The sequence below is a fragment of the Castor canadensis genome, chromosome 9 (genome assembly GCF_047511655.1).
Source record: "Castor canadensis chromosome 9, mCasCan1.hap1v2, whole genome shotgun sequence".
Classification (NCBI taxonomy): Eukaryota; Metazoa; Chordata; class Mammalia; order Rodentia; family Castoridae; genus Castor; species Castor canadensis.
In genome coordinates this window covers 8,982,358-9,224,963 of record NC_133394.1, presented here as the reverse complement: position 1 = coordinate 9,224,963, position 242,606 = coordinate 8,982,358, and the positions used below count along the sequence as shown (strand labels likewise).

The window sequence follows — 242,606 nt, the reverse complement described above, 5'->3', positions numbered from 1 at the left end:
AGACCCCAAGAACAGAAATGCACATGGGATTCGGTGTCATCAAAACCCAGACATGATGGCATGTGACTTTGCCCCATACTTGTCCACTCCAGCATGCCATAGGGAGGCTGAGGCAGAAGGACTGCAAGTCTGAAGCCAACCTGGGCTACCGAGTGAGAGAGTGCCTCGGGAATAAAAAGTCTCAGATTTGATTGTGCTAACTGCGAATCTGCTTTATTTCATTTGCACAGACCTCTTCCCCAGCCACACTGACAAGAACGCAAATAGCTCCTGGGTTTATGTCTGGATTAAGCAAGAATCATTCTGATTCCACATTTCCAAAAGGAACTTAGAATTAACTGTGTTCTGAAGATGGCTCCTTTAGCAATAATATAAAAGGATTTCCCTATTAAAAGAATGCAAACAGAATCATATCAAGTACATTTTAATTTTTCAGATCACCTCAGAATCAAGTATATGTTCAGATTTAGCATCTGTGAGGTAATTCAGTTATTTCTCTAAAGTTGCTATGGAAATAAGCAGACTATGAAGTAAGTTTCTAGTATGTGAAGTTGTCACGAGTTGGACAATATCTCTCAAAAATGTGTTGAAGTCCTATCTGAAAATGAACTTATTTGGACATAAAGTCATCGTAGGGCCGGGAGTGTGGCTCACTGGTAAAGGTCTCACCTCTCATGTTTTGCCCTGGATTTGGTCCCTAGCACTGCCCCCAAAAAAGGAAATCTGGTCTGTGCAGATGTAATTAGTTGATTCATACTAGAGCTGGTAGACCTTCATTTCAGTGACTGGTGTATTTTTTTTTTCCACAGCACTGGGGCTTGAACTCAGTGCCTACACTCAAGCCACTCCATCTGCCTGTTTTTGTAATGGGTTTTTTTAAGATAGGGTCTCGAAGTATTTGCCCAGGCTGGTTTCAAACCGAGATCCTCCTGATCTCTGCCTCCTGAGTAGATAGGATTGCAAACATGAGCCATCGGCGCCTGGCTCAGTGACCAGTGTATTAAGAAGAGGCAAGTGGGCACCTGTGGCTCATGCCTGTAATTGTAGCTACTCGGGAAGCAGAGATTAGGAGGATCGAGATTCGGAGCCAGCCTCGGTCAAATAGTTTGCAAAACCCTGTCTCAAAAATTCTCAACACAAAAGATGGCTGGCAGAGTGGCTCAAGTGGTAGAGTGCCTGCCTAGAAAGTGTGAGGCCCTGAGTTCAAACCCCAGTACTGCTAAAAAAAAAAAAAAGAAGAGGCAGAGCCAGAATGGCAAATATGCCTATGGTACCAACTGCAAGGGAGATTGACAGGAGGGCCACTTGAGCACATGAGCTTGAGACCAGCCTGGGCAACATAGATAGACAGACATAGGGAGAAGAGAACAATGTGGGGATGGAGGTGGAGATTGATGCATCAAGAAGCCAAGGATTGTTGACACACAGCAAAAGGTAAAAGATGTGAGCGAGTCTTCTCCCCTAGGAGAGGGTTTCAGAGGAGGCACAGCCCTGCCAACATACATTGAGTTCAGACTTTGAGCCTCTAGAACTGGTTTGTTTTTCTGCCATCCAAGTTTGTAATGATTTGTTATCCTAAAGAGCACAGAAGTGTTAGGGAATCTAATGTGCTTTGCTACAGAAGAGAAAATGAGTAGAGGAAGAGTATTCAATGGCCTCTAAGAATAAGAATTTACCATCTCAATTACCTTTTTTTTTTCTAATCCCAGCACTCAGGAAGCAGAGGCAGGAGGATCGTGAGTTCCAAGCCACCCTGGGCTGTATAGCAAGACCCTGTCTCAACAAGCAAAACCCAATAACCTTTTCCCCATTTTATCCAAATGATTGATTGCAGGGTGCTGCTTATCAGGACTTGCTCAATTGCTTGCCTATTTGTGTTCCTAGACACTCTTTCTATATTCTTTTATGTTCTATCAATATCATTTTGCCAAAAAATATATTGGTTATAAGCCAGCTATTATAGCCCACACCTGTAATCCTAGCACTCAGCAGAAGGATTGCCAGTTTATAGTGAAACCCTATGTCAAAAAGAAAATAAATAGATTAATTAAAAAGTACATGCATAAAATAAAAATACAGGTTATAACCAGAATTGACTAGTAAGAAAAACAGCTGTTTGTAGCTTTCTATGGAGTCTAGGAAATCAGTCTTTCAAAATACTTTCAGTTACATAGCACTTGCCTAGAATGTAGAATCAATATTGTCAGCAGAGAACCCTTAACATGTATTTTCCAAATTTATGTCACCTTTGTTAGCAACAAAGGTAGGTGAAGGTCATCTGAGGCAAGACAAGTTATCTCTGACCCCAGATTCTTGTTCTTCAAGCCATACCAGAAAAATACCAAGGATGTGTTCAAGGGCAGCCCTGTGAATAATGTGACCAGCAGCTGGGAACGTCGCCTGAGCCCTGCTGAGTTGTCTTTAGCAAAGAACTAATGTTAAATGCATGGAGGGTCAGGAGAAACAGCTGAAAATTCAAAGTGAATTTAACAACCAGAAAGCTGTCCTCTTTGGAGAAATGTTTCATGAAGGTGTGAAAAGAACCCACCAAAAAAAAATGAAAAGCCATATAACCTACAAGAGCAGAAAATGATGTAGAAATTCCTTCAACTTGAGAGGTCTGAGCCCTTAAGAAAAGACCTCGAGGCTGGGCAGTATGGCTGTCATGAGACTACCTCCCAGCTGGGATGGCCACCTCCAACTAGAGGACACAAGCACCCCTCTGGACCTTGTCTCTGTAGGCCATGGTGGGACACAATGAGTCCTGTCATGCGCCACACGAAAGGCAGCTGAGGACAGCCTGTGAACTTTGAACTTCAGCTCTGGCTGGAAGTGAGACTCTAGCACTGACCTCTCAACCAGCGAACGCATTTCATACTTGGTATGCCTGAGAGCTCATCCCACCCTGATTAAAGGAATTACTACATTTATTCAGACCAGCACGCAGGCCAGGATGTGATTCCCAAACTCATCTCTTGGGAGCTTGTTTGGAGGTTCCAGCAGTGGAGCATGGCTTCCCTTGACCTGCGAATGGTCCTCCTTCCTCTGGGAAGGTCTCTTCACCAAGTGTGCAGCTTCGAGTGCTGAGAGGTGAAGGAGACACCCAGCTAGCCAGCTAAATCAACCTAATGAACCCTGGGGGGAGGTCAGTGAGGTGACATGTCACAGATCACTATCCCATCTGTCAAACTCATGCTTTTGGCCATGGCGTTATACTGCCTCGATAGTTTCCCTATAGAATGGAGTGGTAATCAACATGTTCCCATCCGCTCCTAGGAATGTGTATGTGATTGCTGTTTTGGAAAAGGCTTATAAGCCCTACGTACACATATTTTAATTTTTTCTTGTTTAAAACAAGTTTACTTTAGCTAAGGCTGTTAGGTTACATTTCTTATTGATGTTTGGTCAGAGATTTCATTATGGTCATTGACCCCATCAATGGTGAGCTTGTGCTCGGCAGCTTCTTTTTTTTTGGTGGCACTAGGGTTTGAACTCAGAGCCTTACACTTGCTACCACTTGAGCGACTCCACCAGCCCTCTTTTGTGTTGGGTGTTTTCTAGAAAGGAAAATTTGGCCCAGCTGGCCTTGAGTTGCCATCCTCCCGATCTTTGCCTCCTGAATAGCTAGTCACCCTGCTTTGGCAGCTACTGTTGAGAAAAGATGTTGGTTCTTTTTTTTTTTTTTTGGTGGTACTGGGGCTTGAACTCAGGACCTCGTGTTGTTAGGCAGATGTACCACTTGAGCAATGCCTCTAGCCCTGTTTTTAGCGTTATTTTCCAGAAGGGTCTCTTGCTTTTTGCCTGAGGCCGCCTCAGCCTGTGGTCTATGTCTCCGAGTATTGAAATGACAGGCATGCACCACCACACCGAGTTACACAGCCTCTTCAACAGTTTGCCATGGAAGCTGAAAGCTAGAAGATCTCAGGCTACCAGACCTTGAGTCTTCAGTTGATTCTGGTGATCGCTTAGTTGGGGTTTTTATTTGCTTATTTTTGTCTTGGAGATAGGATCTTGCTGTGTTGCCCAAGCTGTCCTCAAACTTCTGATCCTCCTGCCTCACTCAGCCTTCTGAGTAGCTCGGATTATATTCACAAGCCACCACACCTGACATTTTACAACTGAATTCTGAAGGGAACTTAGAGCAATGCACTGGGAGCCACCTTTATAAAGGTCTACTGAGAAAGATTACGGTTTGGGATTTGATGCCTACAACATACAGAAATAATACCGTGCGTCCATGTGTTCACTGAACATGCATTTACTGCCATTGACTATTTTCTATCCCTGGCAGCAAAGCCAAAATTCAGCCTTAAGTTCACCAAGGAAAAAGTGAGCTGCTGGAGTCCACACACGTGGTTTGTCAATCTGTACTAGCTCCTAGCAGTTCATTAAATATTCTGTACCACCAGTCTCCTTGCTAGAGCAGGGCACTTGATGCTGGTCCAGTGTAGCAAGTGCACTAATCTGTTTTTCTATTTTCAGTACTACCAGCTCTTGGTGAAGGGTCTAGGATCTAGCCCCTTTTACTGCTTGGCAGCTGATCTTGACCTCTCATGAACTACAGATTACCTAATTGCTCTTGTACTGATTTTTAATCATCAGGGAGTTAATTTCCCTCCCTCCTTCCTTCCTTCCCCTGCGTAACATGTGTTCCACCACTGAGCCACACCCCCATCCTATAACACTCTGCTTATCAAAGAAGCAGTCTGACCCTGGCTTGTACACTTCATGTGGGGACTGTCATTTCTGAGATGAATGCTTATTCTAAATATTGTGTCTGCTACATGCCAGAACTTGGAGCTAGAAGTGTTATTCTCTCTCTCTCTCTCTCATCCTTCCACATTTCCTCACCCCTTAGTGAAGTCATTTGCTAAAGGAAATAATTGCCACTTCTCTGAGAGCATTGGAGTGAGAATTGTAAGAGACAGCGGAGGCACTTTATAAACTGTCAAGTGCCAAGCATACATAAGGGATTATTATGGTAGGAAACGGTTCCTTCCACAGATAAATCATTTAGAAAATGTTATAAATTACTGGTTTCCATATTCAAACCATAACGAATTCTGCTAGCCACAATGAGGCAAGCAATTGATGTCTGGAAGAAGCAGCTAGTAATTTAGAATTTTTTATTGACTTGGAAATGCGAATTTCACATCCCATAAAGGAAAATTAAACGCGTTTGGTGTTGAAAGTCGGTTAACAGGGACTTGCCTAGAAATTCAGCCATTGGGGATTTTCTCAGGACTAAATGGGAGGCTAGCCACCCTTTCCTCTCCTGGAGCTCGCGGAGCGAGTGACATAAACCGGGTGCAGGGTGCACGGGCCACGGTGAGCCACGTCTATATGAACCCGATGCGTGTGCAGGATTTCCACCCTGCTGGAAGTTGCGCTCAGTGGAGCAGAACCGTTTCCCGCGAGATCCCTTTTCGGAGATGCAGCCCTGGGCTTTGGCGCCGGCGGGGCCGGGGCGGGGCGGGGCGGGGCGGGGACGGCGCCCCTCCCCGGGATGGGGCGTGTCCGCCTGCGCGCCCCGCCCCGCGTCCCGCTCGCGGCTCCCGCGCGGGGTCCAGTGCAGAGCGCTGCCGCCGCGATGTACCTGCGCAGGGCGGTCTCTAAGACCCTGGCGCTGCCCCGCAGGGCGCCCGGCCCCGCGCCGCTCGGGAAGGACGGTGAGTGCCGGCGCCTCGGGCGCTCCAGGCCGAGCACAGGTGGCTCGGGCGCAGGTCCCCAAATCCGGCCCGAGCAGCAGGAGCCTGGGGGCGGGGGGCTTGGAGCAGACGCCCCAAAGTTCTTGAGACTTCGGAAGTAGGGAGTCCACATTGGAGTTACCGGGTTCGAATCCCGACCGCGGGCAGGTGGTTTGCGTCCAGTTAGTGGCCACATGGGTGGCCGTGACTGGTGAGTTAGGGTGGCGTTGAGGGACTTCGAGGAGTAGCTTGCCACTTTGCACACCGAGTCCGTTGCCGGCACGCGTTGTGCGCGCGGAGCGGGTGCGGTGGAGGCGCTGAACGCGGGGGTTGCGGGGCAAATCACCCGGGCCGAGCTCCCCGAGGGGAAGCCGCCGCGGCCACTGTCCTTGCAGGTCGCCCAGGGGCCGGCGGCTCCCGGTGCTGAGGTTTCCTGGAGGGGCGGCGGTGCGAGCCCGAGGCTGGCGCGGTGAAGGCCGGCGCGGGAAAGCGCCCGCCGCGGTGCCCGGCCCCCAGGGGCTGTCTAGTGGGTGCGAGCGAGGAAGATGGCCTTCCACCCCCAGCCCGGGGACCCCCACCCCCTTTCCATCACACGCAGCCCGGGGAGGCTGTCCCTCACCGCACCCGCCTTCCCGACGCAGCTGGGGACAGAGAGAAACTCCGCGGACAGTTCCTTGGGTCAGGGGTTTTTTGTGAGGTTATTTTATTTTTGGTTTTAGACAGTCTCGCTATGTAGCCCAGGCTGGCCTTGATCTCGGGCTCCTCCTGACTCAGTCTCCCCGAGTGCTGCGATTATAGGCGTGCGGCCCAGTCCTCTCCCCCACACTTTGGGCACCCCTGTGCTGGTGCGCAGCGTGGGAGGGAGACCTGCCCACCTAGCCTTACCTGCCTTCTAAAATGCCGGTGGGAAAGCCGCGCTCGGTGGTACACAACTGTAATCCCAGCACTCTGTTGGCTGAGGCAGGAGGGTCGTGAGTTCAAGCACAGCATGGGCTACATAGTGAGACTGTCTCAAAAAACACAAAACCAACCAAAGTGCTGGGGGAGGAAGTTCCACCAGGTACCAAGGAAGGTTCCCGTTCCTCGATCGTTATGTGGAGTAAGGGAGAGCCGTTTTCCCTCCACCTGTGAAGTTCAGACACGCCATTGCTTTTCAACTGAAAATAACGGGCTGTTCTAATGGAAGGGAGAAGAAATGAACTTGGCCCTGGCCGTGGCCTGCATCCGTCACCCACATCTTACAAGCAGAGACACTTTGTTTTCGCAGGTGCACAAGTTTTGGATAATTCCCTCCCCAACGTGAGGCAAAATAAAAGTAGTTTTAAAATCCGAAATTTGTAGTTGGCAATTCCCGTTGTTAATGGTAGCGTTCTTTCTTTAACGCACATCTAATTACTATTTTTGTAGCACTGATTTAGTTTAAGAACTAGCATTGACCGGAAAGGTCATTTGTGAGCATTAATTAATGTTTTATTGGTACTTTCTACTTTGATAAAAACTAGAATTATTTCAGTTTTTTGAAGGGTAGAATTTTAAAGGAGAAAGATGGAGGGGTGAATTCAACTGTGATACAGCGTAAGCACTTTTGTAAATGTCACAATGTACCCCCAGTACAACGATAATATGATAATAAAAAATTTTAACTGTCATCAAATTTTTCTCTCCTTTTTGCTTTTAAAAATGTATTTCTTTCTAACTGGGGTTAAAACTCAGACCTGGTGCTTGCTAGGCAGGCGCTTTACCACTCAAGCCTCAAGCCATACCCCGAACCCTAAGAATGTAACTTGTTACTGAATAAGTAATTTAGGCTTATAGTATTCACTGGGAAAAGATAAGAAGACAATAGAAAATACAAGTCACCTATAATCTTACCACAGTGAACACCAGTATTTACATGTTAGTGAAATATCTCTTCTTGGTGTGTTTTGTTTTCTGTTTTATTGAGACAAGGTCTGCTAAGTAGGCAGGCTGGCCTGGAACAGCTAATCCTCCTCAGTGCCAGGATTATAGGAGGGTACAACCATACAGCTTCTGGATCTTCCCACACACACACACCATGCATTTTCCCTTTCCCACTTTGCACTATCTGGAATAGTCTTATACAGGGTGTTTGCTGTGTTTTCACGTACTTTGTTGCAAATATTGCCTGGTGTAGGTAAATATTCTGCAGAGATCATGTGTATTTGTTTCACATTGAAAACACAAATTTGTCTAGGTAAGTGATCCCTGTTGAGTATTTCCCATTTCATTGCTATTTTAAATAACTTAACCAAAAAATGTATTTAAGTCAACTTAAATCACTGATAATTTTCTTTATTTCTGTTTCATGAAATTTTTCTGGGGTATTTTGAGTCTACTTAGTGATAGAGGCTTGGCCTGGTGTGCAGGAAACCCTGGGTTCAATCCCCCCCAAAACAAACAAACAAACAACTTTTTTGATATTTCTGTCTGGTTGAGAAAAATAATAGCTAAATTTTTTTTTTTTTTTTTTGCTTTTAAGAATTGGGGTCTAGCTATATGGCCCAGGCTGGCCCGGAACTCCTAGCCCCAAGTGATCTTCCTGCTGGATGTAGCCTTCCAAGCACCTGGGAGTTCGAGGCACACACAGGCTCACACTCTATTTTCTTTCTTTTCTCTCTTTTCTTTCTTACCTTTCAGTGGTACTGAGGTTTGAACTCAGGGTCTCATGCTTGCTAGGCAAGCGCCCTGCTACTTCAGCCGTACCGCCAGCCCTTTTTTGCTTTAGTTATTTTTCATGTAGGGTCCCCCATTTTTGCCTGGGGCCAGCCTCAAACTGCTATCCTCCTACCTATGCCTCCGTTGTTGCTGGGATGGTAGGGGCTTGCACCATGGTGCCTGGCTTATTGGTTGAGATGGAGGTCTCGCTAATGTTTTTTTCCCAGGCTGACCACAAACCATGATCTTTCACCTCCGGAGTAGCTGGGATTACAGGCGAAATCCTGGGCTCGGGATGTATTTTAGGAGGGGGGAGGGCGGTACAGGGGGTTTGAACTCAGGGCCTACACCTTGAGCCACTCCTCTAGCCCTTTTTTTGTGATGGGCTTTTTGAGATAGGGTCTCATGAACTATTTTTCCCAGACTGGTGTGGAACTGAGATCCTTCCCGATCGCTGCCTCCTGAGTAGCTGGGATTACAGGTGTGAGCCACCAGCGCCCAGCTGTGCAGTTTTACTTTGCTTTGAAACTCAGGTCATGTCTCTTCAATTGCAGCTGAATTATTTGCCTCAGCATTTTCAGCAGCTTAGCATTTATTGCATTTTGTCACACTGTGTCACATTTATTTGTCTATAATTATTTCTGTACATATAGCCCTCTTTTTAGACTGTGAGCTGCTTGAGGCTAGGGCACATATTTTGTCTTGTTTATATTTGATGAACAATTATGCTTATCACAACTTCTCACACATAGTAAGTGCTCACATTTGTTGAATGAATACATAAATGTCTCCATTTCTTTGTCTTTAAAAAGAATATAAGCTATATGAAACTTAAGCTTCTTCCAGCTTTGAGTTGGTTGTAAAATTTCAATTGAAGGCATTATAGTATAACCAAATCCTAGCACTACAAAATAAATATGCTTAAATATAATAATACCTTACTTTTATGGATTTCTGTGAGTTTTACAGAATTGCACTTCTGTTTCAGATGCAATCTTGTTACACATTTGGCTTAAATGGACTTTTATCTGCCCATTTGCTTTATATAGTATTAGAAAACATTTGTATTACAGATTTATAGAGATAGCTTGGATTTCAAGATCAGTGTCTTATTCAACATATAAAAAATGCAAACTCCTTTTTTTTCAGTACTGGGGATTGAACCCAGGGCCTTACATGGGTAATTGTGTGTTCTACCACTGAGCTATACTCACAGCCCTTAGGAGCAAAATTTATTCAATTTTAGGTATATATGTCTAGATAGAAGGTAGGTAGAAAGGTAGATAAATAGTAGAAAGAAAAGAAAGCCAGAGAGAAAGAAAGAAGAGATTTTATAGGTATTTTGAATACTGGTCATTTTCTTGCTTCTCAGAGGGAGATCTGGGGGAAAACGAAAAGAGAGAGAAGAAACAGTGAAAAAGAAGCGTTTCCCCACGTCCTGTGCGGGCGTGCTGCGGTGGTCGGACCCCTTTGCTCCTTTGCGGCCATCTGGCTTTTGCCACGCGCCTGCCGCACCCGCACCCTCCCAGGAGAAGGTGGCTCGTGAGCCGGTGTCAGGTGCCAGGCCGTCAGGAGCCTGCCTGGTGACTCGGGCCGTGCTCCCGCAGGCTGGGGTCACCTGGTGTCGAGTCTGGGCTCGGGAGCAGATGTGCTTTTGGCCGGGTGTTGAGAATCTCTGCGGAAGGCACGAGGCTAACTGTGCTTGAACTTGCTTCCCCAGCGTCTCTTCGCCGGATGTCATCCAGCAAACCTGGACCGTTTGGAGCCAATATGACTTACTATCTGGTCGTGGGCGTCACAATCAGTGCTGGTGGATATTATGTAAGTGTTTCAAGAACTGTAGAGCTCAGGAATTCCTGTACCTTACAGCCTGTGGTGTAACCCAGAGCAAAGTTAAGATCAGGTGTGGGAGTAGGTCCGAGGAGTTTTAAGCACGCCCATTGGAAAGTACCTCGTCGTTAGAAATACAGTTATTTTCATGAGAATATAATAACCACACAATTATAAAGATTTTTCTTTTTCTTTTTTGGGTAGGACTGGGATTTGAACTCAGAGCAAGGCAGGTGCTCTATTGCTTGAGCCACTCCTCCAGTCCATAAACTGTTTGCTCAGATTGGCCTCCAACTGCAGTCCTCCCAGTCTCAGCCATCCAAGTAGCTAGGATTACAGGTGCGAACCACCAGCGCCTGGCTCAGATTTTTCTAGGTATACTACACTTGATCTTAGCCAAAGGGCTGAGGAGCGATACATTTTTCTAAGTATAAAAATCAATGTTTCTGGGGCTGGCAGAGTGACTGAAGTGGTAGGAGCACCTGCCTAGCAAGTGTCAGGCTCTGAGTTCAAACCCTAGTGCCATCAAAATAAACAGACCCTTCTTTTTGGATTGGGGCATGACTCAAGTGGTGGAGTGCTTGCCTAGCAAGCTGGAGGCCCTCAGTTCAATCTCCAGTACTGCCAAAAAGAAAAAAGATAAACATTTCTTTCTTTCTTTCTTTCTCCCCTCCCCTTCCCTGCCCTCCCCTCCCCTCCCCTTCCCTGCTCTCCCCTCCCCTTCCACTTCCCCTTTTCTTGGTACTTGGGTTTTTAACTCAGGCCTCTCACTTGCAAAGCAGAGGCTGTAACGCGCACACGAGCCACACCCCCAGCCTGTTTTGCTTTAAGTTCTTTTTCAAATAGGGTCTTTTGTTGGGGGCTGACCTTGAATGGTGATCCTTCTACTTATGCCTCCCACATTGCTAGGATTGCAGGAGTGGACCACTATTTCCTGTTTGTTGATTGAGATGGGGTCTCACTAATTTTTTGCCCAAGTGACCTTACACTATGAACCTGCTGGTCTCTACTTGCCAAGTAACTGGGATTCTAGGTGTGCACCACCATGCCCTGCCCTTAAAATCAACTTTTCATAATTTCACTAATACAAGTGACTTGTTTTTAGTACTGGGATCAAACCCAGGGCCTCATGCATGGTAGGCAAGCACTGTACCACTGAGCTGTGACCCAGCCTCCTGCTCATTTTTCTATAAAAATCAGGCTGCGGTGGAGCTCAGTGGTGGAGCACTTGTTCAGCATTTGTGAAGCCTTAGTTTGATCCCGAGCACAAGGGAAAAAACACACAGAAAGTAATGAACGCTGTTGCTCTTCCTTTTCTGTGTTGGTGTCTTGCTTTAACTGGTCCTTTCGTGACAACTGACGAGTCAATGTCGAAACAGATTATGGAGCTCCAGACATTGCACTGGGGTTCAGTCTTTGCATTGTGTATTCTCTGGCTTGTGATGTGGCCCCACCGTTACAGTTTCATGTAGAGTAGTTTTTCTTCCTGAAAAATCCCTGTGCGTTCCACTTCTTATCTCTCCCTCCCCCCTGCCCTTTTTTAATGTCTCCTTAGTTTTATTTGTTCCATATTTCATATAATTATATTGTTTTTAAAAAGTCATATAAGTAAAAAAAAATTCAGAACAGATATGTAAAATTAAAAATATTTTCTTAATGATCCAAGCATTGTATGCACATATGAATAATAAAAAAATAAAAATTTTTAAAAATAAATAAATAAAAATGTTTTCTTCTCAAGTCGCCTGCCCATTCCTTGCAGGTAACCACTGTCAGCCAAGCTTCCTTATTTGTGTGCTGGGGCTCGAACTCAGCTCTGCTGCTGAGCTGCACCCAGCCCCAAGATAAAGCTCTTAATATGATTTTCCAGCTAAGACACCAGAGCATTCACGAGTTAACTAAAATAAGACCCTGAATCATTCTCCATTTGGTCATAAACTTTCTAAATCGAAAATCTAATCTGAATAAAAATTCAATAATCATAAATTCCCCAGAAACCATGAGTATGCAGTCACTGTACGTAGGTTTGACCCCATAGAGATATGCACAAAGGGATTTTTAGTTGTAAGTAGGAGCAGTTTCACAGGACTGTGTCAAATGGCCAGACTAGAGTACATATTCTAACCTTTAGAACTTTCAGTCTCAAGAAGTCAGAGGGCTGGTGGAGTGGCTCAAGTGTAGAGAGCCTGCTTAGCAAGTGTGAGGCCCTGAGTTCAAACCCCAGCACCTAAAAAAAAAAGAAGAAAGAAAGTCAAAATGTTAACAAATGGGCTAGCTGTATCATAGAAATGGGAAATCCCTAACCTCGGGTTGGGGGGTAGTGATATAAAAGTGGCCCTCTTATAATGAACCCCCAGGGTTCGATGAATTCAGACTTGAGTCCTGTGGCTTTTGAAGTCTGAAGAGCACATAGGATCATCAGGAATGACAATTGACATTTTTGTGTAAGTCAACATGTGTTTTCCTTGCTCCTTCTGCTCACCTCCTGAGTAGCTGGGATTACACATGTGGACCTGGCACAACATTTTTCTTAAAAAGCTTAATTAATACATATAATATTTTCTCAATAACAAAATTTTCAGTTATTTATTTTGTATGCTAGAGATTAAACCCAGGCTTCCCACATGCTAAGCAGTCACTGTACTACTGATCCACACCCTCAGCCCTTGATTTTCATTTACTAAATATGATTGTCCAACATGAATACAGACCAAAGAAGGCTACTTGAATATGAAATTACAGGTTTTTATGATGAATCCTAGATTACCTAAGAAATCTCCATTCCCGTGGCTGATGCCTGTGACCCTAGCTACTTGGAAGCCTAAGATTGGGAGGATCGAGGTTCAAAACCAGTTCAGGCAAACAGTTTGCAAGACCGCATCTCCAAAAATAACCAGAGCAAACTAAACCATAGAGCACCTGCTTTGCTGAGTGCAAAGACCTAAGTTCAAACCCCAGTCCCACTAAAGGGGAAAAAGAAAAGAAAACCTTTGTTAGGATCTAACTGTCATTTTGGAAGATCTTGAAGAGTTTTATATTGTAAGATAAATGAGATTCACATGCTAGTTCTAAGAAAAACTACAGAGAGGAGCCATACAGCCTTTACCTGGTTTCCCCAGGTGATAAAATCTTCTAAAACTGTAATACATCACAGCTGGAAAAGGGACCAATCTTACTCAGATTTCACTAGTATTACGATGTGCACTCATTGTGTGTGAGTGTGTAATTCTGTGCAATTTTGTCACATCTAGACTCATGTATTAACTACCACTGTCAAGCCACGAAGCAGTTCCATCTCCCCGAGCATCCTCTGTATTGTCATTTTCTGTTCCCCCCACCTTCCTCCTGTATCTAGGTTTTTGTCATTTCAAGAATGTTATTTACATAAATGGAAAATAAAAAAGGCTGGCCGTTTCTCTCCCAGCATAATTACCTAATTACCTGTGCAGTCATCAGAATTGTTGTCTTATTCACTGTTGTCCTTTTTGGTACTGAGCAGTGGCCCACGTGACAGGCAGAGGACGTCTGGATTAAGGATTGACCATCCATTTATCATTGGTTACCTGGGCTGATTCAGTTATTCGTCTGTTACAAATGAAGGTGCCGTAAGCATGTGCACGCAGGGGTTTTTGTTTTGTTTTTTGAAATGGTCTTAATATGTAGCCCAGACTGGTCTGAAATTTGGAATTCTTCGGCCTCAGCCTCTCTAGTGCTGGGATTAAAGGCATGAAGCACCATGCAGGGTTTATTTCTTCTTTGTCTTCATCTTTTTAGTTACTGTGCATGTTTTCAATTATCTTTGACTCCCATGAGAGCATGTTTCTCTCCTTTTTTAAAGCATCCTACTTAATGGAAAAGGTTTCTTTTTCTTTTTTTTTTTTGGTGGGAAGAGAGTTTGAAATCAAGGTTTCATGCTTGCAAAGCAGGCGCTCTACCTCTCGAGCCACACCTCCAGTCCATTTTACTCTGTTTATTTTGGAGATGGTCTTATAAGCTCTTTACCTGAGCTGACCTTGAACCGTGATCCTGATCTCAGCCTCCCAAGTAGCTGCAGTTATGGGTGTCAGCCTCTGGTGCCTGGCTCGGCAAAGGTTTCTTAAGAGAAGTAAAAGAATGAGTGCTGTGCACTGATTTCTCTTTGTTGCACTGGGATTATATTTTAAACTTCTAATGTCGATTTTATGGAGAATTGTATACACCTTTGAACTTGTCATGATGAATTTTATTTTAAAGCTCAAGACACACAACTAAGCACACATTTTCTTTCTTTCTTCAGACTTACAAGACTGTCACATCAGAGCAACCCAAACACACAGACCATGTAACAAATTTGAGAGAAAAACCAAAAGCAGAGTTACATCCACTTCCAGGTAAAGTGAATTTCTTAATTATTTTATTATTTTTGAGGCACTAATTCCCTTCATTCTTGCCTAACAATGAACACAACTTGCTTTTGCTGATTTACTTCTAGACAGAGAATGGCTCTGTCTAGTTCATTCAGGAAGGAAAAGCCCAACCGAAACCCAAAGAATTTTGTTAAATGTTTTGGACAAGTGCTTTTGATAAATGAATATGTCTTCCACTTTACTGCTGACAAGTGGCTTTGACTTCTTATGTGACAATATTTTTTCCCTACTCAGGCATCCATTCACACAGGCATAATTCCAGTATCTCTCTCGGCAGCTTAACCTTCATTTCCCTCGTTCCTGTTTTAAATTATAATGTTAATATTTGTTTCAGTTTTGGCTAAGACCATCCTGTGTCCACCTTTGTTCAAAGCACTTGTGACATCAGTACAATCCGCCGTGCCTATTGGGTCCCTCAGTTGCCTTAAACTGTGTACTTAATTTTTTATTACTGTTCTTTGATTTATTTTTTGATGGCACTGGGGTTTGAACTCAGGGCCTCACGCTTGCTATGCAGGCACTCCACCACTTGAGCCTCTCCCCCAGCGGAGTATGATGAGTATTTTCATAGGGTCTCTTGAGCTGTTTGCCCTAGCTGGCTTTGAACTGCCAACCTCCTGATCTCTGCCTTCTGAGTAGCTAGGATTACAGGCGTGAGCCACTGGCACCCGCCTTTCTTTTATCTCTTAAACTGCTTACTTTAAGCCATATTTTTTCCATCTCACTGTAATGTCATTATGATCAGTTACTTCAGTCACTATTTATGGACAGAGATGACAGCTGCTCATGAATCAGCTTTAACCTTTTATTTATGACAACAATAAGAAACAATATCATCAATAAATCCTACTGACTGTAATATGACAAGGCTGTTGATAATAAAAAGGAAATATTGCATTCGCCTAGCACTTCACTGGTTTGGAGACTCATGTCCTACACATTATTTTAGTCAGTCTTCACTTGATAAAAGGAGTTCGAGAGAGTATTAGTGGTTTCCTCAGAGTCAGTACCTCATTCCTGGGCTACTTGTCCATACTATCTCACATGGAAGGTTGAATTTTTATGGTCTTACTATTTAGTAAGGAAGATGTGTAATTTTTTTGAGTTCAAAAGAGTTGACAGGAAAGTAGAGCCCCATTTTCTCTCCCAAGAGGCAATCAGTGACACCAGTTTGTCTGAATCCTGGAGCGTTTAGGGATGCAGCTGTCTGGCTGTGCGCTAGCCCCCTTTGTCCTGCACTGAATGCGTTGTGTTTTCCCTTGCTTTTTCACTTGGCGGTCTGCCTTGAAGAACATCACCTGTCAGTACGGGTAGACCTGTCCCCTTTTGAAATGACTGTTCAGTGTGTCACTGCACCCCTGTTGTTTACACTAATACTCTGCCTAAATCTTAAAGGTGATCAAGAGACCGCTGCAGCAGCTCAGGAAGCATGCTCAGAAGCCCTGGAGGTACCTGAAGCCAACGCTGAGGAGTCTGGGGCTGAAGACACCGCAGAGCCTGCAGCTGGGCTCCTGGAAGAGGCTTCTGCCTGGCCAGGTAGTGCAGAGGTGTTCCCCCTGGGGACCACAGCAGTGGATGCTGAGGCTGAGCCAGAGGTTACAGAAGCAGCGACAGCTGAGCCCACAGAGGTCACCTCCAGAATGAGCCCAGAGGTCACTCAGGAGCCTCCGGATGACGCTGAGGCCTGCAGAACCAACAGTGCTACCGGGGAGAACCAGAGCCCCAGGGAATGTGAGGAACCAGAAGAAGAACTTCAAGGTGACTCAGAACCCTCAGCTGGGCTGGAACTACAGGAGGAAGCCCAGGAGGGCTCTGGGGTGACCTCAGAGCAAGGATAATCTCCTGCCCGCAGGGGTCAGCAAAAGTGCCAGTGTCTGAAGGGCGTTCTTGTGTTCTTATGAACCGTGGCTTTTAAAGCCTTTGTAGAAAATGTTAAAGTGCCTTAAAGATTTGGGCTATGTACTGGTAGGTGTTTGGGTTTAGAGATTTGAGCTTTTAGATGTCTTCATAGTTTTCTTCTCTCTAAAATCAGACTATGATATTGCAATAAAGAGTTTAAATAGTTTGACCTTTGGATTAAAATTTTATATTATAAGAATTGAGTTATCAGGCTGGAGGCGTGGCTCAGAGCGCCTGCCTAGCAAGTGCAGAGCCCTGAGTACCACCAAAAAAATATATAGTGTAATAATTGAGTTATGTATACAACCTGTATTCACTTTAGCCTTGCTTTACCTTAATTTTACTTTATTCTTTGTAGATCTGGATTATTGAGTTTGACTTGAGCTCATTTAAATAAAAGTAGGAAATCTTCAGTGTTTCCATTTTTACTCACTAAGATGTGTATGTAGTAATAATACGCTGTGGTGTATATTAACACATACACAACCTATATCATGTGAAGCAATCAAACATCTGTAATATTACTGAAGAAAGAAGAACACTGGAAAACTGTGCATGATGATTTATAGGCTCTTTCTCCATGTAGATTACATAGGCTGTACAGATATTTTCCAGTTCAGTTCAATTAATATTTATTGAGGATCTGTACTTGTGCTAGGAAACATTTGTTTATGCATGCATACAGCAAACACTAACTACTACAACCTACTCTAGGTACTGTTTTAAGTACTACTCAGTTTATATTCTAGAGTGGAACTAGATAGTAAGATAAATAAGAAAATTGTATAGAAATTAGACACTGATAAGTGCCAACAATGAAAATACGAAGCCTGTAAGTGCTGGATGGGCTGGATTATAATTTCAGATAGGGTGACCAGAGCCAGCCTGATTAAGAGGTCTTTTAGTGCTTGGGAGGCTGAGGCAGGAGGATTGTGAGTTTGAGGCCAGCCTGGGCTACATAGTGGGACCCTGACTCAAGAAAACAAAAGGGAATGGTGGAGAACACTGTTGATGCTCTGTTAGATCCCCTTGACTGGGTACACTCATCCCCAGCTGTTATGAGTATTACACCACCCCACCCTGCCATCCCAGTGCAGCCCATGACCCGTGACTGCCTGCCACAGCAGTACAAAGGTGGGGTGAACTGCAGTGCAAGCCATGCCCAAGAGCTGCCTATGGGTCAACCAGTTGTCCTTTCAGGATCACTGTGTTAACTCTGTCTAGGGTGGCTTTCTTGAGATATATGCTTCTTGATGAAAAGGCTATGTGCCTTTTATTAGAGGAAAAATTCAAGCTGAAGCTGTTCGTTTTTTGGGGGGGGCTGTGACTAGCTGAAGCTGGTTTCTAGCTGAAATTTCATGGCATCCTCATTTAGCATGTTCCTTGCTCTGTCCTGCTTTTCCTACCTTCTGTTCTGAGAGCATTCCCCACTAAATCACCCACCCAAGAATCCTTGCTTCTAAGGGTTGATACCTGGCCCAGGACGGGGTCCTAGGAAGCAGTCCTAAGATTAGGATGGTGGACTGCATTTCTCTGCAGCTAGATGCAGCCGGGACCATCACTGGTAGTGGGAGAAGTGCTAGTCCAGCATTCGATAGCAGTGTGATTGCCAAGATTTTCACCCATAGTAAACTGAGGCAGGAGATAGGTGAAAGTGGATACACTGACCAGCTTAGTAACCCCAGGGTTTGAGAGGTACAGAGAAACAGTAACTACAAGGATTTAATCATGGACCCCAGGTGCAGGATGGTACCTTATCTTTGCATTTAATTTATCTCAATATCAACTCTACGTAAGTCTGAGGTGTAAGGTGTGTTTAAAGGGACGCTGCTTTACTGAGCCCTCTACTCTGTGAGACAGAGCAGAAATCGTCTGTAAAAGTACCACTTTTACAGACCACGCTCACATGGATCCATTCTTTTTAAAACATTTTATAATTTTTAATTTTTTCCATTTTTCTATATGGATGTATTTTTCTCCACTGTCTTGGTTAAGCTGGTTTCTACTGCAAATAGCAGAAATGATTCAAAATGGATTAAACAGCAGAGGCAGTTCTTACATAAGAAGATATCCAAGGCTGGTTTCTTCCGTGACTCAGTTAAGGCTGTGTTGACCGTCTCCCTGCTCTTTATCAAGAACATTTTGGCCATATGCTTTCCTCATAATCACAGGATGAATCACCACAATTCTAGGTATTTTTTATTTTTTTAGTTTACTCATCTCAGAAAAGCCCTTAGACCCTGTCTTTTCTTTTTAATGTTTTATTGTAGAAAATTCTAAACAAAAGTACACTAGTGTGATAAGTTTTATCCAGATTTGCCAGTTTCCAACTCACGGCAAATCTTCTGTTCACACACCCACATGGACCTTCCACCATCATCCCTGAGGCCCCCCACCTGTAGCTGACACTCACTGTAGATACAGGAGTGGGGTGGTAGAGTCAAATCTATAAAATGAGTTATGTATGTAAAATAATAATTCATTAGTATTACTGCTTATCTACTCAGTGATGAAATTTCCTCAACTGCTTCATAAAGGGATTTCCCCCCTTCCATTTGTTTTTTTCAATCAGAATCCAATTAAAGTCTACAAATTGCAATTGGTCAATCTGTCTTTAAGTCCCTTTTTTGCTTTAGGTTTCCCTTCTATCACTCTGTTTTTCTTTGCAATTTATTGCAAAACCACAGCTCATGCGATCTGTAGAATTTTTCACACTCTGAATATTGCTTATTGCAACCACACGCATTTTTTTGTTTTGTTTTAACATATTCCTTTCCTCTGAAGTGCTGGAAGTTGACCTTCAGATGTGGAGGTTTGATCTGACTCAGCAGGGATTCTTCACAGGCCATGTTTGTTCTTCCATCCAGAGGTGCACACTGTCTACTTGTCTTTCTTTGTGTGTCATAAGCCACTGACCCTTTATTTCACTCAGGGTTGTAAAATGGTGACATTATAATTTCATCATTTTTTAATTTATTAGCTGGCCTATTTCTAAAAGGGGAATTTCCTTCACCAACCATTTGGTTACACTTAGGTTTAGTAGGAAAGACAATAAAATACTCAGATCTTTCTTTTTGCTTCCACTTTTCGAAACAATGAAATGGCTTCTTACCATCCCCCATAAAGGCCCACTAATTCTAGTATCACTATAAACTCATCAATTTGGACACGATCTGTGTTCGTTAGTGAATTACAGTCATTACACTTTTTAATGCTCATGTTGTCCCTTCTTTGATGAAAGGGAGACTCCTCAAGGCGGCTTCTGAGTCTTTTCAACACAACGCTAGTGGTCCTGAATAGCTTCCTTGCTTTCTGTTATGGTAAGATGTAAATTTCCCACTCCACACCTAGACCCAGCCGTGTCTTAAGAAGTCCTGCTTTTTACAACGTGGCCATAGTATATAAGGACAACGACCCGGACCCGGCATAGCTTGAGCGGTAGAACACTTCCTAAGAAGTGCAAAGCCCTGAGTTCGAAAACAAAAGAACAGGACTACAATCTGTGCTTAGGGGTGTTCATTACTCTTGGGTTGCTCATTATAGCTAGCCCTTTTAGTAGACAGTCATTTTTTTTAAAAGACATTAAACACACCATGGATTTATACTGATACTTCCAACTCAAAATTTAGGCCCACAGAGCTTTTATTTAATCCACTTGATCTTCTATTGCAGCCTCCAGATTTGAATCTGAAAAACATCAGCATAATCCCACACTGATTTAGTTTATAATACACAAATAGCAGTCTCAAATAGAGGTTCAGGAATTAAACCAAAAATTCAAAATCCAAAATGATCCAAAATCCACAATTTTTTGAGTGTCCCAAATCTGATGGTTCAGACTCAAGAAACTGTGTTTTGTGCACAAAATTATTTTTTAAATTTACATTAAATTACCTTCAGCTTCTGTGTATAAGGTGTATATGAAACATAAGTGAATTTTATGTTTAGATTTGGGTCCCATCCTTATGTATATGCAGCTATGCCAAAATCAAAAAAATGCGAAATGTAGAACACTTCTGATCCCAAGGATTTCAGATAAGGGATACTTGCCCTGTACTACCATTAATAATGCAATTGCTAAAACATCTGGGGGTTTTAAAAACACTTTTAGTCTTTCGTGTATACAGTAAGTGCACACAGTTAAATTGCTGCACTTTAAAGTCACCTAAAGTTGTTCCTGTGCAGTTACAGTACAAACCAGGCCAGCTGCATTTTGCTTTTGAGGGAGTGCCCTCTTAAATGCTGTTGGGGCGGGGCAGGACTCAGGTTTGAACTCAGCAAAGCAGACTACTTCTTGAGCCACACCTCTAGTCCATTTTGTTCTGGTTATTTTGGAGAACTATTTGCCCAAGCTGGCCTTGGTTTTTTAAAAATTTTTTTCTTAACTGAGCGCACCTTTTCAGGAGTTGCTGCAACCCCAAGTTGATGCATGGAGTGGACAAAGCAAGCTGCTATTTCCTCTCCCTGCTCCAAAAATCAATTTCATATATCGTCATCAGATAGAGGACATATCAGATATTAAACTAATAAGAACAGATATTATACTCAATCTTATCCAAAAGACCAAGAATTGATGGTACTGAGTTTTGAATTCAGGGTTTTGCCCTTGCTAGGCAGGCACTCTTACCACTTGAACCATACCTTCAGCCTTTTTTTCTGTGGTTATTTTTTAGACAGGGTCTTCTTTTGCCTGGCTGGCCTCAAATTGTGATCCTCCTGATCTCAGCCTCCCAGGTAGCTAGGATTACGGTTGTAAGCCACCAGCACTCAGCCTACCATTCTTTCTCAAACAGTAGTGTGTATATACATCCATTCATCTACCTTGTTTTTGTTTTGTTTTATTTTTGAAACATGGTTCCACTCTAAGTGGTTCAAGGCTAAGTCTGGCCTTGAACTTGCTACGTACCCCTGGCTGACCTTGAATCCTAAGTGCTGGGATTACAGGTGTCTACTCCATACCTGGGTGTTTGATTTTTTACCTGTATGCCTGGAGATGACTCTCTAGTAGACATATTCCTTATTGTTTCTCCCAGTTGCATGGAGAATGCCACTGTGGTTCCACAGTTTATTCATCTGGCCTCTCATTGGTAGACATTTGGTTTGTTTCCTGTATTTGTTGTTATGAACAGTGCTGAAATGAACCTCTCTGTGCACTTGTTTTTTCACAGTTTCCAGAATACGATTAGGATAGCTTTCTGAAAAGAGGGATTACGTACCTCAAATGCATATGCAATTCTACTGCTATTAATGAAAGTTTTTCCATAGGAGTGACACCGTTTTGCCTTTCTCAAACAGCAGTGTGTACCTGTTTCCTGTCAGAATGCTTCTCATTTATGTTATAAATGAAAAATGCTGTCTCAGTGCAGTTTAAATTTGCGTTTCCCCTGTTAGAATAACCATCATTAGCAACAACACCAACAACAGGTGTTGGCGAGGATGCGGGGAAAAAGGAACCCTCTTACACTGTTGGTGGGAATGTAAACTAGTGCAACCACTCTGGAAAAAAATTTGGAGGCTACTTAAAAAGCTAAACATTGATCTACCATTTGATCCAGCAATACCACTCTTGGGGATATACCCAAAAGACTGTGACACAGGTTACTCCAGAGGCACCTGCACACCCATGTTTATTGCGGCACTATTCACAATAGCCAAGTTATGGAAACAGCCAAGATGCCCCACTACTGACGAATGGATTAAGAAAATGTGGTATCTATACACAATGGAATTTTATGCAGCCATGAAGAAGAATGAAATGTTATCATTCGCTGGTAAATGGATGGAATTGGAGAACATCATTCTGAGTGAGGTTAGCCTGGCCCAAAAGACCAAAAATCGTATGTTCTCCCTCATATGTGGACATTAGATCAAGGGCAAACACAACAAGGGGGTTGGACTTTGAGCACATGATAAAAGCGAGAGCACACAAGGGAGGGGTGAGGATAGGTAAGACACCTAAAAAATTAGCTAGCATTTGTTGCCCTCAACGCAGAGAAACTAATGCAGATACCTTAAAAGCAACTGAGGCCAATAGGAAAAGGGGACCAGGAACTAGAGAAAAGGTGAGATCAAAAAGAATTAACCTAGAAGGTAACACACACGCACAGGAAATCAATGTGAGTCAATGCCCTGTATAGTTATCCTTATCTCAACCAGCAAAAACCCTTGTTCCTTCCTGTTATTGCTTATACTCTCTCTACAACAAAATTAGAAATAAGGGCAAAATAGTTTCTGCTGGGTATGGGGGGGGGGAGTGGGTGGTAAGGGAGGGGGTGGGGGCAGGGGGGAGAAATGACCCAAGCCTTGTATGCACATATAAATAATAAAACAATAAAAATTAAAAAAAATTTTGCATTTCCTTGAAGAGAGAGGAAGAGCCTTTTAAAATATGGTTAAGGACTATATGCCTGTCCTTTTCTGAAAATGTCTGAGTCTCCAGTGCATTTTCCTGTAGGGTGTCAGTTCTTCCCTTTTTCCATATTTTTTTAGAAGTGCTCTAGATTCGAGAGACACTAAACTTCAAATGTTCTTACAAGTTTGTCATTTATCTTTTTTACTTTACTTACAGTGTTTTTGTAGGACAGATTTTTTAATTTTTCATGTAGTCAGATTGCTCACTCTTTTTCTGTATTGTTGCTGACTGTCGAGCCGTTCTCAGGGGAAAAAATTAAGCACATCTTCTCTGTACCCTCCACTAGAACTCCTGCTAATTATGACTGTCTGTCTCTTCCCGTTAAATGATGGAGACTTTCTCCATCCCCTTGAATTTGGGATGGCTTCATACTTTGCTCTGGCTAGTAGAAGTGACCTTGTGAGGGTTCTCACCTCTTGAATCCTGAGACCACTCTGCAGAGAATTGTGGAGGACCCTCCTCTAGAGCGAGAGACCCTACGAGGGGCTAGGCTCTACCCACAGCTAACACACACCCCAGATGCAGCCCAGCCAGGATGCCGAAGGACTGCAGTTGGATGAGTGACCCCAGAGGACAGACAGAAGACCAAATTGTTGAACACAGAGTAATTTTGCTGATCCACAGACCAATTTGCTGATCCCCAAAACTGTGAGTGAATAAGATGTTGGGCTTGTTTGTTAAGCAGTGAAATGTAGTTAGGACAGTTAGGAAATAAGACTTAATTCTGCATTTGATATTCACTTTTTATGATGGTTTAGTGCTGCTATTTTTTTCACACTCCTCAACAAGAATGGAGAAAAAGCTAGCCATGCTCAGCAGACCAGCGTTTGACTAGCTCAGCCTCCTGGACAATTGTTTGTTCAGAAACTCTTCTTAGAACTGCTAAATGCTAAAATGTGACTGAACACAGATTTCGTTCTTTTAAAAATTTAGTATTTCTCTCAAACAATCTTTTGAAGCAATAGCTATTAAGTCCAAAATTGACTTACATTTTAGCCTTTTTTGAATTTAATAACCAGTGCAATGAACGTTTAACAACAGCGTCTCATAAATAACAGTTCACTTTAGACCTTTGTCTGATTTTAATACAATAAAAAGTGTACAATGAAAAAGTCAGAGTGGAATAAATCAAGTGGGAGCTCTCAAATGCAAAACATATCGCAAAAGACAAAAACTGATAACAGAATCTAATAACCAAGATACTATCTTTGATGTAGAAAAGGGATATAAAGGAAGATTAAGTTTAAAAAAATGCAAGACTAGTGGAGTGGCTCAAGTGGTAGAGCACCTGCCTAGCCAGTGTGAAGCCCTGAGTTCAAACCCTACTACCACCAAAAAAATTTTTTAAAAAGTGTAACATACTTTCTGATCAATGATACACCCATGACATTTAAATATTACTTTCATTGTTGAAAATACTGCCTGGATCCATCTTGAATAATGGATCTGAGATAACTATTTTTTGTCCTTTTTTTAAATGAGAATTTCTATTACAAAGTACAGTGTATTCTACAGCCAGCTTTTGAGAGTTCAGGCTGGGTTCAGGGCAGATTAGAGTCTGAATGTGTTAGTGGTTTCTAGGCCACTGTTTGTCCTGTCAGATGGCATCCACTGACTGTCCAGCACACTGTCAATTGTAATAAGGCACATTAGGTAATGTTTGTCCTCAGTTAAAATCACTAAAGAAATTTCTAGAAAAAATTATTTATTTTTGAGTTTTGGGTAAGTTTTCAGTAAAGAGATTGGCCACACCTTCCTTTGTGCTATTTTGTAGTTGATTTTTGGTTTTTTTTTTGGCGGCAATGGGGTTTGGACTCAGGGCTTCACACTTGCTAGGCAGGCATTTTTACTGCTTGGGCCACTCAGCCAGCCTGTCATTCTGTATGTGACCCTGTTACTACATTTATCAGTTGTCTTAAAATTATTTATTGCAATATTTCAGAATTCCCCATTACAACAGGAAATTGCCCAAAACAAAGATTATACTAAGGCCTCACAAATGTTTGCTGAATGAAATTTTGAGGCTTAGGAAGCTATGGCCTGCTTTATAGAGTTGAACCCTATAAAACTAATGATAGTTGGCTATTTTTTTTTTAACCTACAAAAGCAAATTTCAGAAGGTTCCACCGAAATACATTCAGAGAGTTAAATTTTGAGCAAAATTTAGTTTGGTTAACTTCACCTAATTACCTAATCCTAACTACAATGCAAACAGAATTTTTCTCACATTACATAGAAACTAAAGAAATTCTCAAGTACAATTTTTTCATAAACAAATCAGCCTATTTTTTCTCTCGGTACAAAGCCCACTTGGCATTCTAAATGCACATTCTTTCCATCTGAGCTCCTTTTTAAAGGAGCATTATATTTATTGATGTATTACTCAGGTCTCCACCTACACCACTGCCCTTGGCAGGGGTCTGCTTTGAGCTTTGGACAAGCATGCTCGCACATCACTTACGTGAGAACTGTGGTGGCAGGCAGATTCCAGTGCAATTACAACTGCCTCGTCACATTAGTTTAGCTTCACTGTTCCTGAAAGCTCATTCCCAAGGATTTAAACCTGACTCTTCCTATCAGAGTGACTAGCTCTCTGCTAAGCTCAAAGTTCAACAGAAATACTCCATGTCATATCATTCCTTAAAACTCATTCAAGAACCAAGTCAGTATAAGAAAGTTGATATGAGAGCTTATGTAAGTTCTTGCATCGTTTCTTGCCCAGTGATGTTTCACATCAAAAGAATTACTCATGAGAACAACAGCAACGAAACTGGGTTCCCAGTACCATCTGAATTCTTTTGTACCTATTGGCTATTTTGATTACACGAAATAGTATTTCCTGCCTGTATCAAAAACTCAATTTCCTGTTTCCTCCTAACTCTACCCTCTGGGAGCAGAGTTTCTCATTTCCTTTGTCAGCACTCAAGGTTGGCTATCATCTGGACTGTCTGCAGTTTCTTCCTGTGTAGTTTTATCTAATCAAGGCCTAATAGTTTGAAATGTAAAAATACATGATTAAAAGTGAAGGCCAAAGATATCTGGAGAAGTGTGAACAGCACTGTTCCCCAAAGCCAGGAGCTAAATTTAGGAGCCACCAAGGCCAAAATGGCAGCTTGCAATCTTCCAGGGCCTGGGCCATGGCAGGTAGCCCTTTTTATACTACAGATGGAAGGCTGAGGATGGTTGGTCTTGCTTTTGAGAACTGCCTGGCGTGGGAGGAGCCTGGATCTAAACTGTGGAACTTGTGGGGCTTTGGTGGATAAACTAGAATGGGGAATTGTCCAGGTGGATCCCAAGAGACTTTCAGGTGGGCTCTTTCCAAATCAATCCAGATGGCTGCCAGTCAGTAGCAGTGGTGACTTTGTCTGCTCAAAAGCCCACCTCACAGGGTTGCCGGGGTGGTAGGTGACAGGATGAAGGACTGTGGGGGACAGGTTGCCACTTGCATTTACCCCAAGAACTACCTACACATAGTGGGCCACGATGGAGAATCCATTGAGCTGGACCTTGGAGGCTCACCCTCAAGTTTGCATGTGAGAGACTTTGCAGGAAAGTGAGCATGGACTTGTCGAGTTCTTTTCCTGAGCCGTTAACAAGGTCAAAGACAAACTTTGTAGCAAACAGACAGATCAATGTGACCACACCTTGCACATATTCTATGATGAGTCGTGGCCCATTGGAACCACAAGACCAGCTTGACAGATGACACCCAGCAGAAGATGGTGGCAATTCCATTTATATTGTGTTTTACTGAAATGAACTGAAAAAAATATGGCACCAAAAGGTGAAAGAGAAGCAGGAAGAGGAACAGCAGGAGAAGAGGAACGTGTGTATATGTGTGTGTGTCTGTGTGTCTGTGTGTCTGTGGGGGGGTGGAGAAGGGAGTTGCCTTACTAGATAAAAACACTTGTGAAGCTACAGCAAGTAACATAGTTGATACACATGGAAGCATAGAGAATTGGCTTACAGAAAAAAGCAGGAACTGAGCTACAAGCCCACACATAAATATAAATCAGTGTGTCATGTCTACAAATCAGCAAGGAAATGATGGAACTACTAACAGCAAAATAAAGTAAAATTCACCTCTTCCCTTATAATATACAAAACTTCCAAATGAATTAATAATTTAAATGTGAAAAGAAAAGTTATTAAATGAAGGGAGTGTTTTTATGACTTCAGAACAGGGAAGAACACTTCAAGACACAAAGTTACAACAAAAAAATCAGCAGCTAAATTGGATTACACTTACAAAACCTTCTGCACAACAAAAATAACCATAATGAAAGTGAAAAGATAAGCCCTGGATAGAAGACATTGCAAGATAGAAAACCAAAAAAACATCTAGGATCCAGAATATGTGAGCAATTTCTACTAATGAATAAGAAAACGAGGACCACCTTAACTAGGAATTTGCAAACGACAAGAGTTCATAGAAGCAGAGAGTATTGTGGGTGGGTTTTTTTTTTTTTTTTTTTTTTTTTTGTCATTCCAGGGCCTTATGCATGCTAGCCAGGGCCTCTATCACTGAGCTGTGCCTCTAGCCCAGGAAAAATACGATCTGCTATTCATAGATACTTATGCATAGTACAAAAATATTAAAATATACATGGAGATGATTACCTGTGGGGGGAGGGAGATGAAAGAGATGGGGTAAAATATACTGGGAACTTTTTAGCTGAATTGTTATTTCTTTATTTAAAATTATGATGCAAGCGAGAGCACACAAGGGAGGGGTAAGGATAGGTAAGACACCTAAAAAATTAGCTAGCATTTGTTGCCCTTAACGCAGAGAAACTAAAGCAGATACCTTAAAAGCAACTGAGGCCAATAGGAAAAGGGGACCAGGAACTAGAGAAAAGGTTAGATCAAAAAGAATTAACCTAGAAGGTAACACACATGCACAGGAAATTAATGTGAGTCAACTCCCTGTATAGCTATCCTTATCTCAACCAGCAAAAACCCTTGTCCCTTCCTGTTATTGCTTATACTCTCTCTACAACAAAATTAGAAATAAGGGCAAAATAGTTTCTGCTGGGTATTGAGGGGGTGGGGGGGAGAGGGAGGGGGCGGAGTGGGTGGTAAGGGAGGGGGTGGGGGCAGGGGGGAGAAATGACCCAAGCCTTGTATGCACATATGAATAATAAAAGAAAAAGGAAAAAAATAATAAAATTATGATGCAAAACATTACATATTTCAAAGCAAGGTGGCAGACCCATGTGCACCTGTTGTACTTTATCTTTTTCTTTTGAGGCAGGGTCTCCCTATGTAGCCCACTTTGTCTCCAACTTGTGATCCTCCTGCCTCAAACACTCAGGTGCTGGATAACGGGTGTGCACCACCACACCTGGCTGTTCTATTCTCTTTTTTAAAAAAATTAAATTTTATTTTCAAAGCTGATGCACAAAAACAGAAAATTGTGTCATGTGGTGTTTTGATATGTGCACATTGTGTGAAGCTCAAATCCAGGTAAACATCTCTATCTCCTCCAACATTTATCATTTCTTTCTGGTGAAGGCATTCCCAATCTTTCCTTCTGCCTGTTTGAAATGCATTCTCATTGCCTGTTACTACCCTATGTGCAATAGCTAGCTCACTGGCATTTCTTTTCCTGGTGACCAACTTCTATCCTTTCCTGTAGATTTCAAATATTTTAAAATAACACTGTTAGACGAAAGTATAAAGACTTCACTGTTTTATGTTTAACATTGCACTTTACCATTCTTTTCAAAGGCTAGAAAAGTAATTAGCTTTTACAAACAGAAGAAGGAACTCACTTGGCATATACCACTAGAGAGAAGATGGACGCCTGGGTTTTATTTCCCTTCAGCACTAAACTCTGTGATCTTGAGCAGAAAAACTCTCTTTCTAATAATCCATTAATGGCAAAGGCTGATTTAGAATATCTTGTAAGTTTCTTTCTGACTTTAAAAAGTTGAGATTACCACTGCTCCAGTGAGAATGAGTAGAAGAAAGAATCCGGCTGTCACAGGGAACCTTTTCTGAGGCAAAATGAGAGCAGACATTGGCAACTGGCCCCCAAAAAAACTCTGCAATTCTGCAATGTGTAAGTCTACTCAAAGCATAACCCCTACCAGGTCAACTGCGCATGAGTGACCATAGAGTACACCCCCCCCCAAAAAAAAAAACAGGTTAAAGGATTCTTTCTTGGGCTGCCAAAGGTGAGGCGACCCACATGGCCCTTGGGGCTCTGGAGAATCACCTTGGGGCTTCCTGTCATGGTCCCAGGGAGCTCAGGTGAGCCACTTCGGCTGTGCCAATAGGTGACAGCAGATCGTTTCCACTGGGGGCTTTGTGAGGAAGAGGAGGGTCAGGTGCCACTGGGACTTCATCGTCCAGGGATTTCTTGCAGGAGTCTGGGCGCCCATGAACAGCTTCCGCTGATCGGATGAAGGTCAGGTGGTGGGGTGACAGTGACCCCCAGCAGACTGCAGTGTGATGTACTAAGCTCCCAGGCTTGATTTGGACAGGTTGGGCTTGGAAGGATGGCCCTAGCCCTGGCCTCAGATCCAGGAGCTTGTCCGTTAGGGAGGTCTCTGGGCTACAGCACCACCTCGTGAACCGAGATGTCATTCATGTTGACTTGCTTGACAGAAAGTCACAGCAGTTGTGGTGGACGGCACCTCAGACTGTGGCACTGGAGGTGCCCTGGGGACATTACAATATTACGCTCGTCATCGGGCGCAAATCTCACCCCAACGGTGTTGGCACAGAAGATGCTTTGTGAGCACGAGAGATGAAAAATGTAGCTTCTTTCCATTCCAGGTTCTTCTCTACCAAAATCAGTAGAATCTCTTTCTTGGACAAGGCAGCTTTGTGTGAAGCTGAAGCAGGGAAGGGGCTGGAGGATGCAACCCACAGCTTCCCTGGGAGCTTGCCTGCCTACCCAGAATCCCAGACCAGGAAAGCTAGGCGTCCGCTCTGGTGCCTTTCTCGTGACTGTGTGCACACTCGCCTCTGCTCTGGTACAGCTCACCAGTGACTGAGCATGGTGGCCGGACATTTTCCAGTGGCATTTTGATCAAGTTCCATATCCCCAGGAGAAGGCTAAGCTGCCTTCAATAGAGATCCCTGTGTCTGTGTAACTCGGGAAAGCAGACCTTGAATCCCCATGTCAGCTGATGGAAAAGGTGACTCATGGCAGACCCACTTCAGGAGCTCGTGTCCTTTTCACAGGTCTCACTGCTAGAGGAAACTTGGTCCAGCTGCTCTGGAAAGTGAGTTTTCTTATTTCTCTCTCTCCAGTCCTTGGACCCATGTCTACAGTAGGTGCCCTTCTAGATAAGGTTAAAGGTGTTGACTGAAGGCTCTAACACTTTCCACCAGTTGCCTGTCTTTTTGGCATACTGGGGTTTGAACTCAGGGCCTTGCACTTGCTAGGCAAATGCTCTACCACTTAAGCCACGCCTCCAGCCTTTTATGCTTTAGCTATTTTTCCGATAGGATCTTGCGTTCATGCCCTGCTTAGCCTGAATCTCGACCCTCCTACTTACAATTCCTACCAAACTGGGAGTTTGGTGCACACCACCATACCCAGTTTTTTTTTTTTTGGTTGAGAAAGGATCTTACAGATTTTTTGCCCAAGCTGGCCTCGAACCACAATCCTCTCTATCTCTGCTTCCTGAGTAGCTGGGATTACACACATGAGCCACTGCACCCAGCTCAGATGACTGTCTTAATGACCTTCATTGTCCATCTTTTCTTTGCTGATTCATAGTTCATGATTCTATCAGAGATTTTTGTTTCTTTTTCTTTTCTTGTCTTGGGGATAAAATGAACGGTCTTACACATGTTATGCATGTTCTGCTTAAGACTTCAAGAAAATATATGCCAATAGTCAAAGAAAGGACCACTTTGCAGAAAGTTGTTCATGCAGCACAAACTCTTTAGTACTACTGGAAAAATAACTCAAAGTTAATACGTGAGTTGTGGATGGGAGCTATCAATAGGCAATCACTCCTTTTGAATCTCTGTGTTAGTCTGTGTAAGGACAGACTCATCTTTCCTCCACAGCTTACAGAAGTGCCATGACACATAAGCGCTCAGTGTTAGCTAATGATGATTAAGGAATGGAGAGTTACAGCTGTTATTTACTCAGAGTATTTACCCATCTGGACTTCAGCAGATCTGAGCAATAACTTGCAATAACTCATACTCTGTGAAAGTGAGTAGAGGGAAACATAAAACCATGTAGAAGAAGGAGGCAATAATTATAGATTCATGAGTCAGTTTATCATATATAAACTCTCCATGTGTTTGAAACTTTCCACTTTAAGTTAGCCACTCATGCTGGGGGCATGGCCTGCAAGCTCAAAGCCCTGAGTTCAAACCCCAGCCCTGACAAATTAACTGCTCACTACTCTGACTTCTGTTGCAATTTTCATTTTAAAAGAGCATAGATAGCTCCCCGAAAAGGTTGCTGGCTTTTGCTGGGGATCAGTGCCCTCTGCCCATATCCTCGATGGTCCCTGAACATATTCCTGCTGCGTGAGGACGTGAAAGCTTTGAAGGTTGTGCTGTGAGGGCACAGGCTGGAAGGGCTGTGCTACTGCTCTTAGTTTGTAAGTTGTCCTTTTGACGCCATCTTATTGTCCTTTGTAGGTATAAATAAAAGCACTGATGACAATAAAAAGAGAGTGGGCGTTGTATCTCTTTAACATGGAAGAGAAATACGGAAATGAGAGTTCATCCAATTCAAATTAGAGAAAATCCCAGCTACTGTATTTCAAAATCAAGACTTAGTAAAAGTCTGGAGAGGATCTGTTTCTGCCTTGTTGCTTGAGTCCCAGACAGAGATCTCTGTAGGAAAAACAGAAAAGGGGAGCAAATGACATTTTCAGAAAGACATTTCTGGTCCCCTATCAAATCTTCCACATCCCGAAAGGAGAGAACCAGCTGTGCACTTCTCTAGTTACCAGGCTTGGAAGCAGAGCTGCAGTGACAGCCAAAGTAAGCTCCACAGTCAGAAAACACTGACAAGGTGAAAATCTGGCTTTCCCCTCCTTTGGGACACTGGAGGGCAGAGAGGTCCAGGTGTGTTTCCAGATACAAGTGCTAAAGAGCTCAGTGAGAAGGGGTCCACATACATATGGTGGCACAGACAGCTGAACTCTTTCTGTTTTGAAGACTCAGACATTCCATGCCTTTTATTCCCTTTGGCAGGATCTGATTTAAAAAATTCCATTCCTGTGAATGGTTTGAGAATAATTCAATTTTATTCCAAGAATTTTCTTCAAGTAATTTCCTGCTTCTGTTTCAGAAATGTAAAATGTGGGATGGGGATAAAGAAAGATCTACTTGAATTTAGGACAAATAATACTTACGTAAGGCCCAGCTAACACATCCCAAGCAAAAGTGTGTGTTTGCTGTCTTTCATAGAGGGTCATAAAAGGCGACTAAAAAGTAAGAAGTTGCCAGTTGCTTGCCACACAATCAGTTTGCCTGGGATAAAGGACAAAGTGCTTTCCTGATTCTCTTCTGAATTTTGTTTCTGGCTCTGTGACTTGCTAAGTGGTCAGAGACTGAGAGTTACTCTGCTTTGCATCTGTGTTTCTCCGCCAAATGCAAATCCAAGAACAAACTTCTTAACCACCACGGTGGCAGATTTCAGGCTAGATTCTCACTTTTTGTGGTAGAGACAGAATTGGGAATATGCTATCCTGAACCCAGGAGAGTGTGAAAGAGTCCAGATTCTACAACATAGACTGTTCTCGGTTATAATTCCTTGCTGGTCATTTTCCCTGTCACACAGCAAGAACCCTTGCTCAAAATGGAAACAAATGTGGTAATCCCCATGGTTAGTTTTATTCTGAGCATAAAAAAGAGACTCAGAGTGAATTCTTAGTATCTTTCTGGAAAGAAAAGTGAACAGTGCATCTTGGTTTTAATGAGCATGGGAGGAATTTACAGCATCATGATTTATGGTTGCTAGAGCTCTTTTTTCCCTTTCCCTTCCTCCCTCCCTTTCTTCCTTCGTCCCTCTCCTTTCCTTCCTCTTCTTTCTTTCCTTCCCTCTTCTTTTTCTTCTCTCTCTCTCTCATTTCTTTTCTTTCTTTCTTTTGGTCTTTCTTTCTTTCTTTCTTTCTTGAGAGAGGGTTTCTCTGTGTAGCTCAGACTGGCCTTGAACTTGGGATCTTCCTGCCTCAGCTTCTGGAGTGCTGGGACTGGACTTATGATGTCATCCCCAGCTAATTCACTACTTTTCTAGACTCCAAAGGACATTTACTAATAAGCATTTGCTGAGCAGTCTGTAATGGTAATTGCACTTTGCTAGGTGCAATTGAAGAGTCTTGCACATTCTAGTTTGATGGAAAGTCAAATAAACAAAAATAATTAATTGCACAGAAACATGCAAGAGGCTCTGGGAGCTTACAGGAAGAGTGGGGAAGTGAATTGCAGTCATGGAGAGCTTCCAGGGGGAAGAGAAAGCCTCATCTGAGTTTGAAGGATAACTAGTGTCAGTCAAATGAAGAATTGAGGTATATAGCCCTTCAAAACTGCAAGTGTTGAAAGCTTGGTCCCCAGCTGATGTAAGTGGTATAAACTTTAGGAGGTCGAGCCTAATGGAAGGAAGTTAGGTCATTGGGGTCATGCCCTTGAAAGGTACATTGGAATCCTGGCCTCTTCCTCTATCTCTTGCTTCCTGGCTGCCATGAGGTGTGCAACCTTCTCCACCACATGTTCTTGCTACCATGATGTTCTATCTCATCATAGGACCAAAACTGAGTGGGCCAACTGTCATCAGCAGGTTATGTCTGAAACAGAAGGACATGCTTGTGTGTTTCCACAGTGTCAGAATGTATTGAATAGCAATAAACTCACAAATTAATTTCTTGGCATTAATTCACCGAGTACTACTGATGTCACTTGATAGCCATGAGCCAGTGGCAAACAGGTTTTTATTCCAATCTTTTAATTGCTAATATTAACTTTCAGATCACACATTACAATTCTCATAATGATATAGTAGACCCTCGTCATGGCGGGGGTCGGGGTTGTATGGTTCTAAGGAGACCATGGTTGAGGAAAAACCACAAATACTCAGGATGCAGAGCTCACCACTGTACTGAGGATGCTTGACTCATTTTTCTCATAATACCACTCAAGCTTTGCTAAGGACAGGCTGCCTCTCGAGGCTCTTGGATTTTCACTTTCTCACTTTACTTAAGCACAATTACTTTTACCTTTTTGAGTCTATTTGCTTTTTTGATAGGCATATTTTCACAAAATGAAGAGCAGAGAAACACTTAAGAGAACACAGAATGATTTACACATAACTGACAATAACACAGGACTGATTGAGAGCGTCTCTATATCAGCTGAGCTGCACCATGTGTGGAGAGGGATTAATTTTTTTTAAATTTCTTTTGATTTTCTAACTTACTATCCTTTTTGACCCTGCTTGGTCAAAACCTTTGTAATAAATCCACAAATTAATGATGGAAGGGGTGAATTCAAGTGTGATATATTATAAGAACTTTTTTTCTCTTTATTCATATATTCATATGTACATATTTCTCTCCCTGCCCGCTGTCACCTCCCTCTTCCCCTCACCCCCCTGAAAAAAACGTTATAAGAACTTTTGTAAATGTCACAATATCCCCTCAGTACAACAATAATATGATAACTTAAAAACTATAAAAAATAAAAATAAATTTAAAAATCTGTAAATAAGAAAGGGTTAGAGGAGCCACAGGGCTCAAAGAGGCCTGGATGGAGGCAAGGGAAGATATAAAAAGACTCACTGATGTAACTTCTGGCTCAACAAGTTATTACCATAACAACCCAGTCACCCAGCTATTGAGGCCAGTGGTGTCAAAATGCAGAGCTAGTTCAAGGAGCAATGATGGCTCAAGACACAGAGCTGCTTCCATACTTCCTGAGTCCAGATCAGGCAGGAGTCTCATGCTAAGCTGAGACTGGGGACAGAGTTGGGGGTTGTCATCTGTCATCCTTGATGCATGCACCTGATAAAAGGTAGGCAGGTGCTGGGTGCCAGTGGCTTACAACTCTAATCCTAGCTACTTAGGAGGCAGAAATCAGGAGGACTGTGGTTCAAAGGCAGCCCGGGCAAATAGTTCAAGAGACTCTATCTTGAAAAAATCCATCACCAAAAAAAGGGCTGGTGGAGTGGCTCAAGTTATAGGTCCTGAGTTCAAACTCCAGTACCGGGAAAAAAAAAAAAAGTGGGCAAGTGCTACTGCTGTACCTTAGTGCTGTGCCCCTCCTTCTACATGGTCAAGGTGAGAGGTTGCTTGGTTTTCCTTTTTGTTTTTTTGTTTTGGTCTAAGTTTAGAATAAGGGCCAAGTTTTTCTGATATGCTTTTGATACCTGTGTTCATACATTGCTGATTTAATTTGATAAGTTCATGGTAATATTTTATTTACATAAGTAATAGTTTGCTTCATGGTTTGTGCTGGAAAGAGGCTGGTTGTTTACTTGCACAAACAAGACAGACACCGTTCTACCTCAGCATTTGCACTCTAGGTGGAGCACACTGATGAATTATAAAATGGAGTCACTCAGGACAAGGCCTAGCCTGAGTGATTCCTTTTTGGAATAGGACCCAGCCTGATCACTACACCAACTGAAACTTCTGAAACCGTGGAGCCAAAATAGACATTTATTCCTTGTAAGTTGTTTATCTCTGGTGTTTTATCACAGTGAGGGAAAGCTAACTAACATGTGGGGGTCAGGTCACCGGACAGTCTGGGTAAAGGGAACAGTCAAGGTGAACATTCAGAGTCTAGGATGTTTGGGGTCTGTGGAGGATCCCTGTACCACTGCTGCTATTTTAATTAGTGTGTGCCACAGGTCACTGGAGAGTTTCTATTGGTTGAGTTCAGTGCTATTTGACCTCTCACCCTTGGAATCTAATCATAAAAACGCCAAAGCAGAGACATGTTTGGACAGGGCCTTGGCCCTTCTGGCCTTATTACATGCGGAAGTCGTTTCTACACTGGCACATGAACTCAGCTTTTAAATGTGGATATGGTGTAATGCGAGTGCCAGTGCCCAGAGGTGACTCTGATGCCATCAGTAAGGGCTTGTATTGACCACTCAGTCTCCCTGGGTCCATCTGGATTGTGCTGTGTCACTTTTCAGTCACAAAAAGTTCCTCTGCGATGTAGTAAAACATCGCAAATAGCACATTTTTGAGCATTTTCTTGGTTCAGAAAAGAGAACTATACAATAAGGAATTTTATTTGACTTTTTAATTTCAATCCTCATTTTTTAGGAAGAATAACATGTACATCTACAACCTAATAATTAGATTCTAACTATGACCCATTAAGAAGTAATTTTTTTCAATACTAGGGTTTAAATTCAGGGTCTACACCTTAAGTCACTTCACCTGACCTTTTTTTTAACTTTCTCCTTTTATTTTATTGTGTGTAGATTTACTTACATGAGTATACATTGTTTGTGCCACCCCCTCCCAACCCCCTTTTTTTGTGATGGTTTTTTTCTGAGATAGGGTCTCGTGAACTATTTGCCCAGGGCTGGCTTCTAACCATGATCTTCCTGATCTCTGCCTCCTGAGAAACTAGGATTACAGGCATGAGCCACAGGTGCCCAGCAAGAAGTAATTTTTTTTAAAGGAATCATTATTTTAAAAAACATTTCCTGGCATTTTCCCTACCCAATAAGCAAGCAAACACACACACACACACACACACACACACACACACACACACACACAACTCAAAGTGAGATTACAATTGTGTTTCTGGACAACATACAGTGATCATTTCTGTTTCTGAAACTCAGCTTGGTTCAGAACCCTCTCCATGTAATGTGTAAAGGTCACTGTCCTGAGGGTCATGGCTGCATGAACACACATGGAGCAGAAAGCTCAGCTAAATCACGCCTGGTCCTCTGTGGGGTGACAGAGCATCCTCACTCTTGACTTTCTAGAATCATGAAGCGTTTCCCTGTGACGGGTAAGTCATGTTCCAGTCACTGGTACTGGATTCCCGACCTCGCCTGCTCTGTCCTGTGACCTCCAGTGGCTCTGCCTTCCTGAAGGACAGCTGTGGCCCAGGCCTGGCTGGGCTCCCATGCATACATTCATTCTTTCACTTTTATCTTCCTTCACACCTGCAAGGCAGACACTCTTCCACTTGAGCCACTCTGCCAGTCATGTGTGTGTGTGTGTGTGTGTGTGTGTGTGTGTGTGTGTGTGTGTGTGTTGGGTATTTTTAGGTAGAACTATTTGCCCGGGTTGGCTTTGAACCACAATCCTCCTGATCTCTGCCTCCTGAATAGCCACTGGTGCCTGGCTCATTTAAAAGGTTTTTAATTAAACTTTTAAAAACTCAAATTAATTTCTGACCAAAACCCATTTAGAAAGATATAAAGTATTAAAAAGTTCCCATTCCCCCTCCACACAATAGCATTTCTGAGCTAATCATTATTAATAGTGAAGATTCTTCTACACATTTCTATGCACATATAAACATATTGTCAGTCTTTTTGAGAGCTGAGGACATAGCTCAGCCATAGGGTACTTGTATAGTACATGTGAGGCACTGGGTTTAATATCAAGCATAGCAAAAAAAAAAAAAAAAAAAAAGAGCAAACCCTTCCTCACACCCCCCCACCCCCAATCTTTTTGAATGGAGAGGTTTTTGTTTGTTTGTTTTATGAAATGTTACATTTCTTTTTCAACAACTGTGTTGAGGTTTATTTTATATATCTTATAATTCACTCATTTCAAGAGTACAGTTCAATGATTTGATACTTTTATTTTACTATTTTATATGTGAACCATCACTATAAAATGGTTTTGGAACATTTTCATTATCAATAAAATCCCTCAGGCACATTGACTGTTAACCCCAGTGCCCTCGAGGCCCTGTCTGCATAACTTTGGCTTGCTTAGCCATGTCATATAAACGAAATCATATAACATGCATCCCTTGCATCTGCATTCTTTCACTCAGCACAATACAGTTATTTTTAGAAAGCAACTGGAGAGAAATGTTTCAGATGATGAATGGGTTTTCTTTGGAAATGGTGTCTCTTGAGTAAAAAATACACCAGAACTTTTCTACACAGAGGGTGTTGGGGAAGGAGCTCACACCCACGATGGGCCATCGAGACCCCATGCTCCCCTCTAGTGACCAGGACAAAGCTGCTAAGAGAATGGATGGTTAATGTCCTCACTGTAAAGAAATGGGTTGGTGAGGAGATGGACAGCTTAACCAGCTAGTTTGACTCTTTCTGTAATGTGATCATAGATCAAAATGCCACATTGGACCCCAGAAGTAAGCACAAATATTATTTGTCAATTAAAATAAATAAAATTTTAAAAAAGATAAAAAAAAATTGTAGATTGTGTTTCTTTGAATACACCCAGATTCTTCAAACGCTCCAGAACAAGAGGCATTACACTTGGTGATTTCATGGAGAATATATTTCATTTTTGTTTATCAGACGCCTTTTATTAAGGAAATTTCTTGGGAGGCAGAATTTATCACTGTTTGCAGTTATCCCCCATCACCAAATCTACCAAACTCTCTGTAGAAAAATTTAGTAAGGTGGTTAGGCGCCCCCGGGATGGTGCCCAATTGCCAGATTCCAATCCTAACTCTGCTGCCTTCTGATTACAGGGACTTGGGCAAGTTACCCACTCAGTGGGTTCTTTTGTAGGACGGGGATCGGGATAATTTCCCTCAGGGGTTGCTATGAGGATGAGTGAATCGAGACTCACGGAGGAACTCCTAGATCAGTTCTGGCACACAGGAGCTGAATAAATCTTATGTTCTCTGCCTTTTCTCCCTCATAACAGTGTGGAGCTGCCCTTCCCACTGTTCTGCTGCTATCCTCCCCACCTGCCCTATTGCCATCTCTCAAGTTCATGCTGACTCTGACTGGATTTCTGACAGGTTGCTCTGCGTCTACCCCCACAGTGGACTGTCACACAGCAACCTGTGTTTTAAAAACAAACCAGCTTATTTGTGTCTGCTCAAAACTAATGTCTTGTGGAAATGTATGTGATGGGTACAGAAAGACTTCTGCTCAAAAATAGCTCCCTCCCAGCCAAGTGCAGACAAGGGACAGTCCTTGCTTCTCCAGGTCCAGCCCTTGAGTGCTGCCTCCCCAGTTTTGGAGCCAGTCCTGACCAAGACAAGAGCTTAGTCTCACCCCAGGTGGTGTCTGGAATGAGTTCTACCGCTGTTAGTTCTGTTCTTCCACCCGTCCTCTGGCTGTATCACATGTGTGACATCCTTCCGAGCACCCTGCTCTACTGGCGCAGGACATACGTGCCCAGTCTTTGCTGCAGTGGCCGCTGCAGCACCAGGACCCTCTGCAGGAAGTGAAGTCTTTCCCACAACTCACTGTTGGGGTCTGGATACTCACAGTAGGTTAAGTTTTGTCGAGTTTCCTTCCCAGGAGTTGGACAGGGCCTCCATCCACAAGAGCTTGTCTGTTAGAGGATACACAGACCATCTAACTCAGCCAGTCACCAAACTCTGATAAACACGTCCCCCCTAGGAGAGTGGCACTGATATAAACCCCTGCCACAGTACAGTGGAGAGAGAGGCTACTTAGGCCCTCAATTAGACATGCAACATTGGCAGAATTCCAGGTAGCAGATTTTGTTATTTTTCCACAAAATCAGGAAACAGGTCTCTTTCTTTCTTACTCTTTTCCCTCCACCAGCATTCACACAGTGAACTGAGCAGGACTGGCTCTTTCTGTTCACCTTTCCCCCAGGGGTCTGCATGTGTCCCAGCCTCAGTCAAGGAAGCAGTCCAAGAATTCACATGGAGACCCAGATGCATATGTCTACATGTGAACAAATGATAAATCAGGATGCAAACTGTTTAACAGTCTATTCTATCCTGCTACCTTGAAAAAATTCACCTTCAGAGCAAGGTAATTGAAATAAGTATAAAGCTGTGGTTTTTTACATGACTAAAAACTGGCAAAATGGTAAAGATTAATGAATTTAATTTATTACTGCACATTTCTGGGCTTTCTAATGATAAGTAACACAGGAAAGGCAATCATAATTCATAATTCATAAATTTTTGTAGGCTTATTTTTCTTTTCCTTTTAGCAAACTATCAATTATTTAATTGTAATCAAGATTTTCACAAAGATGTAACAAATGATAGCTATGATCCAGATTCAAAAATTAAATGTAAGTGCATTCAAAGTTTACAAAATTTAAATATATTTTAATCAAAAAATATAAATTAAAGTAAATGTATAATTTATTTATACCTGTTCCCAAAGAATCTCTCTTGCAAAGTATTTTATTTGTTAAAGGTAAGAAATAAAATACAAATTATAAGTAATGAATATTACATATCTAAAATGTAAATTACTTTTAAAAACTAAAATTTTGATTTTTTTACTTTAAAAAACGTTTACTCACTTCATTTCTGTAGGACCAAGCACTCACATTTTAAACATTAGGTACTGTACAAGCTAGCTTTCTGTAATGTAGCAAACACCCTAGATAATCAGCTCATGAGGACAAAACTGTGTCCTGGCTCACAGTTTTGGAGGTTCCAGCCTGGATGGTTGGTCAACATTGCTTTGGATCTGCAGTGAGGCAGCGCGTCAGGGTAGGAGCACACGGTGATGGAATGCTGGCCAGAAAGCACAATAGAGGAAGAGGAAGGATCTGCAGTTCTGCTATCCCCTTTGAGGTCAGTGCCGCCATGACCCAAAGACTGCTCACTAGCCGTCACCTCTTAAAGACTCCATCATGGCTGGGCACTAGTAGCTCATGCCTGTAATCCTAGCCACTTGGGAGGCTGAGATCGGGAGGTCGGGGTCCCAGGCCAGACTTGGCAAAAAACAAAACAAAATGCAAAAAGTTTGTAAGTTGTTCAGGCAGCCTGGTCAAATAAAATAAAATACCAATTCATGAACAGCTCCAAAATCACAAATTAGAACGTGACTGAAGAGCCAGGGGTACATCAGAAAGTACACAAAGCTCCGAAGGACCAGGCTTGCTCCTTTCATGGCAACTGTCTGGGAGAACTACCTTAATCTCTTTCGGAAGCACACCCCAAGGACCTAAGGACCCCTTAATAGGCCTGGCTCTCAAATGCACCACCACCTCCCAAGTCTCTAACACACAAACCTTTGGGGGATACTCAAGCCATAACATACAAGTCAATATTTCTTTAATGAAAGAATTTACTGCATTTGTACTAATTGAGAAAAAGGATCTGAAAAGTTAATAATTTATCTTTCTCCTATTTAAGAATTTTGCAAGCTAGGCACTGGTGGTTCACACCTGTAATCCTAGCTACTCAAGAGGCAGAGATAAGAAGGATTGAGGTTCGAAGCCAGCCCTGGACAAATATTTCATGAGACCCTTTTTTTTAAAAGAAAGAAAGAAAGAAAAAGATAACAAAAAGGGCTGTTGGTATGGCTCAAGTGGTAGAGTGCCTACCTAGAAATCTTGAGGCCCTGAGTTCAAATCCTAGTGCCAAAAAAATTTTTGCTACTAACATCCTTCCCACCAAAGAGCATCATCTGTCTTTGGCATCAGCAGTAACGCTACACAAAGTCTGTTGGCATTTAGAGGAAGTTGTTTTCTGTTTCAAGGATATGGGGCAAGAGATGGAAGAAACACGTTCCTGGTGCCTGAACAGTGATAGTTGGAAGAACAGATATTTAGGTGCTGGGTTCTAGTGCACAGAACAGATGGTCCAAAACGATAGAGGCACTGTGTTTGTCAGCTTTCCAGAACTGTAACAAAATATCTGAGTCAATTAACTTACAAAAAGAAACTCACTTTGGCTTGCAGTCCTGAAGGCACATGACTTTGGACTTTACAGCACATCATGGCAGGAGTGTGTGGCAGAGAAACACTGCCTACATCACAAGCCAGGGAGCAAAGAGAGATGGAAAGTGCCTTGGGTCCCACAACCTCCTTTGAGGGCACACCCCCGATGACCTAAGGGTCTCCCATTATTGCCCCACCTCCTAAAGATCCACAGCACCTCCCAACAGTACCACCCTGGGGACCAAACCTTTAAACACGTGGACCTTCGGAGGACATTTAACATCCAAGCTATAGTAGTCTCTTAGGTGTTTTTTTGTTTTTTTTAACCAAATACACACGTTTGTGACATGTGCGGTTCTCTCAAGTGTGGGCCCGAGGCAGAGGCCTCCTCTCACCTGAGCCTACAGGTGGTATTGGCAGTAGATCTGTACCTGAAGCCCATTCTTCAGGTTCTATGAGAAAGGGAATTGCAGGGTGAGAAAGATAAGCAGGGCTGGCTCTGTGATGGGAAATCAGTGTGTTCATCTTCCCAGGGCAGCAGCTGTCAGCTTTGACACTCACTGCTGCCTCCCTCTATAGAGCAGAGAGATCGTGCCTGTGGCTACACCTCATATACTCCTGGCTTTTCTCTTCCTCCCTCCCTTACTGGAGAACTTATAACCACAGCTCAAGCCCAGACCTGCGTGGGGCTGTCTGGCCAAGCTAGCTCCCTGCTGGCTCTCGTATGCTAGTCATTAGTTGGGGCATCTCATTCTGGGTCCCCAAACCTGCATCAGCACCACTGTAATCCTCAGCACCTATGCCTCAGGACTCAGATCCCACAGGCACAGTCCACTCTCCGAGGTCTCAGCTCTCATCCTACAACTGGATTCTTCCTAAGTTGAGTGACAATGGGGTCATGATTTGCTTTCAGAGAAAAATTTACTCCTTTATGTAGGGTGGATTGTAGCCTTGTAGCTTTGTGTTTTGTTTTGGTGGTACTGAGGTTTGAACTCAGGGCTTCATGCTTGCTAGGCAGGCTCTCCACCACTTGAGCCTCTCTGCCAGCCTGGCCCTGTAGCTCATACGATACAGGACTAACATACATTTTTTCCAAGTCTATGTTATTCAGTGTTAAATAACATGAGTGAGAATCCACAGCAAAGTGTGTCAAGCTAGTCCAGGTCCTTTCTCAGCCTTTCCTTCTGCTTGAAGACTAGGTCTACACATCTCTTCAGAACTTTTCCTCACTGAATTCTGCAGCTCCTCTAAACAGCTGCTCCAAAACAATACACAGGACCCTGCAGGAGACTGAGAGGGTCTTGTGGCCTAATATCCTGAGAAGACACGTGAATATGTCAGAATGATCACTGCCTCAGTCAGTGTGGATTTCGATAACAAAATACCCTAGACTGGGCAAAGAATAGAGGCTCTTTTGGCTTATGGCTCTGGAGGCTGAGAAGTCCAAGATCAAGGTGCTGGAGGATCTGAGGTTGGCGAGGCCCTCTTCCCTGCTCTGCATGATCGTCTTATTGGAACTTCACGTGGTGGAGAGCAGAGAAAAAGAGGAAGCGCTCATGTCTCTTCCTATAATGGCACTAATCCCATTCCTGAGGGCGCCACCTTCATGACCTGATCACCTTCCGAAGGCTCTAAGTCCAAATACCATCACATTGGGGAACAAGGTTTCAACATGTGAATTTTGGGGAGACGCACACTTTTGGTGAGTAGTACTCAGATGCTTGCCAGGCATCCTGACCTCATCGTTTAGCAAGTGTGTCAATAGGCCTATGCAAATTAGCTAATGAGAAAGAACTAGGACCACGAGAGAGCTATTGGTGGATAAAGCACATGACAGATAAAAGGAGAGAAGGCAGCATTGAGCTGGGCTGGCCTTTACCATGGTGCAAATGTGACACTTGTGAAAAAAAAGGAGGAAGCAGAATGGGGCAGAGAGAGCCTCAGGCCCTCGAAGGTTTGAGAAAGTCTCAGCCAATCCAGCAGGCAGCACCCAAGCAAAGACTGTTAGAAGGTCCAGCATTGGGCAGAGATGCACACTTCTGGTAACCCTGCCATTCATAGTCATTGGTTGAGGCTGTCCAGGAAGCACGTGATCCCAAACTGAAAGCGAGTCCAATGACACCTTGCAGAGAAGCAGCAGGGTCCCTGAAGGGAGATGACTTCCACTGCAGGGCACTTCCTGTTTGTCAGCTGGTTTTCTAATCTGGAGTAATAGGACCAAGTGAATGCCCCAATTTTTTATTACACTAGCAAAATTCATTTCCTAACTTTCCTCTTTCCCTTTTAACTTCTTTTCATCACTACTACCAACCACCCATTGCAAACCATGATTTCTTGCCAGCACTATTGCAGTAGTGTCTGCTGGTCTCCCACACTCACTCATGGGCTTTGCAGTCTGTTCTCCCCACTGTCGTTAGACTCATCTCTCCAGACACAAGTCTTTCCAACCCCTTACCAGCTTAACATGACTCCTAAAATACCTACCAAACCATGAATGTCATTGTCAAGGTACTGGAGGTCGCCCCCACCTACCTCTTCAGCCTAATCTCATTCTTTTCACTCACTGAGATCCGGCACAGTGGTTTTCTTCCTATCCCTAGAAAACGTTCCTTGCTTCTTCCTTTACCAGGATTCTGGACGTGCCCTGGCCTGGGCCTGGAGTGCTCGCCTGCATCTCAGCACTCTCGCATATGTATTTCCACATCTGAGAAGTACAGCAAAACACACTTGGCGGGTATTTGCTTGTGTCTCTCTATTCAATATATTTGAAATTTCCATCAAGTGTGACAATTCTTTTTTTTAAAAAATAAGCAAAAGATAGGTCAGGTGGCAGGCTTCTTAAAATAATTTTTTTTGAGATACCAGTCTCAGAATGCAACTCAGGCTGGTCTGGAGCTTGTTATGTACTCCAGGCTGACTTTGTATTCCCATCTTCCTGCCTCAGCCTCCCAAGTGCCGGGATTGTAGTTGTGTGTCACCACACTTGACTTTAAAATTGAAAACTACACATGTACACACACATGCATACATGTAGTATAAATAGGCAGTGTAAAATACTGAAGGAAGACATTACCACACAGGTCACGTGTAGAAAAACTGGAATATAATTATTGTTTTTGAAGAAATAATTTATGAGTTATTTTTAATTGTCTTTCAGACTATTAATAAGGGCAAATATGTAGGCAACTCCAGTTGTGGAACTGTATTTGACAGCCAGCATAGCTGCCACCACAAAATATCATAGTCTGGATGGCTTAAAAAGCAGAAATTTATATTCTCACGGTTCTAGAGTCTGGATGTCTAAAATCAGGATACCAGCTGGTCAGGTTTTGGTGAGAACTCCCTTCCTGACTTGTAGGTGATAACCTTCTCCTCTGTCCTGACAGAGCGAGAGAGAGACAGAGAGAGAGGGAGAGAGATTAATTCCTCCCTCTCCTAAAGCCACCATCTTTTTGGATTAGGGCCCCACCCTTATGTCCTAATTTACCGTTAACTATCTCCTGCAGACAGTTCTCCAGATATAATCACATTAGAGTCAGGACTTCAACAAATGAGTTGGTGGGGGGCACAACTTAGTCCGTAGAAGAACCCTTGAAATAAATTACATAATAGTCTGTGAAAAAAAGTAGAATACAAATGATAAAGTAGGACTTTCATTTCTAGCAGTACAGCTAACTAGATAACTTGAAAAACTCATAATATCTAGAAATTTTGCATAAAATATATTAAGTGTTCTTTTAAGTATATAGCTAAACTTTCCTAAAAGAAAGAAATATCTCTAAGGGAAAGAGGGAAGGGGTGGAGGAAGAAAGACAGTTGATAAAATTAGGTGAGACATTGGGCTGGTGGAGTGGCTCAAGTGGTAGAGTACCTGCCTAGCAAGCATGAGGTCCTGAGTTCAAACCCCAGTGCCATAAAAGAAAATTGTGAACACATATTACTTAAAGACAGTAGCAAAGATGAGAGGGTGTTCAAGGTTGAATTTAAGGCCTTTGCATTCTGTAGGAGAGACGAGATGACTATTTACTTTTCATAGATATAAATAGAGAAGCTGTACTGATTATCAATTTTTTATACACAACTTCATAAATTTTAATGTGATGTGGATCCTGAAGACATCAGACGTGCTTGTTTGAATATTTCTAAAAGGGGTGAGAGAGATGTGCATAAGAACATCTATCTCAGCTTGACTACAGATGTTCCCTGAGTTATAATGGGAACTATATCCTAAAAAACCTATTGTAAATTAAAAATATCATAAGTCAAAAATGCATTAAGACCTGGGCATGGCAGTGCTCCATTGTAATCACAGCTACTGGGGAGATGGAGGGACTAGGATCACAAGTTCAAGCCCGGCCCAGGCAAAAGATAGTGAGATCATTCTCAAAAACAGAACAGCTGGGGGCATAGCTCAAGTGCTAGAGTGCTTGAGACTCTGGGCTCAATCCCCAGCAGTACCATGCAAAAAAAAACCCAAAACAAAACAAAAAAGCATTTAGTGTATCTAATCTACAGAACAGCACAGGTTAGCTGTGCTGTGGAGCATCAGTTGTTTGTCTTGTTGATTTGGGCTGACTGGGAGCTGCTATCCAGAACTGTGAAAGTGTCTTATTACAGTTTGGTGCTGTCCTTCAGATCTGAAATGTCTTTCCAAATCCTATGTGTTAAAGGCTCTGTCCCCAGCTTGGTGCTACTGGGAAGTAGTGGAAACTTTAAGATGTGGGATCCAGTGAGAGGACTTCTGGTCATGAGGCCATGTCCTGGAAGGGGACCATGCTCTCATGATCTCCTTCCTCTTGCTCTCCTTCCTCCCCACCATGAGCTAACTAAATGGGCTTTCTCTACCACATGTTCTCTGCACAATGTGCTGTCTTCCACCGGCCCAAAGCAATGGCTCCAGCTAGTCATGGTCTACAGCCTCCACATCTGGGAGCCAATGTCAACCTTTCCTATTTATAAGTTGCATATTTCATATATTTTGTTTCAGCAACAGAAAGCTAATTAACATACCCAGGAAAAGAAAAGTCTGGTTTCTACTAGATGCGTATCACTTCTGCACCTTCGTATAGTTGAAAACTTGGAAGTCAAACCACTGAAAGTTGAGGACCATCTGTATTTGTAGTTTCTCAAACTGGAAACAACCAAATTTGGAATTAAGTGAATTATGCACATATATTCAGTTATACTATGCAAGCATCAATTATGATGTTCCTCCATATTTATTGACTTGGAAAGATTTCATGCTGAGCTTGAGTAAATTAGGTCACAGAACTTTTTTATATAAAATCATTTTCAGGTATCTACAATTTTGACTACTGTCTCTGGGTTAAGACTAGACTTTTCCTTTGTACTTTATCCTTTTCTGTATTTGAATGTGTTAAAAATAAGCATGTGTCATTTTCTAAAGCATAAATAAAAGAAGTTCTGACTTTGATCAAAGTATATTGTATGTAGGCACAAAAGTGTCATAAGGAAACCCCTTTGTACAATTAATATACACTCATTTTGAAAGAAGAAGAAAACCACTAAGGATATTCCTGGGGGGCTGGGATCAGTGGTTCACGTCTGTAACCCCAGCCACTCCAGAGGCACAGATTAGGAGGACCTCACAAGCCAGCCCAGGCAAAGAGTTAGCAAGACTCCCATCTCAACAAAAAAACTGGTATGATGGTACACGCCTGTCATCCCTCGACACAGGAGGCATAAGTCGTAGGCTCCCAGTCCAGGCCAGCCCATGCAAAAAATGCAAGACCCTATCTGAAAAATAACCAAAGCAAAAAGGGCTGGGGGATGGCTCAAGTGGCAGAGTGCCTTCCTAGCAAGTTCGAGGCCCTGATTTCAAGGCCCAGTGCCAATAAACAACCGACTAAAAAAAGCTGTTCTTAAGTGTAAATGCTAAAATCAATTCCACGGGTCACTGGCTCTTTCCATCTCGGTGTGAAATCATTGTAGCTCAGAAGAGGAGGGAAAGCACAGACCCATGACTGCCTCTCGCAAGCAGTGAACTTCTGTATAGTCTGTGGTGGGAAGTTAGGAGTACAGATCTATTCCTGTCCAACAAGGAACACACACAGAAAGGCCGTCCTTTCCCTTGTCTGTGAGTGACAAAGGCTTTCTTAGGCTCAGCTGTTCCTAGAGAATTAGCACCTGAAGCCCTGAAAACTTGGTTACTTCAGATCCAAGAATTCTCAGTGGCAGTACCACACAGGACGCCCCCTCCTCCTTCCACCAGTCTACCTGCCAGGTGTGGTTCAGTTTCCTTTCTGACCTTGCCCTAGGGAGCTGCTTCTGTCATGTTTAGCAGTGAGTGTAAGTACGCACATTGGTGTTTTGCTGGTGTATGAGGCTCAAAGACGCCCCCAGGTTTGCAGGTGCAACGTAAAGCAGAGGCAGGGAATGAGTTGGAAGGTCAAATATTTAACCTTGAAATGTGTATCCGGCCCAGGTCACTTAGTTAAGCCTCCTGTTTATATGGCTCCAAATAGTTGTCTAACTCTGGGGATCCTCAAAACCCATTTTCAAAATAACACAAATTTTTAAACCGGGCACCTGCGGTCACACCTGTAATCCTAGCTACTCAGGAGGCAGAGATTAGGAGGATCATGTTTCAAAGCCAGCCTGGGTAAATACTTCCTGAAAATCTGAAATTGTGTATCTTAAAAGTACATGATACACAAAAAAAAAGGGCTGATTGAGTGGCTGTTGGTGTAGGCCCTGAGTTCAAGTCCCAGTACCCCGAAAAAATAATAATAACTTTGATTTTTGAATGTTAAAATCCTGGTGAGGGGCAGGATAGGTACCCTCAAACACCCTTAGTGGGAGTGTACAACTGTGCGATCTTCCTTAAGAGCAATTTGACAAAAGGTAGTGCTTTGGACTGAACTGTGCCCTTGCCAAAAGTACTCATGCTGAATCCCTAAATCCTAATGTGACTATGCTGTGTGTGGAGATAGGATCCTTAGGGAGGTAATTAGGACTAAGTGGGATGGGGCTGCTGTTCTCATAAGAAGAGGAAGGAACCTGGTGTGCTAGTGTACTCCTATAATCTCAGAACTCAGGAGGCTGAAGCAGGAGGAGCAGAGTTTGAGGCTAAATTGGGCTATGTAGTGAGCACCTGTCTCAAAAAAAACAAAAAGAGAAAGAAATATGGAAACTGTCTCTCTCCATCCATCCACCCACCCATCCATCCATCCATCCATCCATCCATCCATCCACATGCACACAGAGGAAAGGCTGTGCACAGCAAGAAGGCAGACATTTGCAATCCTGGAAGACAGCCTTCACCAGAAACCAAATTCTAGCCTCTGATTCCACGGTACTGGTCTGTGTTCAGAATAATATTCCACATCTCAGAGCGGTCAGCAGAGAGAACCGTAGCCTCTCTTCAGCTCCTCACCATGAGCCCTGTTTCTGCAGTATTTATTCCTTCCATTTCCACTCTTCAAAAATGGTTTCTAAAGCAGCATATGTACTCCACAGTACGTGAACTGAAACAGACTGCTGCTCCCTTCTATTTGTTCTTCCTTATTTTTCTTACATATGAATCAAGTCTTTAAAGCTTAAAGACAGTACATTATATTCAAGGAAAAAAAAAGTTCTACAACCTATTACTAATTCTCCAAAACTCTCAAGTGATGTCACATTCAAGGAGGCTACAAAACCTTTAAATCTTACCTTAGCTTGCTTGAATTTATTTGATCTTTTCATTAAGATGACTAACTCATATGGACACCTGTCTCTCAGGGGGAAATGGCTTTTATTCCTATAACAGATTGCTATTTTGAGCTTGTAGGTTGCATGTAACATTGGGTTCCATTTGAGAGCCCCTTTGCAGAGACCATGTGGTCACAGGGAATGTTGCCGCTATGACAAAGCCACAAATGTCCAGGGCCATTTTGCCACTCCCTAGGAAAAGGAAACTTATGGGTGATGCCATCTTACCATCCTCTAGGAAAATCATAACTAACTTGTGGTTAAAATTCTCTAGATTAGTGTAGTTTTTATACTTGTTGTTTTTACTGCATTGCTGTGTTAAGGACTGGACAAAAGGTAGAGTGTATTGTGACCATCTTAGGAATCTAGCTCACTAATCTACTAAAGATAATGACAAAATGGTTTGTTTAATAAGAGTGCACTCTAAATTAATGTGATTACATGTGTGTCATTGTATGTGTTTTCTATGTACATCTGTGTCCTACCAATTGTGGCCACTTAATTTTTACTTTTTTGAGCTCATCATGCACACTTACATTCTTTGGCATGCCTAGATCAAAGCATCTCTGTGTGTGTGTGCGTGTGTGTGTGTGTGTGTGTGTGTGTGTTTAGCTGTCCTAAGAATAGTTCTCAAGCTGCTTTTATAAAGTTAATGTACACAACGGTCTCAAAAGTTATCTAAAATTCGAATCCCAATGAGACCTAACTATTCTCTGCTTTAGGATTAAAAAAATTTTTTTATAAACAAGACTCTCAATCTGTTTCATTCTATCCTGAGTGCAATTTACATTTAACTCTTTTATAATTAGGTTTATTGACCTATGTGTTCTTGTAGGTTGCTATTATTAAAAAGACAGTTTAATTCAATTTTCTTCCTAAGTCTTTTGAGATATAAGATGCTATGAGTTTTGTTAAAAACAATGTTATCTAAATTCAAGTTTTTACAATGATTGTTTCAAGATACAAATTAAGGTCTTAGAGCTTATAAGTTTATATATATGTGTGATTGGATTGGCTATAATTTAAAGTTTGCCTAAAAGTTTTCTAAGGTCAAAATTTAAGGTATTAATATGTGTTAAAAAAATAGGTTTCTGTCTTATCAAAACAACTATCAAGATCTTTTGGTGCTATATGCTGATACAAAATTTACCAAAACCAAACAAAAGCTCACCCTCCAGATGGGATAATAAAGTGTTAAGTTTTTGAGAGTCTAAAAAAAGTAATTAATCCTAACACAGGAAATTACACATGTCATTTACTCCCAATGACTGAGCCTGTTATTTTTGGGCTCCAGGAGATACGTGTAAGTCAACAACAACTGCTATGGATCCCAAGTCATGCTGTTAGTTAGCATCAATAGTCTAGGATTAATTTCCTAACAACATCTAAGCCATGGCTCTTAGTCATTGGGTCTCCTAACTTTATGCTTATCCCCTTATCTCCATTTTTGTATTTAATCATTTAAAACTTTAATCTTGTTTTATTGCTAAAAAATGTACATGTTCCCCCATTTTTCTCAGCTTACAAGTTGACTATAACCCCATGGCCTCATATGAAAACTGATCACAAGCGATGGGTTTATATCATCAAGCTTACATGAGTGCAATCTGGATTTGATAGTTAATTTTGTACTGGTTACAACAGTTCGTATTAAGATGTTTTCCTTTTAACACTCAACAAAGTGTCTTCCTGCATATTGTTATCTTTTCATTTTACATGTTGTTTTGGTGTCAGCCTCTTTGCCCAGTGCATAACAGTTCTGATGTTTTAATAGTTAGGCCAACATTTAGGATCAACATCCCATCTAAGGACCCTCATGCAGGGGTGGAAGAGATGGGCTCTTAGGAAAATGGTTGACTTGAAAGACAGGGTACCCTGCCACTCGCTTGCTCCAGAGACGTCTGACAGAAACAGGTCGGAGGGACCTGTATTGAGGCTTTCAAACTACAAGAAGGATGCTTTGTGAATCTTGAAAGCTCTTGTTTTCTCTCTCCGAAAGGGCACCTTTTCTCCTTTCCTTTTCCTCTCTCTCATCCTCCACAAGCCAGCACAGGGAATTCCATTCAGGAGCCCTCGTGCAGGAGTGAACAGGTGAGTTCACTCACCTTTCTCTTCCCACCACCTAGCATAAGGGAAGCTAATTTATTCTCTTGGCTGTATCCTTAGGCCCTGGGAGATGCTTTGATCCTACTAGCCAAAAATAAGGTGACTAGTTCTCTTCTGGGCCCATTTAAAATTCCTTACTATCCATTACATCCTGCTCATACCCTATGGTATGTTTCTAACAACACCAAAAAAAAAAAATACTGCTACTGCCTTATACCTAAATGTAACAAAATCATTTACGAGTTAAAAAATGTATACATGTAAACAGCTATAGTTCTTTTATCTAAGGTACATTCCATCTAATGAGGTTTTTAACATTTCTGCTCTTTATAACAAATGCTAGTTCTGCCATTTAGGCCTGACATCTATTTGTCAGCTAAACACTGGTTGACCTAACATCTGTTCATTATGTAAACATTGGTTTATCTGACTTTGGCTCGATAAACATTGTTTTATATATATGATATACAACTGAGCATCAAAACAGGGGCTATTTGAAATTACTGAGGCTGCCTTCCCCTAACCATTGGGAAATTTAGAGGTTTTAACTTGTTACTTTACCTAACCAATATTCAAGGTTTAAACTGTAATTAACCATCATTGCTTTAAGTTTTGTCATTACAGTTCTGATCCTTCAGGGGCATCTGTAGTCAAGCTCCACAAAAGACTCTGACAAGTGCTTACTATCAACTAGGATAGACATTCTTAACTATTGGGGTTGTTTTGTATTTTCCTTGGAAAGCGTTATAACCGTTGCCTGCTACACTTTACAGCAATTTAAAGGTGTCAGCACATCTCCTGTGGGACAAACAACTAGATTTAATTAGGTCCAGCCTAAGAGCCATTTTTAAACAAATCTCTTTGTTGCTTAATTTGGCCAAAAAGGTGGCATTGGCACTGACTTCTGATCTGTCTGATGTGTTACTTCCCCTCCTCCGTGGGATGAAATCTGATTTCCTGGACTTCCTGGAAGAAGCACTCTCACCTTGAGGGACAAAACTGCCAAATTGGCAAAATCTTCAGAGATGACTGTTCAGAGAAGCAGTTTAAGAGGATGTGACCTCTGAGCGGTCAGCTTCCCCAACTTCTCAGAGGAACAAGTGGTGTTCAGCCTCATAAGACAGTTCAAAAGGACTGCACAAATGAGGAGACATCCTGATACAGATGGAGTCAATTATGCCAGACCTCTAAAAGTAACCCAAACCGTGAGCTTTTAAAAAGGGGCTCTTACACTTGTGCTGTAATATTTAAGCCTTCTAGGCTTCCAGGAAAAGGCAAACTCATATTTTTGGCCAAGGCCTTCTGTTTAAACAAAGTCAGTATAACTTTCAACGTTATCTAACTTCTGCTGAGCGAAGCTGGTGAGTCTTCTTTCTGTACAAAACTAACTCACTGATGTTTACTCTCTAATTGGACTAACACCTGCCCCCTGGTATACCTGGCCCCTAAGGTAGTCAGTCTTTAACTGCCCACTATAGTGACAGTCCAAAATAGAGGACCACCTAAGAGTTAAAAGAGATACAGGTATAAATACCTATTGGCAAAGTAATTGTAAGACTCTCTGTCATTTTTCAAAATTACTTTATCCTTCCTACCACACCTGACAGGGCCCCTTCTGATGCTCCTATCATTGTTACTGTTCAAGTCATGCCTTACCAGATTTATCTGTTCCACAGTAAAAGCTTTGAGGACCCAAAGCATAAGGCAATAAGGCTATCGATCTCTACAAACAAACAAGATCTCCATGAGCAACCCAGATCTCCATGAGGAACCTTAACCATGCTGGACAATAATTCAGACACCTTGTATCCAGAGTCCCAAGGGAAAGAAATAGGAGAGATAATTTCCCTTTATAGGTAGGGTCTGCTGCCCCTTGTCACCTTGAAGATACTGAAGATAGACCGCCCCCCCTTCAGCAACCCCAAAAAAGATTTTTTGGAATATTGTCTCTCAGGGGGAATTTGAGGCAGGCTAGAAGTAGGAAAAGTCTGGGGCTCACGTAGCTTGCCCAGGGATGGCCCAGACCACCTGCCCCAGGCTGGGAACCGCCCATGGCCTCCCCACTCCTTCCTATTGGGTGGGAATCTCCTGAGTCTGCCCTCCCCATGGATTAGTGTAGGGTTTGAAAGCACCTGAAAAAAAAAAGCAGGTCCACTCGGCCAGTGGACTCCACCTGCACCCACCATGCTCCCTTTGATATCCCATTCACACCCACGCATTCTGCTTGGATGCTCCCATACTGCAACGCAAGGACCAAGGTCTTCTGAAAACACTGTTTGCTGTTATCACTCCCAGTCTTCTATGTGTGGATATCCACTTTTCTCAATACCACTTACTGAAAGACCGTCTTTTCTCCAATGTTTGTTTTTGGCACCTTTGTTGAAAATCAAACAGCTATCAATGTTTGGGTTTATTTCTGGGTCTTCTATTCTATTCCATTGTCCGTGTGTCTGTGCTTGTGCCAGTGCCGTGCTGTTCTTATTACTGTAGCTCTATAGTATAATTTGAAGCCAGGTATCGTGAAACCTCCAGAATTGCTCTTTTTGCTCTAAATTGCTTTTAGCACCTCAGGATCTTCTATGCTTCCCTGTGAATTTTAGTATTGGTTTTTCTATTTCTGTGAAGAATGACATTGGGATTTTGATAAGGATTGCATTGAATCTGTAGATTGCTTTTGGTACTATAGTCATTTTCACAATATTAATTCTGCCAATTCATGAACATTGGGAGGGTTTTCTATCAGGAGAGTCTTCTTCAGTTCCTTTCCTCAGTGTTTTATAGTTTTTGTTATAGAGGTCTTTCACCTTTAGTTAAATTTACTCCACTTCTTTAGGTAAGTTTATTCCTAGGTATTTTTTTGAGGCTGTTGTGAATGGGATTGTGTTCCTGATTCTTTCTCAGCCTGTTTATCATTGGTATATTAAAAACAAAACAAAACAAAACAAAAAAATTTCCCAAATAGCTAGGATTACAGGCATGAGCCACCAGCACCTGGCTCATTTCAGAAATCTTAGTTTATATTTTGATAAAAAGTCACAACAATTTCATGAGAAAACGAATTCATCTGTTAACCACAAGACATACGCATGGACTATCACTTTTCAGACATGAGAAATCACCAAGACACCTGATTCCACGTGGTGTGACATAGTTTAACTGTGGGCAAGAGCCAAGGACACTTTACAAACAACTCAACCCTGTAATTGACCCTCACTTCTCATGATGCCAATTGTGGAGTCAAGCCTGTGCTTTGCCCATTTGAATTTGGGTTTGGAGGACAGAAGTGAAGTCAGGGGGTTGCTAGAGAAGGAACCCTAAGTGGCCACTCACAGTGTGGTGTGGCTGGCACCCCCATTCTCTATTTTATGAGTGCCGTTGAGCCTAATGCTTCTGAAGTTACACTTCCTCCATCCTGCCAGTTACAATCTGACCAAAGGAGAATGTGTTGTCCTCTGTCCCCTTGTTAGCTCCAGAAGGCAAATCAGGAAGCCAGTGAGACTGGTATCAAAGACATGACACAGATTTAAACATGCATTCTGTTTTGTGAGAACATCTTTCAAAGAGTTCAACATTTGTGTAACAAGATGGGTAAGATACCTTAGCTAACAAGAAAGCAAGTAGACTTGGTTTTGCTGACCTATAAAGAGGGTGTAGATGTTCTCTTAATCAGAAATACTGGCAATTTAGAAGGTATTAAGCATAGTATTGAAAAAGGAAAATGAAACAAATCTGACATTCAGGTGCACTTTCTCAGGATAATGGAAAGAAGACCCTTTGAATTCTACCCTTCCAGGCTGTTTGGAAATGCCTGGCCTGGATGTGCACTGAAAGTTTTCAACAGAAGAGGGTGCTACATCAGTGTTTCAAACACCATGCTCACCAGAAATAAGAGAAAGGAGCAGGAACCATGGGGAAGGAGAAGGGTACAACTGATTGATTCATGGGGATTTGTAATCAACCCCCTTTTTAATTTGCAAAGGGAAATTGCCAGTCAGGAAGAAAGCAAATAGTTGTGTGATTTCGCTCTCATTCTAAAAAGCAACTGTGATTTGGTGCAAGACATCAGGCTTGAGATGTTGTAAGCAATGCGTGAAGAAGAGGTTGAGATGAGGGGACTGAAAGAGGGGATGGCCCACTGGATGGTCGTGCTAAGTGTAAACAGAGGGAACCAGTAACAGAAGAGAGCTTCCTGCATGTTCATTTTCCAAGAGTGGACGAAGCCTAGGTTATGATGACTCCAATAGTACAGGTCTTCTTTCCACTTACATTTCTTCAAGCGTAAAAATCTTACCATTCTACAGAAGTTGTATTGTAGAAAGGGAAATATGGTTTACTATTTTAGTTCATACTGGAAAATTACTTTTCAAATACTTTGGGACAATTATTGGGGAGGAGGGTCAGAGGATTTAGGGTTTTTTTGGTTCTCTCTACAAAGTGAAACTTCTTAAAATGATTGTGTTGGGGCAGATTTTAGGGTCATGCAGTTCAAAACAATTTTCAGTATCTCATTGTAAGAATTATTTCTAGGCCGGGTGCTGGTGGCTCACGCCTATAGTCCTAGCTACTCAGGAGGCAGAGATGAGGAGGATTGAAGTTGAAGACAATCTGGGCAAACAGTTTGCTAGACCCTAGCTTGAAAAACCCATCACAAAAAAAGGCTGGTGGAGTGGCTCAAGGCATAGACACTGAGTTCAAACCTCAGTACCGGAAAAAAACCAAATGGTAATAATGATTTTTAGATTTTCTTTTTCTGGAAGAACTGTCCACTTCGGCCCCAAACCTAGCATGTTTTGGCAAGGGCCAGTTTCTTCCTACTGCCTGTTCTGAGCAGCACTCTCCAGCAGGAATGTAATGCTAACCAAGTAGGCAATTTGTTTGTGTTGGTGGGACTGGGGTTTGAACTTACAAAACAGGAGCTCTACTGCTTGAGCCTCACCTCCAGCCCATTTTGCTGTGGTTATTTTGGAAACAGGGTCCTGAGAACTATTTACCCAGCCTGGCCTCAAACTGTGATCCTCTTGATCTCAGCTTCCCAAGTGGCTAGGATTACAAGTGTGAGCCACCACTGCCTGCCTGTTTATTTATCTTTTGAGAAAGGGTCTGGCTGTATAGCTGAGGTTGGCTTCAAACACTCCATCCTCCTGCCTTAGACTTCAAGGCGCCAGTGTTTCAGGTGTGTGCCACCTTGCCTGGCTCCATGTGTAATTTTAAATGTTTTCATTAGTTGAGTTTTAAAAAAGTTAAAAGAAAAGAGACAAAATTAGTTTTATTAATATATTTTATTTTGCTCAATTATCCAAAATATTACTGTCAGTGTGTCAAAAGCTTAAAAATTAGTGAATTGTATAGTCTGGGTTTTTTTTTTTTTTTGGTAGTACTGGGATTTGAACTCGGGACCCTGCACTTGCTAGGCAAGCTCTCTACCACTACAGCCACACATCCAGCCTATAGTTTTGGTGTTCAATGTGCTCCACAGGTCCAAGTGTTAATGGATTTGTCCCCAAGGTGGTGCTTTTGGAAGTAGTGGAGCCTTCAGGAGGGAGGGCCTAGTAGAAAGCCATAGGTGACAGGAGGCGTGCCCTTGAAGGGAAATGTGGGGCTGCAGGTTCTTCCTCTCTCTCTCTCTCTCTCTCTCTCTCTCTCTCTCTCTCTCTCTCTGTCTCGTGACGCGAGTGGTTTTGCTCCTCTGTGTGCTCCCACCACCATGCACTGCTTCAGTACAGGCGCTACAGGTCCCCGTGACCAGAGCCTGGAACTTCCACAGGTGGGAGCAACACTAAACCTTTTTTCTTTTATGGTGGTCCTGGGGCTTGAACTTGGCCTCATGCTTGCTAGCCTTCTGTTTTACCACTTGAGCCACTCCACCAGCCCTAAACCTTTTTTCTTTCTAATTTTTCTCAGGTGTTTTGTTATACTGATAGAGAGCTATTTTACGTTCATTTTGTTTTGGTACTAACTCTGAAATGTGGAGTACTTTGTTCCTCTGATAGCATGTGGCTCAAGTCTTATGGGCTAGTGGCTAGTGGACAGCACAGGTACAGAACATATTAGTTTTTTGGTGATGGAAAAACATGCAATCAATCATTAAGTGGTGAGTTTAATAATGGATCTAAAATGCCTCGCTATCAATAAGATTGTTATTACCGTAACTTTTTAAATAATTTCTTCAACACTTACCAAAGGCACTGAATAGTCTTTTCACTCAGAATGTTTACATATTTTCCCCATCTGCATTTAAAAACAAGAAAGGAAAGCTTCGGCTGGGCATCAGTGGCTCACACCTGTAATCCTAGCTTCTCAGAAGGCAGAGACCAGGAGGGTTGTAGTTTGAAGCCAGCCCGAGGCAGTTAGCCAGACCCTATCTTGAAAAAACCGTTCACAAGAAAGGATTAGGGGAGCAGCTCGAGCGGCTCGAGTGGTAGAGGGCCTACCTAGCAAGCAGGAGGCCCTGAGTTCAAACCCCAGACCACCACTGCACAAAAAAAGAAAAGGTGATTTTCATTGTTAATATTAAAATTGTATTTGTTATACTGACAATGCATGTCAATTTTGTTTTTCTTCATAAAGATCAACATTGTGTTGTACATTGTGTTTTAGCTGCGCGGTTGTCTCTGTTCTTAAGTGAATAAGTCCAAATGGAACTAGAATATTCAGAATAAAATTTTAACACAAATGTTTAGTAAATTCAATTCTACTTTTCACTTCATAATTTTAGGTTTAGAATTGAGTAAATTTGTGTGAATGATGAAGTCCTCACTTTGCTGTTGCTCTGGTATTTTGAGGCAGGGTCTTGCTATAAAGCTCAGGATGACTTTGAACTTATGATCTTCCTCCCTCAGCTTCCCAAGTGCTTGGGTTATAAGCAACACCATCACGCCTGGCCTGGTATTCAGTCTTATTTGAAAAACTTAATGTACATTTTCTGAGTGGGATGATGATAATATTCACAAAACTTTGGCTGCTGGCTCATGGTGCTCTGTACAGATGACTGTGAGTTTGTTTGTTTTATTTGTTTTTTGGTGGGACTGGGGTTTGAGTTCAGGGCTTCACGCTTGCAAAGCAGTCACTGTATTGCTTGAGCCACAGCTCTGGTCCATTTTGCTTTGGTTATATTGGAGATGGTCTCTCAAACTAGTTGCCTGTGCTGACATGGAACCAAGATCCTCCCAGTCTCAGCCGCCCAGTAGCCAGGATTCCAGGCCTGAGTCACTTGTAGCTGGCAAGATAACTTCCTTTATGAATACATTGAGCCTAGAGTCTGAAGCAAAATAAATCACTCAGCATGCCTGCTTTTACTGAGGATGCTTTGGTAGTCACTCTCCCCTCTCCCTGCTCCAGTCCTTCATTTTGGGCACTACTAATGGCCAGGCTCAGTGTCAGAGGCTTCTTTCACAGTGGGGAGAGTTGGGTTAGATATGTTCCACTGCTTCCTCTGTTGGCCACTCTGACTTGAAATAAATCCACTGAACTTACATAAAAAACCAAAGAAGTCAGTCTAGAATCAAGTCACTTACTGTATCACTCATCTGCATGTCTTTGCTGCCACACTAGCAAGTCTCTCTCCAGATGTGCTTTTTTTCTTTTTTTGGCGGCACTGGGGTTTGAACTCAGGGCCTCACACTTCCAAGATAGGGTCTCTCAAACTATTTTGCCCAGACTGGCTTTGACTGTGATCCTCTTGATCTCTGGTTCCTGAGTAATGAGGATTACAGGCGTGAGCCACCGGTGCCTGGCTTCAAGATGTTCTTTAGACACCAGTCATGACAGAGATTGTCTTTCTTTGTCAATGTTCGTAATTACCAAAAGATTTTTTTATATTTATTACTTTGTAAAAGTAAAAGACATTAATTCAAAGTTCTCAGCCATAAATAGAAGGGTTTCCTAGCTTCCTGTAGAAGTTTCTTTGCTCCCTATTCAAATTTGCCTAAAATCTTGCCTACGATAAAATAATAAGGCATTCTTTAAATATCAGTCAAGTTAACATGTTGCTATGGTTTGAATGTATCCCCCAAAGTTTGTGTGTTAGAAACAGTCCACTGGGCACTGTGGCTCTCTTCTGTAATCCCAGCTACTCTGGAGGCTGAGATCAGGAAGATTATGGTTTAAGGCCAGCCCTGGTAAAAAGTTCATGAGATCCCATTTTAAGCAATAAACTGCTGGCTGGGTGGTCCCAGCTACGCAGGAGTCATAAGTAGGAAAATTGTCCCTGGCAAAAATGCGAGATCCTATTTGAAAAATACCTAAACATAAAGGGCGAAGGACATTATTCAGGTGGTAGAGCCCCTGCCTAGCAAGTGAGGACCTGAGTTCAAACCCCAGTACCACCAAAAAAAAAAAAATTACCTAGTCTGTGTATTCTGTTATAGCAGCACAGATGGACTAAGATGCGTGTCTGCTGTAAAAGATAGCAGTGCTTGTTTCCTTTTGTGAGAATTTCCTTCCTCCCTCCCTTCCTTCCATCTCTCTTTTATTCCCTCCTTCCCTCTTCCTCCTCTCTCCCTTCCCTTCTTTCTTTCTCTGTTCTAGTCTCTATTTAAATGCCCCCAGGTTCAGTACTATCCAAGTAGGTTCTGCAAAAAGTCACCCCATGGCAATGGCAGCAGCTGTAACCTATGTAATAAGTTCATAACTCTCCATTCACCTTCAGGCACACAGTGCCTTAACAGTGGCCTGTACTGAGCTCTCTCAGGTTAGATGCTCTAAGTCTGCAGAAGATTTGTTTTCCCCCTGCAAGAAGTAGCCTATATGTGCTAGTAATTATTTTAAGTAGCCTATGCTCTCAGAAATGTTCTTCCACTCCCCCTTATGTTTCTTATTTTTTCCTGCACCATTGTGTATTTAGGTGCATTGAGGATACTCCAATTATTTATAGGTTACAAGGAAAGGAGCAACCTCACCCATCTTGATGGTGAACTGACATGATGCAAAGATCCTGGAGCTAGGACAAGGCTATGAGTGGCCACAAAATGGCTAGACAAGGACGTTCCTGAAACTATTATGATGGTTCACCTCCATTGTCAACTTGAGTGGACTGAGATATGCCTACAAGAGTAGTAAAGCATACTTCTGGGTGTGTCTGCAAGGGTGTTTCCAGAGATGATTGGCACATGGGACAGCAACTGAGGGGGAAAGACCCATCCTCAATGTGGGCAGCACCGTCCAATAGGGTGGGGGCTCAGATGGAACAAAAGCAGGGAGACAGCCAGTGCTGTGTGCAAACTCACTGTTCCTGAGGCCTGCCATGGCTGTGGACATCACACTGCAGCTTGTTCAGTCTTTCTACATGGACTCACACCAGAGGCTCTCAGGGCTTCCAGGCCTTCAGCCTGGGGCTGCATCACTGGTTCCCCTAGACCTGAGGCTTCCAGCTTCTTGGACTGAGCAGCCACCAGCTCCTCTGGCTCTGCAGTGTGCAGACGGCCATTGTGGGACTATCCAGCCTACAACTGTGTGAGCCACTCTGCTAAACACCCTTTTATAGTCATTGGTTTTGTTCCTGTAGCAAACACTAATACATATATGAGTAGGATGAAGGGTATATGTGGGAGTGGGGGGAGTGAGGAAGGGAAGCAGCCAGGGAACGAACTATTCTGAGCCCCCCGCCCATCCCAAGTCTTTCCCCTTTATTTAAAAGTAGCATCTATTTTTGGTGAGGATCGTGATGGTGAGTCCATCACGCCAGTTGCTAGGAGGCGGCCTGAAGGCTGCAGCATCTCTCCTCTATAACAGGCCAACACAAGCAGAGAACAGTGGGGAGGGAGCATCCCGAAAGTGAGAGGTGCTATTACAGTCTGTAATAGCAAGGTGGCATTAGTGGAAGGTGGGTAAGGCAAGCCATCTTCCAACACCCTCATGGGAGGTGTAGGAACCAGGGTAATGGGGAGAGAGGTTGGCTCCACTCCCATTACAGCATAGCAAGTAGGAATTTATAGCCAAGGGGAAGAGGGAGGGGCAGAGGATAGAAAATTGGGAAGAAAGAAATATCAGGGGGTCAGGGGGATTCTGGCTAAACTGAACTCACAGAACAAATGTTGAAGACAGGTCACAGTGGTCAGAGGCCACCTGGAGAATGGTGGAGGGGGAAAGGTCCAGTTAGATATGGAGGGGATTGGGTGGGGGGGGGCAGTTCTTGCTTAAACTAGATTTTATAATACGTGCCCTTATAGAAGAAGTTTCAAGAACCTGACTAAAATGTGGTCAAGTACAGAATCTTCGTCAGGTTATGGGAGTCACTAAATTTACATCTTTGACTAAGATGGCTTGTGGTCATTTTTGCCACGTGCCATGAAGAATCCTGATAATTTGGGGCAGGGGGTGCAGCTCAGTGGCAGTTGCTTGACTAGTATATATAAGGCCTTGGGTTCCACCGGGGGAAAAAAAATTCTGATAATTTAGTGGATAAAGTAGTAAAGTACAAATTCTTCCTTCTATTTTCTCTACCCCCACCCCCACAAGATATAGTCAGATTTATAACCTTCACCACTAATTCATTCTTGGCAAATACATTTCACACTGGGGATATTGCAGTGAATGATCCTAAGACTCAGGGAGGCTGGAGATCAATTTACTTTGTAATTTTAAAAGGCCTGTGTCTACTGTCTTGTATTTTGAAACTTTTCCAAAGTGGCCATGTTGTTTTTGTAATAAGAAAAAGTCGATCTTACTTGAAAAAATTAACTCTTCAGAGAGGAAAGGACAAAATTTGTATTTTTGTTTTTAATTTCTAGGCAGGCTATAAGGTCAGTGCTATAATCGGATGAAACAATTTCTCTTTTAAGGTTCTTTCCCACATTTTGCTCAGAAATGTTACATAGCAAGAAAATTTCCTCCTTCTGCTTCATTGCTGGTTTTCTGGTGATGGTAATCTGCTTGGTTTTGCCAGGCAAAATTCTTGATTTTTTTTTTTAAAGTAGTTAAAGTCTTTATTTCTTGTTTCTCCCCATATTGCTTAAATATTTATAATTTTGGAAATAAGTTACCTGTATCCTGAAACCTAAGTTTTCAGACACCAGTCCTAATGTGGAATTCCTGGGATTCTACATGTCAGGTCTGGACACTCACCCTTATATGCCATGGTCAGAGAAAGATTTATTACACGGTCTAGACTGCTGTGAGAAGAGGCAAAGTAAGCAGTTCAGCCATCTTGGAATAGAGACATGAGTGTCAGGTTTGAAACAGAGGAAGAACTGGAGGACGGGAGAGGAGGTCTACAAAAGTATTAAACAGTCCTGGGCAAGGTATGGCCTGAGAAGGCATTATCACTTTTTAGGGGAGCAAATGAGTCGTTGTTGCCTGGTGGTGGCTGTCCTGAGCAGGTTTTGCTGGTCTCTTCCTTTGAGGTCGTTTGCTCCATTCCTCCTTGTAAACGTGTTATCCATAAGTCCTGTCTTTCCTGGATTCCAAGGTGATTGCAAAGTGACAGCTGAGAGGATGGCTTAGAGCAAAGACAAATACAAAATGGAGGCAGGGATGCCAAGCTTTCCTTCCGCTCTTAGTTAATTCATGGGCCTAAGTAAAGAGTCAGTGCTTTTCAGCAAAGGCAATTTAAGTTACAATCCTGGTACCACTAACGTAACCTAGGTGGCCCTGGGTCTTCCCAGACATTGCAGGTTTAGACAGAGTTAGTATTATCACCCCATTCCCCCCACCATCCTACCTTGAGACGTCTCTGAATTTCTCAAACTTGCTTCCTCCCTCCTGCTTCCCTGCCTTTCTCCCTAGGTTCAGGGAGGTTGCTAGCCATGTGCTTTCTGGGATCTCCAGTGGAATTTCGAACTCGCTGAGCACCTTATGAGGTCGATCACCTTGTGGAGGATTTGGAAGGTTGCTGGACTAGGCTTACTAACAGCCTCAGCCAACTTTCAATCAACAAACCCTCCCTTGTTTTAGACAGTGCAAGTCTTCACACTCAGAGTCTCAGCTTCCAAGCTGAATTCCCAGGTGAATCCTGGGGTTTTCTCAAAAAAAGATGAGTCTCCTTCCTAAGGGAAATTATTACACCGTTTCTAGGAAAATAAGTTTTCTCCATTTGTGAAACTAAGAAAGAGGTAATGCTGATTCCTCCCTGGGTTGACAGCTCAGTCTGACTACTACCTCTGTTGTCCTACTGTCTGGAAAGGTTGTTTAAATGACATGATCTCCACAGAGTCCCTTTCTCTGTCCTCCATGGTCACCATGAAAACTGTGTGCTATGAGAGAAAGTCCTTCCTAAATCAGTGCATGCACGGAGAGCTGGGGGTGGAGCTCAGCAGGAGAGAACTTGCCAAGCATGCTGGGTTTGATCCTCAGCATAGGAAAAAAGGGGAAATAAAGTACGTGTGTGGGAATGAATGTCATTTCTGACAACAGGGCTTTAACTAACAGACTGTGGCCATGCTAACTTCCTAGGCACCAGGCTAATTACCTGTTTTGTTTTGAGACAGGGATTCTTGAACTTTTGATCCTCCTGCTTCGGTCTCCTGAGTGTTGGGATTACAGGCGTGTACCACCATGCCCAGCTGTTGCCAGCTTTTTGAAGTCAGTTAGTATCATTGAATTTGTTTAGAAGATAAAAAAATTGTGATTAAAAAAATTATAGTTACAAATTTAGAATTCTTGGACTCCTGGAATCATTTCAAAAGTAATTTCAAGCCACAGATCTTTAATTAGTAGCTTTAGAGATCAGTTTGCATAGGGGAAATGTCCCTAGGAAGATTTAACATTAATCCCCTGAGTGATTCAGGTTTCCTCTGCTACTTGAATAACTCCTTCCTTCTTCAGGAAGCTATACAGCGCCACCTGGGGGGAGTTCTTCAGTAATGACATGTGACGGGAGCAGGAAAATCATCCCGGTATTGGTGAGTAGACATTGCTTTCATTTCTTGATGAATCTGTAAAACTAAAAATCAATTTAATTTTTTGAGAGGGAACATCTGATGTTATGACAATGTTTTGAGTGACTTCTGTGCACTAGACCCTGCTTGAGTCACTGTCGTGTACAAAGTTGTGTAAAATAACACCATGTCCCCAAGAAACTTGCACTAGGGAGATCACAATAGTGTCATTGTCATCATCAACCCTTCTGTCAAGAGCATTTACTGTGATAAGCACTGCTCCCAGTGCTTCTTATTCAGTCCTTCTTGTCCTCATTTTATAGATCAGAAAGCTGAACTATAGACAGGACAAGTAACAAAAATAACTAATATTTATTGAGCACTAATATTTGCAATATTCTTAGTGACACACACATGCAGTGTTCATTTAGTTTCCATAAAAAGCCTAGAAGGCAAAGCAGTATTATTTTACAGATTAATTTTATCCTTAAAGCAAGCTTATTAATTAGACCTTATCCTTATCTCTTTTTGCAGACGTAAATGGAGATGGAGCAAAAATAGATGGGAAGTAACTTGGCCAAGGCTATATCCTAATAAGTTGTGGAGCCAGGATTTGAACAACTTAGTTTATTGCTGGAGTCTGCATTTTAATCACTCTTGAATCTACTTTCTCTCCTATTAAATCTCAATCCATGTGCCTTTGGGGTCTATGAAGTCGATCTTCTGCCCTGAGAGATGCAGAAAAGTTGATGTGGATAGCACACCCCTCTTCTCACTCTGCTCAGGTGGGATGGGCCTTGGAGGGAAGGTGTGGGACACGGGAGCCTGTCTTGCTTGGTTCCTTTGACGCTCATGAACTGGATGTTTTGCCAAGTTGGGGTGCAGTTTGCTTTGAAGATTTTCCTGTTACTATCTTAGGGTCTCCACATGCAGGCTGAATCTTTCCTATGGGCTGTGACAGTGACAGCTTTTCAAACTGGAGGAGATTGTGGGTGACCTAGGGAGGGCAGTAAGTTGCTCACACTTTAATTCGGCACCTTCTTAAAAAGATTTCCAGGAATTGTTTTGAACTTTTTTTTTTTTTGCCTTACTTGCTGACTTTGGAGTCTAATCCTTGTGTAAGAAGAGGTAAGGTTGCTGTCTACAATAATTATAAGATAAAACAAAATATAGTGCTGAGGTGAAGTGAAAACCAAAGCTGGGGTGAGTCAAGGAGGAAAATCACACCGTTTGGAGGTGGGAGGTGTGGGGAAGTCAGCAAATCTTCTCGGAGGAGGTGTTATCTGAGATGGACTCTGAAGGAGTGGTCAGTCCCTGGGTCAGTGGAGAGGGTTCTGTGCAGGAGGAGAGGGCTGGCAAAGGCACCTGGGTGGGAAGTTCAGAGTGTGACCAGTAAGTAGCCATTTGTGCCTGGTGCCAAGACACCACCAAGAGAAGCTGTGGGAAGACTGGTTATTTGACAGAGGCTCTTGGTGCCAGAGACCCTGCACAATGACAGGGCAGACCTAGGCTTCAGGGAGATTCATCTGACAGGGATGGGATGCATAAAACCAGGGGGAACTGGAAATGGTTCTCATTCAGCAATCTGCAGAGATATAATTGGGTCTTAAATGAGACACTTAGGTTTGAGAGCAAGAAAGAAACAGTGGTTCCCAGGACCTTTCTCCATCCAGTACATTCCAGTGGCTGGACTCCAACTTGGTAAAGCCTGAAGCTTAAGACAATTTGAGGGAGGCCTCTTTACAAAACCAAAACCAGAAAGACTATCACACCAAATTTAGTATGGTATGGATATAGTTAGGAGGGAAATAAATCATTAAGAAATGACAGGTTTTGCTGGGTGTGGTGGCCCTTATCTGCAATCCCAGCACTTGAGAGGCTGAGTTGGGAGGATTGCAAGTTCAAGGCCAGCCTGAGCTAGACGGTAAGACTCTGTTTCAAAAAATACCCACTAAAATTAAAAACTAAATAAAAGAATGGTTTAAAAAGTGTAGAATTTTAAAAGCTGATAAATACCTCCAGTATTATAACCCCCTCAAAATAAAATGTACTTTTATTACCTAACTGCCTGACATACTTCAGAACTAATTTTCCTGCATTCATTGTCTGTTCATGTGATTATTTTACAATATTATTTTCTAGAAAGAGTAGAAAGATAATTAAATTTTTCCTCCAGCACAGATTAAAATTTGTTTTCTATTATTAATAATCTAGAAATGTTTGTATTAGCCTCACGGTTGGTAATTAATATACATTTTCTGATTTGTTTTCTTTCTTTTTTTTTTTTTTTTGCAGTGCTGGGGTTTGAACTCAGGGCCTACACTGTGAGCCACTCCACCAGCTCTTTTTTGTGATGGGTATTTTTGAGATAGGGTCTCTTGGAACTATTTACCTGGGCTGGCCTCGAACTGAGATCCTCCTGATCGATGCCTCCTGAGTAGCTAGGATTACAGGTGTGAGACACTGGTGCCCAGCCCTCAATTTGTTTTCCTTCTTTCACATAGAAGTAATATTTCATGATGTTACGGTTTTCTTTCTTATGCTGTGACTAATCTTAAATATTCTCCAGATGGGAAATACTCATGGATTGGCTTGCTATTTGCTAACTGATGAGTTGTGATAAGCTTTACATTGTCTTTATAGACATCAATATTTAATGCCAAATCAGCAAGGTATTTACATCTTGACCAATGTGTTATACTTGGGGTTTGAACTCAGGGTTTTGAGCTTACTAGGCAGCCACATCTCCAGCCCCAATGTATTTTTATTTCACATTCCTGACTCTCAGCTATATATGAAATAATCCAGAATTCTTCACTACTTAGTTTCAAAATAGATCTTTTTCTTTTGAATAATTGCTTTTGGTATGATCTGGAATTATGACCTCTCAATTAGTTTTAAGCTTGATCTTCACATTTATTACTCTTGCTTCATAGACCTTTAATTTTTATCTAGATATAAAAATTCCAATATAAAAATTACAAATATATTCAAAACAATAAAGGAACTTAAGTAATAAATTTTAAGATGATAAAAAGAAAATAACCTTCATAATGCATCCAAATAAGAAGTCTTTAGTTCTTGTTTTCTTAAAATGTCCCAAAATGTCTTTTCAAATTATAGTTGAAATGCCCACCCATGCTGGGTGTGGTGACACATGCCTGTAATCTCAGCACTTGGGAGGCTGAGGCAAGAGGATCAAGCATTCCATACCAGTCTAGACTACATTGTGAGACCTATTTCAAAAATAAAAACAAAAACAAGAAAAAGAAAGTACAACCAAACTTTATCAAATTTTCGAATAAATATTCTACATCTTCTTTCTGAGTTTTTTCTTTTGAATTTTTATGTTTAAATCCTGGCATTGTCATTGTGCCCATGACTCAAGGCTTGAGTAGTTTGTAGTGCAGTCCATGTTGTTACATGTAGGCTGTAACGAGAAATCCAGGTTGGCATGTGTGTTTACATGCTTGTCTGGGGATTATAAAAGGTGCATTTAAGACAGGAACTTAAAAAGAAAACAAGTGACAGTTGCAAAATACTGTGGAGGCAGCTTTCCTCACCTCCAACCCCTCCCAAGAGAAAAAGTACCTAACAGACTCCAGGAATGAGTACGTAGAGAGCCACACATCTTAGCCAACGGTGGCTAAATTGTCTTACTTTACACATTTTACAAAAATGTGTAAAATATTGCTAGGGTCCGTCCTAAGTTCTTTAAAGCTGCCAGTTTAAGTAAGTGGTTCTGAAGCTCAAGTTCATTCATCTGAGGCCTACCTGCCCCCAGTGTCTCTGAATCACTTTGGTCTCTTTTCTTTCTTTTGGTGGGATTGGAGTTTGAACTCAGGGCTTTGCACTTGCAAAGCAGGTGCTCTACCACTTGAGCCACATCTCTAGTCCATTTTGCTCTGGTTATTTTGGAGATGGGGTATCTCAAAGTCTTTGCCCTGGCTGGCTTTGAACCTTGATCCTCCTGATCCCAGTCTCCCAAGTATCTAGGATTACAGGCATGAGTCTCTGGTGCCCGGTTCAACTTTGGTTTTCTTAGCATGATAACTCCTTTTTTGCTTAGTTTACATCAAGTTGGTTCTTTTGTCACAGCTGAAGAGTTTTCCTTGCTTTTCAGTTTCCAGTGGTGACCACCAGCATGCATACACAAGCTTCCAGACACATTACGAAGTGACAAATGACCTCAGTCCCACTCTCAGATTCCTGAATGGACAAATATAAATCTGCCTTGGACAAGTTATTATTCAATGGGTCAGTTACACAGAAAGCAAAGTCACATGGTACGAGCATGGCTGTCTGGTTATAAGAAAATGCATCCTGAACTGGTCAAACCACAAAAGCCTCAGCATTCAGGTTGAACTAGAGGGATCCTGGTTTGAATGAAATATGTGAAAACAGAGGCTAGGGAGCTGCACTGGTCATGGGATTAGGGTGGGGGAGTAAAACAAGAATGCTTAATGGGAGGGGGACCTCTTATGGCTCCAGATGGGGGTAGGAGGGACAATCAAAGTGAGGATCACAGGCAAAGACTAATTCTCAGAACAGTGGCAGGTAAACCAGTTGTCTGTCTCAACATTGAAATGATAGACTTTCTTGAGCTAATCCTTGGAGGTTTTGAGTTACATTATTAAGTGAAGCTATAATTCCCTTTTAACACTTCAGAGCTCATTTGTCATCTGTGAGGATATTTCAGAGAGATATTTTACCTCTTTATAAGTCATCTCTTGCTAGGTGGGCACTCTACCACTTGAGCCACTCACCAGTCTTCATCAAGTTTTTTCATGTATTACCCTCAGAATTTCAATACTACCCTCATTTCAGTTGATGCTAACTTTGTAAATTCTAAAAAATAAATTGATCATTACCTCGCAGACTAGGTGGCTTTAGGCCCTAATATTTGTATATTTTATTGATTATAATGTCTGTTTTCCCTCTAATCAGATTTTATTTTCAGTACAAGATTAGAAAACAACTGGTATACCTGGAGTGTGCAACTCTTACTTTCTTATCTTACTTTTTCATTTCTTTGCTCTACTTGTCTCATCCCAAAAATCTATTTCTGAAACCGGGATCCCCATGATGTATTTCAGTGGGAGGAGGATTCCAGCACATCAACCACACACACATCACACTCCTGTGAGCCATTGGGAGCCTCCTTCTAAGGTGTCTATACCATTCAGAGCAAAACGATTCGAACACAAGGATATGGCAAGCTATAGACAAAAATTATGACACAGGTAATTGTCTGCAGACGAGTCCACACGTGGTTAGTCAGCCTAACTTGTTTTAGTTCTTAGCTCCCGGATTTCTTTACTGTCTCTGCCTACTGGGTCCCAAGCTCTCTCCATCATCTATCTCACCTTCCTCCAGTTTCCCTCTGATGCCCCCTCCTGTTCTGTCCTACCCAGGTGGTGTAAAGGAGCCTGTTAGTATCAAAGGCTGTCCACCAAGCCCAAGGGCATCACCACTTCTTAAGCTTTTCCTCCCCAACGCTCATCTCAGTGACCTCAAAAAAGGGAGCTTGTGAAAGTGTGAACATGTGGATTCAAATTCCAACTCTGCTTAGCTTTTATGTTAACAAAAGCAGGACACAAGCTTTCAGGCTAACTTCCTCAAATGTAGATGCCCGGGTTAAATGTATACTATTCCTGACAGACCTGAGCTGGAGGTCTGGGGTTTAGTTCTCAATCTCTCCCTGCTCTTCTGTCTGTCAAAGTTTATGTCTATTGTTTGTCTTGATCACAAAGGGGTCTATGGTCTTGTCAGTCACACAGTAACATAGGTAATCCTTTTCAAATACTAATTTTCTTTTCCTACCCAGGCAACCAACAAAAATGCTTTTTGGAAGGGGATCCTGAAATTCTTTAGGAGTAGAATATGGACTTGTTAGATTGTGAACTGCACCCCTTCCCTCCCATGTCAGAGTTATAGCCCACCCACAGGAGGGCCGGCTGTAGGGAGAGGCTGCCTGACCAATCCTTCAGCCTGGCCATGACAGTGGGGAGGAGGAAGAGGAGGAAGCCCAGGCAGTGTTAAGAGCTTGGAGTCAGAGCCAGCCTGCCTGGTGGTCTCCAGAAAGTTCTTATGCCTGAGTGGCCTCAGTTTCATAATTGACAAAATGATTACAATACCTTCCTGTTGGGTTGTTGTGAGGATTAAAAGAAAGTACACCTATGAGGATGATGCCAATGTCCAAAACATATTGTTGGAATCTAAGACCCAGGATAAGAACAGGTGGTATTGATTGCTATCCTTACTCATGGACTCTTGTTTGTTTGTGGTACTGGGGCTTGAACTCGGGGCCTCACGCTTGCTAGGCAAGTGCTTTACCACTTGAGCCACTCTGCCAGTCCCCCTTTCATGGACTGTTGGACAGTAATTTTAACCAAAGAACTATTTTTATTTCCCCATTTCTCTTCACACTAAGAGTTCTCATCTTTTATGCACATTCACAGTATTTAAAAACTCTCAGCTCACCAGGCGCTGGAAGCTCACACCTGTAATCCTAGCTACTCAGGAGGCAGAGATCAGGAGGATCTCCGTTTGAGGCCAGCCTGGGCAAAAAGCTCTTAAGACCCTATCTGGAAAAAACCTGTTGCAAAAAAGGGCTGGTGGAGTGGCTCAAGGTGTACGCCCTGAGTTCCAACCCCCAGTACCGCAAAAACAAGCAAAACAAACAAACAAAACAAACCAACCAAACAAAAAAAGCCTCTCAGCTCCTTGGTTCACTTACTCCAGTCTTTTCTTTCTGGTGTTCACATGCTAATTGCTGTCCTTTCATGAGCCCTTTTACCTCCACTTTCACTGGCCTACTGTTGTCCTGTCTTCTGTCTGTCTGTCTGTCTGTCCTCAGTGGTAGATGAGGTTTACAGGAAAGTGAGCAGGAAGAGCTGGATGCAGACACACAGGCAGAGAGAGTTGTTGGTGCAGTGGTGAAGGGAGTGTCTGGATGTAGGGAACTTGGCCAGGAGCACCAGGCCTCTGGCCTCTGTGGTCGTTCCTGGTTTGTTAAGCAGAATAGGTAGTCCAGGCACAGGTGAGTTGGGCTGCAAGGTGGCAGCAGTGCCCGTGAATTTGGGGAACTGGGACAGGAGGCTGGCATCAAGACTGAAGCAGAGGACAGGTCTCCATCCTGGATGAAGGACGTGAGCAGTCAGGAGAGGCTGATGTGCATGTGTCCAGGAGGCATGTTGGAAGCATGGTGGATGAGTGGTTAGGAGCACAGGCTCTGCAAAACGATTCTGTGTCATCTGCCACCTACCATGTGACTTTGAACAAAGTCTTAGCATCAACCATAAGACAGAGATAACAAGGTTGAGGTCATAGCATGAACAAAAGGAAAAATCCCAGTTAATAAATTCTGGGAAAATAAGGCTTTTGGCTTGTTTCTCTAAACTTCAGGGTGTGAATTTTAATTTAGTGTGGAAGAAACAGGGTTAAATGCTCTTAAAACTGATCAGCTTACAAATATGGAAATTTGTTTCAGGTGTTTCTCCATGGAAGCTATTTATCTTTTGGTTTTAATTAACTGCTAAGTCATTTATTCTGATTTTTTGTTGTTTTTCTTTTGGTGGTTCTGGGGTTTGAACTTGGGGCCTTGAGCTTGCAGGCACTCTACCACCCGAGTCAAGCTCCCAGCCTTTTTTGCTTTATTTTTTGGACAGGATCTTCTGCTAATACCTGGATTGGCCTCAGACCTTGATCCTCCTACCTCTGCTGTCCTCATAGCTGGGATTACATGTGTGAACCACTGTACTCAGCTTGTTCTTGGAGATAAGGTCTTGCTGACTTTTAGCCCAGACTAGCCTCCAATCAAGATCCTCCCATGTCCACCTCTCAAGTAGCACAATGACTCAGGTAGTCATAAGCTACTGCATCCAGCTGAATCTTAAGAAACCAATGTTCTTCAGAAACTTTAAAGGTTAACATTATCTGAAATCACTAATAAAATATCTTTATACATTTTTCTTTTGACTTTTAATTTTATAACAAGGATAAGGATGTAAAATCTGCTTACAAAAGCTGGCTTTAACACTGAAAATATTAAAAATTCTAATGAATAAATTCATTTTAAACACTTCAAATATTTTAATATTTCAAACATTAAATATTTAATAAAGTGATAAAATGTTCTTTAAAAAGTAATTGATTTGCAGATGGAATTCATGAAAAACCCATTTAAAGCACCATTTTAAAGAGAAAGCTGTTTTAAAAATATACCAAGAACTTGAATTGTGAAATGATGGCTTATTTTACTAGAAGATATTCTGAGGTAAAATGACACAGGAGGCTCTGATTTCCCTTCTACACAAGTTTCCCCTCCACATTTTCTACTCTCTGCTTATTTTATCTGATTACATTTTGATGGTACAAGTTTCATCCTCAAAATTACTTCCTTGGATTCTGGAAACTTAACATGTCCCCCCAAATTAATAAGGACGTGAATCTCTAAAGCGGGTAGGTCTCTTGCACCTTCCTTAATTAATTGACAGTGTTTAAAGGATTCTGATTCAAAGAGCAAGACAATACCGAAACCAAAAGTGAGCTGGGGACGGGGTTACTGAGTGGACTCAGAGCACAGAGGGTTATGAATATCCTTCTGTGTGGAAGCCCAGAAAGGGCAGTAGGAGGGGTGGGTAGATGGGCTCACAAACAAGGCGGGTTAACACCCGAATTCAGCTGGATTATTACCCAGAACCACTTGTTCTTTGAAGGGAAGCCAGACACGGGGTTTTTCTGGCTGGTCTCATGAAGTCTGAATGGCCACTGGCAACCAGGGAAGCAGCCAGCCCGCAATGAGCCACTCACCATGCGAGTTCAAACACTGTTTCAGTCACTCAAAATTCACTATCCTGCAGGCCCAAGTGGTAGCCAGCTTCCAGCAGGGCCCCCAACCATCCCTATGTCCTGGCACTTATGTCCGTGGGCAGTGGCCTCCCACACTGAATCAGGACTGATTTGTGTGAGCCACAGACCATGGCAGAAGTGACAGTATGTGGGTCCTCAGATGAGGTTGGAATAGGTAGCACAGCTCACACTTTGTTCTCTTGGACCTCTGACTTTAAATGTTACAAGGGAATATGGCCTCTTTTAAACCAGATATAACCCCAAACCCCCAAGGATGAGCCTCTGAAAGCAAATTTTCAGGTTGGGAGAGGCAACCGATTTCCTGGCCAGGGCTCTGAGAAGTTTTCTTTGTGTTCTGTCCCTCATGTTGACACTGCCACCCCCACACTGGGCTCTAAAGAGGCCCCCTTCCATCTAACGTTCTGGTATGAAAGCAGGAAAACCTCTTTCTATGGTTAGCCTGTCACTCTGAAGACAGGCTAAAATTTGAAAAAGGTTTCCTATATAATTAGAGACAACCAGGGGAAATAAACAGAGAAAAGAGGTAGAAAAGCACTCTACTTACTACGTTATGCAATCTCATTTTTTAGTTTGAATTTTTTATTTTTAATTTACATACATGCATTTATGTGTGTACAGTGTCCAACGAGAAGCATTGGGAAGCTTACAAATTGAAGCAGTTCTGGAGTCTGGGAAGAGGAGAGGTGCAGGATGGCTGCGCAGCTGCGAAGGCAAGTGAGGAATGGAAAGAGTAGAGAGAAGGGGGCTTAGACTTTAAAAAGTTTATTGTGCATTATTTGAAAACTGATGCGAACGTATGTATTAATGAATCACTTCTACAACTAGGCAATCAATGATGTGATAGAAACAATGAAAGTAAGAACGCCCCAGTTGTGACAGTGAGCTGTTCCATGCTGGCTGCTCACTTCTGCCAGCCCCGAGCTCCCTATAGAAGGCTTTGCTGCAGACCTTTTGGGTTTCCACGGGGATGTGTCACTACCAAACAGCTGTCTTGCAGGCCCTTTAAGGCCAATGCTACGGGAGCCGATTGCTCTTTCTGGTATCATTCAGTCAGTGATGTGAACACCCCCAAACTGAAAGGCTTCAAACAACAATCTTGCTGGGCCCGGTGGTACACACTTGTAATCCCAGCACTGGCGGGGCAAAGGCAAGTGGATTTCAAGTTGGAGACCCTGTCTCACAAACAACAACAATAACAAAACGCCCATGCTTTTATTCTACAGGGCCCTGGCTGCAAGCTAGGAGTGGTTCCACACCTGTTCCACAGATGGCTCAGCGTCCTTGAGCCAGCAGACTCCCCAAACATGTTCCTGACATTGTGAAAGGCAGGAGTGCCAGGGAGGCAAGCGGAAACACGCGATACCTCCTGAGGCCAGGCTCAGATGGTGACACCATCCCTTCTGCCCAGGTTCCTTTCACTAAAAGCGAATGGAATGATTGAAGTGCAATATGAATCGGGTGAAGAAATAACCTGTGTCTTACTGAGAGGAACTACAAATGCACACTTCAGAGCTCACCCACTGCTGGATGCAGTGAAAGACTGAGAACTGTAATGTTATCTACCACTGCTACTTGCCCAGGACTTTCCAGTTTATTCCAAGGAGCAATGGGAGACACATGTCATCTCCAGGAGGCTAGCAGGAGTGGTGTGACCCAGCGGAGAGATGTGGCTTTAACCACAGGAATCAAGCTTTGTCCTTGCTTGCTCCTTAATATGCTATGTTATGGAGCAGTCCTATTGATTATTAATTGCTTACAAAGTACTTAAGTGGCCAACAGGTTCCCAAAGCTGGTGGGTTTCACAAGAAATAGGCGATAAAAATAGTTCCCTCAGAAAGATGCTATGTTCACAGTACCCTATCTACTGGGTACCAAAGGTTTGAATGCTAGCAAGGCTTTAGAAATGCTTTAGTTCAAATGGGTGCCAACAGTTGCCATGTCTTAGAATTCGGGAAATCCACGAAACTGCTTCAGAGTTGAAAGGATCTCTTATTAACCACCAGGCTTTTCAGGTTTTCCCTGCATTTAAAAGTAAAAAATCTCCTGCAGGGCGTTGGTTGCTCACGCCTGTAGTCCTAGCTATTCACGAGGATCGCTGGTTCAAAGCCAGCCTCCGGCAAATAGTTGACGAGACCCTAACTTGACAAAACCCATCACAAAAAACGGTTGGCAGAGTGGCTCTAGTGGTAAGAGTGCCACCTACTGTGAAGCCCTGAGTTCAAACCCCAGTGCCGTGAAAAACAACAAAAACAAACCAGTGAAAATCTCTTATAAAGGATAGCAAAGAATCGTCTCCAAGTGAATAGGGCAGCAATAATAGCTTTAGAAGAGATGAAATCCTGAGGTTCTTAAGGGATCTGCCACCGTGGAGCCTCCTGTAGTTTTCCAGCATTTGAGCTCTACCCATTCTGGGTTATTTCCATGGTTCCCACGTGCCTTCCAAGAACAGCTATCACTTATGTTGCTAAGGGTTTCTTCCTCCTTCAAGGCGGGCTGTGGAGCAGCAAAGAGTAGGGCGGGAGCCCAGAACCGAACCTGGCGAATGCAGCACTAAGTGCCCGGTCTCTCGCAGGGAGGCTGCAGGAGGCTGTGGCGCAGTAGCAGCCCCCGCGCACACCGGGACAGCCAGGGCTCTTTGTTAAAGAAACAAATAGCGGGAGGCGGCAGCGGGGACTGGCGTGCGTGTGTGTCACGACCGGGCGTTTGCACGCTCAACTACCCTCTTCCTACGAGGGAGACCAGTAAGGAGTCGCTCGGAACGCAGGGCGAGCCAGGCCACCGTGTCATCGGCTTTTGTGCAATGGAAGGCGCGTGAGCGTGCCCCGCTCGGAGTTCCCCTTTGTGTGAAAGTGCGGAAAGCACCCGCGTGCAGCTGCGGCGAAACCGCAGGCACTTGGCACCAAATGCTCCTTCCCCAAGACGCTGCCTCCCCCGCTCATCAGCGACCCCGGGACTTGGGTGACTTCTCCGTCGCGGACCGAGCGCGGGGCGACAAAGGCTGGGGTGCGGGAGCCGGGGGCCGCGCTCCGCAGTTGCGCGCTGGGCCCCGCCGCCGAGCGCCCGCGGACGGGGGCACCAACCGCCGCGGAGCCGGGCAGTTGGGCGGGTGGGAATTTCTGGGAACCGGGCGGGCGGAGGCGCACCAGGCCCGGCGCGGGCGAGCGGGCGCGGAGGCGGAGCGGGCGGCGCCGAGGGGCGCGGGCCGGCGGGGCGGGGCGGGGCCGGGGCGCCACGTGCGTCAGCGGCCGGGGCGGGGCGGTGTCGCGCTCCCGCCCGCCGGCCCGCGCCCCCACTTCTCACTTGGCGAAGGCTGAGCCGGGGGACCGCGACGTCCCGGGCCGAGAGTTCCTGCAAACCCCCCCTGCCCTACTGATAGTCGGACTGGCCGAGTGCGGAGCCGTCCCAGCGCAGAAAGGCGGGAGTCCTCTGAGCTGGGGATGGGGTGACAGCCGCGGGCTGCGGGGGGACCTCAGAGAGTGGCGAGGGAGTGTGCGCGCCGTCCCGCCGGCTGGGGCGAGCGGGCGCTGCAGGTGCACGCGCGGCAGAGCGCGGAGAGCGGCCTGGGGAAGCGGGGCGAGAGGGCGGGCGCCTGTACCTGAGAGGCGAGAGGACGGGCTGGGGAGAAGTTGGGCGGCAGGCCCCGCGGGGTATAAATAGCCAGCCCCGTGTGACAGGCGCGGCGGTGACTGGCGGTGCCGCCCCCCGCCGCGCGGGCGGGGCGGGGCGCTGGGCGCGGGCGGGGCGGCGGCAGGAGGCCGAGGGGGCGGAGCCGGGGCGGGGGGCGGGGCACGAGGGGCGTGGGGGGGGAGGGGGCCGGCCGCGGGGCGGGGGCCACCAGCGCTCCCCGCGCCGGGCTCTGTGTGTGTCGCTGCCGTCGCCTCGGCGGTTGGGGGTCGGCGGGGCGGCGCGGGCGGGGGCGCTGCGCGGGGCGGCGCGCCTCTGTTTTGTCTCCTCCTCTCCCTGTGAGCGGCTCGGGCTGCGGGGAGGCCCCGGCTCCCTCCGGACGCCCGGCCAACGGCGGCGGCGGCGCGGCCCTGCGACGTGGAGAGCAGGTAAGAGCGCGGGCGGGCGGCCGAGGCCGGCGCCGGGGAGCCAGCCGAGCCGAGCCGAGCCGTGCCGTGCCGTCCCGGGTGTCGCCGCCGCCGCCGCCGCCGCCGCCGCCTCGGCGCCCCCGCCCCGCGCCTGTGTTGTTTGCTCCGGGCGCTGCGTGCGGAGGGGTTTTCCGGAGGCTGTGGCGGTGACACCGGCCGGGCGCTGGCGGGGGGAGGGGACCGAGTGGCCCGGGCAACGGTCGGGGCCCGCGGAGGACGGGGTGACGGACCCCGGCGGGGGGATGGGCCGCGGCCGTGTTTACGTCTCGGCGCGAGTCACCTCCGCCGGGCGCGGAGCGGTGCGGCTCGGCTCGCGCGCAGGCCGGGCGGGGGCCGGCCCGGAGGAAGCGCGTCCGGGGAGCGGCGGCCAGGCCGGGCCGGGGCGGCCGGGGCGGCCGGGGCGGGAGGGAGGGAGGGTGGCCCCGCTTCCTTCCCCAGCCGGCCTCCCCGCCCCGCTTACCTGCTGCGGTCGGCGTCCGGCCGGCACGACAGGTTGTCCTCTGCCCTCCTTTTATTCTCGCTCTCCGCTCTCCGGGGGCAGGGAGCGCGGTTCCGGCCCGCGTCGCGTTTTGAAACCAAACAAAACCGGGCTCCGTCCGTCACTCGCTGGCCGGCGGCCGCCCTCTGGGCCCCGGGGACCGGTGTCGCCCGGCGTCCCCACTCGGTTCTGATAGTTCCCGGCACTTGGCCCAGGAGAGCCGGACTTCGTCCGCCCCGCGCCCCGCGCCCGGGAGCACGCACCACACCGCATGGTTACGTGGGAATCCCGGCAGCCGCGCGTTCCGTAGTCAGAGTCGTTTCTTTCTTCATCTGAGCCTCCTGATAGGCAAATTATGCACTTTGTGTGCGCCAGAATCGCGGCAGAATGCCCGCCGTTCTAGCAAGGCGCTGAGCATTTGGAGAGTTTGCTCAGAAAGTAGAACGATTTTATGTAAAACTGGAAACCCTGGGATTTTGCTCCAAGGAAGTTAGGAGTAAAGTTGATGTAGGACGGGGCAGTTTCCTGAGTGCATCCATGTGAATATCGGTGGACGTCTCCTAGCAGGGAACTCAGCAAGTGGAAAACCGAAGTGGCTTGGGCATTGGGTATTTGAATAGTTAATGCTGTACTTTTTTTTTTTTTAGCATATTTGGCTCATTGTACGTCATTTCAGACATAAATAATTTGCCAAATAATGAGAGGTTGGAAAGAACTGGCAGTTTGGGGTTTTTCTGTCCTAAGTGGTTGTGATACGTTCTCAGTGCTGCCGGTTTTACCTGGTCTCAACTTGTAAACTGTTTTTTGTGGGTGGGGGCGGGGAGAGGTAACCGCTATTGAGAAACAGTTTCCGTACCATTCAATTTCATTCAAAGTGTGTACACTTCATGGGGTGCAGCCATCACCGTGGTCAATTTTAGAAACATGTCTGTCACCCCAGAAAAGAACCCCGTATTCACTTGCAGTCAGTCCATAGTCTCCAAACCTGCCAGTCGTAGGCTGCTTTCTGCCTGTAATTTGCCTGTTCTGGACATTTCCTATCAGTACAACTGTACCGGGTGTGGTCTAGCGTGGCACTTACTCCTTCCCGTAGTCCATGCATGTTGTAGCATGTGTCAGAACTTCGTGTCTCCTGACTGCTGACTAATGCTCGCCACGGATCTGCTTCGTGGCATGCACCCATTCCGTGGATGGGCGTTTGAGTGTCCCCTTTCGGGGATGAATATTTACGTGCGAGGTTTTTGTGGACGTTTTGTTTTCTTTTCTCTTGAGAGTGTACACTTTTAAAGGAATTAGCTTTTTGACTGAATACCAAAAATGTTATCCACTTTGAGTTTATAATTCATTAATTTTTTAGTAAATATATGTAATTCTGAAGCTAACACGTCTATCTTAGAACATTTTACTGCCCCCCAAAATCACTCTGGCCTGTTTGCAGCTAATCCTCACTCCTCCCCTGCCAGCCCTAGGCAGTGACAGATTGTTTTTTGTTCCCATAGGCTTTCCTATTCTGGATACTGCCTGTAAGTGGAACCATACAGGTATAGTCTTTTGCATCTAGCTTCTTTCCCGTAGCCTAATTTTTGGGATTCATCCATATAGCATGGATGTACCACGTTTTCTTTACCGGTTGACCAGCTTATAGATTTTTGGATTGCTTCTGGTTTTCGAATAATGCTCCGTGAATATTTGAATAAAAGTCTTTATGTGAACATATGGTTTCCTCGCTCCTGTGTAGAATCTTGGATTAGAATTATAACATATGTTTAACCTTTAAAGGAACTGCTGAGCTGTTCCTCAAAGTGGCTGTGCCATTTTACCTTCCTACCAGTAATGCATGAGAATTTCAGTGTTCTTCCTGCCCTTGTGGACCTTCATTGTCTGTCTTTCCTTGTGTCTTGTAGTGTGAGCATCTTTTCATAGTATTAGTAGCCAGTCATTCACATCTTCCCCCATTTTAAAATTGGGTTGTTTGACTTACAATGAATGCCTTGCAAGAGTTTGTAATACATCCTGGATGTAAGTCCTTTTTAGATGTGATTTGCAACTACTTCCTCCCAGTCAGTGGGTGGTCTTATTTCTTATTGGGTATTGAGAACTTTTAATTTTTTTTTTTTTTTTGGGATACTGGTGTTTGAACTCAGGATCTTGGGCCTTTCCACCAGCCCTTTTTAGTTTTGAGTTTTTTTCAAGATAGGGTCTCTTGAACTAGTTGCCTATTATTTGCCCAGGCTGGCTTTGACCTGTGATCCTCCTAATCTCTGCATCCTGAGTAGTTAAAATTACAGGTGTGAGTTTTTAAATTTGGATGAAGTCCAGTTTCTTGCTTTTGTAGGTCATGTTTTCTTGTTTGTTTGTTTGTTTTTGGTGGTACTGGGTTTGAATTTGGGGCCTAGTGCTTGCTAGGGAGGTCTGAGCACTTGAGGTACACCCCATCCCTCATAGATCAAGGATTTCATGCTGTGCAGTGACTGCTTAATCGAAGGTCTTGAGAGTTTTCTCCTTCATTTTCTTCTAGACGTTTCATAGTTTTAGCATGTGCATTTAGATTTTGTGGTCTGTTTCAAGTTAATTTTTTGTGCACGATGTGAAATAAGGGTCTAAATCCTTCTTTTGCCTATGGGTTATACTAGTTCCATTTGTTGAAAAGATGGTCATTTCTCCATTGATTGAAAATGTACAGATTTATCTTTTAACTGTGAATTCCGTTCCGTTATTTATATTCCTGTCTTCACACCACTATCAACCTGTGTTGATTACTATGCTTTGTGATACCTTATGAAAACAGGTAGTGGAAGCCCTCCAGTTTGTTCCTGTTTTGAAAAATTGCTTTCACTATTCTGGGACCTACATAAAACTTTTAGGATTGGCCTGTTTCTGCAAAAAAGCCTGCTGGATTTTGATAGAGATTGCATTGAATCTATTTTGCTGAATTGCTGTCTTACTATATTGAGTCTTCTAATTAACTTGAGAACTTTCTTCATTTATTGATCTTCAACATTTATTTACAGTAGTGATATTTTATATTTTTCATGGAGCAGGCCTTATACTTTTAATAAAAAATATATTTTGATGTAGAAAGAGAATTTAACATGATCAACCTTTCAATGTCCTAAGTATACAATATGGTATTGTTTACCATAGGCAAAAAATTGTAGAGCAGACCCCTAGAATTTGTGCCTCTTGTGTAACTGTAGCTTTTTGCCAGTGATCAGCAGTAGCCTTCTCACTGCCCCCTCATCCCCCTCCCCTCATGGTCACTGGCTCACCTCTGCTCCTGTGACTGCTTTAGGTAGCTCTGAAGTGGATGAGTTTGTCCTTTCTGTCTGGCTTATTTCACTAAGTATAATGTCCTCAAAGTTCATCTGTGTTGTGAGTTACAAAATTTTCTTTTCAAAGGCTTAGTAATATTCCACTGTATGTATGTACCCCATTTATACTTTTCAGTTCATTCGTATTTTATTCTTTTTTGGTGTTATTGTGAATGGAATTGCCTTTTAAAATTTTGTGTCAGATTTTTGTTTTGGGTATTTAGAAACACTGTTGGATTTTGCAGATTGATTATGTGTTCTTGCCTCAATGAAATAATTTATTAATAGTAGTTTTTGGGTGACTCCTTAGTATCTCCTACATATGATGTCCTATAATCTGTGGGTAGAGAGAGCCTTACTCTGTCCTTTCTAGTCAGGTCGCGTTCTTCCATCTATTGCACAGGACCGTCTGGTTCAGCACTGAAAGTCTGACATTGTGGTTTTGGTACAGTCGGTCACCTGGTGTGTCCTTTGTTCCATTAATCAGGTGTACTAGGTCATTTTGATTTTTAGGCATTAAGCAAGCCTTGTGTTCCTGGGATAAATCCCGCTTGGTCATTGTATGTAATTATATGTTGCTGGATCTGGCTTGCTGATGTTTGGTTGAACGTTTTTATGTCTGTAAGGGATATTGGTCTGTATATTTCTTTCATGTGATATATTTGGATTTACACTTGCTCTTAGCCAAAAGGCTGAGAAGCGGATTTAGTATTAGTAATGCTAGCCTCACAGAATGAAGTGTTTCTGCCTCTGTTTCCTGTAAGAGTTTGTGAAGAATCTTACCTGTTTAAATGTATTTGATTGAATTCACCAGTGAAAACATCTGGGACTGGTTTTTCTCTTTGGGGAATTTTTTTTTTTTCTTTCTGGTGTTGGTGTTTGAACTCAGGACCTCATGCTTGCTAGGGAGGTGCTTTACCATCTGAGCCACACCCCCAGTCCTTTTTGGCTTTATTTTTCGGATAGTGTATTTATTTAGTTGTTTATTTATTTATTACAATATGTCATAGTCAATTTCACCCTCTCCATCATTCTCCTTTTCACTAGCTTTTCTTTTTTTTTGGCTTCAGTGGGGTTTGAACTCAGGGCCTCACACTTGCTAGGTAGGCATTCTTTTTGCTTGAGCCACTTTTTTTTTGTGATGGATTTTTTTTTGAGATATGGTCTCTCTGACTAGCTCCTCCTGATCTCTGCCTACCCAGTAGCTAGGATTACAGGCTGACCCACTGGTGCTGGCCTTTTCAATAACTCCTTTGCCCAGGCTGGTCTCAAACTGCAATCCTCCCCATATCTGTCTCCTGAGTAGATAGGATTACAGGCATGAGCCTCCTCACCAGCTGTTTGGGAAATTTTTAAATGACCATTTGAATTTCTTGTTACAGATCTATTCATGTTCTCTGCTAATTTTTGAGTTAGTTTGTTAATTGTCTCTAGGGACTTGTCTATTTAATCTAAGCTCATTAATTTATGATGTACAGTTTAGAACATTCCTGTATATGCTTTATTTTGCTGTGTTGGCCATTCTAGTTTTGTTAATTTTGTTGCTCTTTTCAAAGAAACAAGTTTTGGTTAAAAATCTTGGTTTCTTACCCCACCCCCCTCTGGTTTTTGTTTTTACTTTCACCAATTTCTGTTTAATCTTTATGGTTTTCTTCTGCTTGCTTCAGTTTAGTTTGCATTTCTTATTTTAGTTTTGTATAATAGAAACTTAGGCTGTTGATTTGAGATGTTTCTTTCCAAGAAGCATTTTAAGGCTGTAAATTTCCCCTGGACACTTGAGTTAGCTGTGACCACATGTTTTGATGCTTTTGCATGATTCTCATCCAGTTCAAATATTGTCTAATTCTTTTGTGATTTCCTCTTTGACACATTAGTTATTTGGAAATGTGTCCTTTGGTTTCCAAGTATTTGGGGTTTCCTCAAATTTCATTATTGCTGTTTCTTTTCTTCCTCCTCCTCCTCTTCCTCTTTTCTCTTTTTCCTGCTCCTTTTCTCCCTTCTCTTCTTCTTCCTCTCCCCCTCCCTCCCTTACTTTGTAGCCCAGGCTGGTCTCAAACTCACAGGCATGAGCCATCAGCCTTAGCTTTCTATCTGTGTTAATTGTCTTATCTAAACATACCAGTTTTGAAGTATTTACTTTTGCCCCCAATTTTTTTTCTGTCGGTTTTTTTGGGTTCTGGTGTTAGGTATATATACATATATCATTGTTTTTATTGTCTTGATGAGTTGACCTTTTTATCAATTAAAAATGTTTCTTCCTGTGTAGTAATATTTTGTATGATGTTTTAGCTATTCCAGATCTCTTATGCTTACTATTTGCATGCTATATTTTTACTATTTTTTTTGAAGCCTACTTATTGTATTAATCTGAAGCGCATTTTGTAGACAGATTTTAGTTAAATGCTTTTTTTTTCTTTTTCGAATACTTTACTGGCTTTTGGTTAGAGGATTTAATCTGTTCACATTCAGTGCAGTCATTTATAGATTTATGCCTGCATTTTGCTAGCTATTTTCCAGTTTAAAAAAATTTCTTCGTGTATTTTCTGCTACCTCTTTTGGAGTTAATAGGTAATTACCAGGGGGCCAGGTATAGGGGTGAACAGCTGTAATCCAAACTACTCTGAAGTTGGAGATCAGGATGATTGTGGTTGGAAGCCAGCCCAGGCAAAAAAATTAGTAAGACCTGATCATCTCAACCAACAAGCCAGGTGTGGTTGTGCTTATTTGTGATTCCAGCTTTGAGGAGTAGGATCGTGGTCCGAGGCCAAAAATCAAGACCCTATCCAAAAAAATAAATTAAGCAAAAAACGGATGGTGGTGTGGCTCAAGCAGTAGAGCACCTGCCTTGCAAGTATGTAGCCCTGAGTTCAAACTCCAGTACCGCCCAAAACAAAAAGCAAGCAAACAAAAAACAAAACCGACTGACCCACATATTTGTTTCTTGATATATATTTATCTCTGTTTCTTTGTATGTCTTTGAGTTATAGAGCATTTATTTTCTTTTAAGCTTGAAGGACTTTAGGATTTTTTCTCAGGCAGTTGTGTTATCAATGAATTTGAGTTTTTATTTTGCCATTATTTTTGAAAAATAGTGTATTTCTGCAGGATATAGAATTCTTTAACTTCTTGACTATGTCACCCACAGCTTTCTGGCCTCCGTTGTTTCTGATAAGTTGTTTTACTCTTTCTAAGGTTTTCTCTGTCTTTGGCCTTCAGCAGTTCTGTTGACGGCAAAACTGTGTTTTCAGAAGACCTTGGTCCTTGCGTTGCAGTATGGGAGCATCCAAGCAGAATGCGTGGGTGTGAATGGGATATCAAAGGGAGCATGGTGGGTGCAGGTGGAGTCCACTGGCCGAGTGGACCTGCTTTTCTTTTTCAGGTGCTTTCAAACCCTACGCTAATCCATGGGGAGGGCAGACTCAGGAGATTCACACCCAATAGGAAGGAGTGGGGAGGCCATGGGCGGTTCCCAGCCTGGGGCAGGTGGTCTGGGCCATCCCTGGGCAAGCTACGTGAGCTCCAGACTTTTCCTACTTCTAGCCTGCCTCGGTTCTGCTACATCGGATCTAGATGAGACTCTCTTGATCCTACTTTGGACTTACTGTATTTTTTCCTAAACTTGTATTAACATTTACACATAATAATTATACATATTTATTGTATAATGTGATAACTTTGATGTGTATTATGAAATGATCAAATTGGGGTAATTAGCACATCCGTCACCTCCAACACTCATTATTTCTTTGTGGTGAGAACATTCTGTGGAGTCCCCATTCATTCTGGTGAACTGTGGTCACTACTGTGTGATGGAGCATCGCCACTTAACCCTCCGGCCATCGGCTGATCTCTTTCTGCTCCTCTAAACCCCCAGTCTCTAGTGACCGTTGTTCTAGTCTCTCTCACTGAATTTTCCTTTCTTTTCTTTCTTAGCAGTGTTAGGGGGTTGAACCCAGGGCCTCATGCTTGCTGGACGAGCACAGTACCACTTGAGCAAATTTCGGGCTTCCTGTTCTTATGCGTTCTTGAGGTAGTATTTAGGTAACTTTTCTCTGGCTGGCCCCTATCTGGGGAGCCACCTGTCTCGGCTCCTGAGCAGTGATGACTGCAAGCGTATGCCGCCACGTCTGGCTTAATGTGCTTTTAACTCCATAGTGTCCACTTGATTTTTAAAATAATTTTAAAATTTATTTAGAGATTGTCTGCTTTAGGATTCATGTTATCATGGGGCCTTTGGTTGTTTCCTTACTCATCTTTGAGATAGGACTTTGCTGTGTGTCTCAGGAGGGACTGGAACTTTAGGTCGTCCGGCCTCAGCTCCTGCAGTGCTGGGAGTACAGTTATTTAACATGATTTCCTTAGTTGGAGATAAAAGTAACTTTTATCTGAACTATTCATTAAATACTAAGAAATACATTTTCTTTTTAAATTCTGTTCAGTATTTATCTGCATTGCATGATATGCTAAATTCCCTAGTGAGCAATTTGCTTATAATTTCTAATGTTTATTGATGTGTAGGACAGTGCACATTTGAGAGACACTCGTCGTTAGTTATGTATGATTGACCGTGAAGCCTCAAGTCAGTCCGAGCTGTACAACGTCTGCTTGTGTGTCCATGTTTCCTGCTGTAGCTGACTATAGGAAACTGTGTCCATGCTTTCTGCTCTTGAGTATTCCCTTGACAGGTGCTGCTCAGTAGGAAAATAATAGTGTAGTATTCATTCACAGTAAACAAGGTCAGCTATCTCTGTTCTCCTGGGATTTATGTTCTGATAGGGGAGACAGGCATCAAACATCCAAACAAATAAGATAATTTTAGAGAGCGATAAATGCAATGAATAAATAAAATAGGGTACTTTGATATCAACTAGAGAATGATGGGAGAGTTGCATGTAGATGAAATATAATCTGGGGGAGCAGAGCAGTGAAGGGAATGTCCCTGAAGGGGTGATACGTGAGGTGCACACTGCAGGATGGATGACGAGGACTCGTTTGGTTGGAGGTTTGGAAGAGCCTTCGAGGCTGGAGACAGAGTAAGCTTGGTATGTTGCAGGAATAGGGCTGGGGGAGAGTTTAGAGATGAACGGGATAAGAGGTGGACAGGGCTGGCGCCAGGATGGAATTATACAGACTGTGTTGGGGGCTGGGAATATGGCTTAGGCGGTAGAGCCCTGGGCTCAATCTCCAGTACAGCAACAAAGCAAAACAAACTTAAAAAAAGTTTAGCTTCCGGTCCCACCCCCCCCCTTCGCGGGGGGCCCCCCCCCGCCCCAAATATGGTGGAAACTCAGGAAAAATATTGCAGTGACTTTGTTTCTTGACTAAAGAACTTATGACTCAGCATAAATATTTGACTGTGAGTCAAATATTATATATAGGATTTCCTATAAATGACATTTAGTCTTATAAAGAAGAGCAGGAAAAATAATTTTTTTCTTGATAATTCTTAACTTTCTAAAAATAAAATCCCACTATCTTTAAAACTTTGAACTTGCAGTACAGTTATAGCAGTGGAAAAGATTCTTACAACAATTTTAACTAGTTTTTATTAGTATAAAATTATGCTTCCAATTGTTTACAGTCATGGGTCAAGATATTGGTGAGAATGTCATGTAGTTTATTTACTTATTTTTTGTGGTACTGTGGATGGAACCCAGCGTCTTGCACGTGGTAGGCAAATGCTCTACCACTCAGGCATGCCCTAGCTCTTTTGTTTGTGTTTTGCTTCCTAAACTTTGCCCCAGCTGGCTTCAAACTCTTCTTTCTGCCTAGGCAGTTTATGCAAACAATGGTTTATGACGAACACTTGCTTTCCTCCTAAGTGTCTGGAATTTTGGTATACCCTAGAGTGCCTTTGTGACCAGCCACCCTAACCCCCGCAAACGAACCAACCAACCAACCAACCAACCAAAAAAAAAACAAAAACCCAACCTTATGTGCTAAGTCTCTAGTGGGCTTCCCTGGAGAGAAACACCACACGTGTTGCTGGGAAGTGAGCTTGGGTGTGACCTCTTCTGGGAAGGAGAGCTCTGTGAAGGAATCCTCCACGTTCCACTTGTATTTTCCCCTTAGGACCTTATGTATAGTCTTACTCCAGCCATGATTAAAACTATTTGCTGAATTCTGTGAGTCCTAAGAGAACCTCTGGATGGAAAGGTGATCTTGGAGACCCTCTTCCCCTCTCCAGGATAAAAGAGATTCTGCCCTGCTGAGGCTAAAGATTGCATCTTAACTTCTGCAAAATTATTTCCCTTTGTCTGGTGTAATGGGGAGATGGCATTTAGTCCTTCACATAAAAACGAAGCATCCATCCATCTGTCCATCACACGTTATACAGAACTTAAGTGTGTCTGTTCAGGTTCGGGTAGAGAAGTGTAAACCTTGGCTTACTTATGGAAAGAGAGTGAATCCTTCAAACTGGGAAACTCGGTGCACTTTTCCCCTAGTTGTTTCTGCAGGGGCCTTTTTATTTAGCATCATGAAAAAGTTTGTTTGGTTCCAGGGAGTCCTTTTATTTGAAATATGGGTAAGCTTGGATTTTAGGGTGTAAGGCCTATATCCGAGAATTTGTGTGTGTGTTACTGGGGATTGAACCTGGGATTTTGTGTATGCTAGGCAAATGCGCTATCATTTGAGCTATATCCTGCAGACCTTTTCTTTGAGGTAGGGTTTCTGCTACCTTCACCCATGCTGACCTTGAACTCTTGGTCTTCCTGCCTCTGTCTCCCAGTTGGTTCTGTTTTTGATATCACAGAATTTCAAGCCAGTATTTCTTTCTAAAAACCAAACAAATGAGAATGAGATGCCAAGGCTATCACTTTCTTCGCTGGGCCTTTAGAATTAATGTGAAAGAATTTGTGAGTTAGATAATTCACTAATAACCCCCCTTGTTTTGGAAAGGGAAGAAAAATCTATACACTTTTATAGATAAAGATACATGTAATTGCTCCTTAATGTATTACAAAAATTTTAATCAGATATGTTATAAGCCAATAAGGAAGTAGGTAGAAAAATCTCCTAGGGTAGGGTGGAAGAGGTTCTGTGTGATTCTTACAATTAAGTTTCAATTAAGGAAACAAAACAAAACAAAAGGAAAGTACTCCTGGGACTGGGGATGTGGCTCAGTGGTAGAACCTTGCCTAGCATGCGTGAAGGTCCTGGATTTGATCCCCAGTGCTGTGGGAGGAAAAAAACCAACTGCACTAAGATGGCACCACAATTGAAGAAGGAAGGTCCTGCCCCTCTCAAAGCTGAAGCCAAAGTAAATGCCAGAAGAGCAATGCTGAAAGGTATTCACAGCCACAAAAAAAGACCCCCAAGTCACACAGCCTCCCTTGACCCAAGACCAGGCTCAGGAGGCAGCCCAAATACCCCTGGCAGAATGCCTGAGGGAGAAGCAAGCTTGACCACTGTGCAGTCATCAGGTTCCTCCTGACCACTCACTTGACACTGTGTTCACTGTGGATGTCATGGCCAACCAGCACCAGGTTAAACAGCCTGTGAAGAAGCTCTGTGACAGTGATGGGCCGGGGTCAGCACCCTGACAGAGGGAAGCTTGTGCTAGGTTCTTGATGATGATACTCTGGATGGTGCCACAGAATCCAGATCATCTGAATAGTCTGGCTGGGTAATTGTGAATATACATTTTTCACCACAGACAACAACAAAAACCCAGCTTGCATATCATGAGGCAGAAGAAGTCCAAGATTAAGTGCATGGGCTGTGCAGCCAGACTGCTTGGTCTGAATTCTTGCTCTCACTGCCTGCTGTTTAACCTTGGGCGAGTTCCTTAAACCTCCCTGCCTCGTCTCCACACAAGTAAAATGAGAATGCCATCTGTTTTGTAGAGTTATGTAGATTAAATGAATTACTATATATGAGTTTAGCATAATAACTAGTACAGAATAAGTGGTCTGTGAACATAAACTGTTGTTATCTCTTACTTGTTTGAAAGAAGAGAGTACTCTTAACTAAGTTATATTGACTTTCTTGTAGGATAAATTCACTTTAAATTCATGTCCTATCAAACCAGCACAGTGGCACAAGCCTGTAATCCTAGCTACTTGGGAGGTGGAGATCAAGAGGATTGTGGTACAAGTCCAGCCTGGGCAAATAGACCCCATCAAAACCAACAAGCTCTGTGTGGTGGCATGTGCTTTTCATCCCAACTATGTAAGAAGTATAAATAGGATTGCAGCTCAGGTTGGTCTTGGCATAGAGCAAACCCTTATCTTAAAAATAATCAAAGGAAAAAGGGCTGGGGGAGTGGCTTAAGTGATAAAGCCTGCTTATCAAACTGGAGGTCCCGAGTTCAATCCCTAATAACGTCCAGTAACCCCCCAGCCCTGAAAGGGAAGTTTTTAAAATTCCTCTTTTTTTTTTTGGGTGGGAGTGGGGCTGAAGTAGCGCTTCAGGCTTGTAAAGCAGGCACTCTGCCTTTAGTGCTATGTTTCTAGTCCATTTTGCAGTGGTTATTTTGGAGAGTATCTCTCAAACTGTTTGCCTGGACTGACCTCGAACCAAGATCCTCCTGATCTCAACCCCCTAAGTAGCTAGGATTGCAGGTGTGAGCCACTGGCCCTCCTTTCTGAATCATGAGAGTGAAGAAGTTGGCAAAGGTTAGAATTATCTGCACCAGGGTTTCTAGGATGACAATTGCTGGATTAGCAATTTCTCTCTCCTTAATAAAAAAGTCTCTCAATTTACTTTGTAGAACAGAACCGTTTACCTAGATTTTAGAATTTCTTAATGACTATTTTGTTTGGATGAATACGAGGTTGTTGTGACTAGACTTGAGACTTCTTAAACATCTGAGCACTGTTTAAGGCATAAACCTTGACACTTGATTATATTATTTCCCTAACCCAAACCTCCCCATTTGTGTCCTTTAAAAATTATTTTATTTCTGAATTAGCTTATATTAATAATCCCATCAATGTCTTTTGACTAGTTTTTCACTTGAAAATTTGCCAGTTCACAGAATGTAAATGATTAAATACATTTGTGTCCAGAACTTACTATATCTTACAAAGAATTCACAGAGCACACTTAGTAATGTTCGTAAGTTGTGGTGTTTGCCATAACCCTTGAGATGGATAGATTGGATTTGAAGAGGTGCCAGTGTGATCATTTCCTCCATATACTCTCTCTGACCCTTACCATTAATGTCCCAGAGTCTGGGCATATGTGAAATGGTAACAGAAAGATTGGGAGGACAAAAATACTCAAAGGTGTAAGCTAGAAGCAACATTGTGTGTTAGCTCCATTGGTGACTGTGGGTGGCCAAGTTAAGTTGGTTTTGTCAACCTGACAGAACTTACTAATGAAGTCTCTAAAGTTTGGTTATTCAGAGTATTTTTATTTAAAAAAAAACCATTTTATTCTTAATTTTTTTTGAATGTGCCGGGGACACATGGTGGCATTTACAGAAGTTCTTACAACATATCAAATATATCATTGTTGAATTTGCCCTCTCCGTCACTCCAGAGTATTTTTAGGTGTTTTCCAGTTAAGACTTTCATGATCATAAAGCAGATTGAACAAATTAACATTGATTAGGTAATGCTTATCAGTGGTAAGTCAAGTTTTTGGTTGAAGATTTCTAGTTCTTAAACAGAATTTAGATGAAGTCACAAGTTTACCTAAGTTCACTTGTTGACTATGGGGGTGCATGTGTATACACTATATCATATGTGAATATATGTATAAGATTAAGAGCATATATTTTAATTGGATAGCTCATTGTCAGGACCATGAGCAAATGAAGGTTTTAAGGTATTGCTCGAAGTTGTATGGGACTCTGTCTTTCTGTTTGGCAAGCTTTCCAGTGAGCCTGTCTACTGTATTTTTTTCTTCTGTAAAATTAGCTCTAAGGTGTCCTCCATATTAACAGAGTCTTGTAATTTTTCTTATCCTGTAAATTTCTAGCATTCATTTTTAAATATCTGGATTAGTCATTAAGACCTAGAGTAAGTCCAAGACATGAGCTTTTACTATCAAAATTGTTGGTGGGTGCTGGTGGCTCATGCCTTTAATCCTGGCTACTCAAGAGGCAGAGATGAGGAGGATCACGGTTCAAAGCCGGCCCAGGCAAATAGTTCTTGAGACCCTATCTCGAAAAAACCTATCACAGAAAGGGCCGGTGGAGTGGCTTAAGGTGAAGGCCCTGAGTTCAAACCCCAGTTACCACAAAAAAACCAAACCAAACCAAACAAACCAACTCCAGTCCTGAGTTATAAGCCCAAAATTTTCAAAACTGTGTATAGTTTAGACTTTTTCTCAATGATATCATTCCCATTTTCTAAAGGAAGTTCTTCTTTCTTTAAAAGATTGATTAGTTTTCTTCCTATCTTCTCCAAATGTGATAATTTTTATCTTGAAGTTATAAGAATGATCATACTAGTTTTGCATGAGGAGAAATTAGGTTATATTGTTGTGTTCTTATCATACATCTGTGATGCCATCCCCATGCCAATGTGCTGTGGTCCTACCTTATCCAAGAGATAATAATAATAAATGACACCCATTCGATGCCGATAGTGCACCAGGCACTTTATTTAAAGGGTGAAAAGAGTTTAATGCATCGACTTCTCAGGGTTGTTTTACCGCCTTACTGTGGATGAGGAAATTGTAGTTCAAAGAGTAACTTTCGAAGATCAGTGGTCAGAGGGAAAGCCTAAATTCAGCAGGGACTTCCTGAGTACCTCGTGTGTGTTCTGAGGATGCAGTGGCCAGCAAATTTTTAACTCTTAAATCATACCACCTCTTACGTATATAGAGTACAGTCAAAACAGTCTCCCTATAAGAAAAGGGATCATTAAACCAAGTTCACAGGGCTCTTACAGGATTAAAAAGACAACACATAAAAATGCTAGAAAAGTATGCAAATTGAGACTATTATTGATGTGAGAATTACATTAACTTTATGAACTATACACACAGAATTCCTCCCACACTTAGCAGGAAAGAAGCAAACAGGACAATGAACCAGAAGCACTTCAGATTTGTTCAAGGGATACTGTGTGTGTATGGCGTTACCACAATCAAATCTTGTATTATTAATGTCTGATAAAGATAAAAAAATAAAGTATTTCAGGCATTGAGTTCATTGTTAAAAAGTTTTATTTCCAAAAATTGGCTAAGAATAACAAAGATTTTTTTTGGGTGGGAGAATTCACTGATCCCATAAGTAGGAACTAATTTTGAACTAATTGTTCTTAGGTTTAGATTATAAGTTATAATTCTTAGTATCATTATAATACTGTTATTGTTTGGATAAGAATGTCTCTTTAACACTAACTTTGAATGTTGTCATCCCGTCTTTTAAAGTCAAGTTTAGCCAGGTGCCAGTGGCTCACACCTGTAATCCTAGCTACTCAAGAGATCAGGGATTGAAGTTTCAAGACAGTTTGGGCAAATAGTTCTTGAGACACTATCTCTAAAATATCCAACACAAAAAGAAAGGCCTGGTAAAGTGGCTCAAGTGGTAGAGCGCTTGCCTAGCAAGTGCAAGGCCCAGAGTTCAAAACCCAGTGCTGCACCCCCCAAAAAAAAAGTTTAGAAAGAAATAAAGTCAAGTTTATTGAAGTTTGATTTATATGTAGTAAAATTTATCCTTACATTTCTGTAAATTTGAAAAATTTCTACCGTTGGGCCACCAAGCTGTGGAACCCTGCCCTTACCTCAGAGTTTCCTTTTGAGATCAAATTCTTCCCACTGATGTGTTTTCTGTTCCCATAGCTTTCTCTTTTCTTGATGTGCTATGTCACCTCTCCTCTTCCTGGTCTGTTAGGTCATTAGTGAGAGAACTGACCCTCTTGTGGATATGGCTCTCACATTAGGAATGGTGATGAGAAGCAGTTAAGTCAGAAAATATACAACATAGCCTGTTGGAAGGTTTTTAGAAATAGCATTCAACTTTCATGATGTATTTAAAAAGAACCGTTTCAGGTGTCAGATTTCACATGGGAAACTAATAAAAATTCTCCTTTGGAGAAATACAGAATTAGAGGAATGCACAGGCCCTGATTCATGATACAGATAATTAGCTGAAGCATGGCTGTTTTTTTGTTTTTTAAAATAATTTCCTGTCAGATCTCTAACCTTGACAAGAGCTCACATCACGTGTATTTATGAGTGCATTAGTATGATTTACTTAATAATCTTAAATTTTGCTTATGTGTATTTCTTCTTAATTGTAGGAGTTCCTCCCCCCCTTTTTTTTTTTGGAAGAGAAATGAAAATAATTTTTCCCAGTGTCTTGTCTTTTAACTTTGTTTTATTTTTGGTTAATTGTAAATCTAAAAAACTTGGTGTAGTCAAGTTTAGAAATCTCTTGGCTTTTGCTTTCCTTATGTTTTATCTAGTAATTTTTCCCTCGAGTCCATGAAGATGCTCTCCATTTTGTTTTAATAAAAAACATTTTACGTAGTTAGGTCTTTAGAGCAGCTATGATTTATTTTGTTAATGGTGAGAGGTAGTGATTTAATTTTTATTTGTACGGATAATCATTGTCTTGGCGTCATTTATTAAATAGCCCCTCCTTTTTCTCATTGATTTTTTTTTTTTTTTTTTTTTTTTTGCTGTTGTTAGTTTGTTTGAGACAGGGTATCACTATGTAACCCAGGCTGCCTTTGAACTTGTGATCCTCCTGCCTCAGCCTTCTGAGTTCAGGGGTTGTGGGATTACACCACACCCAGCTCTTCTCAGGAATTTTAATGCTACCTTTTCCTATGATAAGTTGCCAATATGCACCAGTCTTTCCCTAGCCTTTAGGTTGCTTGTCGCTAGTGCATTGGACTGTGTCTGCACCATGTCCTGTTGTGTAACTACCATAGGCTAGGTAGGGAGGCTCTTCAGCACAGTCTTGCCTGACATTTGCCCTTTTCTCTTTCATGTGTACTTTTCACTATCTTTGTCAAGGTTTTTTTGTTTTGTTTTGTAAAATCCTCTTGGGATTTTTGACTAGAAATACACTAACTTTGTAGAATTGGTATCTATAAGATACTAAGCATTCCTATACTTGGTATCTCTCTATATGTAAAATGTTTTTCCTTTCCTTCTCCTTCTCTTTCCCTTTCCCTTCGCCCTTCTCCCCTCCCTTTCTCTCTCCACCCGCCCTCCTCCCCCAGTCAGAGGATGCTTGAGTCCAATCCTCAGGTAAAATGTAGTAAATAGCATACAGCATATGCTCCTTCTCCCATATATATTTCAACCTAGATTTCTTATAATACCTAGTACAACTTATATGCTGTGTAAATAGTTGTTGTATTATATTGGTTAGGGCATAAGGATGAGGAAAAAAAATCTGTATATATTCAGTACAGATGCACAGGGTGTGTGTGTGTGTGTGTGTGTGTGTGTGTGTGTGTGTGTGTGTTTAGGGATCAAACTCAGGGTCTTGCACATGTTAGGCAAGTGTTTTACTACTGAGCTACATTCCCAGCTCTTGGCTTTTTGAAACAGGGTCTTGCTTTGTAGCTGAGGCTTATTTTGAACTCATTATGTAGCCTAAGCTGGCCTGGAATTGAGCATAGTCCCCCTTCTACCTCCTGAGTGCTGGGATTATAGGTGTGTGTCACCACACCTTGCTTACCAAATATTTTCAATCTGTGGTTGAATCCAGGGGTATGAAATTTGTGGATATGAAGGGCTAATTGTAATTCTATTTATAGTACCTTGTCAGAACAGGTGACTGTTTGAGATTGAAAGGAACTGGAGGTCTTGGGGGCAGGAAGAGGAGAGACATGAAATTTTTGAGGGGATGCTGAAGATCAATCTATGTAAATACCTGTCATCTATCTTATCTCTCTGGTGGGACAGGGCATTGCATTTTGTAGCTCTGCTGGCCTCAAATTCACTGTGTAACTGGGCTGACCTTGAATTTGCAGTCTTCTTACCTGAGCCTCCAGGTGTGCACTGCCATGCCTGACCTGAATTTTTTTTTTTTTTTTTTTTTTGGTGGTGGTACTGGGGTTTGAACTCAGGGTCTCATGCTTGCTAGGCAGGTATTCTACTTCTTGAAATACCCCGCCAGAAAATGGTTTGCAATTTGGTTGTGGTGATGATTTTACTATTTCTGTGAACAAAGTAAAAACCATTGAATTTTACATTTTAAGTGGATGAACTGTATGGAATATGAATTATATATCAGTAAAGCTGCTAAGAGAAAAATGTACACATATAATTTTGTTTGATATTGCCAAATACCCCTGCAGGAGTGTTAATACCTATTTGAGTATCCACCAGCACCATATAAGTGTGTATCTCTTTCTCCACTTTCACTACTAAAATGTCAGTGTTTTCATTTTCACATCTGGTCCATGGGAAATGATAAATCATTTTGTCTCAGTTTTCATTTCTGAGTGAATTTGAATACATTTTCCTATATCTAAAGGTCATTTTAGTATGTTTTTGTGAATTGTTTTTCCTTGTTTGTCCTTGGGTTTTTAGTTCTTTTTCTTCTTATTTTAAATTGAAATGTTCTTTATGTATTAGTAATATCAACCTGTTGTGATACAGCATCCTATTTCTAACATCAGAAATGAAGTTTTCCTTGTTTTTTTAATACTTTATATAAAAAAACACTTACACATGCACTTTTGTTTTTTTGGTGGTTCTAGGGATTGCACTCAGGGCCTTGGCTCTTGCTAGGTAAATGCTCTACCACTTGAGCAAAGCTTGTGGCCTTTTGTGTGTGTTTGGTTTGATTTTAGGTAGGGTTTCAGCCTTTTTGCCTGAGGCTAGACCCAGACCACAATTCTTATACCACCGTCTCCTGTGTAACTGTGTGCACCGTCAGTCTTGCTAACTTTTGCCTGGGCCAGCCTCAAATCGTGATCCTCCCATCTCTGTCCTCTGTGTAGCTGGGATTACAGACATATACCACCCTGCCCAGCTTTGAGTTAATTTTTGTATCTGGCGTTATCGTCGTTTTGACTTCATTCCCTTTCATGTGAATATCAAGTTTTCCCAGCATCATTTGTTGAAAAGGCTGTCCTTTTCCCATTAGATGATCTTAGCAATGTTGTCGAAATCATTTAAGAATTTTTTGAGAAAGTCTGTTGAGATTTGATATGTGACTTCAAGTCTGTCCTTGAAACTGTGCCATGTGCACTTGAGAAGAATGGTCTGTTTGGGGGAGAGTGTTCTTTATGTTAGATAGAGCTAATTGGCTTTTGTATTGCTTTACCACCTCCTCTCTTTGCTTATGTGGCTTCTGTCTGGTTCTGTGATTGACAGGGTAATATTGAAATCTCCAAATATTACTGTAGAACTGTTTTTCCCTTCAGTTATTTTTGCTTCATATTTTGATCATCTGCATTACTTGTACATATGTTTATAATTATCCTACCTTATACTGAAATTTTTATTAACATTTAATGTCTTTGTTTCTTGTAACCGCTCTTCATTTAAAGTCTGCTTTGTCTGATGTTGGCTCAGCCACACCCGCTTTGTATTTGCTTACTGCTTTGTTTGCCTGGAATATCTCTTCCCTTTCTTTCCACTGTGGTCTTTAGATCTAAAGTGATTCTGGTGTAGACAGCATATAGATGGAATGTGTATTTTTATCTGCTATACCAATTCTGTCTTTTGATTGGAAAGTTTAAACAATTATTGATGAAAGGGACTTCTGTCATTTACTGTGTATTTTCTATACAGCTTATAGTTTTTAATCTCTCATTTCCTGGATTACTGTTGTCCTTTACACACATAGTTAGGGTTTTTTTTTTTTTTTTTTTGGTAGTGAACTGTTTAAATTTCTTTTTCATTTCTTACTATGTATTTTCTGCAGCTATTTTCTTTGTAACAATTTTAACACTAATTTGAATTTATACAGCATAACTTGAATAACTGTGTTCCTTTATTATTTATTTATTTATTTATTTTTTATTTTATTATTCATATGTGCATACAAGGCTTGGGTCATTTCTCCCCCCTGCCCCCACCCCCTCCCTTACCACCCACTCCGCCCCCTCCCTCTCCCTCTTACCCCCTCAATACCCAGCAGAAACTATTCTGCCCTTGTCTCTAATTTTGTTGAAGAGAGAATATAAGCAATAATAGGAAGGAACAAGGGTTTTTGCTGGTTGAGATAAGGATAGCTATACAGGGAGTTGACTCACATTAATTTCCTGTGCATGTGTGTTACCTTCTAGGTTAATTCTTTTTGATCTCACCTTTTCTCTTAACTGTGCTCCTTTAAAGGTCCCCATCTCTTTCAGTTGTTTATTATGTCACAAGATTCCATTGTTATATGTTGTGTGTGCCAAAACAAACTATTCATTAGTTTAAATGCATTTTTCCTATGTAGACAATAAAATGTGTACTTACAAACCAAAGTTAAAATAATCTTGGCTTTTAGACTAAAATTGTTTTTAAAAAGTGTGTTGGTCTGTTAAATCACATAAAAAACAAAAAAGTGGGTACAAATCATTGTTGTAATAATACTTTGATAACTGCCTACATATCTGCCTCCACTGAGGTCATTGTTTGTTTATGCAGCTTCAGGTTACTCTCTAGAGTCTTTGTTTCATCTTGTTGCACTGCTTTAAGCATATTTCTCTCTCTTTTCTCTCTCAGTCAGTATTGGGGTTTGAACTCAGGCCCTTGAACTTGGTAGGCAGCCATCTACCACTTAAGCTGTATCCCCGGCTCGTTTTGCTTTAGTTATGTTCAGTGGAGTCAGCACAGGCCTTGCACTACGATCCTTCTATCCACGCCCATGTAGATGGGATTACAGGTGTGCACTACCACCCCTTGCAGTTTATTTGTTAGGCAAGCACTTTACCACTTGAGCCACTCTTCCAGCCCTGCAGTTTATTTGTTGAGGTGGACGTGCCTCGCTAACTTTTTGCCCAGGCTATCCTCGAACCACAATCTTTCTGATCTCAGTCTCCCAAGTAGCTGGGACTACAGAGGTGTACCACCACACCTGTATGCTTTCAGTATTTCTTGAGGTACATGCCTACTGGTGAAGATCTTTGTTAGCCTTTGCTTTCCTGAGACTATCTTAACTTCTCTCACACTTTTGAAGAACCGTTTTGCTGAATACAGGAATTTTTTTTTTTTTTTTTTTTTTTTGGTGGTACTGGGGCTTGAACTCAGGGCCTTCACCTTGAGCCACTCCATCAGCCCTTTTTTGTGAAAGGTGTTTTCAAGATAGGGTCTCGTGAACTATTTGCCCGGGGTTGACTTCAAAACACAATCCTCCTGATCTCTGCCTCCTGAGTAGCTAGGATTACAGGCGTGAGCCACAGGTGCCCGGCTTTGAATGTAGGATTCTTTTTGACAGCCTTTTTTTCTGTTAGGTCTTTGAATGTGGCCCCTTGCCTGCAGCCTCCAAAGTTTCTGATGAGATATTTGCTGGTAATCTTATTGAGGATCCTGTGTATATGACAAATCATTTCTGTCCTGCTGCTTTCCAGATTGTTTGTCTTTAAAAATCTGGTCAGTGTGTCTTGGTGTGGGCCTCTCTGAGTTCAGTTTACTGGGGTTTATTGAGTTTCTCATATGCTTTTATTTGTCTTTCCTTACATTTGCTACTATTTCTTCAAATATCCTCTCTGCCTTTCCCCTCTTCTTCTTCTGAGACTCTCATAGTCCATGTTGTTGGTGTCCTACAGGTTCCCTGCTTGGGCCACTTTTGTTTCTCTCTTAGTTTTCTTCCTTAGACTGAATTAATTTCGGTTGTCCTGTCTTCCCGATCACTGAGTCTTCTCCTTGTTCAAATTCCTTTGAATCCCTCTATTGAATTTTCCATTTCAATTATTATATTTCTAGCTCCAGAATTGCCTTTAGTCTCTTTTTTGTTTTTCTGTCCTTCATTGGTATTTCACTTTGTCTCTGCATCATTTTCTTGACTTCCTCTACATCTTCCTATAGTTCTTTGAACATTTCCCATAAACAACAACAAATGTTAGCAAGACTGGGGAAAAAGGAATCCTTATCCACCACGGGTGGGAATGTAAATTAGTACATCCACTATGGAATGCAGTGTGGGTGGCTCCTCTCATATATGCAAGATAGATCCAAAAATTAAACTTGCTCAGATATATGTATCGACACAGAACATGTTTCCAGTTGTGGGACTGTTTGAGGAGATTGGGGGGAGGAGGGAGAGGAAAGGAGAATGGTAGAGTGAATATTACTGGAAAACATTGCATCTGGGTAGGAAGAAGGCACATTGAAAGCTGCTGAACAGTGTGGGGAGGATAAGGAGGAGTAATAGAGGGCTAGATGGATTAAAGTAGAATGTACTCACAGGTGAAGTGCCATGGAACACCTCTTCAAATATGGACGTGCACTTAATGAATGACGGGAATGTAAGACAGGTCCTGTTTGGGGGGAGAGTACAATGGGAGTGGGAGGGTAAATGGAGAGGGTAAGGGAAGGCGAATATACTTCTGTATAAAGTGTATGTACTTTATATGCCTGTATGAAGATAGAGCATTGAAACCTGCCAGTCATTTTAAACAGGGGCAGGGGATGAGAGAGAACGATGGGGGAATGAACCTAACCAAGACGCCTTGTAAGCATATGGAGAAATGTCACAATGAAACCCTTTGTACAACTATTACGTGCTAGTAAAAATGTCTTAAGAATGAGAAAGAAAAGATGGAGACTCAAGGAGGAAATGAGAAACAGTGTCAGATGCTTCAGAGGCACCAAGTCCTTTGAAGACAGAAATGTACCTATTGGAGCTGACAAGCAAAATTTTAGTAAAAATTTCATTTGTGTAGGAAGGGAGAATACTGGAGAAATTAGGAAGTGGAGACAGAGCACAGATTTCTTTTCTAGAACTTCCTGAGAGTTGAAGGAACTAGAGCAGCAGGTGAATCATTCATTTTAAGATCAGAGGATCTTATGACTGTTTGTATGGTGGGGAAGTAAGACAAGGTCAAGGAAAAGGGGATGTGATGAGTAGGCCTAAGATCCAGGGCTTGGAAACCAGCACATCAGCCTTTGAGAGGACGGGGTGTTTGAGGAGGCAGTTGTTTGATTGTGTGTGATTGCTAAATTGGGGGATGAGGTACTGGAAGATGACTAATAAGCAGTCATTATCACTAGCATTGTTCTCTGGTAGATTTTGAGGTTAGTGTTTTTTTTTTGTTGTTGTTGTGACTGGGGCTTGAGCTCAGGGCTTCAAGCGTGCAAAGCAGGTCCTCTACTGCTTGAGCCACACGTCCAGTCCATTTTGCTCTGGTTATTTTGGAGATGGAGTCTCAAGAACTATTTGCCAGGGCTGGTCTTGAGCCTCGATCCTCCTAATCTCAGCCTCCCAAGTAGCCAGGATTATAGGCGTGAGCCACTGGCACCTGGCTAGTTTTCTTTTTTAAGCTTCATTTCATGCTCTTGGGCAGAGGAGGTACGCATGTAGCCACTGTGGGTTGAAATATAGCCCATAAAACAGGGCATAGGACATGTATGTCCGTTCTGTCCTTATTTGCTCATTGTTATTTACATCAATTTTGTTATTGTGATAAAATTGCAACTTTGATAAAAACTTGTGATACTTCAGTCATCTAGAAATGATTTTTTATATTCATGGAAATACATGTCATCAGGCTTTGGAGAGGACTTGTTTTAATAAGTAGTTGTTACCTGAGTCTCCCTCTTGGCAAAATATTTCATTCATAGAATGATATTAATACTCTCTTTTCTCCCCTCCCACTAGTAGTTCCGAAGAACTGCTGGTTCAGATTTTAGCTCTTGCCGGGCTGTGAAAATAGCGAATGAAGGATGCTTGGACTACTTGGCATCCAGATTGTAAGTGAAGTTTATTTCTACGGTTACCGTGTGTTATGTCGACCTTATATGGTAAAAGCTGTGGGACTGTGGATTTTTCTTAAGTTTTCTTCTTTTTTTTTTTTTTTTTATTTTTTTGGTGGTACTGGGGTTTGAACTCAGGGCCTCACACTTGGTAGGCAGGTGCTCTACCACTTGAGCCACTCCTCTAGACCTTAAGTTTTTTTTTGTAAGATAAAAATACTTCCAACTTTATTTTATACTTACAAGATAAAAAAGAGCATAATGACATTAATAACTTATGTAGTAAGATGAGATTTCTGCTTTTTTTCAGCTATTTTATTTTATTATAAAATTTTATAGACATTTCCATATCTGTATGCTTAAATTTTCTGTGTTGTTTAATTTGGACATTAAGAAATCCTGTTAGAAATCTCTGTACTTTTCTCTATGAAAAATTTAATGCACTCAAAACTAAAAGAGTAATTTTTAGGAAGAAATCCAGATAATACACATACTGACATTTATCTCTGCATCAGGAAGAATGCTTAAGAGGCTAGGTTTAGAAGTCACTTGAAGCAATTTGCCATATTGCAAAACTACTAAAGAAAAATGATAAAATAATATCGAAGGCATTCCAGATGCTCACTACTTCAGTTTTAAGGTATAAGTAACTTACACAAATGAATACTTACACAAATTAATCTGCTTTATAATTCTTGAATTAAGAATGAATGCAAAATGAGATTGCTGCCATAAGCAAGAGACAGTTCTGATTTTATGTTATTCAAACCAAGTGAGCCAAAGAAAATGAAATAGTTACAAACCAGTAAGTATTTTAATTTGTTAAATAGGAAGTTTTTGAAATTGTCTCAGTCTAGCACATTTTATGTATTCAGTGCATAAAAGGTTAAACAATTTATATTAATATATTTCAGGAATAAAATTACATGTTCATAAGGGAGGAAGTTGCAATGTCTGTTTACTAAAATATAAATGTACCAGTATCAGCTATGTACCGAAGCTTGGTAAGAACTTAATGAGAATGAGTTTGAATGTGAAACTCTTTAAGATGCAGAATGCTCACTACTGCCCTCTTTTGACACAGATGCAGAAGCCTATCTCCTTTTCTCACAGTAAAATTATGTCAAATATTAGATTGTGAAGTATGGTACGTTTTCTGTCTTTCCTGTTTATTTTAACATAATTTTTCAAATTCTTCCTCCTTTTAGGGTCTCGGGTTAATCATCTTTAGACGACTGGATTACTGGATATCTACTCTAATCCATCTGTTTTGACTTATAAAACATGATAATGCAATCATCTGTGAACCTTGTATTACATTGATTCACGCATTGAAGTTTCCTGAGGGAAGAAACAATGACATCAGCAGTTGCTGACAGCGGAGGTTCTGTTTCGGAGCTTTCCAGCAGTGGAGTAGAAAATCAAGAGGTTAGGCCTCCAGTGTATTGCTTTTCTGTTCGTTCATAAACATCAGTGCACGAAGTAGTTTTGAAATGAACTTGAAACAGATATTTGAGAGCAGAACTGTACCATGCATAAAATTGTCCATGTCTGTGTCATGTGTCCTCACGTCATTTAGACGATTGGTTGAGGAGGACACTGCAGGCCGGCTCACCTGAGTTGATGGAGTGCGGGTCCGTTAGAATGAACTCAGAGGGAGGAAAAGACAAAGAAGGAGCACTGTCTTGTTAGAGACAAATTTGTGTTCTTTATAAAATCCATTGTCTTGTATATAGGGATATATTATACCTAAATTAAATTCATCTTAAGTTAGTTTTGTATTGACTTTCCCCATCTTTTTTATATCTTATTATATCTAATTCATGGTGGTAATCTATTATTTCAATCTAATAGGTACATTTATTTATATGATTAGTACATAAAATAAATTCAGGTTTTGAAATTTTATGTGTGTAGAATTTTGAGTCATTAACATATTTGGTCATTTTCTATAATTGAGAGAGACCATTAAGAATAAGGTGGGAGAAGAAAATCCAGACTGTGAGATCCTCGCTTGTATACCTACCGTTTGAAAGACTGAATATTGGAAAGGATCAACATTGAAATGTAATAGTGCTGTCATCGTAACACATTTGGTTAGAGATGAGGTGAAAAATGACAGTTTTCTATGTTACAAAAGTCCGTTTTCTACAAAAGATGCTGCTGTTACATTTGGTAGTTTACTGTAAGGTGGCATGCTATGTCCTGGTTCTTTTACTTGGTTGGTGTCTGTTCGGTCTCCCAAGATCCAGATCATTTATGTGCAAATTCTGTAGGAAGGGTAGAAAACAAAGGTAATACCTTTTCTTTTATCAGTGGTCTTGCTATTCTTAAATGTTCCTTTTGTATTTGAATTAAAACTGGTTCAGAGTCCTTTAGGAGACGCCAACTGCTGTAGAACATACGTTATTCCCATAATCAATTTCTGTCTCTTCCTTTAAGATTCATTTTCTTTGTGATCACCTCCAGGTATGATTCACCAAAGAGATCAAGGACTCAGGGGACTTCCATCCATCCTATGCCACCCAACCCAAATACTGCTTCTTCTTCAAAGTACTTCTCTGCCCTGTACATTTGCTATGTTGATATTTAGCCACATGAGCAGAGCTGCCAAGAACAATAGGCAGCATGTGTATTATCTTGTTCCGATGAAGAGTATCATTAATATGGGGAAAAGGAACAGCAGATGTTTCTGGAAGACTCCTTTTACTTTTATTCTTTTACATGGGAGCGTAGGTATTGATCAACCAAAAACGAACTCATCATGGAAGAAAGAACCTGTCAAATGAAACGACTGTACCAAATTGCTGTGACTGCTGATTTATGTAGTATTTTGTTGAAGAAGGCCAGAATAAGGCAATACCTTGTTGGGTATTTTAGGTAGAGTGGCACCACAGTAGGAGCAACTGCTTAGGGGAAGTTTTGTTCAATTTATATGTTAATTCGTTTGTCCTTTTGACAAATACTAAATGACCAGCTACTGTGTGTTACTTTTCTAGGCATTGAAGATAAAAGTATTTCAGAAGAATATGAGAAGTAATTTGGGACCAGGGCTGGGGCGTGGCTCAGGTGGTAGGGCGTCTGCCTAATAAGCACAAGGCCCTGAGTTCAAACCCCAGCACCTCCAACAAAAGTAACTCAGGGCTGGAGATGGATCACATATGGTGGTTAATGGGTATTTTGGCAGTCAGTGAAGGCTTCTTAAAGATGTGATATTTTAGTGCAGAGCTGATGAAGTTAGGGGTGGGGACATAGAAAATTTTGGGGAGAACCCCAGGAAGAGAGAATGGCCCTAATATTGGAAATGTATTGGTTTTACAAAAGGAGTTCTGAGGGTCATGGTATTTGAAAAATAGATTTTTGCCTTATAAGCAAATTTTCAGGAATATGTTTCCTGCATAGAGTAGTATCTGTGCTCTAAAATATAAGTCAGAGTAAAAACACGATCTGTCAAAATTTTGTAATACAGTCCCCGAATCAGAAGAACAAGGAAATATTTAAAAAGTAGTAGTCACTTGGAGAATTGTCATAATTTTCAGGGGTTTAAAAATCATATTTTATAGTAGTACATTTTATAAAACTAAGATGTTCTGTTTCTGAGATTGGTGTCACAATCTTACTAATGAGTGTAGATACAAAAATTACTTATTTTTTATTTTTATTCTTTTGCAGTACTGGGGCTTAGACTCAGGGCCTACACCCGAGCCACTCCTACAGCCGTTTTTGAGATGGGTTCTCCCTAACTATTTGCCCAGGCTGGCTTTGAACCTCAATCCTCCCGGTCTCTGCCTCCTGAGTAGCTAGGATGACAGGCGTGAGCCACGGGCACTGGGTTATTTTAAGAAATAAATAAATATATAAAAAAGAAATAATATATGAAATATATAAAATAAATATATAAAATAGTCATATATTTAAAAATTCAGTTACCAAATAGGCTATAGGTATGTAGGAGTAATTTATTTATTGCAGTGCTGGGATTTGAACTTGGGAGTTTGTGCTTGCTAGGCAGGTGATTTACCACTCAAATCTTCAATCTAGAATAATTTAATAGTAAGAAAGCTTGTTAAATTAGTAGAGGTAAATGGAGCTTCATAAAATTCAGTATCTATTGTTGATTAAAAATGCTAGCTGTGAGTGTAGATATAGTCAGCGCTGCAAAGAATGCGATGTAAGTAAACAGCCAGCATCCTTTCTGCCCATGAGCTACTGGGCATGTTCTTTACAGTTAGGGAAAGGGCAGCTTGCTAACTTACCTTCTGATGAGACTTTGATAGCCAGGAATGCACATCTTTAAGCTCTAGCACTCAGGAGGCGGAGGTAGGAAGGAGATTGGGGTGGGATAACAGACCAGGTTTATACCCCCAGCATAAACAGCCAGGAAAATGGAGGAAACTTAAGGAAGCAGTTTGCATACTTTGTGCTTCCTGAGAGAAGAGGAGGTTACCTTGCCAGTGTACCTGCCTGTTGCTTGGAGCTGCTTTCTGTGCTACAGTGTAGGAAAAGAATGAAGCAGAGCGTAACCGTCTCACTGCTGTCAGAACAAGCAGGCAGTTCTAAACGTTTTATTCCATCTCTATCAAATGCTAGGGCAGGTTTGGGTAAAATATCACAAAGGATATTGGTTTTCTTTTTGTGTTGTGTCTCTGTTGCATCTTGGTGTCAGGGTAACTAGTGGCTTCATGAAATGAGTGGAAGAGTTTGTATGGGATTGATAATAATTTTTTCCCTAAATGTTAAGTGATCATCAAAAATGCCACTTAACACTGGAGTCTTCTTTGTGGAAAAGATATTTGGCTGTGAAATAAATTTATTTAAAAGCTTTTTAATTTTAAAGCTATTCAGTCCTTCTTCTTGGAGTGACTTTCAAGGTGGAAGTGGAGGGGGCTAAGACAGGAGAATCATGAATTTTGAGGCCAGCCTGGGCAATATAGTAAGACGCTGTCTCAAAAAAAATTAAACACTTCTCTTTAAAAAATTATATTAAGAAAATGAGAACCAGAGATTGGAAAAAAAATATTTATGATATATATCCTGGCAAAGGGTTTTGTATTAGCCCATTTCCTGTTACTGTATAAAATACCAGAAGCTGGGTATGTTACAAGAGAAGAGGTTTATTTAGCTCACAGTTTGAAGGTTCCAGGGCATGGTGCAAGCTTCTGCTTGGCTCTGGGGAAGGCCTCGTGGTAGATATCATAATGGCAAGGGTGAAAAATCACCTGACAAAACAGAAGCCCAGGGAGGGCAAGGCTCGTTTTTATAAGGCAGTTCATGGTGCCACAAGAGCGGTGCACCACTGATCTGAAGACCTCTTGGTAGATCCCTCTGCTGGAGTCCTACCACCTCTTAACGTTGCCACCCAGAGGACTACACTTCCGTTACATGAACCTCTGGGGGACACACTTAAGCCACATCTAAACCACAGACACATTCAGAACATAAAAATACTAAGGTGAAGATAACCCATTAAAATAGGCGAAGATTATTTTATGAACAGATAATTACATGCATGATCAGTAGACACATAACGCTCAATATCATTAGCTGTCAAATGCAAGGGACAATCACTAGGAAGTCCTACTACACATGTAGACAGAAAGGTGACAGGGTGACACCACATGTTGGAAAGTCATATCTAAGCCAGGGACCAACTGAAATACTGCTACTTGGGAGGCAGAAATCAGGAGGATCATGGCTCGAGGCCAGCCCAGGCAAATGGTTCACAAGATCTTGTCTCTAAAACAACCAGAGCAAAACGGACTGGCGGTGTGGCTCAAGTGGTAGAGCGCCTGCCTAGTAAACATGAAGCCCTGAGTTCCAACCCCAGTCCCATCAAAAAAAAAAACCAAACCAAAACCACCAAAAAATACTAAATAAATTAAAATTGGCCTATTAATGGATTTTCCAGAAATAAATGAATTATTGACACATATAACAACATGTGTAAGTGCCACTAAAATGTCAGCCACAAAAAGCATAAACCATTGATTGCAATGTATATTTCAGGACAGACATCTGCAGGAGTGGCCTGATGGCTGCAAGGAGCTTTCTGAGGTGTTTCTTGACTCTGATGGTAGTTACAAGGACATCTGCATTTGTGAAAATTCATACAACTTTACACTTAACATTTATTTATATAAATGTTCCTGGATAAGGTTTATTAAAAATAAGATTTAAATGAGATTAAAAAATGAGATGCTTGTTGGGGCAGATTTATGAGTTTTATATTGTACTGGTGGTGTTGCTATTTAGAGTTTCCAAATGACTTTTTTTTTTGCCCTCAGCGATGGTAGGTTTTCAACTCAGGACCTTGTACATGCTGGTCAGACACTGTACCACTTCAGCCATGCCTTCGTCCCTCTTCTGCTTTAGCTATTTTTCACGTAGGATCCTGTGTTTTTGCCCAGGTTGGCCTCAGACCTGGATCCTCCTGCCTATAACTCCATGTAGCTAGGGTCATGGGCACATGCCACCACACCTGGCTTATTGATTGGGATGGAGTCTTGCTAACTGTTTGGCCTAGGCTATCCCCAAACCAGATCCTTCTAATCTCTGCCTCCCAAGTAGCTGGGATTACAGGTATGAGCTATTGCGCCTGGCCTCAAATTACTCCTTATTGGTTGAGTTTTTGTTACTGTTGTTCCAGTTGTTTTTTAATGAAAGACATACATATTTTAATTTTCCTTCTTCTTTACACAGAATCATTGTAAAAAATAAATTTATACTAAGAAAACAAAATGCCATCTTCCACCTGCTCACCTCCCTCTATGAGATTATTAATGGTTTGGGGTCTATTTTCTAGATTTTTTTCTCTGAAACAGGGTCTTTGCTATAAAACCCACACTAGCCTTAAACTCATTATGTAGTGCAGGTTGGCCTCAAACTTGAGATTCTCCTGCCTTAGCCTCCTGAGTGCTGGGATTACAGGTGTGTGCCAGGGCCTGACTCTATCCTAGACTTTTTAATGTATATATAAACTGAGTTTCTGTAGAAGTAGAATCTTAACAGTAGCCCTCTTTAGCAGCCCATTCTCTCCCGACTTGTTTATATCATCAGTGTTTTCCATGTCGATATAGATACGTGTCTTAACCTTTTAGTTGATTCTCATTGCATGGGTTTATGTTAGTTTACTTGATCCTTTATGTTGAGTTTTTTTTAACAACTTGGTTAGGAGACTTTTCTTAAAGCTGAGTTTGCCTAGCAAGCACACTGATTTTGCTTCAGTGACATATTTACTTGGAATGGCTTCTGGGGTACACAGTGGGAAGTGGCAGGGCCTCTGTTCTCTGTCATCTAGCAGAGGAAAAGCTCGTGAACTCCTTGACATCCTAGATCAGTATGTGGTACGTCTGTCAGTACCTGTTGATGTTAAAATTTGTTGCATTTTATCATTCTTTGAACTAAGCTACAAATACTTCAAAGCTAGTTTAGTTTATGTGAAGTGCATATGTTTAGGTTTACTTCTGTTTTTGGTGGTGTGAGGTTTGAGCTCAGGGTCATACTTGCTGGTGCTCTACTCCTTGAGCCACTCTGCCAGTGAGTGTGCAGTGTTTAGGAGAATATAAAAATTGACTAAGGTAGATAAAACTTTTGCCTCCAAATACCTAGCCAAGGAGATGGACATGTAAAAACATGATTATGATATAATGCAATACAGTGAGCAGTGGTAATGACAGCACCTGTGCCAGTAGTACTTTGGGTGGAAAGATTGATGGTGGGGTTGTAAAGGACTTACTGGAACTGCGTGAACAGCCTTCAGTAAGTGGAAGGGTTTGGAGACGAGCTGCAAACATGAGTGAAAGTCATGGAGACAGAAACATGGAGGGATTAGGGGCAGTGCCAGGAGGCAGGTAGCTATGTGAAGTAAGGAAGTGACGAAGGTGTGAAAAGCATATTAGTGGCTTATTATTGAGGCTTCTGTATAATAAAGTATCATAATCTGGGTGGCTTAAATAACAAATTTATTGTCTTTATTGTTTTAGTTCAGGGAGCTAAAATTTTGGAGATTTTAAAGGTTGATTCCTTTCGAGGACTATGAGAATCTATTCATGCTTCTTCTAGTTTCTGGTAGTTTCAGGCATTCCTCGGTGTGTAGGTGATATTTTTCTGTCTTTACGTGGTTTTCCTCCCTACTTGCATTTGTCTGTTTCAGACTTCCCTTTCTATAAGGATTCAGCCAAATTGGATTCGGGCTCATCCTAATGATTGCATCTTAACTTGATCATCTGGAAACTCCATTTCCAAATAAGGCCACATTCCTGGATACTAGGACTTGGGATCTGAACACTTTTTGGAAGATAGTTCAACCTGTAATGGGCGGGTTAGAGTGTTAACATTGTTTACTGTGTTGACCTTTCCTTTTAGACAAATGGGGAGTGGTTAAAGCTTTTTGTGCAAAGAAGAAACATGAACATCTTTGATTGTGATGGGATAAGATGCCTCCAAATTGAAAACAAGTAGATTTGAAGATTATTACTGTTATTATAATGCAGTAATGACCACCAGCAACTGAGTACTTTCTCTGTGATAGCACTGTGCTACTTTGGGCACACTTAATTTTCAAGGGACACTGAGATCATGAATATTATTATAATTTGCTGCTTAAATATGGAGAACAGAAGTGTTTTATGGGAGATCAGGAAGAAATGTTGATAATTTCAATTTAGACATTAAACTTGTAGTATTAAGTATATACATAAATACATACATAATATGTAAAATATATATAAGAAGTATTAACTATATATATATATATATATATTTTTTTTTTTTTTTTTTTTCAGTATTGAGGTTTGAACGCAGAGCTTTATGCTTGCTAGTCGGGTGTTCTACCATTTGAGCCACTCCTCCAGTCCTTTTTTGTGTTGGATATTTTTGAGATAGGTTCTCCCTAACTATTTGTCCTGCTGGCTTCAAACCACAGTCCTCCTGATCTCTGCCTCCTGAGTAGCTAGGATTCTAGGTGTGGGCCACTGGTGGCTGGCTAAATATTCTTATAGTGATGATAAGTTGAAGATTTGGTTCTGGAGTTCAGGTGCCTGGCAGAAAAACATTTTAAAGCGAGGCGATGGTCATTGTGTAGACTCAGCAGAGAGGTGGTAGAGAGTGGAAACTGAAAGAGAATTTGGTCACTATGACATTTGGAGAATAGCTTCAGTGAAGTGGTAGAGGCCCGATGAGTCACAGAGGTAGACTGTGACTTCTTTTGAGAAGTATATACAGATATAAGCAGTGAAGACCAGCTATTTGAGGTTTTTATTAAATACAAAAGCATTTCAGCTTTTTTATAGTTAAAGGGAAGGAACTATTGAAATATTAAAACCAAACCTAGCTAAGACAGAAAAGAGAATGGGGCTCTTCACCTTGCATAAAACATTAAACCAAGAATTTATTTCTAGATTTTTTCTTTTTCTTTTTTTTTTTTTGTGATACTGAGCCAGACAGGCACTGTACCACTTGAACCACTCTTCCAGCCCTCTTTTTCTTTCTTTCTTTTCTTTTTTTTTTTTGGCAGCACCAGGGTTTGAGCTCAGGGCCTCATGCTTGCTAGGCAGGCACTCTTACCACTTGAGCTACTACGCAAACCCCTCTTTTTCTTTTCTTTTCTTTGGATTTTTTTTTTTTTTTTTTTGGTGGCACTGGGGATTGAACTCATGCTTACTAGGCAAGCATTCTACCACTTGAACCTCACCCCCGTCTTTACTAAAACCTCAAATACAAAATATAGAGTCTTAAAAAAAAATTTAAGCTCAATAAAAGGCTTCTGCAAGAAAAAAAACAAAGTACATGTTGACTTAATAATTTCCTATTTTGTGTAAGACAAAGAATAAGAGTCCAGCCCTTGTTTTTGAAGGGCTGGGGGGATCTGGGATTTGAACTCAGGGCTTTGTACTTGTAAAGCAGGCACTCTACCACTTGAACCAGACCTCCAGTTCATTTTGCTGTGGTTACTTTGGAGATGGGTTCTTGTGAACTATTTGCCTGGGCTGTCCTGGAACCTTGATCTTCCCGATCTCATCCTCCCAAGTAGCTAGGATTATAGGGTGAGCCACCAGCACCCTGCTGTGAATCCAGCTTTTTAACATCAAAGAAAAAAAACTGCCATCCCACAAACTGGCTATATTAAGAATTGAATCCTCTATTCTTCTGGATGAGCTTTATAGACACAGCCTGTAGGCAGCATCACCTAGCTATAAAATGGTGTTAATGAGAAGCGTGGGATAAGTGAAGATGGGTGTGCTCTTTAACTCATTAGAAACTAAGAGAGTCACATTACAAGTAGCATTTAAAATAGTGTTGACCCAAACACTGAGTGTTTTGTTTATGTTCAATCCAAAAGTCTTATACAAGTTGTTTCCTTCTTCTGGAATCTTACAGGTTTTTTTTTTTTTTTTTTTAGAAATAGGGTCTTGCCCAGGCTGGCCTTGAACTCCTGAGCTCAAGCAGTTCTCAGCCTTCCGAGTAAGAAGGACTACAAATGAGTGCTACCGTGCCCAGCTTTGTAGTCTTTTCATAGCAAATTTAATATGAGATTGTTTTAGATTGTGAACTCTCTACTCTGTCCTGCAGATAGGAAGTAAATCAAAGTAAATGAAACTTACCATAGCATGAAGTACTTGAGGACTAGAATTCTGTACAAGGCTAAAATTCCTTTATTCTCTTCCCTACCTAATAAGATTCTAACCTTGATTGCCTGTGTCAGCTGAGAACACTTGTTTCACCCCAAATGTTTTGCTTTGATCTACTTCTGAGTGGTGGAGGAAGACCACGAAGAACTCAGAAGCAAATCTACAGAACAATACAGATCTCTTTCCTGGATCACACCTCCTGGGTGAACAGGCGATACCAGGTTCATACATTACACTGCCAGATACCACGTTGCATTCCCAAGAACTAACTCATGCTACTGTCACCACCGATTACCTGAGAACCTCTTGAAACCCAGTGAGCCCAACACTAGGCTGTCCAGCTGTCTTCTGGAAGCCTTGTGACAATGCTAACCTCCCCTAACTCGGCACACAAAATAAGTAATCCACTGCATAGAAATAGTTGTAGAAAAAAGTAAATAAATGATGATAAATAAGGGTAATGACGCTTCTGGAAACAAGGATGAGATGGGTGGAGGACACTTAGTATTCCAAGATATTACTAATTTCTGTTTCTTAACCTGAATGATAGGTAACGTGTTTTCTTTTTGTTGTTGTCAGGGTTTTTGTTTGTTCAGTTGGATGGTGGTGGTTTGAGCAAGATCTTGCTATGTAGCACAAGCTGATCTTGAACTTGCAATCCTTGTGCCTTACAAATTGTGTATTGTTTCTATTGTTAAAATGTACATATATGTTGTGAGAAGACTGAAGATCTGTGTTCTGATCTTTGTATGTAATCTAGAAGCTTGTAGAATGTTTTCCCAATTATATATGTCACAATGATGTGCTTCAGTGTAGGTGTTACCTCATTTTTTGTACTTGACACTTGGTGAGTGCTTGCAAATGGGCAGCTCATATTCTTTGACTCTAGAAAATCTTCTTGGTTTATTTCTTTCCAAATCTTACGTTCTTTCTTTCCCCTTTTTTTCTGTTTTTCTGGAACTCCTGTTACTCAGATTGTGAACCTCCTGGACTGGTCCTCTAAACATTGCTATCTTTTCTATTGTTTTATCTTTTTTACCCTCCCTGGTTCCTGATGATTTCTTCAGTTTTATCTTTTAAGCTTGTTTCTTCTCCTCTTTCTTCTTCTTCCTTCTCTTCTTCTGTTACTGTTAATTTCTTATTTTGGTAGTGTAAGGTGTGAACTCAGGGCTTTCGTATTTGGTAGGCAGGTGTTCTACTGCTTGAGCCATACCTCCAGCCTGTTTTGGCCTGGTTATTTTGGAGATAGAGTCTCACTTTTTTGCTCGGACTGGCCTGAATCTTCATTCTCCTATTTATGCTTCCTACAGTAGCTGGGATGACAGGTGCGTACCAAAACACCCAGCCTTTTCTGTTGTGACGGGATCTCACAAACTTTTTGCCTGGGCTGGCATGGAACTGCAGTCTTCCTGATCTCATCCTCTTGCATAGCTGGGATGACAGCCATGTGTTATCATGCTTAGCTATTGGTTGAGATTGTGTCATGTGAACTTTTTACCTGGGCTAGCCTCTAACTTTGATCCTCCCAATCCCCACCTCCTGAGTAGCTAGGAATAGACACGAGCCACCAGCACCTGACTTTTTATTTGAATTTCTTTTTCTGTGGTGTGGCAGTTGAACCCGAGGTCTCACACATGCCCACCAGTGCCCTGCCACTGAGTTATATCCCAGCCTTACTTCTTCATTTTAGCTGTTGTGTTTTAATTTCTAAGAACTCTTTAGTTTTATTTATGAGTATTCTTTACTAAATTGTATTCTGTTCTTGTTTGAAGGACATATCATTTCTGGTGGCCATATAAATACATACATGTTTATATTCTGTTGGATGTTTTCCTTGGACGTTGAGTAATATTTGGCTGTCTGCTCATGGAAAGCTGTTTTTGATATGATGTGATACTAGCACATGTTCCTACTCATCTCAGTTTCCTTGTTTGGAGTGGTAGAGTGTCTGCCTAGCAAGCATGAAGCCCTGAGTTCAAACTCTAGTACTGCCAATAAATAAATAAATATTTAAAAAATCCCTTGTTGTTTCCTCTCCATAGAGAAGGCTGGTTGCATCATGGAGGAAGGGAGAGGGGCCAGGAATCAAAAGTGCATTCTCAACAACTTTCATGAAGTCTTTCTTTCTCTTTCCCTACCACCTGCTGCTCCTGCTCCTCCATTTCCAGAAACAATGGGTGTTGGTTTCTGTTGACTCTCCACTGTCAAGTATATTACAGCTTTTTTTTTTTTTTTTCCAGTACTGGAGCTTGAACTCAGGGCCTACACCTTGAGCTACTCCACCAAAACAGGGTCTCGTGAACTGTTTGCTCAGGCTGGCTTTGAGCTTCAGTCTTCCTGATCTCTGCCTCCTTCAGTGGTTAGGATTACAGGCGTTAACCACTAGTGCCTGGTTTAAACCTAATGAAGTCATTTACTGCTGTTTTAATGGGTTTTCAAGAGAGAGTGAAATTATATGCATGTTTTTAATCTACCATCTTAATCCTCAAGCACTGATTATTTAAAATGTTTAAGAGTTAGTCCTTTCCAGCTCTTGTTTTTTACACTCCTCTTTATAATACATGAAACTTGTTTTGTGGACTACTTGGAACTGTATGAACTCAAGCATTTGTGAGTGAGTTCAGAATTTATGAATAAAAGGTTGACTGTTTTTTAAATTTACTCTTGTAGGAAAGTGAAAAGGTTTCTGAGTACCCAGCAGTGATTGTGGAGCCAGTTCCAAGTGCCAGATTAGAGCAGGGCTATGCGGCCCAGGTTCTGGTTTATGATGATGAGACTTACATGATGCAAGATGTGGCAGAAGAGCAAGAAGTTGAGACGGAGAATATGGAAACAGGTAGACATCTCATAAAATGTTCATTGTTTTTGCGTTCTCATCTTTAGGCTTTAGTATCACGGTAAATGGATGAATCTTGCACTGAAGAACTTTCGTTTAATGCTACTTAGTACAGCTTGGAAACCAGTGAAATATCTCTAAGGGAGTTTATGTAGATATAATAGAGTTCTACATTATAACTTTTTGAGTTATAACAGAGTGTCACATTGTGGATCTCATAGAAAAAAATTACAGCTGCACAGTGATAAAATTATTGTTTTCTGGGAGTGCAAATAATCACTGGTTGTTTTTACTTTTGGAAGTCAGTAGGTTAATATATGAGAGTAGCTTTTGGAATTAAAAAAATGAATATAGAATTCTCATTGTGTAACTTACTAATTGTTTCTTGAATCAATATTGATGAACAGTGAGATTTTTCCTTAGACCAGAAGCACATTTGTAGTAGACTATCAGATTCCTCTTCTGTGTTTGCATCTCAGACATCTTGGTGTATTTTCTATCTGTAATCAGATGACTATATCTTTAATTTGGGACTAGTATGTATAATTCTTAGACCATAACCATGACCATAAAGAAAATACAGCATCTTCCCAGAAGCATTGTTGTGGCTTATATAACAAAAAATAATGAGAATTCACTTAAGCTGTTATTATTAAAAACAAAAGAGTCCTTATAATTGGTTTCTAACCCTAGTAGAAACTCTTGACTATTTAGATAAATTTCTGTAATGATTAGAAATTTTGAGTGTTTGATGTCTTTCTGCTCTGTGAGGCCCAGTGGCACTCTCTAGGACCGCTGGCTTCTTCAGCTTCAAGTTGTTCTTCCTCCAATTTTATTTTAGTTGAGCTGAGAGTTTGGAAGTTACCTTGCTCTTCAGAGCAATGATGACGACTGTGCCAGCAAACCCCAGGTGAAGTACTAATTCATTCATTTTATCGTACAGGGAGTAAGGTTTTCATGTAGACTCCATGACTATGTAGTCTAGGCTAGGACCTGGTGCACATAGGCAATCATGTCTCTGAGAGCTGGGAATGTTTTCTAGTCTGAATGTACAAGTAGGTTCAGAGATTAATTTTCTTCTTGAGGAGAAAGAACAGTCCCAAGTATAATGTAGGATGACATTTTTGAGTATATTTTGTAACTGATTTTATTATAGAACAAAACACCAATAGCACAAGAAAAAGTGTGATAAATTGAATGTGAAAAAGAGAACTTGTTTGAAGTTTTGATAAAAAAATAACTGATTTTAGTAGGAGATTAGAAACTTAAAAAACGAAAACTATAATGCCAAATTTGTATAAGTAGATAAGTTAGGACGTTTAATATATTAAAATGCCAGAGCAGGTTGACCAAATGCTGTTAATTGTACAATTGATTAGAAATGTGTCATGAATTTAAATTAATTCAGGTAGAAACAATTCAGAACAGAAAGTGAATCTCTTAGGGATTTAGTTTTCTCAGTCATCTTGAAATTGAGGGTGATGATGTCATTTACGGGACAGGAATATGAGTGAAGGGGAAGGCTAGGTAGCAGGAAGCTACTTGGTGTTTTTTTTTTAATAAGTGGTTTTTGATATTCGATAGTATTTCTAGACTTATTTTTCTTAAACACCAAAAGGAAATGTAGTGAATCACATTATTCTAAAATAGTATAATAGTATAAAAGTGCCTCAGAATTCCGGTCTTTACTTGCTTTATACTATACAAGGATTATTAGTAGTCCTAGATCCACTCAGATTTTTAAATTAGGCAAACTGAGTTGTTGTTTCTTTTTGAAAGAATCACGCATTTCTAGATGAATTAAAATCTGAGTTGACTTTCATTTTCTGGACATCTAGAGCATATGTAGATGAGTAAAGGTTGCCATGACTTTTCTGAATGTACATTTCCTCTTAAGTAATGGGTTAGGTCAGATTCATTTCTCGGGATAATAAAAATTTGTAACCTAACTCCAAATATTTGTAGGTTTTGGAAAAGAAACCAAATGGGAAGAAAAGGAAAGGAATGTGTATAAGATGGCAGTTTTTATTTGGTGAATTGGGGGAATTAAGGTCTGTTTACAGCTGGACATGGTGGTACATGCCTATAATCCCAGCACTTGGGAAGCTGAGGCAGGAGGGTCTCTAATTCAAGGTCAGCCTGGGCTACATAGCAAGACCCTGTCTCAGAATAATAAAATCGTCTGTATAGAATAAGATACATCTAGGAAACACTTCCTGGTTATAATTTAGATTATATCAGTCTAAAAAAATGTTCATAGCTAAATTTATTAATCTGTTATATTAGTTCTCTCTGTATGCACATTGAAGGTTTTCTTTCTTTTTCTTTATACCCATATGTGTACATGTCCACACCAGAAGTACTGTTCTTACTGTTATGCAGGTAGGAGTACTAAAATCGTACAGTGGTTTACATCTAGCCATCTTCCTTATTTTGTGTATAAAAGGATATCTCATTTTGTTAGTTGTAATTATGGGCTACTTTGCTTTACCTTTTTATAAACTAAAAGTCTTTGTTTCCCTCACAGAGCTTATGTGTAATACTAATGCTCTCTTAAATTTTATTGGAAAAAAACAAATGTTTTGAAACTTTATGAATAGGCATTCATCTAATCCTGTAATAAATTGCCAGTGATGAGGCACGAAGACTGGCTGTTGTAAGTAGGAGCTGAGGGATGACTTGAGACACAGTAAAACAGTAGGAACAGGAACAGAAGGGGCTTGCAGAAACAACGTTACTACGTAAGATCCAACAGGACTTGAAATGACAGATAAGGGAGGATGCTCAGTCAGGAAAAATTTTACTTGTTTCTTGGCTGTGAGTGATGGTGATGCTATTGGAATTTGAGGAAGGAAAGACTGTTTTAAGTTTAGTAATAGCCATGTTGACTTTGAGTTGAAGCAAAGCCATTTCAGAAGGAATATTTAGATACATAAAGATGCACAAAGGTAGTCCCATCACAAAAGCAATGACATGCTCAAATTGGAGTACTTTATGGAATGTTTTAATGAAGGGCTAATTAGGAATGTGTGGGTAAGCATAGTGTTCCCTTAGTAGAGAGGGAAGGTACTCCAGAGCTGGCAGTAACGCACAGGTCTGTTTCTGTCCTTTGGCTCAAGGTCAAGGGGGGAGGGAAGGGCTACTGGAATACAGAAGCAGCAGCTTTGAAGAGCGGGTCACCTTGGAAGAATCTGGGACCTTGATCAAAGAGCACAGCTGGTTGGAGGACAGTGCTACAGAAAATGAGCAGGGGTTAAGTTCCCTGATTTTATTTTCCTCCCTGTTTCCAAGTCCTGGCTAAGGCACTCCGTTATCAAACCCAGTCTGAAGCAAGTAAGCTCTGCTGATGAAGTCAGTCTCCCGGACAGAAAGTGGGTTAAAGAAGGGTGGAGATCTGGAGGGGCAAATGCAAGATGTCCAGTATACTTAGAGCCTAGTAACGAAAAGTCAGGGAGAGACTGATTTGGAAGTCATCCTCATTTGAAGGGATGGAAATAAATTACATCTGCATGGGAAAAAGTATTTAAGAGATTTCCCTGTGGGGGAAGTCATCTGAGTTTGATATTTAGCTCTATGCTACACAATAAAAGGACAAGGAATTAAAACTGGTAGCCTTAAGGAATGCTTAGATTTTGAAAAACAGGAAGACGAATATGATAGAAAATGATAGAAATACGATATGATAGAAATTTGCATGATTATTTCTGAGTTTAATTTATTTTTTCTTTTTTTAGCCTTTTCGGAGGCTTTCTTAGGTAGGAAAGGGAAGCATTTTGCCTTGGATTAGTTGGTTCTGGTTTCAAATTTCCCTTTTATCACTTCCTTGGCATAATTAAACTTTTCAGAGAGTTTCATTGTCATAAAATAGGAATTCACGATTTTGAGGATTCCATAAAATAAATACAGCACATTTCCTAAGTGTTTCTTGACTTCATTAGCACCTTTCTGTATGCCTTCAAATTTGAACTGGTCTTTTATACATCAAAAAAGAACATGTGTTTAACTTTGTTTACATCTCTGTGTTGTATTTTTCTCCTTTCACTTCCATTCTTTTTAAGATCCTTCATACGTTCAGTCTCTTTTTCCTTGTGATCCTTCCTTAACTTCTTATGCACTGGTGTCTGTATTTATTCTTCCACTGGAGCGCTTCAGAGTCCTAAGGATCTAGCTTTCTTCCTTATTGCCCTTAGCATGGATTGTTTATACTTCGGAGCTTTGGCTCGTCCTCTTCTACCCATAATGTGCTCAGGGATTACCGTTTTTCAAGGACCTGAAACTTCCCACAGCTACTGTGACCTGCATTAGATGCTTTTTTTTTCTGATCTCCTACTGTGGAGTTATCCTCTTCTTATATTGTTCTTTTGTAAAGGCTCTTTGTTTTCCCAGTTAGTATGTAAGCATTTTGAAGACAGACCTTTGCAGAATATAATGTTGAATATATAATAGCTAGTTAGGAAATACAAGCCAAAACAAATTGAGTTTTGAGTGAGTATTGTAATATACTCAAGAGCCATGTATGGCTAGGCATATTGGCCATACCTATAATCCCAGCACTCGGGAGGCTCTGGCAGGAGTTGCTACACAGCAAGACCTTGTTTGAAAAACTGCAAAAGAAAAAAGAATGGATGAATGAAAGAGAAAACTATTTTTGTAAAATCTCAAGCATTTTTGTTAATACACTAAATATTGAATAATATTATATAAAAATTTTCAAGTAGGCATTCAAAGTGTGTAAATAAAATCAGCTAAAGTATTGTGTCAAATTCGTGGTGTCGCACTCAGTGAGCTTTACTGCATAAGCATGGTTCGTTTTAGTCATTCTCGCTTAGACTTAAATGTGATTTTTTTCTTATAATAAAAGCAGTATATGCTCAATGGAAAATTGGGAAGTCTTGCAAATAGTAAACAAACTAAAAATCCCATAATCTTGCTAGCAAGGAGACAATGACTGCTATTGCTTTTTTTTTTTAATATTTTATTCATGTGTGCATACAATGTTTGGGTCATTTCTCCCCCCTCCCCCCTGCCAGCTTCTTTTTTTCTTTTTTTAATGGTATTAATTTAGGATTTGCCATATGTGAGCCTTTTTTTTTTTTTTCAAGACTATTTTGTTTAGTCTGGCCCTGAACTAGCAGGCCTCCCGACTCAGCCTCCCAAGCAGCTAGGCTACAGGTGTGCCACCAGCCCAGTTCAGTTCTGCTCTTTTAGACATTTCCACGTCTTTTTAACATGCATTTTAAGCATTGTTACATCATATTGTATATAATGCAAGTAGACTTGCTCATCTTTATTAATTAACATTGGTAGTGAAGTGGTCTTTTAAGTTTCCTTCATCTCTCTTCTGATCAATAGAGGAAGGACCTTGCTTCTTAACCAGTTGATTATAAAGAAAACTTAAGAAAAACCAAAAACCTCTTTAGTGAGCAACAAAATTATATTTAAAGATTAGCCAAGAAGATAAGTGAATTATAAGGAATTCATGTAATTCAATAAGAAAGCAGTGATTTTTTAATAAATGAAAGTTCAGTTTTTTCAATGCAGTATAAAAAAATCAGATTTCTCTATTGAAAACTAAGAAGCCAAATTTCTTTCTTGACGAATGTCAAGACTAATTCGACTTCATGATGAGCTGTGATAACTTGTGTATTTGTTATGCCATCAGAAATCCTCCCTGTGGCACAAAAGGACTCTTTTAATTAGAAAATATTGTTGCCACAGGGAGGTAGAAGACCAACATGAAAAACTGGGGATCTGAAAAGGAGCCCTAGTCCTAGGATCACCTGAAGGTGAGACAGATTGAGCCAGAAGGAAGACAATCCTGGTAGGTTGGTTTTAATTTATTAAAAATGTTAACAGTTTTATATTTAATTAAAATTATTTCATCTGCCTCTACCATAGTTTTGTTTCAAGGGTGACAATGATTCTTCCTTAGGGAGCAATGATGAGATAGTATTTTTCCTTCCCAACGGTTTTCTGAGTTTTCCCTTGTTCCTGTGTTTCCTTTTATAGGTAAAGCGCTAGGACTATTGTTTCATGCTTTAAGTCCTTGCAAGTTGTTACTGACTGACATCTTCTGGTCTTTATTTAATTTTTTTCTTTTCTATTATTTCCTTTTCCCATCTAGACATTTTCCTAAATCTTTAAAAACTATTTTCTTCCTAAGACATATTGTGCAAACTTTGGTAAATGTCACAATGTAACCCCAGCACAACAATAATATTTTTTTTTCTTCCAATTACCTATTTTTTAGGGGTTAGCCATAGGTTTTCTAAAATGGCAAAATGTTAGTCTTAAGTTTGTTGAGTTTTTATTCTAGAATTATTTGAACTTTAATTGTACTGTGACTTAAATCAGCAATCATTATTGAAGAAAGGTTTTAATATCTTAATTTAGTCTGATATGCTATCAATGATAAGAAACACCACTTTTGTACCAGTAGAGGAAAAAGATGCTGCCAGTTATGTATTTTAAGATACATCCTGATTTCAGAGATATCAAGATGTGCATCTTAGAGTTAATACAATATGATATCATGCAATTATGAATTCTCCCCAAAGTACCATTTATTTGGAATTAGATATTAAAATATCCAGCTTATGAAAAATAGGGGTGAGTTGCAGTATGACAAAATAAAGCTTCTGTTTTTTAAACTGCCATTTTAAAAACAGGGTCCTTTAAAAGCTCTTTAAGGGCTGGGGATGTAGATTAAGTGGTAGAACTCTTGTCTAGTAAGCGTGGGGCCCTGGGTTAGTTCCCCAGTAATACACGTGCACATGTGCGCACACACACACACACACACACACACACACACACATGCGCGTGCACACATGTGAGGTCTTTGAAAGAGCCACTCATCTTTACTGCACTCAATTATATGTTGTACAGATTATCAACTATATGAAGGGGAAAATAGTGAACAAAAGCAATTAATAAACCAGAAACCAAAAAGAATGATTTTAAATGATGCTCGTATGCTTTCATAAACATCCATTTTACATAAAGGGAAAGAAAAGTATATTTGCAGAAGAGATCATTAAATGATGTTTGTTTAGCTGCAGAGTGGCTCAGGTGGAAAGAGTGCCTGCCTAACAAGTGTGAGGCTCTGAGTTCAAATTCCAGTACCACCAAAAAAAAAAAAACTGCTTATAAAAGATGTTTGTTTAGTTTTGAAAACTAGTAAAATTCAATTTCTTTATAACCAGAGGCTTAAAAAAAAACACTAGATAACTTTAAAATTTGCTGTACAACTGTGTGTCTAATACAATTTTTATTAATTCAAACTGAGAGGGCTAAATGTTAATTATATAGAATCTAAAAAAATCATTCTCACTGTATAGTTGAGGTTTAGCACAGGTGCTATGGGATACGTAAACTGTAGCTAGTAAAGTGGTCACTGCAATGAAGCAGATTAGCGTATTCGTCGTCTCAGACAAGAGCAGCTACAATCCACTTGTTCAGCAAAAATCTCTAATACAACACAGTTTCATTGACTTCAGTTACTGGATTGCGCATGGTTTCACCTATGTCTTCTCCCTCTCTGACCCCCGACCCACTGTTTTCTTCTCCTCTTGCAAGTGCAGCCGAGTAAGGATTGCTCAAGTTTCTTAGATGTAGAAGTAGCAGTGCCTTATTAAAACATATCTCTAGGCAGAGCCATACATTGAGTCAGCCACCTGTCAGTACTTAGGAGGATCTGTCTTGTGCCAGGTTCAGAACTGTTTTTCATGTGGTAAACTCTCTTTGCCCTCCCTGGACTTTCAGTTGTGGAAAAGATGAACAATTAAACAAGTTATTATAACAAACTTGATGACTGTTATGATAGGGTCAGTTAAAGGAGTAAGTGGATGGGATGCAGGGAGGTCAGAGAACACCTTCCTGAGAAAGTGCATCCAAAGGCTTTGATGTATTTAGCCAGGAAAAACAGCAGGGTACAAAGTCTGGGAAGGAGAACATGGCTGCCTGGAGTGGCTCAAAGAGAAGTGGTATGGCTAGATTATGGAGCGAGCGTGAGAAGGACAGGGTTAACATGAGGTTGAAGAGGCTTACCCTCTTATCGCTGAGGTTTTTTAAGCTTCGTATCTGTTTCTTGAGCCCTTATGAGTTTGAAGCAAGCTGGCCATGGTGTTACAGGCCTGTAATTCCAGCACTTGGGTAGGTGGAGGCACTAGAATCATGAGTTCAAGGCTAGCCTGAGTACAAATTGAGACCCTGTCTCAAAATAAACAAGGGCTAGCCATGTAGTGCAGCGGTAGACACTTGTCTGAGCCTACACAAGGACATGGGTTCTGTCCCCAGTACTGCAAATGGAAAAGGGAAAAAAAAGTTTTTAAATATACAAATTTAATTATTTCCAAAATAATGAATACTGAAAATGCAAAGTGAAATAATGAAACAATTATTTTAGCAGGCATGGTGATGCATGTCTGTAATCCCAGCTACTCAAGAGGCCGAGGTAGGAGGATTGCAAGTTGTGGCCAGCCCAGCAAAGTACCGAGACCTAACTCAAAAACAAAATACAGTAAAAGGGGTGGAGGCTCAAATGGTAGAGCACTGGCCTTGCATGAATGAGGTCCTGAGTTCAGTAAAACAAGAATTACATAAAATAAAGTCTTAACTCCTTAGCTTCTCATTCAGAGCTTCCTGTTACTTTGTTAATTATTCTTACTCACCTCCACTAGATTGTCTGCCTCTACAGATTTGGGCTGTAGCTGTGCTGACTGCATAAATACAGTAGGCTGAAAGTGATAGAGCTTAAGATAGACAGTTGCACAGCTGTCCTTTCTTTTTGGAATTAAAAACTTAGATACTTTGGTGCAGTGCTGTTTCAAGAGGAGGAGGAGTCATTGTCTCTTACCAGCCTCTGTACCCGTTTGTGAGAAGTCTGGTTCTTACCTTGGCCTGGTGAGGCTTCCCACAGCAGCAGCCTGTCCTGACTGAATGCCTTGGCTACTTGCTGATTGACTTCCAAGTTATGTCATTGATCATTTAGACTGGGAAGCATAAGTTAATGTATTTCTTGTGGCTCCAGTGACTTTGATGACAAACTTCTAAGTAAGAGGGATCCCAAAACCCTTTTTATATTTTCACCACTGCATACCAACAATCGTCGGGGTATTGTTGGCAGTCAGTGTCTGGCCTCACGTGCCATGGTGGATACCTTAATAATTATATACAGAAGAGCTACGCTTTGAGCCTGTACAGCTGAATGTAAATCAAAGGGCTTTGTAATGGAATCTTTTTAAAAAATGTAACTTACAGTATTTGAAACATGTAAAAATCTATGAAGGACTCAGCAAAAATACATCTACTTACTAACAAAATAAATATTGGAACAGAGTTAATTTCAATCTTTTGTAAACCCCAACCTAATATATTCCCTTTCCCTTCTTCCTTAAGATACCTGCTGTCCTGATTCTGATACTAATCATTTAATGGAATTTCATAATAGATGTATGAAAGATCCCATGTGTCACTGTTCCAGGTGCTGGGGCAGGAAGCATGCTCCCCTTTGACCCCCTGTGTTTGCCAGAATGTTCAAGTGTGCAAGAACACTCCTGTGTTCATGAGTCAGGAGTCTTACAGGACTTCCTTAAACAGTAGCTCCTCACTTCTTTAATCTCTTCTCATTTTCTGCTCGCAAACGTTTACCTATTTAATAAAGACACGCCTGTTCTCAGAACAAGGTCTGTTTTGTTGTCTTTCAGTTACCCCCGCCTTGACTTGATGTCTTGGGAATGCTTTTAGTTAAGCTTTGGAATTTTTAGAAATCAAATCGTTTATTGCTATTTTTAATTTTTAAATTTTCTTGAGATAAGCTCACTGTGTAGCCCAGTCTAGCCTGAACTGCTTCACCCTCTCAAGTGCTGTGATTGTAGGCATGTGTTATCATGCCTGACTGAAATTAGAGATTTTTAAGTCCAACTCGTCACAGGCCCCAGAACTAGTTAGCAGTGGTGGAGGTCCAAAAAACCTTGGCTCCTGATTCTTAGGACAGCCTCTTTCTGTTTTAGAGCACTGCTTTCGGACCTGATAGACTGTTTATTCTTGGTTTTTCAGTAAGCTTTCGTAAAACAATTATTAATCAAATATTGTGAATTTTAGTTTTGCTACCAAATATATTTTAAAAAATTTTTATTTTATTCATATGTGCATACAATGTTTGGGTCATTTCTCCCCCCTTCCCCCCACCTCCTCCCTTACTCTCCCCCCTCCCTCCCTTACCTCTCACTACCCGGCAGAAACTGTTTTGCCCTTATCTCTAGTTTTGTTGAAGAGAGAGTATAAGCAATAATAGAAAGGAACAAGGGTTTTTGCTAGTTGAGATAAGGATTTGCTACCAAATATTAAAACAGAATTGTACCTTTAATATTACCCTTGTACCTTTAATATTTGTATGACCTTGAGGAAACCTCTCTCTTTCAGTGTGAATTTCCACATCTACAAAATGTGGAGTTATAGCAATTGCCTCTTGGGTGTTGTGAAAATTGGTGAGGTATTTGCAGTGTTTAATACGGTGCTGGTGTAAGGAAGGCTCAACTGGTTCTTCACACTGCTACTAGGATTAGCTTTCCAGAAAGCAGTTTTGATTGTTGTTTTCCTGCACAGTCTTTCTGTTAATTATTATGACATGCTGGATGAAATAAAATACCTTAGAAAGATGTGCTGGGATTGGGTGTGTTGCTCAGTGGTGCAGAGTGTGCCTGGCATGCATGAGGCACAACCCTGCCAGAAAGAAAAAAAACCAGAGAAGTGGCTCACACTTGTAATCCTAGCTACCCAGAAGGCAGAGATCAGGAGGATCGCAGTTCAAAGCCAGCCTGGGCAAATAGACCCTATTTGCAAAAAACCCATCACAAAAAAAGTTTGGTGGAGGCCCTGAGTCAAATAAAAAATAAAAAATAAAAAAAAGACTTAGTAAAATTCTGTTTAGCTTTGGAGACACTTTTATTGAATTACTCCAAAATGTGAAGATTGTCCAGTTGGTGGTAAAGATGTCTCTGTCTCTTTTAATTATAGGTGTCACTATTGACTAATTACTACTCTTAATGTTACGTTTTATTTATTTAACGGGCCTCTAAATCCAAGTTATGCCTTAAGGAGGTGGGGACAGGGGTGTGGGAAGTGTCTGTAAGTGTCTTCCTTCGGGGAAGTGCCTAGGGTTTATGGAGGAGGTCACCTCTGAGAGCAGATCAGGACACCTTCAGCACAGGGCCTCAGGCATGCGCTCCGTGTTCTACCACTGAACTCAAACCCCCGCTCCCTGCTCTGTTTTTTAAAGAAAAAAAAGTCATCTCAAATCCATACTGGTAGTTTTTCACATCCAATAATTGACAGATTTAATTTCTTTTTGTTTGTTTTTGTTTTTTTGAGACAGGGTCTGGCTTTGCAGCCCAGGCTGGCCTTGAACCTACTTTGCAGCCCCATTAGCCGTGCATCCCAATCGTCCTCTCACTCCTGAGGGTTGATGTTACAGGTGTGTACCACATGCCTGGCCAGTTTAAGTTTTTTGACCATCTGAATATTTAGTACATTTCTTTAAAGGTTCATTCAACATTTTATGAACTCTTTGTTGGTTTGAGATCTCTTCTGTCTCCATGACAAAAAATTTTATGGCTGGTGTTTTTTTAAATTTGAGCGTGAACCAGAATTACCTAAAGGGCTTGTTAAAATACAGATTGCTGGGCAAGAATTTCTGGTGTGTTTTGTTGTTGTGTTTGTGTTTTTGTTCTGTTGCCTGGGCTGGTGCCTAACGTGTGGGATCGAGCCGTCCTCCTGTGTCAGCCTTCCTTGGAGCTGGGACTAGAGATGATGCCACCATACGTGGCCAGCCAGAACTTCTGAGTCACTGGGTCTTGGTGGGACTTGACAGGTTCCATTTCTGACAAGTTCCCCAGGGACATCGATGCTGTTGGCCGAAGGACTGTTGTGAGAATCAAAACACCAAAAGAAAGCTGCTACCACAGTGAAAAATCCAATTATCATTGCAGTTTCTTACAAAGTACCACAATGGGTTGTGGTTGGAGTCAGAGAGAAACCCTAACATATCAAGTTTATTTATAGCCCAGGAGTAGTTCTGAGTGCTTTACATATTAACATATTTCACTTTCAGCAACCCCATGCTGAATGACTTTTGCAAGATTAGACAGTTATTTTGGGGTAGAAGCAGGGATTCAAACTGAGACAGTAAATGGAGCTCCGGAGCTCAAGTTTAGGCATGGAAATGTGCTGAGTTACACTCCTTCTCTCCCAGTGGGTGCGTGCAAATGCACACGCACGTGCACGCATGCACACACAGTTGTGACCACATGGCTTTTTTCATCTTTCCGTTAATCTAAACTCTTCTACTTCTACTGGGTGTGCACATGTGCCATATTCTTTCTTGAATTGATTGCTTCCCATTTTTCAAGTTTCTCAACTCCTGGTCATCCTTCAGTTCTTACTTTGAATGTCACTTTGCTAGAGAAAGAAAGAAAGGCCTTAGGAATTCTCAGACTCAGGTGGGACTGTTCCCTCATCTTTATTACAGCCCCATTCGCTTTTCTTTTTTGTTAGCGCCTTTATCTCGTTATACACAAGACTCCTGTACGAGGTAGTAAATATATTCCACAAATTCAAATCATGTAAAATACAGTATTATTATAAACTGAATGGAATGACCTGGGTGGTTTGCATGGTGGAGGAGGGTGTGTGTGTGTGTGTGTAGAATAAGTTCCAGGATTCAGTCTAAGGTAATCCAAATTTGTTCAAAGTCTGGCTGTGGTTTGGTGCCACCTGGTGGTATTTATATACTCTGTGAGTGCTGTATGAGGCTAGGGTAGAATCTGGCAGTCTGTTACAACTGTCTCTTGGTAACTGTGATGGGTTGGCTCTTGGACCCATTTTTCCCACACCAAAATCCATGGATGTTCAAATCTGTTCTATAAAATGGCACAGCAGTTGAGTATACCTATGCACATCATCTTAAAACCACCTGGAGATGACTTATAATACCTAATACAATGCATATGTTTAGTAAACAGTCGTTACACTGTATTGTTAGGGGACTGATGACTAGAAAAACAGTCTGTCCGTGTTCAGTACAGATGGATTTCCCCCCAAATAATTTTAGTCCATGGGTGCTTAAATCAAAGGATGTGGAACCCACTGATACATAGGGTCAAAAATACCGGTTCACTTATGCATTATATATTTATATTTGTATTTATTTGCGTAATATTTCTGTACTGTGCTTCATAAAGTCAGAGTCCATATCCACCCCTTAACCAGACTCAGTCAGGAACCAGTTCTTTCTCAGTAAATACTTGTTAAATGAATGAGAAGACATACTGAACCAGAACAGAGTGCCAAGAATTTTCCATTTTATTTACAAACTGACAAGCAGTAAGTTTGACTAGAGTTTAGGTTTTATGCAGGGGTAGATTGAGTGGTAAGTCTACAAAAGTACAGTGGATTAGACTGACTGCCCTTAAGTAAAGTAGTGTGAATAAAATAGCAGTGTGGAACATGATCTAGGGAAGAAGAGAAGTAAAAAAGAAGACCATACATACATACATTTATTTGTTTGTTTGTTTATTTACTTATTTATTTATGGGACTGGGGTTTGAGCTCACTGCTTTGAACTTGAGCCACACCTCCAGTCCATTTTGCTCTGGTTATTTTGGAGATGGGTCTCATGAACTCTTTGCCCTGGCTGACTTTTGGAACGATGATCATCCTGAGTTCAGCTTCCCAAGTAGCTAGGGTTACAGGTGTGAGCCACCAGCATCCAGCTAGGAACATTTATTTCAAACATCCAGAGCATAGAAACGTAAGACATAGCTTCCAAGCCCTCATACCTGTGATTCTAGCAGTCAGGAGGCTGAGGCAAGGTGATTGTGAGTTTGAGCATAGCCTAGGCTACATAGCAAGACCCTGTCTGAAAAAAGCCAGAATGAACAAACAAACAAACCCTGAGCACTGGTGGCTCACACATACAATCCTAGCTACTCGAGGCAGAGATCAGGAGGGTCACAGTTGGAAGCCAGCCATGGGCAACAGTTTGCCACAGCCTATCTCAAAACCCATCACAAGAAAAGAGCTGGCTCAAATGGTAAGAGTGCCTGCTTAGCAAGCATGAGACCCTGAGTCCAAACCCCCTTTTGCAAAAAAAAAGAAAAAGAAAAGAAAAAACTTAGCTTCCAAAATTTATGCCATATAATAGGTGATATATACACTAAACTTCACCCAACTTTACAAAAGGCAATAAAGGAGGAAAAAGTTATGGAAATAGAAATCATAAGTCAAGATAGTAGAAATAAGTGCAAAGCATGTCAGAAATGATGTTAAAGTCATATGCTGTGTTCTTAAAATGAGTCTAAATCAAATGAGTGGAGACAGGTAACATGTAACAAACAAAACAAAGTTAAATTTAAAAAATGAAGCAACATGTTCACCAGAAAAACACTAACCAGAAGAAGATGAGGTAATAAAATAGAATTTAGGGTGAACGTCTTTAATTAGGACAAAGAACCCTCCAAATTGGTAAAAGGGATGACATTCCAGAAAGTATGGTCATCATGAACTTACATGCATCTATAATCATAGCTTTGAAATACAATTTAAAGCAAAAACTTTGTGGAAAGAGTAGCCCAGCTGGTCATCAGAGTCACCAGTCCCAGTGCTAGCTGTGCAGTGAAGAAAATGAATAGAGGGCCCAAGTGCACGTTTTATTTGTGCTTAAATAAACACTCAAAACTGCAACAACAAAAAAAGCAAAAACTTTCAGAATTTCCTGAAGTGCACATGATTACAAAATAGTAGGACTTGCCACATCTCAAAATTGAAAGAAGACAAAATTTTAAATGGCAACAAAGAATTGAGACACAGTGTCGCCAAACTTCATAAAGTGGAGATACACAAAACATTATGCCTAATTTATTAAAATAGAAGCGTATACATTTTCAGTTATACATAGATCAGCTTTTAACCATGTACTATGCTATAGGGAAGTATCAACAATGTCCAGAAAATCACTATCACAAAGTATACTATTTCATCATGATGCAATAAATTTAGAAAACAGTGAAAAGATAAACTACTTCATAAAGTTGGAGGTTAAAACTCAGTGGAATCTAACAACTAATTAGTGGATCAGAGGAAATGAAAATTATAAAACATTTCAGTAAAACAGCAGTGAAAGCATTGCATATTAAAACTTGGGATGTGACTAAGTAGGGCTCACTGGGAAATGTAATCGCTCTAAGTGTATTTTTTGGAAAATATGAAAGATTGATACAATAAGCATATATTTATATCTAGATGTTAATAGAGGACCAACAAAACAAAGCCAATAAACTAGAGAAATATAAACGTAATAATAAACAAAAATTAATGAACTAGAAGATAAAAAAGAGTAAGATTATTAGAAAAAGTGGATGAATCCTCTGTTAAGACAGATTAAGGAAAAATGAGTACTATGAAGGAAATGTATGACCAACAGATAATTATGTTCATAAGAATATTATGAACAAGCTATTGACAAGGAATTTGAAAACCTATGATAATATATAATGTTAAGAACATGTAAATTACAAGTGACTCAAGAAGAAACAGAAGACCTGAATTTAATATTTTACGTGTGCATGCTGCTCATATATACATTTAAATAGCATTCACCTCGCCTGATGGAGCAATTCAAGTACCTAGCAAGCACGAGATCCTAAGTTTAAACCCCAGAACTGCCTGAGAACAAAAGGAAACCCTATCCTCTCCTTAAATAAAATCCACCAGACAGACCCAGATCTATTACTAATATTTCAAGGGATGTACATAATCCCTGTCATATGCTTTCACAGAAACTCATCTTATGAAGCTAGTATAACCTGAACCTTACAGTATAAAAATAGAAAATTTCTGGTGAAATTCATCTATATGAATGATTATAGGTGCAGATAATCCACATGAAGACTAGCAGGTGAAACCCTGCATTGATTTTTAAAATATTTAATGACTAAATGCGTAGCATGGTGGCAAAGATGACTGCATATTAAAAAATAAATCTCAACATAATAACATGACTAGATTAAAGGAGAAACCTACCTAATGATCTTGATAGATCCAAGAAACATCTGTGAAAATTCAATACCTGTTGAGGATGAAGACTCTTAATGTGGATTGGAACTTGATAAGGAGTATGTATTAAAATCTGTAGTAAACATTTAATGGACAAAAAAGATTCCAGCTACCATTTTTACTACAAACACTATTCCTTGAGGTCCTACCCAATACACTAAGACAAGGAAAAGAAATAAAAGGCGTAATGATCAGAAGAAAAGCAGTGTCATTATTTACAAATGGTTTAATTAACACTTAAAATCTGGAAGGCTATACAAATAAAATTGCTAAGAAGGTTTATTGCACAGGTTCATCAGGATTGCTATACAAGAACTATAATCAATAAGAAACTTAAACAGATTTTACTAATTTAACAAAACAAAATAAAAAAAAAAACTTCACTAGGAGCCCAGGACTAAATCTTAACAACAATATGCAGTCCCTTTTTGATAATGATTATTTGGCTATTTTATGGATGAAGATAAAGAAGGAGATGGACAGTTTGTTCAACAGAAAATAGAAAATCTAAATGATACAAAATCAGTCATTGATTCTGTTTATCTTTAGCCCACGAATGCTTATGGAAATTCGTGAAGCTGTTCTTTGTCACTATAAATTCAGTCCAACTCCAGTCAAAATTCCAAGAGGACTTGTTTTTGGTGGAATTTCACAAACTCTGAAATGAAGATCCAAATAAAGTCTAGACAATTCTGCAAAAGATCAAAGGATAGTGTATTTGCCCCGCTATCCACAAAGAAGGATTCTTGGGCTGCGGGTGTAGCTAGTGGTCAAGCACACTGGAGGTCCTGTGTTCAATTCCAAGCACCAAAAGATAAAGAAAATTAAAACCGTAGGGAAAAATTAAGATATATTGGTAATGTATTTGTAGCCCACAGACAGTAATTTAATATAGGATAGTTTGAGTGCCTAGAAACAGAGTATGCATATGTCCATATCTGGTATATAATACATATAGATTTAGAAATCATTATATTAGGATAGTTAAAGAAATGTAAATTTAGGTTACTGTTTCATACTCTTTTGGTTTTAGTTAGTTATTCCTTTTTTACCTTCTTTATACAACAATCTTACCTCCCTCCCACGTGAGCATCAAACTTAACATCAAGGTATATTTTAGTGTGCTGATGATGTATGTATCTTGTCAAATTTATAAGTTATATAAATAGGATTAGGCATCTTACTCTGTTCCTTTTTTTTTAGTAAGCACTGTTCTCAATATCCCTGCATGTTTGCTTGCATATGGCTAATCAGTTGCCTGGAACTACGATGTGATACATTGTTACAAACACCCACCATATTTTACATTTCTTCTTGCCCAGTAGTGGATACTCTTGATTCTCTACTTGTATCAGCTAATGCTGGTAACAGAACACCCCTAAACTTACTATTTGAAACAAGAACCAGTTACAGTTTCCTCTTGCACCTTTGTACTTATGTGGCTTTGTTAAGATTGGCCTGGGTTTACTCTGGTGCTTGTCATCTGTTGATCAGGTTGGAGTTGGCTGGACAATTCAGCCTCCTTTCTCTCTCTCCTCTCTCCTTTTTCTCTCCTTTCTTCATTTCTTATGATGTTGGTCAAGAACTCTAGTTTTTGTTACAGAGTAGTGATGCAACTCCTGTTTTGTTCCTAATCCTGAAAGGAGTATCTAAATTTAGCACTTAAATTTAATATTGTAGGTGTTAGTATATAATGTACACCAAATTTAAGGGATTCTTTTCCTTTGGTTTTTGCCTTTGTGTTAATTATGAGTCCTATGAAGTGCTTTTTGGGGCATTCTTTGATAAATGTAACTTTTCTCCTTTAGTCTGTTAATATGGTGTTGAACTCTTCTCGCAGTTTGGGAATGTTGTCATCATTTTATTGTAAGTTAAAGAACTTTGCTTCCTAAGTGAACTAGAACTATAACTTTATTTCTTGCTTGTCATTATGTAGTTGTAGAATCAAGATTACATTAGAAAGTTTTGAATTACATTTTAATTTCTTTACCACTTACCATTCTTTTCAGTTTTGTGTGTGTATTTACGGAGAAATTAGTATTTTCTAGGAATTCATACATCTCATCCAGTTGTCAACTTTATTAGCATATAATTATTCAAAATACTAGTTCATTACTTTTGTCCTATTGTATTTATGGTTATTCCCCTTTTGTTCTATATTCAATATTCTTTATTTTCTATATATATATGTGTATGTTCAGTGTTTATATACCAAATGGTATATACTTTACTAACCCATGTTGAGGTCTCTATCCAGTTTATTAATCTTTCCAGTATCATCTTTTGGCTTTGTAAATCTTACCTGCTTTTTTTTTTTAATTACTGCTACTGTTCCATTATTTCATTTTCCTGCTCTTCATTATTTCCTTTCTTCTTAGATCTCTTTTGATCTGCTCCTTTACTTTTTCCATCTTTATAAACTGACTGCTTAGCTTATTTTCAAGCACCTTTTAATTCCCGGCTGCTAAGCACTGTCTTGGCTGTGCCACACAGTATTTGGCATTTGGTTTTCATTGTAATTCATTTCTAGGTATTTAATTCTTCCATAATTTCCTTTTTACTTGAGGGATTATTTAATATACACTATAAGAGAAAATAGGTGTTAATTTGACATAAAAACTTGAATTTTTGTTAGGACAAAGGGACTGTAGTTAAACTGACTTAAAAGTCTAGCAAGTAAGCAGGCAGAAGACATGTGTAACATGTATGCAAATTGTCTGTCACTGGACAGAGCAGTGAGGACAAAACACTCCAACATGTTAACACTGCACACAGCGGTGAGGATGGAAACTCCAGAGGGCAGAGACAGTCAATGAAGTGTTAATGCCCAGTAAGTATATGGGAAATTTATCCTTACTATTTACTAAGCACGTACAAATTTCTACAACAGTGAAAAATTTCTGGTCACCTGACAGATGCCAGAAATGTTAAAGTCTGATTGAATTGTGTATTGACAAGAAGGTAGGGAAAATGGGAACTCTAATGAGCTAATGAGACACTGCTTCACTGCCACTTTGGAGAGAGTGACATAAAATTAAAATAAGCTCATTTTATAACCTTGAATTCTGTTTATTGTTTCATACGGCAGAGAGACTACAGCAACATGATTAAGACAGCATATTTTTAGCACTGTTTATAAATATAAAAAATGGAAGCAACTTTATTTGTCTAGCAGTAGAAAACTTGCTGGATAAAATGGGGGTAAATCCATGCATAGCTGTATTGTTACTGTGGATCGAATGTAGAGCTTGAATGAAAAAAATATATTTTGGAATGTCATATTTAATATGACATTTACCTACCCACAGCATGTAAAATACTCTGTATATCATTCAGGATGCACACATGAACACCTCACTGCATGTGTAAATATACACTCGCAAAGGTGTAGAGAATAGATTGGGAGAATATATGCTGAACTATGTAATAGTGATCTTTCTGGAGGGATGGAATGGCAAATGGGGACTGGGGTGGAATACCAGACGTGGTTTTCATCTGCAGTGTGTTATTTCTCAGGGGGAACACCCTTAAATAAATGGAAGGATGTTCACCGTTTCAGGTTCTGGGAGGTGGAGAATATGGCTATTTGTAACATTACTTTTACTTACTTCTTGCATGTTTTAAATCTCCTTCAAAGACTGTATGAGTTTCTGAACTAGAACACAGACTGCTCCAATTTCTAGACTGGGAACATAGTGACATTATTATTGGTAGTGAAAACAACCTTTACATACAAGTGGGCTATCCAGATAGAAATATTTTCCGTACAATTGAGAATTAGTATCTATAACTTAAAAAAAATACAAAGTCAAGACTGGAGATGCAGACTGTTGAATCGGCATAGAAGCCATGTTGAAAGCCCTCGGTTAATGCCATTGTGGAGAGAGTGGGGGAAGAATTAAGAGAGAGGTGGCTGAGGATTTCACTTTGAGTGAGCAGACACATGGAAAGGGTTCTGTTGGAGTGGGGAGACACAAATAGGAAAGTGGAAAGCCAGTTTGCCATTGTGAAAATCAGCTCAGGGGAAGGATTTCCATAAGGCATGAGCGGTAACGTCATTTGTTTAGAGGAACAAAGGGAGATGAAGACGAGGTGGTCACTGGCTTTGGCAATCAGAAGCTCAGTTCCGACCTTTGAGGAATTTCTCAGTTGGCATAACGCAGACGTTATATTGTAGGGTGGGGGATTACGTAACTCTAAAATTTCTTTTAGAATCAAATAAACACAAGTTTTGACACATTTCTACAATATTTTAGAAATTCCCTTGTAAATTTTTTTCATAAACATGCTAAGCAAGAATTAGGTATTAGCTCCTCTAGAGTTTCACAGGAATTACAAAAAAATTTTCCAGTGTACTCAAGGCACTACACATTCTGTAAGGATAATAAGGAATCCAAGCCCTCGAAATTATCTGCCATGATATTTTTTAAAATATAGAGACCATTAACTGTCTCAGCTCACTTTGCAGAGTGGCATGCACCGTAATAAATGCTGTTTAAACTAAGTGTGTGTTTAATGCCCACTAGAACAAATTAGCTGTAATATTTAATTTGACAGTTTTCTAAGAGCGATTCTGAGAGTTTGCGTAGTAGAGATTATAAGAAAGGAATCAGCAAACTCAAGTCATATAGAAAATAAGCATCAAAGTCCCATGACACCTAAGCTAATGTATCAGAACGGTGCACACTGGACCCCATGTCTTAAAATGAATGTTGTTATGTATGTGACACGATAGCTTATGATAAAGTAACTTCTGGAATCTTGGACCTCTTTGAAAATCTAAAAATAGCTGTATCCTTCTCCTGAGAGAAATGCACATTTTACTAACAGATTTTTGCCGTGTGTTGATAAGCCACGCCTTATTCACTGGTCCTAAATCACCTGATTCCAGATTGTTCTCTTTCACAGACATATTTTTCTTACAGATTACTTTTCTTCACTTTGGCTCCCTTTTTCTCTAAATGTGCCCAACACAACAGCTTTGAATTTTACTATTTGTTAGTGTTCTGTATGAGAAAGGCTCAGGTGCTTTGAACTTCTATTGTTCTCCCACCATTCTCACTCACTGCTCAAAATAATTTATTGTGTTAATTTCTCCAGTGCTTTTGCTTTTGACATTAAAAAGCAAAACCTGCTCCTCCTGGTGCATATCACATGCTGTGTTCGTACACTGACTGCATAGGAAAAGCATGGGCCTGGTCTATATTGTGACTAGGAAAGCTTGAGGTGGGAGAGGGGAAAAAGGAAAACATTAACCATATTGTGGCTTATAGTTCATAAATATATTAATATAAAATGGATTTAACTTTTCATGTATTTTGTAACTTTTAAGAAGACTGTTTTGTAATTTTTCTTTATGCTGCAGTCATAAGATGCTTTGTGACCCTTGTCAAATCATTTTGACTTCCTGGGGCTTCAGTGTTGTGATGAGTAGTATGAAGGAACTAAACTGGTGACTCACCTTGCTCTCCTATTGGCAGTTAAAGAGCTGGTGATGGCTGAAATAGAAAATTGTCATCCTTCTCCCAAATAATAGTAAGATGACATTAAAGTGATGCCATGTTTTCTTTCTTTATTAAAAAAAAATTTTTTTTGTAGGGCTGGGACTGTGGCTCAAGTGGTAGATAGAGCACCTTCCTAACAAGCTCAAGGTCCTGAGTTTGTTTGTTTATTTATTTATGGTACTGGGTTTTGAACTCAGGACCTTCACCTTGAGCCACTCTTACCAGCCCTATTTTTGTGAAGGGTTTTTTGAGATAGGGTATCTTGAACTATTTGCCTGGGGTGGCTTCGAACCACAATCCTCCTGATCTCTGCCTCCTGAGTAGCTAGGATTACAGGCGTGAGACACCAGCACCCCACTAAGGTCCTGAGTTTAAACCTCAGTACCACATTAAACTCAAAAGCCTATTGTCCTTTGTACTAGAATCTAGTATAAGACATTATCGAATAGAGCACACATATACTTGGGTTTTCTAGTGTAATATATCTAATTCCAGTTAGGGAAAAGAGGTTGTGATGTTCAGGTTCTTAAGTTTTGAAAATCTGTGATCCTTTCCAACTACAACGTTGTATGATTCTGTATTTTGAGATAAAAGATACAAACAGAATTATCAGTGCAATCTTGAGATAAGAACGTTTAACGTTACAGACCCTGTGCTTGAGGAAAATCTGACCTCCCAGTGCTGATGTATGACTTCAGTAAAAGATTCTACCACCACACACACCATTCAAAACCTGCTAGAAGCAATTATGTAGTTGCATCTGTGTTAAGAATTTTCTGTTCTCAGTTACTGCAGGACCATGAAATCACTCAAATACCACAATGAACATTTTGTGGCCATTGGCGAACAAATTTTATAACAAGGCTAAGACTATTTTTGGTTATATTGTACTTTAATTATAATGATTATATCTATTAAGACATTTTCAAAATGCAGAGATGGGAGATTGAAAGAGCTGACGCCTCCTATAAAGAATTAGCAAATGAAAAGAACTCAGGATTCTGTTCTTCAAAGTTGGGAGTTATTAACAAGTTTCAGCCTTGTAAGTTGTAAAATGTGACAAGGTTGTTTTTTTTCTTTTTTTCTTTTTTTAGTTTTTTCAGACAAGATGTTGCTCTGTAGCCCAGGCTGGCCTCAAACTAGAGGCCTCAGCCTCCCAAAGGGTAGGCCACACACTCCTGGGCTGGGGTCTTACACCACCCCTTCCTTCTGTATTATCTTCAGCTGATTAAACACATAACCTCAGGTTGAGCAGCCCACACCACCAAACATTTACCATCTCACTGAGTTTTTGAGGTGTTAACAGGGTTAGAGGAGTGGTGTAGCTGCAAGGTCTCAACTCAGGGTCTGGTAGGAGGCTGCATTTGTCAGTCAGGCTTCAGTCATCTGAAGACTTGGTTAGGGTTGGAGGGTCTGTCCCCTAGACTAGCTGGAGAGCTCAGTTACATTTGTTCTGTAGGATGTCATTCAGCATTCCTTACTTTATCCCAGCTCCATAGAGCTGCTTGGAAATACTCATTGACATGGTGTTTTGCTTCCTCCAAGAACTTAGGACCCAAACATTTTGCCATTAGGCTGTTTGTTGCAAGTTCAGAATTAAGGTGTCTCAAGTGGCAGAGCACCTGCTTTGTAAATATGAAGCCCCGAGTTCAAACCCCAGTCCCACCAAAACAAAATAAAGCAAAAAAAACCTGACATATTTAGGCTGGTGGAGGGACTCAAGCAGTAGAGCACCTTCCTAGCAAGTGTGAGGCCCAAGTTCAAACCTCAGTTACTGTCTCCCCACATTTGATTATAAAAACCTAAACAATCTTGAAGACTTGAAAATGCAGATAAATATGTATATACACACAAGTATACATATTATATATGTGTATCACATATGCTACATTTGAGTCAGATAGAAAAAATACATTAATATCTAAATATTAATACCCTGTCACATCTATATTTTTAGTATTTTCCTGTCTTAAAAATTCTAGGGATTGAGGATGTAGCTCTGTGAGAGCCCTTACCCTGCCATGCATGAGTGAGGCTCTGTGGCTCGAGGTTTGATCCCCAGCACTGCCAAAAAAACAAAACACAAAACTTCACGTTGTTTGTTTAAGAGATGGGGTTTTACTGTGTTGCCTAGGCTGGCTCCATACTTGGGGTTCAGACAATCCTCCTGCCCAGGAGTTGGACTTAAAAGTTACACCACCATGCCCATGCATGGCTTTATTTTAACACGATCCATGAAATATCTTGCCTATTTCTTTAGACTAGGCCTCAGAAATGAAATTCCTACGTCAAAATGTAAATTGCGTTTAGACTCTTGATGTACACCATGTTGCTCTCCTGGAAATTTGTACCAATACACATTCTAGCAACAATTTACCCTTTTTTCTCCAGTATTTTTGGTTTCTAGAAAGTATTGGTGGCTTTTGAAACCTGTTTATAGCAGGGCAGAATTGCATTTATGTCCAGGGAAATTTGTTTTCACAAGTTTTAATATATAGGAATATTTTGTCGTCTTTCTGTATTAATTTCTTTGTGTGTATGTGTTGTTATAAAGTATGCAGTAATACATACAGCTTCTGTTCTCTTGGAGCTTAAAATGAGGTGAGAGGGATGCATGTAATGAAGATGTACAGACCGTGAAACACACAGGCTTTTTAACACATCTTAAAAGGAAATAGTAAGGTAGAAGTTGCGTATCAGATTTCAGACTGACTCCCACAGTGAGAAGACAACTATATTCTTTTTGAGCCATATTGACTTTTGTCACCTCCACAGAAAATAAGCCTTTGGCTTACATTACTCTTTTCCCTAATAAACAGAACACATGAGAAATTACTTAACTGGAGTGAAATTCAGATTTGTTAGCAATTTCCATGATGTGTTTAAGGCCAGCAGTTACCCCTTATCACCCCTTATCTACTCCACATGGAAACTGGTGAAGATGCTATTGATACATGATTGTTACTTCAAGTTGATAGCAGTAATAATAACCTAAACCACCAGCTGTCTAATTGGAGTGTTAAAAGAAAAAATTTTTTAAAAAGTCACAGGCTTTGTCGAATCCTTTCTGATGCTGGAATCATTGAATAAACCTTTTTAAAACGATATTGCATTACTATTACTGTTGAAAGTTTTTCTCTAGATTGTAATATAGTTAGTTCAAAAATGAAATTTGACACCTAGCTGTCTTAAATGTGTATATGGCAAATCTTTGTGTTTATTCAGCAAATACTGAACACTTACTCTGTGGGAGGCACTGTTTTATGTAAATTTTGTGGCAAACAACTTTAGGATAACATTTATTTCACACAATTTTTATTTCAAGAAATTGTGAAACCAGGGAGGTGTTTTCTTGTTTTAATGAGGTCTCACTCGTCACTTTATTGGTTTCCTGCGATTCCAGTGAATTTATAGTCACTATATTGTTGTATTTGTAAGGAGTTCAGTTTCTAGACAAGGATTTTTCACAAGCAGACAATATAAATGAATATTCATTTGTTTCCGCGTGAACTAGAGGAAAGTGGAAAGGCACAGAATGTCATGCTTAGCAGACTGGGGAGTGTGACCCATGTGCGGCGGGTTGGCTCGCCTGCTGTCACCTGTGACTTCCGCAAAAGCACAGGACGGCGGGTCTGGGAGAGCAGTCGGCGCGCCTTACCGAGTCTGCCGTGGGGTCTGTCCCGGCAGACTTCTGTCGCTGTGCTGTTGAGCGCAGCGCTTTCGAGTGAACCGATTACGTGTTGCATAAGCCCCGGGAAGCCAGAACAAGTTCCAGAGCCACCTTCCGCACGGCCGCGGGGCTAGGTGCGCGGTCGCTCTCCGAGGAAAATGTGACTAATGGCTCTTGTCCAGGGGGACAATTGCACACTGGGCTTCCGCAGAGCGTGAAATGCGCCTCTTCCTGCCTGGCCGCGGTCCCGCGGCGGCCCCGCAGCCTCAGGTGTCCGTGCGGACGGCGCCCGGGACTTCCTGTCTGGGCGCGGGGCGGAAGGATCGCGGCGCAGCCGAGCCGCCGCCGCCCCTGTCCCTGCCCCTGCCCCTGCCCCGCCGTTAGGTGGTGGGTGGCTCGGCCGGCGGCGGGAGGCGGGCCGGCCGCCGCTTCCTGTCGGAGACGCGCAAGGATCCGGGGCGTCGGTGTGCCAGTGCGTGAGTGTGTGTCGGGCGCGGCGTGTGTCTCCGGCCGCGGGTTCCGCCTCCTCCCCTGCCGCCGCGGCTCACGGTGGAAGTCAATGTGAAGCAGCAGCTCCAGCCCCGGGATAAACATGGCGACGTCTCTGCATGAGGGACCCACGAACCAGCTGGATTTGCTCATCCGGGCCGGTAAGGACCGGGAACTTTCCTCCGGTGCATCGGGGAAGCAGGAGAGGGGGTGCACGGAAGGCGGGGTGCCTCCCCTGGCGCGGTCAGTGCTGGGGGCACGGTGTCCACCTCAGGCACTGGGCGGCCGCGGAGAGGGGGGAGTGAATGAAGTAATGGAGGCGACGAATCAGGAAGTGATCACCTTGGAGAGTAACCTGCCCCGCACCCGGCGCTGTCGCTCCAGGGGGGCCCGGCGGGCGGCGGCGGCCGGCGGGCGGGGCGCTGGCAGCGGTGCCGGGAGCCGAGCCGCGGTTAAGTTGGGGACGCGGGGCGGGCGAGTTGCGCGCTTCGCCCCGCGCCGAGGAACCAGGAAGTAAGCGAGGCTGTTGTCTCGGTGCGCCTGCCACGCTGTCTGGCCGGAGGCCGCAGCTGCTCGGGGGGCGCCGGCCGCCCCCCAGCTCCGTGACTTCCGCGTGGACGAGGCGGCCCCGGCGAGGTCCGCCGCCCGGGACCCGCCAGAAGGGACTGGGAGCCTCCCTCCTGCCCACGTCCCGCAGGTTGCAGGCTCCGGAGTAACGGTCCGGGAAGGGCGCCCAGCGTGGAGGCGCCGTGGCGGGGTTTTTCTCGGGGCCGCCTCCCTTCCGCGCCTAATGCGTGGCCAGGGAGAAACTAGGCTGCTGCCCCTTCCCTCGTGGGCAGCTTTTAGGGGAGTGGGAAGGACACGGCGTGTGTGTGGTGCCCGCGGCTTGCAGCGCTGGGACGTCAGAGAAGAAGGTTTATTTTTGTCAACAGTGGGTGAAGGTGAAGGAGCGGGGCGGGCGGGAGGGAGCCTTGGCCCCAGGGAAGTCTCTGCACGGAATTGCCCCTCTCCCCTCCCCCAAACCTCCCACCATAGCGGAAGCGCCTGGGAGAGGACAGCGCGCGCGGGATTGACAGGCCCGCGGTTCCAATCTGCTCTCGGGAGGTTCCAAATGAGAACGTTGATTTCTGGGGGCGGGACCACGGGTGTGCGCTCGGCCAATGGAGATCGGGCGGGAGTGGAGCTGACAATGTACGCATGGAATTGGAGGGAAGAGGAGTGTAAACACGGAAGTGGCCGCGGGTGGGGGATGTGCAGCGCCACTGCTGCAGCGGAAGGGCACGGACTTAAGTTACACCGAAAAAGCAGCTTTGCTCCCGGGCCGACAGCGCAGCGAAGGCCCGGGCTTTGTGGCGCTCTGCTTGAATATTCTTGATGGTGCCGCAAGCGTGCATGCTCCTTTCCCCGGCTCTTTTCCTGTCCACATCCGTGGGGCCTGGACGAGGAGAAATAGTCACCACGCAGTAATGTCGTAACAGACCCGGCATGCTGTACACCCATTGTTGTTAGGTAGGGGGTCTTGAGTCTACTTGTTTGGCAAAATTGAATTGGTTCGATTGAGGATAAGCCATGGACGCACTTGTATCGCTAAATTTAACAGAACTCTATAAATTCAAGTACGATCTGGAGTAATAGAACCTTATGTACTGTGTAACACACAATGGTGAACAGCCTTTTTTTATGGAATGCATATTATACTTTTCGGAAGTCCCAAGGAAAGTCAGTTTACTGAGTGATTAAACATATTTTTGACAGTTACTTTCTGATCAGAATACGAATTTAAGTTGCAGTGACGAGAAGCAGAGAGTGATGAGAACTTGGTTGCTCTGTAAATCGTCAGTCCACGAATGCAGTATTAATTAGTAAAGGTTTCTGGATTTATATCATTGGTGCTCTGGACACTTAGAATTGTTGGGTGGAATATGTGCGCTTCAGGATACGTTATTTCCCGTGGTTATGAATGCCTGGGAAAGAACACTCTGAAGTAAGAGGGGCCTAACTTCTGCTAGTGAGAAGTGTTTTCTTTCTTACTATGAACTTTGGGACTATCAGCAAAAGTGAATGTTACTCTTACATAGTTTGCTTGGAGTGGATATTATATTAACAGGCTTTAGTTTGAAAATACACAAGTTTTGGCATCTTTTTATAAGGCTTTTGTATTTGTTTTTGTTTTGAGGTGCTGGGGATCTGAACCCAGGCCTCTTGCACGCTTGACAAGCGCTCTGTCACTGAGCTGCATCTCCGGGTCTGATCCTCCAGTTCCACTGAATTCGTTAGTACTATATATACAGATCTTACAATTACGGTTTCTGTCTTGATGATAATGTGCTGTAGATAATTTTGCATGTAATTATTTTCACATTATTTCTTCAGTCCTGTTCATGTAACCTGAAGCTCCCTTACAGGCTTTGTTTTAGAAAGAAACTTCAGACAGGTTTGCTGATTTACTCAGTTTATTCAGTGAATTAAAAGTTGGAGGAGTAAAGATGATCCAAAAATTTAAGATTCAGGGCTCTAAAATTTTTTTAGTTTTTTTGAGGTGGGACTGGAGTTTGAACTCAGGATTTCATGCTTGCAAAGTAGGTGCCAGTCTGTTTTCCTCGGGTTGTTTTGGAGATGGGGGGGGTCTCACAAACTGTTTCACCCGGACTGGCCTCAGTCTCTCAAGTAGCAGGTGTACCATCCAGCTATGGATCTAAATTCTTACTACTGCCAGTTTCCAGGAGCATTAGGGGAGTAATGTTAGTGAATTTTGTGTTTGTAAAATGGACACAGTGTCCCTTTTATCTATGTCAGGAGACAAATGGAAATCTAACGGAAAATGTCACTAGTGATTGCAGTAGTGGGCTGGTGATTCGTGTAGTTGAATGCTGTTGTTCGCTTGACAGTTGTTTCTTTGTAAATTAAATCATTTCTTAAGTCACCACTACTGTTACAGATTGAGCTTCTGTTATCCCCCTTTGAAACTTTAAGTATAGGGTGTATGTACTCCTTTAGCTGTCTGTATTTGTGCTCTCAGTGGAGTTAAGTAAATAAAGCTTACTGGTTACTAATTACTGTCATCTTAACATGTAAAATATGTTGTGGTCAAGACTTTCCATGCTTTCTAAAACTTTCGCTGGGAACCTGATGCATGAGAATGAGTTTTGACCCTGCAGGCGGTTAAGGGTCTGTGTGTAGCCATCACTAGTACTGTGTGCTGGTGACTTACTCTTTAGGGCTTCATTTTCTATAAGAGGACAGGGTTGACTAGGTGATCTCTAAGGACTTCTAAAGCTCTAAAATTGTGAGTTAGCTCAAAACGTTTAATGGAAAGATAAGGCTTCTCTTTATTTGTTAAATACACATATGGGTGAATATGTCTGTAAAGTCCTCATAGAACTAGAGGTTAGTTTCTTCTAGTCAGTCTTTGGACATATAAAATGTGCCATATTGGATTGAGGGTATGTATGTGTATTAAATGAGATAGTTTATTTAATAAATTCAGTCTAGTTGATAGATGAATATAGGAAACACAGATGTCTGACAGTGTTACTGCCCTAATGTTTAAGTGAAAATATTAAGTGTGTACAGCCTGTATTTTCTGGAGAATTTTTAGTTTAAAATATTCTTATTCTCAAATGCATGTTCCTTGAGTTTTTCCTTTTCTAAGTTTGAGAAGTAAGGCCACCAGAAATTTTTGCTCTGCAATGCAGTTATTAAATGAAGAGAGAGACTTTTCTAGAAGTTAGCCTAAATCATTTCACTGATAACAATAAATGTGTATTTTGTCAAGGTTCATCATGAAATTTGAAGTTGAAACTGTCATTTCTGATTTACCATAAATCGGAATATCTCGTTAAAGGTTGGTATCCCTTTTCCATAGTACCAGGGATGGAAGTGTTTCAGATTTCACAGTTTTTCAGACTCCAAAGCGTTTCAAATTTCAGATTTGCAGAATTGAGAGACTCAGCCTGTATCAATCTTGAAAAGATCATCAAGTTGAAAAACAATTAGCAGAATGAGAAAGGATGGGAAGCAGGTGTTGAAGTAAAAGTATGGGGATGACATTGACTTTCTCTTCAGAAAGCATACTTAGGGGCTGGGGATGGGGCTCAGTGCTAAGACTCTTGTCTAGCATGCTTGAGGTCCTGGATTTGATCCCTAGTATGGGAAAAAAAATTTTTGAAAATATGTTGAAGAAATTATCCTTTAGAATTCATTGCAGCATTAATACTAAAATTCACTTAAAATAAGTTATAGAGTAGCATCACTATAAAAAAAGTCAATCAGGATAATTCAGCATTTAAAACAAATTTTAAATTTGGAGAAGGGCGGGCAGCAGAGTGTCTTGACATTATTTAAAGTAACTCCTTATATAGTCTGTAGTAAATGTTCAAAACAAGGGGCTGGCGGAGTGGCTCAAGTGGTAGAGCACCTGCCTAAGCAAGCATGAGCCTCTGGTTTTATTTATGTGGAATAAAACCAAAAAAACCAGAAATACTTACAAAAGCATGTTTAAAAAAAAAACTTAGTATGTGAGTGAAAACATATTGTTGTATAGAAATGTGATCACATAAATTTTCATCTACATGCTGAGGTTTATATTTAGTAGCTAAAACTTAAAACATGAATAAAGAATTTGGTTGTGATTAATTACATTTGATGATAAATTACAGCTGTGCTTTTCAAAAACCAAACTCAGATCTGGGGGCTCTGGGAGTCCCAAGAGCCTTTCAAGGGGTATGAGAAGTCAAACTATTTTCATATTACTAGGACATCATTTGCCTTTTCACGTTAGAGGCTATGCTGTGATATTCTAGCAGTCTGAGGGAAGGAGGAGATGAGTGGATCCATCTACCTTCTCTTGAATCAAGTACTGAAAAGATCTGCAGGGTTCAGTGGTCGAGTGCTGCACCTCATGCATTTGGCCCTGGGTTCAATACCCAGCCACCCAAAAAAAAAAAAATTGTAGAAATGTAAAAAACCAAAGTCACTCACTGAATTTTTTATGAATTCATTTTTATAAAAATATTATTTATGTTTGTGTGCATAAATAATTATTTCAGATTAATTAGTGTTTTTAAGTTTTCTTTGTTTTTAAATAAATATATGTGGATAGGACTTACGTGGTTATTGTGTGCTTAAAATGTGGCTGAGACATTGGAGTAAAATTCTTACATTGATTACACTACATGTTGACATGGCAGTATTTTGGATATACTGGGTTAAACAAAGCATTAGTTTCACCTTTGAACTTTAAAAAATGTAGCTACTGGAAAATTTAAAATCGTAAGTGGTTTGTATTGGTGTTTTGGTTTTTTGGTGGCACTGGAGTTTGAACTCAGAGCCTCATGTTTGCTAGACAGGCACTCTACCACTTGAGCCACTCTTCCAGCCCTGTGGTTTGTATTGGACAGTTGTTTTTTTTGTTCTTTTTCCCTTTCACACCTTGTAATAGTGAGTGATGGTTGAGGGGGAAGTGTAAAAAGTAGATGATCTCAGGCCTGTACTCTCCCTCTTCTTTTCCCTCTTGTTCTTCATGACTTCTGTTACAGCCTTGGGGCTCAACCCTTAGCTAATGAACTGGTGAATGGGTGTGGAAACTGGGTGGTGACTCCCTTATCATCTTAGTCTATGGTGTTGCTTGGAGGGGAATCCACTGTCTACTAATGAAGTGTTTCCTCATGTTTTCCATTGCTCTCAAACTAAATTGCTACTAAATTTTATTTTTGACTTGAGAACACTGTTATGAGCTAGGTCCATTGCCAGAGTTCTCTTATGCAAAGCTGAGAGGTATGCCTCTTGTCAGACTTAATTACCAAGTTTGGTATTTTGTAACAGCTGTTGAGTGACTCTGGAACAGGCTACCATACAAACACCAGTTGATTAGAAAGATGCAAATGGAACAAGCGTATTTTTACCAATAGTAAATGAAGGCATAAGCAAATTTTATTTTTGGCGCTATGATTAAAATTAAAATTTATTTGATGCATTTATTACTGTAAGGAAGAACGCTAGAAAATGATGACCTGTCCACTTACTACTTCAATTTAAATGACTGGCTTATTTTTCCTCCCAGAGATTTCATATACAAGTCTTGAAAGAGTACTTGTTAATCACACTGTAAGTAAGAGAGAGGAATTTTATTTTTCAGCCACTGTTTTTAGTTTACTTAATTGCACATCACTTAAATTGTTTGTATTTTGGCATTGTGCACAGTTTTCAATATTGTTTGAATTATTGATCTGAATATAATGGTATTAAAAATTATAGGTTTAGATAGAGGAGTTTCTTAAACTTGCGCTTCAAGAATTACTTGTTGGACTGGGGGTGAAGTTCAAGTGGAAAGGCCCTGAATTCAGTCCACAGTGCCATAAATAAATGAATGAATGAATAAACATTAAACAAAGCGAATGAATAAAAGTGACATAGGTTAACTAAGAGATACTATTCACTTTTACAAAATGGATCCAGTACTCTTGGAAACTGTTCTTGTTACATTATTGAAAATGGATTTGTGAATGGGCTCTTAGATTTTTTTTCTCCACTTACCTTTTATCTACATTTAGCATTTTGATGAAAATAGCAAGACATAAAAATAGTATGCATTAAAAAAGGAAAAAAAAAATCACTGCTTCCTTCCTTTACAAGTTAACTTACAGAGTAACTAAGTTATTTTTCACTTTACTTAACATTCTCGGATGCTTTCTGAACTAAATAGAAGCTTTCATGAGGCCAGAGCATGTACTCTTGTGTCTCAGATCGATGGCACAGGTCCTGGCAGCAATAAACCTTCCACAGCCATTGGTTGGTGTACCTAGCATATTGGTTCTTTTAGTTGACAATTCACAGATAACTTTTGACTCATCTATGAGTGAATAAATACAGAGTATTTCTGGGGCACAATGTGTTGAATTTGGGGAGAAGGGAATGTTGAGGTCAGAAATATAAGCAAGAAAATCCACTTTAGAAAAATAATTTGTACTGACAAACAACATGAAATCATGGTTTTGAGAATGTACCTCAAAGTACTTAAGGATTGGGGACACATAATACATAATATAACTGTTGGACAGATTTCATTTTATCTGTAACTTAAAACATTTTAAAATCTGGTAAAGTTCTGTTGCTGTATGACTGGATGTGTGACGCTTTGATTTTAATGTGGTAGTTTTAGGGTATATGTTAATACAGTTACATAAGGAATCAGTTTACCCAGGATGACTTATTAATAGCATCTAACACAACTGCTAAATTGCCACGCCAAGCCAGCTTTAAAGAGAACAGTTCCTAGATTAAGATGTAAAAGCCTGAGATTTGCTTTCCAACTTCATTAGAGTAGGTGAGGATTGTAGGGGCACTTTGGTAATTGTATTTCTCGCTTACCCCAAGTTTTTGACATTGAGCTAGGAGGGCCGATTGAATCCTTTGCTTCAGTGAAGCTGCAGATAAGAGTAAGCAGGGTCACCTAAAGATAGATTTACTCCGAGGTTTGGCTGCCTCTCTGGAACCAGTGAGCTTTGAGCAGATTGCCATAAATGGGAAGAGCAACTGGAGAGCCGCACTACCTTGGTGGATGATGTGCAACAGGTGGTGAGACAGCCCCGAGGGTTAAAAAAAGTGCTCTCCAAGTGACGGCAGTTAAGGCTGAGGCTTTAGCATTTGGTGAATTTTGAGACTGAAGTAGACTTTTTCCCCCAATTAAAAGTTTTCAGAAAACAGTTTGAAAAGATTCATATCTTCAGTGAGTGAAACTTGTGTATTTTAAAATGTTGATCTTATGAGATTTATATGAACATACACTTTGAGGTCCTTGAGGGGACACCTTGAGAAAAAAAAATCTGTCAAATTAGAAACTATTAGATATGTGCCACACTTCATGCCAAGTAAATTATTCAGTATTTTAAGTAAGAATGTGAAATTAATGTGTTGTTAAGATACTAAGTGTTTTGATTTGCCAATTGTCCTGTAAAGTCAGTGGGTTCCTTAATTCAACACATAAAAGAAGGTCCTGTGTGCCACATTTACTATGAAAAGTCTAGGGGATGGCTATGGCTCGGTGGTAGGGCACTTGCCTAGTTACATGGGATGCCCTGGTTTTGGCCACAGCATACCAAAAAAAAAAAAAAAGCTTATTAGGAACTATTGCAGACAAAAAGTTGGGTTAAAATAGCCCATTTAACTTCAAGGAGTCTATAAGATTTTATTGATTTCTTATTTATATGCCAGGCTCTGTGCTAAGTTTGGGTTTTGTTTATTTTTTTCCTTTTTTATGAGACCACCTAATTTTCACAGCTGTTTGAGGTAAGTAGTAATATTGCTATTTGTGAAAGTGGTCATGTGTTCAGGAGATTACTTGCCCAAGCTGTTGAACCTGAAAGTGCAAAGAACTGCTTTGCACATTGTACTGTTTCACAAGTAACTAAGAGCAAAGCGTGAAAGAAATGGGAGAAGATGCAAAGGTTGGTGGAACTAGAAAAGGCTTCATGAGAGAAAATAGAAACTTCTAAAGTTCTTAGGTAAAACCTAGCAAAGTCCAGTGAGGGTTCTGAAAAGAACACAGTTATTAGGAAGACAGTTCCCAAGTTTCTCACCCTAAATAATGCCCTGCCTGGCAATGACTAACTTGTCCAGGAGAGCCTAACTCATCAATTTAACTGAAGATTTCTGACTGGTTCTGCCAGATATTATGACTCTTAGCTTTAATGGCAACACAGCAAACTGAAATTGATCTCACAGGGCTGTTAATCTGTAACTATCCTTACCCTGCTCTGGCCCTCATTAGTTTTGGCTTAAAATTGATGCAGGGTTCAAATTTCAGGGGTCTTTATTTGTTTTTCTGTGACTGCAATCTAGAAAATTCTCATTTATTTCTAATCACCTTCACTGGATTTTTTTTTTTTTTCCTTTTGAGATGGGGTTTCTCTAAGTAGTCCCGACTGGCCTTGAACTCTGAATCCTCTTGTGAGGATCTAGCCTTCCAAGTGCTGAGATCATAGGAATGTACCACCACACCTGGTTTATTGGTTGCTTTTTAAGTCAGCCTTCATTTTATAAAGTGTAGTTATTATCTTATTTTGGTTTTTAAGTTATTTCAATAAATAATTTTTATAGAGTGATGTACCAATGCATTACATAGAGTTACATGGGATTTAATTTCTGTTTTCGTACAGCAGTGTGTTTTAGGTTAGTAATGTGCCTAGTTCCTTTGTAATTGAATAGTACTTCTTTCCCCCCAGTGGAAGCATCCGTTCATAGCAGTAATGCACACTGTACAGATAAGACCATCGAAGCTGCCGAGGCCCTGCTTCATATGGAGTCTCCGACCTGCTTGAGGGATTCAAGAAGTCCTGGTATGTGAACCAGCCGTTTCTGTACAAGATGGATCAAGTTACTTCATGTTAGAATGAAGACCTTTTGTTTCTGTTTTGCTTGAGACAGTTTTGTGATGTGTAAGTAGCCCAGGCATGACCCTGCCTCAGCCTCCCAAGTGCTGCACTGCCATGCCTGCTGAAGACTTTTTTCTTTTTCTTGGCGTTACAGAGGTTTGAACTCAGAGCTTCACTTTTGCTAGGCTCTACTGCTTGAGCCATTCCACCAGCCCTTTTTTGTGAAGGGTTTTCCAAGATAGGTCTGACTCACTGTTTGCCTAGGCTGGCTTCAAACCGAGATCCTCCTGATCTTTGCCTCCTGAGTAGCTAGGATTACAGGTGTGAGCCACAGCTCACACCCAAGAGTATTGCTGGAGTTCTTAAAGGTCTACTTTTCATGAGTACCTGACCTTAATTTAATTTGTCCTAATTTTAATTTAATGATTTGACTTGATATGGAGAGATTGGCCTTTCTTATAAGAAATTTACAATAAATGCTAAGAGCATTTATTATAGTACATATAATTACATTTATATATATATTTATATATATATATTTTTTTTTTTGGCAGCACTGGTGTTTGAACTTGGGGCCTCACACTTGCTAGGCAGGCACTGTACTGTTTGAGCCACTCCACCAACACTTTTATTGTGTTAGGTATTTGGTTGTTGTTTCTGGCAGTACTTGAGTTTGAACTAAAGGCCTTGGCTTGCTAGTAAGTGCTCTAATGCTTTGAGCCACACCACCAGTCCTTGTGTTGATTGTTTTTGAGATGGGGTCTCACAAACTCTTTGCCTGGGCTGACCTTGGACTTCTGCCCTCCCCATCTCAACCTCTCACATAGCCAGGATCACAGTCATACTTTTTAGCTGGAATTGGAATCCCATGTGTTACTGCAAGATAGGAGAAGCATATTCAGGAATTGTTGGTCAGTGTTAGTATATCCACATCAGCGTATGTTAATTGCACGTGTCATCTGAGATAGAAATAAATGTCCTGCTTAGTCATGCTTGTTTGAAGGAAACTGAAGTAACATTATTGTAGGTAATAAAATGTCAGTTACTATTTTAGTGTCTTAAAATATCAAGACTATCCCATTAAAAACTATTTTAAATATTAGATGATCTTGGTCTGAGTTTTGTATCACGTGATGGGGGTTAGGGGAGTGGCTTGAGTAGAGCACTTGCCTGGCAAAGGCAGTGCCAGGCAAGATGGTTCTCTTTACATCTGTTTCCCTCAATACTTTAATCATACTGAATTTCGAACAAACTAATTTCTTCAGTACTAAGTTCTTGCCCAGCTTTGATGAATTGTTAGTAAACTCCTGTCTTCTAGGTATTGAACTATCCTTGTGAGGACTATGAATGGGGGTGGGAAACTTACTTTTTCAACTTTTTTTTATAGTGGAAGTGTTTGTCCCTCCTTGTGTATCAACTCCAGAGTTTATCCATGCTGCTATGAGGCCAGATGTCATTACAGAAACTGTAGTGGAGGTGTCAACTGAAGAGTCTGAACCAATGGATACCTCTCCTATTCCAACATCTCCAGATAGCCAGGAACCAATGAAAAAGAAAAAAGGTGGAGTATATTTATACTTTTCTGAGAAAGCAGATGTTTTTCTGGTATCTTTTCCCATGAAGGGACATAGAAAATAATACATGCTGTAGATTTAAGATAGATGTTAACGAGTCTGAAGGAAACAACAGTTGAGATTTTTAAATTTTGTGTTTTAACATACTAACACTGTTTAAAGAAGTTTGTGTTGGAGCCCTAAAGGCACTTGCCTGTAAGTGAGCTTTTAACATGTGTCAGACACGCAGAGAGCATGTTAGAGATTCTGCACGTTTGCCTAGTAATTTCTGTGCTGTTAGTAGATACTTGGTTACTTTTTAAAAATGTTTTATTTTACTTTTAAAAACAGGATCTTTTTTTTTTTTTTTTTTTTTTTTTTTGGTGGGACACAGGGTTTGAACTCAGGGCTTTGTGCTTGCTAAGCAGGCCCCCTACTGCTTGAGCTACACCTCTCATTTTGCTCTGGTTAGTTCGGAGATAGGGTCTCTGGAATTAGTTGCCTGGGCTGGCCTTGGAACCTGGATGCTCCCAATCTCAGCCTTCCAAATAGCTAGGATTACAGGTGTGAACCACAGCTCATGGCTAGGAACTTGCTTACACAGCCCAGGGTAGCCTGGAACTCACTTTGTACCCCAGGCTGGCCTCAAGCTCCCCATCTTCCTGTGTCACCCTCCTGAGTGCTGGGATTACAGATACGTGCCATCAAACCCGATGTGGTTACTTAAAAAGAAATCTTGTTCTCTATTTTTCATATTATATTTCACCTCTTTCATGGACATTTTTTAAAGCTAAATATTCTTTTCTTCCCTGTACCTTCTGCTTTAAAACACTAAGAATGCCAGTTTATTGGCTTTTAACTGGTGGAAATTGCCAGTGGGTGAAGCAAAGCGGAAATCCACTTACTGTGTGACTCCTGTTGCAGCTTCTGCTCACCTGACCCCAGAAGCACCAGGATCCAGCACACCTCCTCGTGACGTTTCATGAGGACGTGGGCATTCAGGGCAGATTTCCCTATCCAAACCAAAGGTAAAATTTGAAAGATGAATCTGAAGTTAGGTTCTCATCTATAATACAGAGATTTCGTGTGTCTACCTCCTATAAATGTTTAAAAACAAAAGACATTCTTATAAATCGTCTCATTTGCTCATACCTACTAAAGGTTTTGGCATAAAGAGCTCAAATTCAACACCAAAAGAGTAAAAATCCAACTAATAAGTGGGCAAATGAACTGAACGGATAGTTATCAAAACAAGAACAAATGGAGGCTGGGGCGGGGCTCAAGTGCTAGACTACTTGCTAGCAAGTACTCTTGAGTACCCAGTACCACCAAAAAAAATTGTGTAGATACAATTAATATCCCTAAAAAAAAAAAAGAAGTAAAAGACTTGCACATGGCCAGTAACTGATGTTCGGTATCTTTAGCCATCAGGGCACTGAGAGTTCACCTCACCCCAGTCAGAGAAGACCATTTCCCCATCTTTCCCTCCATTCCCCACTGATCTTGAACTCACAGGCCCAATCCTCCTGCCTCAGCCTCCCTGCCTTTTGTTTTTGTTTTTTCCCTTAGTTAGGCTTTTGTGCTTGAATTTAGGAGATAGTGAAGATGTTAGTTTTGTTATTGACTGATTCATATGTATAAATGTTAATTTAAGCTGAGAAATTAAGCTCTGTCCTAACAAGGAAACCAGTGATTTTTTTTTTCTGCCAAAACAGACATCTTTCTGGTTAGAAGTACCAGAATGAAATCTGAGATTATATCTATATGTTTTGTAATATAAATGAAGGCATTTTAGCCAAGGGTAGTGGTTCAGGCTGATGCCAGTGCTCTGTAGGCTGAGACAAGAGGATTAAGAGTTCAAGGCCAGTCTGGGTTACCTTATCTCAAACTCAAAAAAAAAAAAAAAAGATTTTAATTTGATTTAGGTTTTTATATAGGTAATAAATAACCCTTGATAATGAAGAGAATATCAGAAACCCCAGATCTATGACAATCACCAGGTCAGAAATAATCTGTTAATACATTAGATCTGAAAATGTGAAATACTTTAATATTGCCAGTCTCGTTGTCAGCCTTCCCTTCAGCTGCCAGCATCCATCTGTAGGAAGGACCCAGTGCGGCTCTTTCAGACTTATGCCCTCTTTAGCAGGAGCAGGACAGCCCTTGATTTCCCTTCCCTGTGCATGCTGAGACGGTCTCAGACAGCCCCGTGTCAGAAATGAAAAACAAAAAGAAGGGCACAGACATTTATTAGACCTATAAAATAATAACTTGTAAGTTTTTTCCCTTGCAGTGTATCTGCATGTTGAGGTGAGGGGATTGAAACACTGTGCTTGAATTCTCATGAGTGGATTGGCTTGGAGCACTAGTGTTTAATATTTTTTATCCTTCTGCATTTGATCCCAAGGGGCTTCACAGATTATCAGACCCTCTGCAGTAAGTAGGTAAAGTTGGTTGTGACAATCCCATACAACAAAACCTCCTGGTAGGATTTGTTTCTTTGCTATATTAGTGTTAAAGGTTAGCAAGCGTAGGAGGCTCAGCTCCAGTGGCAGAGCTACTGCTTTGTGAGCTCGAAGCCTTTGAGTTCAAGCCCAGTCCTGAAAAAAAAAAAACAACCCACTAAAAGGTGAGCAAACTTGGGCTCTACCCGTGTAATAGGTCAGTAGAACCTGACTGGCCAGATACATTGAAATTACTACAGCTCACAGCTTCCGTTAAAATTGCGGAAAGTTTTTAATGCTCCTTTATGAGCAACTTTTCATTTACACTGAGCGTTAGTCCATGTGTTAGTGTTTATTTTAATGAGACTGTCTTATCACAGAGAAGCGTGCTCCTTATCTTTCCTGTTTCCAATTTCTTATTTTTTCAGTTGGTCGGAAACCAAAGACCCAACAATCACCAATTTCTAATGGGTCTCCTGAGCTGGGAATCAAGAAGAAACCCAGAGAAGGAAAAGGTAATGGGGGATGGGGTAATTTTGGAGTTGAGATCTTTTTTTTTCCCAGTTATGTGACATTTTTGCATTTGTAAGACCATTGTTTCTAGTACATGGACATATGGGAGTACTGTCTCTGGTAGCATTTCTTCTTTTGGTGGTGGTACTGGAGTTTGAACTTGGGACCTTTTATCACTTGAGCCACAACATCCAGACCTTTTTGTGTTAGTTTTTTGTTGTTGTCCACTTTCCGTGTCAGCTGGCCTAAAATCAAGATCTTTCCTACTTCTACCTCCCAAGTAGTTGAGGTTACAGAGATGAATCATCATGCCTGGCTTATTGGTTAAGATGGGGTCTCAGTGATTTTTTTACCCAGTCTGGTCTCCCAAGTAATCTGGTAACATTTCTTCATCGGGATGGGTCAGCATTACCTGGGGAACTTTTCCAAAATACCTCTGTCCAGTCCTGTCTCAGAGATCCTAGCCATAGCTCTACTATGGGAGTGTAACAGAGCAACATTTTTATTTGGTAATATATTTAGAGCCATGAGAAGCCTGTCCTTCCCAGAAGCTGTGGTCTTAGGGGACGTGTCTGAGTAACAGCACTAATATCTTAGGTTTTGCCTTTCACTTACATCGAAAACATTAAAATTCCATAATAGTAGTGAGGAACATTAGAGAGTGGAACTACATACACACAGTTATTACCATTTTCTCTGATTGTCTTGTGGTGCAGGGATGGAGCCCGGGATTGCATGTGCTAATAAACAGGTACTCTACTCCTGAGCTATGCCTCTAGACCCTTATTACTGTTTTTTAAATAATTCTCATTATCAGTGATGTCTGTTATACTCAAAGACCTATGTTTAATTGTTTAACCCCAGTTGAATAACTTTGTGATGACCTGTCTTTACCAGTAAAAATCATTTTTGTGTGTGTGTGTGTGTGTGTGTGTTTTGTTGGTTTTTTATTTTCTTTTATGCTCTTCCTCCCCACGTGCTAAGCATGGGTGCTGCTACTGAGCTGCACCCCAGCCCCAAACCAATCATCGGTCTTAGTGCACTTGAAGCAGATGAGGTAAAGTGAAGCCCGGATTCAAAATCCAGCCAGTGTTAACCTCTGCTGGAAAATAATGATGAGAGTGTCTGACAATGGCAGCTTCCCTCCCTCAGTCCTGTCGTCCTTAAACTGGAAGTAGGATTTTGAATTTGGGTTGGAAACTGGTGTGGAGCATTTAAGGTAACCCAAAAATGTTGAGTTTATATCTAATAAGCCCCAAAGACCTTCATAAGGCCTTGTCTATACTATACAAAACTTCCTTCCAGAATAAAATCTCTGCTTTCTGTTTCTATGTCTACTCCTAAGACCTGATGTCCACTGGGTGTAAAATTAATAAAAAAGCTCCCAGCAGCATGCTTGGATGTAGTTGAATGATCCATGTGGCTCAGGAATTTTAGGCACTTTCCTGATGCAGTATGCCATCAGTGATGATAAAAGTACTTTGAAGTTGAAGGCCAGTCTTTGTATGTGAGGAGGTGCGTGCTGGCTTCAACTGTGGGTTCCTAATGACTATTGAGTTTTAAGAGAGATCAGGGTGGAGATTCAGTTGAAGAAGCCAGGGAGGCAGTGGCTTGGTTTGGAAGCTTCTCCAGTAGCCTGTAGCATGGGTCTGGATTTAAGGATCTAGTTAAGAGATAGGAGAGGTGGTTACTCACTGGTAGGTTGTGTATTGTGTCTTCTCAGCACTCTTTCTGTTTCAGGGATTTAAGAACCTCTACTCCTAGAGTAGGCTCCAAAGGAGTAAATAAAAGGAGCTTGAGCTGGGCGCCAGTGACTCACACCTGTAATCCTAGCTACTCAGGAGGCAGAGATCAGGAGGATTGCAGTTCAAAGCCAGCCTGGGCAAATAGTTCATGAGACCCTATTTCAGGAAAAAAACCCTTCACAAAAAAAGGGCTGGTGGAGTGGCTCAAGGTGTAGACCCTGAGTTCAAACCCCAGTACCACAAAAAAAAAGGAGCTTGAAAACCCTGGTCTTCTCCTGATTTCTCCCACTGCTTTCCCCCCTTACTAGGGGGAAAGGAAGAAGAAAAGAATCCTCTTTTCTTTCTGAATTAGGTTCCTTATTTTACTTGTCCACATTCCTTTTCTGCTTTCTTTTCTTTCTTTGTGGTGCTGAGGATTGAACCAAGCTGGGCAAGACCTCTACAAATGCAGCCACAGCCAGCCCTGGAGTCCTGTTTCTTTACAGTTTGGCTGGCTTCCAAGACTTGGTGATGTTTTGCCAATCCACTTTATTATGATTCCTGAAATCCCAGCCATTGTTTCCTGTGATTCATTTGCCATACAACTGTCCATTGCCTTGAGACATTGTTTCAAATGGCTTTTATTACTGCTTAACTTGATGTTTGCTTTTTTCTTCCACTAAATTGTAAATGCCTTGAGGCAGAGATGGGATTTCTTTTTTCCCCTAGTTCTGGGGGTTGAACCCAGAACCTTGCCCTTGCTTGGCAGTCACTATACCACTTGAGCCATGCCCCAGCCCTATAGACTCGGGTTAAATTTTTCTCTGTCCTGTACTTAAGTGTAGTATATGATGACTAAGTGTAAATATTTTATTCAGTAGAAATATTTAATATTTGCCCATTTTCAGATGTTGCTGTTAGCATGATCCAGAGTTAATGTAGTTCACTTTGTTGTTGTTGTTGTTGGGACTAGAGTTTGAACTTGAGGCTTTGCACTTAAAGCAGGTGCTGTACTGCTCTACAACTTGAGCCACACCTCCAGTCCATTTTGCTCTGGTTATTTTGGAGATGGGGTCTCGAGAACTATTTCTCCAGGCTGACTTTGAACATTGATCTTCCCGAATTTAGCCTCCCAAGTAGGTAGGATTACAGATGTGAGCCACCAGCGCCCGGCTATAGTTCACATTTGCTAAATACTTGACCAGTTTTTTTCCCTTCCTTTCCTTACTCCCTCCCTCCCTCTCTTTCTTCCTTCTTTCGTCACTGGGGATTGAACCCAGGCTTTGCACATCATGAGGCTTTATTGCTTGAGGCACACCCCCAGCCTTTTTGTTTTTGAGATAGGTTCTCACTAACTTTGCCAGGGCTGGCCTCAAATTTTCATCCTTCTGGCTCTGTCTCCCAAGTAGCTGGAACTACAAATGTGTTACTGCTCTGGTAGAAGCTCATATTTTAAGACTGCAGCACAAGTCTCTAGTTGAGTTGTTCGTATATAACGACATTCCTTAAACATAGCCAGGTACCCATGGCTCACACCCGTAATCCTAGCTACTCAAGAGGATCATGGTTTGAAGCCAGCCCGGACAAACAGCTCGTGAGACTTTATCTTAAAAATAACACACACACACACACACACACACACACACACACACACACGGCTTTCGGAGTGACTCAAGTGGTAGAGTACTTGTCTAGCAAGTGTGAGACTCTGACTTCAAAACCTCACTACTGCCAAAAAAATAAAAATTCTTTTAATATATTATCTTTCTGTACTGCATCAGTAGAAAGAGATTAGGAATTTTTAAAAATCTGTTTTCAGAGGTAGTAAATTTTATTGCTGTCAAATATACATTTACTGTGAGTCCAAAGAAAAATGTGAAGAGATTGCTTCAGGCAGGGTTAAGGGCAGTTTGAAGTGCAAGAGACATGTACCCCAGGGTTCATGCCCGTGAGGAATCCAGAAAAGTGTACTTGTTACAAAAAGATCCTGACCGAGGCCATACATTTCATTGCTTACCTGTTTAATAAAATTAATGAGTGCCTTTTGATTAATATGATATTGAATTTGGATAATATAATAAACAAAGGTGCAAGTTAATTTATTCAGAGTTCAAATCTGTAAATTACTACATCTGATTCTATTTAATTCAGGTTAATTTTGAACTAAGTGTGCTTTTACTTTTCTGAACTCAACACTAGGATACAGTGATTACCTTAGAATAAAATCCAGGTCCTCTGTTAGCTTTCTAACATATGTTTTTAAAACCAGCAGATGAGTATGTAATTAGAATTTTTGGTATAACAAGTGTACTTAGGCTGGCTGAGTGGCTCAAGTGGTAGAATGCCAACCTAGCAAGCTCGAGGCCTTGAGTTCAAACCCCAGCCTGCAAAAAAAAAAAAAAAAAAAAAAAAGTTAATTTGCTTTTGATCATGTTAATTTTAAGTTAATGAGTGTTATTGTCATTTTGCTTTGCTTTTAAAGGAAACACAACCTATCTGTGGGAGTTTCTTTTAGATTTACTTCAAGATAAAAATACTTGTCCCCGGTATATTAAGTGGACCCAGAGAGAAAAGGGCATCTTCAAGCTTGTGGATTCAAAGGCTGTCTCAAAGCTTTGGGGGAAGCACAAGAACAAGCCGGACATGAACTATGAGACTATGGGACGGGCCCTGAGGTAAGACACAAAAGAGCCAGTTTCCAGAAAAACTTCTCAGTCTTCTCACATTGCAGTGACCTGTTGAAAGAAGCTGAACGTCCCATAGAACTTTGAACTTTGGGAAATATCCAAGAGGAGCTTGTTAGATTTGGAAGTGGATGGGGAGAGAGGAGTTTAGTTTACATGTCTACCACCATGTCATCGTCCTTGCAAAATCTTGTTTGTATGATGTGATTTTGCAATGAAGACTGTTCTTAAGCCGGGCGCCAGTGGCTCACACCTGTAAGTGTAGCTACTCATGAGGCATGAGATCAAGGCCCGAAGCCAGCCCCAGAATATAGTTCGAGAGACCCTGTCTTGAGAAAAACATCACAAAAAAAGGGCTGGTAGAGTGACTCAAGTGGTTAAGTTTGCTGCCTTTGCAAGCATGAGGCCCTCAGTTCAAACCCCAGTGCTGCCAAAAAGAAAACAAAACAAGAATATCTGTCCTTAAGAAATTGTTACACCAGGCGCCGGTGGCTCACGCCTGTAAAGCTAGCTACTGAGGGGGCAGAGATGAGGAGGATTGTAGTTCAAAGCCAGCCCGGGTAAATAGTTCATGAGACCCTATCTGGATAAAACCCTTCACAAAAAAAAGGGCTGCTGGTAGAGTGGCTCAAGGTGTAGGCCCTGAGTTCAAATCCCAGTATCACACACACAAAAAAAAAAAAGACACTCGGTTTTGTAGGCCTTTTAAAAAAATCAAACTCAAAACAAAATACAGTTTCCCAAGTTAATTTGCCTTTTTGTGGTTATAAGTGGTTTTTATCTCAATATGAAAGTGTTTGCAAGTTTTGTCAGCTGGAGAAGTCTGTACAGGTTTGGCTGAGGTGGCAGGTTTGCATGTGAGCAGGCACAGTTTATGTGAGACGGCCATGTGTCTCAGGATCCCCTGTACTGCGTATGGCCGAGGTGGAGTTCCCATGCAACGTCAACTTGTTTTCACAACTTACATTAGTCAGAGTAGGATTTCTAGTGGTGGCAGTAACAGTCAGATACTCTGTATTGAAGCTATTTCTTTAAGAGAGGGAATAAGCTGTGTGTCGAGTTCATACCGTAAGCCCAGGACTCCAGAGGCTGAGGCAGGAGATTTCTGCTTGGAAGCCAGCCTGGGCTCATAGTGAGACCCTGTCTTGAAAAAGGACTAGACAACCAAGAAAGAAAGAATGAGCTGGCAGAGTGGTTCCCGTAGTGGAGCGCCTGCCTCGTAAGCATGAGGCCCTGAGTTCAAACCCCAGTGCCAAAAAAACCCGAAAAAAACAAGAGCGTGAACTTTACAGATCGCAAGGCCATGGTAGCACATTCTAATTTTGTTCCTGTGCCAGATATGCAGCCTTTTAGCAGTCCAGGCCGTGAGAGCTCTTTTTCTTACCTTACAGGAATGAGTGGGTGTGTGATTGTCTCCGTGCTCGTGGTGTGGGGGTGAGGGTGATACACGTGACTCTTTCAGGATTTTTCTGTCCTTACAGATACTACTACCAGAGGGGAATCCTTGCGAAGGTAGAGGGCCAGAGACTAGTTTATCAGTTCAAGGATATGCCCAAGAACATAGTGGTCATAGATGACGACAAGAGTGAAGCGTGCAGTGAAGACTTGGCCACCGCAGATGAAAAGTCTCTAGAGCGAGTGTCGCTGTCTGCAGAAAGCCTCCTGAAAGCAGCCGCTTCTGTCCGTGGTGGGAAAAGCTCGTCTCCTCTAAACTGCGCCAGAGCAGAGAAGGGCGTGGCTAGAGTTGTGAACCTCACCTCCCCGGGTCACGGTCACGACACTGCCTCCCGCTCTCCCACCACCGCGTCCTCTGTGTCAGCAGCTGCAGCTCCCAGGTAAGGAGGCAAACCATGAGCTGGAGTGTTTACTTTCTTTTCCTTGGTTTGGCAGGCTTTGGTCTTTTAAATGTATGTTTTCGTTGTTAAAGTAGATGGCTTGCCTAGTCTGAGTGGGTTTTTATTGTACTGATGGACTCTAAGGTGGGATTTTTAATGCTTGGTTTAGAGTCTTTCACACTGTAAACTTCAGAGATTGCCAGTACATCTGTACCAGTTGGGAGCACCAGTTTATGCAGTTTGGATTTGTACTCATCTTTTTGTACAAGAGACTCATATTCTAATTTAGGATAAAATATAATCACCTCTTTCTATTTAATCTACTAGGACAGTTCGTGTGGCAATGCAGGTACCTGTTGTGATGACATCCTTGGGTCAGAAGATTTCAACCGTGGCAGTTCAGTCCGTAAATGCAGGTGCCTCATTAATGACCACCACTAGCCCCACAACTGCAGCCTCTCCAAAGGTAGTCATTCAGACAATCCCTGCTGTGACGCCAGCCTCCGCTGAAAACGGGGACAGAATTACCATGCAGCCTGCCAAAATCATCACCATCCCAGCCACCCAGCTCGCACAGTGTCACCTGCAGACAAAGTCCAACCTGGCGGGGTCGGGAAGCATTAACATTGTTGGAACCCCGCTGGCCGTGAGAGCACTTACCCCTGTGTCAATAGCGCACGGTGCCCCTGTCATGAGACTGTCGGTGCCTGCTCAACAGGCGTCTGGTCAGACCCCTCCTCGGGTCATCAGTGCAGTCATAAAAGGGCCTGATGCCAAATCAGAAGCAGTGGCGAGAAAGCAGGAACAGGATGTGAAAACCTTGCAGCTGGTAGAGGACAAGCCAGCAGATGGGAATAAGACAGTGACCCACGTAGTAGTGGTCAGTGCACCCTCAGCCATTGCCCTTCCTGTGACTATGAAAACCGAAGGGCTGGTGACATGTGAGAAATGAACACGCCTTCACCTTGGACTTCAGACTGTTGGTATACTGACGTAACATGGCAAGGGAATTCATGGAGAAAGTCAGAGGAAGACTTTAAAATGTTTTTAATGCATAAAAGAAGCAATCAGACTTACTGGAAATAAATTACCTGTCCCATGTTTCAGTGGGAAATGAACTGCACGTGGAGATGCTGACAGAAACCGCCTCCTACAGAGGAAGCGACTTGACTCATCAAGAGGAGAGAGACTTGAGAGGGACCAAGCGGCTCACTACACTGTCAGGTTACACTAAGACCCGGAACACTAACAAGCCACCTGTAGGAGGTGACAGTTTTCAGTGGGGAGGACTGGGATGGGTGGTGTCATTGTTACAAATTGAAATATTTGATGCATTTTATATGCAAACCAGCAATTATTACTGTGTTCGCACAGTGCTCACTTAACTGGTGCTATGTGAAGACTGCTAATATAGGTATTATAGAATGTGAACTGAGGAACGGATCCAAAAGCTTCAGAGAGGATAGCAAAAAATCTAGTGTGAGTTTTTATATATATATATATATATGTACATACACACACATACAGATATGTGTGTGTATGTGTATATACATATATACCATATAGCTTAAGCTGATTTAAAACAAAGGCCTTAGACTAATTTTTGGTTTTCTTTCTTGAAATAAGCTAATGGCTTGTTTGTGTAAAGCTTTTTTATTAAAAGAAAACTTTTAAAAATCTTGTACCTAGCACAGTATTGTTAATAGAATTTACATGGAACATTTTATAGTTTAAGTCTGTCGGTTTCTTAATTGTGGACAAATTAACAGTCGGCCTTTTGCTGTAACACACCGTGTCACTCACTCAGCCCTGGCACCTGTGCGGACACATCAGTTTCAGTTCCACTGTTCTTGGAAGTTCAGATTCAGCATGGATTTTTGTCAGGTAGCTCTAATGCCTGCTGTTTGTTTTCTTATTCTTTTTTCTGCCTTTCCTTCCTTCCTTTTCTTTCTTCCTTTCTTTTTTAGTTGAAGTTTAAGAGGGAAAGTACCAGTGTTCAGATTTGAACTATAATAGTTTGTATATTCAACATTTGAAGCATATTCTATTTTGTTGTACTCTTGTTTCAAAGTGTATTCAAGTAGGTTTTCTGAAATATAGAAATGAAATTTCTATCTCGTGTTTCAGTCTCTGGTGATGTTTTTAACAATTCAGAAGCCGAAATAGAGATGTTGTTTTAAATGAGCAATACAAGTCCTAGTTTTCTTCCCAACTACTGCGTGGTAAAGTGCTACTTCTGTTCCATGCTATGTTGTCAGTACTTGGTGAATATCTGCTTGCCTCTTTCTACTTGTTGTCATTAACTGCAGTGGTCTACTTAACCACGTCGAACCTGGTCACACTTAATTTATACACATAAGACATTTCAGGGCTGGGGTGCAGCTCTTTACTGGCAGTGCACAAGGCCCTGGGTTCTTACTCCAAGCACAGCAAGAAAAAAAAAAAATTCAAATCTGACCATTTGGGCTGGCGGAATGGCTCAAGTGGTAGAGAGAGCACCTGCCTAGCAAGCATGAGGCCCTGAGTTCAAACCCCAGTGCTGCCAAAAAAAAAAATTTGTTTCTCCATGAGACCTTTTGAGGGTAAGAAATAATCCTCTAGCCCTTCCACAGATTTAAGAAAATGAGGTGTCAAAAGGTGTACAAGAATTACCTGATTTCACACACAACTCAGTTCTATCATTCTACTTGTAATGTTTTTGTCCACTACAAAGAAAAGGGTGTCTGATTTTTAGACGTTTAGATGAACTGATGCTTAGTATTTTTTGGCCTATCATTGTGCATCTGATTCAACACTATTTAGATTGACATAGATTTTATAGGGGTTCCCTTTTTATTTTAAATATTACTAATTTTTTTTTCTTTTTTTGGCAGCACCAGGTTTTGAACTCAGGCCTCATGCTTGCTCGGCAGGCGTTCTCTATCACTTGAGTCACTCCGCCAGTCCTGTTTTTTAATTTAAATCTTTTTGGGGTGGTACTGGGTTTGCAAGTGCAAAGCCAGTGCTCTACTGCTTGAGCCACACCTCCAGTCCATTTTTGGGTTATTTTGGAGATCAAATCTTACCAACTATTTGCCGGAGGCTGGCCTTAAACCATGATCCTCCTGATCTCTGCCACCAGCACCTGGCCCTATTGGTAATTTTAGACAAATACCTCAAGAAAAAACTTGATTCTTAAAATATTTGGGAGTAAATCTCAAATTCCAACTCCTTTTGGAAACATTTCCTTAAATAAGCATTTCAGCTTTCAAAATCCGTCTTTTTTGTTTTGCCATGTCTTCTATAACATTCCTTTAGGGCAGACTGTTTCTTATGCCTGCCTGCACCCCTTCCCAAAAGCTGCACTGCTGAGACATCCAGATCCAGCATTTGCAGGTTTTGGTAACATTTCGCAGGAGACTGTGTTACCTGCTGTGACAGCAGCTTAAAGGTACCTAAGTTTTAAGTGATGCTTCCCCTTAAAGTGCTACTCATTGGTTCTGACCACTCAGAACATTCTGTGTCCTTTTTAGAATAGATGCATCTCACGGTTAAGTGTGGAAGCATGTGTGACAATGTCTACTGATCAGTGTTTCAGTTAGCACTGGTGTGCCCTCCACCTATCCTTGAACTATTGCTTTTAAATCAGTGACTTACATTTGCTTTTTGTGTCCAGTATATTGAGGAAAAGCCATGTAACCAGGCCTCAGTGCCACTGCATTTTCCTGCCTAGGCAGGCCTTTAAACTATAGTCAGTCTGTCCCTTTAATCCTTAGGTGATTTCTCCCCACCCCCACACCAGTACTGCGGTTTGAACTCAGAGCCTTGCACTTGCTAGGTAAGTGCTATACCACTTGAACTGTGCTCCCAGCCTTTTTTTGTTTTTTGCTTTAGGTATTTTTCAGATAGGGTCTTGTGCTTTTGCCCCAGGCAGGACCGAGATCTTGTTACCTTTACCTCCTGTGTAGCTGGAATTATAGCCTTGTACCACTGGAATCCTCCCTCCCTCTGCCTCTTGAGTAGCCAGAATTACAGGTGTGAGCCACCATGCCTGGCCTATATTAAACTCTTCTAAAATCTTTATTTTGGCTGAATGTCAATACCAGCAGCCCATAACTAATGCCAGCTGAAACCTGGAGTATATGTGTATACGTGTTGGGGGAGGGCATTCTAGACTCCTTCATATCTATTCATTCCTGGGTCCTGCTGATAGCACCTACCTTGTGAGTGCCTCCTTTCCCCTCAGTCTGTCTGTACTGCAGTCTCCCCAAGGCGCCCTCTAGTGCAGTCTCTGTACTAGCCAAGAGCTTTGTAAAATGCACATTTAGTCTGGAGGAGTGGCTCGAGTGGTAGAGGGCTTGCCTGGCAGGTGTGAAGCCCTGAGTTCAAGCCCCAGTCCCACCAAAAAATCCCTCACACCAAGACTGCTTTAGATTCAGTGGCCTGGCCCTGAAGATAAAAGCCTTACAGGGTAAGGTAACACCTAAAGAGGTTTAGTCTGTGCCTGCCTCCCCTACCCTCTGTGCCTTCGGACATCTCTGGGCTTTAGGCCCAATGATCTCTGGCACCTCCCCGGACACCTCTTTCCTGCACCTACATTTGGAGGTGAGGACATCAGAACAAAACCATAAGTGGCTTGGACGCCTTTCTGGGTGGGGGTGGTGCTCTCCTGGGTGAGGTCAAGGGTGAGGAGTGGGAATGGGGGCCCCAAGCAGCAGGACCACGCAGTGGGGGGGCAAAGCAGACAGGCCCCAGAACAAGCCAGGCTGTCCAGTGGCGACCCTGCCTCCTTCACTCAGGTGTGTGCACTGGCCGTGTTCAAAGGTTAGCTTCTTTCCAAAGGCAAAAGCTTGCCCTTGGGGTTATTCTCAAATATCCTATGCTCCTTTTAAGTCCCCTGCTGTCCTTAGGAAGGCACCACAGAGCACATGGTTTTGGGGAGTCCTGGTTACAAAAGCAACTTTCCCCTGCAAGTCCTCTGTGGTTGTGACTCGCCCCTAATTAAAACCTAAACCCTGGTACAGTACCCGCTGAAGCCGCCCTGATGGTACAAGACTATCCGCCCTCTCAGCCTCCGCCTCCAAACCTTTGAAACGCTCGCTGCAGGGGGTGCAGCTGAACACCCAGCACCGGCTTCTGGGAACTTTCTGAACCTTGTCCCTTCTGAGAAACTTCTTTGGGAAGTGCCACACAAATGGCAGAAATGCCGTCCTCCAGAATACTTCTGAACGGCCTCCCAGGCGGAATCTGGGTTTGAAGTACGTTTAATAGGGTCCTGTTTCTCGTTAAAGATTTTAGTTTTAAAAATGGCCAACTCACATGAGGGCAAGGTGTGGATTAAGGTCAAGCTAGAAACAGCCACACTTGTTCAGAATGAGGTGTGGCTGTAAAGTTCACGGCTTGTTTTCAGAAGTAAATCTGTGTGCCATCAGCCATGCTGGTTGGCATCGCCTGGCTTCTGAACGGCTTGGCAGCCTGGCATGGGAAGCAGCGCCCTGCATGTCTGGACACCCAGGGTGTGGGTAGTGTCAGTCGAAGGCAGATTTCTGCTTTGCAAAGCAAAGTGGGACTGCCCACCTCTGCCAGGATTTGTGTGTGGGTGTGGGGGGCGCACAATTTCTTGCCATTCCATCAGCCCATAAAGCTATTTTGCGATTAAATTTCTCTTAACACCTGGTGCTGCCCTTTCAAGTTCAAGGGTTGCTCTCTGGCTAAGAACAGGTGTGCTTTTAGCAAAATACAAAGACACAAAGTAGAAAGCTGTTCCTTTCTTGTTTTGAACTTTAGGCATTATCATTCAGTGACGTACAGATGTATTGTTTTTATTGCGGTGTGGGGTTTGAACTCGGGGCCTATACCTTGAGCCACTCGACCAGCTCTTCTTTTTGTGATGGGTTTTTGAGATAGTTCCTTGTGAACCGTTTGCCCAGGTTGGCCTTGAACCTTTGTTCTCCTGATCTCTGCCTCCTGAGTAGTGAGGATTACAGGCGTGAGTCGCCAGCGCCTGGCAAATTTTAATTTGTAGACATGTCACAAACCTGAGGTGAGGAAGGTAGGTGTAATGACGGATGAGGGCCAAGGCCCTAAGAGATGGAGCTTGAGGGTCACAGCTGTGTCACCGAGTGTGTGTCCTTTGACATGTGGCTTTTCTCCCTTCATTTTGTAAGTTCAGGCCTTTGCCATTTTGATGTTTGACCATTTTTTTCATCTACTGAAGTTTTTGCTCCCCTACAAATCCACTTTTCTCCCCATCTGTGTTCGTTTTTCAGATGTTCTCGTTGAGCTGGGTGGGGGCACTGTGGCATTTGCAAAGGCTCTTGCAGTGGCAGCTGTGTCGAACTTGAACTCGCCCCTCCACCATATTGCTCTGTCCCTCCCTCCCTCCCACGGAAGTAGTTTTCAGCTCTTTTTTCCGCTTACGTTCTTGTGTACACAGTATTCCCCCTCCTAAGCCTTCCCAGCTGTGTTCATTCAAGGCCACTAGCACTCAGCAGTCAAGGCAGACCTGGATTAAAATCCTTAGCTGTCACCTTACTCAAATAATTGGACCTTTTGAACCTTTGCCTATGAATTGAGTCATTTTTTTCATAGTTTTTTTTTTTTTTTTTTTTTTTTGGTTTTGGTCTTGGTCGTCCAGACTGGCCTCAAACTCATGATCCTCTGTTTGCCTCTTCGGTGCTGGGATTAAAGATGTGCACCACTATGCCTTGCAAGAGTAGTAGTGATGCAGTCATTAGTACTACCACATAGAATGGAAGCTGCTGAAATGACAGGAAGCAAAACTCCACACTGCTCATCCCGTTCAAATCTGCAGTCACCTTTTACGACGTTCCTATTTACCTTGTTTTTATTTGCTTTTAAGACAAGAGTGTCACTATGGAGCCCATACTGGAACTTGGTATGTAGCACAGTCTGATTTTGAATTTACAAATCCTGCCTCCACCATGAAGGGCGCTGGGATTAGTGGTGTGCCCACCCCACACCTGGCCAACTTATTTTAATCACATTAAAAATAAGCTGGGTGTTGACTGCTTACCCGTGTAATCCTAGCTACTTAGGAGGCTGCGATCAGGACCCCATCTCCAAGATAACCAGAGCAAAAGGAACTCTGGACACCTGCTTTGCAAGCACGAAGCTGAGTTTAAACACCAGTCCCGTCCCCCCCACCCCCCCCAAAAAAAAAGGTAAGGCACTAGCTTTAAAAGACCATTTATTAATCTTTAATATTTACAATCATACATTAAAATACGTATCACCAGTAGGTTATTTTGTTTGGAAGAGGCTTCACATACTATTGTTCCCACCTTTACTTCTGATGGAAGAGAACTCCAGGCTACCTTTTCAACTTGTTCACATCATTCTTCCTTCCAGATGTTTTGAACCCATCATCTATCAGGAAGTTCCCATGGCATCCATGACAGGTTATTTTAGAATCCCATCTCTAAAAGGAAAGTCCCACTGATTTTCTTGGCCACTTCACGTAACAGCTCCTACCGTGAAAAGTACAAATGATGACACTGAGTAACCAAATGCATCCTGACATTAGTCCAACAGGAACGGTACCCAGTGATTAAATCAAGAAAAGTAAGTGTTGTTTAAATAACTGAAAGCTACCTGGACTCTTCAAGAAACAACGGAGAACACGGAGGCACCAGGACTACTTACGAAGGGCCTGTCAGGGAGGCTGACACTTAACACAACAGAGACGCCTCCAGGCTAACTAGCTCCTCCACCAAATGAAAACCTTGTAAAAATTTAAGAAAATTACTATAAGTTACTTTGTATCTTGTGTTTCTGCATGGTTCTAAAATGTGCTTAATGCTGTAATTTACTTAATTTTACATGAATATATAAAAATAAATATTGCCATGCGTATTTCATTGACATTTAAAAAACCCACAAATAAATAACTTGAAATGCTGTCTACAGAATTGTCCCTGTGTATTTCTTGTTAATTATGAAGGACTCAAGCATTTGCACGCTGAAAAGGCTTCCGAACAAGCCCCGTTTACTGCCCTTGCATGGGGTTGGTGGTGCAACACAAGGGAAGGGAATGACAAAGTCAAAAGTGGAGTGCAGCCACGTTTGTCGCCACAGGTTTGAACTGAGGAGGTTTGTGGGCTAGCGGGTCTTTTCCAGGGCCTGCCGGAACACTGAGCGGGAAGTGCAGAGACTGGGAATCAATCCGTCCCCTGGCGACTTCCTACCCCGTTTCAGTTCCCCAAACATCCCTGGTTAAGACTTCTGGACTGAAAGGCCAGAAGCATTTATAGAAGTCCATGCGGCTCCTCGTTGAAGCTGAAGTCGCACACGAGAGACAGGTGGTCTGAAGGGTAATGGAAGGATGGGAGCCGGTTGGGGCCGATCTGCTCTTCGGTGAGCAAATCCAGGGCGGACCTGACGCTCAGTGCGTGCTTGGAGTACCAGATGTAGTCCAGGGTGTGCCTGCACTCCCCCGAGGTCCGGATCTTCCACGTGGTGTACGGCGGCTCTGACTGCCCATCGGCACTCAGCAGCTTGTAGGCGCTGTTCAGGTTGAGGCTGGAGGAAGCAAAGTGTTTGTAGACCTCCTCCGTGGGCTCGGCGTTGAAGTCCCCACAGACGATCAAGGGGATCTTGGCTCCTTGCGTGATGCTCTGCAGGTTCTGCAGAAGGTCACAGCCCTGAGCCGATCGGAACCGCTCCCAGCCAGTGCGAGCTTTTAAGTGGGTGACTGCGATGCAGAACTGCCGGCCGGACTCACTACACTCCAGGGTCTGTGCAATGGCCACCTGGTTGGTTTTCAGTGTCATGGCTGTCAGCCTGATACTGGCACTGTTGATGAGCTTGAATCGGTTTTGGAGGAAAAATAAGGCACAGCCATCTGGCCCATTGTTGTGCTCGACGTCCAGACAAGGTGACCAGGGCTTGGGACAAAACGTGCCCTGATAGCCCAATCTACTGAGCAGTGGTTGGAAGGTGTCGAAGTAGTGGTCCACCTCTTGGAGGCACAAGACATCGGGCTGGTAGGCCAGGATTTCTTCTAAGATGAGACACTTCCTCTCTTCCCACTTGAGGGCCTCCACAGGGCACTGCACAAAGTTGTCTTTGCCTTCCCCAAGAGCTGAAAAGAGAAAGCCAGCCAGCCAGCGGTCAGTTACCAGAGACCAGGACTTCAAAGAACCTGGGGGTCTCCGCGGATACTGCCCACACAAGACTCGGGATGCCCTGCGCTACCCGCCCAAACGAAATACCTCCCATTGTTTGGATGAAGCAGGCAACTGGTTGCTTCTGTAGCAAAACTACTTCACGGGACTATACTCCAGGACACAAGAGCTTTGCTTAGTAGCTGCTCTTTGCAGTTCCAGGGATCTACACTATGTCAATGCAAATAAGTATATTTAACTCTAAGTGCTAGTTTGACTAGACTGTAATACAGCGTGTGAACTGACTATGTATAAATCCGGCTGAATGGGGTCTATTTTAAGCAGGCAGCTTTTCCCACCTATGAGTGAACTCCTGGAAAAACGAAAGAAGCAAAGACTGGCAAGTTAGAGTATTCCCTTCTTTTTCAGGAAATACACACATGCATACAGAAGAGGCACTTGCTTCTTTTTCTTAAAATTTCAACTGCCACACAAAGGCAATGCTACAGAAGACTGATGGCACTGGAGAAGATCTGCTCTTTACTTCAGCAGGCCTAGGAAAGCAGACTGCCCTGCCACAGATACACTGATGAACAGAGAACTGAAGCAACTTTTCTTGGTCTTAAGTTATACAGATGAGTGTAGATGAGAACCTAACCTCGGAAATATCTAGACTCAGCTGGGCGCCCGGGACTCACGCTTGTAATCCTAGCTACTCAGGAGCCGAGATCAGGAGGATTGAGGTTTGAAGCCAGCCCCGGTAAATAGTGCATGTCACCCTATCTTGAAAAACCCATCACAAAAAACGGGCTGGTGGTCCTAAGTTCAAAGCCCAGTGCCTCAAAAACAAAACAAAACAAACCCCACCTAGACTAACTCCACTCAGAGCCGTCATTCCCTGCAAATGCTATGTTGGTGCTGCAGACGGAAGCTGGGGGCAGCTGGTTTGGGGGAGGTCACCCACCCTTCCACAGCCCGTCCGCCCGCCTCTTCCTGCAGAGGGCGCCAGCGCGCCGCGCATGCGCCGAGGCAGACGTCACGGCGCATGCGCACAGGCAGCGTGCATACCTTGAGCAAGGATGTTCCACTGCATGACCCTAATGGGTGGGTGGCGAGTGGGGCAGTCCGTCCTCAGATCCACAAAGTCCCTCTGGAAGCGGGGCGGCCGGGTGTGAAGGACAGCTCTGCATTCCTCGAGAAGTTCTTTGGGATCAATGGGCTCCAGGTGTTCTGCGTCAGGGGCCACCAAGTACTCCGGGTGCTGAGCGGCCGCGCTGCTGCTGAGTGACTTGGCGAGGGCGCTGTAGAGTCTGCTCGTCCCGCTTCCCATGGAGCACCCTGCGGGGCAAGCGGCACCGTCAGCCCGGCCTCCCCAGCCCCTCTTCCAGGGCCGATGATGAAGGGCGTCTCCTCCCTCCGGATCTCACAGAAGAACCCCGCTGCAGAGTGAAACGCCAGGGAACTTGCGGCGCCGGGCTCCAGGAATCGGCCCGTGGCACGGCGAGCATAAGCTGGGAGCACAGAGCCCGACTGGGCCTGGAAGGCCTTCCCACTCGTCCCGCACTCGGTGCGCAGCCTGTCTTCACCGGGCACCTCCTCTGCGCAGCTCTCAGCGAGCAGGACTGGCACTGGCAAAACTCCAGTCTCCTTAAACTAATGTGGTCCTGCTCCCACGGCCCGGGGACGATCTCTCAGCAGGTACGCTCATTTTACATTCCTATCTGCCATCCCCTCAGCTCTGGGAAGGGCACTGCAAACCATGGCATGAGTGCTAGCAAGCAGTGTTTAGGGAAAGGTTAATTCTCATGACTCAACGAGAGAAAGTTGAGTGTTGATTATTGAGAACAGGCCAAGGTGTAGTAAAGGCGGAACAATTAGGAAGGTTCAAAGTATCCAGAAAGACGTCACAGAAACAGGACAGATGGGCGACAGTGATGTGTGACTGACTCCACACTACGCACTCAGTCTATCCTACGTAGCCACCCTCATCAGGTGTACACGTGTGCACACAAATGGGAATTCTTTTTTTTTTTTTTTTTTGGTGAGATTAGGGTTTGAACTCAGGGCTTTTACCACTTGAGCCACTCCTCTAGTAAGGGCATTCATTTTTAAAAAAATATGTTTCAGTGTTCACCATGTGACAGATACTACTCCAGCCTCCTGGAGACAAACAGTGAACAAAACAGACAAGAGCCTGCCCTCCTGGAGCTTATGTTCTAGCAGGGGAGAATTTATCACATGGTGATGTCATATGGAGAAAGAGAGAGAGGAAGGTGGGCAGGCAACGCTCCCTGTGGGGAGAGAGTTGCTGGTTTCTCTGTGATGTGGTTAAGGGGGCCTCAGCACAAGATGGCATATGAGCAGACACCTAGAGAGGTAAGGAAGTGAGCCTAATGGAGAGCCAGTGGAAGAACACTCCGGGGAGAGGGACCAGCCAGCACACAAGCTGAGAGGATACCTACTTTAAGTTTGTGGCCTGAACAGAGTACACAGGAAGACAGGTGAGTAAGGTGGTGCAGGGCCATCCTGAAGGCCATTCTGAGGACTGGGTCCTTCATCTGAGTCAAGAAACATTGGAGAAGTCCAAGCAGGAGCAATTACCTGATTTACGCTTTAAAATATCTTTATTGGCTGATGTCTTAAAATCAGCTTTGCCACAGGGAAAGGAAACAAGGGCAGACAGGACATGCACTGGAGTGTGTTAAGATAACGTAGACGAGACAGTGTAGCAGTGACTGTGGTTGCGTAAATCTCACATTGGAGCCAGTAACTTCTGTGGACTTGGATGTGGTTTGTGACAGAAGGTCTCCAAGACTTCTGGCTAAGCAACTAGAGTAGAAGGTAACCATGGTCAGGAAGACTTGCCATTTTTGGCAATCAGATACACCTGCCATTCAGGAGTGAGGTGCCAGGTGGAAAGAAGCCCGTGGAGATGCCAGTGCACACAGGCACAGTGGGGGTGATGGACAAGGAGGACAGGAGGGGCCGTGCAGACAAGGCAGAGGTTCCTCCAGGAGGGAGTGCGCCTGCGTCCAGTGCACCTCATGGTTCCAGGAAGACAAGACAGAACAGAGCTGAACTCAGCATCATGGGAAACCTGGTGCCGTTCTCAGCCATTGCTTATTTTTTGTGGAGTCGTAGGGAGAGGAAGAAGTAAGACACAGAAGAGAAGTTACTGTGAGGAAATTTTGCTTAAAAACGAGAGAAACACAGTAGCAAGGTAATTCAGCTTTCTACCATGCCTGTGTGCTACTGGGATATTCTCTCCCCAGTCACTAAAACTTTGACAGATTCAACCAGTCATTTCAGTGCTCGACACTGACCAATGGCATACAACAAACTGAGCAGTTTTTATTCATGGAGACTACTGAAGTCTAGAGCAGGGCTGCGGGCCAGGTGTGGTGGTGTACACACACCAGTACTCCCAGTGCCCAGAGGCTAAGGCAGGAGGACCCTGAGTTTCAGGCCAGGCTGTGCTACACAGCAAGACCATGTTTCAAAAACTAAAAGGGTTGGGTGTGGCACTGAGTGGCTCAAGTGGTAGAGCACCTGCCTTGCAACTGAGGTCCTGAGTTCAAACCCCAACACCACACACACACGTACACACAGACCCGTATTTCCTGAGAGGACCAAGAAGCAATGGACCCCAGCAGGACAAACACATCCAGCTCTTGGTTTCTAATGCCATTCTCAAAACCAACCAACCAAACAAATGCAGTCTAGGCTCTTTGGAGAAATGACAGCAGGGAAAATAAAGGTGAGCCAGAGACAAAAAACCAACATGAAAGAGTTCAATGGCCAAAGCTGGGACAACTAGAGTAGAATAAAATATCAGCTTAGAATCCAACGTGTAAAATAAACGATGAATAATGGGGCTGGAAGTAGAGGGGAGACAAACCTTTACAGATTCCACATGATTTATGGGGAAAGCCCTGGCAAAACTTATTTTCACCAGATGATCAAACTAATTATCACAGGTGACCAAGTCATGTTAGCATGTACCCCTGATGTGATGAGAAGGTCACTTTACCTCTGGACTTCCTCTCTATCCTAACCATGCCAAAGGCATCAGAAAAGCTTACTTCAGACTCATTCCTACAAAATACCTGACCAGTGTTCCTTAAAGCTGTCAATGTCTTGAAAAACAAAGACTGAGAGACTGTCAGACTGAGATGATGTTAGAATGCAATGTGCTGTCCTGAACTGGATCCTGGGGCAGAAAGAGGACATTAGTGGGGAAACTAGTGAGATCAGGATGAACGCTGCAGTTCAGGTAATACTTAGGTGTCTAGGCTGGGTGCTGGTAGCTCACACCTGTAAACCTAGCCACTTGGAAGGCTGAGAGCTTGGAGGATCACAGTTCGAGGCCAACCCCGGGAAGTAGTTCGCATGACTTCCCCCCCCACCCCCCCACATACACACCTCTAAAATAACCAGAGAAAAATGGACTGGAGATGTGGCTCAAGTCTAAAAAGTGCCAGCTTTACAAGCACAAGGTCCTGAATCCAAACCCCAGTCACACACACACGCACACACACAAAGTTACATGCCTCTGTTAGTTTCTCAGATCTGACAAATATACTCAGTAATGTAAATGTTAACATCAGGAGAAAGTGAGTAACAGTATGTGAGAACTCTGTACTGCCTTTATAATTTTTTCTGTAGATACAAAGTTATTTCAATATAAAAAAGTTGACTTAAGGAAGGGCATGGTGGTGCACACCTGTAATTCCACCACTAGGAAGGCTACAGAGGGAGGACCAGGAGTTCAAGGCCACTCTGAACTACATAGTGAGTTCCAGGTCATCTTGGACCACACAGTGAGGCACTGTCTCAAAAAACCCCAAGACACTAAGGACATGAAAAGACAAGCATCAGATTGGGAAAAAATACAAATTATATATCTTATAAAGGACTTCTACTAGTACACCTTGGTAATAATAAGACAAACAATCCAGTTTAAACTGGGTGAGGGTGGCTGGCACAATGGCTCAAGTGGTAGAGTGCCCACCTAGCAAGCATAAGGCCCTGAGTTCAAACCCCACTAGACAAAGAAAAAAGGTGTGTGTGGGGGGGGGTGCCTGGGCCAAGACTTAAAAGGACCTTTTACCAAAGACAACAGAGTAGCCAATGAGTACATGGATAGATGCTCAGTATTATTAGTTACTGAGGAAATGCAGATTAAAACCATAAGGAGACACACCATACCTCTACTAAAATGACCATGACCAAAAAGACAGAGCACATCAAGAATCTATGAGGACACAGCAGATGGCACTTTCATCTACTGCGGGTAGGAATGTAAAATGGGGGTCATTTTGAACAGTTTGGCAGTACTTTGAAACTGTAACATCAACTTAGCACATGACCCAATAATTTCACTCTCAAGAATCCATTCAAGAAAAATGAAAATATATGTATCCCAAGCCTGGCACAGAGCCATTCACCACAGCATTACCCATAATGCCCCCCTATAGAAACTCAGTGAGCATTACTGGTGAGTGAAGAGAATACATCCATCTCCCTCACGAAAAAAACAAAAAAACAGTAAAAAACAATAAAAAGCAAGGAAATGAGACACCATGGGCTTCAAAAGCATCACGCTAAGTGAGCGAAGCAGAAGCTGGTGGTGGCCTAGGGCTGAGAAGGGGAGCACAGCTTAACTGCACCTGGGCTGGAGGGAATTGGAGCAGACAGAAATGCTCCCAAAGTGCATTGCAGCAATGGCTCCACAGCTGAAATAACTACAAGGTACTGAAGCCGGGCACAGTGGCTCACCCTGTAACCTAGGGACTTGACAGGCAGAGATGGGGAGGACTGCAGTCGGAGGCCTCATCTCCAAAATAACCAGAGCAAAATGGACTGAAGTGTGGCTCAAGCAGTGGGGCACCTGCTTTGCAAGTGTGAAGCCCTGAGTTCAAACCCCAGTCTCACAAAAATAGATAAAAGGTATTGAATTGTCATGGATTATTTTACGGACAGTAAATTACACTTAATAAAGCTAATGGAGAGATGGAGAGATGGAAGAAAAGAAGAAAGGAAGGAAGGGAGGAAGGGAGGGAGGAAGGGAAGGGAGGGAGAGACTGCAGGTAGAAAAGTAACTCAGAGTTAAAACCCTTCACTAGTCCCTGACTTCAAGGAGGCCCATTGTAATTTTAGCAAAACTGTTCTTCCTTCTATCAGAAAGAAAGAGGATATGAACATCTAGGAAGAAAACAACGTTTGAGTCATCACCTGAATATTACAGCTGACTGTGGGCCACGGAATACAGACTGTCACACTTGCGGGGTGCGTGGTGCTGGGCACGGAAACCCTTGAGCCCAGGGCCTTGCACATGCTAGGGAAGCTCTGTACCACTGAGGCACACCCCAGCCCACTGCTAAGTCCTTAAAGAGAGTGTCAAGGGCTGAGACACAGGCAGGTGACACTGCTTTCATTGGCTTTTTAAAATTAATTGATTAATTAATTAAAAGCATACTCTGGGCTCCCTCTGCAGCACATGATAAAACTAGGTCAGCATGGCCCTTGCACAAGGAAGACACGAAAATTCGTGAAGTGAGGGGAAAAAAGCATACTCTGCCAATTTCTTGTTTGAATTAAAAATAAACACTTAGCAGCTGTGTATCTTATATTCCTGGAATTATATGATTCAAAGTCAAAGGTGAAAGGAAGTTTTAGAATCTCACCTAAGCTCCTGTGTCAGCTTAACACGAAGGAAAGCTTCAGTTGTTTTAATCTTACAAAGTTGTAAAATTGGTACACTGGAGAACCAGCTGGCCAGCCCTGAACAGTTAGGGATGTAAAGGCGCCCAGAGAATCAGAGTGAAAATTTCCATTGTACAATGATCATCTTTTAAGTTAGGACAGCCGGCCCCAAGGAACACAAGGCAATCTCCTGGCAAGAAAAGCAACTTTAGTGTACATCTAAAAGACATATTTAATAAAGAGACTGGACGCAGACATGTAGAGACTCCAAATATCTAATGTTTCTTCCTTTGAGCTGGCTGTGTCTTGCTATGTTGCCCAGGATGGCCTCCTGCCTCGGTCTCCCACTGTGCACTTTACCCCTAAATTTTCTTCCTTCAGAGTAAGAGACGGAGCCTGGGGGCTTGCATATGCTGGGCGAGCATTCTGCCATTAAGCTGTACACCCCCAGCCCTATCAACCTAGGTCACAACACAAGCTCCTGTGAGTGCTGACTGTGAGAGAAAATAAGACACCTCCACATCACTAGTTAGATCACTGGACAACACGTCCCAACAACTGGGACCAAACTGACTGGGCCGATGGTTCCAAGCAGTCCTGAGAGCGCTTAGAAATCACAGAAGACATCTGGGTAGCGCTCCCCCAGCTACGCAGCAATTGCTTTTTCTAGGCTTTGGCCAACCATTTGATCTGTGAATGATTTTTCTCACAATTAGTTTGAGCTTCAGCAAAAACAATGGCTAAAAGCCAAAAGTAAGCAAAAGCCAGGATTATCTTGGGTCCGCACCTGGGAAGCTGCAGAAGCTGACCGGTTTCCCGGGACCCAGGAAACCATGAGGGATCAAGCACACACTGTACCAGAACTGTGGAGGACAAGGCCACAAGGGCTTGAGAGAAACGGCAAGCCAATGCTGCCACCTGCTGGCCATGTGTTACACCACGCAGAAAGTGAAGGCTTCTGAGTGGAAATTCACAGATAATAAGACAGCTTGAATGCTGACTAGTGAACACTCATTGACATACTTCCTTAGTTTCCCCACGCCCAGGTCTATGGCTCATACTTCAGTGACCTTTTCTTACACCTCACCTGCTTCTCTTGCTGAGGTTACCTTGGGACATTTGAACTCCAATCCTGGTCCTTCCCTCATGAGACTCTCAAGCACCACAAGGGCAGAGACAGGCACAAAGTTCACCAGTGCCCAGTTCAGCACCTTAAAAAATGTTCGCCAACAGGGCTAGAGGTGTAGCTCACTAGCAGAGTGCTTGCCTAGCATGTGCCTGGCTCCCGGTTTGATCCCAGCATGACAAAAAAAATTATTAATAACTTTTAAAATGCTAGTAAAAGGATGGCAAGTAACAGCCACATGCCAGGAACACTGTGGCACACTGACAGGGCTGTCTTACATTGGCAGAGAGCACCTTTACTTGTTACCTGTTACCCTCAAGAACCCTGGGGCTTCTAACACGATTTTTAGGAGAGGTACTGACCTCTCCTAAGTCACTTTTTTCTCGTTTTTGGGGGGTGGGTACTGGGTTTGTCGCCGACACGCTGAACCACTCCACCATCCCTTTTTGTGTTAGGTATTTTCAAGATAGGGTAGTGCGAACTATTTCCTGGGCTGGCTTCGAACCTCGATCCTCCTGATCGCTGCCTCCTGAGTAGTTAAGATTACAGGAGTGACTTGGCCTGAGTCACTATTAAATGTATGTCTATCTTCCTGTAATTTTGTGGGACCCACCAGCTAGAGAACCAAACTTACCAGTGGGTTGTGTCCCTGGAAGGTGCAACTGTGAGTGAGTGAGGCCCTTCTCAATAAACTGTGTGCAGTGAGGAACTTATGGGCCCTAGCGACACTCCAAGTGCCAAGTCACGAAGACATTTTGTGGTGAGGGTCAAATATTTTGGTCTGTGACCAGTCTCCAAATCTCTTATTAAGCATCAATGTGGGAGGACATAGCAAAGGAGCATGGGAGCTGATGGCTAGAATTTCTACTGTGCTCAAGTTCAGGCTGCACTTCTGAGGCAAGAGGGCCTCCAAAGCATGGCCAAGTGAGGCTGCCTGGTTGCAAGTCCTGGCTCCACTGTTTACTAGGAAGATATTACACAAATCATTTACCTTCCATGCCTCGGCTTCATTTGGGAATAATTGGCATCTGTTTAGTTTCTGTGAGGACTGACTTAGGTTAGATGGACCTAGCTATTTAAGTGAGCAGCTAAATGTTATTTTCTTACTTTTAGTGAACTGGGTTATTACCACTGTAGACAGCATGCCAGACTGCCTCCATGATCTTTGTGACAATCCTGCCAAGCAAGTGTTCTACATACCACTTTACAGACGTGGATACCAGGTTAAGAGATTGCACGGGTCTGGCCCTGAAGAAAGGTGCCCACACCCCGGCCTGCTGCTCATCAGCGTAGCCAACTGTGCTGGCACCTGCAGAACAGCTGGCTGGGCACCCACAACAGCCTATTCTCATGCCAGGAACAGACGAGGTCAAGTTCCACCTCATCCATCTGTTGACGTCACTGCCTTTACAGCACACTCGTGCTGCTGCACAAAGTGTACAAAGTGTCGTGACCTGCACGGCATTACCAGAGATATCAAGTGAAGGTCATGACTCTCAACCTAACATGTCTAAAAATACAAGCACCTAGACACAGTGTGACAATCCAAGCAACATGTCTTTGCCAGGCAGCAGTCACAGACTAGATAGACAAGAATATCAACCTTTTCCAGAAAAGGTTGAGCTTACCTTCAGTTAGGACAGACTTATTATTTTTTTTTCATTTTTCTTTTATTATTCATATGTGCATACAAGGCTTGGTTCATTTAGGACAGACTTATTTAGAAAATACCCCTAAGGAAGAAGAAATCCTCTCTCTCACACACACACACTCTCTCTCTCTCTCTCTCTCTCTCACACACACACACACACACTCACTCACTGCTTAGCTAACCCACTTGCAGGGTGCTCAAATGTTTGTTGGCTGGCCCATTGTTCCCACAGGCTGGGATTTTCCAGAATAAAAGCTTGGAAGAGATGTGAAAAAGCACAAGCCAGAGCCTGGTGCTGCCCCACTCCTAGCATCAGTGAGGACATGAGTTACTCAGGACAACGACCTGTTGTTAGGGTTATAATGGAAATACGGAAGCGAAAAGGAACATTGTGCTGAAATAAAGGCACAGCGCTCTCTTTGCATCAGAGTCCACAAACTATAACTCAACTCTGGCCAGCACCCTGTCTTTATCTGACACTGAGCTAAGAAAGACTTTCTTTTACATTTGAAAATGGCTGGAAAACCATCTAACAGTAATATTTCATGGCTGTGTAAAGGACATGAAATTCAAATTTCAGTGTCCATAAATAAATTTAGATATTGTACTGTCTACAGCTGCTCTCACACTACAACTGCAGGGCTGAGGAGCTGCAACATATGGCCTGAGAAGCCTAAAATATTCACCAGCTGGCTTTTTACAAAAAGTCTGCCAACCTATGCTCCAAATTTTTTCTTTATTTTTTGAGGTACTGGGGATTGAACTGAGGGCCCCATGAGCTAGGCTCCTAGCCCTGTGCTCTACATTTCATTAAAATCAAATTGCAGTCTGTTTATATAGACATCATAAAGCCAATGAAAGATTTTGGTCACTTAAAAATGGGTGAAGCCAGGTGCTGGTGAGTCACGCCTGTAATCCTAGCTACTAAGGAGGCAGAGATCAGGAAGATGCAGGCTCCAAGTCAGCCCAGGCAAATAGTTTGCAAGACTCTTATCTCGAAAAAAAATCCTTCACAAAAAAGGGCTGGTGGAGTGGCTCAAGGTATAGGCCCTGAGTAAACCCAGCACCGCAAAAAAAAAGGTGAAAACTATTTTCATATACAAATTTCCAGAGCCTTGTTTGAGTAATTAAGGTCTGTGTAAGAGTATACAAAACTTCTTTAAAATGTAAAGTAAAACTGTCAACTGTTTCACATCTCTATGCCTAGTGCTCACTTTTAAAACGGGAATCTATAACCTTATACGTAATTAATAGGTCTCCAGGCCTGTTAGTTCTAGATCATGATAACAAAATAGAACATATATTTACTTATCCTTCCAGGAATAAAGTACCCGTATTCAAAAATTTTTTAGGCAGGCACCGTGGCTCACACCTGTAACGCTAGTTACTCGGCAGATGGAGTTCAGGAGGATGGCAGTTTGAGGCCACCCCTAGCGGGAAGTTGGCAACACCCCATCTTCAATCAGTAAAAGTTGAGTGTGGTGCATACCTACCATCCCAGCTACATAAGAAACATAAATAGAGCCGGGCACCAGGCGCTCACACCTGTAGTCCTAGGTACTCAGGAGGCAGAGATCAAGAGGACCGCCGTTCGCAGTCAGCCTGGGCAAATAGTTTACAAGACCCTACCTCAAAAAACTCCTCACAAAAAAAGGGCTGCTGGAATGGCTCAAGGCATAGGCCCTAAGTTCAAGCCGCAGTACTGAAAAAAAAACAAAACAAAACAGGAGGATGGTGTTCCAGCCTGGGCATGTACACAAGATCTTAGTCACAAAATACATAAAACAAAAAGGGCTGGGGGCATGACTCAAGCGGTAAAGCCCCTGCCTAGCAAGCACAAGGCCCTGAGTTCAAACCCCATGACAAAAAAAAAATAATTTTTTTAAAGAGCTGGCCTTGGTGGTACATGCCTGCAGTCACAGCACTCGGGTGGCTGAGGTGGGATTGTGAGTTCTAGGCCAGCCTGAACTACATAGTAAGATACCGTCTCAAAAAGCCAAAACATTTAAAGAAAGAATATTATGGGCTGGTGAAATGACTCAAGTGGTAGAGTGCCCGCCTAGCAAGTGTGAGGCTCTGAGTCAAACCCCAGTGCTGCAGGGAAGGGAAAGGAGTCAACAGGTAGAGTCCACCTGCTCAGGCTCCACTTACAGACACTAACTTCAGAAGATCTGAGCAGGACCCCAGCCATTTCTCAATAGTGGAAGGAGAAAAAAAGTGCTAATTTTCTTTGTTTCTCTCTCTTTTTTTTTTGTGGGGTGGGGTTTGAACTCAGGGCTTCGTGCTTGCAAAGCAGGTGCTCTACTGCTTGAGCCTCCAGTCCATTCTGCTCTGGTTATTTTGGAGATGGATTCTCCCAGAGACAGCTACGGTTTTCACTTGTGGTCTTCTCTAAGAATTTCCCCTATTCTAAGAATAATAGTAAATCCAAGGACTAGAGATGTAGCTCAGTGGTAGAACAACTGTCTAGCATGCACGACATAAAAAATAAAATAAAAACTGTGGGCTTGAATGGGGCCAAGCACCCTGGCACATCACCCTGCACATTTCTATGTAGTTACTGAAGTATGATAATAACTATTTAGGTGGCTACAAGGCCACCTGATCAGTCAGGAAAACTCCTAATAGCAAATATGGAGGCTTCAAAGTCTCTTCCCTTCCTGCTGCTCCTTCAAGACAGCAGAAGATAACTGCCTTTCTCTCTTACAAAACACCATAGATACCTCAATTACATACATCCACCTACTCTGTAAGTTGTGCAAGCAATCAGATGGATACACTTCCATTACAATGTCAATCTCAAGTTTCTTCTCACTAAACTTCCATAAATATGCCAGTCCCTTCCATTCTAAACCCTGTCTTTGTTGAGGCAAATGGGCCCACACTCAAAGACCTCAGCACCTCTTCCAGGATTCTCCATGGAAGCACCTTTGGAAAGAAGGGCAGAACTCACAGCATACCCCAAACTCACACCTGTAATCCTAGCTACTTGGGAGGCTGAGATCAGGAGGATGGAGGTTGCAGGCAAGTAGTTTGAGAAAACCCCCCTCCCCCAGTCTGCAAAATAACTAAAGCAAAATGGACTACAGGTGCTTTGCAAGCGTGAAGTCCTGAGTCCAAACCCAGTTCCTCCAAAAAAAAAAAAACAAACCTCAGAATCACCCAGGGCACTTGTTAAACATAAACAGTACAAGGCTTCTCCCAGGACACTGATTCAAGTAGACAGTGGGATGACCAGAAATCTGCCTTGTAACAAGTTCCCAGCACTTCCTCTTCTACGAAAATGTCTTCCACTTCTCCCACACCTGTGCCTTCTTCCAGGCACTGTCTCCCTTCCAAGGTTCCCTCTCCCGGTCCACCTACACAAAGCAAATGGTTTTTCCAACAAATCCAGCCTCACTGACTTCTCAGCTTAGTCACGTGAACCAAAGTAATATTTGGTCTTTAAGTGTAGTGCTATTCAATAAAGCTTGTGGACCTATTGCTATCAATTTCTCTTATTTGCCTTTTCTAGGTGATGTAAGAAACAGCAAGCAAGAGCAAATGCTTTGCAAATGTGCTTATGTGTGTTGACTGTGATTTTGGAGGTGTGGTTATTAACACAAAAGCCCCCAATGGTTTGTTGTATTTGGCTGTCACCACTGTATGTTACAGGCAAATGGTATCTTAGCTCTCCCACAAGGAAAGCCGTTTATTTTGCAGAAGCTTCATAATTACAAGCTTTCCCATTTCTTCTCTCTCATAAGCAGCTTACTCACATAGTTAAGAGACCTACTAAATAAAGCCGCCTCCTCAACTGAGCTTGTATTTGCCTTTAAATTGTACCAAGAAAAAAGCAACATGTTCCAGTGGTGAGAAGTAATCCAGCCAACTGTTCAGTATCTGAGGAGGAGGGAGCAGGATGGCATTTATAAGCCCACAGATGACTCCCAACTGCATTTCAGCCTGCACAGTAACTGTGGCAACTGTGGGCTCTTTATGGGAGCTGCTATCCTCACTTGAGAAAAGGAAGCAAGCTGGTGAGATCATCTCCAAGGCCCCCTCTAAATCCTAACAACCTACCACTGGATACTCCCAAGTGCCAAGGGGCAAGAGTTAAGGAAGCCAACTATTGGGACTCACTACTTCCCCTTACAAGAGTGTCTGGGGGTGAGGGCAGCTTTCAACTCCTTCAAGGTCTGTCTCATATTATGAGTACCCATGTTCCAACTTCAGAGCACTTAAGAATAATCTGCCAGTCAGACATCCTGTGGCTCACACCTGTAGTCCTAGCTACTCAGGAGGCAGAGATCAGGAGGATCACGGTTCAAAACCAGCCCAGGCAAATACTTCATGAGATCCTATCTTGAAAAATACCCAACATGAAACTGGGCTGGCGGAATGGCTTGAGTGGTAGAGGGCCTGCCTACCAAGCATATACCACAAAATAAGTAAATAAAATCTGGGGTTAATTTTGCTTCTGATGTAGAATTGGGGGCCCACCATTAACCATCTTTTTACTTTTTATTTTTTGGTGACACTGGGGTTTGAACTCAGGGCCTCATGCTTGCTAGGAAGGCATTCTTTACTGCTTGAGCCCCTCTGCCAGCTCACCATTAATCATCGTGATCTAATAGATGTACAGGGGGAAATCCAAGAATCTGCATTTTTTTTTTCAAAAAAAACCAAAACACCTAATATTGGTTGAGGTTCTTACATCTCCCTCTCAGCACCCTTGTGCTATTCACTAATCTGTTAACTGTGACAGAACAGCATGTGCTTCAACTCGTTATTAAACAGATTTTTAGAGTATCTAAATCTGTCCATGAGCAGTAGGCTCTGGGTGACAAACTTCTTTTACTTCCTGTAAGGCACCTACAGTGCCATTGTCAAGATCTTTCCGAATGAAGTTGTGATCAAGCGATGGATGAGCCGAGGAGTGCACAACTTAAGTGGAGCTGCAGGAGCAGGAAAGCTACTACTAGGCTTTGTAATAACTGTCTACCATAGTTTAAGTACCATCAAACTCCTCCAACTTCTTTTCTTTTGGTGCAGGGCCTGGTGCTCACCAAGCCCACACTCTTACCACTGAACTCCTCCCACCCCAAGTCCTTCAATTCCTTTATCTCCAAACCCAGAGGGAGATCATCACAACTCCAAATGCTCTGCTGCTCTGAACTGGCCACTACTCCTCAATGAACTCAGCTACTTGTATTCCCACGATGAACCCACTGACCAAACGGGCCTGAGGGCCTTGGAGGAAATTTAACATGAGCTGGTAGATGTGACATCACTGATTTTCTTTAAAAAATTTTCCAGGCACTGATGGTCCTATAATCCTAGCTACTTGGGAGGCAGAGACGGAGGATCAAGGTAAAAGCCAGCCTGAGGCAAATAGTTCTTGAGAAAACACATCACAAAAAAGACCTGATAGAGTGGCTCCAGTGGTAAGAGCTCCTGCATAGCAAGAATGAGACCCTGAGTTCAAACCCCAGTGACACCCAAAAAAAAACAAACAAATAAATAATAATTTCACTTTAAAACTTAACAAGGTTCCTCTTGAAAATTTGCAATTATAACAGTTATTGGTTGTACCTTTCCTAACATTTCTATAGGCCAAATCCCTATAGAACTGGAGGGGGGAAAAAGGTACCTTTCAAGTTCACTGTTTTGAAAGAATATGGAGTTTAGACTCTCCAGTAAGTAGTTCAACACCTTCTTTTTTCCAGACAGCCTCACTATGTCGCCCAGGCTGGCCTCCTACCTCAGCCTCCAAATTCTGGAATTACAGATAGGCCCACCAGGCCAGGCTTTAACATCCTAATTGAAAAAAATATATCCAGTAATAATGTGATTAGAGTTTAAAGTCTTGGCTTCAATCACAGCTAGGTGATAACTTGTTAAGAAAAGCCACATTAAACCTACTCTTTGTAAGTACTTTGTGATTGTAGAATTGTGTCCCCAGGTAGAAAAGAGGTGGCAAAGAAGGGAAACCCAAAGTATAAGATGGATATAAAAAACGGCTACTGGGCTGGAGAAATGGCTCAGGCAGTACAGTGCCTGCCTAGCAAGCATGAGGCCTGACTTCAAACTTCAGCGCTACCAAAAAAATAAGTTATAATGATGATGCCTTGGTAAAATTGGCTCTTGGTGAACGGAAGGTTCAGTTTTGTAAGATAACTCAGGTACACAGGACCCAGAAATGACATAAGTATTAAGAGTGGAAGGCTCTGGAGGCTCACGCCTGTAATCCCAGCTACTCAGGAGGCAGAGATCAGGAAGACTGGCGTTCAAAGCCAGCCCCGTACAAGGGGCTTGCAAGACTTTATCTCCAAAGTACCCAATACAGGCGGGCGCCGGTGGCTCACGCCTGTAATCCCAGCTACTCAGGAGACAGAGATCAGGAGGATCAGAGTTCCAAACCAGACCGGGGCAACAGACCCTATCTCGAAAAAACTCATCACACACACACAAAGAGCTGGTGGACTGGCTCAAGCGGTAAGAACACCTGCCTAGCAAGCGTGAGACCCTGAGTTCAAACCCCAGTGCTGCCAAAAAAAAAAAAAAAAAAAAGGGTGGAAGGCCCCAAAGCATCCAAATACACGTAAAACGAGTCAACATGTACCATCATTACCATGACTTGAAGAAAATCCAGAACATCTAGGCCATGCGGGCCACACGATCAAGTAAGCACCACTTTAGATTCTATCGCCTAAAAATGGCTTTAGGCGGTTCGTGCAATGAAAAGCATGAGAGCTGGGTGCTGAGTTCGAGCCCCCGCATGGCGGAGGGGAGCGCGTAAGCTACAGATCCTCGGCGTGTCCTCGGAGGGCGGATCTTCAGGTGCACCAGGGCCAGGCGGGAGCCTGGCGACAGCTGAGATCCTCGGCAGACGTGCTGCCAGCGCCAGGAACGGCAATGCAAAGGCGGAGCGCAAACGGGGGGCAGAGAGGGAAGGGGGGCGCCGCGGGCGGAGCGGCTGGCAGCCCGGTCCCCATCCATCGCGTCCGCGGGAACCGCCGCGCACTCACTCACCTGTTCGGGGACACGAGCTCGCGGCGCCCGAGGCCACCGAGGCCGCCGCCAGGAGTCGGGGGGACGCGGGCCGTGCGGCGGCCGCCGGCGGGGACGACTGGCGGCGCGGCCCGGGAGCTGGCAGGCGGCGCAGGCCGGGGACGTCCCTCTGCAGCAGGGCGGAGCAGAGCCGCCGCGGGCTCTGATACATGCCGGGCGCCGCCGCCACAACCGCCGCGGCCGCTTCGCGCGCGGGAGGAGGGAGCCTGGCGCCGGCCGGCGACGCGACGCGACGGGAGGCGAGGCGAGGGGACCGTCGGGGCCTCCGGGCCGGCGCCCTCGGGCTCCTTTCTCACCCCGCCCAGGGCCCGGGGAAAAGTCCCGGGCAGCCGAGATGGAGACGGGCAGAGAGATGCGACGGCGGCGGCGGCGGCGGCGGACTGTGCGGCCGGCTGGCGAGAACAGGAAGGCAACCCGGCGAGGCCGGGCTGACAAAGCGGGCGATACCAAGTGGGGCCGGGAGGGGGATCCGCGGGGCCGCACCCCGGCGCGGCCAGGCTGGGGCCCCCGCACCCCGGGCAGCCCTAGTTCAAAAGAAAGGCGGAGCAAAGACTTTACATGAGGTGGTAGCTGTAGGAGAGCTAAAGTGACAGGTATCCATTGGAGCGGCTTCAAAGAAGCCAGCGTCCCCTGCCGCTCGCTGCAATGGAAGCACCCACAGGCTGGGAATCCCGAGACAGTTCCAGGGCCGTGGCCCAGGGGACACGTGTGTGTCCGAGTGGAACAGGCAGCCGTGTGCGCGTACGCGTGTCTGTCAGAACACAGCAAAGGGCGTCCGCCGCCGCCTGCCTTTGGACGGGGTGTTTTGCGTTAAAATTAACCATGATAAAGCACTGACCACGTGCTAGGGTGGTGGTGGCTACAAGAAATGTCCCTTTCCTCAGGGCCACGAGACAGAAGGTGACAGCAGAAATTAGACCATAAAGCGCTACAAGGTAGATTATGATCAATGCCACAAGATTGGTGACAGAGGTTACAAGAGGTCCGGGATCTGTAGAAGGTTTATTAGAAGGATTGATATTTGAAATAGGGCCCTATGTGGAGGTCTGAAATTTACACCTGTGGTATTGGGGGGACAGAGGGCAATTCATACATGAAGAAAGCAGATAAACAGAAAAGCCCTGGCTGTGTTTGGGGGGGAAATGCCCCCAATGATGGAAGGTGGACGCTAAGAAGATGTAGTGGGAGGCAGAGCTTATACTAGACCTAGGTTGGTAGGTGGAGGTGAGCCTTGTATTTTCAGCAGGCAAGAATATTGTCAGGGCTGTGCTTTAATTGGATATCACGTGTCTCTGGTAGGGAAAAGGCAGGAGAAAGGAGACCAATCAAGATCAGAGATACTCTAAATCTGCACTGGGTTGATTGGACTTCAAAAAGACTGGTTGGGAAGAAATATCTCCGGTAGATGCGCAGGAGATGCAATATTGGGGGAGAAGACTATTGCTCTCTGACTTATAAACAGAAGTATGTTCTGTTGACTTCCCCATGGTTTTGCTGATGCCTTTGTCTTCTGGTTTTGGAAGCCTTTCATCACCAAGGATATTCAAAATATTTTCCTGACCTGGGTTATATATCTAACATCCAGATGGTGTGGATGAGTCAGTTCACACAACTCCTGGGAGACAGCTCCTTGGCCATCTGGGTTTCCTTATCTATGAAACAGTCATACCTGAGTCATTAGGTGAAACAAAAGGTGATGACACCTGGGTGAGGTAGTGAAGCTTTCCTGTAATCTCAGGCAGCACTGGGGAGGCTGAGGCAGAAGCATTGGGAGTTTGACCAGTGTGTGCTGCACTGCATAGTGAATTAGAAGTCAGCCTGGGATGTATTGTGAGACCATGTCTCAAAAAAAAAGTGATTATAAAATTAGCCCATAACAAGTATTTTTGCAAACATATCAAAATGGTGACTTAGAAACTAGGTGATGGGTGTATATGGCTTTTCACTTACAACTGTATCTCTCTTACATATGTTGGGAGATATATAATAAAATGTTGGGAGAAGCAGAGCAGATTGGTTACGCCTATAATCTTAGCTACTCAGGAGGCAGAGATCAGGAGGATTGTGGTTTAAAGCCACCCCGGGCAAATAGTTCATGAGACCCTATCTCAAAAAAACCCTTCACAAAAAAGGACTGGTAGAGTGGCTCAAGGTGAAGGCCCTGAGTTCAAAAGATCCTATCTCAAAAAAAAAAACAACACAAAAATGGGCTGATGGAGTGGCTAAAGTTGTAGAGTGCCTGCCTAGCAAGCATGAGGCCCTGAGTTCAAACCCCAGTACTACCAAAAAAAAAAAAATAGTTGGAGGCCAGCCTGGGTTACATACTGAGATCCTACCTCAAAGAAACAAATAAATTTAAATTCATTCAGAGGCTGGGGATGTAGCTCTGTGGTAAAAGACTTGCTAGTTTGCATAAGGCCTTGGGTTCGATTTCCAGAACCCCCCCCCCCACACACAGACAAACAAATTCATTCGGTAATCATTTGTTGAGTACCTACTACGTGCCATGCTCTATATGAGGGGACACAAAGATAAACGAAGTCTGCGTACGGTTTTGCAGTTGAGACTTTGTATAGATACACATGCTTGTGTGTATCTGATGATAAATCCAAAATCACAATATGGACAAAGTCGTGTGAAAACAGAAGAGGAAATTCTTGCGCTGGCGGTGTGCCTCAAAGGGTAGAGCACCTGCCTAGCAAGGGTGAGGTCCTGAGTTCAAACCCCAATGAGGCAGGCTAAATAGGGACTAATAGAAAAATATTACATCTTAGATTCACCATGCTTTGGCACAGGAACCACGCTCACCTAGCTGGGAACCGCCCACACCACTCCCCACTCATTAATTGTTGGGTGGGAATCTTCTTGTTCTTCCCTTCCCATAGGTTAGTGTAGGTTTTAAAAGGCTCTGCAGGGCAGAAACACACTCTCTTGGCTTCCGCCTGGGCCTCACCATGCTTCCCTTTGTATTTCTCTTCCCTAACTTTTAGTAAATTCCATTTACATTCATGTGTCCTGCCATGGATTCTTCCCCGAGGCACAAGAATTTGGAAGTCTTCTGATCACAGACTGAACCAGTACCAAAAAAAAAAAAAAAAGGAAATACAAAATACTTAATTGGCTGGAGAAGTCAGGAGAGGCTTTTGAACAAGGTGACTTCCAAGTGGGAAGGGATCAGGGCCACTGTCCAGGAGAAGGGAACAGGAAAGGGAAGAAGGGAGGTGTGTTCTAGGAGCAGCAAGTACTGAACTGATAAGAGTGCAGGGTCAGGGTGCCTGCCAGGACAGGAGGTGGGAGCTGTGGGCAGACTGAAATGTGGGGCTTTAGTGCAGCTCAGGGGTGGAGCACGAGCTTAGGGTGGCTGGGGGAGGAGGGTGGGAGAGGGGTGGGGGTTGACTAAAGCCTGAAGGGTTGGAGAGGACTAATGACTGGCCTACAACTCTGAGGACCCACTGAAAGGCTAAGCAGAAAGTTGTGAGCTCAGGGATGCTCTCTGAAAGGTAATCTGTTAGCAGGTGAAGATGGCTCAGAAGCTGAAGAACAGCCTGAGGAGGAAGAGCATGTGCTGCTTCAGAAGCCCTGCGGAGGGGGCAGAGCATCAGCACTTAGTGTTAAAAATGTTAGGCAGGTGATTCAGGTGTACATCCCCTCTTCCCTCCACACCACTTCCTGAACAGACAAATTGGGGCCAAGATGGTAGGATGAGAGAGATTAAGAACTAAGTAGGAGCCGGGTGCTGGTGGCTCACACCTGTAATCCAATCTACTCAGGAGACAGAGATCAGGAGGATCAGGGTTCTTAGCCAGCCTGAGCAAATAGTTCGTGAGATCCTATCTCAAAAATTCCTAACATAGAAAGGACTGTGGAGTGACTCAAGGTGTAGGCCCTGAACTCAAACCCTGGTACTGCAAAAAGCAAACAAATAAACAAAAAAACTGTGAAGAAAAAGCAACAACAAAAGCAATAAACAGACAAACAAATAAATAAAAGAACCAAAACAAGAACTACGAAGGAAGAACTGAGTTCAAACCCCAGTGCTGCAAAATGAAACAAAAACAAACAAACAAAACTATGAATGGAGAGCCAGGTGTTGGTGGCACATTCTTGTGATTCTAGTACTTGGGAGGCTTAGGCAGGAAGATTGTGAATTAAGGCTACCTAGAGAGACCCTGTGTCAAAAAACAAACAAAACACTACAAAGGAGACAGGAACCAAGGGCCTGAGAAGAGAGGGGAGAATCTAGGGGTGTCAGGGCTGACTCGTGGATAATGAAACCAGTGGGAAAACAGGTGGAGTCACCAGTTTTAGGAAGATACCAAGTTAATATGTCAATATACAATTACAATCGATTGTGATGTATTGATGGACTCCTGGAACATCTTTTTTGGTTCTTTTTTTTTTTGCAGTACTGGGGCTTGAACTCAGGGCCTATACCTTGAGCCACTCCACCATCCCTTTTTTGTAATGTTTTTTTTCAAGATAGGGTCTCTGGGAACTTCTTTCTTTCTTTCTTTCTTTCTTTCTTTCTTTCTCTCTTCTTCCTTTCTCTCTTGCTCTCTCCCTTCCTTCCTTCTTCCCTTCCTCTTTCTCTTTCATTCTTTCTTTCTCTTCCTTCTTCCCTTCCCCTCTTTCTCTCTTCCTTCCTTCCTTCCTTCTTTCCTTCCTCTTCCTTCCTTCCTTCCTTCCTCCCTCTCTCCATCCCTCCCTTCCTCTCTCTGTCCCTCCATCCATCCCTCCTTCCTTCCTCTCTCTCTCTCTTTCTTTTCCTCCTCCTCTCCTTTTCTTTTTTATTTTTTTAAACACCTCCAAGTTGAGATATATATATATATATATATGTATATATGTATGGCAACACTGGGGCTTGAACTTAGGGCCTTATACTTGCTAGGCAGTCACTCTTAGCACTTGAACCACTCCACCAGCCTTTTCTTTCTTTTTATTGGGATGGGTGTCTCACTGTTGCCCAGAATGGTCTTGAATTCATGGGCTCAGATGATTCTTTTGTCTCAGTGCTAGAACTCCTAATTGCTACAACTATAGGCATGAACTACCATGCCTTGCCACAATAAGTCTTTCAAGTGACATAGAAAAAGAATTAAGGATGAAAATCCTATGAAACACAGACCTTTAAAGGAGTTGGCAGAAGGAAACAGACTTGAGATTTGGAGAAGGAGAAACTGGAGAGAGTGGAGCATTGGTCCTAAGAGAACAGAAAGTCCCTACAAGGATGTAGCTCTGATAAGTGCACCCAAGATGTCAAGATAGGAAAGAACCTCCTGGATTTGGCCACTAGAAGCCATTTTTAGCCTCAATGAGAATGTCATAGTTTCAAGTAAGGAAGGTCATGGTGAAAACCAAATTGCACTGGGTAATGGGGCTGGAAGGAAGGGCACTCAAAGAATAGTGGTGTAAAGAAGCAGATAATTTTTTTTTAAAGATTGGAACAATCAAAATATTTGTAGGTTGAGGAGGAGCCAATAAACAGAGAAATTAGAAATTCCACTAATATTAAGATGCAGCACTGCTGTTTGCCCAGCAATTCAACCAGTTCTTCTCCTCCCTTCTACCATCCAAAGTGAGGCTACATAAAAATAATGCCCATACATGCTCCTAAAATGCAGTCACATGCTATATAGTGACGTTTTGGTCAGCAAGGTATAACAGTGCAAGTGGAAACCATATTGAGGCCCAGAGTTCAAACCCCAATACTGCCAAAAAAAAAAAAAAGATAGTGTTCTGAGTCACACCCATTGTCACTGACACCCCTGTGTTCCTTCCATAAAAGCCCTTCCTTAGCTCTGGAAGATGGAGAGTTGAGGCAGTTCTCTTCTATCTTTCTCAGGGTTAGCTTTGAATAAAGTCCTTCTACCAACTTTTGACTCCTAGGTTTTTGGTAGAGTGGCAAACAGTTTAGACCTCAGATTCTGGAGCAAAGGGAACAGATATGTGATGGTGGTCCCATGAGATTACAATGGAAGGTGGGTGTGGTGGCTCCCATCCCAGAAAATGGGAGGCTGAGGCAAGAGGACTGTGAGTTTGAATCCTGCCTGGGCTCCATAACAAGATGCTGTCTGGAAAAAAAAATGATGCAGGAGACAGAACCCATAGGGTTGAGTGCAGACAATATGAGGCCCAAAGGAAGGTAGAGAGAATGTAGGGATCTCAGTGCTGACTGGGGGTAAAGCCTAGTGTTCAGTACAGTACGCTCCACTGTTAATTCATGTGATGTTTGCAGAATGAAATTGCATTTCTTAGAACCTATCCCTGTCATTGAATGACACATGGCTTACCTATTTTTTGTTACCATCTGTTTGAGTCCGTTTGTCTTAAACAACAGATACTTATTACAATTCTAGTTGCTGGAAGTCCCAGATACAGGTATGGCAGGGTTCAGGTCCAGGTGAGGGCTCTCTTCCTGCTTCTCAAATGGACTTTTTCTCACTTTGGTCCTTACACAGCCTTTCCTCTGAGCACACAGAGGGCCAGGGAAAGGGATAGAAGAGGAGGTAGGACAGACAACAGACAGGGGGATCAGGATCATTCTCATTTCTTTGTTTCAGTGATGCTGGGGACTTGACGAATTCTTGCTACCACTAAGCAACACCTCCAGCCCCAGACCTTCCTCCCAGACGACCTCTAGTCCTATTGGATTAGGGTCCCATCCGTGTGACTTCAGTTAACCCTGCTTACCGCCTAAAGCCTTATATCCCAATATAGTCACGTTGGTGGCCAGAGCTTCAAGATATTGTTGGGATGATGTAACCCAGGTAACAGACTGGCAGTATGTCAGTTAATAAGTAGGCAAAATAAAACAAAGTAACAAGAGCTCACGTCACTAAATTATCCTTCCATTTAATTAATTAATTAATTAATTAATTAATTTTGCAGTACTGGGGTTTGGACTCAGGGCTTACACCTTGAACCTCTCTACCAGCCCTAGTTTTGTGAAGTCTTTTTCGAGACAGGATCTCTCAGAACTATTTGTGTGGGCTGGCTTTGAACTTCCATCCTCCTGATCTCTGCCTCCTAAGTAGCTAGGGTTACAGGCTCCTGGCCCTTCCCAGGAGTTTTTTTCATTCACTGTCTCTCTCTCTCTCTCTCTTTTTCTCAGTTCCCAAGGTGTGTTTTCAAAAGATCATCAGGTGTTCTGGCTGTCATAAGGAAGTGTCTCTCACTAAGATCTGAGGTCCCTCCCAGTGGCTTCGCTTTGACCCACACCAGGGCAATGGACCTTGGGCCCATTCCCAAGAGACACAGGACTCCCCTGAGGACTGAATTTGGCCTGAGAACTCCCCAGTGGTCCTTCTGAGCTCACTTACGACTGAAGTACTGCCTGAAGCCCTTCTCCTCCCTTCTTCCTCCCTCTTTAACTTGGCCCAACTTGTCTTACTGACTGACTCTCGCTCAGCCTCCTCCTTGCACCCTTCCCAGGCTCCTTTCCAGGCATCGTGCCTAATAAGTCTCTTGCCCAGTGGAAGTCAGCTCCCTGAGTCTCACCAACACCAGGAAGCTGGGCCCACCACCACCTAGGAGAGCTTGGTCACGTCTTAACCGAGGAAGGGCAAGGTGTGACTTTTTTGAGAGGGCAGGTATGGATCATGTTGCAACAGCAGTTTAGGACCGGTGGAAACAGCAAGGCAAAAATTGCTAGGGCAGGAGTCCAAAGCACGTGGCAGGAAAGCTGTTGAGGATTTTTATTAAAGAGTCGGTGAGTTTCTCAGACAATTTTCTCGAATGTACAGTGAAGGTATTCAGCTGGGCCAGCCTCCTGGAACAGAAAGGTTCTGTTGATAAAGTCAGTAGAATAATAAGTCATATTAATATTGAGCACACACCAGGGCAGGCGGTTTCAGTGTTCACGGCTAATGACTTTGGGCATCTTGTCAGGATGACACAGGTACATAGGCACAAATATAAGAGAACAAGTCTCTTGTCTTTTTTTTTCCGGTACTGAGGCTTGAACTCGGGGTCTATACCTTGAGCCACTCCACCTTTTTTGTGAAGTGTTATTTTTTGAGATAGGGTCTTGAGGAACTATTTGCCTGGGCTGGCTTTGAACCTCAATTCTCTTGATCTCTGCCTCCTCAATAGCTAGGATTACAGATGTGAGCCACCAGCACCCAGCTCTTGTTGTCTTTGAAGGACACTTTTATCTGTATCTTTTTTTTTTTTTTTGGGTGGGACTGGTTTTTGAACTCAGAGACCCACACTTGCTAGGTGCCCACTTGAGCCACAACTCCTGAAGGATGCTTTTTTTTTGAATGGGCACTCAACTCTTGCAGTAGTCCACCAACAGGAGGTATTAAACTTTAATCTCTTCCTCATAGGAAGAGAGTCAGACTTCCTTATTTCCAAACCTTAGCATCATCCGCACATCCGAGCATCGCAGTCTTACCTGTGGAAGTTCAGGCTTAGGGATGTCAAATGAAATTATTATTTCCTATTTTCTGTTTATGGATGAAATGTTGTTTTTGGTGATTAAAGTTAAACAACATCAGTTATCTCAAAAGAAATGAAGAAGAGCCATTTGTGTAGATCAAGAGAAATGGGTTTTTTTCAAGTCCATTGTGCTCTGTTATTTTGGAGATGGGGGTCTCACAAACTATTTGCGTGGGCTGGCCTCAAACTGAGATCCTCCTGATCTCAGCCTCCCAAGTAGAGATGATTATAGGCATGAGCTGCTGATGCCCAGCAAAAGGGAAATTTTTGACAAATGGAGGAGACAGAAACTTGTGACAATTTAGTGTCAAATGGTTGCAATTCTGTCGAGGTCAGAGATGGGGGTCACTTGATGAGTATCTGGAGTTTGGAAACACTTGGGGTTTCAAATGACAGAATATTTAAAATACCTAAAAGGGCAATTCAAATCCAGTCCTACAAAAAATAAAAAAGTTTTCCTTCAATAATTTCCACATCTATCTCATTAGTCATCTGGCTAGGCCTGTCTGTAATCGACTAGAAATGTGGTCAAGTCATAAGCATTGCCTTCAAGAGAGGGAGAGATTAAGCCAGGCACCAGGGGCTAATGCCTGCAATCCTAGCTACTTGGGAGGCTGAAATTGGGAGGATACTGGTTCAAGGCCAGCCTGGGCAAATGGTTCCTGAAACCCCATCTCCAAAATAACCAGAGTAGCTGGAGGAGTGGCTTAAGTGGTAGAGTGCCAGCCTAGCAAACCTCAGGCCCTGAGTTCAAATCCCAGTCCCACCTTAAGAGGTGCTCAAATTGCTTTTGCTGAAAAGCATGACTCCTTATCCAGACTCACATGAAACACAGGAGCAAAGCTTGGCATTTTGTACCTGTTGTCCTTTGCTCTGAGCCATTCTCTCCTGCAGGATAGGTACAATCAATAGCATCTTCATGACAAGAGACCCAAACTGTCCCCAAATAGTGGAGCCTCTTCAGGGTGGACCGCCTGCCTGATTCTAGGTAACAACTCCAAAACATCTCCCAGAACAAGGGCAGAGATGGACCAGCCTGACCACACCTGTGACTGGGACTGTTTAACTGTGCATACCTTATCTCTGCCCCTGCCCCGGGTTCACTGTCCATTTTAACCTACAGCTTATATCTGTATTCTGAAGATAAGCTAAGTGCTTATTCTTCTCTTCCCAGGTCATGCCCCAAGCCGTGTAATGAGTCTCCTTTCCCTGCCTTCACCAGGCCTCTTTATTTGGCTCACAGGGGTTGGTGGCCAGACTTGGTGGTGGCATGTGGAGTCCTGGGAGTTTGGGTCCAGAAGTCCAGTTTTATCACCAAAGGGGAGAGAGAGAGAGAGAGAGAGAGAGAGAGAGAGAGAATATGACAACTAATTAATGCCAACTATTACTTCTCCCTGGTACTGGGGGCCTACACCTTGACCACTCCAGCAGCGCCCCCCTCTTTTTTTGTGATGGGATTTTTTGATGTTAGACATAAAGTTAGTGGTGGTCCATTTTCAAGGCAAAGCATTTGACCCTAGACGCTTGTTTGTGTATCAGCTTGTGGATGTCGGGGGAGGGGCAACTGATACCAGAACTTAAACTGGGAGGGGTAAATCACGTAGGTAAAAACTGTGAACTTGCCAGAAGGCTCATAGCATAGGAAGAGGTGGATCCCACTTCTAAGATTTGACCAGTCCTAAGACAGGCATATTTAAAATAACCCAATAAGAAAATAATGTAAACTCCATAGTAATCAGCCAGTGAGGAACTGGGGGAGGGACCTGTGCCCTAGCAATAAATGCTTATTATAATTGCTCTGGGTGCGCCTGCTTACTGGACAATCTTGCAAGATTGTCATTAAAGTCTCGCTTCTGCTGTACTTCAAGTGTCTTTGAGTTTGGACAGGTGAACTTTTTTCTCACATTCCAGTGAACAGTTTGCCCAGGCTGGCTTTGAACTTCTATCCTTCTGATCTCTGCTTCCTGAGTAGTTAGGATTACAGGTGTGAGCCACCAGTGCCCAGTTAATTCCAATTATTCTAATGGCAATTAAGTGTGAGGGCAATCTGGCTGTGACATCTGTCACCCCGTTGATCAACCAGCGTTGATTCAGCTGATGTGGCTGGTTTGGCAGGTGTCCCATTCCTCCTCACTGTTCCATGGTCATCCCTCCTGAAGCCGTGCACTGGTTGAAGGGGACGATAGAGGAGGACCGTTCTTTGGTCAAGGGTATAGGAGTAGCTGTGCTCCCTTGCTAGAACCTCCAAACGAGCTCTGTAATGGCTGCTTAGTTGAAGATTAGACTGGCAAGTAGCAATTTCTGCTACATAAAAGAATTAAGGAATGTAATTTATATCTGCAGCTTATGTGCATGCTTAAGGCACCACACAAGCAAGGTGTGTACCAGGGAAGATGGCTTCAGAAACACATTTTCTTGCCAGTTCTGTTATAACCTTGCCATTTCAATGTTAGGACTCACAGTAATAATTCAATAACAAACTTCACAGTCCTAGGATCGAACCCGGGGCCTCAGTAAGCACTCTACTGCTGTGGTATAGCTCTACAGGCAGGAGAGAGATGAGACAGGGAGATTATGTTATGTTATTTTATTTTTGTCAGTGCTGGGGTTTGAACTCAGGGTCTTGTGCTTGCTAGGCAGGTGCTGTACCATTTGAGCCACACCTCTAGCAAAATTATACTATTGTAATACATACTAAAAGGGCCAGACTCAGATTTTGGAACCAGGAAATAAAAACTAAAAAGCCAGAGCAACTGGCCATCCCCTCCCATCTCCTTTTAGATGTTAAGTTATAAGAAGAGGGAGACATAAAGAGGCTACTTGCACCTGTCTCTTTTTTTTTTTTTTTTTTTTGTGGTACTGGGAATTGAACTCAGGGTCTACACCTTGAACCACTCCACCAGCCTTTTTTTTGTAAAGATTTTTTTTGATAGGGTTTCTCAAGCGATTTGCTCAGGCTGGCTTTGAGTGGCGATCCTCCTGATCTCTGCCTCCTGAGTAGCTGGATTACAGGAGTGAGCCACCATCTCTTCGAGATGCTAACAAGCTGCAAGGCTCCTTAGCTGGGTAGAGGGTCAGAAAGAATGTCTGGGAAAGGGAAGTCCTAAAGTACACCTATTGTCCCTGTGTTTTGGGTAGGCCTGATGACACCTCCCAGATCCATTGTCTTAATGATTAGAGGTTGCTAGACATGACTTGTATTTCTCCCAGCTTGCAAAGTGTAAGACAAGAGGACCACCATTTTGAGTCTCTGCTCCTATTTCCTGTGTAGGGAGCAGGAGATTTTTTTTTTTTAACCTCCATTTCTTCTTGTTTTTATGTCATGATACTGAATTCCTTTCCTAATAAACTTTACTATTACTTCCTCTACATTTTCTAGTCTCACTAGATGCAAGGACTGAGGTAGATAGATTTGCTGACTATACTACCTTATAGTTTTATCAACAGTTTTCAACAGCATTATCAAAATGTAATTCACTCCCAGCCTGTGAAGGTACATGCTCTTCAATCCCAGCTAATCAGGAGGCCAAGGCAGGAGGATCTTGAAAGGTTGAGGCCAGCTTGGGCATCGTTAGGGAGACCCTGACTCAAAAACAAAATAAAAACAAAAGGATGGGATATGGCTCAAGTGGTAAAGCACTTGCCTAGCATGCTGCAGTTCCTGATTCACATACCACAGGTTAGGTAGCAGTTAGCATGAGTGATGGGGGGTATGCAAAGGAAACCTAAAACGAGAGGCTTCTTTAAGGTCTCTGAGAGAAGGGATCTTAAGGATCCTTTCGTATCAAAAGAGCCCACCAACGTGGGTGGACATCAATTCCTGAAACCATATCCTAGGGGTCAGGTGGACCCAATGATAGTTGGTGCCTTGTAGACCTACCCTAGCATTGTGACCTTGACAGTGACAAGCCTTGTAGGCTGTATTTTAGGGAGGGAGGGACTTACCTCTCCAAGTCCCTTCCACTTTAATTAAAATAATTGGCATTCTTGTTCTCTCTCTAGAGATGACCCTTTTTGTCTATTCAACATGCATTCCTCTCCCAATAAACTTTACTCTCTGTTAAAAATAGTCAGTGGTGGTCCATTTTCAAGGCAAAACATTTGACCCTAGACGCTTGTTTGTGTATCAGCTTGTGGATGTTGGGGGAGGGGCAACTGATACCAGAACTTAAACTGGGAGGGGTAAATCACATACATAGGTAAAAACTGTGTACTTGCCAGGAGGCTCATGGCATAGGAAGAGGTGGATCCCACTTCTAAGATTTGACCAAAAATAACTCAATAGGAATTAGGCAACTGCTGGGAAAAGAATGCAAACTCTATAGCAGTCAGCCAGTGAGGAACTGGGGGAGGGACCAGCGCTCTAGCTATAAATGCTTATTGCAACTGCTCTGGGTGTGCCTGCTTGCTAGACACCCAATCTTGCAAATTGTCATTAAAGTCTGCTTCTGGGGTACTTCACATGTCTGAGTCCATTCTTTGAGTTTGGACAGGTGAGCATATTTCTCACATATCCTCTTCACTAGATCTTACATCCTGCCTGGCTTTTTTTCTCACAGGGTGCAGTAACACCACAATGAAGCTGAACCTTGTGAGATTGGGGGTCCTCTTCCCTAGCTGGGGTCACAGCTCTATGAGCTCAGTGGCAGGGGCACAGCGTTCTGATTCACACTGCATTCTGGCCAGCATATCAAATATGAAACTGGAGATTTGTGTGGGACCAAAATCTTCCACTCAACCTTACTGGGTTAGCTGTTTAGCCAGAGGGAAGGTTAGAGTTTCAGGTTAAAGTGGAAGTGTTTATTGAGATAGAAAAGTAGCAAAACAAACTGGAAAAAGGCTCAAAAGAGGGTGCCAGAGAAGAGATGTGGCCTGAGGTTTTTAACCATTTTCTCCAGAGCTTTGCTCAATCTCTGTGCTAATTAGGTTAAAAAGCAGCATTATTTTCTTCTCTTTTATCACTGCACCAGCCCTTTTCTGTGTTGGGTTTTTTCTGAGATAAGGTCTCATGAACTATTTGCCTGTGCTGGCCTCGAACCACAATCCTCCTGATCTCTGCCTCCTGAGTAGCTAGGATTTCAGGCGTGAGTCACCAGCACCCAGCATAACAAGATTGTTTAAGAGAATGAGGGGGGGAGAGAGAGAGAGAGAGAGAGAGAGAGAGAGAAAGAATGTGTGTGTGTGGGGGGTGGATTTGAACTCTGGGCCCCCTGTCTGCAAGGCAGACACTCTACCACTTGAGCTATATCCTTAGCACACATTATTTAAAAAAATTTTTTTGGTCTGGCTTGGAACTTGCTATGTAGCCCAGGCTGGCCTCGAACTCATAATTCTGCTTCAGTCTCTTCATTGCTTGGATTACAAGTTTATGTCACCATGATTAGTACTCCATTCCTTTTAATGACTGATTTGCACAGATATGTCATGGTATCTATATAGTAATCAGTTGGTGGCATTTGAATTGTTTGTACACTTTGGCTATTATAAATAATACTGCACTGAACATGTGCATACAAGTCTTTGTGTGGTTGTATTTTCATTTTTCTTGTATATCTTGGATGTATACATAGGAGTGGAATCACTGGGTCACCTGATTTGCTTAGGTCGTCACAGAGAAAGCATTCCAAAACAGTTGCGCCATTTTGCATTCCTGCCAGCAGAGTAGGAGGCTCCCACTTCCCCTCCGTAACAGCACTTACTAGTCTGTCCCTAGTCACCTTAGCTGGAGGGTGGTAAGTGGCATTTCATCTGACTTTTGATTTGCATTTCCTTAATGATTAGTGATGTCATCTTTTCATGAGCTCTTTGGCCTTTTTGATATCTTTGGAGGAATGTCTATTCTGACTTTTTGCCCATTTAAAAGAGTTGGGTAATTTGTCTTTTTATCAGAATTGTAAGAGTTCTTTTATATGATCTACAGATATGTTCTTCCATTGTGTGGCTTGTCTTTAAAATTTTTTTTTCTTCGGTACTGGCTCAAGTTTGAACTCAGGGCCTCACACATGCTAGGCAGGCATTCTACCATTTGGGCCACTCCACCAACTCTGTTTTGCATTGGAGTTTCGCATGACAAGGTCTCTTGAACTATTTTTTTGGGCTGACTTTGAATGTGATCCTTCTGATCTCCACCTCCTGAGTAGCTAGGATTATAGGCATGAACCACCAGTGCGAGGCTTGTTTTTGTTTTTTGAGACCGGGTCTTACTATGTATCCCAGACTGACCTCAAACTGTTGATCCTTCTGCCTCAGCCTTCCAAGTGCTGGGATTACAATGTACCACCTTTGCTGAGTCTGATTTTACACATTTTTTACAGTTGTTCACAATTTGTAGGATTGAGGAGAGAATAGGCATAGCCCTCACAATATAGTATAACACCAAGTAGGTGTTCAGTAAATATTAATTCCTTTTGGAAAATCTGCAAAAACCCTCTAGTTTCACTTGCTCTCTTGCTCTTAGTTAACTTTTTTTTTTTTTCGGTTGGACTGGGGTTTGAACATGTCTTCACGCTTGTGAACCAGATGTTCTACCATTTGAACCACACTGGAGTCCATTTTTCTTTGGTTATTTTAGAGATGGGGTGGCCTTAAACCTCCATTCTTCTGACCTCAGCTTCCCACATAGCAAGGATTATAGGCATGAGCCACTAGTACCCGACTCTTAGTTGACTTAAAAATCATTAATCTTAGGCTGGTGGACTGGCTCAAGTGGTGGAGCTCCTGCCTAGCAAGTGTGAGGCCCTGAGTTCAACCCCAGGACTGCCAAAAAAAAAAAAAAATCAATAATCTTTGAGGTCACACAGCTGAGCAGTACGTTGTTTGTGGCTCACTAGGGATAACACCTCTGACCTGTGGGTTATGATAACAGTTGCCAAGGTTACTTTGAGAAACTTGAAGCCTGCTTCTGCAGAAGCCCTGACTCTTCATTTTCTGATGGGTGACAAAGATGGGCTGCAAGGCTTGGCATCTCCGTCTTCCTGCTGTCTGTCTCCTTTACTGCCTTTGAGTCAAGCTCTACTTAGCTCTGCGTGTAGACGAGATCATTTGGAAAACATTTTTTCCAAGACAATAATACTGGATTAACTTGACCTGCAGTCAGTTGTAGCCCTGTGCTTTCTGGGCAGCTCAAACACCTAAAGTCACTCAGCTTTATCATAAGACCCAAACCAAAGCATGAGGTCAGGTCATTCATGCAAGATGATGACATCAACAGGAGAAATACAGAGGGTTGACTCACTGCCCATTAGCCCACCACGTACGAGACCAGGCTGTTTGTGCACAGGAAAAAGAACATCTTTTGAAGCTTTGCCATGACTACTGCTAAGTTAGCAAGTTGGACCACTCTAGAAAATCAATAAAAGCCCGCTGCTCTGTTTGCTAAGTAAGCAGCCTGGTCACCTCTGGTCAGTGCTCACTCCCCTCAGCTTGCGTTGGCCAGCTGGAGTTGAGGACCCAATAAAGAGCCCTGCCTGACCTATTGTGGTATGTGGCTTGGTCTCATTTCTGCCGTTTCTGGGCCACAAGATCTCACTGTCCGGTATCATTCTGTCATTGTATTTTACGTGTGATTTCTCTTTGGCTTCTGTCCCCTGTTGAGGCAATGTGTCTCTCCCTCCAGTTCTCACTTATCAAGCTGACTGTCATCTACATTAAGATACATCTTTCTCGTATTTTTCCATCTTACAAATTGAGATAGTCTTTCAGATTCAATGAAATTCAGTAATTACATTCATCAGAGGTATAAATGACAGCCAGTGTTTTTTTTTTTTTTCTCCTCAACGTCTGCTTTTTTTTTTTTTTTTTTTTAATCTATTACTGACCAGGAAGTATGTGATTTTCCTGCTTTATGTTGAACCCTGGATGAGTGAGTTAAACGTGACCAGCCCAGGCTGTGTTAGTAATAGGGTTCTCATAGAACCTCAGTCCTGGCTCCCAAAGGACAAAATTCTGTAGCTCTCAGGATGTCCTGACAGTGCTTTTCCCCAGTGTGTAAATATTCTGTTCTTCATCATAGCCAGTGTGATGGGGCCACTCTTACCTTTTTTGTTTGTTACACAATCTTTTATAAGAGATAAAACTAGAAAATGAAATTCCTTGTGTCTACTATTTCAGATCAACTCCTCTGCCTTTTTGCCTATCATCCAGTCATTGGCAAGCTGTGTTTGAGTTATAGAGCAAATGAACAATTATGGTTTTTGTCAACATTGGAGAGACAGTTTTTTGGTTTGTTTTGGTGGGACTGGGGTTTGAACTCAGGGCTTCACATTTGTAAAGCAGGTGCTCTACTGCTTGAGCCACACCTCCAGTCCGTTTTGCTCTAGTTATTTGGGAGATGAGGTCTCTGGAACTATTTGCCCAGGCTGACCTTGAACTGGGATCCTCCAGATCTCAGCCTCCCAAGCAGCTAGGATTATAGGCTGAGCCACCAGTGCTTGGCTGGATGTAACTCTTATTAATAGCTTCTGTGAAAGGAGAATCTTTGGGGCCCAGAGAGAGTGGGTACTGCACTGGTGCCAAATGGGCACTTTCATCACTTCCCCCTGCCTCTTCCTTTGCTTATGATGAAAGGGTTGCTTTTTTACCCCACGCACAGCTAAGAGAGCATGTCCTCATTCCAGTTAAATCTTTATTTTTCTTTTTTGTGGTACTGGGACTTGAACTCAGGGCCTACATCTTGAGCTACTCTGCAAGCTCTTTTTTGTGATATTTTCAAGACAGGGTCTCACAAACAATTTGTCTGGACTGGCTTGGAACCTCGAGCCTCCTGATCTCTGCTTCCTGAGTAGCTAGGATTACAGGCATGAGCCACTGATGCCTGACCAGTTTTATCTTCTTGAGGATTCACACTACCTGAAGGTCTAGCAGACACCTGGTCTTTTCCACCCACCTGTAAGACATGTGTTCATTCCAATGGCATATTCACCCCGATTTTATTTGTTCTGTACACCTTATCTGTGTTCTCGGCACATGGAATATTTGCTTTTTTTTTTTTTTTAACGATCCTTGAACTATAAGTTCTTGGACTTTAAGATTCGTCTTTTCCCATAGCGGGTGTGCACAGGTGTGGGGAGGTCTTGGGTTCATGGCCACTCCCTCTAACTGGGGCGAGGGGCTTGGGCATCAGTAAGCATGTACCCATGTGTTCATTCTACAAATACCCATCGCGAGTGCTTCCCATCTTCCAGGCAGGCGCTGTGCTGCTTGCTTGCTGGGGACACAACAGTGCACAAAACCCCCTGGAGCTTATGTTGTAGTTGAGGGAGAAGAGGCAGACAATAAAGTGACAAAATAACTAGGTTAATTTGGCAGCGCAGTCTGGCTATGAAGGAAGTCTATAGGATGATGTGACAGGTAACATCTGAACTGACCTAAAGGATGGGAGTGAGTTCTCCTGGGGAATGAGGAAGAACTGGGTTAGGGAACTTCCAGGGTAATGACCTTGAGTTGGGAAAGCTTTTGGGGATTTTGAGGGACAGAAGGGAGCCAGTGTGGCAGGAGCCAGATCACATTGTCATAGAAGGAGTCTGGATTTTATTTAAGAGCAATGGCGAGCCATTGGAGAGTAATTGACAAAGGAATAATAACACTGGACTTAGGTTCTTAAATACAAGACTACTTTAAAAACACAAACTATGAAATAGTGTGGTGGTTGGGTGAAGAATGCTGTAAGAGTGGAATTGGGCCGGTTGTCACCAAAACGTCCTCTTAGCTGAAGACCCTGGGTGCCAGGCAAACAGCAGGAGCAGGGGACTCTGCCTTCTACCCCCTCTACAACTGGGACTCTTGCTGGGACCCAGTCCTGGTCCCAGCACTGGGTATGAGTGAGGAGGTCTCGGGGACACAGGAAAACGTGGGCATCTGGTTTTGGCTCAGCCCCTTGGCTGACTTTTGCAGACATGGACCATGGCTTCCTAGGATGTTGGTGGTCCTAGTGGCATGGATGATGACTCAAGGATCCAGCCACAGGACTTTTGCCACAAGCCACATAGTCTCTAACAGCAACTGGAGAAATATTGGTCAGGTGTTCATGAAAATGACAGTGAAGTGTGGGCAAAACGCTAGATTACAAAAAACAACAAATGAACAAAGCCAGCAAGTAGCAAGAAGGGTCCTGTGAGTTTTTGAACTAGAAAAGAAGCCTAAAGGGAATTTAAAATGCCCAGTCAGCCCAGTCGGTAGATTATTTTATCGTCTCAAACACAGTTTGATGTGTCAATGAACTATGTAAAACAACTTTCTTCTCTGAAGTAAATTTGTAACAGTATAAACACAGTCTGTAGGATGAGGATGTCATTTATTCATGTTTTTTGAATATACCCTTGACCTTTTATCCAATTTATTTGTGACATGATATATATTTTATAAATCTCAAAAATAAGCAAGGATAGCTTGGCATGGTGGCTCACACCTGTAATCCCAGCTACTAAAGACAGAGATTGGGAGGAATGAGGTTTATGGCCCCATCAGGCTAAAAGTCAGCAAGACCCCATTTCAACAAAGTGGGCTACTGGGGAGGATGGAGGTTTGAGGTCTGCTGTCAGTGAGGAAAAAAGTGAGACCTTATATGAAAAATAGCCTAAAGAGCAAAAAGGACTAGAAGTGTGGCTCAAGGGGTACAGTACTTGCCTAGTAAGTACAAGGCCCTGAGTTCAAATCCCAGTATAGCCAAAAAAAAAAAAAAAAACCCAAAAAACAAAACACCAACTAAAAAACCCCAAACAAACAAACATGAACTTGAACTGGATCACAGACTTAAACGTAAAATAAAATTAGCACATTTAGAGTCTTCAGGCTCTAGGGCATGACAGAGTAGTTACACTTAACACTAAATGCACAACCCTTAAGGGAAATATTGGCACACTGGACATCAAAACTAAAACCATGGCTCACGCCTGTAATCCTAGTGACTCAGGAGGCAGAGATCAGGAGGATCTCGGTTTAAAACCAGCCCTGGCAAATAGTTCTCGAGACCCTATCTGAAAAAACCTTTCACAAAAAAGGACTGGTGGAGTGGCTCAAGGTGAAGGTCCTGAGTTCAAACCCCAGTACTGCAAACAACAACAACAAACTAAAACCCGAAGTTACTAAGAGAATGAAAAACCTCAGAGAGGGAGAAGGTATTTGCAAACCTGTCCTACAAAAGACTACCAAAGAACTCTCAAACTCAGTAGCAAAGAAAAAGCAAGCAATTTGTTTTTCATTTTATTTATTTTTTTTTGCAGTACTGGGGTTTGAACTGAGGGTCTCACACTTGCTAGGCAAAGGCTCTATCACTTGAATTGCAATGCCAGCCCTGGTTTTTGTGGTGGGTATTTTTGAGAGAGGGTCTCTCAAACTATTTCCTTGGGCTAGCTTAGAGTCTCCTGATCTCTGCCTCCTGAGTAGCTTGGATTACAGGTATGAACCATCAGCACCCAGCTAAAGCAAACAATTTAGTTAGAATATAGGCCAAAGACACAAAGAGACATTTTACCAAGGAAGATATACGAGCTGGGCGCGGGTGGCTCACTCCTGTAATCCTAACTACTGGGGAGGCTGAGATTAGGAGAATCATGGTTTGAGGCCAGCCTGGCACATAGTTCTCCTGGCACATAGTTCTCGAGACAGTATCTCCAAAGTAACCAGAGCAAAATGAACTTGAGGTGTGGGTCAAGTGGTAGAGCATCAGTGCAAAGCCCTGAGTTCAAACCCCAGTCCCAACAAAAATCAAACAACCAAAGAACTAAACATGCAACTGCCATATAACTCAGAAATTGTTCTTCAGGGTATTGATCCTGCAGACACTTATGTACAGAAACCTGCACAAGTGCCTGCTAGCAAGCATGAGGCCCTGAGTTCAAACCTCAGTCCCGCCAAAAAAAAAAAAAGTAATACATGCAATTGGATGATTAATCTCCAGAAAATCAAATCCCCAAAAGTAATATATTGTAAGATTCTCTTCTCTACTGACAAAATTGTAGAAATGGAGGACAGGTTAGGTGTGGCAGGGTGGAAGGAGGGGTGAAGGGGGAGGAAAGTGGATGAAAGACTGTCATTAGGATCACTTAGAGATAAGGAGCCATTCTGTATGGTGACTGTATCTTGAAGGTCATGACACTGTGGCAGAGTTTTGTAGGAAATTCCCACTGTGGAAAGCTGGGTCAGAGGACATGAAGGAGCTCTCTTTAGTACTTTTAACAACTAAATTTACAATTATCTCAAAACAAAAAGTTCAATTAAAAAAAAAAAGGGACAAATCCGTTGGCTGTGTTCTCTGCCTCCCTTTCTTGGCATTTGACTGAAACTGCCAGGGGGACTTTGTACTTGATCACTCTCTGAGCCCCAGGAAGGGTGTCATTTCATCAGAAAGTGTTTCTGATGACTCTTGTAAGTGTGTCAAAGGGCCCTCTATTTGCTAGCCTGGAAGGGAAGTCATGATGCGATTTCCTGAGCAGCTTTCCATGAGTTTTTAAGTGGTTAGAGTTGGCAATAAGAACATGAGTGAATTACAGCATGAGTTCATTCCCCTGGAGGGTCCAGAAGAATTAAAGTTCACGTTCTCCGTTATGGTCCCCAAACCATGGGAAGACACAAAGAGACCTTGGTGGGAGCTTTGGCTCCTACCTGGGCGAGAGGTTTGAGAGGCTGTCATGCAGAAGTGTCAAGTGTCTATGAAGGCACTGGAGCCAGCCAGGCTGACCTCTGCTGCTAGCTGTGCTGACAAGTGCTAGCTCTCTGAGCTTCAGAGGACTTGCATAACCTGCTGGTCTCTAATTTTCCCAACTGAAAAATGGGGGCCTTGCCAACAGAAAGACATGGTAAGTGTTGACTGCTCAGCACAAGATGGTGGGTGGCACTCAGTGCACAGGAGTTCCTCTCCCCTTCCACCTCTGGTTTGAAAGGCTGTCTTCTGGCTGCCAGCTGGTGACCATGGATTTGGTCATAATTTAAACTGGGTTGAAGTAGCTCTAAAACTCATTTGTTTAACTTAGAGTTAGAGGAATTTAGGGAAACAGGTTTAAGTCAACGCACGTTAGAACATGCCAGATAATCTATCACAATTGATGTTCTGTTGATTTTTTTTTTTTTTTTGCAGTGTTGGGGCTTGAACTCAGGGCTTCCACCTTAAGCCCCTCCACCGGTCCTATTTTGTGATGGTTTTTTTTGAGATAGGGTCTCGAGAACTATTTTCCTGGGCTGGCTTTGAACCTCAGTTCTCCTGATCTCTGCCTCCTGGGTAGATAGAATTACAGGCGGGAGCCAACAGTGTCTGACTCTGTTGATGGTTTTAATGCTTCAGGAGAACCAGTTCCAGCCTCTCAGAAATGGAGGGCTGTAGACAACAGTTCAGGACTGGGCTAATGAGCCTCTGGGTGGGAATGCTAGGTTGTTTGTGGAGCCCTGGCTCAGGGGCAGGCTTGTTAACCTCAGTTTGCTCATTCAGGGGACATTAGAGAGAAACACACAATCCCTGGAGGGCTGCCGTGAGAAGCAAGCTGTGTCTAACACAAGGAAACGATAATAGCTGATGTTTTTTGTGCATTTATTGGGTGCCAAGCATTATTTTCATAAGCTCACTTAGTTGCTGTAACTCTCCTGTGACATCAGCACAATCACCACCCTCCTATGGATTAGACGCTCATACTGAGAGTTTGTTACCTCTCAAGATTACTCAGCCAGTTCAGTGGTGGAGTCTGGATTTAAATCCAAGCGTTGTGGCTCCACAGATCATGCAACTAGCCACCAAGTTCTCTGCCACTTTGGCACATAGCAGGTTAAGAAACAAATATTAGGACTTGGAGGTGTGGCTCAAGAGGAAGAGTACTTGCTTTGAAATTACTCCTACTACTCAGGAGGCAGAGATCAGGAGGATTGTGGTTCGAAGCCAGCCTGGGCGAACAGTTTGTGAGACACTAGCTTGAAAATACCCAACACAAAAACAGGGTTGGTGGAGTGGCTCAAGTGGTACAGTGGCTGCCTTACAAGCCTGAGGCCCTGAGGCCTCCGTTTAGTAGCTGACAGGCTGGGAGACTACACAGCATCCTCTCAGTGGATGAACGCTGCAGAGATGTGAGGACACGCACACGCTTTTATATACATGCCATCGGGTCAGTGGCTGAGGAAGCTTAGGTGTGGAAGGGCCCTATGGAGGCTAATTTTCTGGTGTCCTCAAGTGACAATGCTACTTGGATAATTGGTGGTAGATTCTCTGACAAAGGGAGCGTGTGTAGGGCTTCGCTCCTGTGTGGATCCTCTCATGAGCCTGCAAGTTGTTTTTGTCACTGAGGAGCGTGTCACATGGTCTGCATGTGAGGGCTTCTGGGAATCACCTGGTCCGCTCGTAGATGTGACACCTGATAGAAGCCTTTGTGACACTCAGCACAGGCTTGGGGAGGACTGGTCTGGACTGGAGAGAAACTCTGGTTATACCTCTGTGGGGCATCTTGATAAAAGGGCCTCTCCTCTTTAGGGAGGCCTGGAGTGTCTCTTCTTGGGGCCTGGAGTGCCTCTTCCTGGGAACTGGAGGTGCCTTGCTCTTCTGGTGCCATATGGATTCTTGTAAGAAATGCCTCCCTCTTCAGGCCTAGAAGCACTCTTTCTGGTTGATGAAGGAGGAAAATATTTGATTTCTTGACTAGTAGCTCTGGCATTTGAACAGTTTCCAGTAAATTTTACAGCCCTGTTCATCTCCTGTTTTCAAGGGACATTCTTGGGGGACTCTTGGAGGATGTCCCTTTAGTCTTTCCTGTGTGTGTGTGTGTGTGTGGGGTCTCTGCTGACAACTGTTTTTTGAGATAAACAATAACTTCTCAGACATGAAGGCTTCCTGTCCAGGACCAATTGAGAAATCATTTCATACTTGCTATGCTTTCCTGGGGCAAGCAAGAGTGAAATATCTCAGAGTCTTACAGTTCTTGCCTTGCCTGGTGTCATCGCTGTGTTGAAATGAGTTGAGTCGAGTGCTTGAAAACTCAGACCTCCTCTCCCTTCTAGACAACAGATCTGTGGGTTGGTTTAAACTTGAGGTTTTCTGGTATAAGATTGTTCAGGGATGGTTCACACCAAAGGGAATGTCTGAGATATAAAGCCATTCTTAGCAAGAGGTCTCAGAAAGACTCAACTTTGGATAGAATCTGCCGTCTTGTGTCGCTGGGGTTCTGCTTTAACAACTGATGGGTGTTTGAAGGACATAAGCTCCTTAGTTGAACTTCGAACAAGTGTGATCCTGGGCTGCACACTGAGCTGATGTGCAGCTGGCTTTCTGCTCTGTGTTGACTGGAACAATTTTGGGAATAACACGCCAATCCCACTTTTACCCTGGGGCTGGCGTGATATGCTTCTAGAACATCTCTTAGCTTAGAGGCCAGAGTTATGACCTGTTAACCTAGCGGAAAAGACATTAGACTGATGTGAATTAAACAGTCACACGGGTATGTAACTACGAGCCGTGGTGAATTCCATGAAGGAGAAAGTACAGCCTGTCCTGTGGCCATATAAAGGGAACTCTGATCTGGCATGGGGACTGAGATTTTCGTGGGGATGTGTTGTTTGCATAGGGGTGGGTGTGGGGGATGCGGAGATCCTGGCAAGCTGGGGGAGCTGGAGAGGAACAAGGATTTTGGGGTGTTTCTCCTCTGATCCGTCGTTTATGTGAAAGCAGTCGGTGGGCTCTGCTTTGAGTTCAAGGCCTGTAGACTGAGGGTGTTCCATACCCTCGCCTGTAATTATGCCTCCGACACCAACAAGTTGCACGATGTGAAGCAGATTCACTTCCCTTCATTTTTCTATGTGCAGAAGCGAGCAGAGTATGGAGTGGAGTCACCTAGCTGATCTGGGGCTGGGCATGGTTCAGCTCTTGCCTGGCACGTGCGAGGCTCTGGGGTTTGATTCCCAGCACCACAGGGTGAGGAAAAGAGGAGCTGTTCTTAGATCTTCCCTCTCCCCAAGTTCTGGGGATTAAACCCGAGCCTCGAACTCTGCCACTAAGTTACATCCCCAGCCCTTTTTATTTAATTTTGCACAGCCTCTGTAAGTTGTCCAGGCTGGCTTTGAACTTGTGGTGACTCTTCTACCTCAGCCTCCAGCCTCCTAGGATTACAGGAGGAAGCTACCACATCTGACTCTAAGAACAGAATTTTTTTTCTGTAGTAAGGGCCTTGAACTTTCTAGACAGGCACTCTACCACTTGAACCACACCTCTAGCCCTTTTGGTTTTTTAATTTTTTTGTGGTGTTGGGATTTGAACTCAGAACCTACACCTTGAGCTACTCCAACAGTGCCTTTTTTGTGTTGTTTTTTTTTCAAGATAGGGTCTCACACACTATTTGCCCAGGCTGGCTTTTATGCTTAAGGTAGAGCTTTGGAGAAGAGAGTTCATTTTGTCATCGTGAGAGGTCCCCTTATTTATTGAACACATGCTTTACTTACTCAACAGTTGGATGGGGTTGACCATTCAAAGAGAGTGAGACCTGTTGCTGCTCTTTCCCACTTAGTCCCTGGTCACTGTAGAAGATAAGCATGGAACTGGGGAATAAATTGCAATGCTACCTGACAAATGCATTGGTGAGATGTTAGGAGAGTGTGGGGGGACCCCTAATCCTACAGAAATGTACACTCGGAGACACAGGAAAATGGCTGTGCAGCACATGACAGACGCTTAACAAGTGGCATGGTGGATGAGTGAATTGTGCGCTTCAACTTGCTGATGGCTGATTCCAAGATGATTATTTTGTTCTTTCTTGTCATAAAAGAAAAAAAAAAGTACTTGAAATCGTGAGATTCTAAGGAGAAACCAGGCGCTGCCTGCCCTCAGTTGGTGATGCTTGCCTGTAAACTGCCCGCAAGTTTTCATTAGGTACTTGCTTGTACATTAATCTTTCCTTCCTGAGACCAGACAGACTGCCCTTGGCTGTTTTCATCTTATTGTATTAAATTTTAGAAAGGAATGGGTCCAATGTAGGTAGCTCAAGAGACAGGTAGGAGACTAGAACCTGGGGTAGAGAATTCAGTAAACATTCCTGTCTGAGGATGGGGTTGCTGGAGGGGATTGTGTGACTCTGAACAATGATGAGGTCGTGACTGAGCTCTGGAGACACCCAGGTGGGAGGCTGGAAATTTTCTTCTCTCTTGAATTTGCACTTGCTATAGTGAAAAATGGGATGGGAAGCCCTAAGTGCAAATCACCCACTTTGGAAGAGAAATGTTACTTTTATGCTGTCCATTAAAACCTTTACCTTCTCCATATGCTGCAGCACTTACCAGGGAAAGAGGAATTTGCCCAATGAAAATTGAGAGCGCATTTCTGAAAAATTGTTTTCCATAAATCCTCCAAATTACCATGCTCAATATTCTAGGCTGTAGCCAGATCGACCCCTGGGGAGCGATTATCAGGGAAATAACCATGAGCAGCAAGCAGTCTTGCACAGACTGGACCAGCAGCACGGGATGTGACCTTTTTGTGCAGGAGGTGGTCACATGGGGCTGCCCAAGTGGCCGGGAGCGCTGTAATTAATGGGGCACCAGACAAGGCTTCCTGTCTAGGAGAGGCTAATTAGTTCTGGAGACATGTCATGGTGCCCTGTCCAACTGCTGCCCGCTGAGCTGAACGAGATGAATGTGCACGTGGCTGTGCTGATCAAATCCCCGGACCACACGGTGACATCCTCTCATTTTCTTCCCACATGGTCCCACTGGAGGTGGACTGTGGCACCTGGGCTATGCCTACAGGTCAACCTTCCCTTTTGGAGGATGCGCACTTTCCTTGGCAATGTCACCAGAGTTGAATATACTATATGAGTTTGAACTCAAAGATTGTCTAGCTTCGTTTTTTTTTTTTTTTTTGGTGGGACTGGGATTTGAACTCAGGGCTTCGCGCTTGCAAAGCAGTTGTTCTATCCCTTGATCCCCCTCCAGCCCCTTCCTTTTTACTTGTGTGATATTTCGGTCAGTTCATATGACTCCTCGTCACATGAAGTGGAAACTTACTGGTTATACAAGGTTGGGCAGGTTGTACCCTGCACAGAAGCCAGCCAAAGGGGCAAGTGGGACTTTCTCTCCTATTGTGTATCCCAGGCTGGTCATGAACTTGAGTTCTTCCTGCCTCAGCCTCCTGGGTTCTGGAATTGCACACGTGCACCACCATGCCTGGCTTTCAGCAGATTTCTTTGCATACATCAGAACATTAGAACTCAGTCAGTCTGGCTTCAGAAATCTTAATTTCATACCATATTGGTTGTTTAAACTAATCATGTCTGGGTTTTTATACCTTTGGTTTTTTTTGGTGCTGGGGTTTAAACTCAGGGCCCCATGCTTGCAGGGTAGGCACTGTACCTCTTGAGCCACTCTGCCAGCCTGAAGCTTATCTTTAAAAGCAAAACTGAAGTGTCCTGTTAAGATATTGTCTGTGATTCGTCTCTGCTGGAGAAAGGGCTCATTCACCTCGACTCACCACTCGATGTCTATGAGCAATCGCTCTGATAATGAACTCACAATCTCCTCACCATAGTTCATCTCCGATTGAAAACACGGGGTCGACTGCTAGCTGGTGGCTCAAGTCACTTGGGTGCTGTAAGCAGATGGTTGGGGTCATCTGGGGAAGGACTGGCTTGCCTGGGCAAAGGTTGCAGGGGAGCTGACGTTTGACATCAGTGAACATTCTGCTGAATCAGGCTCTCAGGCAGCTGTTGTCCTGGGAATGCGAGGTTCAGGGGCAGGGCCAGCACCTCCGTGTGTCAGCTCTGATCTGCTGTCCCTCCTCTGCAAGATGCTTTCTTCCTAGGGTTGTTAGATTTAAACAAAATAAGTAAACCCTCAGCAGCATAGCCTTTTAGGAAGTGCTGGTCCCCCAGCCCCAATCTTAAAAAATCTGAAGAGATTTCTGTATTGGTTTGCTAGCAAAGTACCACAAACTAGCAGAAATTTGGTTGTCACTGTCTGGAGACTAGAAGTTCAAAATCAAGGTGCCAGTGGTCACACCAAAAATCCTAGCTACCTGGGAGGCAGACATCAGGAGGATCATCGTTTGAAGCCAGCCTGGGGAAATAGTTCTTGAGACCCTATCTTGAAAAAACTCTTCACAAGAAAGGTCTGGTGGAGTGGCTCAGGTGGTAAGAGCACCCGCCTAGCAAGCATGAGGTCCTGAGTTCAAACCCCAGTGCTTACCCTCACCCCTAACCCCCAAAAAATCAAGGTATTGGAGGACACTTCACTGGTCTTTTCCACCTCTTCCAGCCTCAGGTGACACGTGGCTTGTGGCAGCATAGCTCACTCAGCCTTTGCCCGGTCTTTATTCATATGGCCGAGTTCCCTTTGGACTGTGTGTTCACATGGTGTTCTTGTGTGCCCTTGTCCAAGCTCCCTCCTTAGAAGGACAGCAGCCATACTGGATTAAGTCATCCACTGACTGTGGGTCAAGTCGATGAGACCTGGTTTCCAAATACGGTTGCATTCACAGGCTCCCAGGGCTAGGGCCCCAGCATATTTTGTGCGGACACAATTCCACCCATGCAATGTCCTGTCTTCTGTAGGGAAATAATAATTCATAGCTGGATAGTGTCTTTAGAGTTTCCAGAGGGCTTTTATCATCTCTGTCCAGGAAGATAGGACTTTTCTTTTTGGTGGTGGTGGTACTGGTGTTTGAACTCAGGGCCTCGTGCTTGCTAGGCAGGTGCTCTACCACTTGAGTCACAGACTTTATATGGTGTATAAAGTGGAAAATTCCATTGGAAGTATGTGGTTTGAGACAAAATTCTCTTGTTTTAGGAAAAATTATTGGGAGTTTTGTTTTCATTTAAAAATTTACCCTGATCACCTTTTAAAGCATTTTTATTAGTAGATAATAGTTGTGCAAGGGTTTCTGTTGTGACATTTCCATATATGCATACCACGTACCTGGGTTTGTCCATCCCCTCCATTACGCTCCCTCTTTCCCCACCTCTTCTACCACAGTCACTTTTGAAATGATATTGCAACATAATTTTCGTGAATGTCACAATTGGTTTATTCTTTCCTGGTTAGTAGGTGTTTGCAAGCCCCAGGGATGTCTTGACTAAATCAAGAATTCTGCCTATTGGGTGGAGGTGTAGTTCAGTGTAGTGTGCCCCAAAAAGTCTTAGCCCCCAAAAGAGAAAAAAAAAAGTCAGCTGATATTCTCTAACTCCACAGCTCTGCCCAGATTGATTGCCCAAATTGGTGAGGTGTTCTTGGCACCTGTGCCTCAGAAACAAAGTGGCTTCTTGAGCCAGGTGGACTGGGAGCCACATCTCAGTCTGTCCAGTTGTGTGAAGTTTGTACTTTAAAGAAGCTGAAGAAGGGCTGGTGGAGTGGCTCCAGTGGTAGAGCACCTGCCTAGCAACTGTGAGGTGCTGAGTTCAAATCCCAGTGCAGCCAAAAACCAAAAATTAAAAAAGCTGAAGAATACTATGTAAAAGAAGCACAGATTTGTCTTCAAGTGAAAAGGATGGAATGTGCTGAGAAAAGAATCTGAAGAGTCCACATAAAACCTGTAAAGCAGAGGAGATCTTGAGAGTGGGAATGAGCTGGGAGAAGACATTCACGTTTTATGGAAAAAGGTGTTTTTGTGTAAGAGAGCTGTACAGGGAGTTTCCTTGTGACATTTCCATGTATGTATGTATTATAACCTGAATTGGTTCATCCTCTCTGTTTTTTTTAAATTAATTAATTTATATTTTGGTGGCACTGGGGTTTGAACTCAGGGCCTCGTGCTTGCAAGGCAGACGCTCTACCACTTGAGCCACTCTGCTAGCCATCCTCTCTGTTTTTGATATTCACATTTTATTATGTGTACCCATGGGCTAAAGCTTTCTTTCAATAAACACACATTTTCTACTTTTTTTTTTTTTTTGAGATAGGATCTCCCTATGTAGCTCTGAGTGCCAGGATTATAGACATGTGCCTCCATGCCTGGCTTCTCAACTATTTTCCCTACAATTATGTTTTGAACATATTGCAAAATCTCTCAACAAATTCTGTTTTCTCCAGGAGCATTGCATACCCTGCGTCAGTTTTAATGTCTGCTTTCCAACAAGCAGTGACGTTGTTTTAAAAAGATGTAGTCTTCCACGTTGCTTTTGTCACCATTCTAACAAATACATAAAAATGTAACTTCCCTGTTTCATTTTCATCAATACCATTTAAAAGTTATTATCTACTCAATTTCCAATCAGCTTCTAGAAAAGATCTTTATAAGAGACCTTTCTTTTTTGATTTATCCTAACTGAAAAGTTAAAGCTTTCACAAATATTTGAACCTGAAAGAAGTGTATGTAATTTGTCAATTATAATTTAATGCAGATTGTTAGGCTACAGTTTTTCAGTAAATGTAGGAAGTTTCACCATTAATTTCTGTGAAGTTGAAATAAATCAGTTAGTGTTATCTGACTACTGAACAAGAAGAAAAGGAAGTGATGCTGATGAGTGAAACCAAGAGCCAAGTTCAGCTTGAAGGGCACTGAAAGAATTTGGAACAATCACAGCGTCACTGGTTGCGAATACCAGGTGGTTTGAACAGCATATGGGAGTGCACTGACTGGAGTAATATCTCTTACAACTGCCAGCTCCCCTGATTTTTAACACTCTCTTCCTTACCAGCTCTATTTAAAAAGAACTTATTAATCATACACGGTAATATGCATGCAAGATACAAAGAGAGCTCCCCATTTATAAACATGAATTCTGGCTGCTGTAAAAATATTTGACTCAGTCCCTTTTACTAGGTAGCACAAACAAGGTTTCTCTCTGCTTGTAGGTAAGAGGAGATCTTGATGCTTTCCTCCCAAACGACAAAAAAAAAAAAAAAGCACAACAGTAATATTGCTATGTTCATGCCGCAAGTTTCCATTAATAAAATACACATATGCTCTCACATTCAGCTGATGGGAACATTCATGGCTGCAACCTTGAGTGACGAGGAGTCTGGCAACATCTCAGACAGCAATGAGCACACTGAGCCCACCCCAAATGCCCAATGCACGTGGTTATTCATTGCAGCACTGTTTGCATTAATGAAAATCTGAACAGGGCTGGGCACCTGTGGCTCATGCCTGTAATCCTAGCTACCTGGGAGGCTGAGTGGCTGAGATCAGGAGGATTGCAGTTTGAGGTCGGTTAGACAAGTAGTTCTTGAGCCCCTATCTCCAAAATAACCAGAGCAAAATGGTAGAATGCCTGCTTTGCAAGCATGAAGCCCTGAGTTCAAATCCTAGCAATAATCCATCAAACAATAAATACATAAAGCCAAACTGAGAAAGAGCTGAACGCTTATGGTCCGGAGATCCCTTGACATCTCTAGGGAGAGCGAGGTCACACACTGCATACTGCCCTGGAGCATGCTTCTGATTTAAATTAAGCAAGTTGCAGAACACTGCATTTAGTGTAATTAATATGCATAATAGAACATGAAAATAGTCACAATAAGGGCCAGTCACGGTATCCTCACATACCTTGAATTTCCAGCACCCTGAGGTGCACTGTAATGACCTCTGTCACCCTCTAGGCAGCCAGCCAGGAGGTAAGGGGAGAAGCTGGGACAAGGGACAGCAAAGGCACCTGGCTGAAGGAAGAGCCCACTGGGGTGTCCTGATGATCAAATGATTGGATTCAGAGAGAGAGGGAGCATGCAGTGCCACAGGGCAGCAGGACACTAAGAAATGGCACCTGGACCAGGGCGCTGCAGTGATGGTGTAAACTGTGCTCGGCTCACGGGAAAGGCTCCCGGGAGGCCATGCAAAGGGAGCTTCTAAGGTTGACAGGTACCAGGACAGCAGGTGAATAGATGGGGCTTAGGATGGAGGACCTGGGGGTTCTCTGGGAAGTGGAGGAAGGCCCTACTCTTCTGAGCAGAGGCCCTGGGGACCTGGACACAGATGCCTGTGTGTCCAGGGCTTTCACTGAGCACCTAGGCACTGGATGAGAAAAGCTCATTCCCTGTGCTGAGGGCGCAGCTCAGAGGTACAGCACGTGCTTAGCGTGCAAGACCCGGGTGCCACCTCCAGCACCCCCCAAAGCAACAAAACAAAACAAAAAAACGAAAACGACTTCCTACCACTAACAGCCGCCCAACCCTAGTCACACGCAGCCTGCCTTGGCCAGGAGTGGCACAGCTCACCCTTGGGAGGAACCAAGGTCAAGGATGAGAAAGGCTGCGATGCACACTTATTGCTGGATGGAGACCTCAAATTCCACACCATGTACATTGCCCAGAAGTATCCTTGTCTGAGAAAATTTAAAAATGGCCATTTCTAATGTGCAGAAGATGTGCTGGTCAGTCAGAGGAGAGGGCTAAGAAGCCAGGGGAGGATGTCTGCCTTGTCTCACTGGGCAGAGCACTCCTAGGGTGAAAGGCCGGCCTGTACCCTGGATGCTTTTGTATCACAGGAATTAAACCCCTCCCTTCCTCCCTCCCTTTCTCCCTTCCTCCCTTTCTCCCTCCCTTCCTTCCCTCCCTCCCTCCCTTCCTCCCTCCCTCCCTCCCTCCCTCCCTCCCTCCCTTCCTCCCTCCCTTTCTCCCTTCCTCCCTTTCTCCCTCCCTTCCTTCCCTCCCTCTTTCTCTTCCTTTCCTCCCTTCCTCCCTCCCTTTCTCCCTCCCTTCCTTCCCTCCCTCCCTCCCTTCCTCCCTCCCTCCCCTCTCTTCCCTCCCTCCTTCCTCCCTTCCTCCCCTTCCTCCCTCTTTTCCTTTCCTTATATCTTTTTCTTTTTTTTGTTTTTGAGTCAGGATCTCACTAGAGAGCCCAGGCTGACCTCCAACTCTCTATCCCCTGCCACCACTTCCTGAGTGCCAGGATAACTGGTGGGCACCGCCACACCGGCCTCCTAAAGCCTCACTTTCCGAAGGCATATGGTTGGCAGCATCTCTGGTCAGGTTCCTTGTTCCTTTTATGTTTCTCTTAGGTTACATGCTCCCAGCAACAGGGAGACAGGCCACCATCTTGTGCTCCTCTGACATTAACCCCTTAGCCAGCTCAGGCTTCATTACCCCTCTCCTGTGTGTCTGCTCCCCCGGCGCCCTGTGTCCCGTACATGCAGGGTTCTGGGAGTCAAGGTATTGCTGTCGCACGGGGCTGGCAGGGATGTTGAAATACTGTTAGAACCATATTGAGGTATACATCTCACTCCCTCCGATTGTCACACCTTCAGTCATTTGCTATTGGTGGCTTTGGTATTACCACAGGTCAGTTAGTTGGTTCTGGCTAACCCAGCATTTTCAGCACTGTACGTGACTTTTGTCGTCACTGCACTGGCTCTAGGGGAGGAGCGTTCTGGGGTCTGGAGACACAGGTCCAAGTTATTCATAGCCTTCCCTTACCTCAGCACTGGCTGCGTTGCAAACGCGTTTGCTTTGTGTCAAGCAAGAAACCCCTGGACCTGGTGCTGCAAGGTGATGCTTCCCCACCCCCTTTCTTTCTGTTAGTCATTTCTCAGGCATTCTCACTAAACCTTAAACAGTAGCCACCCCTCAACAAGCACTGGGCTCCCAGTTTGGCTCCAACAGTTCTGAGCTTTTTTTTTTTTTTTTTTTGCAATACTGGGGTTTGAACTCAGGGCCTACACCTTGAGCCACTCCACCAGTCCTTTTTTTTTGTCATGGTTTTTTTGGGTTATTTGCCCAGGCTGGTTTCGAACTACCATCCTCCTAATCTCTGCCTTCTGAGTAGCTAGGATTACGGCGTGAGCCACTGGAACCTGGCAGTTCTGAGCTCTTGAAACCTTTCCTTAAGGAATCCTTGCCTCAATCAACAGGGGAAGAGGGTTCTAGAAGAAGGTCTTTTGTCCTTCTTCCCTCCCTCCCTCCCTTTTCCTGCCTCACTCCCTTCTTTCTTTTTCAGTACTGGGGACTGAACCTAGGGCCTTATATGGGCTCTACCACTGGAGCCATGTCCCCAACCCCAGAAAACCCTTGATTGGCTGGAATGCCTGTGCTGGAGAGACAAGAGGGAGGACTGACCGACTGTTTGCTTTCCTTTAACACGAAGGGGCAGCAGCACAGGGTGTCCCCAGAGAGGGCTGCTGTGACTCAGTCTGTGACAGAATCAGCTTTCTTGGGCAGAACAGATGATTCTGGCACACCACCTGCTTCCTTCTGGCTTTGAAAATCACAGCTGAAGCTGAGTTAAGTAAGGGTGGAGGCTCCACTGGTTGGATGCAATTCAGAATGATATTAAATAAGAAATTTCAGAAATGAACGAATGAACAGAATGTGGAGTCTAGTTAACGTATACCATCTGGCAGTTCCAGCCTAGGTAGATGCCCTTGAGAAATGAAAACCTATGTCCCCCCAAACACTTGGACGTGGACATTCATACTAGCATTATTCATAAAAGATCAAAAGTAAACTACTGGTTGCTTAGGACAGGAGCATGAAGGAAGGATGGAGAATGGCTACTCGTAGGGACAAGGCTTCTTTTAGGAGAATGTCCTAAAATTAAGTTGCGATATTAGCTGGGAATGGTGCCACACATCTGTAATCCCAGCACTTGGCAAGCTGAGAGGGGAGGATCATGACTTCCAGGCCAGACTGGGCTACATAGTGAAATCCTGTCTCAAACAAACAAACAAACACACCAAACAACAGGAAAAAAAATTCTGGGAGCCAGTGGCTTTCCTGGGAGGATCGTGGTTCTCGAGACCCCATCTCCAAAATAATCAGAGTAAAACACATACATCTCAATAAAGTCACTTTCACGTTCTTATCTTTTTTTATGACTCTGGAACCCAGACCTTCATATATGCTAGGGAGACACTCCATGGTGGGGCTACACCTCCAGCCCCTCAGCTATTTTTATTTTTATTTATTTATTTATTTTGCAGTACTGGGGTTTGAACTCAGAGCCTTGAACTTATGAGGCAGGTGCTCAACGACTTGAGCCACTCCACCAGGCCTCTGTTGTGTTGGGTATTTTTGAGACACGGAACTATCTGCTTCCGGCTGGCTTTGAACTGCGATCCTCGATCTCAGCCTCCTGAGTAGCTAGGATTACAGGCGTGGGCCACTGGTACCTGGCCAAAGCCCACCATTTTCTCTGACACCCAAGAAGCTTCCTTCCTCTGACTTCCGTCTGCTGCACGGGCGGCCTCATGTACTTGTTACAAAACAGTTCACTCTGTCTTGTACGTATTCCTCCCCTCCTGCGCTCACATCTTGGGGGTACAGTGAGATCTGGGGATCCCTATTGTCTGCACTTAATTCTGGAGGCTTGGCCAAGGACGAGTTGAACGTCGTGTGTGTGTGTGTGGTGCTCAGGATTGAACCCAGGGCTTGGCACCTGCAGACCAGCACTCCACCACTGAGCTCCATCTCAGGTCCGGGAACTGGGTTTTGAAGAGTCTCTTACTTGTTCCCTCCTCTCCCCCACTACCACACAATTAAATGAGAAGATTCAATACATCAGGGAGCTAGGGATGTTAAAAGACTACACGTGAAACAGGGAATGACAAGTTGGGCATGGTGGTACATGCCTGTAATCCCAGCACTTGGGAGGCTGGGGTGGGAGGGTTGAGAGTTCCAGACCAGCTTGGGTCACATAATGAGTTCAAGGTCAGCCTGGGTTATATATAGGGAAACCCTGTGCTAACTTGCTCCCCCACAAGGGGCGGGGGCAGAGGAAGGGAGAGAGGGAAGAAAATAAAATTGCCTTCAATTTCCCTACTAACATTACCACTTTCTTATAAAACATGGTACACACACACACACACACACACACACGCACATGCACGTCTAGCAGTTTTAAAATACAGAAGCACAGAAATGTAATTTTTTTCATGATTCAAGTCAATCTGAGCACCAGTTCTCAGCTGGGTCTTTGGGTCAAGTAGTCACTCAAATTTCGGGATCTGCCTGTCCTGTCTTCCTTTTGTTTCTCCTTATGCTAATCTACCCTGTGAACAGCTGGACTGGAGGAAGGATGGCCTTTTCAAAACACGGTCACCACCATGTCCCCCGCCCCCAGTTTAAAACCTTTCAGTGGGAGTCCACTGCCCACCCGAAAAGGTCCTAATTCCTTAGCAACCTGGGCCACAATCCAGCCTCAACCTCCCTTGCCCTGGCCTCCCTTCCTGACGCAGTTGGCCCTCCAGCCACAGAGAACTTGCTCTCTCCTGCTGGGTCCAGGGCTTCCAAGCCTGTGCTCACAGGTGTCACCCTGGGTGACTTGCCATCACCAAGCACGTCCTTCTGAACGGCCAGCTGAAGCGTGAGCATCCGTGGAGAGCCTCCCTTGCCTCGTGGGTGTGGAAAGGATCCCTCCCTTCCTGGGCTCCGTCAGCACCTCCTGTGGCCTCTGTCCCCACTGACCGCAGTGCAGTGGGACGTGTGGTGGCTTCCTTCCTGTGGAATGGGAAGTTTATCACTTTCTCTTCAACCTCCAAGCTGGGGTGTCACACCCACAACGCTGAAGGTGCTACAAAAAGATGAAAGGAGGTGGTGGACTCAGAATGCCAGTGCAGAGAGAAGGGCGATGGCCAGGAGAGGAACAGGGGCGCTGCATCACTTGCTTGGGGAAGTTATTAAAAACCTGGTCACCAAGAGGTAACTGTCGCCTTCTGTTGAACTCTGAAGGAAAGTCCTGGAACCCCACACAGAGCGGCTGGTGGGGGACCACAGGATACAATATGCAGAATAGGCTTTTCATGTGGTTGCATGTAGTTATTTTATTATTTTATTTATACATACTATTTGTTGGAGTTTTGAAGCAGGATCTATATAGCCCAGGCTGGACTGAAACTTACGATCCTTCTGTGTCAGCCTCCTGAGTGCTGGGATTACAGGCATGTGTCACTGTGCCCAGCTCCTGAATCTACTTTAAAGTAATAAAATTGCCAGTCACCATAATCCTGGCTACACAGGATCTAGAGATCAGGAGGATTGTAGTTCAAAGCCAGCCTGGGCAAATAGTTTGCAAGACCCTATCTCAAAAAAAATAATCCATCGTAAAAAAAGGGCTGGTGGAACGGCTCAAGGTGTAGGCCCTGAGTTCAAACCCCAGTACCGCAAAAAAAAAAAAAAAAAAAGTACGCATCAAATTGATGGATGGACGAATAAACAAACTGTGGTACAAAGAAACACTGTCCAGTCTTAAAAAGGAAGGAAATTGGGACAGGTGTTGCCGCTTGGATGATCCCTGAGAATTAACCAGTCACGAAAGCAAGATCCAGATAGATCTGCTTATAGCAGGCACCTAGAGAGGTCACATTCATAGAAACAGAAAGCAGGGAAATGGTGGTTTCCAAGGACTGGGAGAAGGGAGAAGGAGGAGAGTTACTGGTTAACGTGCACAGAGCGTTAGTGTGCAAGGCGCGGAAGCTCTGGAGGGGAAAGGTGAAGATGTTTAAGCAACACTGTGGGTGCACTTCGTACTCTGCACTGTACACCTAAAAAGAGTTAATGTGTTCTCTTCCCTCCCCTTCCTCCCTCCCTGCTTTCCTTTTTGAGATAGGGTCTCACTATGCAGTTTGAAGCTGGTCTCAAACTTGCGATCCACCTGCCTCAGCCTCCTGAGTGCTGGGATTACAGGTGTGCACCACCACAACTGGTTTATGTTACATGTGGGTTTTTGGTTTTTGTGTGTGTGTGTGTGTGTGTCGTGCTGGGGATCAAACCCAGGGCCTCCTGTGTGCTAGGCAAGTTCTCTACACCTAGCTACACCCTCAGCCCCATGTTGCATGTTTTTAGCCACAGTTTTAAAATTAAAAAAAAAAAAAAGAAAGATAATGGAAGAGCAGGCAACCCCCTGTTTTTCTTGGAGAGAATTCAGGCTTTGTGGGGCTTAAAGTTTACTGAAATTGAGAGCCTTTTTATTGAAGGAAAAAAAAAGGATGAATGACTCTGTGCCTTACAAAGTGGGTTTTGGGACCCACCATCTCTGTGTGCCCATTAAAATCTAGGTCTGGCTGAGATTCAAGTGTGTGTGATTACCAGTGCTTCTTCATTTTCCTGAGACAAGTAACTCAGCCTTCCATCTTGTCTAGATCCGTTTTATCTCTGTCCTGTGAGGCACTGGTAAATATAGCTGGGTTACCCTTTGTATGTAAAATTAATTTTTAAAAAAATATGTGTGCCTCTGGGTATTTCCCTTGCAAGGTTGGTGTGTTTAAATTGGCTTGTCAGTCTTTTGGCTCTAGGAAAAGAAAAACAAGCACAAAAGAAAAATCAAGAACAATTGCCTTTCGGTTTTTCAGTACTTGTTCTCTCTGGAGAAAAAGCAGTGTGGGGTGGTGGACTAACTAATGAAGTCCTCCTGGGAGCCAGGGACTTGCCCTGTGAGCCTTGGGGGCTTGGGATGTTGGGCCACGCTGGCCACCGTCCCTCCTGGAGCTCCAGGCCAGCCAGTGGAGGTCTGGAGGGTGGGCAGGGGAGCTGCCACCAGCAGCTTGGATCTCAGCTAGCTCCCAATCTTCGGGCTTCACTTTTAGCAGCAGAAAGTCATTTCCTTGGAAGATGACAGAGCCAAGTCTGCAAAGGGGAATTCCTTCAGAGGGTTTCTGGGCCAAGAGCATTCCTTTTTCCTTACGAAGTCTGAGTTGTGGTACTTTCTCCTTCCTGTGACTCACATACAATTTCAACAGCAGATCAGAACTTGAGGCTGTTCCTGAGAAATGTTTGTGGGTTGCATTTATTTTTGGGTTCGTGCAAACCACAAAGCACAGTTTGGAAATATTGAGAAAGGTCATCATGAAATTTTTGTTCTATATTTAACCCAAGAACTGTGGCTTGACAGGAAGTGGAGCAGAACAGGGCAAAGGACTCTTTCAGGAGTTTGGATTTCCCAGTTACTTCTGCTCAACAAGTATGTGACAGGGTAAAAGGCTGGGCTCTTGGAAAAAAACATAGTTTTACCAAAGTACAGAAGCAACATGTAGACGTTGATTGAAGGAATATGATCTACAGAAAAGAGTGGGGGAAAAAAGTAAGGTGTTCTGTGTTTCTACTGCCCAGAAATAATCTCTCCAAAGCTCAAGTTTAGTGTTTAAGTATATTCACAGATAGTAACTGTTATTTTTAGTTATTTATTTTTGGCAGTGCTGAGGTTTGAACTCGGGGCCTCATGCTTGCTAGGCAGGTGGATAATAATTTTTATATAAACTACATAATTTGAAAACTCAGACGATGTGCTAATGAGTAGATTCTGCATTCAAGGATTTATTGTTCAGGGTTGTGACTGTTTCAGCAATCTGCAAGTTTCAGGGCAGAAATGCAATTATTCAGACAGGCTTGTAGATAGGAATGAGTTACTCAGTGGCTGTGAAGTGTCACATTGGCTTTTGCTGTTCTCCACACGGGGTAATACCTAATTGATAATTAGTGGCAAGAGTGCTTAGCGCCTCTCCTGTTCATTTTCTCCTTCATTGGTTAAAAATAAAGTCACTCAACTAACATAATATGTTCCTGCTTTCCTTTGTAGGCACATATGTGACTTAATTTTGACCCATGAGATGTAAACAGCAGTATACACAGCTCCTGAAATATAATTGCAGTGGTTGGAGCTCAGCGCCCACCTTGGACCTTAAGGACAAGCACCACGACCTAGGAAAGACCTATCGAGCTGCAAGGGTCTTAGTCCTTGACAACTTTGAGGAATTGTTGGTAGCATGGTGCAATCTGTGGTCAGAAGACATATGAATTCTTTGTGTCCCACCGGGAAGAGTCCATGGCAGGACACGTGGTATAAATGGGGTTTATTAAAAGTTAGGAAGGGAAACACAAAAGGGAGCTTGGTGGCCACAGGTGGAATCCGGAGGCAGAGAGGGAGCTTTTAAAGCTTAAGCTCTCCAGGTGCTTTTAAAGCTTATGCTGACCTATGGGAAGGGAGGAGCCAGGTGATTCCCATCAATAATCAATGCGGGGGGAGGAGCCTGGGCCAGGTGAGGGTGGTCCCTGAGCCAGAGGATGGTCAAGCTGAAATGCACTATTAAGTTTCTGTGAGTCGAGAACTTTCTCTAATTTTAGAATCACTAGGCCAGCCTCGAGATGCTTATTCCTGTTTGTCTCCTATCTTATTTAAGCCACTAGCCGGTTACCCTACCCTGCCTGGCATCTACATCTGTACCTGTGACAGAGCGGGTGGGAGAAGATCTGATTTACTCTTAGATTAAATGACTCTGACTCCTTTAAAGCCAGTCCACTTTGCAGAAGTTTTTTCAAATTCTGGAGAACTAACAGATCTTTCAAATGAGGAGCTCCAGCCTTGCACTGGTTTAAGTGAACAAGGCATAGAGGGGAGAAAGTGATTCTGTAAGAGCAATCCTGCCGAGTTCCTGTCCCCTGCAGCTTCTGCTGGGTGTTAGGCGCTCCCCCTGGGTTGGCATAACAATACCGCAAGGTCAAGGTGTCTGCACAGCTGGTTTCTCGTGAGGCCTCTCTCCTTGCCTGGTAGGTGGTCATCTCACCTCATGCCTTCATGTTGGACTAGGGCCACCCTAGTGACCTCATTTTTACTTAATTACCTCTTTGAGGGCTCCATCTCCAAATAAAGTCACGCAGCAACACAGGGGGTTGGGACTTCAGCATGGGGATTTGGTGGGAACACAATTCAGCTGGCACCTCCAGGGTAGGCACGCTTTCCCACCCTCAGGTCTTTGGGTCTTGGGAGAACAGCGTCCAGGTGAGTCATTAGGTGGAACCGTTCAAGACCCGTTGAGCCCCGTCTGCAGCTGCAGTTGCATTCTGAGCTACTGGTGGCAGCCGATGTGTTTGAGACACAGTCTCTTCAAGGCAAACCCAAAACAGCAGTTCTCAAACTTTCTGGAAAAGGCTACAAAGCTTGGTATTATAATGACAACGATTTTGACTCATGGACTTTGGAGGGGGTGTTGGGGAATCCTGGTCCCCGTTCACACCTCAGAGGAAGGACCTGTAAGGATGCCTTCGTCCTCCAGGTGTTCTTCCCTGCTCCTCCTGAGGGTGGAATCCCCTTTTGCACACCGCTTTCCTCCCTCGGAGACAGAGCAGAAGGGCCCAGCTCTTACGAGCTGTACTCACAGGGTCACCCACAGGACCCACAGGGTGACCACAGGGAGACAGCATATGACAAGAATGGGCATGAATAGCCATTAGTTCAAGGCCAGGAGGCTTCCAGGCTCCATCCTCCACACTGAGATCACTTCACCTCGGTTTTTCCACGGTGAGTCAACACTTCCCCACACAAGGTGAGTGACAGCAGGAAGCACTTGTGTTCAGTTTAAGTGACACTGAAGACCAAGAGGAGGCCGGGCTGAAGCTGTGGGGAAATCCTGGGCATTTGGATGTTTTAAGGCCATTTAGTCCCCAAGTTTGGATTGGAGGAGTGTCTGAAAGCAAAACCCTAGGTATGCTTTTTTCTACCTGTCACCACCATTCCTGTCCCCACCATTCCTCCAGACTGGAAGAGGTGAGCTTTTCTTTGACATTTCATTCTCTTCAACAGGAATTGAGCCTCATGACTGAGTTTGGTGGCCCAGTTTGCCTGGGATATAGGGGTTCAGTCCCAGACAGACTGGCACAAGGCGTTCACCCCAGGCCTGGCTCTCCTAAGCCGGGGGTGGGGGAGGTTTCATGCTCCATACACTGGAGGGACCATAGGACACAAGTGGAGTCCTCTGATGGCTTTTGTGCTGTGCTAAAGACACTTAGTCTATTCTTTGGCCCAGGAGTGCTCCACTAGCACTCCTGCTTCCTAGGGGCATGGGGCGGGAGCGTTTTTGTCGCAACGGTGACTGCAGTGTGATTTAATGTCATGACAGCTCTTCTCAGGACAATCGTTCCACTAAAATTGCCAGGGGTGACCCATGAGACCGCCTCTGAGCAGGACTGCTGACCCCTGCTTTTCAACTCAGTCTTGCTCCACTCTCAGGGATGTCTCCTGGAAAGCTCAGAACAGGAAATCTCTTGGGAGGGTACTGACAAATTTTTCTTTTTTTTTTTTGAGACAGAGTCTCACTATGGAGTCCAGGGTGGCCTTAACTTAATCATCTTCTTACCTTAGCCTCACGAATACTGGGATTACAGGGGTGTATCACCAGGTCTGGCTAGGGGAGTAAACTTTTTTTTTCTTTTTCTTTTATTATTCATATGTGCATACAAGGCTTGGTTCATTTCTCCCCCCTGCCCCCACCCCCTCCCTTACCACCCACTCCACCCCCTCCCTCTCCCCCCCCTCAATACCCATCAGAAACTATTTTGCCCTTATTTCTAATTTTGTTGTAGAGAGAGTATAAGCAATAATAGGAAGGAACAAGGGTTTTTGCTGGTTGAGATAAGGATAGCTATACAGGGCATTGACTCACATTGATTTCCTGTGCGTGGGTGTTACCTTCTAGGTTAATTCTTTTTGATCTCACCTTTTCTCTAGTACCTGTTCCCCTTTTCCTATTGGCCTCAGTTGCTTTTAAGGTGTCTGCTTTAGTTTCTCTGTGTTAAGGGCAACAAATGCTAGCTAATTTTTTAGGTGTCTTACCTATCCTCACCCCTCCCTTGTGTGCTCTCGCTTTTATCATGTGCTCAAAGTCCAATCCCCTTGTTGTGTTTGCCATTGATCTAATGTCCACATATGAGGGAGAACATACGATTGTTGGTCTTTGGGCCAGGCTAACCTCACTCAGAATGATGTTCTCCAATTCCATCCATTTCCCAGCGAATGATAACATTTCGTTCTTCTTCATGGCTGCATAAAATTCCATTGTGTATAGATACCACATTTTCTTAATCCATTCGTCAGTGGTGGGGCATCTTGGCTGTTTCCATAACTTGGCTATTGTGAATAGTGCAATAAACATGGGTGTGCAGGTGCCTCTGGAGTCACCTGTGTCACAGTCTTTTGGGTATATCCCCAAGAGTGGTATTGCTGGATCAAATGGTAGATCGATGTCCAGCTTTTTAAGTAGCCTCCAAATTTTTTTCCAGAGTGGTTGTACTAGTCTACATTCCCACCAACACTGTAAGAGGGTTCCTTTTTCCCCCGCATCCTCACCAACACCTGTTGGTGGTGGTGGTGTGGTTGATGATGGCTATTCTAACAGGGGTGAGGTGGAATCTTAGCATGGTTTTAATTTGCATTTCCTTTATGGCTAGAGATGGTGAGCATTTTTTCATGTGTTTTCTGGCCATTTGAATTTCTTCTTTTGAGAAAGTTCTGTTCAGTTCACTTGCTCATTTCTTTATTGGTTCATTAGTTTTGGGAGAATTTAGTTTTTTAAGTTCCCTATATATTCTGGTTATCAGTCCTTTGATGTGTAGCTGGCAAACATTTTTCTCCCACTCTGTGGGTGTTCTCTTCAGTTTAGAGACCATTTCTTTTGATGAACAGAAGCTTTTTAGCTTTATGAGGTCAGGGGAGTAAACTTTAAAGAAGAAAATTATATGCAGAGTCTTAATATTTGTAAAATAGCGTCTCCTTCCAAAACACAGGTCTCTGGTGATCAGTACAGAGGGATGCTAGATTAAGAACTGGACTTCTGTGGAAAAATTTTTTCCCTTCAATATTATCCCATTGGCTTTAGAGAAACTGAGAGGCATTACAAATAATGAGTCAGTTTATTCTTATGGAGCTCTGTGAACAGATGCTGACTTGGCTTCCGCAAACACTCCCAGCTTAATGCTCGGCAGTACTACTCGACTGAGACTTAAAAAGGGCCCATGTGATCCATCCAGCGGTGCAGTTGAGTTTTACACGCATGTACACACATGCACACGCATGCACGCACACACACGCACGCACACACGCACGCACACGCACACACATGCATACACACATGCACGCACGCACACACACGCACACACATGCACGCACATGCACACACACGCACACATGCATGCACACACACATGCGCACACACGCACACGCACGCATGCACATGCACACGCACGCACATGCACACACACACGCACATGCATGCACACATGCACGCACACACACACGCACGCACACATGCACACACACACGCGCACGCACACGCACACACATGCACGCACACACGCGCACGCACACGCACGCATGCACACACGCACGCACATGCACGCACACGCACGCATGCACACGCACGCACACGCACGCATGCACATGCACACGCACGCACATGCACACACACATGCACACACACACGCATGCACACACACGCACGCACACACACGCACACACACACACATGCACACACACACATGCACACACACGCACGCACACATGCACACACACACGCACGTACATGCACGCACACGCACACACACGCATGCACACACACGCATGCACACATGTAAGCCCTGCGCTTAGGCTGGGCACACCCTACCTCCCACTGGATCTGGAGAGCCTTTCGTGTGGGCCCTGTAGCAGCAGAGTGACAATGTACTCAGAGGAGGTGACACGCGAGGCTTTTAGCTTCTCATGGTTGATTTCTCTCACGGACGTTCAGATTTTTATTCTGAGATCTTGTGTGTCTGGCTTTGCGTGGAAGTTATTTATTTATTCTTTCAGAGTAAAGCAAATCCTGCCAAACAAAAATCAACTGAACTAAGGAAGGACAGAGTATGGGTCAGGAGCATTGCAGAATGTCAGAAAGTAAAGTAGAGGATAAAGCAGAATGAGTCTCCTAGCCATAGGGGTCAGGGGTCATTGTGCCAAGAAACTGGAGAGCGAATCCAGAGGGTTCTGTGTAACCGTCATGGGCAATTTTATAACTCTGCATGCAGTTACCATTATGCAGCAAATCCATTTGTCATCTTTGTATAATCCCAACTTAAAGAAACCCTGCAGACATTGTAATATGAATTTCTGTGGGACGGACAATTTAGCGTGAAGTTTCTGCAGGTCAGAGGGGCAACAATGGGTGGAATCACTCCTGATGGAATCCTGACCTCAGAAGGTGTCTCCCCTTGCATAAAAGCAGACGAGCTTGCATCAAAGCCAGCTCAAAACCATTTCATTTACACAGTCAATCTTTCTTTGCTTACAACAAAGTCATCATAACACTTATTTGTTTATCTTTTCTGGAAAATTTTCTCCATACTTTCAAAGTGTGTAGCAGACCACGTACCTTGGCTCACTCCACACCTCTAGTCTTATCATTATTGAGGCAAGAGAGCTAAAATATTTCCCACATTCCCTTGCAACTAGGGTTCTGGGTTCCACCAGGTGTAAACAAATGTCTGGCTTTCCCGGCACAGTCTAGTTTACATCTTGATATCTTTGTCTTGGTGTAGTTACTAAAAGTGTCCTTTTCACTACCATGCTCATCCCAGGGACTTGGGGTTTGTGCTCATGACTGGTTATTTTGGTGTCAGTCCTGCTGGGACAGCTAGAGCCGTTACTGAGGTGTTACAGGTGTTCCATGGCAGGCAATGGTGGCAAGATGGTTTCTGCCACATGGAATGGTTGGGCAAATTCCCAGAAGGCTTAGTTTCTGACTGTGTAGCATCTAAACCCATTTCCCTGGTGTGAAGATGACACACTTCCTAGTACAGTTGCCTTATTTCATCAGTTTTGTGGTGTACGTTTTCCCACGTTTTTAGTCTCTGAAATTGGGATGCTTAAGCAACGACATATTGTAGTTTAATTACCAGTGTCAGATTTTCCTTAGTGGCTTATGAAATAATGGTATTCTTGGTAAATGACGCTGTCCATCAAGATGATGTTCCAATGAAAACAATAACAATATGGCTGCCGGGGCAGCCATAACACAATGCTAGAGATTGCGTGGCTTAAGTAACAAAAATTAATTTTCTCACACTTCTGGAAGCTAAACTCCAAGATCAGGGTTCCTGCTGATTCAGTTTCTGGTGAGGGTCCTCTTCCTGGCTTGCAGATGGCCTCCTCTCCTGATGTTCTCACATGGCCTTTCCTCAGAGAGAGAGAGAGAGAGAGAGAGAGAGAGTATGTGTGTGTGTGTGTGTGAGAGAGAGAGAGAGAGAGACAGAGAGAGAGAGGGAGAGAGCGCTGAGCAAGATCTCTTGTCTCTTCTTACAAGGATGCTAAACCCACAGGATCAGAGCCCTGCTCTGATGGTCTCATTCAACCTAAATTTTTCTGTAGAGGCCCCATCTCCAAATACAGCCACAGTGGTGGTTAGGGCTTCACGTGGGACTTGCAGGGGGACACAGGATTCAGTCCTGAGTAGGCTACACTGGGATCTCAGCCCAGTGTACTGAAACACAGAACTCAGCAAAGGCTGGAGGTGTGGCTCAGGTGGGAGAGCGCCTGCTTTGCAAGTCAAACCCTACCAAAGGAAAACAAAACAAAACAAAGCAGGAACTTAAGATGTTTGGGATAAAGTAACTGTGTCCTAGGTTACTTTTATCCTTTTTAGAATTCTACCTGGCTTTCAAACAGCTGCTGCATAAATCAGGCTTTCTGGCCAACAAGATGAGCTGTTTTGCAATGCCAAGTACCTCATAAAAACCTGTTGTACCTGTCACCTCCAGAGTAGCCTTGGTTTTCTCTGTCACTCTCCTTCACTACCTTATTATGTCTCAATTTTTCACGTCATCCCTTTTCTTTAGGTCAAAAAAGAAACCTTCACAGCACACAACTGTTATGCAGGGTGGTGTTGTGTTTTGTTTTACCATGATGTGGTCCAGGAGAAAGTGCGGAAATTCTCCTGCGGGACCAGTGTCCCCACTGTCCTCAACAATGTCATCTCTGAAGTGCTCATGTGTGAATGTTATTGGCCGAATGTCTGACATCAAGTCCTACTGTTATTATTTCTGATCTCTCTCTCCCTCTGCTTCTCCCTCCCCCCCTCTCCCCGAATCCATCACAGGAAATCTGGCACAATGTACCAACCTGAGCTCAGTTCTGAGTACTGGACGGGATGAAGATTCTGTCTTGGAAGTCTTACCTGGCTACATTTCTGAGACTTGAGGGAGAGAGCTGAGTGTGCAAGTTGGGGACACCAGGCTACTGTAGTAAAGAGACAGTAATCAACTGGCTTAGAGAAAGTACAAGTTTCCTTTTTTGGTAGGCACAGTCCAAGGTGAACTCTGCTTCATGAAGTCATTTAGGTGCTCGGGGACCTATTTTTCTCCACCAGCTCCTAAACTGGTTCCAATGATGTGTTTGCAACCAAAGCATCATCAATCAGTATCCCAGCTCGAGGGAAGATGGAAGTGCACACAGGAAAACGTTCGATTTTCTAAGCCCAGCTCCGGAAGTGGCATGTGTCACTTTGCCCATGTTCCACTGGTGAGAAGTCATGTGACCTAACCTGTCTCCAAAAATGGTGGGAGACGTAGGCGAATGAATGGCTAGATGTAATACTACTATTGAGGCAGACAGAGAGGATGGACTTGGGGCACAGTCAGCTCTCTCTGATTCATTGGGTATGTGTGAATGCATGGGGCCACAGTGCTTTGGGGCTCTGATGATTTTGACATGGGACAACCTCGCATTGAGCTTTCTCTCTCTTCAGTTTGCACCTCACAGTCCCTCATGGAGGACTGAGGTGGTGTTAGATCTTTCTCTCTCTTTCAGCAGTACTAGGGTTTGAACTCAGGCCTCACATTTGCTAGTTGAACACTACCACTTAAGCCGTACTTCCAACCCTTTTTGCGTTAGTCATTTCAGGTAGGTCTGTGTTTTTGCCCAGGCTGGCCTGTAATGCTGCTGCTGTCTATTCTTTCTGCATAGCTGGGATTATACATAGTGCCTGCCTTTTGGGTCCCAACCTCTCTCTTTATTTCTTTTGACCGTAGTGGGGTTTGGGCTCAGGGCCTCATGTGTGCTACACTGGTGCTCTACCTCTTGAGCCAGTCTGCCAGCCTTTTTTTGTGTTGGGTGTTTTTGAGATAGGGTCTCTTTAACTATTTGCCCAGGCTGGCTTCAAATCACAATCCTCCTGATCTCTGCCCCCTGAGTAACTAGGATTACAGGCGTGAGGCACCAGTCACCCTGCTACATCTTTCTTAATAGTCAGGGAGCAGTCTTGAGGGCTCTCTGTGGGGTCTTGCTCCATTTGAGATGACTGGCAGTAAGTTGCTACCAGGTTTGATTGAAAATCTCATGTCAACACCTCTAGGGAATTCCTCGAAATGCAGTCTGTTCTCTATCTCTGTGGGTTTGTTATATACAAATTCCAGTCTATTTTTATGTAAGGGACTGGAGCATCTGAAGATATTCCTATCTGTGGGAGGTCCTGAAACCAATCCTCCATGGACACCACGGGATCACTACAGAGGAAGAGGAATCCTGGGAAAGTCTGGACTTCCTGTTACTCAAGCAGTGAATACTCAGAGACTTGGGACAATTATTCAAATGTGGTCTCATTTATACTCATAGGCTGTTGAAGCCTGGGCATTCCAGATACGTATAGATTTGATTTGATTATTTATTTATTGGTATAAGAAAAGCCTTTCTCCTCCTCCTCTTCCTCCTCCTCCTCCTTCTTTTTCTCCTTCCTTCTTCCCCTCCTTCCCTTCCCCTCCTTCTCTCCTCCTCCTCCCTCTCCACTTCCTCCTCGTCCCTCTCCTCTTCCTCCTCCTCCCCCTCCTCCTCCTCATTCTCCTTTCTCCCTTCTCTTCTTCCTTCTCCTCCTCCTCCACTGGAGATTGAACCCAGGTCCTCTCCCTTGCTAAGTAGCACTCTACCACTTGAGCCAGGCCCCATCTAAGACAAAGCTCACACCCTTTTGCAAAGCAAGGACGCAGATTGCCTGGAACCAACCATTCGGATCTGACCCTTCCTCGCTGCACTCCATGCTCTGGCTGCACTGTGTGAGTTGCTCTTCTCCACGTGTGACGGGGATTTCATGCCCCAGTGCCTTTGCACTTACAGTTTTGTATGCCTGGCATGCGCCCCTCTCCTGGCACACGCGTCATCCTTCCAGGCTGCTGTTGAGTGATAACCATGAAGACAGCTGGTACTTAGGCACCTGTCATGCCTGGCACTGTTCCAAGCCCTTTACAGGTTTAGCTTTTAATTTTCACAACAGACATGAGGTGGGTGGTGCAGTTGCCCACATTTTAGCATTAATGCAGTTAGGACATAAGGAAGTCAGTGAGGACATGCGTTTCAGGGCCGGCCTGACCTCCTGATAGGTATGTTTCTTAAAGCCTCCCCACCCTGGCAGTAGAACCAGTGTGCTTTTCTGGGTTCCACTAACTCAAACTGGGTCAAAGATGGTTGCTTTTTACCTGTGAGATCGTCTTGGTAGCACTGTGTAGCATGTAGGATGTGAAGGGTGGTGTTGGTGTTACATGTCAGCCTCATGAGGCTGCAGCACTTGCTCGTTCAGTCCAGCTGAAGGTGTATCTGCAGGTGTGGTTCATGTCTACGAGAGTGGATTTTAAGTGGCCTTGACTGTCTGGAAAGCATAGCTGGAGTTTCCACGAGGTACCTGCTCTTCCAGCCTGAAGCCTGCACTGTGGATTTGGGACTTGCTCAGCTGTCCCCACAGTTATGTCAGCTAAGTCCTTGCAGTAAATCTCTCTGTGCTGGTTCTGTTTGTCTGATAGAACCCTGGCTGATGCAGTTGGTGTCAATGACACAGGCTGGTTTCTATGGTGTCAATGTGCATTTTCTTTTTGGTTGGCAGTACTAGGATTTGAACTCAGAGCCTCATGATATCTAGGCAGGTGTTCTACCACTTGAGCTACTCCTTCAGTCCTTTTTTTGTGATGGGTGTTTTCGAGGTGTGTGTGTGTGTGTGGGGGGGGTCTCTCAAACTATTTGCCCAGGCTGGTTTCGAACTGTGATCTTCCTGATCTGTCTCCTGAGCAGTTAGGATTCTAGCTAGAATTACGGTGCCTGGCTGTCAGTGTCCTTTTTTTCCTTGTTTGAAGTCTATGCTTGATCTTCTCCAGGGTACCTTTAAGGGCTTTTCAGAACTTGATCAAAGTTTTGGAGATAGCCATGTTCAGACATGCTCCAGGTTTTTACTGAATCCCAAGGTTCTCTTGCTTCGTCCTCAGAACCTCGAACTCACTGACACTTCAACAGAAACACATTTACTACGAAACAACAGAAGCCTGTGCCACACTTGCTTTCAGAAAGTCTCTAAGATGAAGATATTGAAAGAAGTAGATTTGGAAAGAAATTCTGTAACATTTAAATGTTTTGAGAAATTGAAGATTTGATTCAAATGAAGGGTATCTTCTTCAGCCAGCTTTGAAATTTCTTATTAAAGAAAAAAGAAAATCATGAGAAAAAGATAAATGGAATATGAAGTAAAAGTGATTTCAGAGGACAGAAAAATTAATAGAAAAGTTTCTGAAATTGAAAAGTGAATTGTAATAAGACTTTTTAGCCAGGTACCAGTGACTCTCACACCTGTAATCCTAGCTACTTGGGAAGAAGAGATGAGGAGGATAGTGGCTACAGGTCAGCTTGGGCAAAGAGTTTGAGAGACTCCCATCTCCAAAATAACCAGAGCAAAATGGATGGGAGGTGTGGCTTAAGTGGTAAAATATTTGTATTGCAAATGCAAAGCCCTGAGTTCAAACCCCACCAAAAAAAAAGACTTTTCAGATCCCACTGAAAGTGGTAGTCCATTGAGAGGAAGAATTAAATCTTAACTAGAAGCAGTAGAGTCTTAGATTGTTTGATGACCAAGAACACTTGATATGACCTGAAATTTTATAGCTTGTGTATAAAAGAAATTTGTAAGAGATATTTTCAAATTTGACAACAATTCTAAACATTTTACACAGTACTCACAACTGTGTTAGATATTAAGCTAAAAGAAATCTTTCTAAGTTGTGAATGAAAACACACTTTGGTCAGCCACAGTGGAGGGAAGACTGGGTTATTTTTCTATCTGTTCTATAAAGAGAGACTTTATAAAATATCAGGATATGAAGAGGCAAAAATGCAGCCCAAAATGTAGCAAAAAACCGATCACAGAGGTATCTTAAATGGTAATTAGTGAAATGCAAGTTCTTTTTCTAAGTCTTGTGATGTTTATATATTCAACAGCTTAAAAAATTTATCAGGATTTCCTTTTTGCTTCTAAATAGATATTTAACTATTTTGAAATTTTTCCTTCCTTCCTTTCTTCCTTCCTCCCTCCCTTTTTTCCTCCCTCCTTCCCTCCTTCCCTTCCTTCCTTCCATACTGGGCTTTGAACTAAGGGCTTCAGGCTTATAAGGCAGGCTTTCTACCACTTCGGCCAAGCCTCCAGCCCCTAAAATTCTCTTAATTATAGAAAACCCTACATTGTATGAGCACCAGGTTCCTTCAAACCTGGATTTCAACTTTCATTAATGATTTTCTCTTAAACTGGACATAAAGGCTCATGCCTGTAATCCCTGCTAGTAGGGAGGCTAAGGCAGGAGAATCAAGTTTGCGGCTAGGCTGGGTTACATTAATGAGATCCCATCTCAAAACAAACGAAATCAAACAAAACAAGACAGAAACTGGTGCCTTTTTCTCCTCAAGAATAGGAAGTAAGCCAGGTGTGGTGGCACAGGCCAGGAATCCCAGACTGGGAAGGTGGAGATATGAGGACCTCAAAATCTCAAGTTTGAGGCCAGCCTGGGCGACATAGCAAGACCCTGTATCAGGAAAAAAACAAAACAAAACTAGATCTAGGGATTAGACTTTTGGGGTTTCAGAGAGAATAGTGATACGCATTGAGTAACCAGTTTGAAACTCACAGCAGGCTTCATTCAAATTTGCCTCAATAAACAGATTTTTTTTTTTTTTAGTGTGTGTATTTTTTTGAGACAGGGTCTTGCTATGTAGCTCAGGCTGGCCTCAAACTCACAACCTTCCTGGCCTCAGCTTCATGAGTGCTGGGATTATAGGCATGTGCCACCACGCCCAGCTGCTAATGAACTGAAAAATTATTACGTATCACGAATCTTTGGAGTGTAACTTTGCTTGAATGTAACTGATACTTCAAATGTTAAATTAGCAGATTCCAAGAGATTAGCATAAGGGTCTATCCTGAGGGGGCATTACCTGAAAAAGAGGGAAAAGGAGTGGGGTGCCATCTTTAGCCTTTGGGATCTTCTAAGAGCCCTTATGTGGGACTGGACACTGGCTTTCAGACGTCCTGTGCCACTGTCTCACAGAAGAAAGTCCCTCGGTTTTGGGAGTTGGGAAATCCCAGCCAAGTAAATGTGATGGACCCATCATTTTCAGGTGGTCCATGACAATCTTGCGTCCCACGCTGTGGCTGGGTGCGACTTACTGAGAACAGGGACCTATTTTCAAAGGCCAGTCCTGACTTGGGCGAGCAGATGAGGCTGGCATTGATATGCACCCGTTTTGGAAGGATTTCTGCATCCTAGGCAGGATGGATGAGGTAAAAGATGGTGATTTCCCCTATGAAGAAAGGCCCAGGTTCCTTCTGTGATCTGGTATCGTCTTCCTGTATATTGCTCCCTCAGTGACGGATGGAGGCAGTGAGGCCAGTAATGTGACAGGAACACGGCTGGCCCTTCCTCTTGTGTGTCATGGGTGACTGTTCACTGGTGTTCCCTTTGGGCTTCATGCTTCCTCTGTGGCTCTGTGGGCAGAGATGCAGACACCCCAATAAGCAGAGTGACACTGGCACCAGGACCGTGCAGAAGTTCCTTGTGGCGCTTGAGGGTCTGTGCAAGAAGACGCTGTCCCCATCCTCTTCTGCACACCCAAGTCCCAATGTGCCACATGCCACTCAGTGAAAGCAGAGTGGCCCACAGGTGTTTCCATGGTCCGTGATTTCATTCACGGAGTTTCCTACACCTGAAATTCCCATTTTTCTGTTTGCATTGGTGACAATTTTATGCATAATTTAACCCTTCTGTAGGATTCCTTCCTCTTTGGAGTATCCACTGAGCACTTTACCTATATTTTTGAGGAAGGAAGGCCCTTCCTTGTTCCACTGGTCACCTGTCTGTGTTAAATTGACAGTGACTGCTTCCTCCTGCCTGCCTGCCAAGCCTGGATGGCAAGACGCTGGCGTCCAGGGGCATCGGCTGTCAAGATCCTGTCTACTTTAAAGTGAGCGTTCTTTTTCTGACCTCAGGGGAAAGCCATATTTCATCTCTCAGGTGTTTGTGACTCTACCTGGCCCCCATACAAATTGCTGTTGGGGACCTGTGTTTCTTTACACGAAATGTGCCTTAAAACATGCAAAGTTTCCTAAGCATGTAAAGAGAAAACAATTTTCTATAATTTCAGGGCTGTGAAACTCGCGTGGTACTGAACTTGAATGTCCACGGAGCAACTGTGTTTAAGCGGAAGTGTTTCAGAGTCATGCTTGTAAAGCTACATCTTTGGCTGTCACCCAACTCCACTCGTGTCCCTTCTGCTTTCACCCACTGGATGCCGCTGTCTGCCCAGGGAATCTCAGAGCTCTGAACCTTGTGAGGTAATTAGAAAGCAAGCTGTTTGGAAAAAGCTTTCGTAAGTGGCTGCAAAGCCATTTCCAATGACTTCCAAATAGGACATTTTCGCTGACAGTTTGCAAGAGGCATCTACTATTTCTTTGGTACAAAGACACCCTTCAAAACTCTTTACTGGGGAGACGAGTGAAGTTGGTGACAGCCTTTCCCTTCTCAGCCCTGTGGCCCGGATGGAGACAGGTGTGTAAACAGGGCCTCATTCGGCTTTTGTCCCTTATGACTTTTTCAGCAGATGACAGAGCCACAGGAGGGACTGGCGGGTGAATCTGTCCCCAGAGATGTAGGACCCCTTGAGAGGGAAGGAAGTCTCCAGGATGCGAGGTCATCTCCACCTCACTGGCACTTTCCATCAGGAAAGCAAGTCCCATCAGGGGTGGTCTAACTGGACTGCCCAGGTGGAAGACACCTGAAGAATTAACCCCGGGGAAGGGGGCTTTGTTTCAGCTGAAACAGTGAGCAGTGTTTTGTGGGTGATCACAAAGTGACCAAGGAGATGTCTGTCACTGTCGGGGACAAGGCAAGTCAGTGTGCATGACAGTCAGGTGCTGAAATTTGTGAGTCCCCAAACGTCTTTACAATTGCAAAACTTTCCAGGGAACTAGGGAGCGTCTTGGGGTTCACTGTGGTTATCGCTTTTTGGAAAACTATGGGGCATACGAATCAGTAAGAGATTACAGGACTATTTGTCATTTTAAGTAATTTAGAGTTTTTTTCAGTCCTGTGGATTGAAGTCAGAGCCTACCGTATGCTAGGCAAGTGCTCTTCCACTTGAGCCTTTTTGTTTTTGAGATGGGGTTTCCCTAACTTTTGCCTGGACTGGTCTTGAACTTGAGATTCTTCTGCCTTCATCTCCCCAATAGCTGGAATTATAGATGTGTACTACCATGCCTTTTTTTTTTTTAAGGTGGTACTGGGGTTTGAACTCAGGGCCTCATGATCATTAGGCAGGTGCTCTACCACTTGAGCCACTCCGCCAGCCCTGTTTTGTGTTTAGTATTTTCAAGATGGGGTCTTGAGAACTATTTACCTGGGCTGGTCTCAAACCACGATCCTCCTGATCTCTGCTTCTCGAATAGCTAGGATTGCAGGTGTGAGCCACTGGTGCCGGCACCATGCCTGGTTTGTAATTTAGACTTCTTAGATACTAATTTAAATCTCACCCCTAGTGTTATCCAAACAACAATGTCTTCAAAAGTGATAGGTTTGAACCATACCCTTCTCTCCTTTCCCCTTTCCTTCCTTCCTTCCTTCCTCCTCCCTCCCTCCTCCCCTCTCTCCCTCCCTCCCTCTCTCCCTCTCTTCCTCCCTCCCTGCCTCCCTTTCTCTCTCTCTCTTTCTGACAGGATCTCCATATGAAGCTGAGACTGGCATGAGCTCGGGCCCCCCCGTCTTTACTCCTAAGTGAATGCTGGGATTACAGATGTGCACCATCATACCTGGCCCTAAACCATTCTTTCTTTTGGTGGTATGGGGTTTGAACTCAGGGTCTCACGTTGCTAGGCAGGTGCTCCACCATTGAACCACTCCACCAGCCCTAAACCATTGTTTCTAAGCCAACCTCATTTAGCTGGTATCAAAATGTGACCCGCTCAGTTTTCATGTGTGTGATGACAGTTGGAGACAGTTCTTGATCTGCTTGTTGATGTCTCAGTGAGATGGAGGTTGAGTTACACCTAAACCTTCATCTCTCAATTTTGCACATGCAGAGTCTTCACAGCAGGACAGACATACGGGAACAGAAACGGAATCCCTTCACTCACCAAGTATTTAGAGAGCGCTTATGGCTCTCAGTGAGGAACCTTCATCACTGTAAGAGTAGCACAGCACAGCACAGGAATTTGGAAAACACAGATGGGCGTCTAGAAGAGTCTTGCACACCTTGCCTGTAATTCTACCATCCAGAGATCCAACAGTCGTGTCTTGGTGATTTACTAATATTTGGATGGTGTAGCTTCAGTTTTTGCCTCAATGTGTATCTGTGTATGTGTGCAATCTACGGGTTGTAATCATGTCAAGTATAGTATTATTTTTTTCGTGGCACTGGGGTTTGAATTCAAGGTCTCACACTTGCTAGGCAAGTGCTCTACCACTTGAACCAGCCCTTGTGCATGTTATTTTTTAAACTTATTGTCTCTTGTTTTCCCTTGTTCTTAAATCTTCTACAATACACATTTTTTAGCTGAGTCTTGTTATTACCTAGTTTAACTTCAAACTTGTGAACTTCAGTGATCCTCCCTGCCTGAGGCTTCTGAATAGCTGGAGCTATAAGCATGTACCACAGTGCCTGGCTCTACAACATAGTCTTTTAATGGCTGCAAACTGTTTGGTTACTTGGACAATTTTTAAGCCAATCCCCTATGGTTGAACAATCTTGTAGCTGTCACTTTTTGTACGTTCATGATCACTTCTTCCATAAAGGTGATAAGTGGGATTTTTAGGCTCAAGGATGTGACTATCTTATTTATTCATTTATTGGCAGTACTGGGGTTTGAACTCAGGGCCTCACACTTACTAGGCAGGTGCTCTGCCACTTGAGCCACTCTGCCAGCCCTTTTTTGTGTTGTTATCTTCGAGAGAGGGTCTCAAGAACTATTTGCCTAGGCTGGCTTCGAACTTTGATCCTTTGATCTCTGGCTCCTGAGTAGCTAGGATTATAGGCGTGAGCCACTGTTGCCTGCCGAAGGATGTGAATATTTTAAAGTTTCCTCCATGTGGCAAACTGCGTTCTTCTCTTCTTAATGACAATTTACATCTGTTTCTACCACCAGTACACAAACATTCCCGGGTTTTGCTTTACTGTTTTAGAAATCTTTTTGTAGTGATTTCAGATGCTTTCTTCAGGTCTTCTTCATAAAAAAACAAGCAGATTTGTTTAACATCAGCCTTAAGATAAATGCCTTCCCCATTAGGGAAGGAGTTTTTATATTAGATTAAAGGAAGAACAAATGCACAATAAAAAAGGAACAGTATTGCTTCTCTGAATCTAGTCACAGCAGTGGGAACAGCTTAGTTTTAATTACTGGTTATAAATACTTCATAGCCCACTAATAAACGTCCTGCAGTATATTCAGAAAAAAAATGCAATGAACTCTTTGTCAGGTGAGAATTCACATTAGTTCTTGGCCTCTAAATCTCTGCTGAAAAGAAGGATAAAAATGCCATTTTTGCTGGTGAGAATGATTGAAAAGACTGATAACAACAGGAGCCTTAGCTAGGTGCTGAAAATAATTACTGCAATAGGACAAAATCAGGAAAATAAACATGCATATTAATGTAGCACTAATTCTAGGTCAAGTCAGCATTAAAACAAATTAAACATAATGCTTAAGAGATAAATGAAAAAATGAAGAATAAGCTTAGAAAAGAACTCCCGGCTGTATTTGAAAATGTATTACTGAGTATTGATTATGAATGAGCTTGCATTTTTTTTGTGGGGGGGAGGTTTAAATTTAAAAACAATTTACATGTTTGCCTTTGGTCATTTGAAGTTCTTTGGTAAGTGCCTGTTTGCATTCTTATTCCATTTTTATGGGGATGTTAATCTTTTTCTTATTTATTTGTAAGAGTTTTAAAATGGCTACCAATAAATGTTGCATTCTTGAGTTCACGTGAAAATTTGACTTGAGAGGACACAGTGGACCAGCACTCTATCTTCTGCTCACGGAAAGGGATCAGTTGTGGGTTGTTCTGTTCCTTTCCCTCCGTGCTATCATTTTTAGGGTGATAGGTGTGTTTGTTAGTTTTCCATCACTATAACAAAGACTTCAGATAAATCAGCTTATAAAGAGGAAAGATTTATTTTGGTTTCTGGTTTTACTTTTCAGACCATGGTGGGCTGGCCCTGTTGCTGTCCCCCTTGAGGCCACACCCCCAATGATGAAAAAACCTCCACTACTCTTAAGGATTCCTCCACTTCCCAATAGCATCACTCTGGGAACAAGTCTTTGACCCATAGTCTATGGGAGCCATTTCAGATCCTAACTGTAGTAACATGACTAGGAAAAATATGAGTGGGTTTCTAGACTGCTTTTCTTCATCTTTCGACAGTGCCA

The 242,606-nt window shown here is 42.9% G+C and overlaps 3 protein-coding genes and 1 non-coding gene across 13 annotated transcripts; 2 read left to right on the top strand and 2 right to left on the bottom strand.

The window, feature by feature from the left end:
• Window positions 1–5,534: 5,534 nt before the first annotated feature.
• Mgarp (mitochondria localized glutamic acid rich protein) lies at window positions 5,535–16,667 on the top strand. The gene is made up of 4 exons (XM_020171502.2): window positions 5,535–5,669; window positions 10,084–10,184; window positions 14,470–14,563; window positions 15,995–16,667. Exons 1-4 carry the CDS (start codon window positions 5,591–5,593, stop codon window positions 16,435–16,437), a joined length of 717 nt encoding a protein of 238 aa, XP_020027091.2. The 5' UTR covers window positions 5,535–5,590; the 3' UTR covers window positions 16,438–16,667.
• Window positions 16,668–20,882: 4,215 nt separating this feature from the next.
• Window positions 20,883–21,073, bottom strand: LOC141411081 (U2 spliceosomal RNA). The gene has a single exon (XR_012435937.1). It is a non-coding gene; the product is annotated as a U2 spliceosomal RNA (small nuclear RNA).
• A 56,030-nt stretch (window positions 21,074–77,103) lies between these two features.
• Window positions 77,104–171,004, top strand: Elf2 (E74 like ETS transcription factor 2). 10 transcript variants are annotated; one of them, XM_020171490.2, is made up of 10 exons: window positions 77,104–77,243; window positions 100,747–100,838; window positions 102,050–102,269; window positions 114,140–114,305; window positions 149,300–149,413; window positions 150,873–151,010; window positions 153,875–153,961; window positions 158,166–158,358; window positions 159,849–160,202; window positions 160,530–171,004. In XM_020171490.2, the coding sequence occupies exons 3-10, from the start codon at window positions 102,198–102,200 to the stop codon at window positions 161,152–161,154; spliced, it is 1,749 nt and encodes a 582-aa protein (XP_020027079.1). In that variant the 5' UTR covers window positions 77,104–77,243; window positions 100,747–100,838; window positions 102,050–102,197; the 3' UTR covers window positions 161,155–171,004. The 10 variants fall into 10 exon arrangements, with proteins under 10 accessions (XP_020027079.1, XP_020027076.1, XP_073897282.1 ...); XM_020171487.2 differs by having other exon boundaries at window positions 150,837–151,010; XM_074041181.1 differs by lacking the exons at window positions 77,104–77,243; window positions 100,747–100,838; window positions 102,050–102,269; window positions 114,140–114,305 and adding an exon at window positions 115,155–115,215.
• Noct (nocturnin) lies at window positions 167,375–186,036 on the bottom strand. Its single transcript, XM_074041185.1, has 3 exons — window positions 185,803–186,036; window positions 170,375–170,644; window positions 167,375–169,284 (listed from the first exon to the last, which is right to left on the bottom strand). The coding sequence occupies exons 1-3, from the start codon at window positions 185,990–185,992 to the stop codon at window positions 168,449–168,451; spliced, it is 1,296 nt and encodes a 431-aa protein (XP_073897286.1). The 5' UTR covers window positions 185,993–186,036; the 3' UTR covers window positions 167,375–168,448.
• Between the last annotated feature and the right edge of the window lie 56,570 nt (window positions 186,037–242,606).

Excerpts from the sequence above, each read along its gene's own strand:
- Mgarp (XM_020171502.2), top strand. The coding sequence starts at position 5,591 with ATGTACCTGCGCAGGGCGGTCTCTAAGACCCTGGCGCTGCCCCGCAGG. Across the intron at positions 5,670-10,083 it reads CGCGCCGCTCGGGAAGGACG|CGTCTCTTCGCCGGATGTCA; the intron begins GTGAGTGCCGGC and ends TTGCTTCCCCAG. Across the intron at positions 14,564-15,994 it reads AGAGTTACATCCACTTCCAG|GTGATCAAGAGACCGCTGCA; the intron begins GTAAAGTGAATT and ends TAAATCTTAAAG.
- Elf2 (XM_020171487.2), top strand. The coding sequence starts at position 102,198 with ATGACATCAGCAGTTGCTGACAGCGGAGGTTCTGTTTCGGAGCTTTCC. Across the intron at positions 114,306-149,299 it reads GACGGAGAATATGGAAACAG|TGGAAGCATCCGTTCATAGC; the intron begins GTAGACATCTCA and ends CTTTCCCCCCAG. Across the intron at positions 153,962-158,165 it reads GAAACCCAGAGAAGGAAAAG|GAAACACAACCTATCTGTGG; the intron begins GTAATGGGGGAT and ends TTGCTTTTAAAG.
- Noct (XM_074041185.1), bottom strand. The coding sequence starts at position 185,992 with ATGTATCAGAGCCCGCGGCGGCTCTGCTCCGCCCTGCTGCAGAGGGAC. Across the intron at positions 170,645-185,802 it reads GAGCTCGTGTCCCCGAACAG|GGTGCTCCATGGGAAGCGGG; the intron begins GTGAGTGAGTGC and ends CTTGCCCCGCAG. Across the intron at positions 169,285-170,374 it reads GTGGAACATCCTTGCTCAAG|CTCTTGGGGAAGGCAAAGAC; the intron begins GTATGCACGCTG and ends TTCTCTTTTCAG.